Below are 237,063 nucleotides of genomic sequence, written 5' to 3' on the forward strand. Positions count from 1 at the left end.
GGGCACCAAGGGCTGTCAGCTTTATCTTGGGAACAAAAAGAGCAGGAGGGAAACCTCGTACCATCAGCAGGAAGCAGTTGTAGGGAACAGAGACAGTAATGTAAGGAGCTGTAGCAAGGCGATAAGAAGGGAGCAACAACGGAGCCAAAGAGGATAAAATGCACATTTTTCCCTCTGTGCCAGTGTCCCAGCTGGCCCCAGGAGCATGCGAGGTGTCCCTGGAGCAGGGCCTGGGGAGGGAGGTGTTCTGCACCAGGAGGTGCTGGCTCATTACGATCCCAGTCAGAAAGGTACTCAGCCCTGTAAACTATATTTTAAAATGGTGTTTGTTAGAGCTAACACCAACTTGCATCTACCACTTGTGCTCTTCAAAGAGGTTAAGCCTGCCTTCACTCAAGACTTAAAAAGCTTAATTTTCAGCCTAGGCCTATCAGAGACGTTTCGCTTCATTTTGGGTGATCCTCTTGGTTTTAGCACAACAGAGTAGTTCGGAGACTGAATTAGTGATTGGAGTTTGCAGACAAAAATTAGTGGTCAGAAACTTGTAGTAGGTGCTTCTATGGTTATTTTACATGTGATGCGGATCACTAGAAACGTGGGGAGAAGTATCTGAATATAAACTCCCTCCAGAAAAAGGAGCAAACTTCCCATCTCTTTCCCCTTGCTGCTACACGGGTCTCTGTGGTGGGTGAAGGATGGTTAGAACATCCCCAAGTCACTCCATTCATTCAACCTGGCAACAATTAATTACATCAAAATTAATGCGCAAACATAATGTTTTACACGTCAAAGACATGCCAGGAAAAAAACAGAGTCTTTCCATGCCATCTTTAATTCTTCTCATTGTTGATTTAATCCAAGATGATAAGAGACCATCCTAGTCTGCGCTTTCCCTTTGCAGGTCTCGAGGAGTGTCACAGCACAGCTCTGCAGACACTGACGGCTATTTCACTTATTTCCAGATAAAAGTGGGCAAACTCGTTTGCCTTAAAGCATGGCCCAAGGCCCCCAGCTCTGCCTGGGAGAGCCCTCCTCACAACCAGCTGCCAGCGCCTTCCGACCTCACGCTTTGCATGTGTATTCCTCACACCCTGCCCAGAGGGGTACAGCATCCAACCTCGAAGAGCTTTGGGAAGGGGAAACCTCCTCGAGATCAGTCCGAGCGTGGCTGAGCAGGGGCTGGAAGGCTTACTCTGTGGAAACACTGGCTGCTGAGTATTCCCAGCGGTTTGGGAGGAGCAGAGGTGAGAAAGTCAGACCAGGAGAGCGAACAGAGAAAATACAAAGAAAAGAAGAGAAGGGGGACAGGGTGAACGTTGCAGATCTTACACAACCGAGAAGAGGTAGCTGTACCTGGAAACTGTATCATTTTCACGCTTCCAGATGACTGGAGAGACGGGCACCTCTTATTCTCCATCCTCCCTTGCTGAAAAACATAAGCAGAGACATTTATTTTCAAGTTACCTCTTAGCGTGGAGAAGGCTTGAAAATGTCACACGTGTGATAAAATGTCTCTGCTGTATTTCCTGCTTTATGACTTGGCCACTTGGTGATTAAGAGGTGCTTTTTCTGTCAGTAAACAAGACTGTGCCATCAGTCTGCAGAGCAGGGACCTGTGGCTTGCTGCAAGCAGCCTGGAGCCTGCACGCTGCTGCAACTGCAGTTGTTACACGCGGTGCAGGGTTTGCACGCGCAGAAAACAACTCTCAGCGGTGCAAGCCATGCTCGTCACATAAAACAAGTTCAAACTGCAGGCAGCCCCTCCGAGGGAGCTCAAATCTGTGGTCACTGCGCTGTACAGTCGGCCCAGGGCCCAGGCACAATGGTGGTTTTATTCTTGTGGCCACACCTGGTTCAAAACAACCAAAGTGACTCCACAGAGCCCAGGGCAGATAGGAAGAACCTGCAGGTACCTCCTACCCAAGCCAACTTCAGCAGTGCCTGCGAAAACACAAGAGGCAGCTAGTGAAGTCAGTTGGAGCTCACAGAGAGTAAGGCTGTCGTTTGCCAGGGTCTCATGTCTCGTGCTGCTGCTGCTACCTGTGCCCAGAGAACGGCAGAGCAGGCATGAAGTACTGAGATGTGGTACTGCAGGGTTCCTGCTTACGGGACAACAATCTGTCCCAACAAGCCTGACCATCTCATCAAGCCCGACCCTCACACTTTGCTCCAGAGCTAGCAGTGGCTCGTGCTGAAGCAAGGTTAATCTTTACAGGATCGTTTCCTTATCCCCCCTCCTGGAATATTGTATATTTTGAAGCTGTCATTATAAAACCCAAGCAAAACACGGGGGATCTTGCTCTTCACAGTGCTGCTCTGGGCACAGTTCTGTAGAGTTGGTGTAAAGCTGTGAAAAACAAGGCAAGCTCGGAACATTCCCATTTCGCACTCACTTGGTGTGGCTGTAAACAACCGCGCAGCAATGGAAAATCCCAGAGCGGCATGGCCCTCGCCTGCAGGGCTTCACTGGCCTTCCAGGAATCAACAGAAAGGCAGTTATTTACAAATCTGGACATGAAGCTTTAGGGATGCAAAGTTCTCACTCACCCAGCGCTGGATCTGAGGGGTTTACCAGTGCATTCTTTCAGGACTCTAAATTAAAGAATAATAAGATCCGTTAAAGCCCCAAGCACCAGTGTGAAAATGCTGTCACTGAGATTTAGTTTATACCTGGAGCTCTCAGGTCCCCTCTCTAACAGACGGGAGCAAGGATAGTCTGTGCCACTCCAGGCTTTGCCACGATAGCTGGTCATGCGCTTGGACTGAAGATAAAACACAAAACTGTAACAAAATCACAGAATCACAGAATCACAGCATGGCAGGGGTTGGAAGGGACCTCTGTGGGTCACCCAGTCCAACCCCCTGCCCAAGCAGGGTCACCCAGAGCAGGCTGCACAGCACCGCGTCCAGGCGGGTCTGGAATATCTCCAGAGAAGGAGACTCCACAGCCTCCCTGGGCAGCCTGGGCCAGGGCTCCGTCACCCTCAGAGGGAAGAAGTTCTTCCTCGTGTTCAGATGGAACTTCCTCTGCTTCAGTTTGTGCCCGTTGCCCCTTGTCCTGTCGCTGGGCACCACTGAACAGAGTCTGGCCCCATCCTCCTGACCCCCACCCTGCAGATATTTATAGGCATTTATAAGGTCCCCTCTCAGCCTTCTCTTCTTCAGGCTGAACAAGCCCAGCTCCCTCAGCCTCTCCTCGTAGGAGAGATGCTCCAGGCCCCTCCTCATCCTCGTAGCCCTGCGCTGGACTCTCTCCAGTAGCTCCTCACCTTTCTTGAACTGGGGAGCCCAGAACTGGACACAGCACTGCAGATGGGGCCTCACTAGGGCAGTGTAGAGGGGAAGGAGAACCTCCCTCGAGCTGCTGGCCACACTCCTCCTAATGTACCCCAGGATCCCATTGGCCTTCTTGGCAGCCAGGGCGCACTGCTGGCTCGTGGTCAACTTGTTATCCACCAGAACACCCAGGTCCGTCTCCGCAGATCGTGTATTTCATCTGGTCCCAACCACAATTTTCAGATGTTTCTTCTATGCAGCATGCAGTCTCTAGGGCACGAGCTGGGGGTGGTCAGAGGCTGGCTCACCTTTCCCGCTCTGCCTCGATTCTCCTCTACGCGGAGGAAACCATCTAATTGTTCCATGACTATTTCTGCGTCCCTGTGATGGAGATGCTACCTGCCTCCCTCTGCAGAGCAGATCCCAGTGAGGGACACTGCAGGCCTAAATCAGTGTCGCTTGAAAGCAGTTTGCTCCTGACTCCCAGGGAGCAGGATCGGGCTCCCGGTGTTGGCCGTCACCGGCATTAAGAGTAGGATATAGCCTTGGGTAGACATTAATTGGCCCATGCAGTAAACTACCAAGTACCTTGGTGGTCTCAGGGTGGCTTCTGGTGAGGTACAGGTGCGGGTCCTGGGGGTCTCAGGCTGAGCTGCGTGCCGAGGGAGACGTTGTCCACCTCCTGAGCAGGTATATTGGTATAAATCTGGGGTGATTTAGTGATTACAGATGTGCTTTTGAGATTAATTGACATCAGGAACAAACTTGAGTATCTTATAGTGAAAGGGACAAGTTCTGGAGTGGCAGACACAGGCTGGAAAGCTTCGTAATTTAACGTGCAAATTTAGAGGTTGTTTTTTCTTTTTGTGGGGAAGTTTCACTGCTGCTTGCAAGCAGAAAATGAGTCAATTATCAACGAGATTTGTATTTATTTTTTAGTCCCTCAGAAGCTGCAATCTACATTAACCTTCAACCTTCGAGTGGAGAGACACAGTGGTTTGAAAGAAAAGGGGGGTGAGGAAAGGCAGATTTTTCCTTGGCAGCATCCAGGGCAAAAAAAAAAAAAATCTTTTATTCTGAAATTATCAACAGGTATTTTCCGTCGAAATTAGCGCGGGGGGGGGGGGGGGGGAGGGACGGACGGACGGGGAATAAACCCGCCGCCCGCCCTGAGGTGAGGGGGGAGGCGGGAAGGCAGCGCCTCTGGGGCCACCCCGAGGGAGGCGTCACCGCTCGCCCCTGCCAGGGGCTGCCGGCCGCGGCCCCCCCGCCGGGAGCTCATTTAAATGCCAAGTTGTGCCAAAACTTTCCGAAGTTAATTAAAACGCCCCCCCCCCCCGCCGCCCCCCTCTCTCGCCGTCGCCGGGCTCCCCCCGCCGCCCGCCCTCCCCTCTCCTCCCCGCCCGGCTCCTCTCACGGCGGCGTCCCTGAGGGGAGCTCCATTGTCTGTGAGGGGATGGCCGCGGCACCCCCCACCCCCCCCCCCGCCCCCGAGGTGCGCGGGGCGCCGGGCCGCCGCGGCGGGTGCCTGCCTCGCCTGCTCCCCCAAAGTTTTCGGATCCGCGTCTCTCCTCATGATGTATGGATGATATATTGCATTGTGGGTGTCAATATAACTGACGGCCATATTTGCCGGTGCTGCTACTGCTGTAAACAACCCAAAGTGTCTGGGAGACACGGAGACGCTTCACTGAATTTCAGGACGCTTCTCCTCCTCCCGCTGGCCATGTCTCTGGGAATGTCTTACAAGCCCAACTTGAACGCCCACATCCCCGGGACTCCCCTCAACCCGGGTAAGTCCGCGGCGGCAACTGGGTGGCAAGTTTGGGAGGCGTGCGGCGGGCCGCCGCCGTGCCGCACCGGCACCTGGGGGGGAAGCCCCGGACTCGAGTTTTTGCCCAGTCCGGTATGGCGGGGCAGCGGCTCCGCGCCGCCATTACCAACGCCCGCCCGCCGGCCGGCGCCGTTAGCCCGCACCGCGCCGCCCCTCCGCCGGGGAGCCGCGCCCGCCGGGCCGGCCCCGCGCCGCCGCCGCCTCTCCGGGGGCTCCGGCCCGCCGGGTTTCCTCCATGCTCGGCTCCCCGGGGCGGCTGATTGATCTGGATCAGGAATATTCCGCCGGCGCCTCAGCGAGGACCGCTGCTGGCGGGACGCCGCAAGTGCCGCTTGCGCCTCGCCTCGCCTCACACGCGCGGCCGCCGAGCAGCTCTCCTCAGGCGGAGGGGCCGCCCCGGGGCCGCTCTTCTCAGGCGGAGGGGCCGCCCGGGACCCCGGCCCCGCGCCCTCCGCCGCCGGGGCGGTGAGGGGGGGGGGGCCCGTCAGCGCCTCAGGGGGGACTCTCGGTGCTCAGAATCTCCCGGCTCCGCGCAGCAGCCCGGGCGGACGAGCCCCCTCTGCTCGCTGGAGATTTGGGGGGGGGGGGGGGGGCAGTTGCTCTTTCTTACAAAAACCCTTTTAAAAAATGATTCCTCTTGCTCGGATCTGTTCAGGAGTCTTCCCAACTTTCCTCTGTAGAAAGTTTCTCTGATGGAATTAACTTTTTTTTTTTAACGACATTCCCCCCCCCCCCCCCGTTTTTTTCCCCCCTCCCCGGTTCCCGAAGGTAAGTGCGGGCGGGCGTTCTCCCTGTGCCGGGCTCTGCCGGCGGAGCGGGTCCCCGTGGCGGCGAGCCCCCGGGAGCCGGTGCAGGCTGAACAAAGCCTCGGCAGCGATTGCTTGGCGCTGGGATACCCGGGGGGGACCCCGCCGAGCTCTGCGCCTTGGCCGGGGGTGAAACAGAACCAAAATGGAGAAGTTGGGTTTGACTTGAGTGAGGTTTCCGTCTCCCTTCCCCGCAGCCCCAGCCTGCAGGGCTGGCATCGGACCATCCGCAGCCGGGAATCGGGCTGATTTTTTTTTTTTTTTTTTGAGAAAGGGAAAGTTTTGCAGCTGGGTTTTAGGAGGGAGGGAAATCTGCTTCGGTGATTTTTACAGCGCCGTTTGCGGTCGTAATCCTGGCCAGACTGATGAACGAGAAGGGATCAAGAAGATGCACCTCTGTTCTAGCTAGCAGGAGAGCGGCAGGCTGGTTTTTAACTGGAAGGAATGGTCGGCAGCCGGTGGATGAACCGAGGTTCCCTGTGCCTCGGAGACTTCCATCCTGCTTGGGGCTGAGCTCGGTGGGGCTGGGCTGTGCGTGGGGAGCGCCGTGGGCCCCGGCGAGCTCAGGAAGCAGGGGATGTGCTACAGGATTGTTTTGACGAAAAGCAGAAGTGTCACCGAAGGGAAAAAAAAAAACAAAACAAAGCCCAGCAAGGGAAACCGTTCTCCTGTCGGCTCCCACGAGAACCTGTGCCTTGCGCTCCGGAACAGCCGTAAAATTGCGGGGAAAACAAAGGTGGTATTTTGCGGTGGTGGGTGAGGGGTGGGGATTAGGTCATGCTATGGGGGGGGGGGGGGGATCCGAGTCTGGCTGTTCCGAGCCAGGGCTGCGAAACCCCGGGTCAGACACGCCGCTCACAATGCGAGCTGAGTGGTGAAGTTTCTGTCTCTGGTCCTCTTGCTGCCGTCTCTGTGTTGCTTTACAACGCTCCGGCTGCGAGCGGATTCTTTCGTGCAGTTTTATCTTTCCCTTCCCCCCCCTCCTTTTTTTTTTTTTCCCCTCGTAATGGCAAGTTAGCAGCAGTTTGCTGTCATGCTAGAACTATTCCTGTCTAAGTTGTCCTCTCTTCTGAGTTCGGATCATCCTCAACACCCCCAGAATCTTTTCAATGAAAGAACGTCCTCCTCTGAATCCAAAATGGGCTCTCTCTTCCTTCCCTGTCTTCTGCCATTATCCTCACGCACCAGCTCTTCCTCTAGCTGGTGGTATTGCCAGCACCGTGGCCTAAGGCCAAGGGAGTTAGACAAAGCAGTCCTTGCAGTTGCACATACCGCATTCAGAGTGATATGACTGCAAATGGCCCCCTCCTTTCTGGAGCTTAATTCTGAGTGGAAGGAGATAGCTGCACTATTGTGCTTAAATTAAATGCCACCCAGCCAGGAGCAGGAATCCGAGGTTTGCTTCCAAACCTGGGGTGAAGGACCCCCCCCCCGCCCCGTCCTGCAGAGGAGAGGAAAACAGGAAATCTGTCCCTTTTGGCCTGAAATCAGCCCTGCAGAAGCCTCTCTGTATGAATGCTGAATATTTTGGTCTCGGCCGACGGAGGGCTCTGGCCAGCTGTGGATCTCGCAAGGATTTTCCTCTGGGAGGTAATGCTGCTTCCCTGCAGTGCAGGGCTTCTGGTGCAGGAGTGTTTGGAAAGGCAGTGTCGACTCGGCTGCTAGAGCTGCGTCCTTGCTGCAGAGCTAACTCCTATCAAGTTTAGGCTGAGTGGCCACTCTGCAAAATCATGTTTAAACTGCGCTTGGTAAGGGGATCAGTGGGACGAAGCAGTTGCGGTCGATGGGTGGCTGTGCTCCGTTCTTGCATGGGAGCACGCTGGGGACTCAAAAACCTGAAGTCCAGAGAGAGAGGAGCTGTTTGCAGGGGAGGAAATGTGGGGAGGAAGCCTCCGTGGGTTGTCGGCAGATCTGGGGATGACTGCGGGTGGGGAAAACGCAGCTGCTCCATGAGTGACTCAGGATGCTGGAAGCATCCGGGCGCTGGCTCCTCTGCCTCATACCAGGCTGAGGGAAGGAGAACGTGTTGTCATGGCAGAATGTGGGGCCTCTTCCTCGTCCCCATTGCCCAGGTCGGTGGTGACATCTGGCCCAGGGTGTCTGCAACCGGACTTGCAGCGTTTTGTCCAAATTATCCCGTCGCCTGCCCGTAGGGCCTGTGCTCTGGGAATTGGGCCTCCGTGTGTAGCACCCCGCGCTGTCACTTCCAAACTGTGCTTGGGTAGCCCTATTTAATCTCCTGCACAAGCACCTTCTCTGCCTGGGCAGTAAAAAAGTGCTCTGTGAGGGACCCGCGGTGCTGTGGCTCTACCTTCCCAGCCTCACCTGACCCTGCAGCGTCCCAGGGGAACCTCTCCTACCGTTTCTAACAGCCATGTTTTGATTTGTTTGTATTCTCTTGCTTATCAGACTGAATCCTTCAAAGTAGTTTCCTCCTTGTCTGTCTTGTGTTTCGTATCGTTTAGCTCTTTTTCTCTGTAAGCGGGCCAGCTGCTGAGCTGAAGTAGAGTGTCTCCATTGACTTCAGTGGAACCAGGGAGATTTACACCAGCTGTGAGCTGGTCTGCAGTTTGTCTTTCCGCTTGTTTCCACGTGTTTTCTGACTCTCTGGATATTCACCAGCATTCCTATTTTGTTCAGAGTTTGCACAGGTCAGAAAAAAGTAGTTTTGAGATACAGAAGCCAGCAGAAACAGCTTGTGATTTTCCTCTGGTTTTATTCTAATTCTTGCAGAAATGTCAGGTTTCAAGACAAAACCCTGTTCCTGTTTAATAAAGCTTAAAAACCTTTTTTTTTGTGTGTGTGGGATCTGGAAAAACAAATTCCAGTAGATTGTGGCAAGGGAAGGAGCTGCGTCTTGGCTGCATGTGAACGAGTGGTGACCAGTACAGCAGGTACTGCTGTAGCTGAGGACCAGCCCGACTGTCAGTGCACCTGCCACACCCCACAGCAACCAGAAGTTTCTTGGCGAAAAGGGCAAATTCTCACCGAGAGGTGAAACGAGAACAATTTTCCTAACTGAGGCTGTAGCTTGCAACTGGAGAGACCAATTTCTTGCAGTCCTGAGAAATGACATCAAGCACACTAGGCCATTCCTTGTATTATTAAGACTGCAGTGCACACTCGCATGAGCAAATGGCTTGCTTGTCGCCCTTTACGGAGACAGCTTATGTTTGATATTGTAGTCCATATTGAGAGGTTGTTTTGGAGTGGGAGTCCAGGAAAGAATACTGTTTGTAGGCAGAGCAGAGAGCAAAGTGTTCATGCTTAGCAGAGGGGATAATTTCTAGGAAATATACTCCTCCCTCCGATTCAAACTAAAATTTGCTGGTTCCCTGATCTCTTGAAGTGCATGTGAAGTTAAAAGTGATCTGAAAAGAAGCATACTAAACATGTTTCAGAATTAGCAATTTTCAAGTGGACTTGTTCGGACGTTTAGAAAACAGGCGTTTTTGGCTTTGTCTACCTGAGCGTTTAGCTTCAGAGCAATGGTATGGTTTTCACAGTCAGCGAATCTCCTCATTGTCCCCACCCATCACGTGCTGGTTGAGTTGTAGGGTGGTTTTGGTTCATGCTGACTTGATTCCTTTTGGATAACAGTAAACTAGCAGCTCTGCTCTGGTTGTGCAGCGCTGATGCTCCATCCCTTTTAATGGGAACACAAGGGTCCTAAGCAAAGACTGGACAGCTTTGAACCATGCCAACCATAGAGACACTTAGTCTGGGGGACCAGGTTAAAATCTAGTTTTAAGTCGTACCCGCTCACCCCAGCTGCATATGGTGTACACGTACCAAATGCTTTCATCTTTTGGTCCTTTCCTGTTGTGCCAGATAACTTGCTAGTGTAGAAGCAGCCTCTGTCTTAAGCTAGAAAAAAAGAATGGTGGGGAGTCCCAGGTCACTGTCTTTTGTTTTTCTGAGTTTAAAAAAAAAAAGGCAGGGGGGTAGGAGGAGGAGACATAATACATGACTGTTATCCACATAGAAAGATTAAATGGAATGAGAGCACTAGAGCAAAGGCCCAGAGTGTGACAGATCAAAAGAGCAAGGCCTCTGGCTGTTACGATAAAGAATGTCCTAGTTCTTGAGATCATATTTGTGTGTGTGCACACTGGATTTTTTTAAAAGGAAATAGTTTTAGTCAAAGAAAGGTCTGTTCTACCACAAGGGCTGTTTAAGGGGGAAATAGCGGGTGAAAATGCGACTTTCACAGCCAGTGCTATAAGGAATGTTTTGTGCAAATGAGAACGGGATCCATTATTTTAAATTAAAAAAAAATTATTGGAAGGTTGGGGGAAATGAGGGATGTCTGTTTTTGCTCTAGATTGGCAGTTCCTATAGAGTTCGGTGTGTGGCTTGGCTGTACAGTAGATCTACTTGTGTAGACATGCATATGGTGTCCCATGGATGGGAAGGAGTTCTTGTTGAACTTACATCAAAGTGCATAGAGGGCTAAGGAATCAAATATTCTTGTAGTCAGCCAAAACACTACGACCGTGGCTCAGGCTGTGTCCAGATACTCGCCAGAGAAATGGCCGTGCTGGTTGAAGATGTTGCCTGTCTCCTGTGCTGGAAGATACTTGCCTTGCAATGTACGTTGGCAGAGCAGCTTACGTGAACATTTCTCATGTGTTCTGTTGCAAAGTTGTCTGGTTTAGCGGAGAAGTTACATCCTCTCAGTTAAAATACTGCAGCCTGGTTGTCTCATACCGCATGCCGTCAGGAGTCAAACTGCTGTCATCTGAAGCTGATGCAGAATGTCCTCCCGTTGTGTGGCAGAGGCAGTGACCTCCAGCACCGGGCTCTGTGTAAAGAGGTGATGACCGCTAGCCACCTAAATGGCAACAGCCTTTATGTTGCAAACAACCTCACCTTGAAGAGGCTGTGAAATAGAGGTAGAAGCAGTGAGGTTCCACAGGCTATGCCACGTACCTTAGGTAAACTCCAGGCTACACGTGTCTCGTCTTATGTGCTGTCATGTTCACGTGTAGAGAGTTTGCAAAATGGCAGGATTTGACCTATGCAGTTTCATAGGACCATACAAAGCACAGGGTAGTGAAGAAACACATCCCCAATGGGGTTGGCTCTTAAGTCGGTTCTACGTGAGTAACTCAGCGAATTGAGTAACTATTCTTGATTTTACTTTGCTCTTTGTGAGAGTAAAACAGGGTGGCAGTTGAGCTGTGCAGGTGCCGTGGCATCTGCTGCGAGCAGATCAGGTGAGAGTACCCCAGCGTTCTGCTCCCATGGCTTCCTTGCAGGGTGCACGGTAAGCTGCCTTGCCAGTTATTTTTCCGGCAAGAAGCAGGGATAGAATTGAGAATTAAAACTTAGAGCAGCAAATTGGTATTGCTGCTCAGGCTTGGAGACATTGGCAAAGGAGCTGAAGGGTTCCCTACAAACCTGTCAAAAATTAATGGGAAGATTCCTGGTCAGTGGGAATTTAGGCAAACAGAGATTGATTCGAGATCCTTTGTCTCCCAGGGTGTTAATCTGGGCTGAGAGAGACTGCTGGAAGGAAGAGATTTTGACACAAAAATCTCATTTCTGTTTGCTGTATTGTTAGACACCCCCCCCCCCAATTAATAAAGATTAATATTGATTAACAAGAAAATCACTATTTCTGTGGGGAAAAATGCTTCTGGCTGAATACAGGAATAAAAGACTTAGTTGGCACAAGAATAAATGGGTATATAAAAGGGTTTGTGTACATTTAATTAGGAAAGTGGAGGGAGGAAAGTGTGTTTATTAATTTAGGTTTTAGGCAGCAGCGGGATGTGATACCGGTGTCGCTTAAATTCAGTACCAAGGACACTCCCTTCTCGATTCTGTCAGTTCTTAGCTGTCTTGTCTCCATTGTCATTTTAACATGAGAGAGCAAGCTTCAGTTTAGATCCCCCCTCCTTTTTTTCTCTCTAGTGAAAACCTAATCATCACACTGATTTTTGACTGGCTATTGGCTGTGAGACTTGCTGGCCTAATTTTTCTTGCTAACTGTAATAGCAATAGCTGGTGATTTTTTTTTTGTTTAGTCTGAGATATATAGGATGTTCAGACATGTAGACGTATTTTGGGTTAATTGAGTAATAGTCATCCAAGACCCAGGGCTTCTCCTGGAGATTAACATACAAAGTGATAGGTCAAAAAGCTCAAGGTCTGTTACCCTGTGAGATACTAATACCCCCACAATTAATTTCATTTTCATGATTGCATCATCTTAAAATGAGGTGAAATGAAGTATGTTTCTTTTCTTTTCCCCTTCCAGCTGAGTTTGACTGGCACAACTTCTGACATGGGTATAGGGAGGCTGGTACCATGGCCAAGTCAAATCCTTTTCTTTGTTCTCTGGGCCTGCTGCTGCTGCTGATAAAGTGGTCGGCGCATGGCATTATGTCTTATTACATTTTTGATGCAGACTGCAAAGAAACGGGTAAACTCACCATGGTTACCACGATCTGTCATTTGGCAGGGCACGCTGTACTCAGCGATGGCCTCTAGTGTCTGCAGCGCAGCTCTGCGTATGTCGTGGGTACAGGAGACAATGCAGCACCCCTGGCTGCCGGAGCTCCGCTGGTCTGACTGCTCATTCCAGCCGGAGCGATGCTCCAACTCTGGCGGCAGGTTCTTACTCATAGTTGCCTACTGAAAGTTCTGGTTTATTTTTGTCGTTCAGTGTTGACTGAGTCACTGCTGGACTCAAGCTCCTGTGCTGAGACCAAGCACCATCCAGTGCAGCGCTGTGTGTTGCTGGCTTTCACATCTGTGAAACCTTCTTGGTCAGCCCCTGGATTCACTGCTTTGTCCTGGCACATCGCATTTCTAATAGAGTTTTCTTTCTTACCTGGACATACCCTGCTGTGTTACTTAGTACAGACCAAGCACTTGTCATTGCTTAAATCAACATAATCCGAAACAATCACTAAATTACCTGCACTCTTAACCGATATGGTGGTGATAAATTGTTTTTGGCTTTGCATGGGCTGCAGCTAAGGTTTGCTCAGTGGGTAGAGCAGGATTCCTGAGCCTGGTCATTGGAGTCCTTGCCTTAATTCTGAACCAGCGTGGAGCTCCCAGGTCTTGTATGTGACGGCTTGTAATAACAGTTCAGGAACAAGTCTTTGCAGGACGGGTCTTCTGTTTTATTGTACATGAGGAAGAATGACTTTTCGCTGCTTAATTGAGGTAATTATACCTTCTTACCTTGCAGCACAAGGGGCTCATTAGTGTTTTTGAAGCCTTTTGAAGTCCTTGGAGGAAAGATGCAGTTTGCTGTTGTGTCATGTTTGATAACTGTTGAAATTCAGTCATAGGGACTTGAAATATTGACTGAGTTGTACGTACAGAAATCTTACGGTTGTACTTGTATTTTGAGCTGATAACGTGAAGAGCTAGTTGAGAGAATAGCTGACAACTGTGGTGGTCCTTCACAGTGCTGTACTCTGAGTGCGTTGTTTAGTTTTTTGTGATTTTACTATGCTTTAGCAAAATGTGAAACCTTAGCAATGGAAATGCAGATGGTAATGCCATAAAATTTAGCAGCTTAGTTAAAGACAAAGAGAAACCCTGCTTTTTTTAAGGTCACCTAGCGACCAGGCCAATTTGCCTTTTTTAAGGATTTCACATCCAGTTAAGTAGTTAAAATTAAGAAGGCGCTCTTTTCTTGTAATGAAGACAACACCACAATGATATCCTGTGATTAATTCTGAAGTGGAAAGAGACTTCCCTACTGAGGACAAGAGTCTGTTCCACTATGTTCAGCACTGCTTTTCACAGTGTGACTGCTGGCTCACTCTTTTTGTAGTGAGGGGAAAATGTGAATGAAAATCACCTGCAACTAAAACAAAGCTAGAGATTTACACGGTTCTGAGCCCCAGTGACTTTTAGCATCAGTTTAATTTAGATATAAATGAAGGCTGGTAAATGAGATCTGATCCTCTTATGAAAGACAGTTGGGAATTTTCAGCGAAGGAGTTTGTCAAGGGGAAGGTTTTGCAGACAGCAGGCAGCCTGTGTCTGTGCCCACAGGCAAAGACAGCAGCATCGGTGGATGCAGGGGCACTTCAGTTGCAAGAGTGAACAAGTTGAATGGTGTAATGCTCCCTTCGTCAGTAACCACCAGGTCCTCTAGCACTGTTGTGAAATGGGCAGGATGATTAAGCCCCCTAAGGAAAATCTCGAAGTTCCTTCTCACACCCAAGTTCTTACCGGTGGAGGTGAGGGGGAACAAGTGTTTTGGTTGCTCGTTTCTGGAGCAGTTTGTCAGTGATCACATTAAAGTCTGTTTCTGTAACTCTTGGCTGTCTCAGAACCCTGTAGATCTGCATATGATCTTTGGTAACTTTAGAAAAAGTAACCCTAACCCAAAGTGATGTTATTTTTCCTTTGTTTTACTTACATAGCACAATTTGACTGGCTAAAAATGTTTGATATCACACAAAGAGGAAAAATGGTAGCACTCTTCGCCCCTGATGTCGTACAATGAGTAGCAGATCTGATGATACACCTCAACGGACTGTACCCTAGGAATAGTTTTGCCATTGGCTGAAAATAGGACTGAGGGTAACTTGCATTGACCATGTGATGACACTTTGAGTTGCAAAATTACTTTCAGATAACTTGCACTGAAAAGGTAAAAATAGCACAGTACATTAGACTCATCTATGTGGAATGTATATATGCAAAAATAGGGCTGCTTAATATTTACAGTTTGTCAGAACAGCCTGTCATGTTACACTGTTTCACTTTTAGGCAAACAATTTGCACTGATAATGTTGCAGGCTGTGCTATTTTCAAGTGTACAAACACCAGAGAAGCGTTAATTTGACCATTCTCTTCCTAGCACATAGTGTGACCCCGAAATTGCAGTAGTAAGCTTAGACAAAGGTGAGAGGTCACAGCTTTAGAAAAAAGTGATTCAAATGTGTCCCAGTGTAACAGACTAATTAATCTGTAGATAGTAACAGATTTTTTTTTCCTCTCTTGTCTCTCTGCAGCTGGGAGTGTTCACTCTCCCTCCACAAGCATGGCAACATCTGGGCAATATAGACAGCTTATAAATGACTACGGACCCCCATCTCTAGGCTACACACAAGGGATGCAGGTACAGCTCTGCTTGTTGGTTTTCTTTAACCAGATCACCGACCCGACGTTTGCGTAGTAGCATGGATTGTGGTCTGTAATCTGAGGTGTTCCTCCCTCCCACCGAGATTTGAAATCAAACCCAAATGGCAGACTGATTCATCGCACATGTCTTGGGATCAAATTAGACTAAGCGGAGTGCTGAGTGAGACTGGTTACTAATTAACCGTTAGTCCCATCCCTTATGAGTCACAGTGAAACATGTCTTATGTTCTGATAGTAGGGGCTCTAACATGTTTTAAAATTATTTGTTAAAAAATGAGTATTTCTGTACTGTTTTACTTCAGCAAATTTATACTCTGAAATTTAGTCTCACGAAGTGTGTGTCACAGACAGTCCTATGGGCTGCTTCAGGAATCCAGTAGTAAACTTTCTGTGAAATGTGGTTGACTTAATAGGATTTCCCTTACTATAGGGGCAGTTTTGTTTTATCAGCTCCTCACTCTCCCTGCCTAGCTAACTTCTCCACAAAATACACACCTAAACACTGAAAAAGCAGAAACAGAGTTAAATAAGTGGTTCCCAGTTTGCTCTTCTTGCAGGACTATTTTAACTTCTGTTTCACCTTTCAGTCTTGCAGCTGCAGCCTCCCCGTTGACCTCGATTTTTGAAGGGCACGCAGCATTGTGTCCAACTGTAGCTGCAACTGCAAAAAGAAAATCATGCTTATGTCATAAACTTGAATTTTTTTTTTTTTTCAAAGTGGCTTCGAGGGTTATTTCTGGTCTTCTGTGAATTTCCAGTTGCTGTTTGTTGTAATTGTTTTTTTTTTCAGCAGTATTTAATTGAGATTAATCTGCTTTCAACTACAGGGTACCAGCAGCAGTCAAGTACCGCAAAGCAAATATGCAGAACTTCTAGCTATCATAGAAGAATTAGGAAAAGAGATTAGACCCACATACGCTGGGAGTAAAAGTGCGATGGAGAGGCTAAAAAGAGGTACTGTTTAAAATTATTTAAAAACAAACAAAAAATTGTGTCCCATACACTTTGTGCACTGACTACCTGTATACAGCTTCATGACAACTGTTTCCCTTGAAAGGAGACAGCTGTCTCGAGCTCATCATTAAACTCGGTTTATTGACAAGCAGCCAAAACCTTGGGATACTCGATTCGTGCTGTGTTTGTTAGATAAACCAGTGACCAGATGTGCTTCATGAGCACAACGGGAGTTTCAGTTAATAATTCAAACCTGATTTTAGAACCCTTAAGGTGTCTGATGGATGTGTTCTTTCAGGTTCCTGGTGACTTACTTGCCCCTTCAATTCCCTTTTCTCCCCAGTCTCCAAAATAAACAGCCAAGCGTTGTTTACTCCTTCTCCTATAGATCACCCATCTACTTGACCCAAGAGTCTTTACTAAAGCACATTTTGTCTAAAGAAATACTACATTGTGGTAATTCACACTTAGGCTGGTGGAGAGAAGCGCTACAAAAATACAGGTGGTTGGGGAAAGCTGTTCGGACCGAGATGTCAAGCACACACGTTCCTCCTCGCTGCTGCGTTACTGTTGTCAAGTGGATGTCATCTGGAGTCCACTAGTAAGGAATGCAGAAGCTTTTTAGGCCTGGCTGATGAGGTCTCTTCAGCTTTGCTTTGTCAGCTAAAAGGGGTAATAAATGGCCTTTCCTTGCAGTGTAAAAGAAACCCCCGCATGCCCCACTGCTGACATCAGCTTGGCATTGTCCTCTGCAGGGGACGTGTGAGGGATATTTCTGAAGGAGCAGTGGGACATTCCACTGCTCCAGCTCCTGAACTGACCCTGAAAGGCCATCAACAACAGTTGTGCTGGCCATTCTGTCCTTTGCCAGTACAGTGTAGTTACCTTTTCCTCCCTTTCCTTGGTCCTTGTGCCGAGTTTGGTTCACACATTCAACCCCGAACAGGAATGTTATTGTAACAGACTAACTTCACCACCTTGCAAATCCCTCTTACATTTACCCAAGACTACAAAGCTTTATTTAAGGCTCAGCCATTATGGGAGAGTAATATATCTGCCGTGACATGCAATAAAATGACTAGTAGCTGTTCTGGGAAAGGATGCAATAAAGTCTGCTGATGAGTGGTAAGTGGAATCTGGCCCAGCTAAAATCAATGTTGTTGGAGTCTCTCTTTTTATTGCATTGCCTGAGTCAGTATTAATAGATCATGAATGACAGTAGGCTAATGGGAACAACTTAAGAGACCAGGAGAGATACAGACGTTCTCTGAACCTGAATGGTTCAGTTCCGTGAGGAAAAGTTGTTCTGTTGCTTCTTGCAGTGAGTATTTAGTTTGTTGGCTAATGTAGAAGCAGTTTTTATTGGCTAACGTAGGTTTTTGATTCAGTGCTGACACTGTGACTAGCTAATGTTGCAAAAAATCCCCAATAAGTACTTTCTGCTGCCATCTTTTGGTCACTTACCTCTTTCCTTTTTGGGAGCCTAATGGCTGAAGGAGCATGTGCAAGTGTGAGAGCAAAAATGATTGAGAGTAGCACGTGACTGCAGCCTCCATGGCCATGTGGAGATTATTCCTGAATAAAGTCCCTGTCCCCAGCTCCACCTGCTCCTAAGTACAGAGGCTGCCGACCTCTAAAATTGGCCAAATTCCCGGTGTTCTGCATAATTCAGTGTAGTTCTGCTGCATGAACTGGGCGCCCTGCCACCAGATCCAGGTTTAATGCACCGCTTTGAGTAGGCATTTCTGCATCACACAGCTGCGGGATGCAGCTTTACTCGTCTGTGTCAGTTTAACCCTCTGCAAAGCCTTGCGCCCGTCAAGTCCCAGGTCAGTACTCCTTGGTTGTAAAGGCTGCTGCTGTGATCTGGGCTAGCAGCCTTCTAGAAACAGAACCCATCATCTCTAAATAGAGATTAAACCTCATCTATTGCCTTTTTGTCCTTTCTCCACCTTGTTAAGGAGCATGATTGAGCAGCTTCTATCTTGTCCTGTCAGTAAAATATAACCTTGTTTGTCGCAGAAAAATCTGTCCGTCTCTCATTTTAAAATCTATCTCAAGCTCTGTTCTTACAGCAGCTCTGTGAACATGAATCTAGATTTAGTTCCAGGATTAAGAATCAAGGTCCAGATTGCTGGATCTCAAGGCAGCAGGACTCATGGTGGAAAATTCCACATTATGTCTATCAGATGAGAGTAGATATGGCAGCATGTAAAGTGAGGATGATTTACACTGGGAGCCGAGCCAGTGTTAGGAGGTAACTTTCTGCACACACTACAAAAAAAATTCCTTCTTTTTCTTACAAGAGACACAACTTGTGTTTAAGCAGTATTATGAAGGCTTGGATTTGAATGCATCCTCTCAGAGGAGAACTATCCCTTCAAGCTATTAAGACTTTTAGAGCTTGCTAAAATGACTCCACAAATAACTTCGTAATTTTTTTCACTCCACTACAGCAAAACAAGTCACAGGTGTAGGTAAGATTTTTTTTTTTCTTTCTACTTAAGTCTCTGATTTTAGATAGGCCTTGTGCACTGCATATTAAGACATACCTGGCACTGCAGACCTACACACCTTATCATGCTCCGATTCCTGGTTTAGTACCTTTTCAATTTATAATGCCAGTTTGGGAAAGCAACCTTGTTTAGCAGCAGCTGATGTTTGGAAAGCAAGGGATCTCTCCCTTTTCTGAGGCATGCTGTGGTAGCCTTGGCAACTCGGGACAGAAATACGTAAACCTTTCTCTGAACTGTCGTTGCGAGTGTGACCTGAATGAGATGATTTAAAGTATGTCCCATTCTTTTGCAGGCATTATTCACGCTAGGGGATTAGTTCGGGAATGCCTGGCTGAGACGGAACGAAATGCAAGATCCTAGCCCGCTAATTCAGTTTCAAGATTTTCCATCTCTTAATGAAGAAAAAGTAACCCTTACTCCTTTTGACTCTTGAAACATGCTGACAAATTCCTTTATTTTAAATGTTTTACCTTTCTTGGTTTGCCCTTACAAAAATGTATAGTTAAGAATGAAAAAACAAGGATTTTTCAATTTACTGAGGGTTTGCATTTTGTAAAGACGTTAAAACTCCCTACAATGTTTCTAAAACATGAAAACTGAACTGCATGCAGAAGAATGCTCTTTCTCTCCCAGGCTATATTTCAGTTCTCTTCTTATCCAGCCACAGCCTCATTTTCTTTTTCCTTTGACTATATTCACTTAACCCCATACTGTCAATCTTTCAAAGTTTGACATAAGCTCTAAGGATTTTTTTTAATAAATGCAGAATAGCATGCTGTACCTAGTAGTCTGCTAAGTCACAATTTGTCATACAGCATAGACCCTGCTTAGAAATAACCTCCCCGTTCTCTTTATTTTTCCCTTTTTGTTCATTTTGCATAAGCATTTGCATGACTGTTAGTGCTTTGAAGTCCATTTAAAAGTGCATGAGTTATATGGAAAATAGGGAAACCTATTAAATAACAACAACGTCCTGGAAAGCTAATTTCTATATTAAGGCTGGAGATTTCAGTTTAAAGTTTGCCAAAAAAAAAAAAGAAAATTCTGGATAAATTACTAAAACTGTTATTTGCATCTTTGTATGTATTTATTACTTGACGTAATAAAGCTTATTTTCATTAACAGTTTGTATTAAAACTACGTACAGTCACTTTAATCAGATTCGTACTCCATTAACAAGAACTCTCAACAGATAAAGATTTAACCTTGAAGCAGGAGGCTCAAGTCCAGGAGCAGACAAGGGAACGGGCCTGCAGACTGCTGGAGAGTTTCCATCCGTGGCACAGTCCGGATGCAGTCGATCTCTGTGTGAAGACGGTACAGTTGGTAGTAAGCTCCATTGCTTTCAAAATACATACGATGGCTTTGGTCCTTGAAGCACTCTCCCTTCACTTTGAAGGTGAGAACTCGGTGGCAGCCAGTGAGGGTGCTGTCCAAAAATGAAAGAGAAGTTCTGATTAAGCAATTACAAGTTCTTAAGAGGATCAAAATAGGAATGTATACTTCACTAGTGGCTCCGAAGTAACAGTAACAAAGGAAAAGCAGCTGCGTGTATGCCTAAAACAGGAAATTATCAAGATGAGTGAAGATACCAAAATGCCCAAGCTTAACTGCGGCACAGCATAAACATAATAAATAACTAATTCACTATTGTACAAGCAAATCTAAGTCCTAAGGAAGATGGACATCTGGGATTATCTAATACTTATGGAGCTATGGATACTTGAAGAAAATACAGTACTAAAAGGCAAAGTTCATTACTTGACAGCTTGGATGAAGTGGAATTCTGTTGCCTTGGGAGGCAGCTTCAACACATGTTGTTCTTTACCTGTAATGACCCAGTTTTACCTTTGAACTGGAAGAACATGACTAACCAACCCTCACTTGCAGGAGTGCCTTCCCCCGCAGTACTCATCACCACTCCAGGAAAGACTTTTTAAAGCTTCTGTTTGAACTTCATTCAGAATTGACTAGGACAGAGTTAAGAGCTTAAACCTCATTCAGGATTGAGTTAGAACTAACAGAGCTGAAGGAGGCAACCAGTGACTAGCATCTCTCCTAGAAGCATGTCTGTTTACCCCATCAGAACCAGGATCTAAACATAGTCACTGTTTATGAAGGATTTGTGTCAGTAGAGGCACTGCCTGAGTAAGGATGGAGAGTTAAAACCTTTTAGGGGTGTTCTCCGTATGTACTGGAACTCCTACGAAGCAGCACAGGGTATCAGCTGGGCAGGAGGAGATCTGATTTTTTTTTCTTTGTCTCCATTAACAATGGTGGAAAGTTTATCATGCCTTTTTAATAAGGATTGGTTTATCATCTTCTGAACCTGGCAGGAAAACTGATTACTAAGCATGAGTAATGAGATGATGGCAGACAGAAGTAGGAATACATGCCTGCTTTTATCACTTCAGTTTTAGAGCAGTAGCAGGTGACTACGCAGTATTTCAGTTGTGCTTGTGAAGCCCTACATCATCTGTTAGTTTGAAAACTGTGTTTAGGTACAATGACAAACATTTCCCTTACCCTCCTAGGGCAAGTCAGTTTATTTCTTATCCAATTGCTGCATCTCTTTAAAATGCTTTTTCCTTTCTAGGTTTTCCTTTGCTTTTCTTTTTCTCTCCTGCTTCTTCTTCTCTGATACTTTCTTCTCTTTAAAAACATCGCTGTCTTCACCTTTGTAGAAGAGGTCAACTTTTTCCTGCAGGATTTCTCTGGCTATCTTTCGGTTCTGCTCCACTGATCTTGTTTGGTGACACTGAAGAAATACAATAGGAGATTTTTACTGGAACTTAACATGTTTATTATTCTCCTTTCCCTTTCAGTCCACATATTCCTGCCATTACAGTAAAGAAACTCCCCTCTCCCCCAAGCCAAGAGCATCCTCCTACCAAGAACTGCTGGAACTTTTGTATCCAGGTGGTAAGATTTTGGAGAGGCTGCCTAATAATTATTTGCTGCTGTAACTTGTCAGACTGGCTTAATCTTTAATTCTATCAGCGAACAAGATTGCTTCCATATTAACCTTGGAGAGCTTCTTCTGAGTTTAACTGTGTCTTCCCCTTGCAATAAGGAAGGAAAGATGAATTTCAAAGTATTAATTCACAAGAAGTAGGTAAGAGTAATGCTTAAAAAGAATCTGCAAAGTGAGTGTATGATCAACTTGTTAAGGACAACATTCTGACTCACAAGAGGGACAGGAATGTGGCAGCTGCAACTGAAAGGCAGCTACAATGAAGACACATTTTACTGAAAAAGGACAAAATAGTGCTGCATGTCAGAGCCAGGAAGATCAGCCATTACCCCACGATTATTTATCTACCGATACCCAAAGCAGCTTCTTGCTGAGATACAAACTGTTCCTCTGTGACATCTGCACTGTGATTATGCTTTACTATGAAAGGAGACTTTGAAGACATGATGCAGTTTGTGACCTAAAGAAACAAAATACAATTAATTACCTTCACTACAATCCCAGATGGAACATGCTTCAACACAACACAGTTGTTTGTCTTATTTGTGGCTTGACCTCCTGGGCCATCACCTCTTACAAACTGTTCTTTTAATTCTGCCTCAGTTAGTCCAAGGAGATTGCAAGAGTTCTTCTTTCCTGCTGCCTGAAGTAAGGGCGCTCTGCGCAGAGACAATTGCTGCTTCCTCAAAATCCATGGTCTCCATGATGGTGTTCGTACTTCTCTCAGTAAGAATGTAAAATGAAATAAACTTGGAACATTCATACAGAAATGAGGACACAGTTTCACTGGAATGAAACCTGAAATAGAAGTGGAGAATGGAGTTTACTGTGAGAATCCTCGCTTTAATTTGATCTAGTTTAGCTGCATGTCTTGAGTGGATTTTGAATATTCAAATTTATTTTCAAGGATATTTGAACTTGTTTCACAGGCATTTGCCGTGAAATATTTACCATTCCGAATGGAATTTTGGTTCTCATTGCAATTAGGTTTCTTAAAGTAGTCAAGATTATTTTGTTTTTGAAAGTAATCTGGAAAACAGTAAATAAATTAATACTCCTACCAACACTTAGGAAATACTAGAGATATCCAAAAGGAAAGGAAAGAAAGGATTTTTCTGTCTTGTTGTCTGACCTGTGCAGTCTGACCGGGAAGCTCTTCAGGACACTGCACTCGTGCCCAGGTTGTGTCTTGCTAGCAAGAGTACCTGCAGTTCGCATGTTGACGCATGCCTGAACTACATCAATGGAAGACAGGGGACTGCAGGAATTCTCCTCTGAGGTTCCCTTAAACTGTGCTCTACACTACTGAGAGAAACAGCAAATTTATGTAACGTAACTGGCCTAATAACGTCTTGGCTTGCCATGTTCGCTGGCTTACAGTCATTGAAGGCTGCAAAGAGGAGGTGGAGGGAAAACAAAACAATCAAAAAAAAGAACAAGACTGCATGTAGAACATTTCCATCCCAAGGATATGGAGATCAGGAGTCAGATCTGGCAGAACAGAGCTCCAGTAGTTTAAACAAGTCAGAATGCAAAGACGGATTTTAAACTGTAAGAACGATGCATGACTGCTCAGTCAACACACCCGACTAGTGGTCCAGAGCAGGACTCTGGTACATACACGCACAGTTATAGACTGATTTGTGATTCTGAGATTCCTTTGTAATGCTAGGTTAGTACAGGCATGAGAGCAACCCTTACCTAAATAGATTGCATGATCTAGACTTGTCTTTTGACCTTGTTCTGTTACAGAGGTTTCCAAATTTTGAGGCCAGGCTCTAGCACGCCTCCGGCTTGGCGAGCGGGCCAACACAGCAAATGTGGAAAACTCCATTTCAAATCAAAAGTATTGCTCTATGTTGACGCTGTTAACAAACCATCCTGCTCTACTCTCATAACTTTATATATATAGTCCATCATATGGCTTTCACAGAGGAAAAAGAACCGAGGAGTAAGCAGACCACTGCAATTTCAACTACTGCTTCACAGGCTGATTTTTCCCAGGTCAAGTTATTAACAAAGGCAGAACAATATGCATGGAAATATGCATTATCCTCACGGATAATGAGGAATCGGGTTCTGCTGCTGTCAAATGGCACTCTTCAACAAGGCATTAGGTAGGCAATTAATACCTGCTGTTATGCTTGAAATATTTGATTCAGAAAAAAAATACTTCAGCATGTGAAGAAGTGGCACTTAGCAATGAAAATCCATAAAAGCTGAACATAACTGTTGAAATAAAAATCATTTTAAGGAAGCTTTTATTGGCAAGTAGAGATGTCCACTTGGTGGCACTAGAAGGTAGTAACATCTTTTTTTCTAGAAGAACTAAAGCAGTGAACCAGTAGAACTACCTAGTTCTGAAGCGAGCCTTTACTGAACAGCAGATTTCATACGAATGTGAAGCAGCCTGTGTTGAAACCAAGGCTGGCAGCTATCCGCGCTGCCTCGTCTCAGCAGATCAGTCAAGGCAACAGATCCCCTTCCCTGTCAGCCTGCTTCTGCTGCTTGATGCTATAGCTGTAAGCCAAGACTAAACCCCGAAGGTACTGGAGGGTTTTCTCCAGATTTCACTTAGCACAGAAAGTCTCCAAGAAACACCTGCAAAAAAAGATCTTAATAATGCTGTAATTCCAAAAAAACCCCAAAAGCTTTGCTTTTAAGCACGGACTACAGGAGAGCTGTGTCAACAGGAACACGGATCTCCCAGTTCCTAACCGGTCTCGGGCGCGCAGCAGAGCCACGGGGCAGCCGCTTAAACCGCGCTTCACCGCGGTTGTTTCGCTGAAAATCCTGCGCAGACACCCGCGCTTCTTGTCCCAGCGCCCAGGACACCACGCAAGCTATCGGCGGAGGGTCCCGCACAGCTCCGCAGCCGCTGAGCGCCGGTAACGACGGGAGGGCAGCGGCCGCCCCAGAGCCCCGGCGCCGCGGTCCCCGCGTCGCGACCCCCGGCCCTCCTAGGCCCACCGCCTCCCCGCCGGACTGGAGCCGCGAACGGCGCCTCGCTGCAGGCTGGCTCCCGCCCGGGGGCCTGTGAGGAGCCGACAGCAGCCCCCCCTACGCCCGCCGCCACCTCTTACCTCAGGCGGCTCGGGGCCAGCGGCACCGCCCCCTCCCGCGCCCGCACTGCGCAGGCGCGCTCCGCCGCGCACGCGTACGCCGCCCTATGCGGTGCCGCTCACCTTCCCGACGCGACGGCAGGCATTGCGCATGCGCTTTCAGCGCAGGAGGGCGTGATCACCGACCTAATTGGCATTTGGGAAGCCAATCACTGCGCAATGGGCGGGCTTACGCACGCCTTCCACCCACTACCAATCAGGTTCTGGAAAACCGCGCGGCGCGTAGTCCCACTAGCCAATCCCCTCGCGGCGGCGTGCGTACTTTTCCACGTAGCGAATCAGAGCCGTAGGCGCGCCCTGGCGCGCGGTCAAGACGGCCAATCATCGAGCCGCGCTCCGTCTTGAGCGCCCCCTACCCCACCGCGTTCGAAACTCGGCCGCCAATCGCCGGGCAGGAGGCGGCGGGCCGCGCCTGTTTACCGTCTAACGGTCGCTGGAGGAGGCAGCTCTTGGGCCGCTGCGGACGTCTCCCCGTGGGCTCCCAGAAATGCGGGTAGGAACCGGGCGAGTCTCGGGGGCAGCGGGCGGGCCCGGAGCCGGCGGCGCCGCCGCGCTTGGCCGCGTCCCAGCGCCGCGAGGCAGCCTCCACCGCCCCGCCCCTTACCCCGCAAGTGGCGGGCCCTCCAGCCAATCCGAGGCGGTGGCGGTGTCAACATCCCGCAGAGCGAGGGGCAGCTTGCCCAATGGGAGTGCGGGGGCGGAGCTTGAGCAGAGGGCCAGTGTTGGGGGGCACAGTAGCGGGGGCGGGGGGGTCACTGTGAGGGGAGGGGGCCCGGTGGGGCAGAGCTGCGGGTAAGGGGTGGCTGGCGGGGGGCGGGGGCCCGGGCGGGGCACGCAGAGTTGGGGAGGAGGTCACTGATGGAGGGGAGGCGACCCTGAGGGGCAGGCGTGGCCTGAGGGGGTCACTTCTGAGGGGAGCGGGGGGGTCACTGGAGGGGGCTTGGCGTTAGGGGCGAGGGCCTTCCCTGAGGGGACCGGGCCTTTGCGGCCCCAGAGGCTCGATGTCCCTCCTCGGCGTCCCTCGGGAGGTGGGGGCCGAGGCACCCTGTCACCCCTCGGCCAGCTGCGAGGGACGGCGGGAGTCGGACCTCTTTGGGGAAGAGGGGCAGCACCGCGGTCTCCGGGGCTGGGCTGGCCCAGGTGCTGGCTTCTGAACCACCTCTGATACTTGGCAGTCAACGTATCTTGCAGTCTGTGTGGGTTATTTTTTTTAATCCTATTCTTTCACGTAGGGACTCTGCCGTATCGGGGCTGTTCTGTGCTATGGAAACAGCTTAGCTGTTCCTCAGCCCAGTTATAGCTCATTTCATATTTATATTTTTTTATTGTGAGCAGACTTCTCATGAGGTTATGAAACAAGCCTGTGTCACAGCTAAGTCCCACCCATCTGCTGTTCTGCTGAGATAGGCCACTCAAGATTTCACCCTGGGGAGATGGGGGGGACTGATGTAGCCCCCACCGTTGCCATCCAGCTGCTCCTGAGGCACTTGCAGCTTCTGCTTTATCTGCCAAGTTGGGTGCCTGGCAGCCTTCAACTTTTGCAGACTTCTGACCACTAGAGAAAGAAGACAGGCTTTTTTTTCCTTCTTTGATTTACCCCAAGAAGCTCTGCCAAAGGCATATTTGTATCTGTGAGAATTTCCTTCCAATTCTTGCATTTTCAGCCCTAGCCAAAGGAGATAGCTTGAGTGAGTACCTGGAAAACGTTTCTGCTAAAGGCAGAGAAGCTCCAGTAAAACAGGGAAAAATCAGACAGTTGTCCATCAGTTTCCTTCCAGTGGAAATAATTTTTTATACTTCTGAAACTCTCTGTTAGAGATACATCTCTGTGTACTTACAAATAATGAAAACTTAAATCTGGAAAGGCCAGTAGTGTGTCCTTGTAAATCCTGTAAAGAAGAATGGTCATACGTTGAAGGTGGTGATCTTTCAGGCAGCAGGGATTTATTCTTAGTATTATCACAGGATGATATTTCTTAATGTCTCTTTTTGTGCTCCGTGCGCAAAATGATCGTAAGGTTTCTCTTCAGTTTTAGAACATAGGATGAATTCAGCAGGGTGTAGAAGATGCTGAAATAAGCACTGCAGAGAACTGATTAATCAATCTATTTCAAGTGTTTTCCTCAGTGAAAGTGTGGAAGCTGGAAGAATATTTTAGTCTCTTTACAACCATTCTTGTAAACTCTGACTTTGAGTGCTGTAAGACCATCAAACCAGTATTTTGTATTTATTTATTTATGATGCTTTCAGTTAACCAGCTGCTGTTTTAAACTGGTGTGGGATTCCTGTTTGACTACATTTTACTGTTATGTGCTAAAAAATGTAGCACAAAACAGTTTAAAAGCCTTTTTTTTTAATTAATGTTGTATAGAAATAATAAAAAAAAGTGTTTGGGGCGGGAAGCAAACCAAATATCTCATGCACAGATAAAACCATATGGCAGAATTGGTCAGCTGCAGTCTTAACTCAGTAGGTCTTGTTTTTTTGGGTTTTTTTTTGAGCTGGGTGTTTCTTACAGTAAAGGCGCAGATTCCCCTTCAGCAGATTAAAATACATTGACAATGGGCCCTTTCTCTATTAATTGTGTTTCACAGAAATCTCAAAAACTGACTGTGGAACCTCAGATTGAAAAAACAATCAAACCAAACAAAACAACACTGTTCTACCTGAATGTTTTGGTTGCAGACACCCTTTATAGCCCAGTCTAGCTGTGTGATGCAGAGCTAGGAATCTCTCTTGGTTTGTAGAGTCCCAGCAAGTACAAGGCTGACCAAATAGCACCTGTTTGCAAGCACGGCACAGGACAAGGAAGAGAGGTCGTTTTTGGAATCCTAGCCCTTTCTGGGGCGGTTTGGCTGGAACGTCTGTATCTAATTAAATTCTGTTTCTTTAAGCAACAAAGTCAAATGGCCTTTTAGAATAAAAGGGTGATGCTTACTTCTTTATGTTTTCAGGGTAATGTCATACTTGAGCCTAAGATATGGAAAGCTGTGACGTGGTGAATACTGCACAAGAAACCCCTTCATGTTCTGCAGACTCTGATGTTGGAAGTACCCACAGCTCTGTCTGTAACTTGCATTGTAACAGGTAAAGTGTTTGAGGAATTCCTAACAAATATTTTTATTATTTTTGTTTTGCTTATTAGTATGCTTTTTCAGTAACACTGTGACTCAGGTGAAATAGTTTACAATACTCTGCAGTATATTTTAGGTGTTGGGTTTTTTTTTAATTTTCAGGTATAATCATTAATGAGAAAAGCCTGACTGAAAGAACTGTTAAGTCCTTCTGAAAAGCTTAGTAACTTCCATTGCCTTGTGTCTCTTTGAGTGTGCAGGGAAACCTGTCTTGGACAAGAAGAGATCATTCTTTGGAAAGATCACGCATTATGCCAAGTCATTTGTAGAGAACAGCAGCTTAGAAAACCCGAATTGTTCTTCTGTTCAATGCCCAATATATTCCCAGGGAATAAGAAGGGCAATTATGGACTAATGGCCTAAGCAACAGATTAGGAGAGGTTCTTCTTGACTGACCTGTTAAGATGAAAATTACAAGTCGCTTACTGCATGTGTAACTTCTCAAAAGGAGGCAGTAGTCTTGGACCTCATAAATCATTGTTACGCAGAAGCTTAGAGCTGTAAGTTTCTGACATCAGAATGTATGAAGCAGCAGATAGGTTTGATGAAAAGCTGTATTTATTGATGTGTGTATTAGTGAGCCGTAATATCTGTGCTGATTATGCTGTCTCTTCTTGGGAAGCTACTGCGTTTTAATAGTATGTAGGGCGAGAATGAAGCATGCTGTGGATTCTTTGATGTTTTCTTGAAAAACATCTTCATTCTTATGAAGGTATTGGGTTTTTTCAGCATGATGAGAGTCACAATGTAAATTAAGCGTATAATTCTTTCATGGCTGCATAGCGTATGTAGTATATTATTTTCACCGCTCTGTTGGACAACTGGCACAATAAATAATTGAAATGTGTTTTCCTCATGTTTCACTAGAAGTCCCGCGTCCAATCCCAATGGAGTTTCGGGTTACTCAGGGAAGGCCAGGTCCTCATTAATGCCTGGTTCTGTTGAGCTGTTTGCCTCCTTTGTGCAAGATATCCAGAACACTGGAAATGCTGACTCGGAAATTGTGAAGAACTGCGAGGTATTTGATGTTAAGGTTTATTAAAAAAAAAATAATTAATGTATCAGCTTTGCATTTTTGAAGACGGATCGTATATTGGTATAGTTTAGCAGTAAGAACTATGTATGTGTCTATTCTTCGTGATGGCACAAATCTTTTACAATGTATAAACTAATCACATGGATGGATTTTACTGAAGTTTTATCTTAGCTTTGTACAAGATCTTAGCTTTTTATCTTAGTGTTTTACAATACAGATGCAAACTTCTTTCCCAAAGTTACAGTACTTAAAGATTGCAAGTCTTTGAACTGAAAAATTTAAACCTTTAAAATTGTAGCACTTCAGACTGGTCTGAAGTGATCCTAGAAATTGGAAGTTTTTAAAATAAAAAATAGCTCTGTTTTAGTTGAATTATTTACTTTTTCCATTTGTAAAGATGTGTACATGATAAGTTTGTTTCCAGATTTAAAACAGCATAAAAGTCATAATGTAGGTTCAATGAGCTAATTCTCTCAAATTCTTTTTTTTAATGTTGTTTTTGTCCCTTTTTATTTTAAATCTTATAGTTTGTTTTTAGTTTCATGAGGAACATCGGGTTTCCACACCATGAGCTGCTTCTTGCAGAATTTTTCAGCTTTCTGGCTGTGGTCCATCAAACTGTCTTGACAGATGCTTAATTTGGTGCTCTTTAACAGCTCTGAGAAAAGAATATAGATGTCTGTGTCTAGGCACATGCATTCTATGTCCCATGTCCTATGCTTCAAGTATCAGGCTCCATAAACATTAGCATAAAATACTTTTTTAAATTCAGATTTTATCATATTTTAGGAACCCCATGTATTTGATTTTTTTTTTTTTTAAATTACCTTTTTGTTTTAGCTGAATGCTTGTGCATCATGGCCTGTAGCTAGATTGTTGAAGGGAAGAGTTTCTTATTGAAGCAAATGGTTCACTGAACATAGGGGTGTATAATTATAGATTTTAAAATTACCTATATTTTATTGAACTAGAATCAAGCTTTCCAGAATTTGATGGTACCTTCCGGCCAGCCGTTTCTGCTTTTAAGTAGTTTGATTTTTTTTTTTTTTTTTTTTAAATAGAGCAACTCTCTTCCCTTGTTTATTTGTTTGGGGTTTTTGTTTGGTTTTTTGTTTTTGAAACCAAACTTAAATTGAAGAGATGTATCATCTGGCTGTCTAGAAGGACCTGTTTTTTTTAAGTGACTGTGTCCCTAACGAATTGTTTCCATTGGTTGACATCATAGGGGTCTGTATGTGGACAACCATGTGCTGTTACTGAGCTTTTTATTATGTCAAAACCTACATATAAGACTACAAAACCACGTGTAGCGAGAGTAAAAGGTAAGAGATGCAACATGACTGTGCTTTAATTATTTTGCTTTGTGATTTAATAGACAAGGTGGCTACAGTTATTGAGGCTGGTAGAAAAACAATGTCAAGAACAAATAGTTGCCCAGCAAGAGCAGTTCCACCATCAAATCCAAGTAAGTAATGATCTGTTTATGGAGGTAGCTTAGGCTGAATGTTTCTTTAATCTACTACCCCCACCTCCAAAACCGTGCAGTGTGGTCTCTGGCACTCCTCTGGTTTTCTGTAAATTTATTCAGACAGGCAGTTAATGGAAGTGGATGACTGGAATGCTGATTTACAGGATGCATATTTAAGATAGCCTTGGCTACTTAACAAAGTAACTGGTAGGAACCATTTTAGAAGTAAAGATTCTTGGATTATTTGTTTTCAGTTGTTCTGTTTTTCACGCACATTTGGTTCAGAATGCCCACGCGATAATTGGATTTTGTAGGTACAAGCTGTGTTTTTTTATTAGCTGTTAGACTGTGTCATTTCTAATTTTGAGACATTGTAGCTTTCTCTTCATTAGAAAATGTTCTGCAAGTTGTCATTCCCTCATTTAGACAGTGTATAGCATAGGAAAACATTCACTGTGATAGCTGTACACTTATTTCACCCTTCAGTTGAGTACTCTCCTTTCTAAGAATGAAGAATGATCCACGTGAAGATTCACCTTTTTGCTGAAGCGTATTTACCCATTAAAACAAGAGATGTATATGTATATATGAGACAGTAATTCTATAATATGTAAAGCTGAATATCTTCATCATTTTGGTTGCTGTTTTTCCCTTCCCTTTCCTGATGCCCTCTACACTAGTAGTAATCAACAGTTCCTGAACTGAATTAACAAGAGGTACTGTTCTTTTATCCTATCTTCTGTTTCTCCTCTGCCTTTCCCCCCCCCCCCCCCCCCATCTCATCATTTTTGTCCCACCAGTGTTTCCTTACCCTTGTATTTCCTTCCTTTTACTGTAGTGGTTTGAGTCACTGTTTGCTAATTGTAGTTTTGACTAATCCATTGTGTTGGCTTTGCTGGTTTTTGTCTTTCTTAGTAGGAAAGGCTACCTCTGGAAGAGTTGAGTTTGTGGTGTTGGCAGGGACTTAATGACTGCATGAATTGCCACACGAAGTATAAAATCAACAGCTCTAACTTACTTTCATTTGTATGAGTGCATTAGATAAAATAGATGGAGCTATTCCAAACTTAAAGTGGTATGCCAGTGACCTAGTGAAAATATTGAAATACAGGCGACTCAACACATTCTAATAAGAGTAATAAAAAGACAAAAATGCTAATCTGCTTTTTGGGGAAGCAAAGCAAGATACTCCGTTAGCATTGGCATGACACTCAGATAAGGCCTGCCCTATGCTGTGTTTAAAGACCAGCTGTGCTTATAAATATAGAGCTTCATCCATGTGAAAATATGGATCAAAAGACCTTGAGTTCGTTATGGAATCAGTCGGTCCATGGCTTATGTGATTTATACACGAGAAGACACGTGTGCTAATGACAAGCTGTCACCACCTGTGGATCATCCTAAGATCAGACTATTGAAGAAGATTAATAAAAAAAAAGTTACCTACAATCCCAAAACTACAGAAATGTAATCTTATTTTTCCCAAGTCTTTTCTTCTCTAGAAATTACTTGTGACTATGCAAAGAGAAGTAAAAACACTATTTAATTGTAGTAGTACCCTTTCTCTTTTCCTGCACAATGTATTAATGACAAGGATTGAATGTCAGCAGAGAATCTGATTGGTTTGGCTTTTTCCCCCACAACTGTGTTTCTTCCCTTTTGTTCTCCCTTCCCTACCTTCCTCAACAAGAATTGAATCACAGAATTAAAATGCAAATGATTGCTGCAGTCATAATTGAAATCATTAGCACAACAAAAAAAAAAACTCTGTTATGGCAGAAAACATCATCCCTATTTGTTTGGAGTTTTTTTGTTTGTTTTTTGTTTGTTTGTTTCATGGTGGGTGTTTTTTTTTCCCCTGTAGAAAGACTGAGCTGAAATTCAATTGTTAATTCTGTTGCAAGTTAGTAAAACATATGAGGCTTTGTTCTGACTAGTTTTACATGTAGGTTCCTCTGAAATTAAGTCATTTTTTTTTATTTCTTACTTTCAGAGAACAAATAACTTTTGTTCAATTTGTGCTTTCCACTTGCTATTTGTATGTGAGTAACGTCCTGTTGTAGTTCTGTGAAAAAATATTAGAGTTCCATGTTCTTAAAATTATTGCAAGTTCTTTTTTTTTTTTTTTCTTCTTCCCCCTGAGGGAATTAGTTTGAAATGTATTCTTGAAAACAACTATATACTCCGGTCTGGTAAGAAGAGTTGTGTGCTCATGTCATGCAGAGTTCGGTAATCGCAGTACAACTCTGCAGCAGTGCTGATCGCTGGCCAAAGGACACAGCCATGGGCGCGTGAAGTCTTTTCGTACGCTTGACAAAAGCACTGATTGTTTCTCAGAGCTGTTTCGGTATGCCAGTGTACAACTGTAAAACTTTTTAAACAAATATTACTTATCTAATACACTGAAATAACTCATTGCAGACATTGTAGACTAAAGAGAAAGTAACCTGTTAAATCTAGTTATAGGTTTGCTCCACTCCATCAGACACCAAAATAATTAAAATAGTGATCTTTGTATTATAAGAACTACCTAATTACGTATTCTCTAAATCAGATGTTTTAAAGTCAAGTTTTATGCAAATAATCTTACAGAGGTACAATATTCCTATTAGCGTAACAGAGTAATGGTTTATACTTTCGTTAAAGCATCCTTGCAATCTTTAAAAATGTGTATCTGAGTTATAAATTCTTTTAGACCTAAATTTAGCAAAAGACTTTTGTCCACTTGCAATGACATACACAGATGGTTTATATTTCTTTAGCTGGCTGGTAGGTAACTGTAGTTCTGAAGGCATGTAGTGAATACAAGCATGCATGTGTGTTTTACATTAATAAATGGCTACTGAGACCTGCAATTCATTGCATGGAACTAAGGATTGTTACCATGGACATTTTACTGTTATGCACAGTATGCGTATATCTACTTTATGCATGAGATGTCGACACTGAAAAATTTGAGTTATTTCAAATAAGTACTCTGATTCACTAATTACACAAACTGAAGAGGCATCAAAATGTAACTGTGGTTTGTGGCACGATCTCATAGGAATTTTGCCTTTTGTTTTCCTGTAGCTGATTCAGGATGAGATAAGGCAGTTAGTGACATTGCAGACCGGCAGTTGGGGTGCCGGCAAGAGCAGAAGTTTGCCTGCCAAGCCTACAGACGCTTTTTCATCACTAGGAAGTCAAATGGGGATGCGTGCTGAAGTCTTTGAAGAAAATGAGTGTGTTGTCAATCAGCTTAGATCTAACGAAGCAGAAAGTCAGCCAAACGCATCTGATCTGCATCAGGAGTGTTCTGCAAACGATGCTTCAATGAATAGTGGGTATGGTACGCTTTCTGCCTCCGAACTGAACCCTAGCCCATCCAGCGACATTACCAAGTGCGCAGACTACATGGAGAAAACTTCACCAGGACAGGGCGATGCAGCAGTATTGCAGAGTGACACAGTTGTAGCCAGTGTTCAAAACAAAAGAGAACTTCCCCCCCCCAGAATCGGTGAAAATCATTTATCGGGAAGGAATGATACTTTAGTTTTTTCTGCTGAATTTGAACATAAAGTTGACAAAACTCAATGTGGAAAAAAACCCAGGTAAGTGGCACAGTTTTTCCAAATACATTGATTCATTGTAGACAGTCCCCATTCAGTAAACAGCTGTTGGTAGCTGGAAACATGCAAGAATTGAATGGAACCTCTTGATTATAAAAAATACTATGCTGCTTGATAGAGAAATTTATTTGTTTGGCCTGATGTTTCTGCGTGATGCTTATTTGCATCTTCAGTGTTTATCTGCTGTAGATACGCTGGGGAAAATATAAAAATCTACTTTTTTCTGCAGATATGAGCTAAGATGCAATTTGCATGTAGTGTTTATCTGTGCACCAGAATTTTAGGTGCTGATTACCAATTTTAGATGACCTATATTTTGCTGTTGTGCTCAACCAGTCTTTTTTTGCCAGCTTGTATCCATGCATTATAAATTGTATCAGACAACAGCCAAACATGTTTGGGTTTTTCTGCTGTTTTTTTTTTTTTGGTTGATCACTGTTTGTTTTGCTCTAGTCAACAGGTGGGTGGGTCTACCAAGATTTTATTTTTTTTAAAGATTGGCTAGCTAATCTGGCAATAATACTGACCAAGCACTTCTCTAGTTGCACAGAATTTAATGATTACTTTCCCTGTCAAACTGGACTGTAATGACAGTGGCTTCATGTGGCTGTGAGCAGTATCGGAGGTCTTGTGGGCAGCGTGTTGCCTGGGAACTCCTGATAGTCTGTAGAGCTAAAAACTTTATTGGGAAAACAAAGAATTGCAAAAATGAACTTGCATTTTGCTAGTATGTAATAAGACACAGAACCCACTTTCTTGAGAGAGTTTGGTTTGTGTTATCTCAGCATATAGGGTAGATCATAACCCCATTAATATGTATATTCTCTTCTTACCTTCTGTTGGGATTTATTCCAGTATTTGGTTCATGTTGCACAGTTCCATAGGGGGGTAGCCACAATTCATGGACTGCCAGGGAAACTTAGAGCTGGAGAAGCTCGATTCAAGAGCATTTTTCAGTTTGAAAAAATTTTTAAGGAAACTTTGAAATAATGTATGTATTATTTTTTTATTGTCCTTTTTATAAAAACGACAAAATTTTTTTTCTTTGAAACTGCTTTCTGTTTTGTATTATGAACTCAATTTGAAGGAAGAAAGGTTTCAAACCACAGTGGAATAGTTCAGTTAACCCAAACTGGTGTGGTGGTGTTTTAATTTTTAGTTGTAATCTTTTTTCATTCTTTCCAATGTGTGTCCCAAACTGGGACAATATGTAGTTTTTCGAACTGTCACTTTTTAACAAAACAGGAAAATTGTTCCACGTCTACCTCTGAGAAGAACTTCAGAATGTCTCTATTTGTTTCTCCTCTTCTGCCTTTTTTTTTCTGTTTCCTTCTATATCTTGTTTTGATCTTTCTTATCCTTGCAAATCCTCTGAAATTGGAAGGCATCCTTAGTGTGTCTTAGCTGACATCTTTACAACCAGATTGATAACATAATAAGAAGAAACACTGCATTAACGTTCCAGCTTAATCTTGTGGTCTTGATCAGTACCTGCTTGAACAGACCAAAAAATAGTTGCCTGGCTGAAAATATGGAGCTCTCTACTTTTTTTTTTTTTTTTTTTTAAGCAGAAAAGCCATCTTGATTATGGCTGCGGTTGATTAGCACCTTTCCTTTCAGTGATTTGTTTGTTCGTGTTTGTTTTGTTTTACTTTTTAAGAAGAGCCCTAAAACATTTTAGCATTCGTTACTTTGTATTGTTTCACAAAAATGCAGGAAGGCAGTGGAGGTTTGGTGCCTGTGTTACACCCTGAAGAAGAAATTGATTTCATGTCTGCACTGAAAAGGACGCAGGTCCTTACTGTATATGTGTATGTTTCTTATCATTTAGTAAATCTTTGACATCATGGGCACAGAAGTTGAAGCAAAACCAACCAAAAAGAATAAATGCCGAAGAGGTACGTGTGAACCCTATGCAAGAAAATGAGCAAGCAAAGAAATTACCACTTGAGAATGTAAGTCTCTCATTATTTTATGATGTTTTTCTAATTTTATTCGTGTCAATGGTATTTTTTCAGTGTTCAACATGTGCTTTCATACTTAGCTTTAAGCATGTGAGCAGTGGTGTTCGCATTCATATGTTTAAAGTTCACGTGGTCACGTAAAGTTCACGTTTACTTCTCGGATCATTCTGTACTTAATCTCATAGCTATTTTGCCTTATTTTATTCCTTGCCTAATTTTTGTCTCAGTTTACCTAAGTGGCATATGTTCTTTCCCTATAGAGATAATAGTCACATTCTCAATTAAAGCTTCGGGTCATGGTAATTTATTATGCCCTATGATTTTTGGAAGGATCTTTGATTTCAGCTGGTAATATCTCTCTTAGTACACAGAACTCTGCGTGTTAAAGCGTTAGCCTCTTTATTCAGGACAGATAGTATTCTTCCAGAGTGGGATTTTAAGTTGCAGGGATTTTTTGGTTTAGTTTATTTTGGGCTTTTTTGGTGTTCCTAGCAGTCTCGTACACTAAAATCCAAACATTTTGTTGTTTTCTTTTTCTTTTTTCTATTGTTTGTGTAAGAATAATACATTCTTTTATGCCTGTGTATGACTGATTTGGCTAAATTGAACTACTCCAAGCACAGTTACAACAGTGGTTACTGAAAGTAACCAGCCCCCACACCAGACATTTAGGAAATCTAATTGGCTCTTTAGAACCATTTGTAGTAATGCCCATTGCTGTGTCTGCTGAATCAGCTCAACAGACTCCTTTTGAGAAGAATTTGGTTCCTGTGTCGTGTGTGTGTGTGTGTGTTCCCCCCCCCGTATTCTTGAGTTAATTGTGTCACAAAACTGATTATATTGGGGAGGGAAGTTTAATCACATATAGTATTTCTGATCCAGAAGGACATTATGCAACATAATTATGTGAGTAGTTGTCATACAAGTAAATATGAAGTTTTAGAATTACTTTCAGTATATTAATTGTCGCAAACCTCTCTCCTCATGCTATTTTTAAGGGAATAATTCCTGAAACTCTGTGAATGGCTCTGCCTAGAAGAGGATAGAACTAGCAAATACAAATCACTTGATTCAAGGCAGGGTCTGTTTTCTTTGCTGTGGTCACTTTGAGGGTGATCCAGGAAGGGTGAGAGTAGCTGTTTGGGCTCGCTCTCTTTAGTCATCTTCTATTTTCAGTGGAAACAACATGTTCCTCTAAGGGGATATTTCAAACCAGGAATCAAATTTATCTACTGTGGATTGTTTCTTTTCTCTCTCTGCTACAGCAGGGTGCCAAAGGAAATTGGTGCCAGAGACTCACATTTTGAAAATACCTTTACCTTTCTGTTCCTTTGTAAGAATTCAGTTGATACTCCTTCATTTTCCTTTCTTCCTCCTTAGGCAAAGGAGAATACCTAAATAAAAACATTGAGAGGGACAAAATAGCCTTGAGGTGAGATGGTACTTCATGCAAGAACCTGAAAAGCTTTAGTTCTAAATTTTTTTTTTTCTTACTTTTGTTAACTCAATGGTTGCTATCCTGTTTTAGTCCTCAGCTGTACGAGCTGTATAAATTTGCCACGTAGCATGACTGTTAAGCTGCTGTAATGGAACAAAAAGCCCAGAGTACGGTAGAAAAGAGCGATATGAGATGACCATTCTAAAGCTGGCTGCCCTTACTCAGTTGCTCTTGTATGGCTGTGTTATAGCAATGACGCTTCTTCCTTTGATTAAGGAAGAGGAGAGTTGTAGCAAATCTGAAATTATGTGAATTGTTTTTTCCATGTGTTGGTCCCACCCTTTTCAAAGTTGTTTCTATAATTAGCTGGGGAGGTTGCTTAGAGAGTTTGGAGTGATGCGAAGAAGGGTATGGAGTGTCTTGTCTATTTGAGATGGCAGACAGCGTTTGTCTCCAGATTTGTGGTAGGTGGAGTCGCACGGCTGAGTATCAGAAATTCCAATCTTAGGATGAGGAAAGAGTAACACTTTATTGGTAACTCATCCCTCGATATACTTGCACCTTTTAAGGAGCAAGAAAGTTTAGAAGTCTGTCCAAAATGTGTATTTCTGTAATAGCTAATCTCAAAAATGCTCCACAAGCAGGCAGGCACATGACTTATAATTAAAAGATACCGATATTTTCTGTGGCTTAGCTTAGTTCCCCTTTTGGCTGTGATTGACCTGAATATAAATTGTGTGGGTTTAGATCATGATGTATAATTGAATTTAATCTCTTTGCTTAAAAAGACTACTGACATCTACATGCAATTTTTTTAAAGTGTACCCTTGACTTATTTTTTTCCTTGCCTTGCGATTTTCCATATAAATTTGTTTTTCCTTTGTGATTGTAGACAAACTGTACTGATGCTGCTTTGCCACCTTACACTTTTTACCTCAGTCAACCAAGTGAAAGTCCGAATTCTGTAGTGTCTGAAGCTTCAGGTATAGTTAATTTTTTGTACTTAAATTTATTCTCCTTTGAATTCTCATTTTTAAAAAAAATATTACTAGAATGCATCTCCAACAGCTTTTGGGGTTTGAGCACTGATAATCTGTGAAACTTTGATACAGCATAATTCTGCTTGCTCTTGCATTTCAAAGTGATGGTACCTTCTGTGTATCACTGCTGGCAGATGTAGGACATGCAGCAATTTTTTTTCTTCAAATTTCTCAGTGTTTCAAAGCTGAGCTTTGTACTTAAAACTGTTTCATAATGTAATTAATGTTAAAATCATGGTGAGGTATCACATGATCTTTCAAATACTAGCCTCATTGGTATAGTAATCACAGGAGTGCCTGGTAATAGAGGCAGAATTCCTGTAAGCCAAGAACTGTGTGAATAGGCGAGAGCAAAATAATGCTGTGTGTGATTTGGTGATTCTTTAATGGAAGGTGGAGAGGTGTTGGCTTTTTGTGTTCTGGTATGGTTTTGCTTTTGTTGTTGTGGGGTATGTGTGAGGGGTGGCTGGTGGTGGTTTGTGGTGGCTTTAGGTGTTGTGTGGGGTTTTTTTTGTGAAAGCCAAACAGCTAATGTACTTATTTTGATTGTAACAGGGTGGATTCATTTCAGTAACAAACAGGGGCACAGAGATGCAGCCCTGCAAACTGTGTATATTTATTGGTTCTTCACAACCCGTTGAGAGGGGGACACATACAAGAAATTGAAGGGGGTTGAGACTGTGCTTGTTTCTCTTGTGCCATCCTTCCTAGTCCTGGTAGTCTGACTTTTTGCATGCTACAGAGTGCTGCTCAGTGTCGAACTGAAGAGTTTATACTATTAAGTGGCTGTCTTGGATTATTTCTTCGGTAATAGAAGTTTTAAGTGCTATACTGGAATCAGTAGGAGTATAAAAGTTTATGGTAAATGAGGATTTGTTCCTTGACCACCAAAGAGTAAATCCGTATGTTTTCACTGACCTACAGCTTTCGTTACTGATGCTCCGTGATGTCGTACTGGTTATGTTGCTTGTGCTTGGCATTGAGGTTTTTGTAATGTTTGGTAACAAATGCTTTAGTGAGATTCTTAAGCAACAGATGCAAATAATTAATACAACATTCTTGTTAGCTGACAAAGTAACATCTTACTAATGGATTTTGGGATTCCTGTTCTAGAGTCGTGAGGTTGCAATTTGTAATTTTTTTTTTTTTTTCCCTTTAATTGTTTCTTCTATCAGGACTTTCATACTGGAAATTAGATGAAAAGGAGATGTATCACTCTTTACCAGAGAATTTTAGAAGTGAGTTCGCTGATGTTTTCTCCACAAAAGTATCACCAGATCAGGTAAACTTTGCACATTTTTAAAAATTTGTGTTATAGTTGCTTGTCATCTTTGCTTTTTTCTGTGGTGGAAAGAATCAGCACTCCGGAAGCTAACTTTCCTGTGAGAACTCTTATGTTAGCTCAATCTCTCATATTCTGTTCCTTTGTTATTCATTTACTCCTGCTAAAGTCACTTGGCATTTATTGACCTTTTGTTATTTAAAAGAAATTGTGTAGGAGCTGAAAGGAGACTAAGTAGTGTATTAAAGATGTTTGTGCCTCATTAAAGACCCTTTGTAAAATTTGGTGTATTGAATGAAGCTGCCTTCTATTCTGAACTGATTTATTAGCTAAACCCACCCCACAACTTGTTTATCTACATTGGGAATGGAGGATTGTGTTCAGATAAACTAATGTAGCAGTTTTCCCTGTTGAAGTTGTCTGCTGCTGATGAAATGAAGCTGTCGTCACTGAAGGATATTTATCATAAAAGACAAAGGGAGAACAAGCAGCTGCCAGACCAGAGTTTTATGCCTTCTTCCCAGTCAAGTCACCCACCAGAGGTAACGTTAATTTCTCTACTTCACGTCTCAGTTTGAAGATATGATCAGTTACAGGCTGGTTTCACGTTAATTGGCCCCTGCTGCCACCTCCAGTGTTACGCTGGAACAGCAATTTGTGCAGCCATGTGATGAACCAGACTGGGAAGGCATCCAGCTGAAAAGAACCTCTAAGAATACCCTGGGTAAGCAAGGACCTTTGCTGCACAACCTTGAGGATGGCGCAGGGGCGAATCTGCTTACGCTGAGGCTGCAGCTGATGAAAAGCACATAGAACTGCAGTCGCAGAAGCAGGGTTTTCTTACTACTTCCTACAAGACGAGTTAATTCCACCTGTGAAACAGAAGAGACACAGGTTGTGGGAATACTCTTTATCATATCTATTTCTTTATACAGCCTGAAGTTTTGTACAAAATCCAGTAATGATGACTACTGTGTGACTATCTTGTCTGTAATCCATGAAGTGATTTTTGTAACCGTACCAAGTTATTGTTTTAACCTACAAGCAGACATCAAAGTCCTTCTATTTACATGACTGAAATTGCAGAGGTTTTCTAGAGAGCTACAGATGAAAGATATGTCTCTTACTCTTAATGGAAATTTAAACTCAAGTTGTAAATGTTGGGAATATGTATCATCATCGAAGCTGTTACAGGTCCCTGCACCTTGCTTGTCACTAATGAGTGATTGTAGTAATATTTAATATAATTTCTGCAATACATTATGTGGATTACTAATGTCTTCATACAAACTCCATTTACAAGTTAAATCACAAATTTTTTTTTAACTTTATAACTTATTTCCTAGATCTTGACCTTGGACCCAACCCTGCATATGAAACCAGGTCAGCAGAACCCAGGACGCTGCTTTTTCAGCATTCCTGAAGATACTTCTCCTTTTTCTCCAGACTCTATGGCGGAGCCCGGGTTTTCAAGTCATTGTGACACAGACTCTTTTTCACAGACAAGTAATTCATCTCAGTTAGATGATTCTCCAAAATATCCTGCCAGCAGCAGAGCTGTGCGTTTGGACCTCTGGAGAAATCACCCATTCCAGAATGAAAGCAAAACCAGCTGTCCTTTTCCAATGGCATATACGGATGCTAATAATGATAATTTAGTCAACACTGAGGAGGAAGAAACACTGACTCTGACTCCATCTTCTATTACTCAGTGTGCTGACAACAGTTTGCCAGAATGTAGTCTTTCAGTGACATCTGTTGAAGATCCTGTGATAATGTCAAAGTAAGGTTGTTTTTTTTTTCTTTTAAAAAAGTCGTAGAGTCGGTACTTTCATGAAAGAAGTGAAACTTAACAGTACTAGTAAAATGAACAAAATATGTGAGTTGTGTTTGCTTAGAACATAGCTGGACACTACCTTTTATTTTTCCTCTTTTTTTTTTTTTTTTCTTTCTGTTTTCTCCCTGGAAGTACAGATGATGTATAGATAGAACAGTCATTTTCTACTTCATATAATTGTCTGTCTTTAGACCGTACGATTTGGTCTTTTTTAGACCATGCTATTTAATCTAAGGCATAATATTTGTGCTCGGTTTTCCTTGGATGTCAAAGCCTTAACTGGAAGGCAAAACAATTTTCTATGTTTTCTTTGAGCTGTTTTTATTACGTTAAAATAAAGATACATACTTCCTTCGTAGGCTGTATTAAGAAAGTTAATTTAGGCAGAGAATTTAAAAGTTCTGTGGGGGTTATATTTTCCTGTTTAGAGTCAGATGGTAGGAGAAGCACAGAATTACTGTACTTAGGAAAAATAAATATCCCCCATTCACTGTTGAAGCTCTCGTGATTTGCAAATGGACAAGCAGAAAACGGCATGTATATCTTGTGTGAGGGCTTATGGCAGGGGCATGGTTTCAAGATAGTTCAGTGCTTTGAGTTTTCCTATTTTAGTTTTACATGCATAGTTTCTAGTGCATAGCAAAGGAGAGAAGATAGTAAAGCTTTGTGTTGTATCTGTATCTATTATTAATATCTGTATGAATATGAAGACTTCTATGCAGCCTTTGGTGTCTGACACCTCTGACACCACTGTCTTCAATGACAAAGCTTTCTTTGCTTTAATTTGAATGTAATAAAGTTCTGTAAGAGAAATTTATATGCTGATTTCATTCTGTGTGAATGACTACAGCAGTGCATGGTCATGTGAATAGCTGGAACTTTTTTTTTTATTCTTAATTTTGAAAATAGGATTAGGCAAAACCTGAGGGAAAAACATGCTCGACACATAGCTGATCTACGAGCTTACTATGACTCTGAGATACATAGCTTAAAACAGCAGCTAGAGGCAAGCCATAAAACTGCTTCATCGGAGGACTTGAAGAAAATCAATCAAAGTCTTGCTGACAGGTACTGTTTGTCCTTGCTTGTACTCTTCCTCTGCTACATGGTATGTGTTCCACTTTGAAAACTGAGTATGCTTGTTTAAAATGTCTTGAAAAGTTTATGTCACTCAAATTCTGAAGATTTCATGCATCTATGGTACTAATATTTTCCTGTTAAATCTAAATTTTGCGTTATTTAATGCAGCTGTTTAAGATCAGTTTAAAATTACTGTTAGGCAGCAAGTGCGATGTTTGGACCAGAGGTCTTGTTTGACATGATTTTTTGCTGAAGCCAATATAAGTTTTGCTCAAGAAAAGCTGGCAGGCCTGTCAAAACTACAGATGATACAGGACCAGTCTTGAATTCATTAGTAGCTTTATAAAGCCAGTTTGCCAGTCAGTGCTCTTTGACCAGATACTACTACTGGAGTCTGTGTGCTTCACCTGTATATTCCAAGATACAGCTTGGATGTTTGCTGTATGTGGAAGTTCAATGTGATTTTTATATTATTATTGCCAGTCAAAATACATATTGTAAATTTAGACAGCTAAAGTACATGACGAAATTCATGCCCTTCACAATAGTTGAAGAAGTGTGTGGGTAGTTGGGACTCCTGTACTTACCTTCCAGCACTAATGTGTTCTATTAAAAGTGACTTCTGAGCAGTCATTTATTCAGTTAAAGTAGCTTGCGATGTGATTTCAGTCATTAATTATCACACAGCATCATCAATTAGTTGAAGTGGAACTCTGCTTGGGTGCACCTTGCTGCTTTTGGTTCTGCAGCTCTCGTGCTCTGAGCCGCCTGGAGTCCCTGCCCGTGTTCCCGGTTTGCTGCTTGCCCGCCGCGAGCACCACAGCCTTTCCACGCAGGGATGCTGGGTGCTCGCTGCAAGGGCTGAAGACTGTGGGAAGAGGGCACAAGCTGGGCACCAAAATTTGTGGGGATGCTGGAGGAAGGAAAGAAGGCTATAAAATTTAGATTTATTATTTGAAAATTTCAAGAGGTTTTGTAACCTGTGTCTTCTAAATAGGTGTGACCACTTAGACGCGGCTCTGAATGAAGCAAGTGCTCGCATAAAAGCCCTTGAAAATAAGAATAATACGCTAGAGAAGCAAGTGGTAAGTATATGTTCTTAATTCGAGTTGCTTTTTAAATAAAAGGGAGTGCACCTGTTCATTATTGTTGATCTGTGTTTCCATATTTCTATTTTCAACTTTTCTCCTTAATATGTGACATTGGCCAATATGTTACACTGATGACTTTCCTGTCTTGAGTGCCTTACAACTCTCTACTTGAATTGTCGTCGCTTTTGCTTATGAACATCCTTTCCAGGTCATCAGGGATCACAGTTTGAGTGAAATATTGTGAAGTGTTTATGATGTCTCTCGTTGGATTTTTTTAAAAAATAATTTTATTTCAGTTACCTTCTCTTTGATTTCTCATTAAAGCTGTAATAAAAGCAAATCTCATCTGCACCAGGGCACAAATATTTTCTTTCTAAGTGCATTTATGCAGTCTTTCTGGCTAGGTCAGACCAGTTTGCTTATGATCATATAGCTGCGTTTATTGGTCAAAGAACAGGACACTCTGTCATGAAAAGTTAGACACCTGGAGAGACTTATTCATTCCACCTCTTTTAGACGTTTTTCTGTGCTGGGAAGCAAGACAATCAGCTGGGATTAGAGGCCTAACCCCTAGATATTTTAAATCCTATAAAATAAATACATCTTTTGGGTTTTTAGTCTTCGTTTTCATTCTTTATACATCACAGAAAGGAGCAAAACTCTTGTTTAGTTCATGTACAGAAGTACTCTTGTTTTCTGTGCAGATAACTTTTAGATTATGGTTTGTACTAAAATAAGTCTGCTAGGTAAGCATTATAATGAATGTGGGTTTTTTCCTCCTACAGGCAGATTGGAGAGAACGCTTTTATGCAGTCAGCAATACTTCCAAAGTTTTGCAAGAGCGTATTGAAGAAATGCGCACAAATAATAAAGAGAAGGATAACACTATCAGTCGACTAAAATCGAGGCTTAAAGATCTGGAGGAAGCATTTGAAAAGGCTTACAAGTTATCTGATAATAAAAATACAAGGCTAAAGGAAGAAAATAAAATGTTTCAAAATGTAAGTGAGAAAATGGGCAATGGTGTTCACAGCTGCGCAGCTTGCTATGAACACAGCAAGGCCTGGGTTGTGGAAAACTACTCGGAGTTTATCGTTGGGAAGTCTTCATGGACAGCTAAGAGCACAGAATTATTCAGCTGGCTGCTTCGTAGGCTAGGGGTTGGGTAACACAGTGGACCTAACAGATTTTTAAAAACAGGTATTTAATGCAGCAACTGTGTACTTGATGTGATAACACTTGTCATAGTCCGCCTCAGGTATTTTATTACTTTGTACGCTATTAGTTAATTTTTATTTTTCGTTGTATTATAGGAAGTTATTTTGGAACATGTTGGGTTTTTTTTCCTCTCAAGCTTAGTGGGAATGGACTGAATTTTTTTCGTAAGTCGTCACAACTTGCTAAAGCTGTTAATTTTGTGTATGATTTCAGGCGGAATCAAAATAGTTACTTCTCTGATTCTTCAGTAATAGCTTCATGGAATGTTTAAATGGATTTGTTCTGGCAAAAGGGGTAATAGCTGGAAAAGTTACTTCATGCTTTAACTCCTTTTTTACAACTAAAATTTCAAAACACAAAGTCAGATTTAAAGTCAGTGAGGAATTTTTACTGGTTTGTTCAGGTCCTTCAGTTTCTTTGGAGGTGAATAATATGAAAATTAGAAATATGTTGTGTAAGTAGCTCTGTCTTCTCTTGTCCTGTCTATAACTTTTTGTTCCAATTAGAAGATGCTAGAACTTAACAAATAATATTGAAGTACACTGTATCCCCTGTAGTGCTTCTGCCTTTGTTAGACAAGCAATTTTAGATAATTTTTACAGCAATGAACAAACTGTTCATTGTACATGGAGCTGAACTTGGCAAGGGATGTGAAAAATAACAAGAAGGGCTTCTACAGGTATGTCAGCTGAAAAAAGATGGTCAAAGAAAGCGTACCCCCGCTCATGAGCGAGACCGGCAAACTGGCAACAGCAGATGAGGAGAAAGCTGAGGTATTCAACAACTTTTTTGCCTCAGTCTTCACTGGCAACCTCTCTCCTCACCCCTCCCAAGTCGATGAATGGCATGAAGGAGACCAGGAGGGTAAAATCCCTCCAGCTGTAAGTGAAGACCAGGTTCGGGACCTCCTGCAGAACCTAAATGTACAGAAGTCCATGGGACCTGATGAGATGCATCCCAGAGTCCCGAGGGAACTGGCTGATGTAGTTGCCAAGCCACTCTCCATGATATTTGAAAAGTCATGGCAGTCAGGGGAAGTTCCCAGTGACTGGAAAAAGGGAAACATTGTGCCCCTTTTCAAAAAGGGTAAAAAGGAAGACCCTGGGAACTACCGACCTGTCAGCCTCACCTCTGTGCCTGGGAAGATCATGGAACAGATCCTCCTAGAAGATATGCTAAGGCACATGGAGGCCAGGGAGGTGATTCGAGACAGCCAGCATGGCTTCACCAAGGGCAAGTCCTGCCTCACCAACCTAGTGGCTTTCTATGATGGTGTAACAACAAGGGTGGACAAGGGAAAACCTATGGATGTCATCTATCTGGATTTTTGTAAAGCCTTTGACACGATCCCCCACAACATCCTTCTCTCTAAATTGGGGACCCATGGATTTGATGGGTGGACTGTTCGGTGGATAAGGAATTGGTTGGATGGTCTCAGCCAAAGGGTAGTGGTCAACGGCTCAATGTCCAGATGGAGACCAGTGATGAGTGGAGTCCCTCAGGGGTCTGTACTGGGACCGGTGCTGTTCAATATATTTATCAATGACATGGACAGCGACATCGAGTGTACCCTCAGCAAGTTTGCAGATGACACCAAGCTGAGTGGTACGGTCGAGACACCAGAAGGACGGGATGCCATCCAGAGGGACCTGGACAAGCTGGAGAGGTGGGCCTGTGTGAACCTCATGAGGTTCAACACGGCCAAGTGCAAGGTCCTACACCTGGGTCGGGGTAATCCCCGCTATCAATACAGGCTGGGGGATGAAAGGATCGAGAGCAGCTCTGCTGAGAGGGACTTGGGGGTACTGATAGACGAAAGGCTGGACGTGAGCCGGCAATGTGCGCTGGCAGCCCAGAGGGCCAACCATGTCCTGGGCCGCATCAGGAGAAGCGTGGCCAGCAGGTCGAGAGAGGTGATTCTGCCCTTCTGCTCTGCTCTGGTGAGACCTCACCTGGAGTCCTGCGTTCAGCTCTGGAGCCCTCAGCACAAGAAGGACATGGAACTGTTGGAGCAGGTCCAAAGGAGGGCTACAAAAATGATCCGAGGGCTGGAGCACCTCTCCTGTGAGGACAGGCTGAGGGAGCTGGGCTTGTTCAGCCTGGAGAAGAGAAGGCTGTGGGGAGACCTGATTGCAGCCTTTCAGTACTTAAAGGGAACCTATAGGAAAGATGGGGACAATCTTTTTAGTAGAGACAGCAGTGACAGGACAAGGGGTAATGGTTTTAAACTAAAACAGGGTAGGTTTAGGCTGGATATAAGGAAGAAATTCTTTACAATGAGGGTGGTGAAACACTGGAACGGGTTGCCCAGAGAGGCAGTGGAGGCCCCATCCCTGGAAACATTCAAGACCAGGTCGGACAGGGCTCTGAGCAACCTGATCTAGTTAGCGGTGTCCCTGCTCGCTGCGGGGGGATTGGACTAGATGACCTCTAGGGGTCCCTTCCGACCCAAAACTTTCTATGATTCTATGATACATAGTCTGAGTGTGGGTTTGTGTGTTCTCTTTTTTTTTTTTTATTGTTTTACTTTAGCTTTTAGGAGAATACGAGTCCCTTGGAAAAGAACATGAAAGAGTAAAGGTAAGTATGTGCTAGTCAATTAAAAAAAAAAAACAAAAACAAACATGCAAAATATGTGATCATTTGCCATGGAATTAACTTTAGTATTTTGAAAAAGGATCACCCCAAAAGATCCGTATTTATTTTAACTGATGGCTTCTTACTACATCTTCAGAGCCCGGGAAAGGGAGGGAGTTTAGAATGTGTCATTTTCCAGTCATAGACAGTAAAAATACTGCAAAGTCAAAGCCAAAGAAACGTAATGACCTCCCTTTCAAACAGGAAGGCATATTGAATATATTGTTTTAAAGACTGATACAGAGTTACTCATATTTCTTTTAATACACTTCTGTAGCTTCTAGGCTTTTCACTTTTTTTGCTTGTGTACTTGTAGGATACATTAAATGCAACTGAAAACAAATTACTTGATGCAAACACGCAGATTTCTGATCTGAAAAGGTAAATGCAAAACTGTCTTACTACTATTTTAACAGTATGAAATACAGGCTATGGCCTAAACATTTACTCCTGGGTTTTGAAGGATGTACAACTTGCAATTTTAACTACATCTTACAAAGCTTTTCATGTTGCTTTATGTTACTTTGTACACATTGTAAAAAAATCTTATTATTTTAGGATATATGGGATTTTTTTTCTACTTCCTCGAACATGTCTTGCAGTGGGATGTCATTAATTGCTTCCTTTCTGATGGTTGTCACTCAGCTAGCCCAGCCAGGCCGCTGCTCAAGCTTTTACTTGCAGTTGTCTCCTCAGGAGCTCCCATCTTCAGTTAACCAGTGTCTATTCTGGTTTCAGGAGCGAGGATGCTGACAGGAGTTTGCTGTTCAAGATTATGGCTCCTAAGCATGAATAAAGGACAGAAAGGTCTTCCATGTATAGAGCAGGAATAGTATCTCCTGTGGATGTTCCTCATGCTACCTGGATCTACTTTTTGGTTGGGAGAACAGAAATCCATTGAGCTTTATACTTTCTGTGTAGGCCCTAGGCAAACCATGTGTGACCATCAAGGGGTTTAGAGTTACAAACATACCCTCTGGTCTGGGATTTCTCAGCCCCTCCTTGTCAATGGCGTTAAAGAGCGCACCTGCTCAGGAAATCTAGAGAGGTGGAGGAGAGGACATCCAAGAGGGCTCTGGGGCAGGCATTTTAGAACTGTTCACATTATCTCTCTCCGTTTGAGCTTCTCTTGTGGGTGTGTGCTGTCATAATTTTCTTCTAGGTTTTTATATGAGCAGCTGAAACCCAGACTGTTAGGAAGGTGTGGTGGTTTTTGGTTTGGTTTTTTTTATGCGTGGTTTTTGATGATGCTTTGAGAAATGTCGCTACAAGCTTCACCTCAAAATTAATTCCAAATGTCATTGCCACCAAGCATTAACTTGTGCATAGTCTTTAGCCAAACCCAGAAAAATAGCAAATGTGGTCCCTGGGAAATGTCTCAGTCCTTTTCTTTGCTGCTCAGATCACCCGATTTTTCAAGAAAAATAGTAAGAATGAATAGGAAGAATTGAAGAAGGGAATAGAAGGAAGCCAAAACCACTCTGTCTTCAATTTTTATTGGGAATGTTGAAAATATGGAGATAGTGTGAAGGAAGTTCAGTCAGTTATTGGTGCTTCTGTTTTCCTGCCTGATTCTTGATGCAGCTAGCTAGGGACCATTCCATACTGGGGAGATTGTAGTGGAAAAAGGACATTTTTATATCCTGCTCCAGACCGCTCTATTTCTTTCCCCCAAGTGGGGAATGCCTAAGATTGTGTTGCATCACTAAGGGCTGGTTCACTGAAAATGGGGGCTGCAGTACGTGGGAGAGAGGAAAATCGTGTGAAGAGCCTGAGCAGGAGATCGGTGGAGTTTCCTGAATGACGCACAGGAGAAGGAGCCACTCATTAAAGCCAGCGTCAGGGAGGCATTTCTATAAATACATCATTTCAAGGAGGAAAAATGTTCTTGTTTTGTTTTCCCCAGCCGCTCTGAGTTGAATGCTTTGAGCCACAGCAATATCTCCTGGTCCTGTCTTTCTAGCTAGATTACTTAACTTGTTATCTTTGCATTCAAATACATATTTATATATATATTTAGATAGATAAAAATGTTGTCGTTACTCTTGTTCTTCAGCTTCAGCCAGGATATCTGAACAAGTATGAGAAAACTCTAAGAAATGTGATATCTCTTTTATGTCTTTGAAATCATCTTATAATGCATCTTTGCTGCTTTCCCATTAGGACAATTTCAAAACTTGAAGCTCAGCTCAAGCAGGTAGAACATGAAAATACGTTGAAACTTCGCCATATTACTGAAGGTCATTTAAGAACCTCTTGTACCAAGTAAGCGAGTATTGCAACAATGTGGAAACAGGTCATGTGTTTTAGAATACTTTTTAATGTGTTTTGGCTAAAAATGAATAAAGATGTCAGTCTATAGGCTAAACTGGATTAAATACGTGACATAATCCAGAGACTTCACATGCCAAGAGATTATTAAAAACAAACAAATAAATTGGGTGATATATCTGTGACTTGGCAGACTCTAGTCTTCCCAAATGAGTGTTTGATAGGTCTCAGTTGCTCAGCTGAATAGGGATCCCCATGCTCAGCAAAAATCTTGGGAATAAAATCTAATAGTCCAACTGGACGTTAGAGGTTTTCTGTGTGTCATTGATTTGAAAGGCTGATAACAACATCGTATGTTTGTAAATATAGTTTGTGCAGGTACCCTAAGAGTAGAGTTGGAGTTCAATTAGAATGCATACTCTAGTGTGAACTGTGAATTTATGTTAAGGAAATTAAAGTCGGCCTGTGTTCTGGTTTGCTGCTTTTGTGTTTTGAAGGCCTGAGAAGCTTTGTATGTCCCTTGTTTTTATTTCTTAGTTACGGCTTCTTGGGTGTCTCTCCCAGTTCAGCACTGATGCTGTAAAGCACAAAATGATAATGTAAGATGTTTTGTGGATGTCCATTTGTATATATTGAACAGTAGTATTTTGAGACCGATCTGATTTTTTTCATGATTATGAAGATGCAAGTAATTTACATATTAATACATTACCGGGACAGATTTCTGTTTAGAGCTATTTTAATATTTATGAACAAGACCCCTCAACAATGAACAGAAAAAAGGAAGAGCTGAATATGGCAGACCATGTTTATCAGGGAGGAGGAGGATGTCAGAGCCAGTATGGATTTGGAAGTTAATCTGTGCTTGAGAAATCTCGAAGGCTCAAGGAAATCCTCATTCCAGTTGAATGCACAGCAGGATAGATTTACAGAATAGTAGTTACAGTTCATAGCTGGTATACACAAGAACCCTTTTTTCCTAATTATCATATACTTTCCTCTGTATAAAGATCACATTTTTCTTTTGATATTTCAAGATAACATACTCATTGATGCTTATTAGTTAATTTATCGGTTTGAGGTCATCAGCGGTGACTACTTCTTGTTTGGGTTTTTTTGGTTCTTTTTTTTTTTATTTTTCTTATAAGCAGTGTCAAAAGGAAAGCTGGGGTCAGATGCTCTGAACTATTAGAGTAATCCACACCAAAATGTTTTTGTTTAGGTAGCTGAGAACTACTTGGTACCCAAACCTCGGTCTGAGTAAGCAGCATTAAATTACAAGAAGGTCTTTGTGGAGTTCTGCATTCTGAGCATATTGTGTAATTTAGACTGAAACCTCAACATGTGATTAAAAAAAAAAAATTAACTTTACAAACATGTTTTAAAAACCAGTTGTTGTTACTGTTTCTGTTTAACTAGGATAAATAGCTGGATTTTCTTTTTTTTTTTCCTCATAAATTAAAAAAAGAGAAAATTCCAAAGCCTGTCATAACGTTGAAGATTTTTGTTCCCGCAGCAAGTTGTCAACTTCTGATGTCAGCAGGCGAAAGTGGTTGATACCAGGAGCGGAGTATTCCATCTTCACTGGCCAGCCTTTGGAAGTCCAGGAAAGCCCCAAAGATAACAGATTGGAGGAAACCTATATTCCTTCTAGGTGAGTTGGTTTCCTTCAGTATCCACTGTGATGTAAAGTTGAACACTTCTAAAAATAGTTTTATACAGTTGACCTGATCTATATTTCTAGATTTTGTACTTGTTAGAGTTCTAAAAAAATTTCTCAATGTTGTAGATGCTATACAATTCCTTAAAAACAAAGCGACCTTCTTCCTTCACTAACCTGGTATGAAGCAAGCAGCAGCTGCCCTGAAGCAGTACTTTCCTCGAAATATCAGAAAGCTTCAGCTGCATCTTGTGCCACTGTCTTTGTGCTCTCGTGTTTGTGTCCAGTTCTGCTCTGAGCTGGGACACGGTGTGCTCTGTTGTACTGGATGTGAGCTGTAGCAGTTGGCTGCAGCATTCCACCACTGTGAAGCTTCAGGTGTAATTTAGGGTGTAATTTAGTAGTTTGCCGCCTTACTCGGAAGTTTCTAAAGCCTCTGTCAGGACATATTTAGTTCTAAGAACATGTCAAGTCATGAAATTGCACTCGCGCTGTTCAGCTTTAGATTTTTGAATTGGCTGTAACAGTCCTCTAAGGTTCCTGGCTGAAATTAAAAAGCACCCTTAAAATTCTTGGTTTGATGACTGTAAATCTCAAACTAAATTTGTCCTGTTTTTTCTTTATTCAGCTAGTTTTTGGATATATGAAATAAAGTAAAAAAAACTTGATCCTTTTTTTCACTCCACCGCCTCACATTCTTTAAGGCGCCATTCTCCTCCTGAAAAAGACTCCTCACAAGAAGACTCTTCAATAAACACGATAGAAAAGAAAGAAAACGAGATGTCAGAAGCACCAATTATAAAAGCCTTTAAAGAACTGCAAGAAGGAAAAGCATTTAAAGATTGGGGTACACAGACAGAAAAAGAAGACACATCAGCTAGTAACTTTTATTTTTATATTCCTGAACTTGTCTTTGCTGGCTTTTATTTGTTTGCGTGTCTTTTGGTTTTGTTATTCTCAGCATTGAAGTCCATCAGACTTAAGTGATGGGATAAAAACAGTTTTAGCATGCAAACTTCTGGAGTTTGCCTAAGAAAATTAAAAATGATACAGCTAAGTGGCTTTGTTTAAAACAGAGGGAATGCAAAGGTTGCTGTTAGGTCTCAAGCTAGAGGGTAGTTAATGTCCTTTTTCTAAGAATATCTCAGTATTTATAAACAGTTGATGGAGTCCTAACAACGCTCTGGTGGCTGTACATCCATTTTAGTTTTGTTCTCATGGCGTTGTATCAGAATGTTATTAAGAAAGCTGGCATGTGCACTGTAGGTCTGCGTTGAGCTGTTCTAATGACATTGATTTAGAAAGTCATGTAATTAGAGAACATTTGAGTCTTTTTTAAATGCTTATATTCTTGGTTCAGATCGGTACTCCAACCCTCTTTCCCAAAAGGTGCTTTTTTTTCCTGCCTTCCACTGTCTCTTCATTAAATCAGTGTTACTTAGCATCATTTCTCCCACATGTGCTTCAAAGCATCCTTTCTCATGAGTTAAACTATCTGTCTTGTGCATATGATGAGCATGAAGCGAGACTTGAGCAAAATGGCACAAATATGTTGATGTGAGGCAGACTCAGAAGCTGAGTACCGGAGAATATTTGTGAGTTCTTGTATTGAAAAAGATTGATTAATATTTTTATCTTTTTCCTTTAAATTAGAAACATCAAATCGACGACAAACTGTTGGGTTCGTTGAAACTTCTTTAGTTGCTAACCGATCCCCAGAGAAAGGTAAAGACCAACACAGACCGAAACGGTACAGCTCTCCTTGTGGCCAGAGGTCATCGTCCCTTCCTCCTTCAAACAGGAAATCAAATACTCCAAGTAAGTGCTTTTCTGAAGTTGAGTTTGTGCTACTCAAAAAATAGAAGCAAATAATGAAAGGCTGCTCTAGAAGAAAGAAAAATAAAGCTAGGATTTCTGCATTATTCTAACGGATAGTCTGGGGGAAAAAAGCTTGTCTATGATCATAGAAAATGTGAGAGTTCTAACTTTTCCTTTTTCTATGTTGCGATGCACTTTTCATCTAATTTAAAGATGTAGACAGCTTTGAGAACCATTCTTTTAAGATGTAAGCATCCGATCGCGTGAGTGGGAGATACAGCTTTGGGAGAAGTTTTAGATAGCTAAAAGTACTTTGTCTTCTGCAGCAAGAAGAGAGATAATGTTGGCACCAGTGTCTGTGACATACAGCCCAAAACGATCTCCGAAAGAAAACCTCTCTCCTGGGTTTAGCCATTTGCTTAGCAAAAATGAAAACACGGTGACAAGGTATGAGTTCTATGAATACAATTGTGTTCTGATCGTTATTATAGCAGCAGCATGTTTATGTGGGCTTAATATTGTCTTGCTATTTCTTGTTCATTAAAAGCTCTAGAAAATAAGTCACGTGAAGATTTCAGAATATAAAGCCAAGTTTTACTTTTTAAAACCTTGCAAGAAATACCTAGAATGATTTCACCAAGATGAGGAAGATGGGCATTCACCAAGATCAGATGTTGGGTTTACTCTTGACACAGCACTGATCAGTGACAAAGAAGTTACAGAAGAAATGTTCTGTGGAGTAAGTCCAGATCCACATGCTGCTTATCAGGAAATATAAATAAAAGTTGAAAGTGGTACCTGCCTCCTTGTCATGGTACTTACAAGCACGTTAAAAATACATAAACTTAACTTTCTGCTAACTGGACTAGATACTATGGTTTCTATAGAGATCTTTGCTTGGCAAGGCTTGTAGAGTTTCAGAGAACATACTTAGCTGCGAGATCAAAGAGTAGGACATGTGCACGAGGAAGAAGAAATGTGTAGCACCACTTTGATGGTTCTTGAGGATGACAGCGTTGGAGCTCAGCGTGTTTGGGAGTGACAGCTTGGCCTGCTTCTGAAAGCAAGCTGCACGAATGAGGTGTTTTGGAGTGTGCGAGTAGGAGTATATCAGGGCATGGTACTACTACCGGTAATCAGAAGAGTTGTGGTACCTGTGAGATAGAAATTGTTTTATAAACAATTTGTTTATTTAACCAAAATGTGAAAATGTAGGAAATTGTGTATTGGTTGAGCCATAATTTCTAGCAAGTAATTGTTGTGTTGTTCTGTAGATTTGATATACTTCTAGATGACCTGGAAGCTGGTCCTTCATCTTCTTTACAGCACAATAATCCAAGAAAAAGGCTCCAGTTTCTCTCACTAGATGATGTAGAAGGTAATCTGTCAAAGCTGGGGAAAATTGTTCTTTATTTTATTGTAATTTCTTCTACATTGGTAACAGCTGCTTAAATAGAAAACTGACACTTTGTGAAGTCCAACTTTTAAAAATCCTCCACATCTTGTCTTATTCCTATAGACAGAGAAATACCATTCATACAGTATTTTATTTTTATGTATATGTGTGTGTGCACAAACACAAGGGGACAACAAAAATAATTAAATTGAGAAAGAAGGGCAATACGTTTTCCTATGCTTAACTCAGTTATACAATGTATAGCTCAGTAGGGTCTGTTTAAGATGTACGTAGTCATACTAATAAAATTCTATTGCTAAACATTGCAGATAGCAAAAAGCAACTGTAGTAAAGCCAGTTGTTTCATACTTTAAATGATTGATTGAACGAAATCTTTTCTCACTTTTCTAGTTCTTGTCACAATTTTCTGCTTTTGTTTTTGTTAATGCATGTATTTAGACGAGTGTTTTCATGACAGCTGGTCTACATGGTGGTATTTAGAAATGTTGTACTAGTAAAAGTAATTCTTAATTAGCACAGTACAGTGATCTGTTGGTAACCAAAAACTATGCTGTGTTAGGAAGATCCTTTGAAAGATGACCCATACAAATGTTTTGCATTCTTCGGAGAAGTTTGCTTAAGGCAAGCTAATGCAGCTTTGCTGGTCGCTGTCCTCAGTTTGTATACCTCCAGGGTCACACTGCTTTTCTTCTTGTTAGTTTCTTTTTCTGTCCACGTAAAAATTTCAGACAATTCAAAACCAAATAAAAAGACCCCAATTTTGTTGACAGGAAGGCAGCATTCAGGTGTTGGACACAGCTCTTGTGCTGAATCCATCAACACTGGAAAGAAGAAAGCGACAGTGTGGGACGAGGGGAGCATAGCACAAAAATATGAGCCAGTGCCATCACCTTCTGAGGGGGACTTCCAATATGCTGCAAGGATGAAGACTCTGACTGAAACAGAGAGGCTTTTTGATGAGCTGACTCAAGAAAAGCAACAGGCAAATATTATTTTTGTTTTAAAGTTGTGATGAAACATAGTTGTTGTGTGAGAGGTGAGGGATGTCGCCGTACACCTGTGCAAGGCATGGCTGAAATTCTCGCACAATTGCTAGCGTTCATCCCAGGAATGTGCCATTACCACTCCCTGCTTGCTTCCCGCGCTCCAGCCCTCTTCTGTCCCTAACTTCATTAACGGAGAGTCACTTTAAATCAGCCTTTCAAACAAGGAACGTTATTCTGGCAACTGAGAGTGCCCTCTTCAAAATGATCCCGGAGAGGGTCTGCTTACGAATGTTAACTTTGCTGTCAGTTGTGTATGGCACAGTATAATGGTAACGTAAGTTAGTGTTGAAGAACGAGACTGGAAATGTATCTGTGATCTCTACACCTCGCCTCTCGTTCTGTAAGATTAGTTAAGAAGGCTTATTTCGGCTCTTGAAACTTTAATTTACAGCTGAAGTATTTTCTGTTATTAGATTGAGGCTGCATTGAGTCGAATACCTTGTTCCGGTGGAAGAATGACCTTGCAAACAAGATTAAATCAGGTGAAAAAGCTGCTGCATGTGACTGTTCTCTTGAGTTGCTCTTCCACAATTTAAGAATATATAGTGTAGATGGCAGTTTCGCTATATAATAAGCGCCATTACTGTGGGAATTTTTCCATACCACTGAGAATTGTTCCTGAAGGTGGCTGAATTTTGACTCTGTGAAGGATGTTCTCTAGACTTTACTGCATTAGAAGATAATTGGGAAGTTACTGCAAGTTAATTATAAACATAATCTGAATTGCCATGTAAAAGGTGTAAGTCTGGATAATCCAATATGTATGCAGGTGATTCAGAAAAGCTTACTTAGCCCTGCAGACACCTGATTTCCTGCTACCCTGCCACAAACTGACAACTTTTCTATTTTGTGAGTGTGTGTGTATATATACACATATAAAGTATGTGTGTGTACACGTATATATACACACTACATGGTGTGTATTCTGCATGACTGTTTATTTCTTCTATTTTTTGTACATGGGCTCCATTTTTCCAAGTTACTGCAAGAACAGCCTGTTCTTGTGATAACACTGAGAGGTTGGTAAAAGCAATACATGAAGAAAATGCAGTGACTGTGAAATAGATCCCTGCCGCTGCAGGAAGGATGTTTGGCTGTAGGAGAAAGTGCAAAGTTTAGGGTTGGGGTTGGCTGGTTGGGTTTTGTCTACTTGAATGTATAAAGGAGAAAATAAGAAGGCAAAAAGAAGTAGTGTAGGTGGAATACAGGAGAGCGCCTTCCTGGGAAAGTTCTGCAGACTCTTCTAATAAAAACAAGCGTTGCAAAGTTGTGTTTTGGAGGTTTCTGCGAAGCCTACAAGGTCAGCATTTGCTAAATTGTAAACAATTACAATTTGTAATTGTATCAATTAATCAATTTGAAAGTAAAAGTGCATTCCACTAAATCAATGCTGCCACTCACTGCAGTGGCCCGCTGTTTCCTAAATGTGTTTCCCTAATTATCAGCGTGTCCTAATTCTTGTCAAATTTATCTCGGGGAGTTTCAGAAGTCACATGGAAAAAACAAAAGTGCCTGAAACAGTTTAAAAAAAAAAAAAAAAGCCAACAACCCACAAATACACACACATACATAAAAATATTTTGAGAAGTTTGTAGGTCTGGCTCCAGTTTATATAGGAATAATATAGAATAGATATTATATATATATTCATATATATAAATATATATTCCTAGAATATAGGAATAATAGTAGTTTCTTCATTGTAGAAGGATCATTGGATGTTGTTGTATGTTATTAAGTACTTTTTTTTTTTTTCCTTTCTTTAACTTTATTTTAGGAAGCTCTGGAAGATCGCTTGGACAGGATTAACAGGGATTTGGGGTCAATACGCATGATTCTGAAAAGATTTCACGTTTTACGTACCTCTGCAAATCATTGACAATTCTCTTGTGAATGCAAATATGCTTTTTTTTTTTTTTGCACTACTATGTAATTATGCACTCAGTAAATGCAAATTATTTTGTATTTTTATAAACCCTCAATAGTAGTTTTACAGCCATGTTACCCTTTACAAACAGCAATATTTTGTACTTTAAACAGCAACCTCTATTTTAAACATATTTTTGTTACACTTGAGAAATCAATGTTTATCCTGTAATGTAATATTTTTAGAAATATTATTTTTAAATAGCAATATTCAATTTATAATAAGAATAAGAAACTAAAAGGCAGCTTGTTTTCAGAAAATGATAGTGTTATCCTTTTGCACTTCATTTTCCTCACCATTTTATAAATATTTATGGTATGATGTAAATATTAGCCAAGAGGAAATTTTGAACTTTAATGCAAAAAGCAACATGAGTTACCTGTGAAGATAACTGCTGTTATATGGTAAATCCTTTTCATTAAAACCATATGACACGGATATTTTTCATTGTGACAAAACTGTGAGCAATACTTTCGTCATGGCTGGCTGGCTGCAAACTGGTCTGTTTTGCTACTTCTGTTGGCCGCTGGCTTCGTTAGGAAAACACTGCTCTAAATTACTTGGTGTGTCCCAACAGTGAGTGATGTTTTGATACCGCGCGTGCCGGGATTCACGAGACCGACAGCGGCCATCCCGTCTCCCAGTGAGCAGCTCGACTCCAGCTGACACCCCAGGACTCTGACCACTTAACTGAAGTTTCTGGATTGTGTGCCCTGCCAGCGTACGTTTCCAAACCAAATCCCAGCTGTATTGGTGAACATCATGCATTTTTCGTGGTGAAAAATACATATTTGCTAGTTGGCATATTGCTGAATTGCTGTCCAATGTTGATATTTTAGTTTGTATTTTAATATTAAATAAATGTTTAATTAGATTCTTTCCTCCTGCCCAAGAGCAATAATAGGTTCTGGGATATTACATCAGCGATAATGCAGGTTTTAATCACATTGTGTGTTGCAAATTCGGTCCTAGTTCAAGATGTTTAGCCACCAATGATGTGATTATACGGCCAGAATAGCTGTCATAAAGGAAGCTTCTGAAGGGCTGATTCTAAAATTAGAGTACTGTGTTTCAAGATAGTTGATGAAGGGCTGTCCTACCCCTGCACAGTCTTTTGCAAAAATGGTGGGGTTCGCAGCCCCTTCTGCCTGGTCGGGTTCTTTTAGTGCAAGAGCAGAGCTGGGGAGAGGTCGACGGGGTTGGTCACTGGTTACTCATTGTCCCCTTTACTCTAAGATGTAGCAATTTGGTCCGAATGCTTGGAGATAACCTGCTCAAATATACTTCCAGATCCGTGAACAGATGCACATTTTTGGTAGTATTCCATAGTCTTACTTCTGATTTTTACTTGGAAGGGGTTGAGGGAGGAGAAAAGAATCTTGACTTCCTTGTGCAGCTCTGCTGTTTAGCTGAAGAATTTTTTCGTACCATTTTAAGTTACTAACAGGTACAACTTAAAAGTGCCTTTCAGCAGTAACAAGCAGCAGGATTTTTCCAAGGAATCCATCGCTGGAAAATTTCACTTGGGTCCGGTAATGGTCTTGTTTTCTTTTATCAGCACGACAGCGCAACCAAACAGCCTTTTCCTGACAGGCGTTAGAAACGAGTAGGTAAATCAGCTCAGCCGTTTCCCTGCCTTCCCTCACAGCCCCCCTTTATCTCTGCTCCGTTCTTCCTGCTGCTGTTCATATTCATGCACTCTTTTATTACATCCAAAAACTGAATTGTGAGTCAGAATTTATTTTTTAATCAAAAGTCCTCCTCCTCTTTGGGCTATTTCTGTTCTATTATAACGCTGAATGGGGGCGAGGAGGGAAATGTAAGCGTTGCTCTTGGTAAACTTCCAGGACAACCTTTTCAAAGCAAGCCTGGCTTCGGGTGACCGGTTCAGAACGGTGCCTTTGGCCTGGTTCTGCAGCGGGGCAGAGGATCTGCAGTTCCAGATTAAATCAGCGGGAGGCCGGAATGCTCAGTGCTTCTCAAAATCGGACCCCGAAGCATCAGAAAGTGGGGCAGGCGAAGCTTGTGTTTACTGAGGAAAACGTGCCTGTGCTCGCTATGTGCTTTGCTGGACCCTGGGTTTTTGTAATCGCTTTTAAAATTCTTCCCCTTAACATGAGCAAATTGCCTTGTTCTGTTTTTGGCAACAACTAAGGACTTCCAGAGAAGCAGAAGCTTATGCTTCCTCCAAGGAGGACTTTAATGATCTTCCTCTCCTGTCCTTCCACCTGGCACCTCTGGGCTACGCAGGCATTTATCGCCCTTCCGGATCTACCAGGTTCTGCTCAGAGCCCCAGGCTTTGTCCTGTCTCGCGCTGCCCTTGCGCAGTTTTCGCTATGATAATAAACATGACAGCTCCTTCAGCTTGGGGACTTAACCGTAGCAAAATGAAATTTCTATTTGTCCACATCTCTAAGAAGAAAATAATAAATACAAAGTGACACTGTACCACTGATAGCTGTGCTATAATCTGCCTTCCACAGGGAATTTTGTCTCTGCCAGGAGCTGTAGCGCAGCCCGGAGCTTGCTGCAGCGGGACAGGTACCGTTCGCCAAACGAACTCGTCGCCTGGGTGGGCTCGCTCTGGGTGTGGGGGGCAGCACCCAGGAGCAGGGCTGGGACCCCAGGAAGAGCAGGAACAGGCGCAGGCCTCGGTGAGGTGCAGAGGGGTCCACGAGGACGAAGAGCGTGGGGCGTCAGCTGCGCAGCTCTCCCGGAGCTGGGCAGCTTGGGATCTCCCGGGGTTAACCCGGGGCTGGCTGCCAGCAGGGATTTGTCCTTGCAGGGTGGTGAAGAAGCGGTGATGTGTCCTTAAAATAAAACCCGCCGCAAACCGATAAATGTTTAAAAAGGCTCAGCGAGGCGGGTCGCTGGTTTATTTCTGAGGTTTCTGGATAAAATCATGGCTAAACCCTCACTGATTGTTTCCCCGGTCTTTGCACGAAGTTGCAGGAGTAATCGGCAGCCGGCGCCGGGCAGCGCCCGGGGGAGCAGGGGAGCGGCCCCGAACCCCAACCCCGTCCCTGCGAGCGGCGACCCCGGCCCCGGGAGCGGCACCCCGGCCCCGACCCGGCGACGCTCCCCGCCGCGGCCGGCAGGCGGCGCCCCCGGCCCGGCCAGCCCTGGGCAGCGCGGCCCGGCGCGGCGCGGCGCGGGGAAGGAAGTGGCGGCTCCCCGCGGCGGCGGGCACGGCTCGCCCGGGGATAAAGCCGGCCGTTCCCCCGCGCTGGCCGCCGCGGCAGGGCAGGGGCAGCGCCGGGGCTCTTCGCCTTCCCCGCTCCCCCTCCCTTCCACCCGCAGCGCGGAGCTGCGGCGGCGGCCCGCCTCGCCTCCCCCCGCCTCCGCCGTCCCCGCGCCGCGGCAGAACCGGCGGGCGCGGAGCTGCCTGCGCCCGGCCCACCCTCGCCGGGATTATGCCAGCGGAGCGCGGGCACGTCGGCAGGCAGCGACCCGCAGCCAGCAGCAGCAGCAGCACCGGGAGCCGCGGCCGCTGCGCCGGGAGCAGCCGGTGCGTGGGGGCGCGGGGGGCTCCGGTACCCCCGGGGGCGGGAGCGGCCGCGAAGGGGGGGGGGGGAAGGCCGGGCCCGCGGGGCGGCTTCAGCCTCCCCCGAGGGGCCGGGGCGGCTCGGCGGGCCCCTCCCCGGGGCCTCGGCGGGTACCTCCGGGGCTCCCGCGGCCTGAGCCGGGTCGGGCCGGTAAAAGTTTCCCGGGAGGTCCGGGCTGCCTCGGCCCGTAATGAACCCGAAACAACGAGGGGTGCGTAGCCCGGCTCCGAGGTCCCCCCGGTGCTGCCCTGAGGAGGGCTGGGCGTGCTGCACCCCCGTTACGCCTTTCGCTGGCTGCTGGCCGGTCGCAGGCGGCAAACGCCTCGCGGTCGGGGTTTGAGGGTCGGGGACCCCCGGCACGGGGGTAGTCGGTCGGTCGTGGCCGGACGCGCAGGGATGCCCTTGGCCTTGGCGTGCCCTGTGTGAGGCCAGAGCAGCCCTTGGCCGCGGCCCTCCGCGTCCTCCTTCCTCCGTACCGCATCGCTCGGCCTTGGGTTTGGCAGAGGCACCGGGCGGGGGGTTGCGGTGCGCTGGCCCGGGAGCCCCTCGGACCAGGCCCGGCCGTGAGGAGGGGGCGAGGCGGGGGTGGGCGAAGCGGGGCGAGACCCGCGGCGGCCTGGCGGAAACGCCTTGCCCGTGTTACAGCGAGGAGAGACCTCGGGGGCTTCCGGGGCTGGAGACCCCCCTGGGGTTGGTGAGCTGCGGGGCGGCTGGCGGGAGGTCGGCAGTGCCTCCCCTCGGGAGGAGATTCTTCCCTTTCGGAAGAGCAGAACGCCCGTTCCTTAGCTGGGCGATGGGCTGCAAGAGGGGATCCTCTGTGCCGGGCGTGGTGGTCCCATCTCCTGGCCGCCCCATCACCTGGTGAAGGGGGCCCTGCTGGGTGCTCCCAAACAACCCCGGGCTCAGTTCTGGAGCAGCAGCCGGCCACAGCATGAGCAGCTTTAGCTGTGGGAGGGTTAAATCCCAGCTGTGGGAGGGTTAAATCCCTTCCTTCACCTCTTCCCCAAGCCCTCCCGCTCTGCTGAAGAAGCAGAAGCAGAGAGGAGTGTACCGAGGGGCTTAACCCTGGCGCTGGAGCATCATCCGCAGAGCTGGGAATGGGGAAACCCTCAGAGCAGTGCCCTGTTTGTCAGCCACACGGTGCAGTCCTGTCACGGCATATGTCAAAATGCCACGACCGAGGCAAAGTTTATTTACATTGAGTGTTTAAGCAAGAAAAAAGAAGTTTCTTCCTCTTAGTACCTGCTCTGAAGTGAGAGCTTCCATCTTCCATGTGCTCTGTGCGACTGGAAGCAGCTAAGTGGGTAATAGGATGGCAAAAAATGTCTTCAGTCGTTGAAGACATAATCTGCGTGTGCTCAGCTCTGTACGTGACAGCGGTTCGACAGGACAGCGGTAATAGATTAGTCTTTGCAGACATCGGGACTTGAAGAGGAGGTGGTTCGATTGCATGTCGAAATATCTGTGGCCTGGAGGACTCCTTACCCTGCTCTTACATACTAATTCCCTCTCCGTGCCCACATCTTCTTGCTCGCGCTGTATTTTTATCGTGTAGTTTATTTTTGTCATGACTGCGTTGTGCTCCCGAGTAACGCAAGAAGACCGACTGCGTTAGAGTTCAGTGCCGGCTTCGGAGTGATTTTTTTTTTTCCCCACTGTTGAATAGGAGGCTGCTGTTCGTAGGGCGGCCTTTTTCCCGGCCTTTGGCCGACCTCACGCCCGCGATGGTCGATGGATCGCTGTGTGGCTGGTTATTCTGGCAGGTAACCAGCTCATCGCCTTGGCCCCGGGGCCGCTCGGTAGTCGAAACGCCTCCTTGGGACATACAAAGGAAAGAATGGCCAAGCACGAATGCGTGCTTGCGGACCTGTCCTGGCTTGCTGTTTTTAGCAGGAGTGCTGCTGCGTGGTCCTCGCGATGTGTTTGCGTTGTGGCAGCATCTCCGAGAGGGAAGGAAAAACGAGGGCTGGAAATGCAGCTTGTTGTGCTTCTCGCGTTTGATAGAGCAGCCTTCTGGTAGGCTGCTGGGTTTCATTAATCATATTTAAGTTTCCGTCGCTAACTTTTAATTAAAAGCATGGTTGATACCATTTTAATGAATGTACGGATGTTAGCCATCTTCATGCATAAAAATGCTTTTTAATTCCCTTACTATTCCCTTTATGGCCCTTAGATGCTTTTGTTCCCATTTAAACAGCATACAGTAGCAGCTGTTTATCTTCTTAATATAACTTTTTCTTGCATCTGTGTTCAGGAAACAGTAATGGTTTGAGTAAACAATTCCCTGGTATCCTTTAACAATATTTTTTTTGAAGTAACTTGGCAGAAAAGGTCATAAGTGATGTCTAAATGTTGAACTCCCGGGCTCTGGCTGACAGTAGCCTGTAGCCTGACATAACTCTGCTAAAATTGTTTGGTCCTCGTGCTGGCAGGAGGTGGTGAGGGACGCAAGAAGCCCTCAGTGTTTGACTTGTGATTCTGATGAGCGTAACAAGGATCTTTCCCCCCAGATGATAACTTCTTATTAAAACATCTTTCCTACTTGGGGTTTGCTTCTGATGGTGTATTTCAGTGCGTTCGTGGCTTGTTGTCCATCTAACAGCCCGAGCATTTATTGTGATTTACCATCTGGCGTGTGGGAGTTTTATCTGACTTCTCATTTTAGTTGACAGCAACCAGTTTGGAAAGACCTTGTCCTGATTTTTTTTTTTTATTTTTTTTTAAAGAAATTCTCAAAACTTACAACTGCCAGTGGTGCAAAGGGGTTCTGAATTTAAATAAATAGTTTGTTTTTTTTATTCACCATTTGTTACCGCTTCTGCAAGTTGGCCAAGTAGAGAAGCAGCGCATTCTTCAAGCAAGCTGATTTAAAGAAGGTTCCCTCAATTAGTCCAAACCAGCATCAGTGTCCCCCCCTGCATTCAAATAAAAATCTTGTCATTCAGTTGCTATCTTGGCAGCCTGACTGGAAGGCTTCAGAAAATGGCAGGCGAAAGCTGGCACTCACTCCGGAGCCTTGCTTGACTCACGCCGCTCGTGCGTATTCACAGGAGTGGTGTCCTGTCCTAGGACCAGCACGAGCCATTGGGAAACGTTTGCTTCACACGAGGTTGTTCTTCTGGCTTCCTCTTATTTGCGACACGTGCCTCATTTCGAGGAGAGAGGAGGAACAGACATCAGTGTCCTCCTTCTCTTTATTTTTATTTTCTTAGAAGGAAAAAGCACCATCTAAACCTCATCGTTTTCTTAATAGCCAATTTCTCTAAGTGGTGAAGATGCCTCCTAATTTAACGTTAAAGCTGGCTGACGTAGGGTATGATGCGATTAATATTTCTGTTTATCTCCCCTAATTAGTAAGATATGTCTGAATTTAATTTTGAGCCTGAAAGCATCTTGCAAACAAAAATGTTCCGTGGTACCCAGTGTGACTGGAAAGGGAGTAATTAACGTGGGGGGAGGGAATAAATAAAACACTCTATTTTTAACTTGGTTTCCTGGGTGTTGGAGGAAATCCAGCTGCCCCGACATTGCGCTGGGGCAGAGGAGTCTGTGTGAACTCGCCCATGAACTGGAAGGGAGCGTGGCTTCTCTAATCGCGGTGTCTGTGCCAAGAGTCCTACGAAACCTTGCGTGAACAAAGTGATGAATGATATTTAGATGTTCTTAATGTAAGAAGAACAAAACAGTGTAGCATTGGGCTCACTCAGGTCCTGTTGCTTCAGGGTGTTTTCATCAGCGCGGTGCCAAGTCAGTACGCAGAGCTCCGGAAGCCGTGCCTGTGCGTGTTCCCCAGGTCAGGGGTTTCACAGGTGTGACTGTTTCAATGGTGCTTTTTTAATTAAAAAAAAATTTAAAAATCCCTGGATGCTCACAGCAAAATGCTTCAGTAAATCCCATTGGGGAACCTGCATACCTTTTTCCCTACTGGTTTCTTTCTTTTTGAAGGGTGGCTGTGGGGATGTAGGGGACCTCCTGAGATATGGTGTTATCTGGAGATGGAGCTGCTTCCCACTCCTGCAGCCCTTCCCGGCTGTGCTCGACACGGGGTCAAGTGTCCGAGGGGAGAAGAAATAAGAGGTTTCTTAGGCAAGTGGAGATAAATAGTTATTGAGCGTATGTGGGTGCAGGGAGCTGCGTGATTTCTGTGAAAGAGGAGGAAGAAGTCTAATAAGCATAGGGCTAAAACCTGCCCTGGAGAGCTCGGGCACGTCTGAGGAGCTCCCAGTGAGGAGGTGCTGGCTTTGTAATGAAAGACCATCCAGGAGGAGAAATCCGGTGCCTCTTACAGAGCGGGAGAACGGCATCTCAGAATCCCAGCATGGCAGGGGTTGGCAGGGACCTCTGTGGGTCACCCAGCCCAACCCCCTGCCGAAGCAGGGTCACCCAGAGCAGGCTGCACAGCACCGCGTCCAGGCGGGGCTGGAATATCTCCAGAGAAGGAGACTCCACAGCCTCCCTGGGCAGCCTGTGCCAGGGCTCCGTCACCCTCAGAGGGAAGAAGTTCTTCCTCATGTTCAGCTGGAACTTCCTCTGCTTCAGTTTGTGCCCGTTGCCCCTTGTCCTGTCGCTGGTCACCACTGGAAAGAGTCTGGCCCCATCCTCCTGACACCCACCCTTCAGATATTTATAAGCATTTCTAAGGTCCCCTCTCAGAATAACAGAATCGTAGGGGTTGGAAGGGACCTCTGTGGGTCATCTAGTCCAACCCCCCTGCCGAAGCAGGGTCACCTACAGCAGGCTGCACAGGACCTTGTCCAGGCGGGTCTTGAATATCTCCAGAGAAGGAGACTCCACAACCTCCCTGGGCAGCCTGTTCCAGGGCTCCGTCACCCTCAGAGGGAAGAAGTTCTTCCTCATGTTCAGACGGAACTTCCTGTGCCTCAGTTTGTGCCCATTGCCCCTTGTCCTGTCACTGGGCACCACTGAAAAGAGCTTGGCCCCATCCTCCTGACACCCACCCTTCAGATATTTAGAGGCATTTCTAAGGTCCCCTCACAGCCTTCTCTTCTTCAGGCTGAACAAGCCCGGCTCCCTCAACCTCTCCTCGTAGGGGAGATGTTACAGTCCCCTCACCATCCTTGTAGCCCTGTGCTGGACTCTCTCCAGTAGCTCCTCATCTTTCTTGAACTGGGGAGCCCAGAACTGGACACAGTACTCCAGATGGGGCCTCACCAGGGCAGAGTAATCTGCATGTGGGCTACCGTGTGCGAGGGATGGTAACGAGGACGCGGTTATCTTGGGTTTGGTGGCTGACGCAGCCCGGGTCAGTGATCGGAAGCTGCCAGCCCTGGCAGGGCACTCGCCGGTTCGGGAGCGAAGGCGTCGGGGTCGTTGCTCCTGTGTCCTCTGGGCTGCGGCCGGGCAGGAGGCCACGTACCAGCACTCTGAGTCTGCGATGCCGCGGGGTGTCGGAGCGGAAAGCCGATGCCTCGGCTCATTCAGAAGTGTGCGGGGCAGGAGGCGGCTGCCTGGGTGGGAGCGTGGGGACCCTGAGCAGCGGCTGAGTCTTCTACAACCCTTTGCAGCAAAGGCTGATCTTTGGCTGCTCCTCACAAAGCTAGTGCTTGAGGACTCCAGACCAGAATTGTTTCTTGCTTCTGGCTTTCAAACAGCCTCCAGAAAATCTTGCTCGGACAGATTTGAAGAGCTACAACATCCAGAAACCTGCATCTTTGTGGACCTGAAGGGGTTTTTTTTTCAACAAAAAATCCCAACCCTGAGCATGGAGTCTCTTGGATAGCGAGGACTCTGCACAGCTTTCACAGCCCTGCCTTTGTTGTGTTTGGGCAGCTGAGGTTGGTGAGTGCTGTGACATTGTGAGCAGGGACATTAAAACTCTCCTCTGCAGGAAAGCAGGTGAGCTTGGGTCAGTTGGAGAGACTCGCTCGATGCGGTGAGGAAAAGCGATTTGCTGCTCATCCTTTTCTGTTCTTTGAACAACTCAGTCTCCTGTTGGAGACCAGATACCAGGGTTTCTGCTCGGGGTTTTCCACCAGTTTCTATAGACTTGTCATGGGTGGGGGAGCAGAGGTCCGGCCAGTCCGGTAATGAAGCGAGAGGTGGTTTGCTGCTAGCTGGGAAGGCGCATCTGGTCGTTGCAGCGTGAGTAGGAGGGCTTGGGAAGGATAATGGTGGAGGAACAGCGGGAAGTTTCGTAATTCATCATCGCAGCAGCGCTTCTTGTAATGGGCAGGGAAGCCAGCTCTGATTTGTTTGGGTTGCTGGCACTTAAATAACGATCGCTGAGCTTCGGGACACTAATTCGAGCGTGTTAGCCGACTTAACCCGCAGAGCAGTGACCTGAGAAGGCATTTCTCTTTAACGGCGCGATAACTAATTTGGAGGGCGGGGGTGTGTAATCACAACGGCACGTTGAGCGCTTCGGCGTATCTCGGCACTTTAGGGGCGAGGCCGCGTTATCTCCATCTCCAGAGAATGATACGTGTGCGTGACCTAACTCTGGATGTGTGTTTCGTGGGGCCCGAATTCCATTATGTGCTGCAAAAGGTTATGGAAGGATTTCAGGTGTTTACGGTGGAGCCGTGGCAAGCTGCGGTTCAGCTTTTGCTGTGTCCTGTGTGGGTTGCTCGCCAGGAGTCTGGTTCGGGGCTCGGGGGATCGCTCTGGGGCTTTTTTCGGATGATTTGGGTTGGAGTCAGAGTTATGACCCCACAGGGAACCCTGACGGGCTGCGGGAATTTCTTAGGAGGTAAAAAATAATGTGCTGCCATCAGCTACTAGACATTTGGAACGAACAACAAAACTATTTTATGTACATATTTATGTATGATTATGTTTTATATACATCAGAAGACAACTCCATGGGAGTAACTTCACTTGTGAATGTAATTTGTTTCAAGATCAATACCATAGCTTAAATAACCTCTTCCTAAAGGTAGAAACACTCCAGAATAATTTTCTCTATGTGGGTGGCTTACCTATTTTAACGCTACTTTTTTTTTGTTTTAAAGAAGGAAATAGACATTTTATATTTATCACATCAGATGAAATTGAAATCTAAATATTTACATCTTTTTCGCTGGATCTGAGGTTGAGCACCAGTTGTAGGCGTTGCCAAGCTGTTTAGTTGTCTCCTCCGCTGAGTAGGTTGGTTTCTTCGGGGTGGTGGAGAGCTGGAGCCTCGTGTTTCTGGCCGGTATCTCCCAGCCCGTCTCTGCAGCTGGAAGCGCTTCGCTCCGTGGGCTGGGTGACCTGGCCTGACGTTCAGAGGGTGTTCTAGCCTACACATGCCGAAAGCTAAACATGTGTTATCTCCAGCAGAATGTGGAGTTAACTGCAAGCTGTGAAACCGGAGGGGGAGTTCAGGATACGAGAATGTAAATAACGCAGAGAGATTTTGTGAACAAGAACAGAAGGGGGAGGAAGGCCTCTCGCTTGCTTTTTCTCTGCCATCGTCGTCTCCTCGGTAGCACCCTCCGTGGCTGACTTTTCAGTGCTCTTCACAAGCAGAGGTGGAGGATCGCTTCTGTTTTAAACAAGGGTAAACCAGTAGCAGATGTCTGAAATGTTGCAGGTCACAACTCGGTAGAAGAGACAGTAAAAATGCCGGAGTTTTCTGCCCCTGGTTTTGCTCTGTTTTCCAGCCCAACACTCAATTTTCCTGGGCTGTGCCAGCGAGGTGGCTCGTCGTGTGAGGGACCTTGTTCCCAGGTGGGCTGTCACATTCTGGGCAGGGCTGACCTGGTGGTTTTAGGCTCCTGGTCCACCAGGGTGAACTGATGGAGGGGGAGAAGAGCGATAGCTTGTTTTGTTTGCCCTCGCTCCCTCGTTTTTAAGCGTAGTTTATGCAGGCTCTCAGGACCCGTTATTTCTCTAACCTGTATCTGGACTGTAAAATACTGTTCCGAGTTTTAGCTTCAACAGATGGCAAACGTCTTCCAGCAAATATCCTCAAAGATGTGTTTGGTGTGGACACCATGTGTCCTTTGTCTGTTTTGGAACTATGAAATAATTTTTAATGTTGTCTTCTGCTTACATTTGATGCCTATAAATAGGCTTTTCAAAAAAGCACGTTCCTCCAACACACCGCCTGCATGAGAGGGAAGAGCGTATTTGGGCAAGCCTGCTTGAAGGATGAACCTTTTTAGTACAGCTTCTGTGCGGTGTTGCTTTGGCTTTAATCCATCATTTTGTTTAGAAGAGTGAGGGAGGGTTTGACTTGCCTTGCTGCGGGCGTGCGCTTCGGTATCTCCGCCTGACGCTCTGCGGAGAGAAAAAGTGGAACTGGAAATGCAGCATCCCCGTGTCAGGGTGCGCGAGGGAAAGACACGGGACAGTGAGGCTTTTCAGAGTTAGATTTCTAACAGCTATTTGTGCAAAGCTGCAAGGAGAACTGCTCCCTACATTTCACAGGTGCTTTTCCTTCTGTGCCTGGCCTTCAGCGGCCCTCGGCAGGTCAAGAGCCAGATCTCTGCCATCACGTCTGCAAAAACACCGGGGCTGTTCAGGCGGAGAGGATGGCGGGGAAAGAGCCTTCGTCTGTCCTCCTCCTGTCCTCCTTCATATGGTTGCCCCAGCAGAAGAAGGAGCTGGACGTAAAGGGGAGATTTCATGGTGTAATGGAGCATCTGTATGCCCAAAGCTAGAGACGTTAGAGCACTTTTCCCCCCCCCGCTCTGTCTTTGGTTGTCTGTATGTCATTTTGCTGGCAGAACTTCGGTTTTGTTCCTTGTTATCAAAGTAAATCTGAAAGAAAAGAGGTAGTGGTTTATCTTAAACGTTGTTACCAAATCATCAGCTAAACTGTGTTGAGTGAGTATTTTTATTCCTGGTTTAAAGGCCGAGTATAATTTGAATTTTAGACCTCCCATTCTTCCAAATTCAGGTTTATGGCACCAGCAGCTACGAGAGTCAGCTTTTGATTATGGACAGGTTTGGAGCCACTGAAAAACCCCTGGAAATCAGTTTGAGAACCACCTTTTAACATTCTTGTCAAGTAGTCTGCAGAGGTCTTTTGCAGCTGACTTGTTGATCTTGCAGATGTCAGTCTTTCCTGCATGTTTTATTTAGCTTGCTCATAAACTTCCCAGAAGAATGCGCGCAGGGAAGCTTTTCAAAGCTGCCTTAAAATTTATTTTGACATGGAAACCTGGGATCAGCGAGGCAAGAGTTAACTAAAACTGCTTGTGCCATGCTGGGGGGGTACAACACGTTGGTGCTCAGCGCTTTTCACTGCTGTTGGGGTTTTCTTTGAGGTTCAATCCCCGTTTCTGGCTTTCCGTAGCGCAGGTGGGTGTCTCTGGGCTGGCTGCGTGCCGGGGGTTGCAGCCCAGTAAGCATCCCCGGCACCGCGGGCGGCAGCGGGGTGAGCTGGGTGAGTCGCGGGGTGCACCGGCTCGGCCGGGGAAGGGGAGTGAGGCGAAGCCGTGCTGGTTTGAGCTTTGTCCTCGCAGCCTGCCTGGCAGCGGCCGGCCTCAGCCGCCTGGCTTGGGCAGCGTGAGCAGTTGCTAAAGGCAGTACGAAGACAGGCACGCACTGCAGAGCCCAGGGGCTTAGCGTGGCGGTTGTCATGAGGTATTCCATCTGGAGGCGGAAAAAACAGCCCTTACAGGGTTTCTCTCTCTCGAGGCTGGCAACGAGTGCGGGGCGAGTGACATATTTCCATTTGACTCATCTGTTGTCAAAATGGTGACGCCCTTGAGTCACATTAAAAATGAGACCTTGTAGCTGAATTGGCACATCGTTCTGGTAAGCACAGAGTAGGTGTTTGTGGTGGTTTTTTTTTTGGTTTTGTCCTTGTTAAGAAAATCATGCTTTTCCCCTCCCTGAGATGGGATGAAACCAATTAATGCTATCGCTGATGTTCTATGTTAAAAATAACAGGGGAACCTGGTTCAGGTGGAATGCTGGATGTTAGCTGTAAAGACATTCAAATAACCTGCTTTACAACTATTTAAAGCCCTAAAAATAAAATAAGAATAATAAAAAACTAGTGCCCAGTAGCCAGATGGTTGGAAAAGAACACCCCACGATCAATGAGGCAATATGTAAATATTTTCGATCATTACCATGCTACTGCTGTGTTGACATTGAAATTCAAAGTGCTCTTCCCTGGGACTCCTCATTGATCAGCAGATGAGCTCTGATAAAGCGGCGGCTAAAAGCACAGTACTGAGCATTATTATGGATTGTGGGTTTCCTTGACAAGGACGGGCTTCCATCAAGGTCTATGAATGGATTTCAAACCCTCTTTAAGCGTGTTACTGAGACACTGTTTCTTCCCTGGCTGTCAAGCACAGATTAAATGGTGTATTATTTCTTGAGCTGCTTTATTTAAGGTGAAATACTGCATAGCTGACTAATTTTTATGTGCTAATTGCTGCATTTATATGAGAAGGGGCAAGGTGGAAGCTGGTGTAGAATTCTCTGCTTGAAACATACCCAGCTAGAAATGACTGGAAAGCAATATAAATCAAATGGTTGAATTAAAATAAATTTTTGAAAAAAAAGGGCTTCCTAAAAGCAAGCTGTAGAGACCCTGTCTGGTTGATTCTCTTAGAAATCTTTGCAGGGGTGGGAGCATTCTCATGCATAAAACATGAAGCGCCTTTAGCACACACAGGTGCTGAACCCACCAAGAGGCTTTTTCTTTTCTGCTTTCCCCTCCTCCTCCACTTTTGTGCTCCTGGAAGGAAAAAAAAAAATCTCGTGGGTTATACTTTTCTCGGAGGGGAGTTTGAAACTTGGCTCTAAATAGATGCTTATCAAAGCTGCTTTTTTAAGATCTGAATCTGTAACTGCGCACCTCGAAGCCGTCCCACGCCGGCGTGGAGCTGATGCTGCGGTGTGCGGCTCCTGGGGTCCCTCGGGGAGGCGGGAGGTCGTCCTCTGCCCGGGACGGCGAGGAGTCCCGGGGGACGTGGGGAACCCGTTGCCACTGTCCATGGGGGGTGTGAAATGGGAACTCTTCCCACTTATAGACTGATGTGAGGTTCGTAAAAATCTCGTAAGGGTGTATAGAGAGTGTAGGGGTTGTTTAATGTATTTTTCCTGCAGCCTAATCAGAGCAATGGGCTGCAGCACTGCACGCCCCGGTCTCCCATTGCGTGTAAGGGGATAATGACTTTTAAGAAAGGAGGGAGAGGGCTTTGCAGGTGAAAAGTGCGTTATAGCTACAGCAAGGTCCAGAGCCCGGGCAGCTTTCTGGAAACGTTTTGCTGTTTGCTTTCTCTCCCTTCCCTTTGGGTCTGGCTGCTTACAGAGAGGCCAGGACTCCGTGCTCCTTGGGGAACGTAACCCCAGCGGCGCGCTGGAGGGTCCAGATGCTGCAAGCATCAGTTGGGGGAACGTGGTCTGGATGCCTTCCGAGCTGCTCGTGTTTTTCTAGTTAACTGCTGCATTTATCTTGCTTCTTGATTAATTTCCTGGCACGTCCTGGAGCTGTTCCTCTGATTACAGAGTTCTTCAGGATTTTGAATTTATTTCTCTCCGGTTTGTTGCTTTTTAGCTGCTCGCTTATATTCCGTTGTTTCTTTAGGGTGACTAACTGACACGAGAACAGAAACCACCTTCTCTGAGGATAAAGGACTCTCGTGACTATCCGTGGTCTGAAGCTGATGCTTCCAAACCACGGGCATGCAGTGTTTGACCACAGCTGACACTTGTTAGGGCTCAGTATTTATTGATGCAGATTGTGTAAAAGCAGTCAGCTGAGCTGAACCAGCTGTGGTGTTGGCTGGGAGCAGTTTTGCTAGTTCATTTTTCCCTGCGAGATAGCGCTGTCAGTGTCTCTGGCTTTGCAGAAACAGCGTGCCGACCTCGCCTTCTGTTGCCCTTGCCCTTGCTCGCCAGGACCTTGGTCTCGGGCGTGAGGCCAGGGTGCTCTGGTCTGTGGTCGTCACCGGGTGTGTTTGCTCAGGTAGCAGCGAGGTGGGAACTCTCCTTATGTATCAACTTACATTGCCTTTCCCACCAATATAAAGTGGTTTAGCGGTGACAGCGATGGTACCCCTGCGGAAGAAGGACTGAAAAGTGGAGCGCGACACAGCAGTTAAGCAGAGGAGCCTTCGGAAGCCAGCAGAAAGCATCTTGTAATTAGTCACCCTCCATGGAAAGGTAAATGCCAGTTCCGTTAGCGTAATGTAGCGTTTTCAACGCTTGTGCTAAACGTGAGCCGCTTGCCACCAGCTGGGTGGCACCTCATCCTCCTCGCAAAACGTCTTTGCGTGGGGATCTGCCTGCTAAAGCTGGGCTCTGCTTCCGTGCGTGTGCCTCGCGTGCTTCCCCAGCGCGCTGCTCCAGAGCCAGGCGTCGCCTTGGCCTGGGTTCGGTGCTGAGCCGCGCCGATCCCCGCAGCCTTCCTCGGAGAGATGCTTCCCCCAAAGCCTGTCGAGGGAGGAGGTTTGTGACGTTCATCTTTGCCAGTCGCCTGTAATAAAAATGTTCTGGTAGCCTTGTGGGAGCTCTGGTATTAACTTGCGTTTCTCGGTGGTTTTGTTAGGTTGCTTTTTCCTGGTGGTTGGCTTTGGACCTCGCGTGTCCCTTGTTTCCTAACACTGAGGTCTCCTGCGCTTCGGTAGTAGAATTTTAAAACAGAAGCAGTTTGAACTCTGTGTTTGATTACCACTTGCCACAAAACGTCTCTGAAATGCAGGCAGGGTTCATTATTATCAATCTGAATGAGGCATAAAAGTGACAATTTTTAAGTTTACATTCTGCATTGATAATCTGTTCTCACATGGAAAAATCGGTGAATTAAGAATAGCAATCAGCGAGGCCTCTGCGAACTGCAGTGACTTCAAAAAGTGATGACTTGGGAGTACAGTCAAGGTGAATTGTGTGTGATTATTCCAGAAAACAAGTTTTATAAATATGTCATAATGTCCGAGACTACATTAATTATCTGTGACTTTTAGTGTTTACTGTAAGGAAAATGCTGGTGTCTACTTTTTCCCAGAGGCAATACTTTCAGTTTCTGTTGCTCAGAAAGGTTTTTGCTTTTAATCACTTTTGATTTCAGTACTGTTAGCAAGTGTGTAGAGAGCTCTGTTGCTCTGTTTGGAATAATCGTTGCAGACTTGCTGGCACTGAAAATAAGAAGTTTTGTCATCCTTCCCCAATCTACAAAAAAAAAAGGGGGGGGGGGGGGGGAGGGAAACCCCATCCTGAAACAAAAAAAGAATAAAGCAGATAGGAAGGCTGATTTTCTTAACCTGAGGAGGTTTTGGGTCTGCTCGCCAGGTTTGTGTAGCTGCCCACTGAGGCTTTCGAGGCGCCGCTGTGGTTGGTTAGCTGAGCACCGAAACTCCTCCGGCAGCCGTGGGTCCGGGCCCCCGCGAGTTCTGAGAACTGGGCGCTGCTCTGTGAAACCCGTGAAACGGAGCGGGGCTCTGGGCCGACGCCGCTCTTTAAAAAATGACTTCCTGAAGTGTGGCTTCTGGTGGATGCTCCTTTTGAGAGGAGGCTGTCGAGCATTTCCAGCGTCTGTAGAAAATTGTCCGGCTAGTGAAAACAAATGTAGAATGGATTTTGACAAATCCCCATGTACTTGACGAGGAGGAATTATTTGTATAGCATTTAAAAAGTGGTGAGACTCAATCAGACTAGGTGTATATTGGGTGAAAAACCTCTGTAGATATAACTAATCCTTTTAAAAAAGAAAGGTAATGTGAGGATTCCTGTTTAGCCATTCTGCCATACTGATCTGCAAGTAAAAGGACTAATGAGACACTTCCTTTCCTGGAGAGCTGTTTAAAAGTTCAAATGCAAAACAAGATTTAAATGCTATCTTTAAATATATTTCCATCATACAGATTTGAATAGGTGATTTAGAGAGAAAATTCTTTGGGCTTTAAATCATCGCACTGTGTAGAACTGTAGGGGAAGAAACACTTTAAATTTCACTTTATGAAAAAAGATTTTACTTAAAGGATTCCTTAAGAACTTAGTGGGTTAGTTCTACCCCAGAGTACACACACAGGTTCTTGGTACAGGTTTACATCTGTCAAATATTTTTCTTCAGTTGATTTCAAGGCGTTAATTTAAAAGTAGTAATGGTTTTTGCTGTTAATTTTGGTGTAAGCCTCTGGAGTCCATTTTGTTTATGATTCTGGTCTTGACTGTATTAATATCGAGAAGAGGAGTGATAGTCAATAAAAGAAAACTGAGATTCAGCTTTGTAGCACACTGCAGTCAATTTGGGTGACACCAAGGAGCGGCACTGAGTGAGTACATAAGACAGCTGTATCTACGGACGTGTGTTTCGGATGCTGAGTGTAGCTCAGCCCGGGTAGCTGGTGGGGTTGGCTCTTCGTGCTTGGTCCTTTCAGCTCCCGAGTGTCTGGCGACGCTAAGCACATGCTGTCGTGCCGCGGCGTGGCAGGAGCGTTTGCTCTGTGCTGCGCACACGAGGACGCAGATGTGTGGTGGCTGCCTTGAGACCACAGTGGAAAGCTGTGCCTGAGCCAGACCTAGCACGTGGGGGTCCCTTGTCTTTCCATCTCGAATCAGACTCCTAAACCTTAGGTCTGCAGAATAGACCTGGAGTTCCCAGCCCAGAAAAATGCACCTCTAATAGCTGCATTGTGGAAGGTGTTGAGATGAATTAAGCAGCTTGATGCCCAACTCTTTCAACTTTGTGGGGTTTTTTTTTGTTTGTTTTTTTTTTTTTAAAGCCAGGCTGGGGAAGCAGAAGTGGCATTTGGGCTCTGTGCGACTGGCTCAGCTGTGAATCAGCAAATGACGTTAATAAGCATTTGTGGACTAAATATATTTTTAAGCTGTCTGGCTGCTTGTTCTTGGTTAGATCTCTGAGATTAATGGTCCTGAAACGTTGCTCACGTTTGCTCTTCCTCTGGGATGAATCTGACCTGTGCGAGCACTATTCTTTTTTTAAATTGCTGTGCAAGAAGGTACAAGAGTAAAGAGCGGTTACTTATTGCTTAATTGATGATAACACATAGATCTGTCAGTTAACTGAAGCAGGGTGTCACGGCTAAAGGTATCAATGTTTTTTTCCAAGCGTTTCAAGTGCTTTGGTGCAGGGAGAAGAGTATGTTGGTAGGTTGGTTGGTGTTTTTCTTTGTAAGGCTTTGGCTGTGGCTGCTGGTCCTAAGGCTTGGATCCGGGTCCCAATCGAGGAGATGCTTTTTTTGTGTGTGTGTGTGGATATGGACCCAGATTTTGCATGTTCTGGTGCAAAACACAGCTTCTGCTCCAGGGAAAGACAACTGTGCCCTTCCTGATCTAAAGAGGAAAGGAATATTTCTGTTGCTGGGGGGCTCAACATGTTAAATGTAGCTTTAATCTGCATGGGTGGTTTTCAGGAGCGTGTGGGAGCTGCTGAGACCCTGTCCTCCCCGCACCCATAGCCACGCCGTCTTCTGAGCCGTGCTGGCTGCCCGTGGGTCACTTGGCAGGGGGATCGGCTGCGAACGCTCCAGCCCTTCCTTCTCCATCCATCCATCCGCCCTGTTAGATTTCGTGCTGCCGAGAGACGTTGCTGTCTTCTGGCTGTTGCTTGGTGGACAAACCAAGGGTAAGCCAAGGAATTAAAGAAGACCCTAAAGGAGCTTGAACGTACTTGGGGAGATCTAAGAAGAGAGGGGAGTGACGGCTGGGAGGGAGGAGGGCACATGTGTGTGCCCGAAAGTGCGAACCAGATGCTCGAAAAGCAGCATGAAAACCAGTTTCCAGTGATTGGAGGTAATGATGAGACTCTGCCTGAAGGGATCTCTTGGAAAGGCAGCGGGCTGCTTGACATGATGAAGCAAACCACATAAGCTGCTCGGCAAGTAATGGTTACAAGTTCCTTCTGGCCCTCAGCTCTCCCGACAAAAATCAGCCTTGGGGGAAAGCAGGTAGCTGATGGCTGGAACGTGAGGTGTAAAGGGGCTGCCTGGGGTTGACGTTTCCCGAGCTGCGTGGGAAAGGAGCCGGATCGGTTCACCACCGCCCCGCTGTCCTCCGTGGCAGCCATGCAAGATGCCCACTGCTTGCTGCTCAGGGGGTTTATAAAGGCAGCTCCAGCTCTGTGTCCACCCTCGAATGCGGGATCGTGCCAGGTCTCCGGGGAGCCGTCTGGAAGCATGCTGCGATGTGGTGTTTTTTGTCTATGATCATGTCCCCTTCGTGGAAGCCATCCGACCCCCCAGTTGAAAGGGAAGTGCTTTAGGGGGATGTTGTGGTACTGTACGGAGAGAGCACGGGAGAGTGGTCAGTGCAATGCACCCGTGTGTTTTGGTTTTTTTTTCTTTCTTTTTTTTTTTTTTAAATTTCCATGAGTTAGAGATGACGATGACTCATGGCTTGGAACGCACTTTAAATCCCTGAGGTGCTCATTGCCGCCTACTATCACGTATTGAATTTCTGACATACCGGAGAGATGTCTGCAGAAACACTCTGATGTGCAATTATAAAATGTTGTAGCTTTATGTTGTTTGCATGGGAGCCATTAGCATGGTATAACTGTGAAAATAATGCAACTTTATTCTTGCTCTTGATTTCCCATGGGCATGGCAGTTAAGCAACTGTGTTTTATCTTTCTCTAGGATGTTGACACATGTGGACCAACAGTGACATCCTTTTGCAGCAATGCTGGCTTTACTCCCTCCTGCATTCAGCAGCATCTAGAGAGATTGTTTGCGGAAGGTAGGTTCTGGCATTTCAGCTGGATGGCTGTTCTTGTTCTTCTGTGTTAGAAAAAAACATTTAGATGTTACTAGGGAGAATGGTAATGACTCTGACGGATACTAGCTCGCTGCTGGTGAGAGAGGGGATTAACCTTAGCTTGGGTTCCACTTGAACAGATGCTCGGGGGAAACACGGTAAAATGGAGTCTGGAAGAATGGCTGCGTGAGTTGCCTTTGAGAAGGGCTTGGCAGTCACAGGACATGGTTGGCCTAAATTGCATAGACGTGTGTCTTGGTGATAAACCTCTTTTTAAAGAAAGCTCATGCTGCCCACCTTTTTCTGCTTAATCAGCATCTTTGTTTATTTAGAATCTTTCAAAGAAATAAAGTAAAAGGGAGAATGGCTGCACAGGATGTGCAATTAACATATTTTTTTGTATATATTTAAATCTTGTGTGGGATTTCCCCCCCCCCAAAATCTTAACCTCGTTGCATTTTATTTGTGTTGAAATAAACTGTGCAGCCTCTGGTACTGCCATAAAATTGCTGTTAATGTCTACCTGGTTTTGCCTTCTGAATTTTTCATTTGCTTTATGTTACCAAGAGGACTGACATGCAGAACTTCCCCAGTGAAGAGTGTAGATGGGGAAGCAAGTACCCTGTGTTTTTTAACCAGTAAATTTTTAAAGATTTTATACTTTTTATGAATATATGTACCTGCTGCTCCCTTATGCTGTAACCTTTGGGAGTGTTGCTTATGGGTTCATTGTGTATGTGTCCAGCTCTCACCAAACCTCTTTTGTGCGAGTTCTAGAAATGTGGATCATGGTGTTAAATCTGCCAACAAAATTAGTGGCTGGGCAAGAGTTTGTCAATAGATGGGCTGTCAGCCTTTAGACTGACAGTGTAGTTTTGTATCTTCTTGTTTTCCTCCAGTGCATTCCTCCCACTCAGGTGTGTTTTCCTCTGTCAGAAAGGGTGTTTTTAACTCTTAACTCCACCAAAGGTTTCTCTTTGCGGTGATACTGTGGTATAGCAACTTTGCACTTTTACTGCTGGATGCTAAAACTCAAAAATTGCTGGTTTTTGCTTTAAGAGCAGTGAATTGCTAGGAAGAACAGAGAAAGGATAAATGAGTTTCGAACTGAGACCGTTTACTTGCCAGACTGAAATGTGTTTTCATTTTCTCTGGATTTATACCTCAGGGTTGCAGTAGTTACACTGAAAGCACGGTGTCACCAGCTCCGTATTAACCTGCGATATCTTTACGAGAAGCCTTTGAAAACTAAGGGTGACTTGAATCCCTTAATTATCTCCTGGCTGGAAATTGGCTCCCTGTGAATTTGTCGCCATTCCCGATGTCGATTCCCTTCCTGAAGCCCCTCTCTTCAGGGTCAGCAGAGCCGAGGGCCGGCCCGGGGCGGATGCCTCCAGTGCTGTGGCTTGTCCCTTTGTGGGACACCCGATTTCCTCGGGAGAGCCCGGCAGCTGCTCTTCTGCCCACCGCAGCTCTCGGAAGGAGCGGCGGGTGGGTCTTTCTGGGAGCGAAAGCTGCTGTCAGCAGCTTTCACGGAGGAGTTTGTGCTCGTGTAGGCATTCATTGCAATGTGAATTTGTGCTCCTGCTGGGGAAGAACATTGGTGCCCCAGGAGCTTTGCTGCCCTTGCTTTAGATGGTGCACTCTCCCTTTGCTCCCCCATAGGCTGTGGTAGAGGAGAGCGTGTTTCTTGGAATTAGTGGTAACAGCAAAGCAGCGATGCAATCCTTTGCAGTGTTCAGGGTTTGCTTTGCCCTGAGGCTGTGGCTCTCCTCATTTCACTTGCCTGAAGGACTTCACATTCTCGGTAAGAGAGGTGCCCGAGTGGTCATTAATTTCCTGGGCAGGTGAGGGCAAACTGCCTGCAGAATTGTGGTCACAGCAAAATGAATCCAGGCAGCTTGCGTCACTAGAGAGCGGGTAACGTCCGTCGGTTGGCAGGTAAGAAATGTAGGGAGAAAAATGAGTTTTAAACCTGCTAAGGGAATGCTGCGTTCGTGAAAACAAAGAGCTGAGTAGCAACGTCCAGGAAAACGCTGTAGGCAGCGGGTAATTTTCTCCTTTGTTCTGCCAGCATCCCTGTGCAGCCCGTTGTTTTTTTCCAAACCCGGGGGCTTTGAATCCAAACTGCTGGACAGAATGAAAATGATGGGAGGAGGTTCCTCTGCAAGTCGTACCTGGGAGTGTTTTGCATAGAATTATTTCAAAATCTAGGAAAGTGTCCTCAATCCCTGGTGCAAAAGCAGAAAGGCAGAGCAGAATCTGAGAGACGTGTACATATGCAGGCTGTAAGTGCCTGTGATATTCGGAGTGTGGCTGTGGGACCTCAGCAAGACGCCGGCAGTGGAAGCAGCGTGGTAGGGGGAGATGGAGGATGCTGATGCAGAACGAGGAGGTACCTGGTGCTCTGTCCCTCGGCATCCTCGCTTCTAGCTGCCCAGGGCCACTGCACTGCCTTTTTGTGTTTCCACTGGTCCTGCAACTGCAGAAGCCTGGATGGGATGAGGAGGAGTGTTTCTGTCTAGGAAGAAGCAGGACCTGGCGTTGGGCAGGAGGCTAATAGATAGGAGAGGCGAATGTAGATGAGGTGAAAGCAGGTGGAATTACAGGCTGCCTTAGCCTGGGAAGATGCGAGGCAGGCTGGGGTCAGAGGTCTTGTGCACTGGGGAAGTGCCGTCCCCTCCGAACAATTTGTGCACGTCGCTGAAGGAATGTATGGTGTCTTGTCAAAAGGAAGCAGGGGTTTGCTTTGCAACTGGTTCCTTCTGAAGCGCTTCCAGCACTCCCTGCCTCGCCTGCAGCCCCTGTCTTTGTGCTTGTAGCATGCTGTACTGTGATTTTTAGGTGTGTTTCCACCCCGGCTGTGTAATGTGACAAGCTTTTCCCCTTCAGAGCCCTGTTCCCTTTTATATGCACACAAATTGGGACTGAATCTTACTTTTTCGGCGTCCTGTACTTGCCAGGGGACCTACTACGTGACCCGTGACAAGAGAGTTGTACCCCTTGTAAGGGGTGAGTTTGGAGACCAACGGAATGCAGAGAAATCTATCCTCGTGTTGGATCCTCCGTAGACTGTACTGCAAAACACTTTACAATGAGTTAGATCAAGGTGATAACACTTCAGAGAGCCGCGTGATGGCTGCTTTTGTACTGGCGGGGAGAGGAACCCTGTTTGGCAGCGTAAGGCAGCAGCACAGTTGTGGCATTCGCCTGCCTCGGTGTGTAAGGGTGGTGGGTTAGCGTGGCACTTGTCACGGTGCCGCGTGGGGAGAAGGGGGAGCTGAGCATGGGTAGGGGAGGGGGAACGGGGTCTCGTAAGGATCGGAGATAGTCACAGGTAAACTAAGTTAGTCCTGACATAAATGTGTGGAAAGGTATGGAAAAATCTCTTTTCGAAAAAAGAGAGTCTCCTGTATGGTCTGGCACTATGAAATTGCTAGTGGAAATACGGACAATTTTATTTTTTTGGTTGTTTTACTGCTTTCACAATAGAAACACAAGACATGAGGAACTGTTTGGACATATATATTTAACTGTGAGGAAAGAACTGCGACACTGGTGTGGTTGTAACCACAAACTAACTGACGGTTTCCTGCTGCAAGTAACTTTCTATAGATCTCAACCTCGTTCATTTGTGTTTGTTCTGTTTAAATATCCGAGGAAGATTCCACTGCTTCTAGGCTTCTTGTTTTTGAGAAAGTCTTTGTTGTAGTAACTTGGGAGACGGTGGCATGAAGAGAGAGCATTACAGCACTAATAAAAATTCAGGCAAAGTCCAGAAGGTTTCTGTATTTTACGATCTTTTATGATGTAAAAGTCAAGAAGCAACCTTATTAAACATGCGTCAGACTGGTTTTGCAGTTACGTTTGCATGTGCACAGCTCTGTGCAAATCTGGGGAGATGGGTCATAATCACGTGAACCTGCAGGGGTGGCTGAGACCTCTTCATCCGATACTTCCATGGCATCATTACTTGCTTCCAACTCCCCTACCTCCTCCCCATCCTCTTTCCCCTGTGATGTGTTAAATATCACGGCTGCAAAAACGAGAGCGCGTTTTTTCCCTGCTGTTCCCATTCCAGCTGGAAAACTTGGACAGATCCTTCCCTTGTGGTTTGTGATACTGTAAATAAAGGCTTGGGAGGTCACACGTTTTCCATCTCAAGTTATTTTGATTCCAGTGCTGGAACTGGGGGAGGGGAGGGGCAGGGAAATAAATAATAATAAAAAAAAGCAGAACTCCAAACTGTTCTGTCTTATTGTGGGAAAAAGAACTCGTTAATGCTAAGGGAAAACAATTGGAAAAAAGGCTTTTACAAAGTAGAGTTAGTCTTTGATTAAAGCTGAGACTTGGAGAATTGGGGTCAAAGATTTCAAAGTAATCTTCTACTAAGCTTTGAAAGAAGAGTTATTTACAAAGTAAAGGCCCTGAACACCAAGCTGCCGTGATCTGGTGTGGTTCCTGGAGGCTTCTGAAAAATGTGCTGTCTAGTTTTAAAGGTGTAGTGGCGTGACTCTGTAAGCATATTGGTGAGCAATTTTACCTATGTTCGTATGAATATGGTTACTCAGATGCCTAAATGTCAGTTAAGCGGGCTTTTAAATACGGAGCTGAGAAGTTCTGGTCGTAGCTCTCGCTGGCCGTGATGCATCTTGCGATTTGGCTCGTCTGAGCCGCTGCGTACAGCCCAGGGCAGGGCCTGATGGTCTGGGGCACGGCGGGTGCGAAGCCCGTATGCACGCTCGCTCCAGATAAACGATACAGTTCTGCCTTCCGAAAATCAGCACAGAATCGCGACGCGTTGCGGTGGCTGTTACTGGTGTCCTGCACCTGGCAGGCTTGGACTCCTCGGCTACGTCCCTGTCCATGTTGGTATCTGAGGCTTTGCATATTCACAGAAAACACTGCTTCGGTTTAAACTCGTACTTCATATTTTTGGTTTTGATATTTGTATAATCCTGTTTTGGATTTACTAAGAAATGAGCTCAGAACAAGGTCCGTTGGGCTTTACTACTGGGTGGTGATGTGCAGAGTGTGGTCAATTCTGGCTCACAGTGGAGAAACTAACAGTTACCGGCAACCGCGTCGCTTGCTTTTGTGGAGTTTTGAAGAGGCCTTTTCCTAGTAAAGATTTTTGGGATTTTTTTAATCAAAACAGGATACAAAATGTGAGTATAATTTGTCACTGCAGAACTCGCATTGTACCTTGACACTCCAGGAGTATTTCTTTTTCCATAAACTGTTATATTTATAGACGTACAGCAGGAACAAAAGAGAGAAAGAGAAACATTCCACATCTAGATGTTAATCTCTGCACAGCATAGTCTTTTGACTCAATAACTTTTCTTTTCTTCCTTGATCTTCTTTAGCATTTTTTTTTCTTTAATGGGCACAGGACATATGGACATAAAAAATAATGGCCCAATTTCACCCCTGCTGTAGCTCATTGACGTCATTAAAGCTACAGCAGGGATGACTTGGCCCAGATTCTTTAAAAAGAAGACCTGATGAACAGCCCCTCATGGAAAAGCTCTGTGGAGAAGGTTGTCCTGAGCAGAGCATAGAGCAAGTGCTGTGCAATGCACCGTGACATTGGGTAAAATTCCCGTTGCGCCCTTCCTGTGCCGTGGGGGTAGGACCCTCCCTGGAGGGGACAGCAAGGCCCGTGCTTGCAGGCCTGCTCTGACCATATCGCGACAGTGCGATGGAGAGGGGCAGCTGATGAAGGGAGAGAAGGCCACTTAAAGCCAAGGCAGATCCAGCTGGAGACCTGGCTTGCTTGGAAGCTGTCAGAGATGTTTTCTCAGCCTGAGGACCAGGCTTGCATGGGGTGAGCGAAAGGTGCAAACCGTGGTAGAAATGATCTGTGGAAAGCTCTCGCCTTGAGCAAATTTTTAGGAAGACGATTTGTATCTTTTCTGTCTTTTTGTACGTTTTCCTGACTGCTGCCCAGAGGTCGTGTTCTCTGCAGCGCTGAAGTGCTGTCGGACAGGGATTAACCATCTGAAGGCGGCAGCTCGCTCTTCCCTCACCACTCCCAGGTTCAGCACCTCAAGGTAGGTGTAAGGTGGAGCTGCTTTTGCAAGCTGTATTGCCCTCTTTATAACTTGGCATAGAAAAAGAAATTACAGGGAATGTAGCTGAAAGAAGGCAATACAAATCATGGCAAAAATAGTAAATTAGGCCTTGACTTTAATGCTCAGTCTGAATTAAGCTGAAATGTAGTTTCTGATCTGAACAAACTGAAAATGGAGACAAATGTCAGGGGTCGTCAAGAGCTGTTGACTACCTTCCGTTTACCAAAATAGTGGTAGTGATTCATGGATGGCAGTTCTGATAATCTTCATGCTAACTTAGTGTTTTGCGGACAGTTATTGAAGACTACAGTAAGAAACACTCTTTAAAGAGCAGTCAAAACCCCAAAGCTGTGTCTGTGGTGGGTGAGCGCTTGATCACTGTTTGTATGGCCAATATTCATTACCTTGGGCATCTTTAATTTAACTGAATTCTTGGTTCTTGGTGGTAATAACTGTATCTGGCCAAGACAGGCTCTCTTACAGTGAGTCCAAGAAATCAGATAGTTCTTCTTCCAGTGCCAGACTCTTCTGGTCCACTGAATATAACTGCAAGAACACATAGTTCCCAAGAAGGAAAATGCTTACTGTGTTTTCGGTGACAGCTGAAGCTAACTTGGGGGAGGGAAAGACAGAGCGAAGAGCACTCTTGCCTGCTTGTGAGGGCATGTTCATTTTAACGGAATTGTAAGTCGGAAAGCTTTTCTACAGTCGAAAGCCAGAGTAGTGTCAAAGTGACATTGACTGGTATATGTAGTGAAGGGAGAATTAGAGCTTTAAAATATGCGCAGTCTTCTGATTAGTCATCCAAAACTCTGCTGGTAAGACAGGGAAAGAAATCTGGCCTTAACCTGATAAATGTCCTTCTAACAGTTGAAAAAGTCAGAAAACCTGAGAATTTAATTCGTGATACGCAGAGAGACTACGCAGCGGCTGGCAGCAGGCTTCTAAGGAATGGTATTAATGCTGGTGGAAGTAGAGGGGGTAAAGGTAACTGAAAACTCTGCGGCCTTAAGGGCTTTTAGAAGTGAAAGGTATTTGATGTAATGCAGATAAGGGTGATGTTAGCTTCTTTTTATTGCATAGAATACGCCCTTATCTGATGAAACTATACTGCTTTGAGATTTTCTTTCCGTGTATTGTCTTCCTTCATCTATTTCAAGCTCCCCTATGTCATTGTGGGTGGACCTGTTTAGGGTCTAATGCTACTTCCGTTGAGGTCAAAAGCAAAACTGGATAGATTTGAGGAGAACCTGCCCTAGGACTTTACACGGACATCCCCTCCCCCCCATCTCCCTCCAACCAGACTGAGGAGCGGTGTGGGTTGAATATTTGTGCCCAATCCAACAAATGCTTGATGATTGGAGAGGTTGAAGAGATGATTCTACCTGAGTAAGAGAATGTATGAAAATCCTTAAATTGTCTGTCTTTTTGACTGACCCATAGCAGTTAGTTTTCCAGAGGCAGGTTACCTTGTGATGGGTGTCAGTGGAGTACAGGAATGATTAGTTTCTGGGGTATATGGTCTAGAGATCCTTGTCTTGAAAATCGGAAGTGTTTCTTTTGGCTGAAAACATGATTTTCAGGAAGGTGTAAAATTGGTAGTGGGCAGTTGTGTGTGCACTTACACAAAGGGCGTACATCCCTCTAAATCAAGGCCAGCTTCCTTGCTGAAGGCTGAACGGAGCAGCTGGGAAACAACACGCTGCAGCCAAGTTTTGGTTTCTGTCCTTTGAAACATCGGTGCGTGGATGCACCCGTTGCACGGATGTCCCCAAGGTGTGCGTAGGTTATCGGTGAGAGAACCTCGGCGGAGCCTTAGCACCAGAAGTGTTTTGCCAGGTTGGGCTGCATGGTTGTGACCACTTCTGATTGCATCTCAGCTTTACAGCTTCGAGTGGAAACTGGCCAAAAAGGACCAGTCTGTGCTGAGGCCAGACCTTCTGCAGTGGGAGTTTGCAGTCATCTCTGTGCACCAGCTTGCTGGCTGCGAGCAGAGAGAAAGATGCACCGGCAGACGTGTGACTGACTCTCTCGTGGATCCATGTTGTTTATGAAGAACGATGAGTTGAAACCAATATGCAGATCAGGAGTGCTCTGAGTATCTGAAGAAAAGCCTTTGGCTGTGCTGTATCTGCGTCATCCCAGCAGTTGTGTTTGTTTATAAAAAAAAAAAAAGCGGGGGAGGGGATGCAAATACCATATTTGTTCAGATTAGAAAGGAATTTGGGGATGGAGCCCTGGAGAAAAGGGGAACCATTCAGTGCTTAAGGAGAACTTTCACTTTATTTGATTGGAAACTTTAATCTATTCTGGCTGATTTAACTGTTAAGCTCTAGAGCAATGGGCTCACTTCAGCTCATCGCCTACGAAGTGCTTAGGTTCCGGTGGGTGCTCTTAAGTCCTATAGAGGCCTATAAGGTTCAGCTATATTCTTAAGAGCTCATGGAGAGTATCAATGAGCGAGCAAAGGGAAACTTTCTGACAGCACTATTCGTGTTTATCAAAGAACTCTCTAAGAAAATAACCTTGAAATTAATTTGAGCTATTCCCTTGATCAAAGACTCCAGTTTCTCTACTAATTCTTCTGTATGTAGCTAGAATGCAATCTACCAACAAAAGTTCTTTTTTTTTTTTTTCCTTTTTTATTATTTTGCGGTTTATTTTGATGGATTATGTTTCTAGGTAACTGTTGAAGGTTATTTCTGGGAAATGCTTCCAGAATGCTTATTAACGTGTGACCCAGGTAGAGTCACTTCAGAAAACTTGGCTGTTCTGTGCATCCTCGGTGAGGGGCAGTGGCTGTGCTGAAGTGTGCGAGTCCTCCCAGATCCCTGCCCACGCTGGGCCTGGAAATAACTCTGTCAATAGTAGAAATGTCACAGCAGGAATGACGCGCTGGATGTGCCCAGTTCCATTTATCTAAATGAGCTGTGATGTTGGATTAACATGCTGTTTCATAGCTAAGATAAGAGGCACATGAATTAGATTATTGTTGGAAAAAATAGAGGGGTGTCGGTATAAATACTTCTGTGAGAAGTTTAGCAGAGCATTAGCAAGTCTTTTTATATTTATGAACAGCAGTGGTCAAAGTAGTATCCTGCAAAAGAAGCTTTCCACACGATATGAACTCCCGTCTTTAAAAAAGCATGAATCAGATTAAGAAGTGTAGAGGGCTTTTTTTTTTTTTTTAATTTGCCTTTGAGTCTTCAGATGTCAGCGCAAGCTTTAATGAACAGCTGTGCAGGCGAGAAACTACAGTGTGAAATGGAAGCGGAGGATGTGGGCAGAGATGCTCCCGGCTGAGGGGCTCCCCAGCACCCCGGGGGGCTGCTGCCCCGCGGGTACTCGCCTCTCGAGAGGTAGGCAAGTGCTCTTGTCCCTTTTATGGCCACGTCAGCGGCAGCCAAGGGTGTCCCTGGGGTTCATGGAGCTGTTCAGGCGGTTGCGTGGACGGTGGAGGTGGGTGCCCACCAACCCTCCTGCCTGCGCGTGGGGCTCCTGGGTAACAAAATGCAGCGCCCGAGCCCGAGCAGAAACATTACAAGTCTTGTGGTGTCAACGGTGGGCAGCTGACGGTGACGGTACGGTCTGTTAGGCAGCTGTCTGATGCTGTTCTTTCGGATGGACTTTTTTAATGCTACTTCCTCTCCCTCCTGGTCATTTCCGCCGCAGGTGGAACAAACTTCTTGAGCCATTTCTCTTTTGTTTCCAGTCAGCCTTTTGGTCTGTGCTCCCCATTGCTTTGAGCACCCTGCTGTGTTTGCTGGGGCTCAGGGGAGAGGCTCTGAGGGAGGGACAGCAGTGACAAACAGGGTTTTTTCCACATATACTTAATATGCAAAATGTCATCTGTTGTAATGGATTTTGCTGGTTCGTGTCAGAGGCAGCGATGAGCAGTTCTCTCCCTCCCTGCGTTCCGAGGACACGGATGCTCCGTTTTGGCCTGGTACCAGTGATTTCGTTGTGAGGAGCCAGAAGCAGCAGGGCACGGAGGCTGCCCCTTTGCAGGGTCGCGGTGGGTAGAGCACGACCGCTCTGCAGAGCCGAGTTTCCCATAATCTGGAGGGAAGGGACTGTCCCCGCGCTTCGACTGTGCCGGAGGGACTTCTTGATGCTCACGTCTGGGTGGGTGGCTGCTTTCTGCAGGTCGTGGTCAGGGACACAGGCGTATTCCCTGGACAGGGAGGTTGGGGAGGTGGGACGGCACAAAGCTGTTGCGTGATCCTGAGCTACTGCTGGTGGAAAAACTGCCCTTGGTTTTAGATCGGCACTTGTTGTGTGTTGGCAAGGCTTGTGTTTAGTTTCGTGGTATGTTCGGTGCAGTACCTGCCGTCTCTCTAGACAGAGGTATTTAGTCTTACTGTTATCACCATGGCCGCTTACCGGTGATAAAGGACAAGCTGAAGAGGACCAGGATCCTGATACTTGGGAACTCGGCAATGCTTTCGTCTGGGTTTGTCTCTTCTGACAGAGAGGGTTGAGGCAGTATGTGGATCTGCTTCCCTCAAGAGGTGAAATGTGCATTTATTGCCTCCTCAGGCTTTGTGAAATCTTGGTGGAAGGATGTGGCAAAACCATTGAGAAAACTTCTGCTCTCCACTCCTTGGTAGTGGCTGAATAGCTGCCTCTTATGAATTGAAATAGGTCCCTGTGCCATTCCCTTTCTTTTAGATGGAAGCAAGCCTAAATAGTGAATAAATATTAGCTTAACAGTGCAGCTGCTGTAAATCCAGTGGCTGTATTGTTGCCGAACCTCGCGTTGCTGGTAGCTCTGGGAGATATTCTGCCCAGCAGAGACTTGTTGATGTGCTGGCGTTGCATCTTCTGTGCCACGGCCATCTGGCAGTGGCCTTCCTCTCGCAGAAAAGCGGGATTTGGGTAACTTACACTAGCAGCCTCGCGTAATTCTGCCTGCCGCGCTAATTCAAGGAAAAGCAGCAATATTCCAGCTCCTTTCCCAAACGCCATCACACGCGCCCTGACCGTGCCACGTACCAGCTTTCCTTGCCTGCGCAGTCTGCCTCTTGCCCTCTGCCGTGTCAAAGCCCGGCGTGGCGGCGGGGCCGGGGCGGCTGCAGGCTGTCTGCTGGTCTGAGCGAGCGCCGAGGCGTCGCCTGGGCTGGTCTCGGCTGACCCCCGAGCTAACGGACGCTGCTGCCTGACGTCAAAGCAGGCGAGGAGCTCTGACCACGGGCTAAGCTACATCAGGGTGCGCTTTCAGAGGTTAAGCTGATTGCAGATCTCTCCTGAATAAATCTTGCCCTATTAATAAATAAATGCTTGCAATGGTTGCTTTATTATAGTGCACGGAAGCTTTCGGAAGGAAAAATTTCCCAAATGAGCCATTTCTGCAGACTTGTAAAGATTGGTGTCATTAACTGAATTCTGCCTCTTCCGTTAGGATGGAGTGTGCGCTCTCCGCTTGCACGTACGGTTGATGCACTTGAAAGAGTGTGGGAAGAGATAAAATATTCCGAGCTGCTTGCACAGCTTCGGTGGCAGTCGGGTTACTGGGTTGTTTCAGGGAGAGTGGGCAGCCTTTCAGCGTGGCTGTCTTAGCCTTGGCTCCTGGAGAGTGGGAAGGCTTCCCCGCTGAAGCTCACGTCGTGGTTGTTAGCTGGCTGTGGAGACCTGGCTAGGTGTCTGCTGCTGACTCACTCTTCCTGGAAAATGTCTCTTAAAAGAAAAATAGATTGTCTGTATGTTACAAGTAGGTGAATTCTTCTTTCTGCGGGGAATGATACTTGTTGGAAATCGATCTCGCCTAATCCAAAGCGTTGCAAATTTAATAGTCGAGATCTACTTAATTTCCGCACTTGATTGGTGGGGAGACAACAGCTTGCTCTCCGAAATTGGGCTTTGTCATTGAAAATAATCTTACCAGTGTTACATAAATGCTGTATTGCAGCCCGCCCTCATTAGCCACTGATTAGAGGGTCCTTTGTGAAGTGTTGTCTGTTTCTGACATAATTTAATTAGTATGGAACCAGTAAAATTCCTATGGAAATGAAACAGGAGCAAATTTAATACCAGATAAATGTATGTTCTGGGCTACAAAAGTGAACACAAAACTAATTTCTTAATGGGACCACTAGAAGAACAAACAAATCTGCAGAGACATGGTTGTATGCCTCAGCTAGAAATGTATGTTTGTGGATATAATTAAACTTTAGTTAATAACATATTGTCCTCGGTCTTGGCAAAGAACTGTTTTTGGGCTGTGGCTACGTGTCCAAAGCATTTTTACCAGATTAACTTCTCCGCACGGCGTGGTCTAGAGCTTTCAAAGCACTGGCAGAGCTCGGGCGGCTGGCTTGCATTTCAGCTCGTTCCTCGCGTGGCTCGGAGAGCACTGTGACCCCTTTCCTGCGGACGGATGGTGGGGAGATGGGCGACTGTCCCTGGCACTGCCCTGCTGCGCGAGGCGCGGGGCGGCTGGGAGGAAGAGCCTTCAGCAGCAGCGTGTGCGGAGGGCTGAAGTGTGAAGGTGATGCTCCGCGATTCACTTTTTGCATTGCAAATCCTGTTTCCGAAGCAAGCTGCTTCCGCCGATGCATTAAATGATTTATTATGTCTCAGAGCTTTTCTTCACCCTGGAAAAAAACAAAAGTTGATCGGTGTTTTTCAAAGCTCTGTGCTGAACGTTATATGATTAAGTTGTAATTTTGAAGTGACGCATTTGAGCATATAATTTTCAAGGCCATCTTTTGGTTTCAGGGATCATAAATACTGGTTCCAGCCGTAATGAAGTGCTGTACTACTTACTATGTTCCTATCATTGTGTGTGTCTCTTGTTTAAATTATTAAATCACAGTGGCTATGGCCATAATAACGTGGTTGTTTTATGTCTTGGAACAGGGGAAAATAATTTTGTTTCGTTGGAATAATGTAATTGTAACATGCCTCTGGGTTTGAGTGGAAGGGGGAGGCGGTGCAGGTGGCTGGCAAGACAGTGCTGTTCTCGTGATGATTTTCTGCAGCAAATTCCACTGCCGCGGAGAGGCAGCATATTTGTTTTTAATGGAACAACTTGTGAGCAAACACTGGGATGTTTATGATGACAAGGAAAGCACGAGAAAGAGAGGCTATAAAATCCCACTCGTTAAGGGTAGCAACATGTGTAATTGGCTCAGTCGGGTGCATCTCGAGGGAGGAGGGGTAGACCTGAGATCTGGCTGTGCGACTGCCCGAGCTGTTACGGGCAAAACACTTCATTTCTTTGCACCACTGAAGGCCGTCCGCAGGGCAAGCAGCTGTCTGCCTGGGTGGTTTTACGAGGCAAAGTGCCGGGGAAGGACTCTGGGATCCTCTGATGCAAAATGCTTTACATATAAAGTATTTATTTCCCCTTTTGAAGGGAAAAGATGCGTGATGGTTTCTCGAATCAGGATGACTGCACCAATTCAGATATAATTTGATAATTGAAGTATAAAGGCCCGGTGAATGACCTTCTGTAAAATACAAGAGTGCCTGAGCCCTTCCTGCTTTAAATCTTGCTCCCCGTCTTTGTATTCCCTGCTCGTGCTGGTCGTGGAAGTGGTCTCCTGTGCCCTGTTGTTCTGGGGCTGATAATAGATAGCGAAGTGGTGCATGCCAAAATGAAAACTTCTGTATAAATAAAGCGATGTGCTTTTCTCTGCGTAGCGTCGTGTGGATATGGGCCAGAAACCCTTCTGTTTTCCCCTCTTTTGTGTTTGTAGCCGGGCCGTGAAATGTATCGCTGCCCTTTACATATCCCCTCAAAGCCCGGGTTCTTGAGGCATCCCCTCCTCTCCGTGGAGCCTTACGCCTCTGTGGCTGCAGCGCAGGCTGTGGTTTCTTTCCAGGTGAATCATGAGGATTTTACAAGCGGTAAAACTTCTCTGGAGAGCTTAAGGGTGTGACCAGCTTACAAGCATGGATGAAGTTTGGTTTTTTGGTTTTTTTTTTTCTTTTCTGATCCAGGGCTGAATATATCCTGAATATACGTTTGATGCTTTTGATTGCCAGCAGGAATACTTTTCCCCCTTTGGATGGATGCAGCTCAAGCCCAGGCTCATGCTGCAGCTGCCCATGAAGCTTTTCTGCGTCTTCCTTAAGGACTGGGTGTAGGAAGCAATAGAACTTTATTAGCATTAGTCCCTTTAGTCTATGTAAACTTTTAATGAGGAATAAGCGTATGCATTTGGAGGACGAAAGCTGCCCATCTCTCTGGCTGGGATTTGCTTAGGGAACATGTATCTTGCTCCCTGCCTTAGCAGCTCTTTGCCCAGCCCAAGGGCTGCTGCCCTGTTGCCCGTGGAGGCTGATTTAACCACTCCGCCTTAGTCCAAGCTGCTTCTCTCCAGATCATCTGGAGAGAATCATCTGGATTCTGCCAGATCTCCAGTTTGACCTCCTGGCGTTCCCTGTTTGAGGAGCGCGGTGCAGGAGCCCTGCGGAGGGCATGGTGGCTTGGGCAGTGCTTCTTCCCTTGGGCTCCTCGCTGTGGCTGGGGGGTCTTACGGCTGGGGGGGCTTTCTGGGGTGTTTGCACACTGGTGTGTGCTTGCCCCCTGCAAACGCAGTGCTGAGGCACGTGGCATGTGGTCCTGCTCTGTCACCGCCTGGACTTTTGGGATGTGGGAGCAGTCCTGGGGAGAGCTGGCACATCCTCACTTGCCTTGCGTGTGTGCTGGGCTGGCAAAGTCTGGAAATCGAGGGTGCTCCCAGAAGTTCTGAGCTCCGGGTCGGAGCCTGTTGGGCACGCTCCTTGTGCGGTGGCACCGATGGTTCTGCCTGGGGTTCTGCAGCCAGTCCCACCGCTCTGACTCATGGAAAGCAAGCTGGCTGCCCCGGAGAGATGTTCTCCTGGCCAGGAAATCTGGAGCTGGCAGTGACATGGAGCTGGCAGAGAACAAACCAAGCAGGTAGGAACTGTCAGGAGCTCTGGGAAATCAGAGTGGAATATGTTCTTTTATTTTTTTCTTTTTCTGGCGTATGCCAAGAGTTGGTGGTTCAGCAGGGAAATACCTGGCAAGGTATGATGGCAGCTTACCCAGCTGCCCTAACGGGATGCTTTTGTCAGGAGCCTTTGGACCTATTATTCGTGGTGTAAATAAAATCAAATAAATAATATACTGGTTACTATATATAAACCTAAATGAGTGTCATTACCTTGAGTCCCTGGATGCACCTTACATGGTCAGCATTTGTTCCTTTCTCCCTCTGCAGGCAATTTATGGAGAAAGAGGGGACCATCAGTGTGCACAGGCATCAGCCAGGCAGCATGAAGGCTCATAATAACTTTCTCCTAAAATAAAAGAGTTATTTTTATGGTCTGAATTTTTTATTTTACTTCCCCCTGGTGGGAGAGAATTGCTGGTGATGGTAGTTGGTAGACCAGCTCTTGTTGGGAAGCACTGAATAGAGGAAGGATTTATTGAAGGAAATGTGCAGCAAGTTCCTTCATAAGCACTTTTTTTCCTTATTTAAAGAGGCTGTTTATAAGTAAGAGACCATTAGCACCCAGGAGGTAATTTTGCTGTAGCAGTACCTTATTGAATGAAAGCGTGATACTCCATTTCTGGATGGTGGTCTCGGGAACAGCCTCTGGATCATACTGTACTGAAGCTTCCCCCCCCTTCTCTTTTCTTCTTCAGATGGAGGTTGATGCAGCTCCTTCCCATGTAGTTTAAAGAACAGTTTGATGAAATACACGTCAGCATTTGAATTACGCTTTTCATTTACTGTAGCCATTTCCAGTTCTCTCTGTTCACCTCCAGGGTTTCTAGAAGGTTTCTTGACAAATCTTCCCCTCCTTGTCCTCTGCAACCCAAAGACAAAAACCTTTGCATGCTGCCTGGCTGCTTTGCCCTCTCTCCGATACTGTTAGCTAAAATCAGGAGGGCAGAACTATACCTTAAAGTGTCCTGGTGGGGTTACTGCCCACAGCTTTGCCTGTGCTAAGGAGCAACTGGAACTTATCGGTGTAAAACCTTTCACACCAAGGGAGTCAACAGCACAGATTAACTGGTGAGGGATGCTCAGCACTCTGCATCCCATAGGTGAAGTGGGTTTTGTTACTTGTGGCTTGAATACTGACCTAATAACCCTCTATTAAAACAAACTGCCAATTTTTGCCCACGGTGGCAGTTCAGCAATAGGAGGGAGAAGCGTATGGTAAAGACTGAGGATCATTGCTCGAACGGAGTACCTGTTTGGTTTCAAATAATCTTTCATGTGCTCCAAGAAACGGGTAATGTGTTCCCAGTTATCCTCACCCTAAAATCTTTTGAGCTGTTGCTGCAGGACAGCTAATGCGAAAGCTCTTTTGGTGGAAATAATGGTGAGGGAGGTCATGTGTGTTTTGCACCTTCCCCCTTTTACCCTCCCTCCAGTTAAAGCATGTTTGGGCTAGAGTGCACTGAGCTACGCAGGTGCAGAGGATATTGTGGATTCTCCATATTGCTAGCCCTAATTTTAGCTCCACTCTGCACGGTTCGTGCCAATACTCACCCACGTGCATTTGCGCTTTCGGCAGCAGTCATTACACGGTGTGAGCTTCGCACGTGTGCCGCTCCTCCTGGAGCTCAGCCGGCAGCAGCGATTTGCGCTCCCCTCAAGAAAATAGTGGGGTTTGCGGGGTGAGGGACGGGTGGGAGGACGCCGGCATCTGCGAGCGTGTCCCTGCAGAGCACTGCTGTGCTGGGCTTGTTGCAGCCCGTCGGCAGCAATTGGATGGGAGGAAGCGGGGGAGAGAGCTCTGTAATTCCCTTCTGCTTTTCACTGAAGTGGAGAAATGGCTCTGCGTTGCATGGCGTGTTCTCTCGTGCACTTGCGCTGCGAAAGGACTCCCAGTCCAATTTGTCAGGGCAGAAGCTTGACGCGAGTCCAAACACACTTGACAATAGTCTCTCTGCTGTCAAAACCTCTCCTCCTTCTGTGATAAAAACAGACCTCCCGAGTAACGCTCCTCTCCTTCCTTCCCGTGGCTCTGAAGAAACACTCTGCATCCTGGAGTTGTTCTGGGGAGGAAGTTTTTTTTTTTCACTGTATTCAAAGCACTTATCCATTTTCAATGTAAAAATTTGGCAGAGCAATGCATTCAAAACAAGATAGCCACAGAGAAGTGATTTGGGTTTATGCTTTCTTTAATTGGACCACATAAAATTTTATTTACTGATAGTGTCCAAAGGGAGCTGTCGAAATAGTGCAGAAAGAGTGAATGCGTCCATTGTGGTAATGTGCTTTTGATAAATGCGTCAGGGCGTAGTTATGAACTCAGGAAGAAGCCTTAATTACTCTTACGAAGCCATTAGAGTCTAAAGCAGCAATCTGAGCTCTTGTTGCAATTGTGTTTTATATTTCTTTGCCAAAGACTTCAGCACACACACAAAAAAAGTGCTTGTTTTAGGAGATATTTTATGTGTTTTATTGCCTTTTTAAATTGGTGCAGAAGTGACAGCGGGTACTTGAATCTGATAGCAAAGAGCTCCATGGATTCATGTAAGTAAAAAATACCACCTTTACACCAAGCACGTCCTGCTGCCATTGGCAGGGAAGCCAATGCCACATGATCTGTGGCTGTTTTCTCCTGTTACCTGTACCCATATAGCATCAGAAATTGCTGAACTTGGTTCTCCCACATTAAAAAAAAAAAAAAAGAGATGGAAAGAGGAGGACAGGGTTGGTCTCCAGGAGTATTGTGTAAAGCATCCTCTGGAGCTAGGGAAGAAGAAAGGCTGGCCTTGGAAACTTTTTATTCATGAAAATGGCTTTGGGAGATTGGGCAGCGTGAGAACTGACACGTGGGGTCGAGAAAGCGGCCGTCCCTGGAAGCCTCTGCTGCTCACGTCAGCTGTTCCGCACCGCACCGCGCCGAGCCTGCGCCGTAGGGCTGGGGTCTCTCTTGACAGCAACCACAAAGCAAATTATTTGGAGCTGGCTATTCTTATACCAAAAAATGTGTGCAAAGGAGGAGTTTAGTTTTCAGATGTTCATTATCTTTTTTGAGAGAAAGACTGTTTAATGCTCAGTCACCTGTTTTTAGTGCTCTGTAGATGTTCTTTGACTCCCTGGTAGTACATTTTTTATAGCAGATGTTAATTTAATAGAGTGAACTCTGTTACCCTTCAGGATATAAGCATCTTAATTTAAAAAACAAACCTGACAAAAACGTAGTTATAAATCAAAGGTTAACAGGCATAGCAACGTGAAGGTATTGTTTGCTCGGTTGTTAAAGGGATACTGTGCTGCTGTCTTAAATGGAATATTTCTTTAGTGACAGGAAGGTCAAGTACAAGTTGTACTGTTATGAGAACGGAGGAATAACCCTTACTGATCAGTGTTTTTCTAAAGCCGTTTGCTTAAAATAATTGCAGGTGCAACACGGTAAGAGCTGATGTTTTTAGGGCAGCTGTGGGAAGCGGGGCCCCAGCAGCAATGCTGGCAGCTGCCTCTGGCCACTTCGTTTTCATACAGGGTTCACGCTGGCTCTCACTGGTCCTCTGACTCCTGGCTGTTCCTGCAGGGCAGCCCAGAAGCTTTTGGTTAAGAAAGCACCGGGTCAGAGCCCTTCCCAAGCGCGGGCATGCTCGTGGCGTGCAAACCTCCCCACGCAGTTGGGCTGGAGGATGGTGGCCTTCGTGTCCTGCATTGTGGGATGTCAGCGTCTCGGGCCGTGGTGTTTGTGCCGAGTCTGGGATTCAGCCTCTTCGGTCGATGCTCAGAAAGATAATTTTAGAGATCTCCAGAGTTTCTGCTCAATATGCTGGAGCGTTTTTGTCCTTCTGCAAAAGTGTGTTTATCTTTGCTGCGGGACAAGGCCTCGTATGGTTTACAGAGACTGTGCTCTTGGGCTGTTGTTGTGGTTTGACTTGGTTATCAGCAATTTAAAAAAAAAAAAGAGGCAACGAAAAACCCCTAAACCAAACAACCCTCCCCAAACACTTAACTATTCTGAGACTGTGTAGTTTTTTTCCTTTGTGTGCTTTCAGCGTACTGAGCTGGGGAAGGTGATGATGATAAATATTGCCACCTTGTTTCCAAAAGCTGTTGGGTAAGACCTCTCACTGCAGCATCTGAAGCATTACTGGAAATATTCTGAACTGTTATAACAACATCTCTGGTGTAATTTTTCTTCTCCAAAAGTCTTTCCCTTCCCCCTACGTCTGGGTAGAAGGCACTAATTAGCAGAGAGATTGAGGTGTCAGCGAATGTGCCAGGCTCTTGAATCATGCAGCGGATAGCGAGGGCTGAGATGTTCCTCTTCCCTTCAGATGGCAACGTTAATTCTCAGAGTGCACTGGTAGTGCTGCTGCAGTTTTCATTATGTTTGTGTATTTCCAAACTGAAAGTGCTTCCAGTTATGATGCTGGTCCTGACTGACTGTTTGTTACAGGTTTTGGTGTCTGGAAATTTGGGTTGAATTCTTGAAGTCTGACATATGGCATTAAAATGCTTGGAGCACTACGTCTCTGTAGACTGACAACACTCCAGATTAAACCTAAGCACTACTGCTCCCAAGGAGACAGGCTAAGTATTTTTTCCTCTCCAGAGTACTCTACTCTGAATAGCTCTACAATTAAAATTGATAGTATCTTTACTTGGTTAATCTAATACCTATTATTCCCTCTTTGTTTCAAATTTGGGTAGTTTGGGCCAGTTCATGCTTCAGAGATCTAATTTAAATGAAATTGTTCACAGCTATAAGCTTGTTGATGTATGAATCGGTTAATGTGAAGCTCTAAAGAACCGCTTGAAGAGTCCGGAGAAATTTAACAAGATGGCTTGCCCGCTTTCCACGCCTGCTCCTGCCCAGGCATAGTTCTGCTGGGTGGTCATCACAGAATCACAGAATGTTCAGGGTTGGAAGGGACTTCTGTGGGTCATCTAGTCCAACCCCCCTGCCGAAGCAGGGTCACCCAGAGCAGGCTGCACAGGACCTTGTCCAGGTGGGTATTGAATATCTCCAGAGAAGGAGACTCCACAGCCTCCCTGGGCAGCCTGGGCCAGGGCTCCGTCACCCTCAGAGGGAAGAAGTTCTTCCTCGTGTTCAGCTGGAACTTCCTCTGCTTCAGTTTGTGCCCGTTGCCCCTTGTCCTGTCGCTGGGCACCACTGGAAAGAGTCTGGCCCCGTCCTCCTGACCCCCACCCTGCAGATATTTAGAGGCATTTCTAAGGTCCCCTCTCAGGCTTCTCTTCTCCAGGCTGAACAAGCCCAGCTCCCTCAACCTCTCCTCATAGGAGAGATGCTCCAGGCCCCTCCTCATCCTCGTAGCTCTGCGCTGGACTCTCTCCAGTAGCTCCTCATCTTTCTTGAACTGGGGAGCCCAGAACTGGACACAGTACTGCAGATGGGGCCTCACTGAAATCATTCCAGCCTTCAACTTAGCCCGTCCCAAACCACGTGTAGATTTATTCATTCAAAGGAGTTGGAGCTGATGTCTAACTTGCAGTCTGGTGCTGTTCCACGGTTTTCTGGTTCGTTAGACTTTTCACCGGAAGGTACCTGGAGTCGCGGCAGTGGTGTTGCTGGATTTGCGTTTCCCCCGGCGGGTTGGAGAGGGGCTGCCCAGCTTGTCCCTGCCCCGATGGGGGGATTTGAGCCTGTTCAGCTCTGGCCCTCGCAGAGTTTCCCAGGGTGTGTTTCACCCCAGCTGCACACGCGTTAGCAGACACTGAAACCAACCATTTGTCTTCAGGCATTTGGGGCAAACGCCAACAGAAAATGGCGCAGAGGACGAAAAGTAAATTGGCCTTCTAAAATCCTTTCAGCTTTAAGTATTACAGATATAATTAGACACACAGGCAGGGATTATTATCCTATAAGTGCCTTTCTAGCCTGTTCTGCTTTTGTAACCTTTCTTTTTCCATCTGTCATTCTGTCTTGCTGCATTGTTTCTGCTTGCAGCCTGGCGTCTCCACCATCATGCCCCGGTGCTGCCTTAACGCTTTGCGCCGAGTCTGTTTGCTTTTCCTCGATATTTACGTCACGGCTGTCGTCTTTTGGCTCTGCATTGGTGTTCCCGCGAAGCCACCATCATTCAAACAAATAGGTGGCTCTTGTTGCCGCAAGAAAATGAAGCGCTGCCCTCTGCAACTGCTCGCTCCCTGGCTCCCCAGGCTGCACATCTTCCCCCTCTGCTACTTGGTAGATTAATTTTTCAAATTAAACAAAAAAAAAAGTAAAATTGCCTCAGCAGTGGAAAGTTGAAGCTTTGCACAAATTTTGGTCCCTGTAGGTGCCCATGTGGGAAGCAGAACGGGTCCATCGGAGCAGGGGTGCAGCTCCAGGCTGGGAAACCTGCTGCCAGGCAGGAGCTGCCTGCGGATCCCTGAGAAGGAGAGGTGCTGCTTTCCTGCAAGAACACACCCCAGTTTGCCCAGGGATTGCTGTCATTTGTCTTCACATCCTTCTACACGTGGCACAACTGTCCCCCAGTGGACCTTAAAGTTCAGGGAGGGGAATATTGCGGAGTCTTTTGCAGCTGCTGTTGTCCCTGCTCTGTCCGTAGCCCGTCGCAGGGAACACTTCAAGTCTCTGAGGCTTGGTCTGTCCTGAAAAGCTCTTTGGCAGAGCTGTCTCACTTAGAAGTACCATTTCCATCACCGCTGCCCAGTGTGACAGAGACTGTGATGGGGAGCGTGCAGTTCTCGGGCTGCAGGCTCCCCTCTGCTTGTGGCGCTGCATCTCCCAACCCTGACCAAAAAAAACCGAAACAAAAACCCCATGCAAACAAACAAACAAACCACCCGAAAAACAGCCCCTGCGTGGGAAGGGGATGGGCCGGGCGGCCGCTGGAAGCATATCCGAGCTCTGACAGCAAAGCCCTGCCCTGTCTGGACGCGGGGCTGTCCGCCAGCTGGGGAAGGTGCTGAGCTCCAGAGACCTTTCTTCTTTAGGGCTACGAGGATGAGGAGGGGCCTGGAGCATCTCTCCTATGAGGAAAGGCTGAGGGAGCTGGGCTTGTTCAGCCTGGAGAAGAGAAGCCTGAGAGGGGACCTTGGAAATGCCTACAAATATCTGCAGGGTGGGTGTCAGGAGGATGGGGCCAGACTCTTGTTAGTGGTGCCCAGCGACAGGACAAGGGGCAACGGGCACAAACTGAAGCAGAGGAAGCTCCAGCTGAACCCGAGGAAGAACTTCTTCCCTCTGAGGGTGACGGAGCCCTGGCCCAGGCTGCCCAGGGAGGCTGTGGAGTCTCCTTCTCTGGAGATATTCCAGACCTGCCTGGCTGTGGTGCTGTGCAGCCTGCTCTGGGTGACCCTGCTTCGGCAGGGGGTTGGGCTGGGTGACCCACAGAGGTCCCTGCCAACCCCTACCATGCTGTGATTCTGTGAGGATCCTAAGGCTTTTCCTCCTGAAGGTTGTTTCCTCTTGAAGGCAGGACTGTGTGGGGGGGTTGCACTCTGTAGTGTCATTTTATATGTGTGCTTACATATGCTGGTGTCAGTGTTTAGTGCCTGTTGGAGATGCTCAGCGGTGCCCAGGCTGGGGTCCAAGGCGCGTTGGCCTGGGCACTCGGAAAGGAGGAGCAGCTGCTTGGAAAACAAACACCCCCCACCCCCACCCCAAATACTCAGCCTCCTCATTTCTCAAACACAGCTGAGATGTTCGGCCCTGCCCAAAGAGAGATCGATGGTGTGTTTGGGCTCCCCGTTGCTTTACGTGTATGTGAGTGTGTTGGTTTTATTTAAGGAGTTGGTACATAATCAGTCTTAAAATGAACTGCCTGCCTGTTGACTTGTCACCCTGTGAATGAAAACACATTGCTTGTAATTTGTTTGATGATATTCTGTCCTGTTGTCAGGCTTCTAATTACATTTAGAACATAACCCAGATGTCTGTCTGTCTCCTCCTGTCTCTTTATTATTTTTATTATTATTATTATTATTTATCTTCTTTATTGTAAAGCGTGGAAGGAGATATTTTTCTGAAGTGTTGGAAGTCTGTTTGCTCCTCTGTCTTTTCAGGAGATTAGTACGTCGCTGCAGTGTTATCTCTTAAAAACTGCGCTCTTTTTAGAAGAAGGTGTCGGTTGGGCGTCCAAAATTGCTCGTCCGTTGTGACTTTGGATCGACCTTCTGCACGCGTTAGGGGTGTTGGAACAGGCCTGTATCTACATTGAAATGTTTCTCTAGAATCTGCTTTCTGAAAATGATTGCATTCAAAGCCTTATTTATTTTTAAAGAAGAGATAAATTGCTTGGGCTTTTAGAAGATTAAAATATTAATGTATTTAAATCGAACAGTGCAAGAGAGGTGAGGCAGGAGGGGTTGCCCTTTCAGAAGGTGCACAAATGAGTAATCCTTTATTGAACCCGCTGGATAAGGATGGGATATTCCTTGCCAACGTTGGCTTTTGATAATTAGCAAAGGAAAACTCGAGCTGCTCAGTGTGAGGTCTTACTGCTCAAAACCTATCCCGTAACTTGAGTTTTCCTAGAGCCACAAGCTTTTAAGCACCAGGAACGCTGTTTTCCATTAGCGTACTGGATCACCAGTGTACTCAAGCCCTGTTTTCCAAAAGCATGAAGTCACTTCAGCATTAAAAGATTGCTACTTTCTTAATGGGACTTTTGAACGCTTTACCTCTGATCCCACTTGGAGAAAGCCGTGTTGGCCACTGCACAAGCTCCGTTCCCCTTGGGGCGGTTCTTTTTTAGCTGATCTAAATTTGCAAGGCAGCAGGGGTGTGTGGAAACTGTTTTTAGGGATAAGAAACTTGACTCTTGGTCCCTGCTGGCTTGGGTTTTTCGGTATTGTCGATCGCCAGCTTTCCTGGCTCTGAGTTGTGGAAGATTACTGTGTGTTTCAGCACTGTTTCCTTTGGAGAAAAGGGTCTGATCTGGCTGGCACCAGCAGGGGACAGATTTCTCTGTTCTGGAAAGCTTTGTTCACACAGAGCTCGTGGTAGGGGAGGAGGTAAAAGTGTAGGAAAGGCACAGTGGGTCACCAGAGGAAAGAAAAATGGGAAAGTAAGAATAAAGGAAATAAAGCATGTGTTCAATACAAGTGATATATGTGACATTTGGGTATAGAGACTGCAAATTATTATGTGGTCCCTGCCATTAAAAACAAATACATCCCTGATTTTCCCCTCTGCGTCCCAGCCAACCGGGTCTTAACGAAGGGCGAACTACACAAACGAGTCCCCTGAACCCCTTCTGCCTCTGCTTGAAGCGTGATGCGTTCCGTGCCACCGCTGCCGTCCCAGGTCGGGGCGATGGTGCTTTCTGATCCGCTGCTGTTGCTGCTCGGGGTCTGGGCATCGGTCAGACCGGCCGCCTGCGGCGAAGGGCTGCTGGCTGAGCGTGGCCGTTTGCTGGGTCTGGAGTAAAGCTGCGCCAGGGACAGAAACGAAGCCCTGAGCTTTCGTGACGCGGGAGCCGCTTCGCTGGAGGGACAGGACTGAGTGGCAGAGCCAGGCTTGGCTTAAATGCTGATGGGGTTTGCGTAGCGAGTGTCCGTCGGGGAGTTGGTGGTTGGGAGAGGGGCTGGGGGGGAGGAGGTTGTTGCTTGAGGTTCCTCTCTGATCCCGTCCTGTTCTTGCTGGCAGTGAACAGCTGAAGGGGGGAAAAGGCATTTCTGGCTCAGGGCATCGGGGCCCGAGCCTGGCTGCCGTCTCAGTCAGGGGTCTGTTGGCCCCAGCTGCCTTTGAAGACCTTGGCCTTTATAGGAGCTGACAAACAAGAGTTAATTGATGACTCACCAGCACCATCATGTCAGAAACGCTAGGTTTATTTTGCTGTTCCTGCGTGTTCTTCAACCTGTAACTATTTTATGCGGTTTTTTAGTCTGAAGAGAGGTTATTGTGTCCATGTACAGCAAGGGATGAAAATTGGGAGTAGGCGCTTTTGGAAGAGAAGTGTCTGGGATGCAGAATCACGCTGCAGGTGGGTCGGTTGGCTTCATCCGTGAGAAGGGAGTGGGGGCTTGCCAAAGCCTGCTTGTGAGAAGCTGCTTTCAATCCAAGGGGCTGCTGGAACGAAAAAGGGTTTCTTTAAGGGTTTGCTGGTTGGTTTTGTCTTGTCTCTTCTGCTGAAGCGGCACAACACGGGACTGTGCTACCTGACTATGTTTGTAGCGTTGAGCTCAAGAAAGCCATCTGTCTGCATGCGTGTTCACAGCTTCAGGGCTTAAAGTGACAAGTTAGTGCTTGGACTGCAAGGGGGGGAGGGGGGGGAAATCCTTGAAACAACAATGGAGCAATAATGCAGGATGCGAGTTACGGGAGCGAGGGGGAAATCTTAACAGAAGAAGAAAAATGCTCCTTTATAATTGAGCTAACGAGGAAAGGAATTAAGAAGATCTAAAATAAATAGCTTGAGTTGTCATTGTAGTCATTAGTTACTGTGTTCACTACCTGTGGTTTCCAGTAGGTATGGCATTTTTCTGATGAGAAGTTCCTTTAATTTATTAAGGGATTATTGGCAGAAGCCTTGTGTTTGCCAGCCTTCAGCCAGGGCCAGGTATTGGGCAAGCGTGAACGCCTTCGCGTTTCTCTTCGAGCACGTAGCAGCGCAGAGCGAGATGGGCATTCCTCCTCGGAGCGAGCACATCGCACGCTGCACGGGTGCCTCCTCCTCTGGCTGTACTTTGTCCTGGGCAATCTCTCTTGTGACGATATGTCAAGCATCTTAAGTCTCTGGATTGTGTGTGCGTGGGGGGTTTGTTGTGCAGGTTTTTCTCTGGTTTGACTTTTCACGTCCTTTTAGCCGTACTTTCTTGTTGTTTCACAGTAAGCTTGGATATTAATTACGTGGTATTCAGCCTCTCCCTATTCTCTTCCTCTCCCACTGTGACAATAACAGCTGTTTGATTGCTTTTCGTGAGAATCTTACCTTTGTGACTGCAACCTTCCAAAAGTAAAAAAAAAAAAAAAAAAAAAATCGACCACCCCCCCCAAGCCATGAAAAACCCAATGAGGCTTTGAAGAAATGTCGATGTCGTATTTAAACATGTAATACACATGCTCCGGCTTGCTCTCTGTGCCTGCTGTCTAATTTCCCATTTCTCAAGAGCTCTGACTAACGTTGGGATCTTTCTCTGTTTGTGCTCTGCTATTTATGAATAGAGCAAGTCTTATCTGAAGACTTGTGAATGCTTACAAGTGCCAGGCGCGCTCAGCTGAACAGTGTGCATAAATACCAAAGAGCTGAAGGACAGAGTCCTCAAAACAACGGTTGAGAAGAGGTGACCTTGTTGAATATATGATGAAGCAAATGGCTTTCCTGCTTGTCAGCTCTTTGGTTGCTGGCCCTGGCGAGGGTAAGAGTGTTTCTGTTACCAGATTTGCCACGCAGAAGGAAGTTCAGCCAGGCACTTGGAGGTGATCTCCTCCTCCGAATCCTGCTGTTCTTGTGAGTCTGAAGAGGTGCTTTCAGTAGGGTAATCTTTTAAAATAATGCTGAGGGCACCTGCAATAGAATGATGATTTATTTTCCTTTATAATCAGGGTTGCTGGCTGAGTTATCCGTCTGCCGCCCTGCGTTCTGGTTTACAATGGGCTGCTTTTCAGGAGTAATCCTTGGTGCACTCACTTACAAAAGGCTCATAGGACTGGCTCCGTCTTTGATACGATTATCTCTAATACTCTGCCTCCTCTTACTGCAGCCCTCCTGTGTGTGTTTGCTAACACAGATGTTCACGTCGCACTTCATGCTCCCCTGTATCGCTGAGCTGGAAGGGAGAAAACAAGAGTGCTTGTTACCCTATGTAGTGCTCCTCTGAAAACGAAGTGCTGCCCCCCCGTCCTCATCGAGAGGAAAGAGGGCAAAGCTGCCTCTACACGGCTGCGTGACGGAGGCTTCAAGTGCTTCCCAGCACTTAAAAAGTTGGGAAAAGATCCTGGGAGGGCGTTGTTGTTTAATTACTGTTGCCATGTAGTGTGTTTAGGGCAGCATTTAAGTGTAACTGGCATAAGGGATTTGGTAAACTGATTACTTGTTCTGCTTGTAAGAATTCCTGGGTCTCCCTGGCCCTACCTGGGGAAAATAATCCACTTAAAATGTCTTGAAAGAAGGACTGGGGAGAGCCTGCTGAGGCCAGGACAATTCAGAATATGTGGTGGTAATGTTGATGCTCTCATTTTCTGCTGGGCGTCGGGAACTTCTGTTAGCACAAAAGATTTGGTACACTGGTTTCAATGCAGAACAAGCATAAAAGTACCCTTAGCTGCGTTTCCAGGAGGCAGCTAACACAGATACGTTATCTCTGCAACATTTCAGTGACGATAAGGCATCTGTAGCTCTTTCCGTGACACAGTAAGACCAGCAGCAGCCCTTTGCCTTTGCTGAGCTTACAGAGTCACAGAATGTTAGGGGTTGGAAGGGACCTCTGTGGGTCATCTAGTCCACAGACCTGTCTGACTCGCAGAGAATCTGTGCAGCTGCTTTTTGATTTTGCTGAGAAAGTCGTGTGTAATAAGCACTGTAAAACCTGGTCGTTTGTATATTAAGCACGAGCTCTTTCGTTTCAGTCTCACTGGGCTCTGGCTGCTCAGGTTCAGCCTTCCTTGGTCATCCCTGTGCTAGCTACCTGCTTCACGTCAAGGACATAGGCCAAAACATGTCACTTTTTTGGTTCTGCCTTTTCACATCCCTTACGTATTGTGTAGGTGAATTCTCCCTGGGAGAAGAGAAACGTGCTCCTGATGTGCACAAAGAGTACAGCACGGGGCCACGGTGCTGCCGAGGGAATGGAAGCCTGGTTGGGAGCAGCAGTGGCTGAGCTGGGACTAGGGCAAGCGAGGGCTGTTCTCACACGTGTGGTGATTACGCTGCAGTAAAGCTACCTATTTCTCCATGGTGTTTCTGGTACTGTCATGGAATGGTACAGCTTCATTATTAACACTGACCTTTTCCCTGCCCAGTGAGACATCCATCTGCAGCACCCAACGGAGAAGTTCAGCACAGTGTCCTGACGCCTCTTGTCAAAACCAATCCCTTTTCCCCTTGCTGTAAATGGTCTGTTGTGATGTTTTCCAAATGGCAACCCGAAGTATGTAAAGATGCATGTGTTTTCTGTGCACACAGCTGCTGCTCTTGACCCATCTGCCAGAAATTCTGCTCTTCAGACACAGCTTGCTTCCTCCCGATGTCTGTCTCCCTGCTCCATCAGAAACAAACACTTTAACATAGCTTTGCTTCATGCAAAAGAACAACGAACTCCCCTTTTAAGGGCATGTTTCAGAGTATGAATGAATCCAAGGATGGGCTGAATCTACTGTCAAATGGGTGTTTTACTTTGGACAACAGTATAAAGTATTTGTCGCTGTGGAAGATCTCTTCTTCCACTGCATAAAAATTCCTTAAGCAAGCGTGTCTGGGCAGTGCCAAACCCGGTTAGTGTAGGGTGAAGCTGCTTAGAGTCTCAGTCCTTCCTGCTCGAAAGAAAACTGAGTCCATGCTTCATCTTTAATTGAGTATTGCTCTGGTAAAGGAAAAAGAACAGCGATTCATTTTACTACTTAAAAGAAATAAGGGAGGGGGAATAAAGCAAAAAAGAAAACCCCAAAACAAACCTCACCCCAACAACAAAATACAAAAAACCCCAACCACAAAACACAAACTTCAGAGCAAGCTGCCTTTAAAACACCTGCCTCTCACCTCTGCTAAAAGGGGCGTGGAAGTGAATTACGAAGGGCCTGGATCACGCGGTCGGGAGTCTTTCCACATCATGGCCTTTTTGCTGCCAAGGGTGTGCTCACGAGATGTCCTCTAATTCGGTTAGAAGTGCTCTTCCAGGAACCGTATCATTACGGAGTTTGAAATTCTGGAAGCCGAGTGGATGCAGGAACACAGGATCGCTAGCGCTCTCCTTCCTCCTTTGTGCTAAAAATGTCTCTGGAATGAGCCGTGTCCCGGTCTGTCAGCCGGCTCCGCTCCCCTCCTGGTGCCCCAGCTCCTGGCGAGGCGTCGTCTTCAGGGCTTGCTTCACCTTCCCGGTGAAACGGTTGCGTCTTCTTCACCGGACCACCGGTAGGGACCTTGTTTCATCCTAGAGGTGAAATTTCTGACATACGCAGGTCCTGCGGAACAGACGAAGCTCCATTTGGTCCGTTTCTGTTGTCTGTGTCTGGATCTTAACGAAGAGTATCTGAGCGTGGTTGGGCTTTCTGCCTCCTGGGGCTGGACTTTGATGGGAGACAGGGACAGACAGCAGGAAAATTAGCTGCAGCCTTTGGGCTCTCGGTTAGCACCGCCGAACCGTGCTGTTGGTTTTTTCGGTTTTGGGTTATTTTTGTGTGAGCTGCGGTGTGGGCAGTCTGCTTAGCTGCCTCTGCCGTTGGGTAAGTGTGTGCCCTTCTAAAGAGGGAGCACGTTTGCGCCAGCTTGCTGAATCCCCCCCTGCAGCAGTTCCTCCCGGATCGGAGCGGCGTGGCGGGACGGATGGCGGCTGCAGGGGAGCAGCCCTCCTTCCCTTGAGAGAGAGCTTCCTCGGTTCGTGCTCTCCGCGGCGCGACGGCAGAGCTGGGGCTGCCGTGTCCGGAAGAGATCTGCGCCTTTTTGATGTAATCAGGTTTGTGCATTCAGACCAATTTTGATGGTTGGGAAGGTTCAAAAAAAAATAATCCTGGAGTTCTTAATAAACCAATTTGGTAACTGTTTGTGGCTTTTGTTGTTCCTCTTTGTTGTGAGGACAGAACTGGTTCATGCTGATGAGTGCTGCATGAAAATTATATTATTAGTAATTACTGGTAATTTCTTGTCTGGAAGCTTCAGGTTTGTGGGAGCACTTAAATCCATTTGCTCCTGTATTCCCTCTGGCTTTGCTGCGATGTCTCTGAGCACCGTGTCCCTCAAGACACTTCAGCAGTTCCCTGTTCTCCATGGCAACTTCTGGCAGCGGTTCCTGTATCGCAGAGAGGCAGTTCTCTCTCTTGCTGCCTTAACGTGGTTTTTCTGCCCGGTCAGTGGGCATCGCTGTACTGTACGGGCTTCCCCGAAGCGAAGGGAGCTGAGCTGGCCCCGGGTCTGTGAGGATTTCGGCGCAGGGCGATGCCTCGGGGATGAGGAGGAAGGCAGAGGACCAGCACGCTTCGCGTTTTCCCCTCTTCCAGAGATAAATTGTCATTTTCTTGTTATTTTAAACGTGGTGTGGTAATGCAGTGGTTTTTGTCAGCTGGCAAAGCTAAGGATTAGTCACAGAGGCTTGTTTTGTTTTCTTCTAGAGAAGCTGGCAGAAAGGTAAAAAGGAAAAAAGCGTACCGTTAAATAAAAAACCCAGGGGAAAAACCCAACCCTAACCCCCCAACTTTCCAAAGAGAATTACAGTATTGCTGTATTTGCTCTTCCTGGGGAAGCATCACCTGGCTACAGTGTCTTAAATCCCTCTTCTAAATTAGGGATATTTCGGATTTTTTGAGTCGTTTGTGGAAACATGCAATGGAGGTAATCTTACCTAGCGTAGCTAAGGAAATGGAAATAAATGGAAGCACTGCTTGCTTGTTCAGTTTAAAAGTTATTTTTCTTCCTCTGTACCAAATACTGAATTTTTTCTTCAAAGATGGTCATTAGAATAGAAACATTTTTATTGTCCTCTCAGAAACAGATTAATAGAGGTGGACTCCTTAAAACCTGTATCTTCTGTTCTGATTTAGTTTCCGGCATCCTAATTACTTCTGCTGCTGCTAACCGTGCCTCTGTATCTCCTTTCCTTTCATCTTCCCGAGCCTGACTGGAAGCAGCCTCAGACCAGACAAACCGACCGAAGGGAAGCTTTGCCGTAGGTGAGATAAGCAGCGTTGGCGGAGGAGGACGGCTGGTGCCTCGCGCAGGACGCGCAGCCCCGGTGCTCGCTCGCTGCCCGCCGCGGTGCTGGTCCCTCTTGGGAACGCAGCCTGGAGGTGGGCGGCCGCGGGGCCGGGTTTGCGGCCGGCTCTGGCAGAGGGTGCTGCTTTGGAATTTGCCTGGGAATAAATAGCAAGTACGCCCTGGGCTATGCTCGCTGAGGCAGTTCCTGCAGATGTTCCAAGCTTTTTTTGTGAAATGAGCAAGCTCAAAAAGCAGAGGGGCTTGTTTTTTGTTGTGTTTTTTTGAGCTCTAGTAAGTTTATCTGAATTTTCAAGCTGTTTGGTTTTGTTAATGTGGAGTCCTAATGACCAGATGTTCTTAATAAATGCCAGATTCCATACTGGTTGGAGATGCTGTAGAGGTGGGGGCTGTGGGGTGTAACCCGATGGCTCTGTACTCCGGGTGGTAAGGTGGCAGCAACTTTGATTACACGTGTCAGCATCTTTTAATGACTTTCTGTTCAGGAAGGTAAGTAAAGCTAAAGGGCAAACAGCTTGTTCCCGAAGCAGAGGGCTCACGGTCCAGGTTGAGTTTATATTTGTAGATTTGTTTTGAATGTTGTTTCTGTTGGCTAAAGCAATGCTTACGCTCTTCTCATGCTCTGTGAACTCAGCTGCTGTGCCTTGCAGTGCCTCGGTGCTGGGAGGGGGAGGAAGGCACGTTATTTTGTGTGATGGAAAGTGCCTATCTGTTTTGGGAGGCTCAAACTCTGAGATGTGTGAAACCTTGAAATGCCAAAATGTCGACAGAGTGAAGCTAAACTTTCTTCTTGTCCAGATGAGTAATGGGAGATTTGCTCTGAGTTGTAAAATAATCATTTCTCACAGGTTCCTCCATGTAAACACTGATGGGTTTTTTTATTAATTGATTCTCTCCTCGCCCCCTGTTTTTGCAAGAGATATTTAGCAGCGCATGGAAAATGTGGCTGGCCCTTAAAGGTCAGAGTCTAGTCTACCATTCTGCTTTTATTATCCTGCTTGTCAGAGAACACAACATATTTCCTCTATTTCCTGTCCAGATTTGCTTTTTTTGTGTATATCTAATTTTTTTCCACGTGTGAATTCTAAATTGGATTGCTAGAAGATACGGTGGCAGTAAAGCTGTTCTCAGAATGTAATTTACTGTATTTGATAGCTTCTGCTGATCTTTTTTTAGTTTCTTGCTAATGATGATATTGATTGGAACATGGCATTTTTATGCAGCTGAAAGGAAAGGTTATGCTATTACGCAGATTTTATTTTTTTTAAAGACTCTCTTACAATAATAAACATATACAGGCAGCAGTTACCAGAACTCATTATTAAGTAGCTGTAAGACCTCTAATGAGATAAACCGTTTAATGTATTGACTTGTTAGTGTCTTTTAGCTCTGCTTTTGATGAAGTGGTAGGTAGAGTATATATTTAGAAACTAGTTCCAGAAAAAACACATCCATCAGAGTGAAGTATTTTTCAAGACCCAAAAAGCAATCACGTTTTCTGTTCCTCAGCAGAAAAGTCATGTGCGAGCTATGAAAGATGCCGGTGGTAAAGCTTTGGCTTCCCGAAGGGAAAACCGGGGGCAATCAGCTCGTAGCATCACAACCAGAATAGGAGAGCGAGAGGCACACGGTGCATTCTTGCTCGCGTGTAGCTCCCCGGTTGACGACTGGCACGATGCGTAGACTTGTAGAAGCTGAGCAGAGGGAACAGCGCAGATTCGGCGGCGTGAGCTGCTCGGTGTAACTCGCACATGATCGGAGCGCACGCGTGCCTGGAGCGAGCAATGGTGGTTTGAAGGGGGCTGTTTGAGCGGAGCAGCTTCTCTCTAAGTACTACAGGCAGCTTCGTCTTGTGCCACGGTAAGCAACTTTGCTTTTTATTGCGTGAAGCTGGTGTTTGTCGTGGGAATTTCTGTACAGTCCCGGTGACAGTCACACTTAAATGTGTTGTTCTTTGAGCTAATGAGCCTGAACCAAACAGCTCTGACCTTTTGAAAAGTGTTCCTGTCCAGATTTGCTTCATTGGTACTCGATTTTGCTGAGCAGCGGGGTGAGCTGTGGACGTTATTCCTGTCTGGAAAGGATTTGGAGATGCATCAGGCACCTCACCGAATGATTTGCTCTGTAACGAACAACCTCCTTCCGTGCATGTTGGAGTTTCTGCTGGTAGAGCCGGCTTGCTGCTGCCAAGCACTGGAACAGAACTGGTTTTCCAGAACAAGAGCAGAGCATCCCGAATTGTTTAAAAGCTATTAATTAGTGTTCTTGACTGTTTGTTTGTTTGTTCTTATTCTCTTTCTTTGATGTCACACAAAACCACTTCTCCGAAACAGGCAGGTGTGTAACGGAACGTGTTTCAGCTCTTGTTTGCTGGAGTGGTTTATTAGCTTACAGCTGAAAATTTGTGCCGTTGGTAGTAATGTGGTGATGGTGCTGATTGTTTTTTCTCTGCAGGGAGGTTCATTTGACCAAAAGAATCAATTGCTTCCCTTGCGTGTTCCAGGATTTATTTGCTTAATTGATCCTGCTAATTAGGAAAATGTATGTTCTGGAAGGCTTTACTCAATCTAAAAATAAAGCTAAGAAAGTTCCGTTGTGTTTATTGACACTAACAACAAGAATGCCCTCGTAAGTAACGGGGAAGAAAGTTGCTTATAACGCCCAACGGGTTTGTCCTCTGAAATATCCATACTGGGACAGTGTGGTTGTCCCCATCAGGCAGCCTGAGGAGCGGAGAAGAGTTTTCTTGCTGTCGGTTTGGTGTTGGCTGTGTTACCTCTGAATGCCCCAGCTCCTGGAGGACTGGAGAGGAGGATCTTGCACGTGTAGATTTTTCCCACCAGAATTACTTAGTTCACCATGTGTGTTTTATCTTGTTGGCGTTTTGAGGCTTTTCTCTTTCCCGCCGTGGTTTCTATGGAAATGTCATGGGTTTGGGTGGTGTGTAGTAACCCTCATGACTGCAGCACAGTCACTCTCTGCGTTGCTTAGCTTGTGCTAATTTTGGGCCTGAATCGTGCTGCAGGAATGGGGCAGCGGGTGTTTGACACTAGCTAGGGGTGCCAGTTACAGAAATGGCAATCCAAGAGGTGCTTTCTCTGTCCCCTGGAGTTGAGAAGATCAAGCCAAAGAGCAGCAGAAGGCGACGTTGCCAGACCAGCTCGAGGATGAACCTCATGGTCACCAGTCTCTTCATGTATGATGCCCACTCGGAGCGGTCCCGGAGACGGGACTGTTGGTGTGGGGAGTGGAGGAGGAGAGGGGCTTCTGTGGCTGACCCCGAGAAGGACACTTCTATCGAGTGAAAGGTTTGCAGAAGCATTGGTACATGCTAAAACATGTAAGGGAACTGGGAGTGTTCCTAGTTGTGTGTGCAAAGCTACATGCATCTTAAAATAAAAACTGCTGACGTTTCGTTGAACTGTCCTTACTGTAAATTAGAGCACTCGGTTTTCCAGTATTTCTCAACGCTGAGAACACCAGCAGCAGAGAGATTTTAGCTCTGTGATACAGGATTATTGGTGTCTCAGGGGGAAAAATGAGGCACCTGGTATTCCAGCAAACTAGCAATTTACCGTTCACAAAAAGCCCCGTGGTGTTGTCTAGCTGAGGGTTCAGTGTTGAACAAGGCTTTTAATTTGCAAATACTGTCAATCACCTTTGCAGCTGAAGAGCTTGAGGTGGGTTGTGCTTGCTGTTGACATGACTTTGTGCGTGCTCATCTGCCATGCCGGCTTAGGGAGCATCTTCCAAAGAACTGGTCAGGACAGGTGGCAGATACTGGAAGTGTCTTTGGGTATAAGAACTGAACTCTAAAGGCGTAAGTGCCTTTAGTTAACTAATCCACTTCCCCTTTGAGCAGGACTTTAAGTGATAATTTAAGCATTGGTCATAGCGCACCTCAGACTATGAACAAGGGGCTGAGGTGGGATTTCAGAGACGGCTGCCGTTGGTGCAAGTACCGTGCTTTGCTGTTTGCTCTGTTCTTTTGGGTGGGACCTTTAAAACCTCTGTGTTCGTTAGCTTTCTTCCTGGATGCTCCCGTTGCCCTTGGTCTGGCAGTGTTTCTGAAGTAAGAGGTGCTGGGCTGCTCGGGGGGAAAGATGCTGGAGGAACACAGAAAATCATCCCCTTTGTCCTTGCCATCTCCCCTTGCACTGCACCCGACGTGCGTTGGCTTGGGTGAAGAGAGTGGAAGAGCCTTTCCCGGGAGGGTTTCTGTAGCCATTCACAAGAATGCTCCTTGAGAACATCAGCAGAGGTGTGCATAAAACCAGAGGTATTAGTGCCTGCTTTTACACAGAATGACAGAACGGTTGGGGTTGGCAGGGACCTCTGTGGGTCACCCAGCCCAACCCCCTGCCGAAGCAGGGTCACCCAGAGCAGGCTGCACAGCACCGCGTCCAGGCGGGGCTGGAATATCTCCAGAGAAGGAGACTCCACAGCCTCCCTGGGCAGCCTGGGCCAGGGCTCCGTCACCCTCAGAGGGAAGAAGTTCTTCCTCATGTTCAGCTGGAACTTCCTCTGCTTCAGTTTGTGCCCGTTGCCCCTTGTCCTGTCGCTGGGCACCACTGGAAAGAGTCTGGCCCCGTCCTCCTGATACCCACCCTGCAGATATTTGTAGGCATTGATAAGATCCCCAATGTCATCTTAGCAAATAATTTGCTCCAGTAAATGTGACAGGCTAACTCGGGGCTTTCGGAGAGGCTGAAGGAATTTGTCCTTGAATCCCAGAGGAGCTCAGTACTGGGAAGCGTTTGGGAGGCTGATACTGTTGTTTTGAAAACCTTGGAAGTGATTGCCAGGGAGAGGAACATAAGAAAACTACTTCCTTCTCCTTCAGATAAGGTCAATTTATAACTGTTTGACTAGTCTCGTTATCTCATCTTGCCTGGGGTGATAGATGGGCTAGATACCTGCGCTCGGTTGGTTTGGGTCCCTTTGTGCTAAAGGAGCACCTGACATTATTTTGAAAGTGTAAAAACTTCTGCAGGGACAAATACTGTAAGGAGTAAAATGTAGCATTCTCTGCTTCCCCCTGTGATGGGTTTTGAAAATTCGGTCGTTATTCTGTAACACGATGTAGTTATGATCCTGCCTGTCCGCGTGAAACCGGAAAATATTTGCAGCTCAAAATAAACTCCGCAAGGAGAATAGTTTCCGTGTTATCCCCTATTCAGAGGAAAGCTACTGGACTTCAGTCCTAAATAAAGACTCCAGCCAACTTTGGGGCTTGAAGCAGCAGCAGTGGTTGTCCGAAGCTGAACAAGGCTGCTTTTCCGCTCTGCCCTTTGCACTGACCGGGGCAGTGGAGCAGGTTTCGCATCGGCTGCTCAGGGTTGCCAGTGCTTCCAATCGCTTGGAGGGTGGTTTCAGTTGTGTAAAGTGTAAGATGGAAAACTTTCCAAAATGCATGTATTGAGCCATCGGTTTGCTGGCAAAGTAATTTGCAAAGCTTGCTGTTCTCTTTAGCACCCCTGGGAAAAAAAAAATGTCTTCAGCAGTGCTGGAGAAGGCGATGAGTTCCGTGGTTTTGATACCGTTAGACCTATTTATTTTGTAAGTAGGAGATGCTTCGAATGTATTTAGGAGTAAATCATCCTCGAAGCCAGCCCTCTGAACAGTGCTTGTTCTTCCTCCAGCCTGGGCTATCGGGATCTGGATTTGCAGAGGAGAACGGCCGATCCCCTCAGATTTTTCTTTTCTGATTGCAGGGGATTGACTGCGTCGCTCATTTCTGGTGCATTTATAAGTAGCAATTCCGGTTAGTTTGGAGCTTGGAAGTTTTCTCTCCCGTTAGCTAATTATGGCTGTTAGGCTCTATTGTCATTATCGTCACTCAGGGTATTTTTGAAAATTAAAGGTGAAAAGTGACTGCAGAAAAATAAAACTCATCAACGTGGGTCCCCGAGCCTATTGTGAGTCACCCTTGCTGATTTTAGTGACAAAAATCAGTTTGTTTTGTTTTGTTTTTTTACCAGCTGTTGACTCCTGCGAGCCCCGCAGCTCCTCGTCGCGGAGCCGGAGCTGGTTCGTGTTCTGGCTCCAGCCCTGGGGAGAGCCGCTGTCCCCAGCGCCCGGCCAGCGAGGCAGCTCCACCTTCACGCCTCTCCACCTCTAGTCTGGGGTGAGGTGGTTAAGCTTTTTAGTAGCTTTTGGATGGTTTTCATCTTTACCAATTTTATTAAAAATGCTGAAGCTGAGTCGCGCTGTCCTGAGGAAGGAGGGGTAGCTGGTTCTTGGCAAAAGCTTGTATTTTAGTGGGAGAACAGGGAGGAGGAGGAGGTGGTCCTGGATTTACAGAAATGTTCATGACATTTTTTTTTTTAAATAGATTTATATGTTTATTTTTCTTATTTATGATAAATATAACAAATAATATTATAAATAATACATCTATTTTTATTATTTTATTTATTTTTATTATTTTATATTTTTTAAAATTTATTTAGTGTGCACCTGAGTAAGTCAGACAACCTTTTAGAAGTCGTGTGTGTAATTGGAAAAAAAAAATGTTAGCAGTGTGTCACTAGAAGTATGGATTGTTAATGCTGCCATTGCTTATGCGTTGCTTTTCTTTCTTGTAATTACGAAGACTGGTATTTTTAGGGTAGATTTGCAGCTTGTCTATTTTCTGCCAAGTTGGCTAAAAATGTTGGTCTCACGTGACATGATAAATATTCTCTTGGAAACCGATGCTGTACGTGTCTTGAACTTCCCCTTCTGCTGATGTCTGGATTCGTTCCTTAAAATTGCAGCAGCAGGAGCTGGGGGAAAGGTGTCCCTTTTCGATAAAGCCTGGGCGTATGGCTGTTACGGGTCCGAGGAGCAGCTTGAGGAGTCTGTGCAGAGAAAGCCGATAGACTGGAATGTTTGTGTTTGCTTTAGCTTTTGGGTGGAATTAGCCTTAGTTGTAACCTCTTTCGGTTGCTGTTATCTTTTATGTGGAATCTCTAGAGCTCTGATCCTGTGGTGAAATCCGTGCGGAGAGAGTCCTTCCGTGCTGAGGTCCCGGGTCGCCGTCGCGAGGCTGGACACCGAGCACGGGGCTGCTGCCGTACGGCTCTCACCTGGTGCCTCTCCGCTGGGCAGGGCTCAGCCTTTCCGGCTGGAGTCGTAGCGCTTCTCTGGCTTCATTTACTTATTTTAGGGCTGCCCTGACAGGAGCTTTTCCCTGCCAGCGTGTCTTCTGGCCGCGTTGGTAAGACATCGAGGTGTCCGTTTCTTCCGAGGTGTTGGGGGCTGCGCGTTGCTGGTGCTCTTCCCGCTGGGTCCTGGCTGAGCTCCCGCCTGCAGCAGCTGTCTCGGGGTCAGCCGGCCCCGCTCCGAGCACTGTGGGACCTCAGCAGGGGTTGGACGTACCCACCAGAACAATGCGTCTGCTTGTGCGTGACACCTGTGAAGACCATGCTGAGTCTGAAGACTCAAGGTCGTAGTGAGAACCTTCTGGTAAAAGCCGAAATTGCTGTATGTCCTCTTTTCAACGACACCCTCCAGTTCCAGGTGGCCTGCGAGGTGCTGCTGGCTAGTCCTTGGGTGGAAAAGTGTTGGGAAAAGGCATCATTTGTGTGCTCTTCCAGATGAGGTGCAGCTCACGGGCGAGCCTTTGCCTTGTGTGTTTGGGCAGCATCGTGTAGGTAGACCCGGGGGTTTCCAGCGATGGCGTTGCTGGGAGCGCTACGTCAAAACACCATCCAGAACATGTGAAAGAGTGGTGTCCTGTTTGTGTTACTGGTTTCTGGACTTTGCTGCCATTCAGGATTTTAGCTTACTGATATAAGCAAAATAAAAGCATATCTGTGGAAAAGCAGAAATTGAAGTTTGAGGCCAATGAATCTGTATTGTCTGACAAAGGGGCAGCTAATCTGCTGGAAAAGGGGGAGGGTTGACTTTTAATGAGAGTTTATTAGATGTTCAATAGCTGTTAACTTGCTATATTAATAAAATGGACAATCCTCTCTAGCTTGTCTCCTTAAAGTATTCTATTAATTGAGAACCCCCTTTAATCCATTCTTTTAAAAATTAATTAACGTTTTGAAAAACACTTCTTTGACTGTAGCGACCTGATATGGATTAAATTGGGGCCATGTCGCGACTGCTTGCTTTCTGTACCTTAGCTGCAATGTGTGGGCTCTGTTGATAATACCAACTTCAGATATAAGAGCTTAAGACTTCTAAGAACAAGACTAATGGGCCGACTTTTTTTTTGTTGTAGCGTTTTGAATTGGCAGCAAGTAGAAAAGTAGAAATGAGAAAACTGGGTCTGGTGCCTGGAGTGAGAACTTGGATATAATTTGCAGCTCAGCTACTGGTTTATGGTTTGCTTGAGAGCCAGCATTTGCAGTGAAATTTGGACTAAGCTATCCAAACTTAGCTGTCCCTCAGACACTTGCATTACCTGGAAAACACAGGTGACTTTTGTCGCTCAGAATAATTGTCCTTTTCTTCATGCCACGCAGTGACCAAAGTCGGAATGTTGAAGCCCTCTGGCTCCTCTACCTGGAAGACACTGTTACTCTGTCTGGGTATGCCCAAACCTCCAGCTTCGGGTGATTTTCAGTTTCTACCTGCCTGTTCCAGAGGCTTTTAGATGCAGTCAGGCTTGTGGCGCGCGAGGAGGGTGAGCAGCATCTCCTCTCTTGGTCAGGCAGGTCTGGTGCTGCCCGTTAGGCATATGGACACGTGTGCTCTCGATGTTGCTGTCTAAGAAATTCCAGATCCAGAATCAGGTCACTGTTTACAAAGCAGATTTATGTCAGATATAAATACAGCTGTAATGCCCTTTCATGAAGGGCATACGTGGCTCTTGCGAAGGCTGTGTGGCGCTCCTGCCATCTGACAGCTGACACACGAAGCCGCAGCAGCGAGGGTGGAGAAATTCGCAAGGCGCAAAGCAGCGGGCCAGACTGGAGCGAGAATTGTAAAGCCAGGACAAGAAACGGCACCGCGTGGTCAAGGCCTCCAGAGCTGTCCCTGAAATCTGAACTGATGGAGCTTGGCGCTTTCTGCTTTGTGCTTGGCTTCCGCAGCTGCTGTCAGGCTGGAACAAGGTTTCCATCCTATGGCGCATCTAAGGAAAAGGAAATTTTTGTGCCATAAGCCTTTGTGGACTTCCTTTTGTAACAATTTCTTATAAAGGAGACTTCAAAAAAAGGACACTCCCGATGCAGTTTGGGTGTTTGGGGGGGAACAGAGGAGAAAGGTTTGTATGGATGGGCTTCAGACATCAGGAAACAATTAATCTGTTTGCTTTCTTTTGCCCCATGTGCACAGAATGTCCCCTTGCTGTAGGACACCCTGACTCGTGAAGTTTCATTTTTAGTTGGAGAAAACAGTTGAAATCCAATTTACTTTTGAGGAATAAAACCACAGGGAATTCCACACAAGTCCTCAAGGAACATGAGAAATCCACCCTTGGGAAAGCTCTCTGCTTGCCTTGTTGGGCTGAAACCACAAGAAGTGGTCTAGGGCTGTGGAATGCTTGATTAGGTCCAGAAATTCCCTGTAGGAAAGAGAATCGTTTTCTGGAGAGGAGTCCAAGTGAAGCCAGATCTTGGCTTTTTGAAACCAGTGGCAGTGGGGAGCGGCTATGGGAGCGGTTCAGCAGCAAAATGGGTTGTAGTAAAAGGCAAAAGGAATTGTTTCAGAGTTTTGTCGTGTGGATTTCAGATTTTTTGTCAGTGTTTCACCACCTTCACCATGCGAGTGGTGAAACACTGGCCCAGGTTGCCCAGAGAAGCTGTGGCTGCCCCCTCCCTGGCAGTGTTCAAGGCCAGGTTGGATGGGGCTCTGAGAACCCTGGGCTGGTGGAAGGGGTCCCTGCTCATGGCAGGGGGGTTGGAACCAGATGATCTGTAAGGTCCCTTCTAACCCAAACCATTCTGTGATTCTATGATTTGACAGCTGAAAAGTTAGTTTTGTGATTCCCAAGATACTAATGCCACTCTTGGGTTAGGAGCACAACTTAATTACATCTGATAATGTTATCCACAGCAAGGGTTATTTGCAGAGGGTTTGGAGGATACTGCTTTCAGTGAGGGTTTGAGCATCTTTTGATCTTGCCTAGCTTCTTTCCTTGCCATTTGTAGACACAGCCAGGAGATCTGCAGCCCTCGTAGAAGAGGGAGGGGGGAGCGTTGGTATGGGGCCGTGCTTACCCCGAGGTTGTGAGGCCACACGCTGTGGCAGGGGCCGGCTGCCTGGGCGGCTCTGCTTGTCTTCATTCCATTACTGCATCAGGCGCCTCTGCATCTACCCAGACTGAAACCAGAAATGTTCTTGAGGCTTCCAGGTGCTTACCCACGGCAAAAGGGCATGCCTGCGTCCTGGGGAAGATGGGGTGGGATGTGCGCAGAGAACCTCTGGGTTCTTGGAGAGATTTATTAGCTGTGATAATTTCGAGGAATTATTTTAATTTTCTGCAGAAATTACAAATAGCTCCAACGGCAGTTGGCAAGAAGAAAAAAATTTCTTTTGCATTTTCTTTTTGCAGAATTGGGTTTGTTATCAGAGAAACTTAATTTCCTTGAGCTCCCTCACTCCCTCCTCTATTTAAAAAAAAAAAAAATATTTTGTGTCAAAAGCTGGACCCAGAAACTCTTTAGTCTGCTCCATCATGAATTCTCTCTTGGATGTTGGGCCAGATCACTTTTCTCTCTGTACCTCAGTTTCCCTGCAAATGAGGGATAATGGTAGCTGCCCTAGCTCCCGGGGCAAGGGCCGAGCTCGGATGCATCTGTCGGGCGCTGGGAGATGGCTGCAGGGAGTTCGGCCGGGCACCGGCCAGGCACCGCTGCTCTCGGGGAGCTGGAGCAGCCACGCTGCTCCCCGCGGGGTTGCTCGGGGTGGGTGGCTCGCTCGGATGGTGGCGTTTCCTCTTTTCTTGCCGGTGCCTGCATTTGTCTCCTTAGGCACTGCCCGCTCTCCGTGGCTTGCAACAAATTCATAATTTATTACTATTTTTTCCGAAGCCTGCCCTGATGGGACTTGCGGGTTTCCGGCTGAGGGTGTCCAGGCTGGCTGGAGGTGCTCGTGTTCCTTTCACGGTGCCATTTTCTTTCCCTGTTACGTCACATTTTGCTTCACAACAAGTCTGCAAAATGATGGAAATGGGAATTAAACGGCATGTCAAGAGAACCAAACAAACGGAAGACTAAACAGCTGGCCCTGAGTTTGATCTAGAGGAGAGTTTATAAGTATTGCGTAGAAACACGCCGTTCTTTGCGTTCAAAAAGCTTGTTCACAATTTCAATATCCAAAGGTGCAGCTGGCTTCCCTCCTGGGAGTGACAGTGTCACTCTGCAGTGTCGGCAGCCTCCGCCAGCCCCGTTCTGTCTCGGCGCGGGGGAGTCTTATTGAGGTTGACTTTCCTGCGGGTGTCCTCTGCCTTGAGCGCTGGGAGGGTTTCTGCATGTTGTGGGAAATCAGAAGATGGGTGGCTGTGGCGGTGGAGAGGTATCGGGGCTGTTGAGCAGGTGGTTGGTGCGTTCAGACAAGGAATTGAAGAGGTGATTGAAAAAGAAAAAAAAAAAAAAGCGAGAAGGTGAAAGCAAATGTGTGTGTGTTTTTTTTGTTTGTTTGTTTGTTTTTAAATAGCACTTTAAATGTTTTGCAGGTATTTGTTGGGGATGCTTTTCAGATTTCATTTCTAGGGTTTGATTGCGTTGAAGGTATAGATATAATCTGACCTTTCTCTTCCAACACCATATGACAGGCCATCTGATGTTTGGTGTCTCTTGTCTCTCCAGCCTCTATCTAACTGCAAAATACACGTCCAATTTGCCTCCTGCATTGTGTTTATATGACAGACTGTCCAATTCCATTTCTTTGCTGTGAAAACGTGGTTATTTAGGAGAAAAAAAAAAGTCACCAATAAATAGCGTGGTTTTCCAAGTTTCCAGCTAAACTAATAAATCAAGAACTTATGGGAGTTTGGGGATTACAGTGGGGATTTTGATGTCTCGGGCAGATTCCATTTTAACTCCACTCTGTAATCATAAGGTTTTGATTTTCTTAAAGAGAGAATTGTCTCTGCGTGGTAGCTGCTTTTGCTCTGCTTATGCTCTTGGAAAGGGAGCCTCCATGTGCCTTTCTCCTTCCCACATCCTGGATTCAGTTTCCAGCTCCAGCTATATTTTGAGCGATCATAGTATGTCCCTTGGGGTTGTTTTCTGGGGGTATGTGGGAAGGTGTTGGGTTTTCCCAGGGGAGGTGGGAGTTGGGGATGTGGATTAACACTTGACAGTATCCCTGGGGTGTCTCGTTGCCTGAACCATCCATTGCATCCCGGGTTGGAAGAAGCACGTGGGGCACCCCTCCGCTGCAAAGAGGCTCTTTAACGTGGTGCAGAGAAGTTACAAAGGATCTTCAGACCGTTGTCTTGCTTCAGGGCTTCTCCTCTCACCCAGCACAGCGGTCGCAGCAGCTTCCAGGATGATGGCACTGATCCTGGGGTTTTCGCCCCTGAGGATGACTGGGCAGTAGCGTAGGAAAACGTTGGCAGCCAGCGGCGCTACAGCAATGAATCACCACGCTGTCAGAGGGAGAATTAGCACGAGGAACTGTCTTTGTCGTTATATGAACTCTGTGGGAAACCTACAGGGATGGATATCCCTCCTGGATGCATGAAGGAAAAGCAACTCTTCTAGCATTGGGGTTAGGCTGCTTGGGCCGGTCTTGGGTCTTAGAAGATGAACCAATATTGCACAGTTCTTAGGGAAAGCGGCGCTCCTTTAGAGCTTTAAAACCGCTTCAGCCTCAGTTGTTTTGCAAATGTGTATGTATTCTCTGCTGGGAAGGCAGAGGCAGATGTTAGCCTCCTCAGAGAGGGCTTTCTGCTGCATCCAGAAGGTTCCTGGTTTAAATCTCACGTGACTGAATGGTGTCTTCTCTTCCAGCAGCACACAGAAATGTTTCTGTCCTCGGTCAGAACCGCCGTGACTCTGTTCAGTCCCTACCACTAGCGATAGAATTGTAGAATGGTTTGGGTTGGAAGGGACCTTACAGATCATCTGGTTCCAACCCCCCTGCCATGAGCAGGGACATCTTCCACCAGCCCAGGGTGCTCAGAGCTCCATCCAACCTGGCCCTGAGCACTGCCAGGGAGGGGGCAGCCACAGCTTCTCTGGACAACCTGGGCCAGTGTTTCACCACCCTCATGGTGAAGAATTTCTTCCTAATATCTCATCTAAATCTGCCCTCTTTTAGTTTAGAGCCATTCCCCCTTGTCTTATCCCTTCACACCCTTGTGAAAAGCCCCTCTCCATCCTTCCTGTCAGCCCCTTCAGGCACTGGCAGCTGCTCTAAGGTCACCCCGCAGCCTTATCTTCTCCAGGCTGAACAGCCCCAGCTCCCTCAGCCTGTCCTCACAGGAGAGGTGCTCCAGCCCTCTGATGATCTTCATGGCCCTCCTCTGGACCCACTCCAACACATCCATGTCCTCCTCATGTAGTGGGCTCCAGAGCTGGACGCAGGACTCCAGGTGGGGTCTGACGAGAGTGGAGTAAAGGGGCAGAATCCCCTCCCTGCTGGCCACGCTTATCTGGATGCAGCCCAGGATATGGTTGGCTTTCTGGCGTGCAAGTGCACATCGCCAGCTCATGTTGAGCTTCTCATCCACCAGCACACCCAAGCCCTTCTCCTCAGGGCTGCTCTCGAGCCTCTCTCCGCCCAGCCTGTACTTGTGTTTGGGATTGCCCCGTCCCACATGCAGGACCCTGCACTTGGCCTTGTTGAACTTCATGAGGTTCACACAGGCCAACCTCTCCAGCCTGTCCAGGTCCCTCTGAATGGCATCCCTTCCCTCCAGCGTGTCAACCACACCACACAGCTTGGTGTCATCGGCAGACTTGCTGAGGGTGCACTCAGTCCCACTGTCCATGTCGCCGACAAAGATATTGTGCAGTGGTGTTTCTTCTTCCTAGAAGATGTTACCCCAGGTCTTGGAAAAACCTGCAAAGGTCCTGGGTGTTCTGGAGGTGCAGCAGTGACTGCAGGGCAGCGGCTGGATCGGGGGCAAAGTGAAGGACCTGGGCCCATCTGCCCCACGACGGCTCCCCATGGAGGAGCCTGGACTTGCCTGTCCCGTGGCCCTTGAGCTGGGGACTGTGGAAGTGACTTAAAACAAAAACTTTACCCTGCTTTAGACTGAAAAAGTTGAGGGATAAGCAGCAGAAATTACCCAGCGATTTGTTACCCAGGCCAAAGAAGAAACTCTACCAGTCTGGCACGTAGTTGAATTTGACCTCCTCTGCCTCAGCTTGCAGTCTGCTCAGCTGAAAACACCCTGGAAACCTATAAATTATGAAGGCGTTATTAGAGGCTGGGGGTTCCATGATGTGGTTGGCGTTAAGGGTGATTTGCAAAAGCAGTAAGATCTGGTGGTTTAAAAATGCTACATCATTCCGTATGTGAGGTGCGGAGTGGTAGAGGGGAATAAATAACCCCAGCCCAAAATATGCTGAATAATGAACTGAAAATGGTTATTGATTATCTGTGCACCTTCATTATCCTGCTGCAATCCGAGAGCAGCTAGCGATTCTTTTTGCTTTATTAAAAAAAACCCGCACACTTTCAAAGGCACTTATGAAATATTTAGTGTAATTATTTCCAAGATCAAAACTCCACAGAAATTATGCAGCCACAGAAACCTTGTTAATCTGTTGGCGTTATGCATGAAGGAAGCAACAGAGACATTAAACATTTACTGCTCTGGTGCAAAATGGCCTCTTGGTTTCAATCTCAATTGCAACACTATTCATCAGCCTTCGCTGCTGCGTTTGCCTTGCTGCCCGTGCAAGAATTTGAGATGTCATTACAAGTTGCTACTGATGGAGTCGGACTTATTTTCTCTATCCCTGTTTTGCCTTTAGGCAAGGCAAACCTCAGCCTAATGAAACTGCTGTGAAGTATTGCGGTGCTAGAACACGGACTTTGCAATCATACAGTGTTTCCCTCCGTGAAATAGTCCTTTTAAACCAGCTTCGTTCCCTTTTCCACATGATATTTGCATAAGTGAGGTAATAAAATGTTATTTCCATCTAGACTGTAACTACTGAAAAAGTGGAGTAGCTGTTGATGTCCCCTTTCAGTGTGACAGGGAGTCACTGAGGAAGCAATCCAGAGTCTGTCAAATGTTGACTTGAATCCCAAAGCAGCATTTTTGTGTCTCAAAAACAGGTTTAGTGGATCTGCAGGTATTTGGAGATAAAAATTCAAAATAGCCTTGAGAAATAGTCTGAAACGGACTGTGATTTGGAAAAGATGAGGGCAGAGGCCCATGAATAAACTGTAAAGTGGGGAATGAGTGGTGTGGTTGCCGCTCCGTAGGAGATGAGATAAGGCAGCAATGGGGTTTTGGACCGAGTGGCCATCAACTGCCTTATGCTGTTGGCAAATTCCGCGCTGGGGTGTAGGCCCAACATAAGAAAGACACGAAGTTATCTTCATCCTTCGGGACTGCTGTGGCTCGCGCCAGCCTTAGAGGTGAGGATCGGGAGGAGAAGAGGTGAAGAAAGATGAGAGAGAGGTATGGCGTGCGTCTTTGAACACGAAAAAGAGGAATTGCGGAAGAAAATAGTTAATGAACCATTTGTGGCCTCTCCTGAGGTTAGCACGAGAAGAAAAGGGCTTGAACTGTAGTGAAGATAACGGAGATTAGACAGCAAAAGCCTTTTATGTTTGTAAAAAATCTGGAGACTCCAAGCTTCCTTGTTTCTGCAGCTTGAAGTGTTTTTCTTCACTCTTAATTTTCTTCTTTAAAAAAAGATATAGTCCTGTTTCCTGAGCAGCTTTTAGATGTAAAGCCATTTGTCTTCAAAGCACGTCTGAGCATGGTAGGTCTGGGCTGGGGCAGTGCTCAGCTGGATGCCTGAGGACTCTCGGGGTGAGCTGGTCACCAGCAGCTTGCAGAGCTCTTGCACCTCAGCCTCGCTGCTCTCGAAACTCTTACCCTCAGTTTCGTACTTCCATCCTTAGCTGGTGAAGGGTCAGGAGAACAAGTCTTACGAGGAGCGGCTGAGGGAACTGGTGCTGTTCAGTCTGGAGAAGAGGAAGCTGAGGGGAGACCTTATCTCGCTCTCTATAACTACCTGAAAGGAGGCTGTAGTGAGGCGGGGTCTCTTCTCCCAAGTAGCTAGCGATAGGACGAGAGGCAATGGCCTCAAGTTGCATCATGGGAGGTTTAGATTGGATATTAGGAAAACTTTCTGTACTGAAAGAGTGGTCAGACATTGGACTAGGCTGCCCAGGGCAGTGGTGGAGTCCCCATCCCTGAAGGGGTTCAAAAAACATGTAGATGTGGCACTTGGTGACATGGTTTAGCAGGCACGGTGGTGTTGGGTTGACGGTTGGACTTGATGATCTTAGAGGTCTTTTCTAACCTTAATGATTCTATAACTGGTAAGATGAAAGAGTGGGAACTCTCCTGACTTCCTGCTCTTGTCCCTATAATAAAAAAGGAAAAAATGGAGGGTACCGGGTGGTTTTAATGTAATTTCCAGTGCAGCAGCTAACAGAGAGATTGAGAAGAGGGATGGTGGGGATCCTGTCCTGAGTTAGACGGGTGAGGTTGTCCTCATCCACCTCACTCTGGTTCACTCTCGGTCTTTGTCCTTAAATCGCTGTGCCTCGCTGCTGCCAGCTTTTTTGCTATGAGCGAGGTAAAAGGGTCGGTCCACTGGACGTCAAGAGCACGGTTCGGTTTGTTGCTGGTGTTTTGTTTCTTAATCCAAGTGAAGCCTTGACGAACTGGTGGGGACTGCACCGAGTGCAGCTCTGCTCACTCTCCTCCTGAATTTCCTCAGGAAGAGAGATTGTAGCACCCGTAGAAGTGATGTGTAAGTGCAGTAGTCTCCTAGGGAGGCTGCCTTGGAAATTAGATACACTTGGTTCGGTTTGGGGTTTTTTTGTTTTTTGTTGTGTTTTTTTAACTTGGCCAGCATCCTGTCTCCCTGCCACCACTGCCCACAGAGCACGCAGGCTCCTGCATGGCAGTGGCCTTCAGCTCCTGGCTGTGCCACAAACGAAAGGAAAATGCTGTCCGTTGCTGCCTGCCTGTAGCGTTGCAGAGATTTTTTTCTTTACAGTACTTTACTCAGCCGTCAGCAATTTTCAGTCTCTTTTCAGCCAGCTTGCTGCACTTACCACATTGTCAATGCAGCTTTTATTTTTGTTTCTCTGTGTGTGTATATATATCTGTGTGTCTATATATAAAATATATATTACACATCTATATGTATTTATATGCAGATGTGTAATGCCTGCCTGATTTCAGCATGTCGTGCTGAGAGACTTGGGTCGAGAGCAACCCGTTAAAAGCAGGGTCTGCCCAGTTCCGTTAGCTCAGTTGAGCAGAGGAGCGTGGCTCTGGCGAGGCCGCAGGACGCTGGGTTTTGTGGCTGCTCTGTTCGTGCAGACTACTTGGAAACTTTTAACCTTTGATTTCAGAGGCGTTCTTTTTAATATTCAGCTTTATCCCTAGCATCAGCAGGTGGATTAGAGGCTGGTTTGTCTTTCCCTCCAAACTCATCTGTAACTTCAGTGTGCATATTAGTTCTTTTAATGGCTTCTTTATTAGTTCATTATTGCATAACCTCCAGGCATGGCAGGACTTGAAATGTGAATTTTCCAACCGAAGTTCAGCTGACGGACTCCACCGGGTCCCCTGGAAGTCAGCGTGTGAGTAGGGAGGACTGGCTGACTTTGCGCCGCAGCGTCACTTGGGAAGCAGCAGGAAGGGAGGAAAGTTTTCCTTTCCCCAGATATTAAAGGAGTGATAGAAAGTGAACGTAAGAAGAAACAGTACAGTAGCCTGGAATTTTTAAGGGTTGTTTTTTTCCCCCCACCCTTTTCCCTCTCATTGCTTCAAGCGAGTATTTGGCTACGCAGTGAGCTATAACAAGATTTAATAGCTCCAGTGTAGCTCTATTGCATTTGGACTGATTCCATCCTTCTGTTGTAATAAACGTCTGCTTCACAGTGAGCTCTTAAATTCTATAAGTGACGTCAAATTGTATCTAATAATGGAAAAAAGATCAAGTACTATAAACGCAACTTGTTTGCTCGCTGTGTCTGTCTTCTCCAGCAGTGTTTTATCCCCAGCCCGTTTCAGGTGCTGTCTGCATCTGAGAGATCTTTTGAGCTAGCCCTGAGGTTTACACCCAAGGAAAATTCTTTTCCAGGCGTGCTTGCGTCTTCCTCTTCCCCCCATTCCGTTGTCTCCGGCTGGGTTGTAGGCTGTGGGCAGACCCGGCGGAGCAGGCGCGGGGAGCTCGGCCTGGGGCGCGCGCTGCAGCTGCGCGGGGCTGTAGTGCGGTTCCGCAGCGTGGGCAGATGTTCATTCGCTGCTGGTTCGCCATCAGATGCAAGCTCAGCTCGGTGGGGAAACTTGGACGTGTAAGCATCTGCAGCAAAACTTCTGTCTGAAAAAGATGTGACAGATTAGATGTACGATGAAGATGTCCGATTACAAAGAACATTGCTTACTGACACGGTAGCCGTCAAGCAGCGAGCGTGTGAGCTGTGAGCTTTTAAGGAGCTTTAACTTTTGATTGATTTTTTTTGTTCTCCCCCCCCCCCCCCCCCCCTCCAAGGCCTGGTGAGTTTTTAAATCTGCTTAGCTGTCAGTCAGCAGGTATGAGCCACACTATGAAAACTGCTGATTTTAAGAAGCTCGTTCTGTCTCTTCAGTTTATTGCACGTGTGTGAGAGACGGTTTTGTGCGTAGTGTTGAGTGTTATGGCACATCAGGGTAGCCGTGAAGCTACTGAATAGAGATGTTGGGGGTTTTCTGACCTTTCAGTGTGAAAGTTGCTTGAAACAGTCCCACTGCCTGTACAGGAGAGATCACTTTGGTGGGGTTGGGAGGAGAAGAGAGAGAAGGGAATGGTAAAATACAAGTAGTCAATATTCATCTACTTTGATGTATGCCAAATACAAGTAGTCAATATTCATCTACTTTGAAAACCCTCCTAAACTGTGTTTTCCCCTTGACCTTCACATAGTGGTAGTCATTCACGTGGTCGGAGGCGACGGTTGCGCTCCAGCCCATGTTGTGCTAAGCGTCGTGCGTTCACAGACATGAAGCTCCTCCCTGTCCCGCGGTGCTTCCCGGTGAGACGGCAGTGGGGTGCGGGCAGGAGGCTTAGGAGGCTGCACTGGTCCATGGGATGGATCTCAGGCTGCCTGTGCTGCAGCCCTTCCCAAGGGTCGGGTGCGCAAGGCTGGCGAGCAAGGGCTGAGGAGGGTTCAACAACCATGTTTTGCAGATGCTGATGGAGAGCTTCTCCTGGGAGGCAGGGATACCATGGACAAAAGGGGTCAGAGTAGCAGGTAAAGGGAGCGGTCTTTGCAGCAGTGATATTCTGGATGGATAAAGCTGAGCAGAACTGCTTTTGGGCCAGGAAGGAGAGTGCTGCATTAATCAAGGTGGGAGCGTTAAGGCTGCCTTTAAAAAATGCTGACTTTGGTTCTAGGACTCTGTCTCACATCTATGCTGCTGCTTCTAACGGCATAAATAAATCCAAGCGCAATATATATGCAGTGCTTCCAGCCACGGGAGGACATGGTATCCTCCGTCGGGGAGCTCTGCAGGAGAGGGAAGGTGGCCAGGCTGCTGAGCCTGGTGTTGCTTCCTGAAGTCCGACTTTGGTCCCACTTGGGATCAAAGCTAATATCTCTTTTGATATCCCTTTCTTCAAGGAGGCATCTGTTTGGGTGGATAAAGGAGATGTGGGGAACCTAAAGAAAGTCTTTAGGGAGGTAGTTGAGGTCTCCAGAAGATGTCTTTGCTCGTCCTTTTGCCATTACATGTTTGGCTTGGTTTTCTCAGTTCTTTCTGTTAATTATCTTTCATTTCTCAGTTATGTGAAAATACTGCGAGGAAAACCGCTCAATAGCTGAGTCAAGGGTATTGATCTTCAGTTCATGAGTGTGATCTTTCATAGGGGAGATTTTTCTCGACTTCAAAAGGCAGCACAGCCCTGAACAGGCGGTGGTTGATAAGAACCTGAGACTGCAGTTCTAGGGCTGGTACCTGCCTCTGCCACTGGCTGCTCTGCGACGGGTTTTTTCTTCCTAGGGCGAGTCTTTTAACTTTATAATAGTGTAAAATGAACCTCCTGCGTGAGGTTAGAAAAAGCTCATTATAATTGCTCTCTGCATCTGGGGCTTTTTCTCCCCTGTTGAAAATGGAAAATAGCAGCCGTGGCACGGGGCGGGTTGTTGCTGCCGTGGCATAGCTTGTTCCAGCCCTAAAAAGCCTGTGCTCAGCAGGCTGGCCACGGAGAAAGGGAGCTGGTCAAAAATTAGTAGTTGGGGTGACAGCTAGGAGAGCTGGAGCAGCACAGCTGGGAGCAGGGCAGTAACAGCCTGAACCCACCGGCACGTGTGGTTCTCCTGCACCGGACCCAATGGACGTGGCCAGGAGCCAGGATTTTTCCTGTGATATTCGGTTTCCGAACCCCGCAGGGCCAGCCTATCAAGCCTGGCCAGGGTTTGGCCTCCAGGACTCCAGTAGCACAGTTTAAATACCCTGCACGCACTAACTCTTATTCCTTAATTATAAGCTGTCAGTTGTCATCAGTCCTCTGCTACCTCGTTTGGTTAACAGGGAGGCTGGCCCTGGTGCTCCCAAAGTGACAACCACAAACACCAAGTTCATGGGCTAAACAGAGGGATTTTGCTGGGTCTCGTGATCTGTTTGGCTTCTGCAGATCCCAGTAGTCCCCCCTACTTTAAGGAAAGGGCACTTCCTTAAGAAGTATGTTATTGTTGTGAGAGAAACCATTAAAATCAGAAGTAAATGCAGCACACTGTGTGTTAGCCCTCAGACAGCCTGAAGCAAGAGCTCAGAGGTGGACCTGACTCATCGCAGCAGGATATTGACTCTGGAGGGTAATTATGATGCTTTGAGAACCTGATTTTAAAATAATTGAGGTATAAAATTATGCGCCTGGCTTTCACAGTTACTACAACTCTGTGGAGAAATTGAAGAACGGCCTGTACAAATGTGCCACTTGGCTCTCGCAGAAATAGCAGCGAGTCTGGAAACGTCCTGCGTCACCACTGCTGTCCTCTTGCTGAGAGAAGCCGGCTGCAAGCCGAGTTTTGCAAACCGCTTTGGGCTGCCACCGGTCCTGGCTGTGCGGCTTTGGCAAACCCAGAGAAAGTCCAGCTTGGTGCTGGGCAGCCGAAATCCAGCCGGCTGCCGAAACGCCGGCTGCTTGCTAATCCCGGCGCGTTGAGCATCTCCGTTCAGACACGTCTGGCTGTTTGGGGCGATGGGCTGCGTGCAGGTAGGTGCCAGGGCTATAGCTGGTGTTTTGACGCCCGTTTTCCAAAGCTGTGTCGGGGCTCCCTTGCTTCCAGAAGGGCTTTCTCTGCTCTCTGTAGCAGCCATCACGTCTGTGGTCAAGCTCCGGTGTTTTGTTTGGACAATGCAGCAAGTGGCCTTGGTGAGCTTTGATTCTCTATGAAGTCCCAAGACGTTGGAAGGAGGCTGCAGTCCTCAGTAAGCTGTCTGAAAGCGTGGTTTTGTCACCTCTGTCCTACCTGGCGTGGGGTTCCCCAAGATCTGAATCCGGTGAGAACCCATGTTTATCTTTCATGGTTTGCCACCTGCTCTTGGAAGGGTTAGAGCAGGTTATTTTCAGCTCAGAGGCATCCCAAGCTGCAAACTTACCATGATAAGTGGTTTATATTTTTTAAACCAGTCTAGCTTGAAAAAAAAAAGGCAAAGAAGTCAGATTTGTGCTGTCTTTCGGGAGCATCGCCTTTCCAACGAGCACATCGCCAGGACCTGCCGCTGCCTGGAGACCTGCAGGCTGAGCCCAAATTCTGGTTTTGAACGTCGGCCGCAGGGGAGTAGAACCCTGAAGGGGAACTTGACAGCGAAACCTCAGCTCTTGTAAAAGCCAGGCAGGAAGCTGGACCGGGAGCCGCTGCCGTGGCCGGAGACGCTGCGTGCGCTGGGCAGCCAGGCGGCTGCTGGTGGCCGCTGCTCTGCCTGCTTGGGGCCGAAGCGGTTGGGATTTTTAGTCTGTAATAAAATAATCCCTCTTGTGTCTCAGCCGTTTGAATTATTACCTGCCTGGCACTTCATTATAAACACATTTTTTCCATTTTGCTACTGGTTTCCTGCCATTTTATTGCTTTTAAGGTTCTGTTGTTTGTTTTATTCATCTCTTCGAATCGATAGAAATATCCTGGCTTTAGCAAGCAGCAAAGGCAGACGTGACTGATGTCCTTATGGTGGGAGCCGAATCACTTTCAGAGCATTTGGGGAATGGAGGGGGGGGAAGCTTTTAAATCTAAGTTTTAAAAGATCTTTAAAGCATAACAAACGGCTCAAGACATGTAGCCGAGTCTCCCACTGCTGTTAGCTCAAAGACCTGGGATCCTGGCGTCGTTCCAACACAGATCTGGGGCCAGTGCTTGAGACCCCTCCTCTGGTGGTTACTGTTCTTTGCCATGCCACTAATTAAAAACCACCTAACGAGATTATCTCCACCTGTTCAGGAGGATTAGTTTGATGGAGGAAACGCTGCGCATACACGTAGATGCACACAGGGGTGTGCAGAGGCACGACAGTGTTGGGAAGTGCAGTCTTCCCAGAATTATTCTCTACAGGGTTTGCCATGGCAAAGATTTTTTCTGGCCCCCCCCCTCCACACACACAGATTGCTCTGACAGCAATAAAACGAAACAGAGAATTGAATTTGAAAATAAATTGTTTAGATGATGCAGCACCAGACAGATAGCTATTCCAGAAGAGTCGGTCCGGGGTGGATTGGCTTTACTGCCAAATTATAAAAGCGGCAATCAACCAAAAGGAAGCAAACAGCACGGCGGCGCGGGGGCTGTGCGCCCGGGGCGGGCAAACCCTTCGGCTGGGCTGCGGTGCGCAGTGCCCCTGCGTAAATCCAGCTGTGGGTCAGGTCTGAGGCGAGACGGAGATGTTGCAGTGCCCTTGGAGTCCTACGCAGGGTAGAAGGCAGTAGACCTAGGTTAGAAATGCTGGGGTTTGTCCCCGGTTGCTCTGTGACCATGGGCATGTGTCTTCACCTCTCTCAACCCTGTGAACGGTTGGTGAAGCACTACGCAGACACGCGAGCAGCACTGACGCCTGTTGATAGCAGTGTGGTTTCCTGGTTCCCAGACCATGGTTTAATCCACTAGATAAGTTGGTTGGTTTTAGTCTGCTTTTTGTTTTCCTCCCCCCCTCCCCCAGGCATAGGGTTTGGGGCTGGTTTTGCTCCAGCAACTCTATCTGAAGACTTCCAATAAGCTGGCGTAGCAGAAAGGTGGATTTTGGTGATGAGAAGGAAGCAGGCGGGCGCTTCAGATCCTGCTGAGGCTGATTTGGCCTGATAGCAGGTAGTTTCGCTTCTTCTGTGCTCTCATCTGTACCAGTCATCTTTCTTCCCCCCCCCCCCTTTTATTATCTTTATCCACAACCCATAAGGAGCCTTAAGAATATTTGAAAAGTTACTGCCTCACTCCTTGGCGTAGTAAGTGCTGTATTCCCCATATTCTTAAGTAATAATGCTGTTGAATTGCCTCAAGGTGGGGTATGTTGGGATTTGTTTTATGTTGCAGTTTGATCTCTGGCTGTATTCTTACATAGCAGGAGCGTGAAAATGTCTCTGGAATCAACATCAGTGGCAGGAGGATTTTGCCTGTAGACTGCTTTGGAGGTGAAAGAGAAGTGGTCTTACCAAGACAGTAATTTAGAATAAAGCAGGGAAGAAAAGTGCTTTTCTGCTGTCTTTATTGTTAGAATCCAGATGACTTTCTTCATCATGGCATTACTGAGGGCTGGGGAAGTCTAATTATTGCCTTTTCTTGCTGCCGAATGAATGTGAGAGGATAAAACCTGATATCTTTGAGTGGATGCATCTCTGGTGTGTGGCTGGCATTGGAGAGACACTTTAGTGTCTGGCAGCAGAAGGTCTGCCTGTTCCGTTTGAGCTTTTGTCACATCTCTTCCATGGAGATGCTGTTGCATAGGAGAGTCTGACTGATGCGGTGGCAAAGGTCAGGAGGGTAATAGCTTCGATGGCATCCCCTGAAGCAAATCAGAATTCTGCTGAAAGATTCTGTTTGGTCTGATACCAAGGGTCTGGTAGCGCTCCAGGGATTCTTCTCTCTGCTATTAAGCTTATAGCTATTACAAAAATTGATGTTTGCATGTTTTGGTTTTTTTTCCTAGTAGGATGGTCTCTAATAAGAATGGAAAATAACTGCTGCTCTCTTTTTTTTTTTTTTTTTTTTTTTTCCTTTCTCCCTCACTCTGTTTCAGGAATCCTCCATGTATTTGCTTGCCATTATTTAAGGAGCCTTTTCTAAGAGCTTCTGGATTGTGTTTCTGAGCGGACGAAAGATTTTTGTATTCAAGATGCTTATAAAGGAATATCGTATTCCTCTGCCGATGAGTGTGGAAGAATATCGAATTGCGCAGCTGTACATGATACAGGTCAGTAACGTTTCAGCCCGCGCGGGTGGGTGCAGGCTGACACAGGGCTTCGCCAGGAAGAGCAGCGTATTCCCGCGGAATTAGGTGCTTTAAATTTGTGGTTTGCTGCGTGCTTATAAAGGAGAGGGGGTGAAAAGCGATATGAACTTCTGCCTCCTCTTGTCCTTAAATTAGAGAACCTCTGTGTGACCTGCCTAGGGAAACAACGGCTCATGGTTAGGCTGTTCCTCTGGAAAGAAGCACTGAGCCCGAGTGGAAGTGAGCAAGCTGTAGGGTTTAAGCAGCCATTGCTTCCCAGTTGGGCTGTGGTTACTGGTCGTGCCAGTTCCCGCTGCAAACCAAAGGCTCGTGCTCTTTTGTTGGGAAGAAACAGTCTAGTATAAACTCGAGAAGGTAAACTAAAGGCAGAACTTTAAATTTAGTGGGAGGGGAAAATCTAGATGTAATATTTCTTTGCTTATGTACCACTGTGAAATAGATACTAATCAGTTTAGGCATAAAACTTAGATTATTTCTGATAGTCTTCTAAATACTGATGGGAATTTTTGTTGAATTCCCTGTTCAACAGGGAATGTTGAACATTAAAATGTTCAACAGTTAATTAAAATGTTGGGGTTTTTGTAACTCAAATCCTCTGTGTCCGTATTCTCCCAGTGTTTGAAATCCAACCAGGACCGTTCTTAAAAGGAAATTAGTCTGAAGCGTTATTTCATTGTCCCACACTTTAAATAAAATCTAATTTTGCTTATCCAGCGAAACACATCTAATATTGAGTTTGCAGTAGAACTCCGCTTTCTGTGGCAGGATGAAGCGGTGCTAGAAAAATCTGCTTTGGCTTAAAACCTAAAATGAATTAAGGAAAAAAAACAAGCCCCCAAAACCAAAGGAAAAGCAGAAGTCCCCCGTTTCTCCCCTGACCATGCAGCTGCCTCCCTTTAAGGACTCCTGCACTTGGACTTGACTGTTAAAACAGTATAGGGTGTGTGTTTTCTACTAATAACAGTCAAATTCCTTTTTCTGACACAAATTTAAAGCATGTATCATCTTTGTGTGTTTAACCTAAATGAGAGCATAAATAATTAAACCTTTTTCTTGAGCGGCTTCATTTTTGTGTATGTTTTCCTGACACTGTGGCTGCTTTGGATGTTGTTGTAATTATTTTGTTACAACATTTTCTTCCCAATTTGGCTCGGCTGTTCTGACTAAAGAGCGGTTGATGGAAGCAGTGTATTAGCTCTGCGGAACGTGTCACCCAGCCGCAGACCGTACAGGAGAATGGTCGGATTAAGGAGAAGGAGCCCACCTGATTTAACGGAGGGTGAATCGTTAACTGGGGAGTGTCCGGGGGGGCCTCCTGTGAGGTGCAGAGAACTTGGTCAGGGGGTTAAATTTGCTGTTTGCTTTCAGAAGTTAAAATATTTTGATTTTATTAATGCAGAACACTGGATTTCACTTTGTTCACTTGATAGTGGGTTTGGCCATATCTGAAGGTTGAAGGACTGGAGAAGACGTTAGGGTTTCATGCAAGGGGAGCTTCACCGGCCAAGGAAACTACTCGAGAAACTACGCCTCCAAGTTGCCATCCCAGTCCTGCTTCAGACCTGCTCTGATTTTCTCGTGCGTTGACACGCAGCAGAGCAAGGTTTCCTCTCAGATCAGGTGCAGTAGCTGGTGTCAGGTCAGGTCTCTGATCTCCCCCCGCTTACCCGGAGCAGGGGGCCAAGCTGGACACACCGCGTGGAGCTCGACGTCCTGGCAAGCTAGGGAAGCGCGGGAGAAGTGACTTTACTGCGTTATGTGTACAAGAAGAGAAGTTAATGGTGCTTGCTCCTGAATACACTAGTCGCAGCTCAAATTTGAAAAAAAGAAATTGCAAAACCTGCTAAGGGTAGAACGTGGAGTTTTTGTTCTGTTTCTTAGTGTTTGGTAGCAATCTGCTTCCACTCTTCCTGAAATTGGTGGAAAGGTTCCTGTCGACGTTAATGGGAGCTTTTCCTAGACCGTGGTATCAAATGTCGTTTTGCTTCAGTTTGATTTAAAAGCGGAGTTTTTGTCTTTGAGACAGATGCTGGGGAGAGAGCAGGGGGGAGCATGATTTCCGTTCGTTTCGGAGAATGAGAAAGTGCTTCATGTCTGTTTTTATATTTTTCCTCTGAAACGTGTGAGGAGGCCACAGGAGAAGCAAGTTCTCTGTGTTGAACCCCCTTAGGGGAGCCAGCTGAGATGTCTGTATAAAACAGCAGTGTAGAGGCATTGCTTAGAAATCTTCGGCTGAAACGTAGAACAGAATGAAAGTAGTTCCTGGGGAGAGGAGCGATTCTTAAAAGCAAAAGGTTCATTTCAAAGACATTTGTTGTGTACAGTAGGGTGTCATTATTGCTGGAGACACGAGTCAGCCTGGTCCCGTAAGAAGCGGTTTTCCAACCGTGTAAAAAGAAAATGTCACAATTATTCCTCAAGGGTTTTAGAGAGCCTTAAGCATCTACTTGAAGTTGATCACTCGTTTAACTTCAAGCTTACGAGTGAAGATCCCCATTAAACTCCAGAGTAGTTGGTATAAAATTGCTGGTTTAAGGGCAATCAGATAATTTTCCTGGATTTCATCATCCTCTGAACAGAAGTTGTCCAGCAGGACCTTCTCACCTGAGGGCTGAAGCAGCAGGCCCGTGCGGTTGCTCTGGGAGCCCTTTCTGTGGAGGCAGGGGCTCGAAGCCACGTGGGCAGGGATGGTCAGGCGCAAGCTGTAGCACTGCGGTCACTTTTCAGAGAGGTTTTCATGGAGGTTGCTGCTTTGCAGGGGAAGGTCTTTTTGTCCCCTTTCGTGAGAGAGCAGTCCCTTTGTCATCTTAGAAGTCTTCACAAAAATTTCCAGCAGATTTGATGTAAGCAGCATCATGCCCGAGTAGCAAAGGATCCTTCCATTAAACTGGGACAGGCTGTACTCCTATTTACGGTGTTTACTGGATGGGAGAATTAAAATTGGGCAGTATATAATCCAGCGTCTCTGTTGGTTCTCTGCGTCGCTAGGCAGGCAAGACATGCAATAAATCATCGTGTGCGTGCCCGTGTTGCTCTGTAATTCCTCTTCTACTTAAAGTTCTCCAGGGTGGTGTGTAAAGCTGTGAAAACTGAGGTGAGTGGCCTGCTGCTTTGCTTTTTAATTTTTTTAAACATGAGGGTGAGGGGAGCAAAGCAGCAAGTCTCGGGAGCGTTGCGTTCTGCTAGCTTCTGAAATATCATCTACAGAGACAGTGGTTTCAGTACTTTATGTAGCACTTAAATTTATCCATAAATAAGTTAATTTTACATTACAGTAAAGGGCTTAATGTACCCTTGACTTGCTTGAAGCCGAGCAGATCTGAGCTGAATTGTTTTTCTCTATTAAATTTTAGACTACCAATATCCGTATTTTCATGGGAAACCTCTCACGCAGCGCTGTCAGCGTCTTCAGGTTGGGCGCCCTGGTTGCATTCGCCGCAGAGCAGTTAGGTCTTCGCTTTTCCATGTGCACAAGGGGTTTTTTGCATCGTTGCTGAGTTTTTGTCTCTTTTGCGATCCAAATTAAAACATACGAACTTTTACATCTGAGCTTGGAACCAGAGATCTTCTTTCCTACTGTGACCAGTTTTTATTCTGGTGCACAAAACAGGCAAAATATTTCAAAGCTGTTAGATTTTATATCTTTTTTCTAGACAATAGGTTCGTTGTGTTACTTCTTCCTAAAATCTGTATGCACAGTCAAAAGCCTGTCCTGCTTCCAAGGGTGAGACATCGCTGGATAAACTCGACCTTGAGAGTTGCCCGTAGGACTGGGAGAGCTGCGGTTTGATGTGGGGAAACTGCAGGCTCCGATCCTGACGTGAGCAGAAAGCAGCTAGAGATGAGTGCTGGAAGGAGCTTCATGAAGCACGAGCGGTTTGTGGAGGGGACGGCTGTGAGATCTGTAGGGGTTTCTTGCTTCCTGCAGGAATGCTGAGCCGAGGACTCTGTCCTGGGTGTCTGCTCTGGCTCTGCCCATCACATCAAAGGCCCGGGCGATGTTTCTGTCTCTGCGAGGACTTTGAAGCCTGTCGGGCACAAAGGATAGAACCGTTCTGTTTTATGCATTCGATGGATCTTATTAAAGGGTCTCATAATTCTTCCTCTTCTAAGCGTCCTGCATATTTGTGTCTCAACAGCTATCCTTTCCTGTAACACTTGCTTTTCTTGCACTTTTAGGGAACGGACCTTTCTGTATGCCCCCCCCCCCCCCCCCCCATCCTAGAAACAATGCACACTTTGATGTTAAGTCTCTATCTCATAAAAGCTTGTTTTCTAAGATATAAATGAGTTTGTCAGAAAGATCAGTATGTTATTAGCCAAAGGTCAGTCCATTTATCATCTTAATACCACTCATTACTGCGGTTCCATATGCCACGAGATTCCGAGAGACCGTTGCCCTTCTGACCTTTCCGTAAGATGAGAGAATTCCTCTTGTTATTAAATCTTATTTTTATATTGGTGTGCATAGCTTACTTTCTCTGCTGTAAATAAGTCCGGTCCTCTTTTTCATCATGCCGTTTTCTCTGAGTCCTTGTGACCTTCCTCCAAAGATAGTGTACTTTAAAAATATTCTTCTGGACCTAGTGATTGCCTTTTGAGGATGAGACTTATTTTAAGATGCTGCGTCATCCTTATAAGCTAGCAACGTTAATACTTTGTTATTCAGCACTTCAAGGGTCCACAGCTGGGGAAGGACTCTGGCCCCAGTTTGAGGCAATCTGGTGAAGATAACCCATCTGCTCAGCGCTGTCTGCTGAACTCGGGAAGGATCCTGGGGATCGAGGGCTCTCCTCATCTTTTAACATGAGCCTCTGTTCTTCAGTCCCTCAGGGCTTGGCGTTCATTGGCTTTCCCGAGAAATCATAGCGTGTTTCCGAGCATCCACCGTGTGCTGTACTCGCCTGTTGTGACTGCAGATGGAGGACGCTGAGTCGCTTCCCTCCTTTCTGAAGGATCGTGATTTGTCCGTCATCTCAGTCTCCAGACCCCCGCGCTGGCCTGTTTGCTCCTGCGTTTGCGTGTTGCTCTCGGGTAGTACCTGTGAGACCAGAAACCTGCCTGGTGGTGGTAGTTCTGGAGGCCATGTCCTGATCTCAGAAGCTGTGTCCCTTAACTGTTAGCTGCGCGTGGCGATCGCCAGCAGGCTCAGCAGATGGTGAAAGATTGATTGAGAGGGGGAAAACAAACCAACCCTTCATCCCTGGACACTGAAGAACAGGATGGCTGATTATTTTTGTTTCATTTGCAGATGCCTTGGCCATCTGGACAGATAGACATATAGGCTTTAATTTTAAAAGCAGGTGACACTGCTGACAGCTCCAGAGACCCCGGGAAGATTCACAAGTCTAAAAGCAAAAGCCTGGTTTGAAGCTTTTCCGTCAATTTCTACGCCGCAGCATTAGAAAACTGTGACTTCTGTGTTGTTTCTTCTTCCTCTGGTTTTCATACCCTTTTCTTTGTGATCGTGAGGGCTCGCATCCTTCTGATAAAAGAGAGTAAGATGCTCGTGGTTACGTAGCTTGGAGAGCAAGGGAGGTGCAGGTACATTCACTGCTGCCAGCCTTGCGGTCCAGTGTGCACGGGTGACAGTGACACCCGTACAGGATAGCGTTTTGGGAAAACACACAGAGTAGCAAACATCTCTTCTGCAGTTGCTTTTTTTTCTTGTTTTTAGTCATTATCCTGCAACAGTTTTTAAACTAGCCGTTATTCCCTGCCTGGTGAAAAAAGGATTGATTTTAGAGTGGTGAACTATGTTGCCTTGACAGTTTGCACGTGCTGTCATTCTCTAACAAAACGGAGTGAAGCTGAGATAAGGTTATAACACAAAAAATATTTTAAACTTCAGATCCTGTTTTAATACAGGATGCAGCACTGGCGATCCTACTGAGCTAGTGGCTGTGAAAAATCCTTTTTCCTTCTTTATTTTTTATTCTCATGAAAGAAAATTTCTGACGTGTGGGCAAAATGTTGACTGTTGACCCAGATTAGGTTCTCACTTTCTCAAATGCCTGCAGGCAAGCCATGAATTAAGTATTAGGAAAACTGGGGATTGCTTTAAGTCAGTCCTCCGGTATTTTAGCATGTAGCCTATTGGTAGTGAAAAAATTGCATTGGGTTCCTAAAATCTGAAGGATGTAGTCAGAGGATCAGAACTGGATCCAGGCCACTCTGAGTTGAAATTTTGTCTCTGGCTCGCAGTATAATAACGAGCAACTTGCTTTACCTCCCTTTAAACTAGGACAGTAATTCTCACAGTCAGCGTCTGTGGAATAGTTGATACAGTGAAAAATGCCACTTAAAGACAAGGAAGGAAATACTCAAGGTAAGGCGAAATACTGAGCTGGAAATGTAGTAGACATTTTGAAAGATGAGGCCTGTGGGGTAAAAAAAGTTGGAAGTATCTCGGTAATAAAGTGATTTCTGATTCATGTGCCTCTGGCACATCCAGCCCTGGCTCCGTAGGAGTGTGACTGGGCGCCTTTGTAAGGCGAAGTGATTAATGGGTGGCCGTGAGAACGGCTCTCTTAATGCTGGAAGTTATTTATAGTCCTGCACAATTGATTGTCCCCAAAATATCCTGGGTTTGTACAAACAGCTTTGTTAACATCTAGACCTGATTCGCAATGATGCAATGCGTACAGCACCTGGACAAATTGGTGCTGCACATATTTCCGCTCTGTCTTGCGAGAGTCTGCTCATGACAGCCTGTGCTGCCTTCAAATTTTACGGCTGGGTTTTACATTGCAAGAAAAGCAGCCAAGAGCGATGGTGCTGCAGACGCGGCGCAGGTAACCTGCGCTTGCTCAGGTGAGAATGGTCCCTTCTTCGGGGCCTGCTGGATGCTCAGCTTTGCTCTGCCCCTGGCTGAGTCTTGCAGGGTTTGGGGCTGGAACCCCAGAGGGAAGAGGTTCCTGCAGCTGCTCAGGGCTGTGACCCCCACCTCAGCTCTCAGGAGAGTGAAGGGGTGTCAGGAACAGACCCGGGACCTCTTGGACACTACCGTACCTCCTGAGAGAAAGCAGATCTACGTGTGTTGCTCTCTGCCAGGAAGACCCTTCATGGGTGACATCTTCCTCCTTGTGTGTTTAACATCTCCTTGGAGGCAGCATTACGCAGTGGTGGCAGCACGGGACAAAAGGTCAGCCATTTCTGTGTGATAGTCCCAATTCATGCTTGGCAAAGTTGAGGGAAGAGCCCCATAATGTCCCTGCTGCAGGGAGGGAGGCGATCAGATGGCAGCTCCCCGCAGAGGAGGACCCAAAGGGGAACCCTCTTGAAACTTCAGCTGTGCAGCACTAGGCTGGGACGACAGATGCTAACTACTTTATGGTTACTCTCAAAACCATCTACCTGATAAGCTAATATGTTTGGATATCCCCAGTGAAACCAGACTGTCTTGAGGAGGAAGGTCCTTGGCTGTGGTGATGGCCATGAGCCTAACAGACGCGCTGCAGCCCCACTCCTGCCGAGACCGAGTCGCTGTGGGCATGCCTGATCTGCCAGGAGGAAGCATCGCTTCCAAACCCCGGTGTTGGGCGGGGATCTGGAGTTGGTTTGTTGATCTGTGAAGTGATGGATCTGGAGGGGGCTGTGCTCATGGTCAGCGAAATCTTAGGTCTCTGTGAAGTGTCTCGTATTGATAGAGCTGTCCTCTTTGGCCATCTGGTACAGCAGCCCGGAAAGCAGCAGTCTTCTTGTGGCATTATGACTAGGTTTCTGCCAGGATGTGTGAGTCCTCTGGTTCCCCTCCACACACACACTTTACAACTCTCTCTCTTGCTTGTGGACTCCCTTGGTTTGTTTTCACCTGGGTGGTAGGAACATCTAAGGCCAGGTTTGATGTTCAGCTGGAGAAGCAGCTGTGTTTGGGGAAGGGGTATTGCCTAAACGGAACGAAGCACTGCGCGTTGCCCAGCCATTGATCAAACCTAGAACAAGGATGTTTACAACAACTGCTCTTCTGCCTGTATTAATAAAGCCATTGATGAGGAACAGGTTCCTCTCCCCTCTCCCCAGGGTCTCAGGTCATTCCTATGTGTGCAGTACAATGAGGCTCGGAGTCAAAGTGCGGTTGTAAAGCCTCATGTTCTGCTCGTTACCTTGTTGACTCAAACTAACCTTCCTTTGGTAAATAAGTATTGACACTGGCCCTTCGTGTGTTATTCTTTTTAACAGCACTAATTGGATTAAAATTATTGTCATGCGTGAAGGATGCATGTTAGAGCGCAAAGGGCACACGGAAACCTCTGCTGTGGGCACCATGGTTACTAGTGACATCACTCGCTTCGCTGTCAGCCGTAACGATTCGTGTGCAGCGCTGAAGCCTGAGTGAAGGTAGCCTAAACTAAACCCAGTGGATTGCTGATGCAGTCCCATTGCCATGGAAACAGATGTTGTAGCTTAAAGTTGCCTGCATTCTTAATGTGATGCACATGGTGTAAATAAAAACATGGTCCCATGGTGTCTGCAACTTCTGAAAGGGCAGGAATAGTGTTACTGGAGAGAGTGGGGAAATCCCATTGCGGTTGGACTTGGTTTCCCGTTAAGGTAGTGCCAACTTTACTGCACATGAGGAGACAGCGTAGGTGTTGCCTGTGAGTAACAAGAACAAAACTTCCACATCCCTTACTGTCCTCCAGCAGTGGTGTTGTTGGAGGACTGTCAGTCCCACTTGATGGGGATTGTTTCCTATTTGTGCCTTACAAAGTATAGGCTCAAAAGCGCTGTTAAAACCCATCCCTGGGGTCACAGGGTTCCTAGCTCCTTTAATATTGTCTTTCCAATATAACCATTAAGACTGTACTCAACTCCAGCAGAACAGGAGTAGAGAAGCTTCCCTGTTTGAGGACTGTTTTGCTGTATTTTGGTAAAGGTCCCTACTCAAACCCAAAGAAGAAGACTGCCGCATCATGGTTAGGATCCTGAAATGGGGCTGGAAAGATCTGGGTGCTAGATCTGCCAGCAGCTCTGCGTCTCCAGGTTCCTTTCTCCCTCTTCAAAACGGTGCTCTCTGGTTGATTCCATCCTCTTTAATGTGAGAGAACTCGGATATTCTGGCTGTGGCACAAAAGCCTGTGACAGCAAGAAGTTGTGCATGCTGTTCTACTTCAGCACTGCTGCATTAATAACAGTATGGGTGATTTTTAATTTAATTCATGTAACCTGTTTGCTCTTAGAACATGTTACACTGATAACATTATGTTGGTTTTGATCTGATCGAAGTTCTCCTCGGCTTCTGTAAGGGTGGAATAGTACCATCTCCTCTGTAGCTTTCTTTCACACTGAGAAAAACTTCTTGCTCGGGTATCACGCTGATTATGGTGATATGATCTTAACTGAGTGTTCCAGGTCTTTGACACACACATTTTGAAAAGAATAAAAAAGCAAACTGCAAAAACCAGCTTGGGAAGTACGACTCTGCTGTACTTTTGAGTATCCCAACATTTTGTTTTCATAGTCGAAGATCTGATTTTTGATTACCTGCAGTAAATAATGGCAATGAATGGTGCCTGCTCCATCAGATATCTGTAGCAGCAGGCAGAAGGTTGCCGGTGGTGAAAGCAGATTGCGCGTAATGAATTAGATGTCAGTTCAAATGCTCAGAAAGCGGTGGTTAACACAACGCAGAGCTGAGTCATACCGCAGCAAGAGGCAGCTGAAGAGAGAAGGGATACACCCATGTGCACGCGCGTCGCCACTGTCCAAGTTATCCGTGTACAAAAATCCCGTGCTGGGAAAATGCGTTAAGAATAAACCACGCATTAGTTTCAGGACCTTTTGGTATTTTCCAGTATCTCTATCATTGGCTTTCTGGTTTTAGGGGCTGTTTAATTCTGGCTTGCAGCAGCTATGGGCTGAAACTGTGCATCTGTTGTCACGCTGGTTTGTTTGTGGTGTTTGAATGCTGATATCGCCAAGCCCAGAGGCATGGCTGAGGCCAACAGGCTGCATGGCGTATAACCTCTCCCAGGATTTCTACAGAAGGCTGTCACCTGTGACACACCGGTCGTAGTCTGACTGGTACCTTCTTAGTACACGCAGCTTCTGCTCTTGCATGGTGCCTGTGGGTAGGAGGTGATGGTGGCTGGTAGGCAGCTGCCTGGAGCACATCGAGGGAGGCAGCTGGGGATGGGAAGAAGGCATTGCTTTGGAAAATCAACTAGAAGAGTGAAATCTCCATCAGTCTAAATAATGTCCAGCTGGAGATAGTTGGGAATATTTTTCCCTTAACGTAGGGAAGAGATTGAAAACAAGTAGTTTATTCTCTCCCAGCCTAAATTTTGTTACACAACCCTTTATATCTTAGGAACCTTCGTACTTCCTTTCTAAAACTGATCAGACTTATTTTTTCATTTTTTTTCTGTTTGGTGAAACCAGGCCTTAAAAGCGATCCAGTGATGGCAGGAGTCATCCATCCTAAGCAGCTTCAGGCATTTTGTTGTCTGGTGGATTGTGTGAGGCAATTTAGGCTTTCTCTAGTTCCCAAAGGACAGGACTATTTCTGGGGACTTAATTGGCATTTGTGGTAGCCTTAGCATCCAAAACAATAAAAAAAAAAAAGTAATTGGCCATAGAGGATGTTTTTCAGCCTTCCTTCCCACAACAGTATGAGCAAGTATGTTAGCAGGACCCTCTGGGGATCTTTGCTGTCATGTTCGTGTTCAGTGGTTACATAGATGCTTTGCTTGCTGTCGTCGTTAACTGAAACCGTCAACCAGCTGTAAACTTCTTGTATCCATATATGTGTCTAAATGGGATAAAAAAAATCCCAAGACTTCAGTGTTATTTTAATGGATTCTCCCAGAAGAATTTGTCTGGACTATGAAAATATGCTGTTGCCACATACGAGCTGGAAGGAAAAAAAACAAAAAAACCAAAAAATCTTCTGCTTATTGTTTCCAGACAATGATCTGCATCTTCATTATTCATGGACAATAGGTCTACCAAGCATAGTGCTGTCAGTCCTCATAATTTAAATAATCTCAAATCGAAACTCTCACGGGTCATTGAAGTAGGCCACTGGTACAGTGTAAATATGTTGCTGTAATGCACCGAGAAACTTCATCGTGAAGCTAAAGCATGTCAACCTTTTGTAATCTCTATCAACTTATTTAGATTGAGAGGTTGTACTGTAAACAATGATCAATGGTAAACAAGGTGAGATTAAAGCCGTGTTCTATTTTTAAAAGCTGGAACAATGCCTGGATCGCCTGTTATCGCCAGGCAACCTGTCCTGTCTTTACTGTTCTCTGCAGTACCGTTGCAGTGCTCGAAGTAGTAAGTTACAATAAAAATAAGAAAGAAACTTTAGGAGAAACTAGACCACTAAGCAGGGTGGCTCAGTGCATGCTTCTTCCTTCGGCCTTTCCAGATGATCAACTCATCAGGCTTTGCAGAGATTCCCTGTGTATGGACCTGAGCCCGTGTGCAGCCCGTGCTTCACTCCGAGCGTGAAACACAAGGAGAAGGATTCCGCTGCTTTAGGACAATATTCTTCTCAGTGTGCTTCTGAGCAACAGTGCGTTGGTTGGTGGGGGTGGTTTTTCTTCTAATTCACCAAAAGCAGAACACTCCAAGGCAAGTTTAATTTCCACAGCCTGACTTCTGTATTTCTCCAGCTGAGAAGATAAGGCATACCTGAGCTGGTTTATCCAGCATCATGCATTCTTCTGGATGATTCTTCTGGTTCTGTGGATGCTGTTCTTCCAGCTGTACTGAGACTCCCCAAGCTGTGGGGGTTTCAGCTGCCATCAACCGTCGTGGGAGCTGTACCCCACTAGAAAACCATACGAGCTGTGTTTAGTCCCCTGGTCCCACTCAGCCGTGCCAGGACAGGTTTGCTGGACTGAGGCTTTGCAAGATGTGCTCGGTGTTGTTAGCCGACAGTGAGGCACATGTCTGGCTGGGAGAGGGGATGGAAGATCTGAGAACTGATCACCCTGTCTTTGCTAGTGGCAGGCTTTGTTTACAGCCCTTTGTCTCCCGTTGTGAAGGACAGATGATAAACGGGGTTAGGCTAGCCCAATGTTTAGATGACATTCATGGGAATTATTCATCTGTGATTGTTATGGTGAGGTCATGTGCTGTGTCCCATGCTATTGCTGCTGTGCCAAGAGATTTATTTTAATAGAAGCCTTTAAGTAACTGGCATTCTTGCTAATCATGGTGCATCTGCTTCTCTGGGTTCCCTGTTATGAGTAATTTAATGCTATTACTTTAGCTAGAAGGGATCTGTGTCACCATCTGTCCTGGAAAGCTATTGATGGGACTGTGCAGAACATGGAGTGTCATCAGCAGAAGAGAGGGGCTTCTAAAGGGATGACTGGATTTCCTGTTGTCATACAATAGAAGACGGTTTGCTGTGATTATGGCATAGGTAACTTGCATGTAAAGGCTGTTAGCTACTGTTTGGTTTTCTCAGGGACCATTCCTCAGATAGTTTTGTAGAGCGAAGGTACAGTTGTCAGTTCGTAGCAAGTAGTAATAACACAGGTAATCTGCTGAATGAAGTCTCTGCTTCTCGTAGGGGCATGGGTCTGAGGCTGAAACTTTCAAGGCTGACTCTAAAACGCCTGCACATCTGCCGCTCCCAGCAGGCAGATACCCTTTGGAGAGGGCTTGCCAGACACTTTTCAAGCCAAATGCTTTCCTAATCAATAGTTATTTTTTAATTGTTGTTTACAGACCACTTCCTTGTAACGAGCCCTCCCCATGCTGTAGCTGAGTCACAATAAACATGAAGAGGCTATTTGGTTGAAAAGCAAATTGCTCTTCACTTCTGTGAATGGTGTACTGTCACAGGACCGCTTACACGCAGAGTATCTTCCAGGTCTCTCGAGTGCGTGTGGCTGATCTCTTGATTTTTATTGTCTGAGAAATGTAGCTTCTTTTTGTCTTTGACTGGTTAGTAATTGTGCTGTTTGCCATCTAACCTGACTTGTTCGGTCCTTCCTGACCTCACCGTGGCTTGTTGGCTGCTCGGCAAGCTAACTGGTAAGTGTGAGAGCATGCAGGGCTGGGAAGCAGCTTTATGGGGGTTTATTGTGTGGAGTTTTTCTTTGATCGTACTATCTTTCCCAGAGATAAGCTGTTTTGAGTACAAGAAGGACATCTCACTACAAGAAGGACATTGAGATGCTGGAGCATGTGCAGAGAAGGGCCGTGAGGCTGGTGAAGGGTCTAGAGAACAAGTCTTATGAGGAGCGGCTGAGGGAACTGGGGATGTTTAGTCTGGAGAAGAGGAGGCTGAGGGGAGACCTTATCATTCTCTACAACTACCTGAAAGGAGGCTGTAGTGAGGCGGGGGTTGGTCTCTTCTCCCAAGTAGCTAGCGACAGGACGAGAGGCAATGGCCTCAAGTTGCATCAGGGGAGGTTTAGACTGGACATTAGGAAAACTTTCTGTACTGAAAGAGTGGTCAGACATTGGACTAGGCTGCCCAGGGCAGTGGTGGAGTCCCCATCCCTGAAGGGGTTCAAAAAACGTGTAGATGTGGCACTTGATGACATGGTTTAGCAGGCATGGTGGTGTTGGGTTGACGGTTGGACTTCATGATCTTAGAGGTCTTTTCCAACCTTAATGATTCTGTGTTTCTGTGAGTATATATTGACCTGACTCAAAAGTCCTGGCTCAAAAGATAGTTTGGGATACAAACTTTGCAGCTCTGGTGTCTTTGTCACGCAAAGGTGCAGCTCTTACTTCACATTCAGCTAAGAAAATGTTCTTGCTGTCCCTTGCCCTATGTCATGTAGATAAGTAACAAGCTGGAGGAATGCGTAGGGCCAAAATTTGCTTAAGGCTTGCAACTGGGAGGAAGAGGCTGTGGGCTGGAGTTGATCATCTGGAAAGGCCGAAGGAGGAAGCATGCACTGCTCTCAGAACAGGGTTTGTGGTCTCCTGCAGGCGCATACAAATGAATAAAATAACCAGAAGCCAGAAGTGGGACATGAACTGACTTCTGCAAAAGGTCTCAGTTTAATATGAATTTTTCCCTTCTTCCTGGCCTCACTAAGTGTTGGGACCGTAACACCACGCCAGTTGTCGCATCTCCAGCCATCAGCCAGCTCTGCCTCAGAAGCTGTGTTAGCGTTCCCAGGTCGTGTGGAAGAGCTGCCTGTGGAAGTATTCACGTAAAGCAAAAACTGGCCGATCTTACAGGTTTGCCAGGGTTCCAGCTATGGGATGAGAAGCAGGCAAGTTGTCCTCATGCAGAGAGATGTTGTCAAAACTGGTTAAACAGGGGAAAGAAAAGCAGAGAATGTTAATGTTAGCCGTGTATGTCTGGGCTGCTGCTGCTGGTCTGGGCTTCAAACCCAGACCCTCAGAAGAGGGTCAAGAGGTGGAGAGCTATCGGAGGCAGACAAGGCATACGGTGTATCTCAGGCATAGCTCTGAGAGGAAGAATATGAAATCACACTCTGAGAAAGAAAACATACAACGTATTTTTAACCATTTTTATGTCAGCCATGGCTGCTAAAACAAAAAGGAATCTTCAGTGGTTTGGTTCTCCAATGCAATACAAGCCTTTGTAAATCTGGGAGCCTGGTTTTGCTGTGCAGGTCTGGCTTGGCACAGTCCTAGAGGTGCTGAGTCCACTCGATGCTGTGGATTTCTTTTGAAAATGAAAAACTCCTAAATACGGTCCCAAATGAGGACTTGCAGATTTACCTTGGAATTGCTAGTAACCACACAATCTAGAATGGAGTTTTAAATCTAGCTGATGTATGATTCTACATGTGCTGACCTGGCACAGAGAGAGCCCGTATTTCCTCCACTTATGATTTCCACGTCCTTATGCCATATAATAAAACTCTAGATCTCCATAATTTGTATCAACTGTTCAGAGCAGATGCTGTGCTATTATTCTGTCTGACACATTCGCTATGCCTGCTGGGTTACTGCCTTTTCCGAGACCTTTGCGTTAGCCAGATTTTTGGGTCATCAAGATTATTTAATGTTATTGTCATAAATATTTGTACGGGACTTGGTCAGTGCTTATACAAGAACTGAAAGACAGTAATTTGTTTTAAGAGGTTGTGTGTTTTAATGAACTGCCAGCTGAATGTTAGATATAAACTGTTAAAAAGTGCTTTTCTTTTGCAGGACTATTGCAGTTTGTGGAGTGTGGAAAAAAAAAGACTATTTAGAATGTCAGTTATTTAGACTTGTTTGCTTCAGCTGTTTAAATTTAAAATTGCTTGAGAGTTCTTTATAAAGAGGGCTATTTTATTCTAAATAGCTGTGTTGGCTTATCATCCTGTCCTCAAAAGACAAGAAACCAATCTCGTGCATCTTATTAATCATTTTCTGTTAAACCATGTTATCCTTTGAATTGTTAGTGTGCCAGAAACGAGAGGTTGTTACTGTGTTGTATTTCACAGTTGATGCTTGTATAAAATTCCCTTTCTTTTTTTTTCTTAATTTCCGAAATGCTGTCCTCTCAAATGCAAACAATAAACTCAAAATACTAACAATATGAATCTGTTGTTTGGAAATGATGAAGGTTATACATCATCCAGTCTGCTGAAATGTGTTACAAATGAATAAATATTTGGTTTGCCTCTAGCTCTTCTTATGAGCACTGAAATTAGTATTTTTTTATTGAAGGAATTTTTTGCCAGGTTTCTCAAAGAGGGACAATACTACAAATAAGCCAAAACATGGAGGCTGCCAGGGGGTGCTGTGTGCATTCTGGCAAACTCGGGTTGTTTCTTCTAAATATCTTAATTAGCAGAGCATCATCTCCAAGCTGTTCTCGGAGAGCTGCTGCCCTGCCAGACCACAAGCAACAAGCCCCCAAATCCTGTGGTTTTAGGTCAGAAAATAGTCTTCAGCGCTGTGATGTTGCGTCGATACACCACCACAAGAATCTTCCCAGATGGATAAACTCCCCTTGTCCGTGTCATCCGCCGACGCAACAGCTTTTTGTTCTGTCGGGTGATTCGCAGCTGGAGCCGAGGTTCGGGGCGCTCTGGGAAAGAGCTGCGCGTAACCCCTTGTAGCAGCAGGAATTGACGTGTCGTTAGGTCTCCACTCAAACTGCCTCTCCATGTCCAAATCCAGATTTTTACAGGAATCCGTAATAACTCGGGTCTCCGTTCCTGTGTTGGCCAAAGGAGTCTCTAAACCTTTCCGTTATGATCTCTAGGTTTGGTAATCTTACTACCAGGGTGTGGCTCCAGTTCTGCTCAGAACCATCCCCCATGTTCGTGTGTTTTGAGACCTTGGTATGTAGAACGCACTGGGAGGATTAATTACGTGATATATTTTCCCTTTCAGAAGAAGAGCCGAGAGGAGACATGTGGGGAAGGCAGTGGAGTGGAGATCCTGGAGAACAGGCCGTACATGGATGGGCCGGGAGGCAACGGGCAGTATACTCACAAAGTGTACCACATTGGTATGCACATACCCAGCTGGTTTCGGTCAATATTGCCCAAGGCAGCTCTGCGAGTTGAAGAAGAATCGTGGAATGCATATCCTTATACAAGGACAAGGTAAAATTTATCATGGTGTCCAGAGCTGTTTCCCTACTTTAGAGAAAGGGTTTGATGTGTCTCGGTGTGGCACTGGCATCTCTTCCACCTCCTGCAATATCCTTTAAAGAATCTGGGGTCAAGTCCTAGTATTCTTACATGGTGCTTAATCTCAGGAGTGTGAGTGTTGCGTGAGCTTGGCTGCTGATGTACTTGAGAATTTATGGCTGGTTGGTCTAAAATGTGACCTGTTTTGTCCATCAAAGCATGGCAAATCTTGAATGGTTTTTATCTAGTCTTGTATCCTGCACTGCATGTTCTACTTGACATTGCAGACGTCTGCTAGCTCAGTGAGGTTGTGAATGTATACAGTGATGGGACAGTTGTCATGATGGACACTGTCAAGTAAGACAATTCATTTGTTCTGGGGGGAAAAAATGTGGGGAGAGAAAAATCTTAATAAATAAATCTGATGCTTCTTTTCTGGGAAATGTCTTACTGTCATTTAGCTAGAAAATAACAAACCTACATCCGATGGTGTTCACCCTGAGCAGGTAAAAGTGCTGGAGGCTCTGGGGAGCCCGCTGGGACCTCCTCATTTCAGCTGATCTTGTCTGGGAGGAGCTCAGACACCTTGGAATAAACAGCCTTTATGCCAGTTACTCTGGTTTAGAGCGTTTTCCTTTTGCAGGTTTACAAGTCTGATACTGCTGTCATCTTCCATAATAAAAAGGCTTTAATGGATATTTTGATTTCTATCAAAAATCTCGTTCTGTTCGTAGTTCTGGCTTAGCTGGTCTCTACAGGTAACGTCGGTCTGGGGAGAGGTGGGGAGTCAGTGTCTGCATACAGGCAGTTGCTCATGACTAAAGAGAACGGAGCTGTCTGACTTTCAAGTGATGAAAGTCCACTTCCAGTCTGTTTTTACCTATTTTCTTGAAAGTCAATCAGTTGACCAGGAAACCTGGCGCTGCAAGAACCAGGCCGTATTTAGTTCTGCCATGGATTCCAGGCAAGAGCTCTGCTCTTCTGCTGGGGAAGGTGCATTTCCAGGGTGGCCTTGTGTTAGTATCTGTACCATAACATAACTCCTTAGCATAGCGGGCCCAAAAGTTATCTCCTTGCTGAAAACCACGCATTTGAAAACAGTCTGTCCTGATAATAGTATCTGGAGGAGACATTGTCAAATGAAGTTGCAGGTTTTTGTCAGCGTCTCTGCAAAGTGAGACGACTTGGTGGTCCCCTCGGGCTTTCTGCTTGCTGGTTGCAGAGAAGTTGTTTCTTGGTCAGCGTGGGTGCCCAGTCTCCAGTAACTGCTTGGGGTGCATTGGTGTCTTCTCACCTGTAGTCCGTGTGACACCTCATGGGGAGCACACCCCTTAGCTGTGAGCTTGGGGTTTTACTAAACCAGAGCTATTCCAGTGAAGCCACATGTCCAAGGAGAGCTCCTGTCTTAAGAAGTTATTAAAGAACAAATCTCTTTCATCTGTATAGATGGTATTTTAAGCACATCCGAAGTAATACATGAGCAAAGGCTGGCTTGGATTTGAGGCTGATGTTGTACATCTTAGGAAAGCGTTTTCTCCACTTGCCAAGCCGAGGGGGATTTACTCTAAGCTGCATTGTTCTTGTTTTCAGGTACACGTGTCCTTTTGTGGAGAAGTTCTCTATTGATATTGAGACATACTACAAAACTGATCCAGGAGAGCATGTCAACGTGTTCAACCTTTCTCCTGCAGAAAAAAGACAAACCATTCTAGGTGAATAGCCTTTTTCTTTTACCTTTTTTCTACTTTTTTTTTTTTCCATCTTGCTATGTCCTATCTGCCTGTCCATCCCCTGCTGAACGCACACCTGCACCCCGTCCGTGTCTGTCTGCCGGTAGGGTTACACCAAGTAGAGTGAGGACACATGAGTTCTCTTCTAGGCTCGATGTAACTCACATGGAAATCATTTGAATTGCCCCTGTCTGTAAATTGAAGCTGCTGCTTTCCTGACTTATTTGTGCAGCTCCCAAGGGGAGCAAGACATCTGATGATCTTGGGAGTAATAAGCAGAAATAACAATAGAAGGGGAAGAGATTGCTGTATAATTGTGTAGCTCCTTTGCGTATATGAAAATCATTCCTTTCTACTCTTCTGAAACATGAAGGTGTATTTTTGCATTTTTGCTTCCGCTCCTTTGAGAGTAAACACTTCAGCTTTGCAGCTGTCTTTAGAAGATTGAGTTAATGAGCCTGATATCTGTAAGGATTTAATGAGAAAAGGCAAAAGGGAGCATCTTCTAAAAAGGCAGAGAATGGCAAGCGTCATAGCAGTTCCTCTGCTTCGCTGTCCGTCGTGGTCCGTGCCCATGGCCCCGGCTGCGCGGCAGGGAGTGCTGGCAATTGCAGCCGCGCCAGACTGAAGCGTCCCTCACCCTGCAGCTGCTGGGACTGGGGAGGTGTGGAGCTCGGGCTGACTTCGGGCAGCCCCACGCACGCTGGCCGGCGTGGCAGCTCTGGGCAGGGACACGTAGTGGCTGCTCTGCCTGGCTCTTTCTGCGCTCTTGCCGTGCGGGAAGTGGCAGTAGCCCACAGCAACATGACTTTAGTGTTACGTGATTTAAACTTCGTTGTGAACTTCAGGTTGACCGTCCTCATTCCTAAGCCTATCTGCTCGGGCTTTCAGCACTGAACAAACAGGCTTGAGTCACGCTGCCTCGCTGAGAAGTGTTGGAAGAGCTGTCGCTTCTTGGGAAGCGCAATCCTGCACTGCAATCCAAACTTCAGATGCTTCTGCTGACGTGTGGGGTGGGGGATGCAGATCTTTAAAATATGCTCATTCGCTCGCCTGCTATTGCAGTTTCCACTTCTGCATTGTTGAAGTGTTAATTAGGACTTCATCTTTTCTGTAATACATCTGCGTAACCTTAGCATGTGAGTAGTTACCATAACCTCACTTGATGGACTCCAGAGATAAGACTTTCAGTGGGTAGTGTCTTTTGGTAAGAAAGGGCAGGTGTGTTTAACTGTCTCAGACGAGACAAAGCTGTAGCACTTACTAAAACAGAAATAACTCCTGAAGAATGGTATTTTTTTTTTCTTTTATTCAGAAAAAGGAAATGTCTAACTGTTTCTCTTCTCTTTCTGTAGATCCTATTGATATTGTTAAAGATCCTATCCCTCCACATGAATACAAAGCTGAGGAGGATCCAAAGCTGTATAAATCAGCGAAGACTAAAAGAGGCCCCCTCTCAGAAGACTGGATTCAAGAGTACAAGAACAACCCTGGGAAATACCCCATCATGTGTGCATATAAGCTGTGTAAAGTCGAGTTCAGATACTGGGGGATGCAGTCGAAAATTGAGCGGTTTATCCATGATGTTGGTGAGCATTTGTAGTTTTGCAAAGTTCACTGTCAACTCCTTAATGTCGTTTCTGAATTGAAACATGAAGGTGCGGTGTGTGCCATGTGTCATATCCCAAGACATGTCTCTGAAGAGGTTCTCGGGTCTGAGGAGTCTTTTTGCAGAGTTGTGAGTCAGTTCAGAAAAGATTGTGTTATTCTATCACTTATTTCTAATTCTAATCACTTAATTCTGTCACATAAATATGCTATGTATGAATCCAAACCAGGTGTAGCCACTGAAAGGGTTTCAAGTTCTGTGTAGGCAAGATCGGGCAGTCTCTCTTTTTATAAGTAAGGATTTGTCTGTTAAACTTTGCCAGATCATTTTCAAAACCCGCTGTTTTTTTTTATTGTGAACAAAATTCTCAAGGGCCGCTCAAAGAAATAAGCTTTACTTCTTGAGTCCTACGTGGTGCCAGCAAACCGCTCGCCGGAGCGTCCCTGGGTTCTGCCTGCCCTGTGGCAGGGCTGGTGGCTCTCTGGTGGCCATCCATCTCTGTCCCCAGGCTGCGGTGCTCGGAGCTCCTCGCCTCGCTGTGCAGTAACCCCCTCGGCGTCATTGGCAGCTCTCGGTCGTGAGGAAACGTGCTGCTGTGATTGATGCCTTCTTCGGTCGGTGCTTTTAAGGAAGTATTGTTTGTGTCCCAGAAGTAACTAAGCGGAGGCGGTCCGGGTGGTAGCAGTGCTGGCAGTAATTTGTTCTTTGCAGAAAATCGATCGCACAACTTATACAGTTTCTGAGCCTTGCCACAGCAGACAGGATCTATGGCCAGGTGGAAAACTTGAAGAAAGTTTTAATGAAGCATTCCCATCCCCAAAAAAGTGCAGAGCTATGGCTGTCCTCTGGCAAAGAAAATGCCAAAGAAAGGCTGTGTAAAGGATGCTACCTGCTTTCTATACACAGTAAATCTTCCTACATGACCTCTACAGCTGTCTTTTCTACATGCAAAGCTTCCTTGAAGTGCCTGGTGCTAGCATAAGTAATTATTGTACAGCTCTTCAGTCATCCCGTGCTTCTGAGAGCCAATATGGAAAACACTGATAGAGCAGCAGAGAACAGTGTGCACGGTGCTCTGAATAGTCACAGATTGCTTTCTTAAAGCTCCTTTGGTTTTACTTTACCCCAGATGGAAGTTTTTACCTGTTACAGACCCTATTACAAGTGGCTCTTTGCAATGAAGTCCCTCGGCGTTCTGGTGCCATGGGTTAATTTAGTGTATACTGCAAAACAAGAGGGCAGAATAACAACTCCGTTGTATCTGTGAAATGAAAAAGAAGCCTGTGACTCTTCCAGTTGTTCAGAGGTGTTTGGCATAGATTAAACTGTGGTCCCTTAGAAACGTTTCTTTTGTATTTCGCGAACGATTGCCTGCCATTTTCCTCTTGATTGAGGCTTTGCGGAGAGCCGCGCCAGCTCATTGTCTGCCTCTCAAAAGCCTTTCCACTCTGTTATAATGATGGCAAATACTGTTTTTCAAAGTGGTTAAGATGCATAAAATCAGAAAAGTCTTTAAGGCAAGACAAAGCTGAGTGAGTGAAAAGTGAAAGCAAAAGCTTTGGGTACCTACAGAAGATGCGGAACCTTCTCCTGCCATGGGATAGCCGTGGGGCAGCCGTTGGTGAGTGGTAAAAGTGCCAGAGCACGTGTACCAAAGACAGCAGGGGAGAAGGATGGTGAAGTTGGAAAGATGTGGGCTGCAACCTGATTGACCAGGCTTATACACTGATCCCCGTTCTGGGGTTTCAGTTGGCGAACCAAAGCGGATGGAGACCTTTGTGTGCCGTGCAACCAGACCACGCTGCGCAGGTGCCCAAGATGTTCTTGTGGCCCAGCCCCTCCGTGGCATTCTGCTTCTGGTTCCTCTTTTCCTAGCTCCTGCAAATTTGTTTCTAGGGGGATTAGCGCACTCTGTGCAGGGTTGTCAAGCCAGAAGGAAAACCAAGGCAGAAACCAAGAGCGGGATCCAAGCTCTGCCCGAGGAGGGGAGCAGTCCTTAGTGGTGCAAACTAAAATTAGAGAATGGCTTGAAAGGAGAACGCGTCTGAGCTGAGTGACGGATGGACTGCGATGTGTAGAAAGGCTACTCAGCACGGAGAGAGTAACTCTGGGGGGTGGTGTTGAAATGTTCTCAGTCTTCCTGGGTGCAACAGCCATTTCTTCTGATGACTAATTGGACAGTTACTCAGTGCTTTGACAGCCTGAGACGCAGACTAAAATTGTGGGCTATTAGTCTACTTGGCTGTAATATTTGTGTGCTTTTTTGCTCCTTTCCCATAGAATTCAAGTTTAATTGGACTGGCACTGCATAATGTTCTGCTCCCACTTGCTTCCTAATGGTGCACGTGGGCTATGATTCTTTTGCTGTTAAAAAAGTGTGTTGCCTGTGTATGGGTTATTGATTATATACTACGGCAAATTGTGTTCCCGTCCCAGTGACTGGAGCTTTGCCTAAGCTAGTGTGTCTGAGGCTTAATATGCCCAAAGTGTTTCACGGTGCTAAAGTGGGACCGGCTTTAGAAAGCTCTTTTGCAGGACTTAGACTTCACTGGGAAGTTCATCCAGAAGGACACTGCCCATTGGGGCCTGCAGGTAGAGCCTTTGCGAGAGTGCGCAGGTTGAAGATAGCATGACACGGATGTGGCCGCAGGTTTTGCTTCGTGAATGGTCTGAGCAAGGGAAGAAGGGGAGGTAGAATCACAGAATCATTAAGGTTGGAAAAGTCTAACCATCAACCCAACACCACCATGCTAAACCATGTCCTGAAGTGCCATATTTACATGTTTTTTGAACACCTCCAGGGATGGTGCCTCCACCACTACCCTGGGCAGCCTGTTTCCATGCCTTCCTATGCTTCAGTTTGTGCCCATTGGACCTTGTCCTGTTGCTGGGCACCACTGAAGAGAGTTTGGCCCCATCGTCCTGACACCCACCCTTATAAGCATTTATTAGGTCCCCTCGCAGCCTTCTCTTCTCCAGGCTGAACAAGGCTAGCTCCCTCAGCCTTTCCTCGTAGGAGAGATGCTCCAGTCCCCTCATCATCCAGGTATCCTTTATCTGCTGCCAGGACATTGTGCAAGTGCATCACAAAATGCTTTGGGATGTTGGTCCTACATAGCCGATGGGTATCTGAACGGTTGCTTTGTATGGATAGTTGAGGAGGTTTGGGCAGGATTTGGTAGTGGGTTTTTTGTTTGGGGTTTTTTTATTGCATTGAGTTTTTATTTCAGTTACTATTTTTACTTCAATTTGAAAAACAAATCCAGGACTATAAAAAAAGACTTTTTAAATTCAGCTAAACAGTCCTCTCTGTCCTGGCTCATCTCATGGTCATTTAGAGCTCCTTTTGTGAGATGAAGTTCAACACCACAATCTGCAGGCAAATCATTTACAAGAGTCGGCACCTCACGGATTCAGCCCGTCTCTGCAGCAGAGCTGTTGAGGTGGTGAGTTGAAAGGCAGGTGATTTAAATGTTTGCACCCTGCTAGACTCTTCACAGATGATCCTTCTGCACAACGCAGTGGGAAATTCTGTAATTAAATCAACGAACAACGACGGGTACTTCTGAGCGCAGTCTGCATGTGTGCGTTTGTGCGTGTGTGGTTCCCTTTTTTTTTTAAACTGAAGTTGTGCGCTCTAGAGAAATAATAGTCTTGTTAATTACTAATACTACCGAAATCAGCTGGTACCCACATCCTTATAAAATACCTGTTCCCATTTTATTTCTGGTTGACTTCAGTGTGTGACTTGCCTGCCAAGATTGTGGGGTTATCCTCCGATTCTGGGAAAGAAGGCTCAGATGAGCGTGGTGCACGCTGGCTGGGGGTGGAAAACCCCCTCTAAAATCCTCCCTGATTACCCTGTGCTGCTCAGTTCTCTCTTCACACCAGAAAGACCTCTTTGGGAGACGGTCTCCCACCCTGCGGTGCTTCTATACTGCTGGGTTTATCTGCTGGCTGGGACCAGGCGATAGGTAAGGAGGGAGCTCGCACCCCACAGCGGATGGTGGCAGGGGTCGGAGGAGCTGGAGTGAGGTGACCGGTGGGATGCTGTACCCAACCTGTCCTCCCCGGCCAGCTCCTGCCAGCCGGCAGCGTGCCGCAGGCCGGGAAGGCAAGCGGCCACACGGGCTGCAGCCGGCTGTGAGGCATGGCCGGAAAGCACAGTGCCGGGGATGGACTGCGGGACAGGGACTTCTCGGGCTGAGCGGGAGGCGTTTGCACCTCCCCTCCTGCCAGAGAGAAAAATGAAAGCGAACTGGCCCACAGCACTGTCCCGTGGGGAGCTCTGATCTGTTGAAAAGAGATTTTTTCCCAATTACGCTCTGTTTCCTGGGTCTGATCTGTCCCCTCCTTTTCACTTTTCAAATAAAAAGCTGCTTTTTCTCTAACGTTTTGATAAAAAATGCTTCAAGACTTGATTTTTTTTTCCACTGCGCAGGGAGGGAAGCGGTGTCCGGACAGGTGCGGTTGGTCATTTGTGGCTGGATCTGGAATCCGTCCGGCTGTGGGAGGGCTCTCCGGGCTTCCTCCGCGTCTCCGCTGCCTCCTGGAAGGCTTCGGCGCTGCAGGCTGGAGATTAATTCAGGGATATTCTCACTGCTGTGCACCGAGGGACTGACTGCTCAAGTTTTCCATCCCGAGCAGCGAAGATTTTTTTTCTGCAAGCTATGACTTTTATTTTTCAATTTCTTTTGTACCTGGGCAGCCTTGTTCTCTTCCAGGTTTTCTCCCTCTGTTGAAAGAGGAGAAATGCAGCATCGCTGATGTGTCCCAGGTGAAGGCCAGAGGCTAGGAAAATAGTCTCAGTCTTTTTGACTTCATAACTAATCAGGAGTGATAGAGGCACAACAGCCGTGAAGCCCTGCAATGCCATCCTAGCTGGAGAAGAGCAAGGCTTTAAGGAAGGGTGATTTGAGATGTCTGATCAAAGTGATGTGAGCAGTGGAGACGGGGAGGTCTGTGGGTTGGGAGGAAGCAATACGGGTGATTTTTGTGATCTAAGAGATGAAGTGAAAGAAAGGAGAAGGGAACTTCAGGAGGCTTTTTTTACCCCCAAGTGGTTTTCATGTTCGCTGTGATGTTAGTCCATTAAAGCAAAGATACGCGGTCGGTGGCATCTGTGCCTTTACCCAGAGCTTCTGAGGAGCTGGTGCTTTGATGCATCAAGGTTGGATCCAGGAGTGCAAGCAGAGGCTGCAGAGCCCTGGAATGGAGGAAGCCTTGGGGTGAGAGCAAGGGGACCGTTTGCTTCTGTGTCTGATCGCAGTCTGTTTTCAAGGTGTTCCAAGCAAGGTAGAATTGGACATTGGGGATGTGGAAGTCCGAAGGATAGTTGTGGCGTTGGGGACTGAATTACAGCAAGGGAGGAGTTTTCTTGGCTTTCAGTCTGGATGAGATGGGAGTTTAATCTTCGTTTTTAAGCTCAGCTGATTGTCAGTCATAATGGGAGGTGAAGAGGCTAAAACGTTCTCCTGTAGTTCTGCGAAAAGTAATCTGGTGGGGGAAATAACTCTGAATCTCGACTCAGGTTGGACAGAATTAAGCTGCCGAGGCCCCTCGTTCTGCCCCCAGAAGGTCACAGTCTGCTGGCTCAAACTTGCCTATCCTACATGGAGCTCCCTTCTGAAAGTCAGGCAGAGAAATGCATAAAATATTGATAGATTTAATCTTAGTGTGCAAATGAAGTTCAGGTTGAGCTGGCCCATTGCGTTAGCTGCTGATCTCAGGGGTTATTTCCTCCTGATAGGTTGCCTTGTGATGGCTGGTGGCGTTAAGAACTAACCAAAGGGCAGAGCAGAAAATAAAGTGCCCAGCCCTTGAAGGAAATAACTGTATAAAAATTGGCTTTTTGTATGATTTAATAATTAAAAAAAGAAGATCATTGCAGAAAACAAAAGGGATATTTAGGCTGAAGATCACAGAAGCCGTGGCAGTAGTGAGATCCAAGACTTTCTGTACAACGGTGAAGCAGATGTTGTTGGAAGCACCTTAGAAACCTCGCATGCAGTGGGACCATCCAGCTTTGGCCATGCTCCTGGAAATGGAGCGTGGCTTACGAGGGCCGTCTTTCCTCTTGATGGTGCTTGGAGAGCTCCGTCTGCAGCTCCCAAAACCAAAATGACTTTAGTGTAGCCTGTTGATTGCTCTCTATCTTGTAATAGCAGTGTTGGTGGTGTGGCCTGCGGTCTTCAGCCAGGGTCTTCGTCAGAGGGAGAGGTTGGCTACCCTGCCTGCCAGCTTTTCAGCGCAGTGTGTGTCCACTCCAGGTTTAGCAGAGGAGGATTGCAGATCCGGAATCCCACTGACAGCAAGTCCCACTGCTGCTTTTGGCACGTCCTCCAACCCATCTCTGCCTCAGTTTCCCAGTAATTAAAGGGGGGGACATCAAAGGGGGACAGTATTAATTGATTCCCTCACCCCCCCACCCCCCCCAAAGGGCTCCTGAGGATTTGTTTGTCAGCACTTACAGAAGCTTTTAAAAGCACCGTCGCTGCTGTGTGCTCCCAGTTTGGAGCTGTGACCCGTCGTGAGCTTTTAAGCAATAACATTGGTTGCAAATCCTGAGTGACTGTACTGTTTTAAAGGTCTTGGTGGTACGATGAGGTTAGCCAACAAGCTGAAGTCTTGGAGGAAACTTTCTGTTGCCTGGTCAGGAGCATTGTGTGTTGGTACTGAGACAGTTCTATCTTTCAGATATGTGATATGTTGAAATACCTTAAATTGGCTTTATCCATTTTTCTCATGGACTAGAAGACAGATGGTGTCTGCAAAATAAAGCATCTTTATTCCCTCCCTTGCTTTGCTTCCCATCCCATTATCTCAGAAGCTGTTTTGGTGCAGAAACCAGGTTTCCAAGGAGAGGAGGGGTTTTAGTCTTAGCACTGCTGATGTGGGATGTGCTGCTGTCATGTAACGATTGTGGTGGGCTAGGTACTGTTCAACAAGGAACCACTTGAAACTTTCCTGGATAAAAAAAATCAGTGGGTTTTGTTGTTGCTGTTGGCTTTTTTGTTTTATTTTTTTTTTCTTCTGGGAACATACTTCACTTTGAAGGCCAGTTCCAAATGTTGCAGCTTCCCAGAACTTCATGGGAGTTGCAGTTGTGGTCTGTGCCAGGCTCCTCCTTGGTGGAGCAGGCAGTCACAGAACAAGGTCCTGGATCCAGGATTGGGAAGTTCCCAAGCTAAAAGCAGTCACAGAAGACTGGTTAATTTTTCAGTGCATGGTTGGTTAACAAGTATTGAGGAGGTAAAGTACGTGAAGTGACCAATTTGCCATCCTGACGCTTGCTGTGTGGTCCTTTAGTGCACCTTATAGCATTGTGTCGTTGATGCCACTGTAATGTCCTTGCCACACTCTCTTGAGGTTTTGGGGAAGGGAATGCATCGATTCCTGCAGTTTTGTAGCACTGGTGACTGGGGCGTTCTGGCTTTGCAGGCTTGCGGAAGGTCATGGTCCGTGCCCATCGGCAGGCTTGGTGCTGGCAGGACGAGTGGTATGGGCTCACCATTGAGGATATCCGGCAGCTGGAGAAGGAGGCACAGTTGATGCTGGCTCAGAAGATGGCCCAGTTCTGCAGTGAAAATGATACTGAGCAGCACGGTGTCAAAGACACTCCTGGTGAGAAGGATATTGAAGCCAACACAGTTTCCCCTGTTGACACAGAGGATGCGGCTGGTAACAGCGAAACACCCTCTGGGAGATCGCTCACCAAGCAGTGGTCCACCTCTTCCAAGTCCTCACGGTCTTCAAAGAGAGGAGGTAAGATGCTGCTGCTAACTTGCTCTTCTGAACTGCCTGGAGATTGGGCTGCTGGGAGGCAGGACCCTGTCTCCTTGTGGCTGGCACCTTTTGAACATTGCGTCTGTCTCCTCTGAGTCCTTTTAACTTGGAGGCCTTCTCTGCTGCTGTTGGAGGCTCGGTTTTCTCAGGTGACCTGTTAGTGTTTTTGGAATGTTTCTGGTCATCCCATAACTGTGACTCAGTGGCACGTGGCAGAGTTCTTGCCAATCTGAAAAGCAGAGAATCAATGAAAGAACAGCCAAAGAGCAGGAAGCAGCTGGCAAGCAGCATTGGTCTCAGAAGAAGACAAACATAGCTGTGCAGAGACAGCTGGTCCTTGTTACCCAAGAGCTGCTGGTGGCCTTTATAAGACCTGGTGCTTCATTGGTGTTCCCTTTCTGGATGTCTGCTTGCCCGCTGTGCTGCAGACCCGGCCCGGCTGTGGGTGGCTGCTAACGGCCTCGTGTTTCCCAGGAGGCAGCTGCAGCAGGCACCCCGTGCTCCTTGGCCATGGTTATACGCCACGACACGCCCACCGTTTCAGAAGCGGGTGTTTGGCTCCATGGGTGCTGCAGCGTAGCTCACACAGCGAAGTGTCCCCGTCAGCTACTGGGGAAATTAAGGCAGATAACCCCAAAAAAAGGGGGTGGGGGCTGCTGCCTTCCGCTGGTGATGATGTGCGGTAGCTGTTCAGAAACCCAACCTCACAGCCTGGGATTAGGTGGGACCATGGATCACATTTGTATTCACTTTTAAATACCATTCAGCAAGCTTTCAGGATTTTGCTTTTAAAACCGCTATGGATACCCTGTAAGGACTCAGCTTTGAGTCCTGCATTTTGTCATTCACCTCTCCCTAGACTGTCACCTTTTTTTGCTGTATTAAACTCTTCCCTTCCTTGGACCGTTCTGTACAAAGGGGTGAATCCTCAGCGAGTTGCAGAAAGAAGGCTTGAACCTTCAGCTGTTCCCTCTCCTTTTAGTCCAGTGCAGCTGACAGCAGGGTAACAGCTCTCACAGCAAGAAAGCAAAAAAATCTTGATTTTTCTGAAAGCTCCAAGGGGCAGCATTTCTTCCAGTGACGGTAGAAGGGGACATCTGGGTGAGTGAAGCTTCTCCATCTCTCATATGCACTAAATATTGTGAGCTGAGTCTCCATTTTTATTTACCACTCCATCACGGATTTCATCACCGGGGGAGAGGGAGATGAGCAGGAGTTTTACCTTGTGATGACTCACTGGAGTGAGCCCCAGGGAAGAAGCTACCAGATGCTTCATAAATCATTGTAGAAAGGCAGAAATACTGGCTACTTCGCTTTGCACCAGGATTTGATGTTGATGTGCCCGTATCTCGTTATGCTCCTTGTTATGAGCCCCCTCTTCCAGTGCGGAGATGTTCATGGAAGCTGTAGTTTTCAGACCTCTTAGGATTTCACTTGAAGGTCTGTCACTGGTAGCGAAGCATGAATTTCTTTTAAACTGCAGAATCTCTCTCTTACAAGAAAAAGTAATGAAAGACATGAATTGTGATGTGCTGGGAAGTACGTCATGCGGATATTTTAATCCTTCTTCATGCTGGCAGCATATTAACATATGGAAGCAAGGAGGGCTGTCTCGATTTACGCTACCTCCAGCTGAAAAAAGCAACGCCTTTTCTCCCAAAGACCTCGGTCCTTGCTGTACTGTCTGAGCGAGACCTCTGGTGACAGCAGGACCCTTGTCGCCGTCCCATATGTTATTATATGCTCTATTTTTAGCAACTATTATGCGAGTGCCTTGACGTCACTTCAGCGTGAATTAGCTGCGCTCTGCCAACCTCCTCGCTTGCCGCTCCCTGAGGGGTGGGCGATGGGGTGGTTGGGGGCTGCTGAGCCAATGCTGAGCTGCAATTAGATGACTCTGCACAGGGTCCCCGTCCTCCTCCCGTGTGACAACCGGGTAGCAAAATGAGAAGAATTTGACTTACAGATTCGACGCTGTTACAACAATAGCATGAAAGGGCTCGTGCAGCTGTCACAGTAACCAGAACCTTTCGGTGTCTTTGGATATGCTAAACGCGAATTTCTCAGTCTCCTCAGGTTTTTGCTGGGTTAGGTGGCTGCTGCAAGCGCTTGGTGTGCGCTGTGTGATGTGCAAGAGCCCTCTGAAAGAGGGGAGAAGCCCCCTCTCTCGTCGTTCCCTGGACCGTGCTCCCCTCAGCGGACGGCCGTTCTGTAACCAGTTCAGCCGAGGAGAGTTCAGGCTGGATCACTGCTAAATTCGATCTGAGGGGGGGGAAAAAAAGAAAAGAAAAAGAGCTGTGAGATGTTTATATTTAGCGCAGAGAGCTCTGGAGGGAAAAATGAAAGGGAGCAGGCAGGTGTGGGCACAGGAGGGCAAACAGGGACCAAAAGCAGCGTTGGGTTTTCTCCTGGCTCCGTCAGGACAGCCGCCCCGGCAGCTCCCTCTGAAGTAGTTGGAGAGCATGTTCCTTAAGTCATTCAAGTTTAAAGTTTAAATAGATCTCTAATCCAATTTGTGTGGAAGCAATTTCCTTCCAGAAAACAGATGATTTCTATCCAGGCTGCTCTGCTTAGCTACCCACCCGAAAGTTAGCGAAGCAGAGGCATGGTTTATGTGCCGATGAGAGGCACGAAGAAGGCTGCCAATCAGCCCGCTTCCTTCCTAATTGCAAACTTTAAAACCCGGCTGATTTTGCACGTCCTACTAACAATTATAAATAGCTGCCATTCAAAATAGCACAAGAGTGATACAAGCAGCTTGCTTTAATGTAGCATCTTGCTGGCAGGTTCTAACAGTAAACACGCAGGATCTGGAAAGCGGTACACTGACATCACGCCAGCATCATCGGGGTTTTGTGTTCTTTGATATTGCAGCAGTGAATTTTCATAGAGAACACACGACTCTTCCTCCAGCAAGGATCATGTTGGGAACTCTCCGTCTTGTCGATGTAGCGCATCGCATAAGGCTGTTCTGTTTTTTCCAGCAAGTCCCTCACGCCATAGTATCTCCGAGTGGAGGATGCAGAGCATTGCCAGAGATTCGGATGACAGCTCAGATGATGAATTCTTTGATGCACATGGTATGTGGAGCCTAAATCACCGTCGTTTGTTCCCTGAAGTGGTGGGGTAAGAGAGCGGAAGGCACGAGTGTGGGGGGTGAGCGGGGAAGGAAGCGAGACCTTTTTGCTTTGTTTGAAGTCTTTTCCTTTCTAGCCAAGGTATGTGCAGCATCAGTGCAGCTTCTTCAAGCACCCCCGGCATCAGCCAGCAGACGCTTACATTTAACGCAGCAACATTTCAGATTCGCTGTGATCTGTCTGAAGGGATCTTGAACTGTCTTAACCTTTGGAGCTGTATTTTATTCGGTGCAAATGAGTGTGGGTAAAATTCAGCAATACTAACTGGACTGTGGGTGTGTCCTAAGGATTCTGATTCGGTGTGACTGATTATTTTTCTAATTTATTTTTTAATCAGTAGGAGGTATGATTAATTGTCCTGTCTGAGCCTGAAGAGACCCAAGTTTGCCTTTATTAACTCCTTATTCTCCTGTTCTGAGAAATACAATGGTGAACGCAACAGGGTGCTTCAGGTGCTAGAACTAATCAGTGTTGATTCCAGGATTCTCCAAGTCATTTTGACTGTCCGTATTAGGAGAAAGCTGTGGGTTTTGTTTTTTCCTCTGTGCATGTGTGTCTGAAGAAGCTTTGATCCACTGCACTCATTTAATGTACTGTACTTAATGCGTATTTAAGGCTGAAAGGCTCCGTCTGTACTGACGACAGATGGACTCTTCTCTCGGCTCGCAGTGCTGATCTACGTTAGATGCGCAACGCGTGCTGATGAAGTTGGTGACCTTTCTGTGAAATGCGGTGGTTAGAAGTTGATGCCCTAGTTTTGTAAAGCAGGGTTTTGCTGGTAGTCAGCTAGATTTCACGGACGTTCAGCTAAAGTTCGGTCTCAAAAAACGAATAGTGTCATGTTCCAGAAGAGTTGTTGTGTCAAGTGTTCAGGCATACCTCTCAAACCCTGGGGTAGAGAGTGGCGAGCTATCGTAGTGACTTGCATAACAGCAGTTGAAATGGCCAGGCTGCGTACAAGGCAGGGGAGGAATGTGTCTCTTGCCTGGAAGGAGAAGGGCCAGCTTAGTTTAAGTGTCCCTATTTATAAACTTGTGTAGCATCTACAAAAAACTGTGTAAGGGATTTATCGTAGCAATATACATGCAAGAAAAGAGGAGTGAGTCATCGAAACAGCATCATTGCTAGCCACCCTCTTTTATGCCTTTTTAATTACTCGGTAATAAAACTGAGATAGAGATGGCTCTGCCTGGGATCCAGGCCCCTGGGGAATCCCTGACATGCTCCCAACAGGCCTGGGAAGGAGGATTAACAAAAATGAGCCTTGTGCCACAGTTGCTATCGGCACCTCTGCTGCGATACTTCTAGGAGCTCGCCAACAGAAAAAGCAGCTCCTCTTCTGCTGGCACACAGCGTGTCTCCAGTTATGCACAGATTGTCCTCTGCAATCCGCGCAGTCGGGTTGGAAAAGTCTGCCTGGGCTGACAGGATTTTGGCTGACGAGTGGAAGCCTTGATGTGTGTGCGGTTGAGCACAGCCCTCTCTTCGGGAGGGACCTCTTGCTGCCCCTTGGCCCGCAGAGGACGCGTCCCGGCTCCGGGTCGGCGAGCGGAGATGAAGCACCGCGTGCGGCTCATCCTGCCGGGGAGGCTTGCGGGGTCGGTACCATGGGAACTGGCGCAGATCGGGATGTGAGTCAACACCGGGCAGAGTTCCTCAGAAGAGCTTCCCAGATACACACACACATTTCCTCGCGGTGCAGTGGGCGTAACCTGAGCCCAAGAAGATTTCTTCTCGCTGGCTTCCCACTCATCTTCATTCACTGGCATGCTCTGGTAAAGATAGTGACAAATACAGTAATATCTAATATCTGTCCTGTAATAAATGCTAATAATGGGAGTAATATCCCATTCAATGATCACTTGAGCAGCAATAAGGGCTGTAATTAAACCTCTCAAGGAAATAAGTTTAATATTTAGATTAAGTTGCTGGAGGAGCTTGGAGTACAATCTTCTGCTTAATTCTCTACCAGCATGTGTGGTACATGCCTGTGCTTTCCGCTTGCTCCGAACAGGTAGCTCCGCACTCCCTTGTGCAGGGAAATGAGGATTTACTCCGATTTTTTTCCTCTTGCTGAAAAGGAAATGGCATGCTGATGCAAGGTTTCCAGGTCACTCTCTTTTCGTGGTCAAAGTGTAAATGGAAGCTCCTAAAAATAATTGGTCTTTGCTTGGCTCTGCACTTAGTCCCCTCCATATATTTTTTTTTTAAGCTGTTGCTCAGATTTGCTGAAAAGATGAATGTATTTCATCATCCTTTTGTTCCCCATCCTAGGACTCTTCAGATTAATTATTTTCTTAGTAGCTGTACAGCAACAAGAAAGGGGGAATCCTAGTCTGGGACTCTGAAGATTACAGCTTTTAGATCTTCAAGACATCAGTAATTACTGCTGTTATTATTATGTTTATAACTCTTCATTGAATTTACAAGCCCAAAATTTTCAGGAAAGAAATACTAAGCGCAGAACAATAAATAAATTAGAAAGCACTTAACCTCTGTAACAGTAAAAGATACATCCTCAATGTAAAAAAGAGAAGAGGAAGGGGGGGTGGGGAGAAGGAACCAGCAAGCCATACCAAATGCATCTTTGCAAGACTTCCATTGCCGTTGTTTGGTTTCCCATGGGAGCTCTGTGTCCTTCCCAAGAACCCCCCAGGATTAAACATGAAGGGTGGATGCTGTCCTGCCTGGCTCACGCCGGGTCCGTGCTCTCGCCCCGTAAAGCGGCCATCAGGCTGCCGCTGTCTCGAAGGACCTCTGGTTTGACGTAAACCATGTTTTTGGGAGCCCTTGCTCAGCTCCAGCCTGGCCACCCTGTGTTCAGGCTTGGGCTGAGAGCAAGCTCAGCCTCTTGTGGGAGAAGTCCAGACGTGTTGGGTAACCCAGCCCAGGCCAGCAGGGATGGGGGTGGGCGTGGGGTGTCCGGTGGGGGCCATGGGCTGAGTTCTTCCAGTGTTATGGCTGCTGATAGCCTGCCTAGTGATGACTCCGCGGGGCTCAGCTGCTTCTTTCCCTATGGACGTACCAGCAAAGGCCCGTGGATGGGCAAGGCTGGACTGTGCGGCGGTGAATTAGGGCTCTGCAGCCCAGCACCCTGCACAAAGCACAAGCCTGCCTTCCAGTGTCGCCCGCCTGACAGCCCACCTCTCCCCCCTAACCTGGCAGAGCTCCTCTGATGTCTGCTGTAGAGCAAGGCTATTAATCTTTTGTACGTTTGGATGCTACTGTGGGGCGTTTTATAGCGTCTCTCCATTATATGTCTCTTCATTTTAATTACACTTCTAGAAACACAATATTTTTGGGACACTTATTCTTTATCAACTGTAGTTGAACTGAGCCAGAGGATTCAGGAGATTGTGAGGTAGGAGGGAAATGGCAGACACATGCACTCAGTGTGATCAAACAAGTCTCATCTCCGAAGGAAATCAGGCTAAAGATAGCCTAGGGAGTTCACATTTCCTTTATTACTCATGCCTTTTTAGGTGTTCGGTCCTATTAACAATAGTGATTCTTGTCAGCGCTTCCCCCAAAGACATCCTGCAGCTTGCAGACGGGTCTGGGAGGATCCCAGCGGCAAACGTTGCTTTGTCCTCTCCCGTGCTGGAGCTTTCTGGCTGCTTTAGCGTCATCAGAAAGTATGGCAAGAAAAGCATCAAACTTGGTACCTGAAATGGTAGCATTAAAAATCCGTGTTACTTTTTCCACAGTTTAAGAGGTTGGTTTGTTAAAAACATGCAGCTAAAATGTTTTGTTTATTTTTTAAAAGGTGGTTTGATTTGTAGCTATCAAAAGCTGGTGAAGTATCATGTTCTGTTAAGCCATCCAAATGTTTATAAGATTACACAGAGTTATGAAGCCTTACTTTTATTCTGTGGTCTTGTCTGTACGTATATTTGTGTGTGTATGACTCTCAAAAAAATCTGTTTTTTAAAGAGGACTTGTCTGACAATGAGGAAATGTTCCCGAAAGAAATAACCAAATGGAGTTCCAATGATCTGATGGATAAAATTGAAACCCCCGAATGCGATGATGTCCAGGGTAAATTTTTTTAAGTAAAAACTGCATGTGATATTTTACAGTATTTCCAGGCAATTGTTACAGCCACATTCTGAAAAAGGTAAAACTTGTTATCTTCATCTCACAAAAGGAGAAGCTGAGACAGAGCATAAAAATGACTGCCCAGTGCTGCCAAGAAAGAATTGCCCAGTGGGAGCTGGGATAGCTCTTGATTCATTTCTTTTACACCATGGTTAGGCTCCTTTGTGTGACAGCCAGGGTTTTCTCGTATAACGATGAAATATTCCAGCTCCGTCTTGAATGAGTTTCTCCTGACTCTTCTTTCCTCTTGCTCCATCCTTTGTTCTTGTCTGTATCTGCCTTGCTTTTATTTTCTGCTCCTCGTTATGGAATTCTGAAAGGAAGCTGGCTCCTCAGCCAGCTCGACGCGTGTAGCAGCACGGTGGAAGATGAAACTTAGGCTTCGTGCTACAAAGTCGGTCTGTGTAGGCACAGACGTACGAACGTGTCGGATCCCTGCTCCCTCAGCATAGTTCAAGCAATTCCTTTTATTTTCCCATGAGCCGATCATTTCCGATGGTTGCGCAGGGATTTCCCGCTGTTGCCATCCTTAAAAAAGCGATGGATCGCTGTAATGAGAGAAGAGCTGGCTGATGTCCTCAGCGCTTACCGAGGTTGCGAGGAATTGCCGGAAAATGAGTGACCCAGCATTGCCCAGGCTTCTCGGGTGGAAGGAGGCAGGAGGGAGGGAGAGGGCAATTTCGTGAAATAATTAAGGAGATGTGAGGCAGAAGAGGCTGAGGGGCATTGGAACGAACAGTGTCTTTGTGGAAGAGTGTCTTTGCTGAATAGCATCTTGCAGCGCTGATGTTTTGAACCTCTGTGCTTCCAGGTGATTTGTATCACGAGACGTCAGCGGAGTACCACGTCGGCTCCAGCGTGGAGAGGCTCAGCATCGTTGAAGTGAGTGCTTCGGTTTCTTGTAACGAGAGCTTTTGCTGCTGGAACGTGTCCGTGTGGGGTGAATGGGGTGAACGGCTTGCTTTGCTGTGAGGGGCGTATTGGCTCTGTGTGTCACAGAATCCCAGCATGGTGGGAGTTGGAAGGGACCTCTGTGGGTCACCCAGCCCAACCCCCTGCCGAAGCAGGGTCACCCAGAGCAGGCTGCACAGCACCACGTCCAGGCAGGTCTGGAATATCTCCAGAGAAGGAGACTCCACAGCCTCCCTGGGCAGCCTGGGCCAGGGCTCCGTCACCCTCAGAGGGAAGAAGTTCTTCCTCATGTTCAGCTGGAGCTTCCTCTGCTTCAGTTTGTGCCCGTTGCCTCTTGTTCTCTCATTGGGCACCACTGAAAAGATTCATGGAGAGTGTGCTTCATGAGTAGGTTTAAGGGATTATTTCACTCATCTTACGAATATCGTATAGAAAATGCTCTGTAGGTTGCAGGCAGTGTCAAGTATCCAGCTGGAAAAGTGCTGATCCTGTGGGGATAACCGCTGCCGGAGGCGCTGCCGGGTAGAGCTGTCCCGGTAATGCCGGCTGAGCTGGCGTGGACGTGGGAGCGGGAGAGACGCGTTGCCGCAGCACCGAGGTGCAGGCTGCGATAGTCCAAGCTAACTCTTTGGAGCTGCTCAGGGTCTTGTTTGGAAACCAGTTACAGCATCGCCTGTATCAGCGCCCTGGACAAAATAAAAAATAAATAATACCCACTCACCCCCGCTTTCTGAACTTGAATATACAGGCTTTTGCAATTGAGTGTCCTAATGAGGCAGCGTGTCTTGGAGTGGCTGTACTCATCCTGCCCTTAAAGCATCTGCCGGTCTGTGCTGCAGAGACGCTGTAGCTGCTTCCAGAGTGCCTGTGGAACTGCCAGAGTTGTCTCGTGGTCTATTAACAACAGCGAGCGTGACTTTGGTGTTACTCTGTGTGCCAGGCTGGAAGTTCCTGGTGGTCTGGCTTTTTCGTAATCGACTGAGAGCTTGAGGGCTGTGGGGAGAGTGGGTGGCTGGGAACAGGAACAGCTCTAGCCACCTCAAGATAAGCAAGTCGCAACCCTATGATTTCTCTTACAGCTCAAAATGGTGTGGAGAACTCATCTTCTGCAGAGGGCTGTGAAAACTCAATTCCCTCCTATTTCTGCCTTCAGATTAGAAAAAGAACGGGCTTCAAAGTGAGACTGAAAAGGCAGTCATTTGTAGTTATTCATAAACAGTCTGCTGAAATAGTATGAAGTTCCTAGCCACTATTTCAGTGATTTTCAGGTTAAGAGCCTCCATCTCCAAAAGCTAGTTCAAGAATGAGGTGTCTTAAGTGATTCCAGATCTTACAAGAAAGTTCTAAATAGCCACCTCCACCCCTAAACTAATCCGCAGTTTCTTGCATGTTCCCCCCTTCCTTGAAGAGCAGAGGTTAATGAAGTGAAAGGGAAAGGCACCTCCAAATGCCTGCTGATAAACCTCCAGGTGACCTGAGCTTGGTGACTCATGTGGTTCTCCGAACGAGCACTTAAAACATTTGTCTGAAAGCTGAAGTGGTGCTGAGAGTGCTCCTCCCATGCCTCCAGCCAGGCAAAAGTTCACCTTGCAGGCGCTGTAAACTGGAATCAGAGCAGGTTTAAAGAGCAGGCATTAATACAGTCTATTGGTACTAAATAATTAAAGGCCATTCTTATGCAGAAGGTCTGGAACATCTTTATTACTGCCTTTGATGTGAATTTTAATACTTCTGGTGGGCTGTGTATTAAGACGTGCTTTAACATTATCTGGTAAAAATGCAAGCTAGTTGTTAGGTTGCTAGGGAGGGTAGGTTTAGACTGGATATAAGGAAGAGGTTTTTTACCATGAGGGTGGTGAAACCCTGGAATAGGTTGCCCAGAGAGGTAGTGGAGGCCCCATCCCTGGAAACATTCAAAGCCAGGCTGGACGGTACTCTGAGCAACCTGGTCTGGTTGAAGATCTCGCTGCAGGGGCGTTGGGCTAGATGACCTCGAAAGGTCCCTTCCAACCCAAAGCATTCTGTGGTTCTGTGACTCTAACGCGTGCCTGGGCGTGCTTCCCTCCCACCGGCAGGTTTGTCAGGGGCTCAGTCACTGCTCAAAGGACAGCAGGTGACTAAAGATGCTAAAATGAGAAGAATTTGCCAAGCAGAAAATACTGCTGCCCTCCACCCCTTCCACACCCCCTCCCAATGGCAGTTTCTCTGCCTCAGCAGGGAGCTGCGCAGGACTTTCCCAAATGTTTTCCCTGCTAGCACAAGGGATGAGGCACAGGATGAAAGATCAGCGCCTGCTTTCACGTATCTCAGGGTGTTGTGGTGGGGGATTGGAGTCCGTGTGGGAGCCGTAAACACTGCAAGCCCTCATAGCGAATAGATGCTAAAAACAGTTACTGCTCGGTTGTGTTATAATATGCAGCTGGTACAAATGGATGTTCTTGTACCTGCTCCTGGGGCATCAGGGTTGGGCTTCCAGCTGTCCTGGCAGGGCACTTAACGATAACCCACTAGGGAGTTCAGATACAGTTCCCTCCTTCCCTCGAACCGCAGCCTGTCTTTTTAGGCAAGGAACTGAGTCAACAGAATAAGCAAGCGACCTGGACAGCCAAGATAAAAGCCTTTGCCGGGTTCATGCAGCAGTCTCCCAGCCAGACGTTGGCCAGTCCTTGGGTCGTGGGGCCTCGAAGATTTTTCTTTTCACTTCCTCTTTTGCAACAGCATAAGCAAATCTGAAGTCTTATTTATAACTTCTGTCGTAGGCAAACAGATGCAGTGACTGACCTCTTCCTTCAGCTTGTTTCCCAGTGACTTGCTGCTTGCTGACCTGTTAGATCTTGTTTGTTAACTTGGCTGAATGTGTTTTAGCGTCAGCCGCTGCAGCTGAGCTCAGCACCCCAGCAGAAGGCAACACCCATCTTTTTTTTCTGTATTTTTCCACCCCAACGCACACAAGTAATGCCTTTACTGCTGCCATGTTGTAGCTGGTTACAATTTCAGGGAATTTTTTTTCTACTTAACAGCGTTCCTTCTGCTTAGGACAGTCCGTTACGCGGAGGCTGTGTGTGTTTGTGCATGCGCGTGTGTGGGAGAAGAGACCTGGAAGGAGTGGTCAGGCTCTCGGCTCTTGTGTCCAGGTGTATCTGATGCCCATTTCCATGAGTTAAGCCCATTCCTTCTTGAAGACAGTTTAATTTCTTACCCACAAACCTGCAAGTGTTATTCTAAAACCTTCTGTCTCCTGTGGTTAGAAACCTGGTTTTCAGTCTACACTTAGTTTCTTGTGCTTGTCCATTGGCTGAAGAACCGCTCTTCCCTCCTCAGCTGTCATAACTCATAGAATTATAGAATGGTTTGAGTTGGAAGGGACCTTAAAGATCATCTGATTCCAACCCCCCTGCCATGAGCAGGGACATTGCCTTTATCATCATTAGCTGCTCCGAGCTAACACCTCCCTTCTTAGAAGTTCATCTCCACTGTGTCTGAGAGCAGGCATTTGGTTCTCAGGTAGCTTTGCGAAGCAAATCAAGCTGAACTCTTGCAGTCTCTGTTCAGAAGGTCTCCACGTTTCTTGTCCTTCTCACACTGCGATTATCCCTGCGTGTGGATGGCCCAGACTGAACTCAGCCTGCTAGATGGGGGCTTGCCAAGGCCTGGTGGCCTCGCTAATACTGCTGCAGCTGGAAATACCTTGCTTCACAGGCTGTTGTTTGCCTCATCCCTGACTGGACTTGGTGTGGATGGTGCTTTTGTGGTACGCACCATGTGTGAGCTTGGAGAAGAAAAGGTGATAAAATTTGCATAAAATGCACTTGGACCAAATAAAATCTCTTTGCAAAAGAAGCCTCTCTACCGTGCTCTCTTTCGCTCCTGCCTAGGATGAATCAGTGCAGCCGTTAATGCAGCCAAGTAAAATCCACGTCCTCCTCCTGGTACTCCATGGAGGGAACATCCTGGACTCAGGGAGCGGTGACCAGAGCTCGAAGCAAGGGGATGTCAACACCATCACGACAGTATTTGACACAGTGATGAGGGTGCATTACCCAGCTGCTCTGGGACACATTGCCATCAGGCTAGTCCCTTGCCCAGCCATCTGCTCCGAAGCGTTTTCGCTGGTGTCCAGGTAAGTTGGTGCTATTTCACCACAGAGGGAAATGTGTAAAATTTCACTCTTGTTTTTTGTTTCTTTTCTTGCATCCCCGAAATGTTCTGCATGTAGTATTGAAAGCTCTGACCACGCTTCGAGAATGCACTTACTAATATACTAGTGAAGCATTCAATCTCAATTTCATACTTCGCTGCAGTGAATACAGTAATCATGCAGCAAGAGTTCTAAGATTGATTTATTCTAATTAATCCAATAAATACTAAGGCTTTAATTCCTTGTCTGAGGGTTGTTCTATCAATGTAAGTATGTTGTGCTTGAAGATTTACGTTTGATGGGAGGTTAAGATTTATTAAGCTCTCACCCATTCACAGTGGAATAAACGGCCTTTCTATCTAGAGGCTTTTTTTTTAATGAACCGCAATACTGACTGGAGCCTCTGCAAATGGTTTTCCCCGCTCTGCATGTTAGGCTGAATATTTCCAATGTCTCTTGCCCTGTCCAGCCTGAGCCCGTACAGTTATGACGAAGGCTGCCTGTCCAACAGCCAGGATCACATTCCCCTTGCTGCACTCCCTCTGCTAGCGACGTCCTCCCCGCAGTACCAAGAAGCCGTAGCCACCGTCATCGTCAGAGCCAACCAGGCCTACAACGAGTTCATCAGATCCCAGGAGGGAATGTCATTCAGCGGCCAGGTGAGCCAGCCGCTGTTTATAGCCACAATGAAAGGGAGAGCAAGGGAAGCAATTTCCTTCTGAAGCTCTCTTTTCCATTAATCTCTCAGGAGGGATGGAAACATGACAGTGCTGAGCTGCAATAAGAAAGTATTGTGCTGCCATTTCTTTCTTTCTGAGAGAGAGAGATTATTGCTTATGCTCTGTCTTGAACCTTTGGGATTCAAAGCAAAGTCTGAGCTTGTGTTCAGATATGAAGCTACAAAGCTGTGGAGTTAATCAGTTTTCAGCGTGACACACCTTTCCAAATCAGGAATCCTGCCTTTGTTACTAAACAGGATCTCTACTCCCATTGCAAACCAAGGCTGTTTAAGCATTCCCATCTTCAGCAGCTCGCGCTGGAGTTGTCGCAGAAGCGGGATGCTTTTTTGAGGCTGTGCAGCCGCTGCGCCCCGTAACAGACCGTGGCTGAGCCTCACGCCTCTGTGAGCAAAGCGGGTCTCCAGCCCCGCGAGGTCTGAGCTGTTGGACTGGCTGTCGCATTGCACTGCTGTGGTGGGATTTACCCACCATGAGCTTCTGCCCAGCCAGCGCTGTGGCCAGGGCCCCAGACAGCCCTCTCCTAGCCGGGGGTCTCAGTGCGTTACTGTGCCTTCGTTTTTCACAAGGGCATGGAGTGATAGGACAAGGGGTAATGGCTTCAAGTTGAAAGAGGGGAGGTTTAGATTAGATAAAAGGAAGAAATTCTTTACGATGAAGGTGGTGAGGCCCTGGCCCAGGTTGCCCAGAGAAGCTGTGGCTGCCTCCTCCCCGGCAGTGCTCAAGGCCAGGTTGGATGGGACTTGGAGCACCCTGGGCTGGTGGAAGATATCCCTGCCCATGGCAGTGAAGTTGGAACGAGGTGATCTCTAAGGTCCTTTCCAACCCACACCGTTCGATGAGTCTATGATTCTATCTGTCAATATGTTTGGAGGCAGGACAGCCTTATCTCCTCAGGGAACACACAGGGAGCAGAAGCATGGGGAAGCTTGCCTGAAGTAGCATGAACAGCTGGCAAGGAGGGAATCAAGCTTGGTTTTCTGAGGCTGGAGTTAGCCGCGGTCAGTGCTCTGTGGTGCTTTCACTTTGCTCCAGTCGGCTGGTGGGGACAGCTAGAACACATTAGCTATGTTAGCTAACGAGGGTCTGCAGGATATGAGTGGATGTTCACGGACTGAATAGTTTTACTGATGAAAGCACCGGGCATCCTGTTACTGCAGCTTTCCTAGGTCTAATCCAGCACTCTGTTTAACTGTTGTTTCTGAACTGAAGTCAAGGGGCTTTTTTTTTCCCCTTGTCCCCTGCTTCTGTTGCCTTTTTCAGGTCTGCTTGGTAGGGGACTGTGTTGGAGGAATCCTGGGATTTGATGCCTTATGCTACAGCAATCAGACTGTGTCCGAGAGCCAGAACAGCAGTCGGCGAGGAAGCGTTGTGAGTGTCCAGGTAATGCTGGCTCCCAGTGTCTCCTGGGAATAGGTCTACTGGCCACAGAGCCTCCATGGCCCCTGTTTTTAGTAAGGATCTTCTCATGAAACAACAAAGAGTCTCTTCCTTATCAATGTGAACGTGTCTTAAGGTGCATGTGTGTCTCAGTTCGCTTGCATTTTCTCTGAACAGGGATGCTTCACACCAGAGGGTGAAGCATCACCGACACCCTTAGGAAGTTATTTGGTCTGAGGTACTGTATTGCCTTCAGCTGGATCTTGGGGTAGATGGGGAAAGGAGAGTAGAAGGAGAAGGACAGAATGTGGGTGTACTCCTGACTCAGCTGTCAGAGAGCTAAACACATATATTTCAAATCCCAGGATACCGACCTCCTGTCTCCTGGAATAACGGTGAACAACAGCTATTGTTCCAGTGGCTCTAATCTGGAAGCCAGCAGACACCTCAGCAGGAGCAACATTGATATTCCCCGTAGCAACGGAGAAGATCCAAAGAAGCAGCTGCCACGAAAAAGGAGTGATTCATCAACCTATGAACTGGACACGATAAAGCAGCATCAAGCCTTTCTTTCAAGGTAAGATTCTGAAGGAACAGAACCAGCAATATTCTGGAGCTGAGACTGGTGCATCTGTGAAGCCTGAATGTTGCCTTGTCATCCTGTGATAAGCAAGGTGGAGAAAAGTGTCTCATTTAGATTAGAGGGGTACAGATCTCAGTGTGTTGTATATACAAAAAAAAATTAACAGCGCTCCTGCTCAGTGGCAATGAGAGAATCCAGCTGCTCTGCTGCATCTGTATTACGATGACAAGAAGCCCTTCATCCTGCTGCTTGATGGCCAAGGCAGTCAGGTCACTGCTTTTTGCTGTGCTGCAGCTGCAGGATGGAGGTCGTAAAGCAAAAGTCGAAAGAGCGCGAGGGAAGAAGGTGAAGCAGAACTGTATGGAGCAGGGACAGGGGTTTGTGTTCTGTCCCCTGTGTGGACCCAAGGATGGGGGTTTGTGTTCTGTCCCCTGTGTGGACCCAGGGACAGGGGTTTGTGTTCTGTCCCTTGTGTGGACCCAGGGACAGGGGTTTGTGCTCTGTCCCCTGTGTGGACCCAGGGACAGGGGTTTGTGCTCTGTCCCCTGTGTGGACCCAGGGACAGGGGTTTGTGTTCTGTCCCCTGTGTGGATCCAGGGACAGGAGTTTGTGTTCTGTCTCCTGGCAGGGCTGCTCTGTTGTACCGAGGTCGTGTTTCAAATTTGTTACTCGCTATCGCAGCCCCCAGTTATCACATTCCTAAGGTTCTTCAAATGGACTTTCAGAAACGTATCCGTTAACATAACTGATGAAATTTTCATAACAGTCTTTCCGTTGCTGCTGATCGTTCAGGGATTACTTCTGTAAGCCTGGAGGCTTTTTCTGACTGAATCATCTTCTTCAGCCTGTGGAACTGGACAGCACAGACCTTTCCCTCCTGCAGGCATGGAGGAACTGCAACACCTTCTTAATCCCTCTTCCCCTGGGTCCCAGGTACCGGGGAGCAATGTTTTCCCCCTACAAAACACAATTGTCTGTATGGCGACTGTGCCCCAGGCTGTTCCTTTTGCCCTGTGCCGAGCTGAAGGCTTGTCCTGCACTTCTGCCCCTCCATCACTACTTGCAGTCATGCTCCAGCACGGGGACTCGTGTTGTCCTGCCATGTCAGGGGCCCTTTTGTGACAGATTCATAGGAGAGAGAAAGTGTCAAAGTGAATGTCGTTGGTGTGCAGAGATACTAAATTCAGAAAGACAGCTGCATTTACAAAAACTACAAGAAGCTTCTCAGCTATTTCCAACAGGTTAATAAAAGGCAATCAGTCTCTTGTTTGTACCTTATCAAAACAGCCTCCTGTATTACAGGAGAAAATACGAGCCGTGCAAAAACGTACTCTTTTTCCTCCTTGTTCTTGACCTCAGGGACATGGACTGAGCTAAGGAAAGTGGGCTGGCATCTTGCTGCAGTTTTACATCTGGTTTAGAACAAGCACTGGGCCGGATGTGGATAAGGGATGGCACAGTCTGTCATTTCAGATAGCTTTGTCCTGGTCCCTGCTGCTCCATCTCAGAAGGATTGTGCCCGCTCCCAATGTGGAGCGCCTGGGGGGAGCCTGGGAAGGGCTGTCAGTGTTCAGTGTGCCAATGGATTGGTGCATCTTTGCTTCTTGCGAGTTTTTTTATCTTTTTAAATCTACCTTTAGACCTTGGGTCAAAAATGAGTCCCTTCCTAGAGCTCAGGAGCAAGATTTGCTCCGGGAGAGGGGTGGGTTGAAGCTGTTGTATGAGGTTTCTCGGCTTCTCTCCCTTCCGCTCCGTGACGCCCGGGAGGCTGGGCTGCAGTGATCCACCTCTTCCCTTCCTGCGTGATGGCACGGGGTCACACGCGGATCCGTCCCTGGAACCTGGTGCTTGCAGCCGTCACTACTGAGCAGCGCAGCCAGAGCCCCTCAGCCTCTCCGTCACCAAGCAGTGATTTTCCCATACGAAAACCAAGCCCTGACGTGACGCGGCTTCGTGCGGGAGGTTGGCAGAACAGAGCCACGTTCTCCTGATGGGCTCAGCAGATGGGCAGCCTGGCATTCGGGGCCCTTTCTGTCCGTGCCGATTGCAGGTTTCGACTTGTGCCAAAGGCACTCATTTTGACTGGTGTGTCAGACCTACCCGCTTCCCTGGGATAGTGCCCAGCAAGCCAGAGCAGCATCTGGAGATTGCAATCGCACGTTTATTTTTAAATTCAGTCCTTCTGCACAACTACATTATTTCTGGCTGTGCTGTACTTGTATTATTGTAAATGAGTTGATTTGCTTCTGAAATCCATAAGCTCTTGTTTAATTAATGCACACGGTACATCTGCTGCTTTTTCAAGGGAGAACAGGGCACTGTAGGTGGCTTGGAGCATGACGGATTCCGAGTTCCCCTTGGCTCTCATTTCTTCTGATTGCTAAAAAGACTATCACATTCCCAGTAAAACGAGAGAAGCTGTCCAAATTGCTGAGCAGTACGAGCGCGCTCGTCCTCTCCCGTTCACCGTGAGGAGATGCCGTGGGAAGGCGGGTGGAGCACACCACAACCCCCTCGCACCCGTCCCGCCGGAGCACCTCCGCCGTCAGCACAGCCTTTCCTCTTCTGCCTTCATTCGAATTGCGCCGCTGTCACCTTGTCTTCGGCAAATCTGAACGTGTTCCACATAGCTTTGTATTCCTTACGCGCAGCAAACGTCACGTGTTGCAGTCTTGTCAGGTGAAATAATTGTGGCTGAAGGTGCCTTGTTTTTAAACGCGTTTCAGCGTCGCGCGGCTTGGCAGCGCGATCTCGGGGAAGCTCGTTCACATCACAGAAATGGAAACATGCTCCTTTTAGCTGTCACTGCTGTAACCTCCTGTTCCTCTCGCTTTTGACATCACTGTTGTGACTTTCCGTGGTGTGTATGTCTGGCATAAGTAAGCTTGTTATTCCCCCGCGGTTGGTAACCGGGAGCATAGTACCGTGCGCGTGCACGCGTGCACCTTTAGAGAATACACGACAGTGCGGCGTGAGAAGAAGGTTTTTTAGCATCCTTGGGGAGCGGCATTCAGCAGAGGTTCTGTAATGCATTATTTGCCAAAGCAGGAAAGCAAAGTCCGAGTGAAAAACTGGTTTTCTTCTCAAATACGTGCGTATTTGCAGCTGCCCATTTATTGAATGGCTGTCCCCGAGGAGGAGCGGGCGCTGCGGATGGTGGGGAGGGAGCTGCCCTGTTTCCCTGAGCACGGCAGAGCTGGGACAGCTGCCCAGCCAGGTGGCCAAGCCCGCTGCCTTCAGCCATGGCCGCGATGGGCGAGTCCTGTTGTGCACAGAGTCACGGCAAGTGCTGGTGACCACCTGGGATTTCGACTTGGGGCCGCAGAGCTGGCGAGAGATTTGCATCATCCCTGACTCCAGGCCAGTAAACCTTTTATCCAGCCCAACTGTCGTGGTATCCATTTATCCTACATAATTTCTAGAACCTGTTCAGATGTTTTCTAAAGTGTTTGCAAACACCCTGTTACGTCACTGCTGGTACTCTGTCTTCAGCTCTCCACTTCAAACTGTAACGGCAATAACCCGGCAAGGCTGCCGCCTGAATCTGTAGGACCTGGAGAGCAAAAGAAATCGCACCTTATTGCTTTTGGGTGGTGGCAGATGAATCTCAGGAGCCCTTTTGAGAACCAGGTTATTAGTGTAACCCACCTGTCATTTCGCTGTCTCATCCCAGATCTGGACTGCAAAGAAACGCCGCTTCCTAATGTGGGGGTGGGTTCCCAGGATCTTCATCTAGGAGCTCCTGCTTCTTCCCCAGTGTCTGAGGGATACGTGAATTATATCTCGGTGTTAAACCGAGGGCTGTGGCTGTGTTGCCCAGCCTGCGCTGTGCACAGGTTGAGTTTCACAAACAGATTTGACACCTGAAAGAGAGGGGGAAAGCTGAACATATTTTATATTGTTCTTCTTTTTAAGTATGGTTACCTGGAGTTGTTGGGCTGGGGTTGAGAAGCAGTTGGGTAATAATTTTACAGTTGTGACCTTATGCGCAGAATAGAAGTGGGAGAGTCCTGGGCGCACGATAAATACAATTATCGTATGACTCATATGGCCACTGAGTTAATTACACCCAATTCCCATTCCCACTGAATGCCATACACGTGCATGGAAGCTGTGGTGCAAACTCGGTGCACAAGGCTGTTAGAAACCCTCTTGCAGATTTTGATCTTTCTTTTTCTCTCCTCTCTCCCGTTTTCTTTTTTCTCTTTCCTTTTCAATCCTATAACATTTGTCCAACTACTTCCACGAGGAAGAAATGGGTAAGCACAGCTTTCCGTAACATTTGAGATTAAGGTGATGGAAGGAACGCGAGTGTTGACAGCCAGAAAGCGTAGCGGTGATGTGTGTCGCGGAGTGATGCACTGTGAACCTGCTTTTTTCCCCTGCTACTTGAGTAATTTTGGCTTGCTGGTGATTTTATCTTGCAAATGACTGTTCTGCTAGCAGCAACCCAGATTTTAACTCCTCAAAAAGAAAAACCATTTTGAGGAGATAGGAGTGTGTAAATGAACCCACTTGCAGCGTGGATTTGTGCAGTCTAAATTATGCGATGAGGTGGGGTAATTTTTGGGGGGATGTTTTACTGGCCAGTAAAACTACAGTCCTGAGACATCGGTGGGTTGATTGGCACAGTTCCTTCGCTGAAGAGATAGGAATTGTAGTCACTGTCAGTCACGTATCTGGCCTTCAATGACAAAAAAACAGCGTGAATAAATTGTGACTTGTATTTCCTCTTCTTGTCCCAGTTTACATTCTAGTGTGCTGAGAAATGACCCAGGATCCAGGCGATCTAGTAGCTCCACTATGTTGGACGGAGGAAATATTGGAAAGTTTGAGTTTGAGATCACTGACTTCTTCCTCTTTGGCTCTCCCTTGGGTCTGGTTCTTGCACTGCGAAAAACTGTCATTCCAGCTCTTGATAGTAAGTCCTGACGTAGACTGCTGAGCTCGCTCGGTGGGTGCTGGCAACAGCTCCTGCTGCAGATACGGTGATTTGATGAGACAAACGGATAAACCCCAAACATTTATCTGTGATATTTATTGCACCGTAAGGAAGCAGATCACTGTGTGCTCTAGCTAGTACTGATTATGCAATTTATTTTGCAGTGTACTTCCAAACATTAAAAATACCGGGCAATTCTTGGGTCTATAAATATTGTAATAAATTGTTTCAGTTGTCTAAACTGGAAGATGAGGGAGGTGGTGAATCCTTAGCATGTTTTTTTAACCCAACAGTTGTCCTTTTTACAATAGTCTAACAAATAACCTTTTGATACTTGAGGGGTTATTTTCTTCATCTTTTTAGTCTTTCAGCTCAGACCAGCTTGTCAGCAGGTCTATAACCTGTTCCACCCTGCAGACCCATCTGCTTCACGCCTCGAACCACTTCTGGAGAGGAAGTTCTACCTTTTGCCCCCCTTTAATATTCCTCGTTACCAAAGGTTCCCGCTGGGTGATGGCAATTCTGCTGTTCTGGGTAAGTCTCTTTGGATCCGTATTAGCTGTCTGAAGGGTTATATCCACACTTTACTTGAAATTATCAAAGCAATGGGAAGGACAAGAAAGAGAATTGGCCCTATAATGTTAGTCTTATTCCTGATTTACCAGAAAAGTTGTTTTCTTCCAACAAAACCAGTGCCTTGTTACCCATGTGCCCTTGATTAGTCACACAAGGGCCGACAGCTGCGGAGAGTCGTGATGTGGTGACCTCTCTGTGCAGGTCCTTGTTTTGCACCCAGACTGGTGCTTGTGATCGGGACTGAGTGAAACACGATTAACCTGGCAGAGTGTAGGACTTGAGTGTTTGTGGAGGGCCAGTGAAGACTCGAAGGAGCAGAGTCAACAGTGAGATGATGAGATGATTTACTTGATTGCACCCTGTGCTTTTTGATGGGACAGGCTACCGCAGATGGGCGGGCTGGTGACAGCGCCTTGCCCTTGCCACCTTGCCAGTGAGGCACTTTGTCTTCCTAGGATGCCTATGGTTCCTCTGCCATGAGTGGCCTCTTCACTTGCTCTACCCCAACTGCAGCAGTAACAAAGTCTCCAATGGCTGCGTGCATGCCCTTGTGTTTTACTGGGTTGCATCTGAAACAGCTGTGTCCTAACCATGTCCTGCCTCGGCTCCCATTACATCAGTGATCTTGCAGTTAATCTAATAAAATAAATTCTATTTCCTACCATCTTCACCTCACTTCTGTGCCTAGACTCTCACGGTCTGTTGCTATTTCAGCGCAGGCTCTCATTGCAAGGAGCTCTCAGGGAAGCTCACCACTGTGCGGAACTAAATTTGACCTTTCTGCTTCACCAAAGGCTTTGGTTCCCTGCAGGGTCAGGGCTTTGGGGCAGGAAGAACAGTTGCTCTGTATTTTTTCACTTGCTGGAGGTGGTTAGTCAGTGGCTACTTAAAGTCAACATTGCAATGAGTCGCTACTCCAAAACTAGACTTACAGCACACAAGAAATCATGCTGGCAAACCAGAGTAGAATATCAAAGCTCCAGCTAGAAAGATTGGGATTCGGTGGTTGTTTTTTTCCCAAAGCGCTGGTAGCTTTCCATTTGTTTAATATTTGAATCATGCAGGACTAAATGCAGAGGAATATGTATCTAGAGCTGAATAATTCTGGTGATACTCTGCATCATTTTTAAATTGAAAATCCAAAGCAGTGGTCTCCTGTGTAGCAGTGTCTTTAAAGATTGTATTGGAATTCATGAATCTGGAGGTCTGCTTTTTTAAATGGACATAAACTAAAAACCATGTTTGATAAAGTGAATAAAATACTTTCTGCAGGTCCCACTCACTTGTCAAATTTAGCGAAGATCTTGCTGCAACACTTTCTAAAAATGGATCCACCCACAATTACATTTGTACCCAGTCCGGTTACAACAGCTCAGAGCATCTATAGCGACTTGAAAAGCAATTTGCTTTTTGGGTGTATTCTAGGTATCAGCTGCAAGTTCATAAAAAAACGAAAAAAAAATCCTAAACAGAAAAACCTAAATTATAATTAGATACATACACCTTCTTCCTCTCAGATACATTTCAAATCCCCTGTTCTCACTGAAGCCAGACGTAAAAGCCCCGTTGATGCTGAGCAGCCTTCATTCTGGTTATCAGTCTGTGCCACAGCAGGGATCTTCTTAGTTTGCGGTGCCTCCCTAGACCTTTGTTGAGTCGGCTGTGTTTGGAGAGACGCTTGCTCTGCAGTGGAGAGGGGTTAAACAGCAATTAGCTCAACTATGAGAAGGATAGAGTGATTTGGAAACCCTCTCAGGTTTGAGCCTTGTTGTTTTAAGAGATGCTGCTCTGCCTTGATGAATAAAACTGACAAAAAACAGCTTTAAATTCGCTGCTGATGTAAGACACAGCCTCTTCGTTTGCTTATCAGAAAGTAACAGGCTATTCCTTTCCATTAGAGTCACAATTCCAGTGTTGTGATTTACACGTTACCCGGAAAGACTGTTCTAACCATGGTTTGCAAAGCCGCTGCTGAAGTGAGTGCTCACTGTAGGGCGCTCCAGAAGTTAATTGCTGCTATAATTAAGCTATATGATTTGGTGATCACGTAAAATTCAGGTGCTCGATTATAATTAGTTACGTACAAAACCTTCTGTAACACTGCTTGTGCATATTTCCTCCTGCAAATAGCTAGCTTTTTTTCAAGTCCATGATTCAGAAAGCCTCTTGGACTTTTTATGTTTTCCCATCTGTACGAAACGTTGGGTCCCTGTTTCATTACAACCAACTTGTAGAGTAAAATCAAATTCACGTCCCTGCTTACTCCAGTGCTTTGCACTGTGTAGGTTGTGAGGCTGATTCGAGTAAATCTCCCCTTATAGCGTACTTTTTTTTCCCCTCGTAGTAAAAAGATTTCTCTGGATCTGCTGGGTATTTGTGGATCTAGCTCATTGGAGAAGCTGGTTAAGAGGACTCCCTTTTCCTTGTTGTTAAAATGCCATCGTTGTGCTCTCCTCTCCTGCCAGTTAATCTCTCTGGTGTGGGTCTATTTGGAAAGTCACCCATGTTTGGTTTCTTTTACTCTGTTTGAAGGTTGTCTTTTCATGGAAGACTCATAGTTGAAGTGCTCAGTTGTAACTGCTTGTACGTTAACACTTTGTGGCCGCATGTCTGTTGTTCTTTGTCCTTCTGTTTTGTTGTTTTTTTTTTCCCATCTGCTTCTAGTTGAGACAATCCAGAACAATCCCATCCTCCTCATGGAAAGTAGCCCTCTGGGTGCTCTCCAGCACCAGGACAGCTTCATGGAAACAAGTATCCCCGTTCCCGTACTGAATTGGCAAGATGTTTCCAATAAAAGTGCTGGTTTTGCTGAGTGTGTGTAATCTACTATTGTCTATGGTGTTGGGTACTTGGGGTGCTTTTTGGAGATCATACCGTTGCCTCCTGGAGCTGAAATCTTCAATGCTGTGTCTCAGGCTATGCCACACGAAATAACCACTGGCGATCACGCTTGGGGCTGGTAGACCCACCGTGACAAGAACGAGCTGGGATTGCAAACGCTGTCCCATTCTGGTGTTGATGCTAGAAGGGGAGACTGCTGTCATGTACTTCATTTTTCCCATCTGTGGTGGCTGTGCTGCTGGGAGAAGGCTTTGGCCCCGAAGGGCAGAGTCTCTGGGTGGCCCAGCTCATGCGGCATGCGCCGGATCCCTGGGGAAGGGGTGGGTTGGTTGCAGCATGGGTCTCCCCAGCAGTCAGCCCTGCTGCACCATGGCCAGAAGTCTAATTAACATCTGTGTCACACCAGATTTTGTCCATTTGGTTATCTCATCAGTTGGACATTCCTTGTGGCTCTGCTGGATACAGTGACTGAGGCTTTCAGACCCCAAGGTGGCTATACGTGTTGGCTTTTTAAGAGTAATTTCTCGACTCCTGCCTTAAAAGCAAAGTTTGATGCATTTATTTTGCCTTATTTTCCATCATAAATGCTGCATGGCCTCGTTTATTCTGGTTGTGGCTGGTGCTACATCTGCAATTCTAACGAGACTTGACTTTGTTGTAGCTTTCTCTTCCTTGTGTGTCTTACTTGCCCGTTCTCACCCCTTTTTCAGTGTTTTGCATCAAGAGCTTGGTTCTGCTGCCTTGTGTTTTTTTAACAAGCTGACCCTTGCTGTTTATGAGCAGCCCAGTTTGTGATGTGGTCATACAGGATGGCAACGTTGCTGATGATTCCAGATAGTCTCTCCCTTTGTCTTTTGATGATGTTAGATGATCTTTAGGTATGCAGTTGCCATGTTGCCTGTGCTGTGATGTTCTGTAACAAAGCAAAGGGAAAGGATCTGGCACTATTAATTAATCACTTTGGAGGTCACTGATGAAATGCCATTTAACTGTCATCTGATATTTTCTGCTGTCAGGACAGAGCCTTCAGGAGCTGCTCTGCTCTTTACCTTGTGTGTGTCAAGACCACAGTGTGACCAAGCTGTGCTTGGCTTGACTGTAGCAAGTGCTGAATCCCAGCTCAGCCACTGGCTGGCAGGAAATTTCCAGAGTTGTAAAAACTTACGGACAACAGAGATACGTGTTGCTCTTGATCTCAGGGTAGCGACCACAGAGTGCCCAGCGCTGACCAGTGACTCCAGTGCAAGCAGGATCTGGCCTGTGCTGAGCAGCTGGCTGGCTTTTTCATTTTTTTCTTTTTTTTTAATTTTTATTGAACTTTGCATATTTTTGATTGCTTTCAGTATTTCCCACTTCGGTGCCACAGCTCAGCCTGCAAATAGCACGTACGGAAATCTGCCATTCGGATACCCCAAGGACTCAATGCCGTGCCAGCAGTACATTAGGAGGATGGCCCAGCGCTGTTCACTTAGTGAGAAACAATTAGTAAGAACACTGATAAACGAGTCCATAAGTGAAAAGGCACAGCACTAAAATGAGTATTAAAGAACCGTAGCTAGGCAAAAAAAAAAAAAAAAAAAAAAAAAAAAAAAGTAGTGATTTTTTGCATCTTATGTCACCTCTTCTGGACGTGCAGTTAAATCTCCGTCCTGGCCCGGTGTGTGCATCCTGCAGTGCGAGCAGCGGCGGGTCCTTTGCTGGGAGAGAGGGTGCTCAGGGCACCACTCGAGCCCCACCTCCTCTTCCCGAAGCTTCCTCGTTCTGGTAAAGTCTGCCTTCAGACACAGCACGGAGCACGCTTCAGCCCGTGCGGCAAACCGGGGGCCCCTCTGCCCTTACCTAGCGACACAAACACACGGCTAATCCTGATGAAAGTCCTGCTCCTGCTGCTCCTGGGCCACCCGGCTTCACCCAGGGCGGGAAGTGCTTCCCTGACAAACCTCCCTGCGGTCCTCGGGCTGTGGCTGGAGATGCCACCTCTGCGGTGCAGAAGACTGGGACGCTCAGGAGCAGGAGCGGTTGCAGGCACTGGGGTCAGCGCGTGCTGGCGCGGTGGCATCGGCAGCATCCCACCCTGGTCACCTCGCTCCCCGAGAAAGCCCCCTTGGTTGCAAAATTGCAAGAGCGGTGCTGCACGAGGGATTTGGCACAAAGAATACACGGGGTTTAGAAAATAGGTTTTTAGGGTGGATTTTTTTTTTCTGTGAGTCAAGTCCCAGGGTTTCATCTGGAGGTTGCCGCAACTTTGCAGTCGAGGAAGTTTGGCTGAAGGCGCAATAATGCATAAGGCAGCAGGTTTTTTGGCCGTGCTTCCTGCCCTGCCTGTTCCTGGCCCTCGTTTTTCTCAGAAACTGTCCTTTTTCAGGGTGTATAGCTTAGGAGAAGGGAGTAACGTGAGAGGAACCCAAGCCGGCTGGAGCACGGGGGGGAGCGAGCAGACTCCCACCCCCGAGGCGGGCGATGCTAAACTGAACAGTTCCATCACGCCGCAGCAGCTGAGGCTGAAAATTGCTCCTCTGGTGACAATTAGCTGGGGTGGCGTTGGAAGGGCTGTTGAGGTTGGGTTTTTTGCTTCAATCTCACTGTATTAAAAAATCCCCAGTCAGGCCCAGGAAAGCCCCAAATACCAATGTTTCTTCCTTTATTCTCTTTCTGCTTTCTGGGTTCACAAAAAAAGGAGCTGAAATTCCGGCAGAGCTAAGTGAAGCCGTGCTAATGGAGCCGGAGCCGTGAGCAACCCGGGCAGCACCACGTTTGGCCCGGCCTCCTCTCCTGTGTAGCATTGCTGTAACACGCTTCAGTGTGTAACACGCTTCAGTGCGTCTTCCAGCTGCTTCCTCATTCAAACCACAGATGTTTTATGTTTAAGGGAGGGGAAGAAGTTCAGGCTTCGCTGGTAGGTGTTCTTCAAAAGCTGAACCTGGCGTTTTTCCTAGTGCAGACAAAGCCAGACCTCTTCTTGCATCTGACCACGGTCAGGGAAGCTGATGGTCACCATCTGTGTTCCAGCTGTGTTGGGGCACCTGTTCAGTGTGGCACGAGGGCATAATCGCAGAAGGATCTCACAGTCTGTATGAATGAGGGAAAGGAGAGCAAGGGGTAACGAGGAAACTGATGAGAGGGTTGTCCCGGGTCATGCAGCAGTGGGAACGAGACCCTTTACCCTTGAGACCATTGTGGGGTTGAATGCGGCTCCTGGCTTGGCTCATGTTCACAGAATCACAGCATGGTAGGGGTTGGAAGGGACCTCTGTGAGTCAGCTAGTCCAACCCTCCCATCGAAGCAGGGTCACCTACAGCAGGCCGTAGAGGACCTTGTCCAGGCAGGTCTTGAATATCTCCAGAGAAGGAGACTCCACAGCCTCCCTGGGCAGCCTGTTCCAGGGCTCCGTCACCCTCAGAGGGAAGAAGTTCTTCCTCATGGTCAGCTGGAACTTCCTGTGCCTCAGTTTGTGCCCGTTGCCCCTTGTCCTGTCACTGGGCACCACTGGAAAGAGTCTGGCCCCATCCTCCTGACACCCACCCTTCAGATATTTGTAAGCATTTCTAAGGTCCCCTCTCAGCCTTCTCTTCTTCAGGCTGAACAAGCCCAGCTCCCTCAGCCTTTCCTCGTAGGAGAGATGCTCCAGTGCCCTCCTCATCCTCGTAGCCCTCTGCTGGACTCTGTCCAGTAGCTCCTCATCTTTCTTGAACTGGCGAGCCCAGAACTAGGCACAGTACTCCAGATGGGGCCTCACTAGGGCAGAGTAGAGGCAGAGGAGAACCTCCCTTGACCTGCTGGCCACACTCTTCTTAATGCACCCCAGGAGTGTTCTCCGAGTACAGCCTCTGCTTGCATTGTCTCCTCGTGCTGGTGCTTTCTGCAGTAAGAAAGCTGAGCTGGCTCGGTGGGTTGCAGGTACTGGTAGCAGCCTTGGCAGCCAGCGGCTTAAGGCAAGGTGAAAAGAAGAGGAAAGTGCTGAGAAAGTGATGCTGGTAATGGCCTTTCAGGCACGACGTGGGCAGCGTGTGCAGCTCATCGTCGGGTCAGGCTCCCGGTAGGGCTCGCATCTTGCCGTCCACAAAGCTTTTACACAGAGCAGCTGGTGGCCTGATTTCCCCTGCAGAGAACAGAACTCTTTTACCAACACTTAGCGACGCGTTTTCTGCTTCCTACGTTCGCTTTCCCTCCGCTGCAGCAGGGTTTGTGTGGGCACAGACACCGCTACTGCGAGCTGAGAGATCAGAGGAAGCAAATCAGTGGCCCCAAGCGAAAAAGATCGACGTGAAAATAAACCAGCTGCCAAAACAATGCCCTGTGTCAGCCGCGTGCCGGGGTGAAATCCAGGGATATCTGAACTGGCTGAAGTAGGCAGAGGATGTTGCTGTGTGGGAGCAAGGTGCTTGCGTTCCCCGTGGCACCTACCGCCTGGCTGGGCACAAACCCGTGCCCGGTCTGCTGCCCGGGAGTGAAGTTCAGCCGCTGCTCCTCAGGCGCAGCAGAGATGGGCACTGTTAAGAGGACAGTAAGTGGCTTTGCTTTTGCATGGCAGCGTCATACCGGTGCTGCCTGCTGTGAAGTGCTGGGTGTTGGCATTACAAACCCCCTGCAGTGCGGGGTCTTGAGATGTCCCACAGCGCTGAATTCAGCCTCATAGCATCCACAGAGGAGAGAAAACTGAAATGCAGAGATTTTATCGTGACTTTCAGCATCTCTCGGTTTGCCAGTCCTGAATACGTGAGGTCCGTTTCCCTCCGATACCTGTGTAGGGTCGATATGAGCATGACTTGAAATCCTCCTCTGCTGTGTTTGTGTACTGAGGGGTTAGGCCACGCTTGGTAAACCTCAGGTTGGGATCTAAAAACCCAGACTTGCACGTTGTACAAAAGAAGCTCTGTTTTCACAGAGACTGAGCGCTCCCCGGTCCGCCAGCACCGACTGGAGATGTAAGTGCTCCGCACCAGACTCCTTTCTTTCGATAGCCCTTACTTGAGTTGAACGAGTGTTGGCTGTGTCCATTAGCAATAAAACACAAGCTCAAATTTAGTCCCTGCCAGGCACGAAAATGTTTTCTTGATTTTTTTTTTTTTTGGTGCATTAATGCTTCTATCTTGGAGATGTTCATTGAAGTCTAAATGTTTCAAGAAAACAAATACCCCCTTTCTAAGGTTGTTTTTTGTTGTTCTCCTTACCTTGGTTATTTTGTCGCGATGTGATTATATGAAGCTGCATATATTCACATCTGTATGTATGACACATGCTTCTGTTACTGCTGCTTGGATAAGTCTGCCTGGGTTTTCCTTTGGGGTTTTGGATTTGTGTTTTGAGCTACTTACTTTGCTTCTCTCAATCAAAAACCCGCTCCTCCAGCCACATGTCTCTGCCTGCTGTGGTGTTTGCTTTCTTTTCAAACCAGAGCTCCGATGAAATGGGTTTTTTTTCACTCCAATCAGTTCTGAAAGGTTTTTGCACCTGCCAGCCTTGTTTGCCTCCTTCCTCCCCTCGAGTTCAGCTTGCCCAGCCTCTGTCTGTTGGTCTAATATTTTGATTTCCCTGTTTCAACTTTGTAGCAGATGTTGTTCAGTCTCATGGTGCCGTCTTCATGGAAAACGCGTCCCTGTCCACCCCCATTTCAGCCCCTCAGTTCAGGGGCTTCCGGAGAGCCAGTGAGATCAGCATTGCCAGCCAGGTCTCAGGAATGGCAGACAGTTACACTGCTTCCAACATAGCCAACAGTAAGTGTTTCACCCCCTCCGAGACTACCGCTCGCTGCCGCACCGCTCGCTCAGCACCATGCACCGGGCCAGAGCCACGCAGCTTCCGTCTGTCCGTCTGTCCGGGGTTGTGCTTTCCATTTATACCAAAAAAACGTGAATTATTCCGCCTTCACCCGCTTTCGTCATCGTCAGTGCTGTGTGTAATCGTATGCCCTGGAGGGACAGAGGATATATTTAATTGTATTACAGGGGCCACCACTGTGTTATGCATGTTGGACTGCGCTGGTGACAAACTTTTTAAAAAATAATAATGATTGATAACTCATTTGGCTGCTTTGCGTGGTGAGGGTTAATCCAAAGGGATGTTTCTGCGCTGCTGTTGATAAGTTGTGCAGAACTGGTCGGGATCAGCGCTGCCGGACTGATATGCATTATCATATTATTATCACAAGGCTGTGGCTTGATGCAGATCGCTTCAATGTGGTCCGCAAAAATGGGGATGAGTAAGTCCCTCTGTAGTGCTGAAAGGGAAGAGCAGGTTTGGCTTATTTATTGCTTTGCGTTAGAAATTCAGCTCTTCTGCAGCCCGCAGGGCAGCTCAGAGAGTCAGCCACTTACAACCCATATCCCAGAGCCGAGTGAGGAATGAAAGGGATTTTTTTTGTTATTCTTCCCAAGACCCGTATATCTTCCCAGCCAACACAGTGGAGAACAACAGCCTCTGCTTATGGTTCAGCCCCTGCGTTGTTTCAGCAGAGGGGTGACATTAACAGTCCCTGTCCTCAGGGACCTCTGATAACCCAGGCAGAAAAAGGCTGGAAACCAAACAAATTAAATCCCCCCCAAAAAACCCCCTTCAGCCCAAATTATTGTCCCAGAAGGTGGTAAAAAGTTAGAGATGCTCCATTCCTGGCATGTTAGGCTACAGAGCTGCGAACAACTCACTTCATAATTAATTGCTGAAGTTAATAACGCTCCCTGGGGCGAGTGTTAGTTGCTGAACGTCTGTGGGCACTGAGCAGGAGCTGCTGTAACTTCTTGTCCTGTTTGAGACGACATTTGGCAGCAGGAAGGAACTACCTGCGCTCCCACAGACGAGGTTTTCTTCCCCAAAGCACACCCGAGAGCAGACGCCGTGCTCCCCCCGTGCGTTCTTATGTTTGTCCTGGTAAGACATCTTGCCAAATGCTCGCTAAATATTAAATCTGCTTGGGAAGAAGGCTCCTGGGGGAGAAGGTGTTTGTTTTGTGCTGGTTTCACGCCCACGGAGAGCTGCCGAGCTCCGGGGGACGGTGGCTGTTCGTTATGAAGCGTTTACGCCGGGGCGATGCCTAAAGCCCCGCGTCACGCGACGGAGGGATCCTGCCTCTGCGAGCCGACGGCCCACGCAACGCTTGCCTCTCCTCACTTTCCCCGGTTATTTAGCTTCTGGTTTGGGCGATTTATTTCTCCATGCGCTTCGCAGCCATCGATACCTGTTTCTGAGGTCGGAGAGGAAGAGGGCGGCCCCGGCGCGGGCTGCGCACCCCGAGCCCCCGGGCTGTCACAGCCCCTTCCTTCGCCTCCCGAGCGCCGGCGTGTCCTGCGCACTGGTAATGCGAAGCCGCGGCGTTGAGGGTCGGATGCGATCTGTGCTTATCCCGCAGGGAGAGCCGGAGGAGGTCCGGAGGGGCACCCCAAAACCACGGTTCCCTCCCAAGAGCCCTCCTTGGGATGCAGCTTTCCTTGAGCCGTGAATGTCTGGAGGATGAAACCGGTGTTGGCTGTGGCATGTGTGTCCCATAATAATGTGTGATTCCTGCCTTTTTCTTCATTTTATTTTTCCTTTTAGAAACCAAAGACCACCTTAATCATTGCAGAGGGTTTAGCCTTCTGTCCCAGCTTGCCCTCCCTCACAAATCCCCTACCCAAACCTCGTCCGAGAGGCGTAGGCAACGTAAACGTGCAATCCCCTCGAAGGGAGGAAAGCTCAAAAAACCGTGGAGTCAGGCTGCAGGCTGTGCTCTTCGGATACCCGACCTGGACATCAAGACAGGTATTCTGGAGAGATCCACTCCGGTCGACCTGCTCTCTCATTCGATAGTCACAGAACTTCACAGCAAATCTATGCGCTTTCACTGAGGCACCTGCAATTTCTGATTGCATTTTAACAAGCATTTCTGTCCCTTTGCTCCCAAGATCGATCGTAACACAGCTAACAGCTTGGCAAGAGCAGGAGTTCTTCTGGGCAGAGCTGTGGGGACAACGCTTCTGCCTCCACCACTGTCTTTAGAGCACGGAAGAGCAAACCCTGTCTGCTTCCTACACAGAATCTGAAATTACCCAAGCTAGGGACTTGCATGAGAAATGAGAGGTTGGGACATGAGCAGGAGCTGCCAGACTGGAAGACAGGGAGTCAGAAATGGCTGCGAGGAGGTGCCCGTGTGCTCTGGAAAAGCCATGTTGATCCATCAACGCCCTCCTCCTTCTTCCCGTGGCTGTTCAGAAAAGCCGGGGCCATCAGGATGAGCGTGGCCTGGGCGCGGAGCCCAGCCAGGGCTGGGCCATGGGGGTGGGCTGATGCCATAACCCCCTGCACGGTGCTGTGGTGGGAGCTTTGTGCACGTCTCTGGAAGGAGCTGGTGGGTCCATTTCTTCAGTGTCTGTGCTCATCACAACTAGATTTCCCTTAAGAAGAGAGGTTCGTTGGATCATACCTGATACCTGGCAGCTTTCCTGGAAGTCCGTAAAAAGAGGACATTGTCACAGAGAAAAAACAAGCTTGAGGAAGCCCTTGTCAAAGCCCCAGCTTGCAACCTGCATGCAAACACGGCTCCTCCTGTTGCTCTCTTGATCTGATCCATCTTCTCTTTCCATTGCTGCTTTTCTGGGCCGGAGCGCGTGGGGGTTGAGAACTCCTCACCACTGGGAAAGCAGCCCAGGCCTTTGGGTCGGAGGCTTTGGGCTGAGACGCGCTCACGTGTGCGTGGGCAGAGATCAGGGCAGCGTTGAAGTGTGGTGGAGTCCGGTGGGTGAACGGTGGCTGTCGGTCACTTGTGTGCAAGTTGTTGACTCCCTGGGGGAGAAACTCTTCATTGTCTGTGCCTTTCCTACCCAAGTCCCGGTGTATTTTTCAGTCCCACGTGCAAAGGAGTCGTGGTGGCCCTGGACACTTCTCTTGGTGGCCACTGCAGAAGCTGTGCTCCTGGGGAGGCCAGGCTGGATGTCTCAGTTGCCTGCAATGTGGTAGCCCAGGAGGGCAACCAGGACTTGCTGGGAACCGCCAATCCCAGCAGCACGTGCTATAGCACTCTGCCTTCTGGTGCCTTTTAGCATCTCAGGTGGGCTCCCAGTATTCAGATCCTCTTTAGAGCGGCCAGTATCTGGGTGCTAAAGTGACTTCTATTCCTTGGTGAGGGCTAAAGGAGTTGGATGCGGGGCCAGAGATGGCCTGGGCATGTACTGCGGTGAGCAGAGCACACCCCCCCTTCCTCCCACAGCTCCAGGGAGATGCGTTTCTGTCTTATATTTTGGCACGTGGATTCCCAGGCTCGTTGCACGTGAGCCTTGGACCCCTTCCCCAGGGTCTGGCCTGATGACCAATTACTACCTGTCCTCTAGTGCCTTCCTATTTGCTTAAATAAAGGAGGGCTCAAGTGGCGGTTCCCCCTGCACGTTCCTCCCTTGGTTTGAGCAAACACTGAGCCCTGGGTCGGTTGTTCCCTCTCAGCAGTGCGACCAGCCAGGGAGCAACCTCGAGGAGCAACCTCGAGGAGCCAGAGCCTCGAAATAACACCTGTGATGGAGACCGCGCGTGAACCCGCTTTGTCTGAACCAGTCTTTTGCTTCCAGTTGCTGCCAAGTGGTGGGGAACCAAAAGGATCGACTACGCTCTCTACTGTCCCGACGCGCTGACGGCTTTCCCGACGGTCGCCTTGCCGCACCTCTTCCACGCGAGCTACTGGGAGTCCACAGACGTCGTCTCCTTCCTGCTGAGACAGGTACAGTCATCTTCCCTCCCCCGATCTCCCTTGGGTGGTCTTTCTGCTGAAAAATATTTTGGGCTCTTTGTTTTTCCACTGCACCTTCCGTAACTTTTGTTGGCACATAGGGGTGAAAAAATACCATTTGCCGCTGCAGATTCATCTTCTTCCCTTTCTTGCTGTTCCTCACCTGTGTTGGTAGCAGAGCTGCAAACTTCATGGGTGTGTGCTGTCACACCTGGTTAGTCTGATTCTGAGTTTTATGATCGGAGAAGGTTTCAGATGGGCTCCCCAAGGAGCCGTGGAGTGAGCCCAGGGCCATTTCCTATCAGATCCCAGGGGCAGAAGTCAGTGGCACTTGTTTCTTGAAGTGAGCTGTTCTCTGTGTGTACGAGTTTGGATCTCGGGTCTGAAACGTCAAGGAAACTTCTCAATGTACAAATAAAAGTGGCACCAGATACAACAAAACCAAAGGAGAAGTTTTCTGTGAGTTTGATGTGAGTTGATAGACAGAGTTTGATTCTCCATTTTGGCCTGCTAAGTTATTGTGGTCTCCTCTAGGAAATTAGATGATCATCACCACGTTAGGACTTGGTCCTCGTTCCTCCAGTACCGAGCGGTTTGCCTGGGGCTGGGTAGATGGGGATTGCTGCTGTCTGGAGTCTGACGTTGCAGACTCTATCAGCCTACGTTTGGCCTGAGATTTAAATTTACTGTTTAAAATGTTTTCTCCTAAAAGAAATATTTTTCCTTCCGTTCCTTGGGGACGGGGAGGAGTCACTTGCCTTACACAGTGTGAACCCCGCAAGGAACGGTACTTAGAGCGTGGAACTGGAAAAAAACAAAGCTAAAAGCAGCTCCGTGGATTGTGTTGCCCACTTCGGTGCTTGGGTTTGCTTTGTGTTAGCTTGGCTCTGTGTTGAGCCGTCCCCACTCTTTTCCAGCCTCCTCGACTGCAGCTCTCAATTATTTATGATTCTGTTGGCAAACTTTCTTTCAGTGCTATCTTCCAAACAGTGTGGGAACCACAAACAACAGAGATGTCAGTGCTGGTGGCAGCTGAGCGGTAGCGATAATCCAGGGAGACCCTTTCTTCCCGGGCTGTAGCGAGCCCAGCGAGACACCTCTGTGCTTGCACACACCGTGCGGGATCAGCTGCTGCGAAACCCCGACCTGGCATCGAGCTCAGCCTAACGGGGCTGGGGAGAGAGAGAGAGAGACCCCTAATTGTGCTGGAGTGGGAACAGTCACGACCGTCTCGTACACAAAATGCTCTACTCAAGAAATAGCCAATTAGTCGGGATTCAGCCCAAAGCTGGGTCTGCAGCACAGCATTGCGCTTCGTGTCTCGCGGCTGGAGGCAGATCTCCATCCGTCAAAGCCTGCCGGTGGCTGCCTGGGCAGCCTGGCAGCCCCCTGCCCCAGTCCCTGTCTCTGCTCACTTGGCTTCTGTCTTGAGACCAGGATTTTTCTCGTTCCCTGGCTTCCTGCTGTCCTTCCAGAGCACCACGCCACTTCTGCCCCTAATAAGGGCTTGTTTCTAATCGCCTTTGAAAGTCGTCTCTGGACAAAATGTAAAAGTAAGCTGTCGAATAGTTTCAGCATCCAAAGATGAAATCTTGTTAAAACAAGCCCAAACAGGACTTGAAATAGATTCCTGTTTTAAATAATTTTCAGTAAAAGTTGTTATTTTGTTTACCTTGGATTTCCACGAACTCCCTGCCCAGCAAGCTCATCCTCCCTGGGGTCCTTTTCCCATTTCCCTGGAAGAAAACCAGCTTCAGCTCTGCGAAGCGAGCTGGCCTGTGTCAGACCGCTACAGCCTGGGTCAGCTGGGGAGCTGCTGACCACATAAAGTGTGCTCAAGACCTTGTAAAAGAGCATATATTTAAGAGGCTCCTTAATTTTTTGGAGGGACAGGGTCACTAAGGACTGCTGCCAATTTTTAAATTCTCCGTTCAGGGCCACCTCCCGGTCTTACAGCAGTCTGTGAGATGTCCCCTCACCTTTGGGGTGGTGTTCTTCCCTTTCTCTTCTGGAGCTTAAAAGCAGTCTAGGTAGGATCTAATCCTGCTTCCTCATCCCTGCGTGCACCCTGGTGACAGGCAGGAATTGCCTCCAAAAGCTGCCTGGTGGGCATCGCCTCGCCACTCTGATCCTCGCTTGGTGCGGTGACGTCCCACCAACACAACGTCCTTGAGCTCTGTCAACCTCGGAGACGAGGTCAGGATGGACAGACACCCTGGGCTCTGCCTTGCACATCGAGCCGGGCCCCTGCATGCCTCCGCTGGGGTCACGTCAGAGGTTTTGTCTCCTCTGAAAATGAGAGGAGCGGGAGTCATGGGACGGGAGCAGCCCTAAATATGTTCAAATAGAAGTGAGAAGCGAGCTGAAGGAGCAGCATCTGTCAGCGTGAGGCTGGGCAGAGCAGCCGGCGCTGGATCTGTGACGGGAGCAGCAGGTGATGTGTGTTTGGAGGAGACCGGTCCCTTGCAGACCGCGGGAAGGTACTAATGAACGCCTGGAGGAAAGGCAGATATCTAAGTGCAGAGCTCGTCCTGCTGTGTTTCAGTCAGTTTTGTACCTCCTGACGATCTCAGTAACCTGTGTCCCAGCCAGGATGAAGTCAGAGCTGGCTGCAGGCTTTGCTAGCTCAGAAGAGACCGCTTGTCCTTGCAATTAAGGGAGCAGCCTGTAAAACCTGCAAGCTGACACGCCGAACACCCGGCAGGCAAACTCGGGCTGTGTCTGCCCAGGCATTGCCCTCACTCGGCGCTGGCTCGGGTGATGCAGAACAGCGTGGGCGGGAGGACAGGGGGGTCACTGCGCGAGCGGCTGACGTCTTGATGGCATCTGTCGCTCCCGCAGGTGATGAGGCACGAGAACTCGAGCGTTTTGGAGCTGGATGGGAAGGAGGTGTCTGTCTTCACCCCCTCCAAGCCCCGCGAGAAGTGGCTCCGCAAGAGGACGCACGTGAAGCTGAGGGTGAGGGTGCTTTTGGGGCTGCCTCCACGGCGGGAGGTGTGGAGGGGTTCGGTCTGGGCTGCGATAACGGCGCTGAAGGAGGCCAGCGTGGGCATGGCTGCGTCTGCCCACGGCAGAGACAGAGGATCACGTTGCACTGCTGGTGTGTTTCAGTGGTTTTGTCCTAGCCACGTGGTTGTGAAGGAGCGGCCCAAAAGATCTGTACCAGCAGGGTCTTGGCCTTGAGCCTATGGGAAATACAGAAAGCGTTGGCTGTGGGTCAGGGAAAGGGACCGAACGTCTTTCAAAGTCCAGTAACACCAGTTCTCTGCTCGGTAAATGCCCTTCACTACCAGGAAACGTCTCCGATTCCTGAAAGAGGGCAATTCCCTGCTGGAGCTGGAACAGTGTCAGCAAATCTCTCTGGCAGCTGTTTGGGTTGCCTCTTAAATCCAAAGTGGAAGACTCAGCAGCATCAGAACTGCCTGCACAAACTGCCACTGAAACCGGCTCTTCAGCCGCGTACCCCCGAATCCCCCCTCCGTGCGGGGCACAGAGTCTCACCTCGGCCGCAGGTCGAATTCTTTGCTGAAGCTGAGAGCTGTGGGCAGAGTGGAGGGGGGGCAATGGCACAGAGAAACCCACGCTCCAATTTGTCTGCTTCTATCTGGCATTTCTCTGTGAGCCTGTCCAGCACGACCAACTTTTTCTACCCCCTGCCCTTTTTTTTTTTCTCTCCTTTCCCTCTTGCCTCGTGCAGAACGTCACAGCCAACCACAGGATAAACGACACCATCGCTAATGAAGATGGGCCCCAGACCTTAACGGGAAGGTTTATGTACGGCCCGTTAGATATGGTCACGCTGACGGGAGAAAAGGTACTGTCTGCTGTGGGGGTTGCACGGCGTGGGGTGAGAAGTGGGGGGGCTGGGGACAGAGACGGTGCTGGCGGGTGCTCCCCTGGGCTCTGACGGGGTTTGCTGCCGTTGCGTCTTGGCCAGGTTCCCCTGCTCAGACTTGTGTTCCTCCTAGCAGGAACAGCTTTCATCACAGGGGTCTTCGCCGCCGAGGCTGGGTTTCATTCCGGCGTCCCGAGGTTTGGGTACTTCTCAGCTCAGATCTGTGAAGTGCAGAGGGTGGAGGCAAGACCCAGCCCTGCTGCTGCCCGAGAGGGCTTGGGCGGAAGGTCACCGTGCTCGGCCTGTTCTGCTTGTCTGTCTTTAACGCTGCTGTTGACCCAGCCCTGCTGTCTTCCCAGGTGGACATTCACATCATGACCCAGCCGCCGTCAGGAGAGTGGGTTTACTTTGACACAGAGATCAGCAACAGCAGCGGCAGGATTTCGTACGTCATCCCTGAGAACCGGCGCCTGGGCATTGGCGTGTACCCTGTCAAGATGGTGGTCAGGTGAGGTACCTCGCAGGAGGAACAGAAGAGGAATGTGATGACTGTAGAATATGATGGTCCCTCCTTGTGGAGCAGCTCTGCTTGTTGGGTGGGTTCAGAGTCAGCGACAGGGACAAAGCCACTTGTACTCCACAGTTGTAAGAGTACAAATCAACGTTTTACTCTGACTCCTGCGTCATCAACACCTCTCCTACGAGGAAAGGCTGAGGGAGCTGGGCTTGTTCAGCCTGAAGAAGAAAAGGCTGCGAGGGGACCTTAGAAATGCCTCTAAATATCTGCAGGGTGGGTGTCAGGAGGACGGGGCCAGACTCTTTCCAGTGGTGCCCAGCGACAGGACAAGGGGCAACAGGCACAAACTGAAGCAGAGGAAGCTCCAGCTGAAGATGAGGAAGAACTTCTTCCCTCTGAGAGTGACGGAGCCCTGGCCCAGGCTGCCCAGGGAGGCTGTGGAGTCTCCTTCTCTGAAGATATTCCAGACCCGCTTGGACGCGGTGCTGTGCAGCCTGCTCTGGGTGACCCTGCTTCGGCAGGGGGGTTGGACTGGATGATCCCCAGCGGTCCCTTCCAACCCCTACCATGCCATGACTCTGTAACAGCATGGTAGCTGAGCCCCCATTGCAGAAGCAGGCCTGCTGCACCACAGACGTGTGGCCTCGCAGTTGTCTGCAAAATTGCACCGCTGAGTGCATTTTCAATACCGTAAACTTGTTCTTGAGGGACAGAACTTTGCAGATGTGATAGTTCAGAGCCCAGAGGCTCCAGCTCAGCCCCAGTTGCTGGTGTTGAGCTCTGGAAAGGGGAGGAGAGGAGCATCTTCTCAGTGGTGAACCCAGCAACGGTTTTCTGGAAGTATTTCTTTGAGTCACTGGTGCCAGAGCTTGACTGCTATTACCAGCCCCACTTTAACACAGAGGCCTTCACGCAGTGCCTGTCACTGCTGTAACTGTGGTGGCATCGCTCTTGGAGGCTTTGGGTCGCGTATGGGTGCTGCTTTGGACTTGTGATGCGCCGCAGGACTTGGTGATACCTTCTGAAAGAACCTCTGTATCTCGATGCCTATAAATACTTGCGTCCCTTGCAGGGGCGACCACACGTACGCAGACAGCTACATCACAGTCCTGCCAAAGGGGACGGAGTTCGTGGTGTTCAGCATCGACGGCTCCTTTGCAGCCAGCGTGTCCATCATGGGCAGCGACCCCAAAGTCCGTGCCGGAGCGGTCGACGTTGTAAGGTCAGCGGCCGGGGTGGTCGGTTCGTTTTACGCCGGCGTTGCTCTAGATCTGCGACCCATTGACTTGTGGCTTTCCTTCCAGGCACTGGCAAGACCTCGGCTACCTCATTATCTACGTCACGGGCCGCCCCGACATGCAGAAGCAGAGGGTGGTGGCGTGGTTAGCACAGCACAACTTCCCCCACGGGATCGTCTCCTTCTGCGATGGGCTCGTTCACGACCCGCTGCGGCACAAGGCCAACTTCCTGAAATCCCTCATCATGGACGTAAGCCTGGGGCTGTAGAAACACGGTCGTAGCATGGGTTTAGATTGCTCCTCGTCCGATTGCCCCTGTCAGCACCGGTCTCTTGGCAGCGACGTGACCCGCGGTGGAAGATTAATCTGTTCATTTTATTTTCATCCTTCTATTGCTCTGCAAAATGTCTGTCCTTTAAATCGTGTCATCTCTGCTCTGCACTGCTCCGTTTCATCGCTGGTCTTTCCAACACCAAATGCAGTGCCTCCCTTGCCCTCTCGTGCTCTTTTTTCACCCGTTTGGTGGCTTTCTGGCTGCCTGTGGTGTAACCTGCGGGTCTGAGCGGGCACGGAGCTGCTGCAGAAGTGGCCCTGCACCACCCAGCCTTGACGGGAGACTCTGCAGGGCTTCTTCCCAAGCGTTTGACCCCGGGGAGGTCTCAACGTTGCTCAGCCCAGAGCCTCAGAAAACCTCCAGACAGAGCAAGGTGTTCTCTGGCAAGCGAAGTCCAGCCGGTGTCCCGAGCACTCGCACCCTGCCTCGAATAGCAGGGAAAGCTCCTCGTTAACGCTCTTGGACTCTCAGCCTGAGTCGCGGCAGCGGGAGCGGCTGGCCCTTACGTGCTGCCTGCTCTCCCTTGTCCTCCAGAAGAACAAGTCTGTGACCATGGCCATAGATTTCCTTTCCATCTCCCTGGCCTGCCCACTGATGTCTGCACCTCCCGGGCCAGCCCTGGTGTCAGCCCACCGAGGGAGGGCTTGGCCGGGAGCCGCTCTCTGCTCGGGGGGGAGGCAGAGGAACCCCTGAAAAGCAGCGTATTTTGCTGCCTGTCCCTTCTCCCTCTGCCCAGCAGAGTTAAAACAGCAGAATTGTGTGGCTGGCGGGGGGGAACGCTCCCCACCAGTGATCACTGCATGGACGGGGGGGTTGCGATCTGCTCCTCTCCCCCAGCGACAGGCAGGCAGCGAAGCGTGCGGCGTCCCTGCCGCCCCGCAGACCTCCGGGAAAGGCTGAGCTGCAGCGAGCGGAGCCCTGCTTTCATCTCGCTGTTGCTCCTGGCCTGTAAGCATCCCCGGCTCCGTTAATTAGCGCTTTGCACAGCGGTGAGTTATCCAGCTGGGGACTTGCATAAGTTACTGCCCTGAGATTCCCACAAATGCTATTTTTAAAAAAACAAAAACAACGCTGCCTGTTGAGCAGCACGGGGCGCCCGTATGTCCTGACCATGCGTCGCTTTGTCTCCCCGCAGCTCCACATGAGGATCCACGCTGCGTATGGATCCACCAAGGACATCTCCGTGTACAGCTCCATCAGCCTCCCACCCACGCACATCTACATCGTTGGCCGACCCACCAAGAAGCTGCAGAGCCAGTGTCAGGTAGGAGCCAGCTTGCCCGAGCCCTGCCAAGGGTCTCCCACGGGAGGGTGATGGGAATTTGGCCGTCTTAAGACTGGTGACTGAGCTAGTGGGACAGGAACCATCCCACACACCAGGACCCATCGCATCTGTCAGTGGTTCCGTGCCTCGCGTGTCACCCCGGAGAACCGGGCACAGCAGACGTGTCTGGCTGTCAGTGGCTCTCGGGGAAAAGCATCCCATCCCTCTGAAGGCCTGCCCTCGGTGTCCCCAGGGGTCAGTACTGGGCCCAGTCTTGTTCAACTTCTTCATCAGTCACCTGGATGAAGAGTTAGAGTGTACCCTCAGCAAGTTTGCTGATGACACCAAACTGGGAGGAGTGGTAGATACACCAGAAGGCTGTGCTGCCATTCAGCGAGACCTGGACAGGCTGGAGAGTTGGGCACAGAGGAACCTGGTGAAATTCAACAAGGGCAAGTGCAGGGTCCTGCACCTGGGGAGGAGCAACCCCATGCACCAGTACAGGCCTGGGGTGGACCTGCTGGAGAGCAGCTCTGTGGAGAGGGACCTGGGTGTCCTGGTGGACGACAGGGTGACCATGAGCCAGCAGAGTGCCCTGGCTGCCAAGAAAGCTAATGGGATCCTGGGGTGCATTAGGAGGAGTGTGGGCAGCAGGTCGAGGGAGGTTCTCCTTCCCCTCTGCTCTGCCCTGGTGAGGCCCCATCTGCAGTGCTGTGTCCAGTTCTGGGCTCCCCAGCTCAAGAAAGACGAAGAGCTACTGGAGAGAGTCCAGCGGAGGGCTACGAGGATGAGGAGGGAACTGGAGCATCTCTCCTACGAGGAGAGGCTGAGGGAGCTGGGCTTGTTCAGCCTGAAGAAGAGAAGGCTGCGAGGGGACCTTATAAATGCCTACAAATATCTGCAGGGTGGGTGTCAGGAGGATGGGGCCAGACTCTTTCCAGTGGTGCCCAGCGACAGGACAAGGGGCAACGGGCACAAACTGAAGCAGAGGAAGCTCCAGCTGAAGATGAGGAAGAACTTCTTCCCTCTGAGGGTGACGGAGCCCTGGCCCAGGCTGCCCAGGGAGGCTGTGGAGTCTCCTTCTCTGGAGATATTCCAGACCTGGCTGGACACAGTCCTGTGCAGCCTGCTCTGGGTGACCCTGCTTCGGCAGGGGGCTGGGCTGGGTGACCCACAGAGGGCCCTTCCAACCCCTACCATGCTGGGATTCTGTGTGATTCATCCCCTTTGTCTCGCAGTTCATCACGGAGGGGTATGCAGCCCACCTGGCCCAGCTGGAGTACAACCACCGCTCGCGCCCCGCCAAGAACACCACGCGCATGGCGCTGCGGAAAGGCAGCTTCGGGCTGCCCAGCCAGACCGAGTTCCTGCGCAAGAGGAATCACCTGCTGCGGACCATCTCCTCCCAGCCCTCGGCCGCCGGCCACCGCCCCGAGCGCACCCAGAGCCAGTCCGACGGCGACAAGGAGAGGGACAGGGAACGCAGCCAAAGAAGCATGAGCATCGCCACGGGGTGCTGGGGCCGGAGCACGGCGTCCCGGCTGGACTCTGGCCTCTTGGGGCAGAAATAGCCAGAGCTGCAGCCACCGGAGGAGAAAACAAAAGGGAAGAGGGACGAGGCCGACGTCACGGGCTGGAAGGGTAAATATGGTGCTACTCCAATAACATCGTGGTGTTCTGGGAAGAGACGGGATGTTTCCCACGCAGAACGTGCAGGCCTTGCAGCAGGAGCGTCAGGTTTGTGCAGCGTGAGCCCAAGGAACGGTTGGAAATCGGTGGGGGGAAAAGTCTCCAGGTCAAGATCGCGCGCGCTCTCCTGCCTCCTTCTCTTATCCAGGTTTAGTGACTGTAAATATGTGCCTCCTCGCCTTGTTAGCCATCGCTCCGGTACGCGTGACCGAGTGCTGTCCTCCGAGCCACAGGAACAGGGGATGAGGCTGGGGGACCTTGTTCGGGGTCGTCCCAGGAGTCAGGCTGTGGCGCTCTGCCGGTGCCGGCCCGGGCTGGGGTGGGGGGTCGGTACGCACGCTGCTTCCCCGGCACAGACAGCCCCGGGCGAGGGACTGATCACCGGCTGTGCCAGGCGGAGCGGCCGAGAGCTTTACCTGTACGGAGAGCTTGAAGTTGAGCCACTTGCTCGAGGAGTACGCGCGGTGGCGAAACACAAAGCTGTCTCGATGCTGTCGGTAGAGGCAGAACGTCGGCAGATTCACGCCCAAGGAAGTGGGGTCATTCTTGTTACTACTGTTATTTTTTTAAGAGACCTTTTAGAAGCCGATTGAATTTAATGCGTTGACCTATTAAAAGAGGAATACAAGCTATTTTGTTTGAGCAAACCTCAGACACTTAATTTGCTGTTAAAGTCTCCAAATATTCTCACTATGTATTATTTCCAGAAGTAACCGCCATATCTTTGGAAGCGGCTGAAGGCACTCAGCGGCTCGGTTGCATTGCAGTTCTTCTCATCCAAATGCAGGGTCTGACTGTCTCAGCACCCACCTCCGAGACGTTTTTCTTCTTCCCAGGTTCTCTCCAGGTTCAGTAGCAGCTTTCATGGGAACCAGACTCGCTTCTTTTACCTGTAGTTACTGAACTGTAAAACCTCATTGTTTTTTGCACTGATGATTTTTAGAATGGAAACCTGTTACCATCTCATGTAGCTACACCTAACTGTTTGTAGTGCATGACAATGAACTATTGCTAAGCCAGGGTGTGTGTGTATATATATACATATATGCATATACATATGCACACACACGTATATATATGTATATATTTAAAAAAGAAAAAAAAAATCTGTGCAGAAGTTTTCCCAGCAGTAAGGAGACTGTAAGGAAGCGTGCCAACAACGTCAGGCAAGCTTAAGAAAAGGCCATATCTTGATTTTCCCGGTGTGTTTCTCGGCGGACGTGCCTGAGCTGGCGGTTCGCGCGGTGCCGGAGCGAGCCGGCGTGGGTGCGTGGCAGAGGGGAGCTGCCGGTGCGCGGGGCGAAGAGCTGGCTGCTGGCTGGCAGCCCCGGTGACACCAAGATGTGTGCGGTGCAGGGACGGGAGCGCGGAGGAGAGCAGTGCCTAGAGCGAGGGCTTGCCAAAAAGCCCCTTAGTCCTGTCCCTGCCGGGTCGGCGTGGGTCCCTCCTGGCACGCACCGCCCGGGCGCCCATCTACAGACTCCGGTTGGCCTCTTCACGTGAAGATTTTATAGCCCTACCGAGCTCCCCGAGCGTGTGTAACCCTGCTTCCCCCCGCCACACTTCCCTCTCTTTATACCACTTTCTACTTCTGAGGATCTTATTTATAACAAAGAATTTTTTAGACTTGCCTGCTTCATTTTCTTACCTGTTTCAATATGAAGTGCAGGACGGCCGCACTGAGACACACAGCACTGTGAACGCTGCTCTGCTCGCTGGCTCTGGGCCACGGTAGGCAAATCCACCTCTCCTCAGCCGTCCAAGGCAGATCCCGTGTGCGAGGGCCGAAGCGGAGGCAGAGGAGGGACAGTGCTGAGCTGCCGACGGCGTCCGAGCCGGCGGAGCGCTCCAACCCAGCTGCCCGCCCGCCGCCCCGTGCATCTCCCGCATCTTGCAGCCCGACTGCAACGTGTCGAACCGCTTCTCTTTTGGTAATTGCTCAATTAGAGAAGGAGTCCGATGGCTTTTGTTACCGAAAACTGACTTCTCTTTCTGCCGACTCAGCTGAGCTCTCTCTGAATGTACACCCGGAGCTTACCGGGTTTAAAAACAATGTGAATTGTCCCAGCGTTTTGCTAGTCAAGTGTTATCTCGAACAGATGCCATCCGAGTAGGAAGCCAAGCCACAATCCGTCCCGTGAAGTCACCAAGCCACATCACAAAATAATTCCTGCAAATTCGGGTATGGCCTTTGCAAAATCCGCCTTTCCTCCAAGCCCACAGCCGAGGCACGATTTGTACATTGTCCCGTGCTGACGAGATGTTCACATTTTCTTATGTGTAGATAGTGTAAAACAGAGGCGAATGTAAATGTTCAACATAAAAAGTGGATATATAAAATTGAAAGTTATTTATTTATGTAGAAGAAAAAAAAAATGTCTGGAGGGACTGGAACCTTCAGGGTTTATTAATATTTAAAAATGTAGCTTTTTGTTTCAGGCATTATGTACAAAGCAATTAATTTATGGACCAAGTTTAATGTAACTGTCAATGAATGCAGAAGTGCAATATTATACTCACCTCTCCATCACTTCATGTTCTGAACAGCTACTAACCATCCAGGCTGACACTCACAGCACCGCCGCCCTCATCCTGTGTTGAGCCTCTCGAAACTCGCCCGGGTCCTTTCCCTGGCCCCCCCCCATCTGTTGCCATTGTACGGATCCAACACGGAGAAGCAACTGTAGAGCAGGACCTTTATCGCTGCAATAAAACCAGATGAGGTGGGTGTAGGTACCGGGAAATAACACCAATAAGTTTTTTTTCTCCACCGATTCAGTCCGTCGTCGTCTGCATCCGTCTCTCCTCAGCCGCCCCCATCTGGCACTCATCTCTCTGAAGCGGAGAGCAACGCGCTACTCACTCGAAGAACTATAGCAATAGTTTCACTCCGTGTTTATAACCTGTTTGTTCCGAGCTGTTTTTGGAGAGCGATGCATGTGACCCAATGCCTTTCCACGCGTCTGGAAGAGGATCCGTTCGGATGCCGTGAGGGAAAGGTGAACGTACGTTCCATCCTTACTAAAGGGGCACTGTCAGGTTACAGACTTAATCTGTCTTTGTTACAAGTGACTCGTTTGCTTCAAACACCGAAAGAAGACGCAGTTTCTTGTACCCCTCCCCATCGCCGTTGTCTGGGCAGCCGTCGGTGCGACCGGCGACGGTCGCGCTGCTCCTGCTGCAGCCCACGTCCTCTTCTCGCACACGAGCACAATACAGCCCGCGCTGCACAGGCTGCCTCGGTCTTTCTTTTTTTTTTTTTTTTTCCTTTTTTTTAATTTTTTAATTGTTTCCATGGGAATCAAACTCTGCCGTGGAGCTCAGTTTTTTGATAAAAAGCAGCTTTTTGTATTCCTGCGCTATTGGGCCAGACTTTCTACCTGACGCTGTCCCTTTAAAGTCTTTTAAAAAATAAAAAGAGGAGCCCATGCATTCCCTCCGAGTTGTTTTCCTGGGTTTGCCGGATCACTCAGTCAGATGAGGCGAAATCCTAATACCAAAAAAAACGTTTACAGTGTCCGATAGGCGAGCCGAGCGCAGTAACTAGCCAAAGGGTTACTACCGAAGCCCCGCTCCGCCCAGCAGCCGCCGTGCTTGCTGTAGCAGCCCCTTCTTCAGGTATCGCCACCGTTTGCTGCATTTCCTGTTAGTTCTAGAAGCCTTACGGTCCCCTCCCCGTCCTCGGCACCCTCTGCCTCTTGATACCCTCGACTGTCAATTTTATATTCCAACGATGTTAGTTGTGTTTTATTTATAAAAAATTGCTTTCGGGGTGACAGACGTGTGTGTGGGGACCCGCCGGAGGGCATGCCCGAGGGCGCCGGCAGCCGCGCCGGGGACGCCCCGCGTGTACAGCACCGTGCCGACGACTCGCCTGTGCGTGACAAACCTTCTGTACGACTTCCTTCTCCTCCTTGCTGTTAGTGCATCGTTCCAATGCCTGGGTGTGCTTTGTGTACAGTATCATTGTGAGTTACACAGATTAAAGAAACGGGAAGGCTCTTCTCTGTCTGGTTTGGGTTTTATTTTGGGGAGGCTCTACGAACAGACAAGTCGCAAAACCCAAGATGTGAGCAGGCGCCAGTTTAATGGGGTTACAGCGATGAACAGAACGTGGAAACCCTCGGCGCAGGTCAGTCCTGCAGGACCCATTTGTCCTTTAACCCATATGTCCTTGTATATTTTTTTTTTACAGTTTATAGATTTACGGACTTTGCAGTGGGGGAAAGGCCAGCTGTTTGCTTCACAGCAGCCATGGGCACGGTCCCGAGAAGCACAGAGCCCTAACGCTGCCCGGGACACAAGTCGCATGCAGGAACAGACAGCAGAGCAAAGCCACCCCCCTCCTGCAAAGCATGCCAGCGCGGTCTGCCAGGTCAGTGTCCCCCGGGCCACCCAACGAGGTGACGCAGCGGAAGGGCTGGGAGAAGCCCCGGGCACAGCGGAGGGTGGCACTTGAAGGCGCGGAGCAGAGCTGCAGCTGGAGCAGAGCCACGCAGCGGCACAGCCGCTCCTCTCCGAGCAGGGTGGGCGAGTGCGAAGGGCCTGCAGCACCGGGTAAGCACCGGGCACGCAGATCCAGCAAGGAGGGGGCCGAGAGCAGCCCCTGAAGGGACAAAGTGGCAGCCAGCTGTGTATTTCGCAGCCCCGGCACATGCCCTGTTCTGGCCACAGAGCTGGCTCCTGCCCACCGAAGCCCGTTGCACCTTGGCAGCAGCTCTAGGTGCTCCGCGCCAGCAAACCTGTCCCCTGGGTGCTGCTGAGCTCCTCCGGCAGCAAAAGGGGCACCGGGGCAAGCAGGTCCAAGCGCGTTACAGCCACAACAGCCCCAGTCAGGAAAGGGAGGGGAGAAGCTGGGAGACGAACCATTAAAGTCGCTCTCCTTCCCAGTCAATAACTTACAAAGCAACTGGAAACTGCCCCGGGGGAAGCATCCTGGCGCGGTGCTGTCTGCACGGTCCAGAGACAAAGGCTCAGGCCTGGGCTGGCGCGGGCAGCAGGACAGGCTCCCGGCCCGGCCGGTGGCCGCACACTCACGGCAGCATCCCCGTCCTCGCCTGGAAGGCCAGCCCGTCCCCCCGCGTGGCTTGCTGCAAGGGGAGAGAGAGAGAGGCACGGGTGCTCGCAGCACCACCGGCCCAGGGATGAAGGACCCCCAGCATCCAGCCAGAGGGGACCCTACAGAGCTGCCAGGGCTCCGTTTGCCCTGGTAGCATCGGTGGGGGGGTCCCTAGGGAGGCAAAACAACACCCCTGGGTGCAGCAGCCCCCCCGGCTGCGCCCGGCCGCCCACCAGCAGCTCACGCTGGCGGCAAGTCCCCACTACCTTGTTAATCTCCTTGTGTCTCTCCTTGCTGACGATCTCTTCCAGTACCTCGCCGTCTCCCTTGATCAGCCTGGAAGACAAGCACAGGGCCACGAGCCATGAGGGCCAGGTCCTTCCAGCCACGCTGGTTCCCAGCCACAGAAGGGGCTGCTGTTGTGCCCCAGCTCAGGGACGCAGCCACCAGCTCCCTCACGGTGCCCAGGGCTGGGTGCCGGGCTGAGGCACCTCTAGGCAAGGCCAGTGACGACCCACCCTGACACTGCATTAGGAGACTTTGCGGGGGGGGGCATATCGAGCTTAAAAAGCTTAAAAGGGCTTTTCCCTTGCTCTTGTGGGGTTAATGTCACTGCACCACAGGAAGGACAGGTGGGGGTCCCCTGAGAAATCAGCATCCCCCTGCATGGGCCAGCTGTCCCTGCAGCTCCTGCCACCCCACCATCTGCAGAGGCTTTGCTGTCAACAGCAGTGGCCCCCTCCCCATCCCTGCACAACCCCTTCCTTTCCTCCCACAGGGTTCAGGTCTGGTCTCGGCTGCCCCAGGGAACTGCAGGGCCATTCAGAAACAGGAGCCAGTCTGGGCCTGAAAGGCAGCCAGACCGGGCAGCGTCTTGCCGAGCAAATTCCTAGCAGCGTCGGAGGCGGCTCACACCTCCGAACACGAACAGAAATTTAATTGTCTTCATTACGTGCCTTACAGGGAACCGACCTTTGTTCCACACCTCCCTGAGCCCCGCAGGCTGCCTTCTATTTTAAGACTGGACGTGTCATACCCAATTCTCTTCGGCATGATGTTTTCTGCTTGCTGAGAGGATGCAGTTTATTAAAAAACTGGGTCATTTCTATTTGGCAGCTAAATGAGCTTCGGTCTGATTGCTGTCGGTAACCCCGAGGGGCACACACGCACCCCCCTCCTCGCTTGCACCCGGGTGCTAGTGCCTGTGTGCTTTGGCACTGAAAGGCCACTGCACGACGCAGCGGGGTGAGGAGGTGTCAGTCACCCCTCTGGTCCCTGCTCTGCCCTGGGTGCAGAGTCCCGTTTACCGGGGACAAGCTGAACTCGTCACAGCACAAGGAACAAACCTCCTGCCTCCAGCAGCAGGGTGCTCTGGTGTCTGCACCCCACAGCTCCTGGCTAGGACGCAGCCCGGTGCCCCTCGCGTGGAGCCCCAGCACAACTCCATACTTTGGTGTCAAACGTGTCGCTTTCTGGGTAAGTTACACCGGGTCTGACGGGAGGGGGCTGCGAGGGATCGGCTCGAGCCTTTGCTGCTGAAGGGGTCCTTTGTCCACACGTGGTACTGCAGTGCCGGGGACAGGCAGCCTCTGGGGCTCTGACCCACGCACCGCGCATGCGGACGGACCACCCTCCTCCCTTCTCCCCAGGGATCATACCTGGTCCTCCCCGTTTCCGGATCCACGACTCTCCTTATGACGCTCTGCCTCGCGTCCCATTCCTCCTTCGTCATTGGCTTCATCGCCTGGATTCGGGATTTTTGCTCATCTGTCAAAACTGGAACGCGTCAGTTAGTCAGAGCCGCGCTCGCGGGGCCGGCTCCGGGCCGAGGGGCACCGCGCCGCGCTGCGGCGAACAGACACGCATGCCGCAGAGGCTTCCCAGCCGACTCGGGGTTCAGCGATGAACCACGCCAAGGAAGGGCCGCTTCACGTCCCAAAGCCAGTACCAGCTTTGCCGCTGTGTTACTGCTGGCTGCGTCCTTCCAGCTGGCATCTTCGCTCCCCACTCACATCTGTGAACTACATCTGAACTCGTCACAAATTAATCTCTGAATGTGGCTCCTTACGTTTACTTGGCCTGGCTCGAAGCTGGCCACAGTACGTCAGAGGGAGGAGAGCCTGCGGCTCACAGAATCACAGAATGTTTGGGGTTGGCAGGGCCCTCTGTGGGTCACCCAGCCCAACCCCCTGCCCAAGCAGGGTCACCCAGAGCAGGCTGCACAGCACCGCGTCCAGCCGGGTCTGGAATATCTCCAGAGAAGGAGACTCCGCAGCCTCCCTGGGCAGCCTGGGCCAGGGCTCTGTCAACCTCAGAGGGAAGAAGTTCTTCCTCCTGTTCAGCTGGAACTTCCTCTGCTTCAGTTTGTGCCCGTTGCCCCTTGTCCTGTCGCTGGGCACCACTGGAAAGAGTCTGGCCCCGTCCTCCTGACACCCACCCTGCAGATATTTATAAGCATTTCTAAGGTCCCCTCTCAGCCTTCTCTTCTCCAGGCTGAACAAGCCCAGCTCCCCCAGCCCTTCCTCACAGGAGAGATGCTCCAGTCCCTTCATCATCTTTGTAGCTCCCCCCTGTATGCAGCCCTGATTCCCTCAGGCACCTCTCAGGGGTCCCAGGAAGGGCAACGTGCAAGCATCCTTCCCCAGCGTGCTGCTCGCTCATGTGCCCTGGCTTCAGCAGGAGGGAAAGGCCATCGTTACCTGGTCCAGAGTCCACCAGCGACTCCTTCTGCCACTGCTCCAGCGAGGGGCCGGGCACCGCATCTCCCTTGGCTTTCTCCTCCTTAGCCTTTTCCTTTGATTTCTTTTTTGATTTCTTCTTTATTCTCTTCTTCTTCTTCTTCTTCTTTTTTTTGTCTTTCTGTTTTGCCTGCTTTTTTTTGCCATGATGACTCTTCTTTGTTTTGGAGTCATTGTCACTGGAGTCATCAGAGGAGCTGGAGGAAGACGAAGAGGAGCTGGTGGATGAAGATGCTGTCTCAGAGGAAGAGGTACTTGCCTTCCTCTTCTTTTTCTCCTTTCCTTCCTTCTTCTTTTCTGCAATACGTAAGAAGAGGTTGAGTGGAGCAGCTCTGGCCCCATGGCAGCGGGGACGCTGGTTATCCCCCTCCCAGCCCGGTTCCTTTCCTGCCTGAACAGCAAAGCCCCCAAACGCCGGGGCACAGGCCCCTCTGCGCCGACACCTTTGCCCCGGCCCTGCGTGCGGTGCCACGCTGCCAGAGCAGCTCGCGGAGGGGCTGGGCGGCTCCGCGCTTGTCAGGACGAGACCAAAATGCGCACACAGCGCATGGCAAGGTGACAGACACCTTTAACTAAAAGCAGGGACCCTCTTCTCCCACCTGGGCACCCTCTGTGCACCAGCCCCAGGAAAACAAGGGGAAAGCGCGGGGTCGTGGGCTTTTCCCCTACCTCCCGTAGCTGCTGCCGAGTTCGACTTGTGTCTGTGCGACCCCGAGGTCCGCTTCCGCGGAGGAGAGCTGCTGCCCTGCTGCGAGTCCTTGCTGCTTTTCCTCCTTTTCTTCTCCTTCTTCTCCTGTCCGCTCCGAGAGTGGCTTTTGCTCCTGCTTCGCGATCGCTTCCGAGACTGGCTGTGGGCCATCGCGCGTCAGTCCCTGGAGGGAACGGGCTGCACCAGTGCCACGGGGCACAGCACCCTCGCTCAGCGGCGACACCATCGGCAGCCCAAAAAACCTCAAATCCAACCCAGAGCCGCCCGGCCCCGCAAGACCTGCTCCTGTTGAAGTCCCTCTCCGCTCCCAGCGCGCAGGGTAGGTGGGGGTTACCCATCACCCACCCATGGTCAAACTGAGCTTCACCAACCCACGAAACGCAGCCCTCAGCGGAGAGCAGGGAACCACGCAGAGACGGCGCTGCCGTCCCTGGGCAGCCCTCGCCCGCCTCGAGACAACCGTCCCAAAGCAGGTTTCCCACCAGGAAAAACCTCCACCAGGCTTTCCCCACGCTTCCCATTTGTCCCTGGACGTGACGGCTCAGGGAGAGTGAGGCTGAGCCCCATGGCCGACCTCCCATGGAGGGGGGCCATCAGGGGGGACACCGCAGCCGGTCACCGGCACGGCGTGATGGCTGCTGCGGTGACAGCCAGACGAACGAAATGTCCTCCCCGAGCCGGACGCGGAGTCCATCACCCCGCTACTTAAAACGCCGAGAGCAGGCACAAGGCGAGGGGAGGAATGAATTCTCAATATTCCAATTTGCTTTTAGAAAACAGATGATGCGCGGAGGCGGCCTCCCCGTCCGTCAGCCTGCCCGCAGCCGCAGCCCAGGCGGCGCGAGATACGCTCTCGGTAATTTAAACAACCGAGCTGGCACCGGCGGCAGAGCAGGGCCCGGGCAACGCTCTCTCACGGCTCCTTCCCATCGCTGCGTTTCGTTCCCTGCGTGTTTACCACCTCCATGGTCCCGAGCGGCGACTCGCTCCCTCGAGAATCACCCCTGGGCTCCAGTTCCGAGTGGAAATTCAATGGGGGGGGGGGGGGGGGAACCCAACCCCCCAACTGCCAGGGCCAGGCAGGGAAGGTGCGGAGGCTCAGCGTCTTCCCCCGACACGCTGGCAGCGGGGGACGGGGTGGCTCGCCCGAACCAGGAGCCCCGAGGGGGCTACCTCTTCCCTCGCACCCCAACGCAGGGAGCCTGCGGCTTGCTGGCCCTTTAAGAGCTCAGCACCAGGTGCACTGGCCCTTTAAGAGCTCAGTGCTAGGTACACTGGCCCATTAAGAGCTCAGCAAGAGATGATCTGGCCCTTCAAGAGCTTAGCACAAGGTGTGCTGACCCTTTAAGAACCTGCACAAGGTGCACTGACCCTTTAAGAGCTCGGTTCTAGGTACACTGGCCCTTTAAGAGCTCAGCAAGAGGTGTGCTGGCCCTTTAAGAACCTGCGCAAGGTGCACTGGCCCCTTTAAGAGGTCGGTGCTAGGTACACTGGCCCTTTAACACCTCAGCAAGCGGTGTTCTGGCCCTTTAAGAGCTTAGCACAAGGCGTGCTGGCCCTTTAAGAATCTGAGCAAGGTGCACCGGTCCCTTTAAGAACGCGGCTCTTTAACCGCGCCCCCCGCCTAAGGGTGCCACGGCAGCGCGCATGCGCGTGGCCTTCCCTCCCCCCCACCCCCCCTCCCGGTGCCCTCAGCCGGCTCGGCCGCTCGGCTCCGGCCCCCCCCCGCCGCAGGTAATGGGAGAGGGGAGGGGGGGAACTCACCGGCCGCGCCCGGGCCGGGCCTGGCCCCGCACCGCCCCGCCGGCACCGAGGGTGGCACCCGCCGCCGGGTCCGCGCTCGCCTCCCCCCCCCCCCCCCCCCCGCTTCCGGGCGCCGTGCGCGGGGCCGGGCGGCAACACGGCCGCGTTCTTTGGTTCCGGGGTGCGTCGGGGCTGCCCGGCCGCCATCGGCCTCTCGCTCCGTTTTTTGGGCCGGATTCAGGCCCAGATGGGAAGCGCGGGGGTTTTCTGCTGAGGGCAAGGATTTGGCGGCTGGTTTTCTTGATACCACCCATTCGGCTCCGTGCACAGACACAGCTGACAGTTTCCTCCCCGAGATGCAATTTTAATCGGTTTTGCTAATGAGAAGGTAATCAGCGCTGTGTGCTAATGGCATCCCCGGCCAAAAGCACAGCGGGTCTGCTGGGAAGGCGCAGACCAGCACTCTCGGTGCGAGCCGCTCGCATCCAGTCTCTCCCCATCACCCAGCTGCAAAGTCCCCACGCTGCCATTAGTGAATCCAGTACTGCGTCCAGTTCTGGGCTCCCCAGTTCAAGAAAGATGAGGAGCTACTGGAGAGAGTCCAGCGCAGGGCTACGAGGATGATGAGGGGACTGGAGCATCTCTCCTATGAGGAAGGGCTGAGGGAGCTGGGCTTGTTCAGCCTGGACAAGAGAAGGCTGAGAGGGGACCTTAGAAATGCCTCTAAATATCTGCAGGGTGGGTGTCAGGAGGACGGGGCCAGACTCTTTCCAGTGGTGCCCAGCGACAGGACAAGGGGCAATGGGCACAAACTGAAGCAGAGGAAGCTCCAGCTGACCATGAGGAAGAACTTCTTCCCTCTGAGGGTGACGGAGCCCTGGCCCAGGCTGCCCAGGGAGGCTGTGGAGTCTCCTTCTCTGGAGATATTCCAGCCCCGCCTGGACGCAGTGCTGTGCAGCCTGCTCTGGGTGACCCTGCTTCGGCAGGGGAGTTGGACTAGATGATCCACAGAGGTCCATGCCAACCCCTACCATGCTGTGATTCTGTGATTCTGAATAAATGAAAAAGCCCCTTGATAAACGCCGTGGCGTGTCTGTATATCAAATAGATACAATTAACTTTCCACAGAGGCCAATGCAGCCACCAAAGCAAAAGATATTTGGCATTGTGTTTTGTAGGTGGGGGACTCTCTGACTTCAGCTGCAGTGAGGTAGGGAAAGCTCTTGACCTTCCCAGCACATCAGCTGTCAGGAGATCGTGCTGCCCTGATTAATTAGCCCCAGCCTGCCTGCCACTCCCAGCCTGAGATGGTTGTTTTCACCTGTTCACGAAACTAAAGGGAGGGTGCTCAATGCATGCTCTTGCTTCCCTCTGGGAAGTTCTGCTGTGTTGCAGGTGGCTCCCAGAGCTTCGTCTCTTAAAGTCCATTTCTGTGTGCTTAATGAGGTTTACAGAATCTTTGAAAGGGAAATCTCAGTGTGGGAGAGCTGGTGGAGGCCTTCGGAGATCCCCTCGGCCACCCCATGGGATCAGCTCTCCCTATATTGCTCCTGATGGGATTTTTATGAGCCTGCGGTAGGTAAACCTGCAGTGACAGCAATTCTATGCCGTTCCCAGCAGCCTGCAGTGAATCACCCGTATCTCACTTCCGAGCAGTTCCCTCCCTGTCACCCAGCAACAAAAAGCTCTTCCCTGGAAGACGAGAGGAATCCCTGCGAACAGCAGAGAAGTGGTAAGCGTAGAGCTTTATTGTACCGTTCTTTTCCGCTTACAGCAGGACCTGCGACGCTGCTGGTGGCACGGAGGTCTTCACAAAGGCCAAGCAGCTTTGGGTGTTTTCCCTGTACCCCTGACAATATTTACAGAGCCTCTGCAGTGAATCAAAGTGTTAAGGCTGTCTGCATCTCCCTGGCAGTCCTCCAGCCCAAGCGTGGAGCTGAGTACCTGCTCTTTCAGCTGTCGAAGCAGCTGGCTCCCCTAACCTCCCAGCAGGACAGATCTGATTCACTTTCCAAGGCAACAGCTACTTCTTAGGTGGCTCGTGCATCCACCAAAGAGCCTGTTAGTGCTGTCTGAGAGGTCAGAAAGGAGTGTTAGGCAACTTGGTCTGGAGAAATCGGGCCCTACCATCTGCTACCACAAGGAACAGAGATTCACAGTCTCAGGCTCGTCATCTTCAGGGGTTTCTGTGAACCCATCTCCAAACCCCTCTGCTTCCACCAGCTCGGGTTTCTTGTTGCACATGGGGCAGAGCTGGTTGCGGATGGCAGATGATCGCATCCAGATAATGAGGTTCCAGCGTTCCCCAGAGGCAATGGGCAGCGCCCCATGGATCTGCCCTCCTCGGTGCAACAGCCCCCGGGCTCCTACGTGCTCGATCTCTATGTACTTTGGCACCGGGGCAGGATCCTGGAACGAAGGGAGGCAGACACAGCATTACACCAGGAGGTCCCTAGCAGAACAATGCTCAAAGAGGTGAAACCTTCACTTGTCACCTCTTCACCCGCAGAGCAACACGGGGAGGACTCGCTGCACCTCTGAAATGCAGCCGCTTCAGCGGTGCCTTGGCAGCAGTTTAGTGCAACTGTTTTCAAGGAAGACATTCTCAGTGCCGGGTCCAGAGGGAATTTAAAGACAGAGTTTCAATCAAAAAAAAAACCCAAAAAAACTGTTTCACCAGTGTAAGGGTGCTTTTACTCCTTTCTTGCTAGGAAATGGGGGCTACAGATTTATATTTAAGTCTTATCTGAAATAAATTACTTCTCTCTCTCTCTCAGCACCTCCCTGCTCATTATTGCAGCTGGGGAAAGATGGGCTGGTTTGTTTTTCTCCAGCTCCTGCTATGACACCTGCTGCTGCCCTCTCTTTGAACTGTCTGCAATTAGCTTGACCACTGGTAATGTGCTTGTAGCAGAAAAGGCTCCTGTATAACCAAGACATTTAAAAAAAAGGGGGGAAGGGACAGAGCAGGCTTGACTGTCAGAAGTGAGTAATTGTTTTTCAGAACACAGGTAATGCCTTGAAACTGGGGGGCGGGAGGGTAGCGGGGAAGAGAATCGGGGTCCGGGTTAGGAGTATGCTCCGTACCTGCCTGAAGTCCCCAAAGTACAAGTTGCCTTCTGTGAAGTTTTTTCCCAGTGAAACGTTCAAGGTGACTTCTGCATTGTCATAGTGAGAGCTCAAATCCAGATCTTCGTGCAGCGCGTACTTGACAACAAATGCTTTATGGCTGTCCAGACAAGCACCCCCCAAGTCGGGGTAAAGCAGTGCCGTTATGGGCCGCAGGTATTTTTCACGCAGGGGGGTGAGGAATGTTTCATCCATCCCCAGCTCATTTAGTAAAACCTGTCTCAAAGAGAGGAGATGGGAACAGCTGACCAACTACATCTGCTGCTTCATCAGAGCTGCTGCAGAGCTCCCTTGTTGTCTTCCAACCCTGCTGCTTGCTCGGATAAAGAACTGAAGAGCAAATGCTCCAGCTACAGGCAAAGGAAGGAGGCTCAAGGTGGAAAGTGATGGGGAAAAGACAGAGCAAGATCAAAAGTTCAGTGTTCTTTTGAAAACTAGCTCCTGATTTAAATATGTATTGCTTAAGTACAAGGTGCTCTCTGCTCCGAGACCCTAACTCCCACCCCCCTTCCTTGCACCCCCCCATCCTTTTGTCTGTGCAACACACATTCCCTCAGCCCTTTCACTTCAAGGGGGCTGTACTCAACCTGCGCTGTGCTCAAATTACGGACGCTTTTGGAAGGGAAGGAAGTGCGAAGCGAGGAGGTAAAGAGAGTCTGCTTGTCAACACAAGAGAGTCCTACCCCGTAGTTGTTCATAGTGTTGGGTCTGCCTTTAGGCATGTCCGACTGCTCAAAGTTCTCCAGCTCGTCGACTAACGCTTGGCAGAACTCCTCTGTGAACACTGGGAGTCGATAGATCCTCTTATCTGTCAAGAGAAGGGGGACACTGTTTGCTGGGGAAAATAACAGGTGAGAGTGGTCGCCTGGCTGTCGTGCTGTCTGGCTACGCTGTGCCGGTGTCAGTGAGAACGCAGGACCCACGTGCTTCGCTTCGTGCTCAGGCTGCTCAAAGGGCTGGAACCATTCCCTGGGATCGGCTCTGGGATGTTTCTCACGTTGGCCCCTCGTTTCCAGCCTTCCCCATCCAGTCGGGAGATCTGGCACCGACTTAAGTGCCTGCTGAATGTGCCAGGGGAAGGTTCTGAGAGGGTCGGGAGGGAGGGCGGTGAAGGAACAGCTCAGCACAGGCAGTCGGAATACAGCCTCTTGGAAGGAGGAGACCCAAGGTCGTTCAGGGGATGGGGCCAGGGGAGACCAGGGGGAGACCAGGCCTTCTGATCCGCCTTTCTGGGTCGAGCCCCAGAGCTCTGTGTTAGGGGAGCTCAGTATTGAGGATACAGGGGCCGAGATACAGACAGCACGGAAAGGCTGCGCATCTGGAAATCGTGCCTTGGACAAATCCCAGAGCCCTGCACATACACAACGTTTGTGTCTTTCTTTTTGCCTTGACTAAAGGAGGCAACGGTACAGCTTCCCCTCTACATTTTGTCAGCATTTCTGGTAGGGAGAGAGCCCAAAAACCCAGACCTCTTTTTAATTAAAAAGACCGAAATCCAGACTGAAACTATTTCAGCTCGGACTCGCCAACAGGGAATGTCTGAAATAGTAAAGCATGTGGGGAGGGAAAAACAAGCTCCCCAGGCTAACAGTGTTCCTTCAGCAGGCTCCCCGTGGGGTTGTGGTACAACCAAAACCCCAGCCCTGCCGCAGCCGGAGCCTCTGATGAGACATCAGCAGACGGCCTGGAAAAGCAGAAAACAGGATCTCATCCAGAGCGTAACTGCTGCACAATACTGCCTCTCCAGAGACGCTCGTCAAGCAGCAAATAACATCCTGTTAGTCTCAGCTGTGTATCAAATCGGAGCTATTAAAGACAGGGCTTGAAAACAGCTGTCATCGCTGAAGCCGCAGTGTCACACGGGGAGATCTTTGCGGCTGATGCACTGTTTTGGTTACCTGAGAAGGACTCGATGTAGCCCAGGAGGCCATGGAGATGAGCGTCCGGCGATGTGCAGTATCTCACGATTTCTAGAAAATCTGGGGCCAGGAATGAATCCTGGCGTCAAGGGAAGGAGCATAAAAATACACAGAAACACAATTAGCCTGCGCAGGCTTTTACAGCCCAAGAGGGAAATGGACTTCCAGGCAGGCACAGGAAAACATGCAGAGTCTAGGGAGCAAGGCTGACAGTCACACTTGGGTTACTTCTGTGGCAGGAAATGCAGAATGTTCCTGGTGATTTTCGTGGTGGTTTGGGTTAAGTTGCTGCTTGCTTCATGGGTTTCTAAGTATAACTGGCCAGATTTATCCTTAGCATGACAGGAAAGAGCCTGGCTCGCATTATGGGCTCCTAACAGGTAAGTGCAAAGCCTTTCCTAGCAGATTTAGCATCTTGTGGCCTCAGCACAACAGAGTGATTACGCTCTGTTGTCAGCACCTCCCCACACAGATCACGACAGGGAGCAGCAGGGCAGACGACAGCAGATCTTGTTACCGAAGGGCCAGGGAGCAGTAAACCTGTGTGAACTCGTCTGCGTGTCACTGCTGATCTGCGGTAACTGCCCGGCTGGGAAGCCTCGGGTCTGGCAAACACAAGGAAATTCAAAGCGGAGCAGCCCCCGACAAAGAGGGCTGCCCCGCGTTTGCGGTGGGGGTGTACAGGCCAGCAGCCTGCTGCCCCCCTTCAGAGGAGTCACCAGTAACTTGGCTGCGCGTGACGCCTGCGAAGGGTGATTTCTGGGGCTGCTCGTTAGACCTCGCCGACCCGGTTTGCTGCAGTGATGCTTTGGGTCTAAATTACTAATGGCATCCCTAGTCCAGTACCCAGTGCTGGGGCAGCTTCAGTACAGAATGACCCTTCTCTGGCTGTAAGCCAGGCGGAGTCTTGCCTGGAGAACATCCTACACTGTGAACGTTTTTAATTCCATTTTGACATGCTACGCTTTGGTTTTAATTCAGTCCAGCCCTAGCACTGCGGGCAATCCCGAGAAGAGGGCTTCCTACCGCAAAAATAAACTGTCAGGCAGTTCCTTGGGTGGGAAATAGATGGCAAACATGCTGCCTACCTGCAGAATGTACACTTCTGGGTGTTTTCGTTTGTAGCACTTTGAGATGATGGCTTTGCGTTCTGCTGACTGATGAATTAACTGTTTTCTTCTCTGCACTTCTGCCTCAATCTACAAGCAAACATTAGAACATATTGTTAGCAAATCAAAAGGGATAACTGAAACAATTCCAGGAATTTGCTCATTGTTTTAAACCAGTTATTTTTGTTCCGGGCACCTCTGGCAGACCGAGTGTGTGCCTTTGCTTTTCTGTAGTCAAGATGGGGCCAACAAAGATTTGAAAAGCCAAATGCCTAAGAGGGAGTCGAGACACGTTCTCAGTACAGATGGCTCAAAAAATAACTGAAGTCTTTCCATGGATGTGTCAAGCGGAGCTGCGAGGTTTCAGCCCTTTCAGGCATTCTGACGCCTCATGAATCGCCGGCCTACGCTTTAAGAGTCTGGCTTATGTTCTGACAATATAAGCGTTGTCTAAAATAAAGACATTTGCTGGGAGGGAGACAGGACTTGTCATGAAGGGATTACTGCTAAGTGTTGTGGGGACAGGCTAATCTGTCATTTCAGAGGAAACAGCTGCACTAGCAGTTGATTTGGGCAGCTCTTCCTATTTAATAACCCCCCAGGAGATTCGTTTGTAACATTCCTCAGCAAAAAAGGAAGGAGGGTGTGCGGTACCCCCTGCTCCCGACCCCTGGTAACGCGGTGAGCGTAACTGACGCCGTTTTGTAAGGCAAGCAGCCATTCTCTGTGACCGAGCGGGTCACGTACGCATCCCCTGAAGGTCCTGGGAACCAAGCAGACGAACCAAACACATTTCTTCTTCCCCTCCCTGCCAGCCTGAAGACTCCTGGGTGCCAGGCTGACGGCCTTGAGGGTCCCAGGCACCCGGCCAGCCCAGCGCTGTTGATGACCCCGTCGCAGCACAGGGAAGCGTAGCAGCACCCAGAGCACCGGCCATAAAATCAAGTGAGTCCTAAGTGGGGAACTTCGACCTGAACCGCTGTGGGACAGCGAGGGCTGCGACACGCCGGTGGCCAGGGACGCCTCCACCGTCACTTGCTTTCCCCAAGGACTGAGTGAGTATCTCGTATTATTTTATATGACTGTTGAGATTAGGGTGGTTATATTGGTACAGCAAACCACGCGGTAAGATCTGACCCGATCTGCAGAGGGTCCACGTGATTATAAGTTAGAAGTTAAATTAGGACCCAGGAGGTTAGAAATTATAAGTTAAGGTAGGATCTAGGGGGTTGGAAATTATAAGTTAAGGTAGGATCTAGGGGGTTGGAAATTATAAGTTAAGGTAGGATCTAGGGGGTTAGAAATTATAAATTAAGGTAGGATCTAGGGGGTTGGAAATTATAAGGCAGGATCTAGGGCGTTGGAAATTATAAGGCAGGATCTAGGGCGTTGGAAATTATAAGTTAAGGTAGGACCTAGGGGGTCAGAAATTATAAATTAAGGTAGGACCTAGGGGGTTGGAAATTATAGATTATGTTACGATCTAGGGGGTTGGAAATTATAGATGATGTTAGGACCTAGGGAGTTGGGAATTATAAGTTAAGGTAGGATCTAGGGGTTGGGAATTATAAGTTAAGGTAGGATCTAGGGGTTGGGAATTGTAAGTTAAGTCAGGATCTGGGGGGTTGGAAATTATAAATTAAGAAGGATCTAGCGGTTGGAAATTATAGATTAAGGTAGGATCTGGCAATCCTAAACTCAGTTGCATTACAGATTCTGTACTGTGCTGCTTATCGTGCCGCACGCATCCTGCGCGTGCAGACCCCGCGCCGCCCCGGTCCCCAGCCCTGTCCAGCACCACCACCACCCCCCTGCTCCGAACACGGACCTTCCATCGTCGCCGTGACCGGGCGAGGGGTCCCCAGAGGAGCCCGGCCGGACCCCGGCGGTGCCGGGGGGAGTCGGGCGGTGGCCGTGCCCGGCAGGACCCCCCCGGGACCCCACCTCAGGGCGCTCTGCACCGGTAACACCCCCCCACCCCGAGGCCCTCGGTGCCCCCGGGGGAGCGGAGCGGAGCCCCCGGCCCGGCCTCACCTCCCGCACCGCGGCTCCGAACTCCTCCTCGCTCCGGCAGCCCCGCTCCCGCAGCGCCTGCAACGAACCCCACCCGGCCCGTCACGCACCGCTCGCTCGCCGGGCCGGCCGGGTAGGGGGGCGGGGTGAGGGGTGCCCGCCGTTACCCGCCCGTGGTCGCGGCGGAGCTGCCGCTCGTCCCGGTACCGCACGTGCAGCCCGTAGCGTCCCACGAAGACGTTGTCCGAGAAGAAGCAGGCGCAGGCCAGGAACGGGCGGCCCGCGGACATGTTTCCCGCCGGCGGACGACAAGGAGAGGGGCCTGGGCGCGGGTCCGGCCGCCAAAGGGCTCCGCCGAGCCGCGGGGGGTGGGGGGGGCGCCGCTTCCGGTCGAGCCGGCGGCGAGCCAGGGCGCGTCGGCAAATTCCGAACGGGGACAGGAGCGAAGGGAGAGGCGGAACCCGGCGGCAGCGGGAGGGCGCTGAGGAGCGGCGCCGGTGCGGCGAGCGCCGCCGAGGGGGACTTGCAGACGGGCCGCCGGCCCCGCCATGGACTCGGCGCTGCAGGTGGCCGAGGAGGAGGTGGTGGCGGCCGAGCCGGGCGGCCCCAGCAGCAAGTTCGAGGACATCTACCGGCTGCTGGCCGAGGGCTGCTTCCCGCCCAGCTTCTGCTCCATCAAGAGGAAGAACCTCAAGCGCTACGCCCAGAAGTTCGTCGTCGACGGTGGGGACCCGGGTGGAGCCGCCGGACGGCCCCCAGGCCGCGGCCTCCCCCTCTGGAGAGCGGGCGGGGGGGGCGGCCTGGGGGGGCTGCGGGGCCTGCGAGCGGCTGGCGGGAAGGCAGGGGCCTGCCGGGCCTGGGGACGGGCGGGGGGGCACCGGCACTCGCTGCCTCCCGGTGTTCGGGGGGGGGGGGGGGCAATCTGGGGCGGCACCGGTGCCCAGTGGCGTGGTCCTCGGTGGGGACCAAGGCGGCTGTGTCGTAGCGGAGGATTTTAGAATCGTAGAATCATTGAATCATTAAGGTTGGAGAAGACTTCTGAGGTCACCAAGTCGAGTTTTGCTCAGCTTTGGGAGCAGAAAAGAGGTTCCTGGGCTTATCTGGGGATGTATGAATCCTAGAATTGACCATTAAGGTTGGAGAAGACCTCTGAGGTCATCAAGTCCAGTTTTGCTCAGCTCTGGGAGCAAAAAAGAGGTTCCTGGGCTTATCTGGGGATGTATGAATCCTAGAATTGACCATTAAGGTTGGAGAAGACCTCTGAGGTCATCAAGTCCAGTTTTGCTCAGCTCTGGGAGCAAAAAAGAGTTCCTGGGCTTATCTGGGGATGTATGAATCCTAGAATCAACCATTAAGGTTGGAGAAGACCTCTGAGGTCACCAAGTCCAGTTTTGCTCAGCTCTGGGGGCAGAAAAGAGGTTCCCGGGCTTATGTGGGCATTTTAGAATCCTAGAATCAACCATTAAGGTTGGAGAAGACCTCTGAGGTCACCAAGTCCAGATTTCCTCATCTCTGGGGGCAGAAAAGAGGTTCCTGGGCTTATCTGGGGATTTTAGAGTCCTAGAATCGACCATTAAGGTTGGAGAAGACCTCTGAGGTCACCAAGTCCAGTTTTGCTCAGCTCTGGGGGTAGAAAAGAGGACCCTGGGCTCATCGGGGGCGTGATTCCCATTTAACTGCTTCTCCAGAGCCGTTGCAGAAGCTCCCATGGCAACAGCCCCGCTTCGTGGCATCTTCCCCGCTGTAGAAAATGGCCCTTTCGCTGGGACTGAGCAGCTGGAGTGGCCGCGAGAGCGCGTTGTTTTAGATAAACCTCTTGCATCTGCAGGCGGCTGCCTCTACTACGTGGGACCCAAGAAGGAGGAGAAGCGGGAGGTGATTGTGGATCCCGAACGGAGGCGTCAGGTCTTCCTGGAAAGCCACTTCACCGAAATCGGGAACCATCTGGGCCAGAAAAAGACCGTGCACCGGATTCAGAGCCGGTACTACTGGCTGGGGATTGTGAAGGATGTCGTGGACTGGGTAAGTTGAGAGCGCTGGCCGCGTCGGTGATGCCGGTATTTCCCAGGACGTTCAGGCAGCGGTCCCGGGTCAGCAGCTAGAAGAGCCCCGGTGCAGGGACGATGTCGTTTCTAGTGCCTGTTGCTTTGAAGCCGTGCACTAAGTAACTCTGCAGGTGAAACTGTTGGAACGTCCCGAGGCAGCTGGATAGATTGGATGTCTTTCCCCCGAGCACCAGGAATCCTGCACAGGTAGGCCTCCTCATGCAGGGCAGTTTTGGCCAGCGTGGGAATGTGGGATTGTTTCAGGCGAACGTTGGCGAGTCTGGCTTTGAGCAGGCTGGATTCCTACCAGAGCTGCCCGGTTCCCTAAGCTGTTGTAACAGGAGGAGCTCGGCGTTTCCGCCGGCTCTCGGCTGCTTGGCCTCACCTGTTGTGTTGCTGAAAGTTCCCTGCAGCAGGGCTCTGCAGCGGTGTGGTGTGAAGAAACGTGGTTGCGTTGCGTGGTCCGAGCAGCCTATGCTCCTCCAGCATCCTGGGGCTGATGGTTTTTCTAGCCGGCAGCAGAAGTTTAAAATACAATGTATTTGCCTAAAAGCAGGGTGAGAAATGTCTTAGCTATAGGCCACATTGAGAAAATGGGTTATTGTGTCGGAGAAAGCTGTCGGGTATGTTTTGTGACAGGTGAGCTGTGTCAGCCTGTTGTGTTTTGTCTTCTTTTTCCTGCACCTTGCTTTTTTTATCGGGTGGAAGGAAGCTGCTCAGACATGCTGTCCGCCTCATCCCTTCATAATCTCTCCGGTCTGAATCTGACAGAACCTGTCAGCAGGTTTTAAAGCCCTTTTGATACGTCTTTTTCCCTCTGCAGATCAAAATGTGTGAAACATGCCAGAACGCAGAGCACAACAAGAACGTGTCACGGAAAGCACGGCCTGTCAAAGTGGAATCACCCTGGGAAGTGCTGGGATTAGACATTCACGGTGAGTGTTTGTGCCCGACAGACGGGCTTGTCACGGCCTCAGACTTCCTGCCACGTGAGCCAAAGCTGCCTGCGTCGGTGTGAGGAGGTGCCAGGGAGGCACAGCCTGAGCCGTGTGGCTGGCTCCACTCTCTCTCCACGCATGGTGGGGGTTGGGGCGCGCGTTGCTTCCCGGAATTGAGACTCTGATGGGCGTATTTTTGCTGACTAAGGTCACAGGCACGTACTGGCCAAATGACATTGCAGAGGAGAGTCGTGGGCGGTCTCACAGTGCTTGTTTTGCCGGGCTGGGATTTTAACTTCCCTCATTTGGGTGATACTACAGTATCACATTGATTTTTCTTGACACTTGTTTATGCAGGACCTTTTCCTGAGACGAGCCAGAGCAATACACACGTCCTTCTTGTGACCGACTACTTCACTAAGTGGGTTGAAGCTGCTCCTCTGCAGAAGAAAGATCCCTTATCGGTGGCTAAAGCCCTGGCTACAATTTTTTACAGGTGGGCTCCTCTGTTGTTGGTTACATTGCACCTCTGCAGCGAGATGGGGTGTGCTGGGATGTGCATTGCAAAAATACTCTATGTCCACGAGATGGTTCCCCACAAGAGCAAGGACTCTGTCTCTCACAGGAGAGGCCACGCAGCGCCTCTCAGTTGCTCTTCACAAAGTGCTTGGGAAGAGTCTGTTACCCTCTTGTTATCAGGGGAGGGGAGGCAGAGGTGGTTGTCCAAGTAGCCAGCCCCCAGACCAAGAGAGCTGGTGCCCCAGTTCTCTGCAGAAGTTTTAAAACCATTCCCCCATCCCTCCTAGAAAGTGTTTATTTTGCACTCACGCGGTGCGTGTCACCACTTGACATTGTGCCTGTGGAAAATGCATGTGGCCAGTAGAGATTTGCATTCAGAGCAAGAAACTTTGCTGGCTTTTCTTGGTGCCTTAGCATTCGAAAGCAAACAGGCTTGGCTGTTTTGGAGCAGATGGAGCCAGCAGAGCGCTCTCTGCTCTTGGGGAGGCGAGGTCACGCCAGCCTCTTTAGCACCAGCTCCACTGGAAGGCCTCTGTTGCTTTTGCACCCCATTTCCCATGAGGACTGAACTCCTCTGGCTCTGCCCTGCGTTGGAACAGGCTGCCCAGGGAAGTGGTGGAATCACCAGCCCTGGAGTTGTTAAAAAATCATGTAGATATGGCCCTTCGGGACATGGTTCAGCAGGCACGGTGGTGTTGGGTTGGCGATTGGACTTGATGATCTTAGAGGTCTTTTCCGACTTTAATGATTTGATGATGGAGTAAAACCAGTTCTGCATCCTCTTCTGTTTTCAGGTTTGGAGCATCCAAGAACATTTACGCCAGTCAGACGTGGGACTTCTGTGAGGAGGTAGGTCGGGTGCTGGATGGCTCAGGGAGAATCAACACGATGTTGAGCAGGTTTGGGTGGGCGGCAGGTGCCGCAGGCGGAGCTGCAGTGTGCCGTCTCGGCGGTGGAAGGAGCTGATGCTGCCTTCTCCCTGCTCCAGCGCTGTTGCCAGCAGTACATGAGTTCCAGTGCTTTCACCCTGTTAGGGATTTAAGATTGTGGTTCTGTGGTGCAAGTCCTCCAGTCCCACTGTGGCCTTTCTGCTGCAAAGGAAAGGTCCTGTGAGGTGACGTCCATGAGATTCCTGCCCTACCCTGGGATTAACCCATCTTCCCGGTGCTGTGGAAAGTCTCAAGCGCAAGAACAGTCATTGCAAAACGTTTTGCCAGGCTCTGATTTTTCTGTGGAGCCTTTTCTGCTGAGCAGCATCTCCTGGCACGGGGACGGTGCCGTCCCCTGCTGCGGAAGCTGCTGGCTGCGGTGGTGCCAACCTGCCTTGTCCTCCCATGGACGTGACCCCCATGCCTTCGCAGGTCAGCCGGCATTTGTGCGAGCGCTGGAGCATCTCACAGATCCTCACCCCCGCAGAGCCCGCAGACTGCGCAGGCCTGGACGACCGCAGCGCCGAGGTGCTCAGATCCTCCATCTGCAGCGTGGTGAACGAGAAGCCCAGCGAGTGGGATGCCCACCTCGATCCTGTGCTCTTCGACTTCCGCACCTCGGTCAACTCCGTCACGAAGTACACCCCCTTCTTCCTCATGTTCAACAGATACGTGTGCCTGTCCTCCGAGGTAACTTCTCGACAAAACAGGGTCTCGTAGGAGGTTTGCCGCGGGCACGGTTACAGAGTGACACCCGAATTTCTGTGCCTTGCAGGTGGATTTTGTCAAGGACTCTAAAGAGCAGGGGGCTAGCTGTGGTAAGGCAGACAGCCTCCCGCCGTTCACAGCCGCCGTTCGGGAGCAGCAGAACGCGGTGAAGGAAATTGTAAGTCTTGCAGTGCCTTGAAATCGTTCTGCAGCTAAGCCCCAGCACGGTCCCTTGCGCCAGGCTGTGCAAGAGCTGCACGGAAGGGATTTGCCCGTACGAGGATCGCGTCACGGCCCCGTCTGTCCAGAAATGCCATCTCACAGGAGTCCTTTCCCTGCGGGCTCGCTCCCGTCACCGAGATGGGCTCGAGCGTGGCAGGGAACCCACGTGTCCAGCTGGGAAGGAGCGAGGTGGAAGCCGGTTAAGCGCTGCCTGAAGGCTCCACAGGCCTGGCCTGGGAGGAGAGGCGGCTGGTGGCACCTCGATGCGTGCCAAGGGCAGCAGGAGCAGAGCTGGGCTCTCTCAGCTGGTGCTGTTTGGTGCCACGGGGAAGCTGGTGGTGTTGCTCAGAGCTGGGCGATGAGGTACGAGGGACTGGTTTACACCGTCACGGCTAATGAGAGCTGTGTTCCAGCCTGCCCAGCACGCCGCCTTGTAATCTGCATCTCGAATCAGCCAAGGGAGTCTCTCCTTCGTCAGGGACAGAAAGCCTTTAGGGCCATGCTGTGTAATTAAGAATGTTAAAAGCAACCCTGCCCCAAAATGGGAGGAGAGAAACTGGGGAGGCTGGGGCTGCCATGGATGCCAGCAGCCCAGTGGGCAGAGAGCTGGGTTTGGGAAGCAAGGGCAGCATTCGGTTCCTGGCTATTTCTAATGTGCCAGGTGACCCTGGGCAACTCATTTTGTCTCTTCCGTTTCTTGCTTTCCTGACTTGAAAAATGACCTCAGCGTCCCCTGTAAAGTGCTCGGCGATCTACGTGCCAAAAAATAATAGACGAGGCTCAAGTGCTTTGTTTGCTCAGTCATTTCTTAGACTCAAACAGGGTTATGTGATCCTCTCCAATCCCACCTGGGCTGCGATTCTTCTTGCCGGGGAATAGCAGCAGGAAAATGGGGCAGGAGGCCTGGGATCTGAACACGTGGGGTCTGTTCCCAGCTGATCCCTTCGGCAGCTCGAGCTCGCTAGCTCGGATTCCCCTTTTCGCAAACGGAGATGCGCCTCGTGGCGCGGGGCAGCAAGAGGTCCATCCCGGTAACGCCGAAGCATCCTGCCCCGTGCGTAAGGGCGGTTCTGGTGTCCAGGCCGCTGTCACTCGCCTGCAGACAGGTCAGGGTTGGGGCTGTCGTTAGCAGGAGGTGATAAAAGCTTCCTTTGGCTCTGTGCTGCTCCAGCCTAGAGCCCCTTCTGCCCTCTGCTGATGGACAACTAACGGCTCCTCTGAGCACGGCCCTGAAATCGCTACCTCGTGATGTAAGGTCTCACACTGGTTTGGGGTTGGTGAGAAGGAGGCTGGAGAAGACCTTGCTTAGTCCTTCCCTTGCCCCGGGGTGCAGCTGGCTGTGCCGGCGCTTGCTGGCACAGCCTTGGCTCGCCAGGCTGAGCTCTGCGCGCTGCGGCGCCGGCTCTCGCCAAGCTCACGTGAGCCGGAGGCGAGTTGGTTTTGAAGTGGTGCCTCATCGTGGTTTCACCCCAGCCGGCAGCTAAGCGCCAGACAGCCGCCCGCTCGCCTCTCCGGCGGGGTGGGGGAGAGAATCAGAAGGCTAAAAGTGAGAAAACTTGAGAGTTGAGATAAAGACGGCTGAATAGGTGAGGCAGAAGCCGTGCGAGCGAAGCAAAACAAGGAATTCATTCACCGCTTCCCGTCGGCGGGCTGTGTTCGGCCGTCGCCAGGAGAGCAGGGCGCCGTCACGCGCAACGGTTCCTTGGGCAGGCAAACGCCATCGCTGCCACTGTCCCCTCTTCCTTCTTCCCCAGCTTTATACGCTGGGCACAACGTCCTGTGGTCCGGAGCGTCGCTGGAGTCAGCTGTCCCGGCTGCGTCCCCTCGCGGCTGCTTGTGCCCCCCAGCCCCCTCGCTGGTGGGGTGGGTGAGGAGCAGGAAGGGCCTTGGCTCTCTGCGAGCGCTGCTCAGCAACACCTAAAATATCCCTGTGTGATCGACGCTGCTTTCGGCACAAATCCAAACCTCAGCCCCGTACCAGCTACTACAAAGAATATTGACTCCACCCTGGCCAAACCCAGCACGTGCTCCACCCCTTGTTCCAAACCACGTACGTCATGCTCGAGTCCCACACTGTCCAATACATCCTCACCACCCCCCTTCCCGTCCTGTGGTACGATACACAGGTGCTGCTCCCCTGGGCTGTGGGCCACCCCTCTAAAATGTCCAGAAATGGCCACAAAATGCACACTGAGCTTGTTTTGTCCGCGACTTTGGGCTCCATCTGCTCTGGTGGTCACCTAGGGCAGGAGAGGTGCTGTGTGCGTGGAGTTGCTGGGCACTGGAGCCAGCTTGGGTCAGGTTGCTGCTGCGCTTGCTTCTGGTAAGGCTTGTTCTCCAGTGGTTCATGAGCTGCTCCAACTGTGGTCATGCTCATGGGCTGCCGTCCTTCATGAACTGCTCTGCCATGGGGTCCTTCCCTGGGCTGCAGGTGGATATCTGTTCCACCATGGATCTCCATGGGCTGCAGGTGGATATCTGTTCCACCGTGGACCTCCATGGGCTGCAGCTGCCTATCTGCTCCACTGTGGACCTCCATGGGCTGCAGCTGCATATCTGCTCCACTGTGGACCTCCGTGGGCTGCAGCTGCGTATCTGCTCCACTGTGGGCTTCCATGGGCTGCAGGTGGATCTCTGCTCCACCGTGGACCTCCATGGGCTGCAGGTGGATCTCTGCTCCACCGTGGGCCTCCATGGGCTGCAGGTGGATCTCTGCTCCACTGTGGGCCTCCATGGGCTGCGGGTAGATATCTGCTCCACCATGGACCTCCATGGGCTGCAGGGGCACAGCCTGCCTCACCATGGTCTTCATCACGGGCTGCCTGGAGCACCTCATCCCCCTCCTCCTTCACTGACCGTGGTGTCTTCAGCGTTGTTTCTTTTTTGCTGGCTGGTGGAGACGTAGCTGTGTGTCCAACCCAAGCAATCTGCTTTACAGGTGATCGCCAACATGGCCACAGCCTACAAGCGGGAGCGGAAGAGCGTGAAAAGGAAAAGTCGGGGCCTGCCCTCTCTCGCCTTCAAGGTGGAAGATGGCGTGTTCGGGAGCAGCGCGGCCACCTCCCTGAAGAAGCTGAAGAAGGCCCAGTTCGTGTCCTTTCAGATCGAGACGGTCCTGCCGCCTGAGCAGAGTATGGCCGGCGTGAAGAAAACCAGTTAGCCTCTGGGGCTCTTCTGGGGGTCCCGCGGGGCTGGGGACAGGAGCACGGACTGTCCCCGAGGTTTGTGGCCCGTCTGCGTGGGAGCCCAGGGTGCGGATGTGCCTGGTGTGTCCCGGGGAGGAGGGACGGGGAAGGTTCGGATGAGGGTGTCCGTTCAGTCCCTTCCCGGCCCAGCTTTGCCCTCGGGCCGTTCCTCCGGCCGAGGGAAGCGGCACCGTCCTCACTCCCGCTTCGGCAGCCAGAGCATCGGTCTTGCCGAAGAAGCTCCGCCACGACTGCGGCGTGGGAGCTGCCCCTTGGGAGCGGCTGTGTCAGAGCCCCAGGGAGTGAGCTGGGTGCAGATGAGAAGAGAGCCAGACACTAGACCTGGCTTAGCCACCTTGCAGGATGTTTCCTACGGCTGAAACCTGTGCTCCCCGTCGTCCACCTGAACCGGCAAGAGTCACGCCAGGTCTGGCTGCATTCCCGGTGGACGTGGGAAGGGCTTGGAGTGAGCTTTTTTTTGAGTTTTAAGCACTAATTAGCAGAAATAAAGTTGACAGTAGAACGTGATATTTTTATTTTTTGGTTATCCAGGCAGAGAAAAATGAATTTTTCCTTTGTAACGTCGCCATTCTGTTCTCTCCATGAGCGGAGTGAACTCCAGGAATGGTTATGCGAGGGTTATGGGGGTGTTTTTAAACCCAGCGCTCCAAAAACACAGGGAAATTTGGGGATGAGGACACCGAGCAGCCCCTCCATCACCTGGATGCAGATGCCGCCCGGGGGGGGAAGAGGCTAAGCGCTGCTGGCGTGGCAACTTGGGAGGGGAAAAAGGATTTATAAGGGGGCCTACAGGAAGGATGGAGAGGGGCTTTTCACAAGGGTGTGTAGTGACAGGACAAGGGGGAACGGCTGTGAACTAATAGAGGGCAGAGTTAGATTGGATATTAGGAAGAAATTCTTCCCCATGAGGGTGGTGAGGCCCTGGCCCGGGCTGCCCAGAGAAGCTGTGGCTGCCCCCTCCCTGGCAGTGTTCAAGGCCAGGTTGGATGGGGCTCTGAGCACCCTGGGCTGGTGGAAGATGTCCCTGCTCGTGGCGGGCGGGTTGGAACCAGATGGTCTTTAAGGTCCTTCCAACCCAAACCATTCTATGATTTCTCGAAACCGGGGTTCCCGTTTGCGTCGCCGAGCCCTGATTTAGGGGTTACTTTAAAACACAACGATGCTGAGCCCTTTCTCCTGGCGGTTTTTAAAGCCGGCGGGTGTGTCGGATGTCCGCTCCCTGCCGCAGAAATTCAATAAAAGTGATAAAGTGATAGAAAATTTAAAAAGAAAAAGGAGATTAATTATTTTTGCGGGGAAAAAAACCGACTTTCCAAGGTGGGGAAAAGCCTGGGGCTGCACTTGCTGCGTCGGGGTGGGGTTTAGCCGGGGGGGGGGGGGGGGGGGGGGGGGGGGCGGGTCCCCCCCTGCGCGGTGAAACCGCGGCGCCGCAGCGAGGGGGCGTGGCCGAGGGGCGTGGCTATCCCCCTGAAGCCACGCCCCCTCCCGACCTTGTTCCCGGGACGCGTCGCCGCCGGGGCCGAGCCGAGCCGAGCCGGGCCGATCCTCTCCGCTGTTACCGCCGCCGGTAAGAGCCCGCCCGGGCGGGTCGGGACCGCGCCGGCCCTTGGGATGGGAAAGGGGGAGATCGTGGGGGTGTCCCCTGCGTTGTTATGGCGGGCAGGGCCCTTCCCGGGGGTGTCCCCCCCCTCCCCGGGAGGAGCATCTCCAGGGTGGGGACCTTGGGTGTCTCTCCTGGGGACAGCTTTGAGGGTGGCGAGGGGCTGCGGGGGCTTCTTTCCTCCTCCTTCTTTCCTCCTCCTTCTTTCCTCCTCCTTCTTTCCTCCTCCTTCTTTTTCTCCTCCTTCTCCTCCTCCTCCTCTTCCTCCTCCACCGGGTGTTGCAGCGGATGGCAGCAGCGAGCACCCTGGGAAGCGTGTCCACCTCCTCCCTGACACCGCTGCTCTTCTTCACCTCCATCCCCACCCACCCCATAAACCCCCCCCTCCCACCCTGGTTCTTCCCCAAAATCGCTGCCCCGTTTTCCTCCACTTTTTCAGCTTTTCATCCCGCCCACCCCACCACTGAAGGTGCCACTTGGGCCGGTGCCGAAGGTTTGCCCTTTTTTCCCCGGGGCTTTGCTCTCGGGCGGTTGCGGTCACGCAGGCCGGAGCATGGCTGACGCGCGGCATCCTTCGTGCCTTCCGCGCCGTCACGAGCCGCTTGGCCGGCACAGAGCTGAGGATCGGGCACCTCGCTCCTGCCGGCACGGCGTGGGAGCGGGTGGGCAGCTCGCTCCGTTTGAAGGAAGACCAGATTTTTGCCTTTTTCCGTGTCGATTCAGATCCAGCCCCGCCATCGCTGCCGCCGGTCAGACCCACGGGCACGAGCGAGGGCAGCATCCCGCCCCGGAGCCCCCCACTCCCACGGGGCACGGCTGTGGGTTTCCAACCCCCTTTTAATTTCCTCTTGGGATTTTTGCTGTGCCGCTGAATTGTGCGCTGACCGCACGGCAGGTTTAGCGAGTTACCCCAAATGAATATTCAAGAAGGCTGAGGACAGCAAGGCGTGACAGGCTGCTGTACCTATAATTTATTCTTTTTCTGACGAGGGGGATCTATTACAAAGCCGAGCTGCTCTCCCTTCTGCTTTCATGCAGTTTTGATCGAGTGCTCAGCTTCAGCTTTGTCCTGGGAAAGGCGAGGAGGGACTCTCAGATCACGAGTGTCCGAGTTTAACGCCCGCACGGCCCCGTAGCCCAGCGCACGTGGGGTGCACGGAGCTCCCAGCGTCGCCCAGCGACCCGGGACCCCCCGGCCCTGCAGCCACCACGGCAAGCGGGGACAAAGCTTCCCACTGAGACGTGCAGATTTCTGCTGTGGGGTTCGGGATGGGTGCAGGCTTCAGGGAGGGACGTTTGTCTTCATTTGTGCTTCTTGTTTTATGAAATGTCTTGGGGCACGTGCAGCAGGGGAGGGGAGGAAGGAGCAGAAGGCGGTGTCTTGGCTCAGGACGGGCTGGTGGGGAGCTGGCACGGCTGTCCCCCCATCCTGCTTCCCTTTCCTCGCCACCTCCCCGTGGTGAATAACAGCCCCATCCTCCTCTTCTCGCCCCGCAGCAGAGGCCGACATGACCACGTCCACCCCGTGCTAGGGCTTCCCCCCACCGCCTCGGTGGCCCCCCCCAGCCCGGCGGCGAGGATGCGCGCCTGGAAGGCGGTGGCCAGCACGCTGGCGCTCAGCGGGGCCGATGTGGTGGTCACCACGCTGCTCTACACCCACGGCCGGGGCGGGCGGGATGTCCTGCAGGACCTGCGGCACTTCAACATCTTCAATTCGCTGCTGGACATCTGGGGGGGCTGCCTCTACCGCAGCTGCGTGCTGCTGGGGGCCGCCATCGGGGTGGCCACCAACACGGCCTACGGCCCCCGGCGCCTCAGGGCATCGCGGACCTTCATCGCCGTCATCTGCCTCCTCATGGGCATCTACATGATGGTGAAGCTGCTGCTCTACTCGGAGGTGCGGAGGACCATCAGGGACCCCTGGTTCTGGGGGCTCTTTGCCTGGACCTACGTGGCGCTGGCGGCCACCTTTGGGCTGTGGCAGTTGCTGGCTTGTGTCACCTCCTCCCGCGAGGCACTGGGGCCCGGCTCCGAGTCCCGTGCCGAGGCAGAGGAGAGCTGCGACGGCGGCGCGCCGCGGGACAAGCGGGAGGAGGCGGCGGGTCCCACCATCCATAAGCTGCTGTCCTACACCAAGCCGGATGCCTTCTTCCTGGGCATCGCCTCCTTCTTCCTCCTCGTGGCCGCTCTGGGTGAGCGAAGGGACCGGGGCAGCCGCGGTGTGCTCCCAAACTCTCTGGGAGAGGGGCTTGGCAGCACCCCAGGATTGCTTTTTTGAGGGTGCTGGGTGGCACGTCCTGCACAGGCTGGGGAAGAAATGCAACGGGGTGAAAAAATGTGAAATGGGATAAAACACACTGGGAAACGAAACATCCCCACGTGCCACTAAGGGCTGCACCTCCTGGGATGTCTCGTGGGATGGCTGAGGACCTCCGAGGTGGGGATGGGGCTGTCCGTGGGCTGTTGCGGTTGGAAATATGGGTCCTCTGCCGATCCTGCGCGGTGGGGCTGAAACACTGTGTTCTGTGCTTGTCCCTCAGGAGAGACCTTCCTGCCCTACTACACGGGGCTGGCCATCGACGGCATCGTGGTGCAGAAGAGCATGGACCGCTTCTCCACGGCGGTGCTGGTCATGTCGCTGCTCGCCATAGGAAGGTAATCGCAGGGGCTGGTTTTGGCCCTGACGAGGATGAGTTGGGCTTTTCTCGCAGGTGGTGGTGGGCGTGGGCTGTCTCACCTGCAGCCGCTCCACCGGGTCCCTGCCAGACCCCAGGGATGCGCTTTGATTTCCCCGCGCTGTCACGGTGCGGAGAGGCCGTGGCAGCAGTCACGAGGCCGTCGCGTCGCCCACCACGTCTGTCTGCTGGCGGTGGGAGAGCAGGAGCAGACGCCGGGAACGGGCTCCCCAGGGAACGCCATCCCGGCAGCGCTGCCTCCCTCCCGAAGCTTGTCGCTCCCAGGGGGAGGACCAGCCGCCTCCGTGCTGGTAGCACCCAGAAGAGGCGTGGGCTGGTTTAGCCATCGCTTCCCGGGGTGGAAAGCGGTCCCAGCACAGCATTGCCCAAGCCCTCGGCCCGGGCGTCGGGGTCTTTGTGTTGCTGAGGAGCGGGTTTCGTGTCCATTGGTCTATAACGTTTCTTATCTGCAATTAGCTCATTTGCCGCAGGTATCCGGGGCGGCGTTTTTACGCTCATATTTGCAAGACTGAACATTCGCCTTCGCAACTGCCTCTTCAGGTCGCTGGTGTCTCAGGAGATGAGTTTCTTTGATGAGAATCGCACAGGTTGGTTCCGCTCTTCCCTTGGACTCGCTCGAACCCCTCTGTCCCATCCCGGGGTTGTTTTCCCCTTGCCTTGCCCTGCCAGCACGCAGCAGGTTGGGGGCACCCAGAGACGGCACCCAAACGCTCGTGGTCAGAAAGAGCGGCAGAAAGCTCTTCTCCTTTGGGTGCTTCCCACTGTGGGGTCAGGGTGGGATTGCCCAGCACCCTGGGGATGTCCCATTGCCACCAATCAGCCTGACATCCAGCACCCCAAAACACCCCCTTTCCTCCTCCTGTCAGTGCCTGCTGGTCAGCCGCTCTCCAGCTCTGCTCCAGGCGTGGGGAACCTCAGACATCTGAAGCTGGCTGGGTGTGCTTGTGTCTTTCCCTGCTCACCATTCAGTCCTGTCCCGGTCCGTGCCGCTCTGGTGTGGGCCCAGCCCGCTGTAAATTTTCCTACATCTAATTTCTTCTCGGCGATATTTTTAGTTTTGAGGCTGTTGCCGTATTTAGCAATCGCTGCACGGTGCCCTGGTAGCTGAGGACACCGGAGCTGTTACTGCAAGGGGGATACGGGTAGCCCCGGACTTACACAAAAGCACGGGAGTTCGGCTGGACTCGAGCACCCGCCAAGTATTTAGAAATTCAGGGTGATGTTTGCTGGCTGTAACATTCAGTTCCACCAAAGGACACCGCAGGAGCTTTGCCCCTTGGCAGCCAGACCCACACCCCCCGGGTCACTTGGGTCGGCTCCAGGCTGTGGGTCGCACAGCTAAACCCCAAGATCCCTCTCCGAAGCTGCCTCGTGCTCCGCAGGGCGTGCTGTGCCCGGCCCCGGCTGTCCTGCCAGGACACAGCGAAGGGTGCCGTCAGTCCCTGGCGAGCTCCTGGCATCATTTAGAGATGAACTCGGGGCTGGGTTGACAGCTCTGGAGGTGCATCCAGCAGCCCAGCAAACACTCCACGCCCACCGCCCGTCTGCGTGCCCACGGGGTGCCCTCTAGGGTAGGGTGCTGCGACGGTCTTGCAGCTGTGCTTGGTGGCCCGGGGGTGTAGCTTGTGCCTTCAGATGCATTTCATCTCCCTTGTGCATGCAGCAGTTCGAGCTCCTCTGGTTCGCTTCACATCCGCAGCGGTGGAGAGTCACCCCCCCCACTTCCATGTCGCCCTCCAGACCCTCAGCGAGGGGCTGGGTTGAATGGGGAGCTCCATCTGGCCCCTGGCACGGGGCATGGGACACGGCTAGGCAGTGACCTGCCATGGTGATGTGTCCCTGCTCTCCCCTTCCCCAACCCCTCGTTGCTGCAGGGGATGTCATCTCCCGCTTGACATCGGACACGACCATCGTGAGCGACCTGGTCTCCCAGAACATCAACATCTTCCTGCGCAATGTGGTGAAGGCCACGGGGGTGATCTTCTTCATGTTCAGCCTTTCTTGGAAGCTCTCACTCGTCACCTTCATGGGCTTCCCCATCATCATGCTGGTGTCTGATGTCTATGGGAAGTACTACAAGGTAGGCAGGAGCGGCTGGCGTGGCCGTGGTGTGCTGCACTACTGGGCTGTTCCCCTCTTGAAGGCATCGTGGAGATTGTGGGTTGCCTTGGAGCTGGTGGGACTGATGCTTGGGTGCTTTGCTGCCGGCAGTGGGGGCAGGAAGGCAGCCTTAAACCTGTATGGGCAGACGAGTGCAGCCTCGGCTGTTACCTTGCTTCATGCTCAGGAGTCGAAGCATCTCAGGTCTGACAGGAGAGGTAGCTTGGTCACGGGATGTCCCATATGTGCCTGCCTGAACTCCTGCAACCTGTCCTCTCCTCTCCCTTTGGGGTGACTTGGGTGGGGATTAAAGCCAGTGCCGAGCTCCCGAGCTCCGCCTGGGGCTAGCGTGGGCCAAAGGCAGGCCCCCGTGGCTGACGCTGCATCCCGTGGGCTATGCGAGCCCTGCACCGCTGCTCCCTGCGTTGCTGATGGGTGCTTTGCGCTGTGCCGGGGACACGGCGCGCACGGGCGCTGCCAAAGCGGGGTCCTGGGGTGCTGCCTCCCCATCCTGTGGGTTGGGCACTTGTGGGAGGAACAGAGCTGCCCTTGGTCTCCTGACCTGCCCCTGACTCGGAAACTCCTGGAAGGGCTTCTGGGCCGGGGTGACCCTGTCCCATCAGAGGGCACTGGGAGCAGCGGCTCTGCCGCAGGCTTCCCAAGTGGTCCTGGGTATGGCACTTTGCCTCCCGCAGCCCAAGTCCCTCCTTGGGACTATGAGCACAACGAATCCCTCCTGCTCCTGGTGCAGCGTCCCAGGCCATCCGGAGGTGTGGGATCTATCCCAGTGCTCAGCCTTGTTGCCCACGGCCTTGGAAAATGTCACCGTGCCCTCTCTTCCCGAGGCCAGCAGAGCTGGGGCGTGCAGGGTCATGTGCCACGGGCAGCCTGGCGCCCGCTGAGCCCCCTTTGCCCCCCTCTGCTCCCCGCAGAAGCTCTCCAAGGATGTGCAGAACGCCCTGGCCAAGGCCAACAACACCGCCGAGGAGACCATCTCCGCCATGAAGACCGTCCGCAGTTTTGCCAACGAGGAGACGGAGGCGAACGTG

At 48.6% G+C, this 237,063-nt stretch overlaps 7 protein-coding genes across 26 annotated transcripts in view; 4 read left to right on the plus strand and 3 right to left on the minus strand.

Moving 5' to 3' along the window:
* Positions 1-4,675: 4,675 nt before the first annotated feature.
* Positions 4,676-19,633, plus strand: CDK2AP1 (cyclin dependent kinase 2 associated protein 1). Of its 2 annotated transcripts, none has more exons than XM_009932494.2 (4): positions 4,676-5,069; positions 14,910-15,016; positions 15,867-15,993; positions 18,802-19,633. In XM_009932494.2, the coding sequence occupies exons 1-4, from the start codon at positions 4,733-4,735 to the stop codon at positions 18,867-18,869; spliced, it is 639 nt and encodes a 212-aa protein (XP_009930796.2). In that variant the 5' UTR covers positions 4,676-4,732; the 3' UTR covers positions 18,870-19,633. The 2 variants fall into 2 exon arrangements, with proteins under 2 accessions (XP_009930796.2, XP_075290420.1); XM_075434305.1 differs by lacking the exon at positions 4,676-5,069 and adding an exon at positions 7,399-7,506.
* On the minus strand, positions 15,011-25,093 carry MTRFR (mitochondrial translation release factor in rescue). 4 transcript variants are annotated; one of them, XR_012765402.1, is made up of 5 exons: positions 24,567-24,663; positions 21,971-22,281; positions 21,036-21,267; positions 19,715-19,938; positions 15,011-15,700 (listed from the first exon to the last, which is right to left on the minus strand). XR_012765402.1 is itself a non-coding variant. In XM_075434308.1 (4 exons), exons 2-3 carry the CDS (start codon positions 22,244-22,246, stop codon positions 21,055-21,057), a joined length of 489 nt encoding a protein of 162 aa, XP_075290423.1. In that variant the 5' UTR covers positions 22,247-22,281; positions 25,026-25,093; the 3' UTR covers positions 19,575-19,938; positions 21,036-21,054. The 4 variants fall into 4 exon arrangements, 3 of the variants coding, with proteins under 3 accessions (XP_075290423.1, XP_075290421.1, XP_075290422.1); XM_075434308.1 differs by lacking the exons at positions 15,011-15,700; positions 24,567-24,663 and adding an exon at positions 25,026-25,093 and having other exon boundaries at positions 19,575-19,938; XM_075434306.1 differs by lacking the exon at positions 15,011-15,700 and having other exon boundaries at positions 19,575-19,938.
* MPHOSPH9 (M-phase phosphoprotein 9) lies at positions 25,016-58,396 on the plus strand. 4 transcript variants are annotated; one of them, XM_075434302.1, is made up of 24 exons: positions 25,016-25,098; positions 27,560-27,692; positions 28,607-28,757; positions 30,151-30,240; positions 33,316-33,836; positions 35,686-35,809; positions 38,149-38,239; positions 39,472-39,578; positions 39,995-40,120; positions 40,925-41,361; positions 42,325-42,483; positions 43,493-43,580; positions 44,372-44,587; positions 47,337-47,384; positions 47,758-47,822; positions 49,605-49,706; positions 51,229-51,366; positions 52,077-52,252; positions 53,026-53,190; positions 53,517-53,637; positions 54,465-54,568; positions 55,378-55,589; positions 56,067-56,135; positions 57,431-58,396. In XM_075434302.1, exons 2-24 carry the CDS (start codon positions 27,586-27,588, stop codon positions 57,530-57,532), a joined length of 3,519 nt encoding a protein of 1,172 aa, XP_075290417.1. In that variant the 5' UTR covers positions 25,016-25,098; positions 27,560-27,585; the 3' UTR covers positions 57,533-58,396. The 4 variants fall into 4 exon arrangements, 3 of the variants coding, with proteins under 3 accessions (XP_075290417.1, XP_075290418.1, XP_075290419.1); XR_012765401.1 differs by lacking the exons at positions 55,378-55,589; positions 56,067-56,135; positions 57,431-58,396 and adding an exon at positions 53,738-53,929 and having other exon boundaries at positions 54,465-54,545; XM_075434303.1 differs by lacking the exons at positions 56,067-56,135; positions 57,431-58,396 and having other exon boundaries at positions 55,382-55,563.
* Positions 58,397-60,935: 2,539 nt separating this feature from the next.
* PITPNM2 (phosphatidylinositol transfer protein membrane associated 2) lies at positions 60,936-206,650 on the plus strand. Of its 12 annotated transcripts, XM_075434417.1 has the most exons (27): positions 60,936-61,089; positions 77,635-77,734; positions 132,864-133,037; positions 149,361-149,575; positions 151,193-151,314; positions 152,688-152,921; positions 160,382-160,705; positions 163,711-163,806; positions 167,797-167,901; positions 168,773-168,843; positions 172,749-172,993; positions 173,481-173,670; positions 175,012-175,131; positions 175,494-175,705; positions 180,457-180,632; positions 181,017-181,187; positions 183,894-184,043; positions 189,620-189,784; positions 191,598-191,801; positions 193,598-193,746; positions 196,597-196,713; positions 197,453-197,569; positions 197,950-198,098; positions 199,180-199,329; positions 199,412-199,595; positions 200,815-200,943; positions 202,182-206,650. In XM_075434417.1, the coding sequence occupies exons 3-27, from the start codon at positions 132,960-132,962 to the stop codon at positions 202,512-202,514; spliced, it is 4,206 nt and encodes a 1,401-aa protein (XP_075290532.1). In that variant the 5' UTR covers positions 60,936-61,089; positions 77,635-77,734; positions 132,864-132,959; the 3' UTR covers positions 202,515-206,650. The 12 variants fall into 12 exon arrangements, with proteins under 12 accessions (XP_075290532.1, XP_075290539.1, XP_075290538.1 ...); XM_075434424.1 differs by lacking the exon at positions 191,598-191,801; XM_075434423.1 differs by lacking the exon at positions 183,894-184,043.
* On the minus strand, positions 206,622-212,983 carry ARL6IP4 (ARF like GTPase 6 interacting protein 4). 2 transcript variants are annotated; one of them, XM_075434432.1, is made up of 6 exons: positions 212,903-212,983; positions 211,099-211,301; positions 210,391-210,726; positions 209,350-209,458; positions 207,958-208,027; positions 206,622-207,722 (listed from the first exon to the last, which is right to left on the minus strand). In XM_075434432.1, the coding sequence occupies exons 2-6, from the start codon at positions 211,286-211,288 to the stop codon at positions 207,666-207,668; spliced, it is 762 nt and encodes a 253-aa protein (XP_075290547.1). In that variant the 5' UTR covers positions 211,289-211,301; positions 212,903-212,983; the 3' UTR covers positions 206,622-207,665. The 2 variants fall into 2 exon arrangements, with proteins under 2 accessions (XP_075290547.1, XP_075290546.1); XM_075434431.1 differs by having other exon boundaries at positions 209,350-209,467.
* A 1,628-nt stretch (positions 212,984-214,611) lies between these two features.
* On the minus strand, positions 214,612-221,420 carry OGFOD2 (2-oxoglutarate and iron dependent oxygenase domain containing 2). The gene is made up of 7 exons (XM_075434429.1): positions 221,219-221,420; positions 221,073-221,129; positions 219,018-219,128; positions 217,909-218,008; positions 216,694-216,818; positions 215,969-216,226; positions 214,612-215,290 (listed from the first exon to the last, which is right to left on the minus strand). The coding sequence occupies exons 1-7, from the start codon at positions 221,339-221,341 to the stop codon at positions 215,015-215,017; spliced, it is 1,050 nt and encodes a 349-aa protein (XP_075290544.1). The 5' UTR covers positions 221,342-221,420; the 3' UTR covers positions 214,612-215,014.
* Positions 221,421-231,092: 9,672 nt separating this feature from the next.
* Positions 231,093-237,063, plus strand: part of ABCB9 (ATP binding cassette subfamily B member 9) — a 16,285-nt gene continuing 10,314 nt past the window's right edge. Inside the window, exons 1-6 of the mRNA XM_075434844.1 lie at positions 231,093-231,185; positions 232,716-233,410; positions 233,759-233,873; positions 234,371-234,501; positions 235,789-235,994; positions 236,947-237,063. The exon at positions 236,947-237,063 is cut by the window's right edge and continues 81 nt beyond it. Coding sequence (XP_075290959.1) covers positions 232,798-233,410; positions 233,759-233,873; positions 234,371-234,501; positions 235,789-235,994; positions 236,947-237,063 — 1,182 coding nt within the window. The 5' untranslated portion in view covers positions 231,093-231,185; positions 232,716-232,797. The remainder of the gene's footprint in view (positions 231,186-232,715; positions 233,411-233,758; positions 233,874-234,370; positions 234,502-235,788; positions 235,995-236,946) is intronic.

Source organism: Opisthocomus hoazin, chromosome 13 (assembly GCF_030867145.1).
Source record: "Opisthocomus hoazin isolate bOpiHoa1 chromosome 13, bOpiHoa1.hap1, whole genome shotgun sequence".
Lineage (NCBI taxonomy): Eukaryota > Metazoa > Chordata > Aves > Opisthocomiformes > Opisthocomidae > Opisthocomus > Opisthocomus hoazin.

Bases quoted from the DNA above. Each gene is read 5' to 3' on its own strand.
- CDK2AP1 (XM_009932494.2), top strand. From the start codon at position 4,733: ATGGCCGCGGCACCCCCCACCCCCCCCCCCGCCCCCGAGGTGCGCGGG. The intron at 5,070-14,909 runs GTAAGTCCGCGG...GTCTCTCTGCAG, and splicing joins CGGGACTCCCCTCAACCCGG to CTGGGAGTGTTCACTCTCCC. The intron at 15,017-15,866 runs GTACAGCTCTGC...TTTCAACTACAG, and splicing joins GCTACACACAAGGGATGCAG to GGTACCAGCAGCAGTCAAGT.
- MTRFR (XM_075434308.1), bottom strand. From the start codon at position 22,246: ATGAATGTTCCAAGTTTATTTCATTTTACATTCTTACTGAGAGAAGTA. The intron at 21,268-21,970 runs GTAATTAATTGT...GTATTTCTTCAG, and splicing joins CATCTGGGATTGTAGTGAAG to TGTCACCAAACAAGATCAGT.
- MPHOSPH9 (XM_075434302.1), top strand. From the start codon at position 27,586: ATGGAAAGCTGTGACGTGGTGAATACTGCACAAGAAACCCCTTCATGT. The intron at 42,484-43,492 runs GTACTGTTTGTC...TCTTCTAAATAG, and splicing joins AATCAAAGTCTTGCTGACAG to GTGTGACCACTTAGACGCGG. The intron at 52,253-53,025 runs GTAACTTTTATT...CCTTTAAATTAG, and splicing joins AAAAGAAGACACATCAGCTA to AAACATCAAATCGACGACAA.
- PITPNM2 (XM_075434417.1), top strand. From the start codon at position 132,960: ATGCTTATAAAGGAATATCGTATTCCTCTGCCGATGAGTGTGGAAGAA. The intron at 173,671-175,011 runs GTGAGCCAGCCG...TGCCTTTTTCAG, and splicing joins GAATGTCATTCAGCGGCCAG to GTCTGCTTGGTAGGGGACTG. The intron at 189,785-191,597 runs GTAAGTGTTTCA...TTTTCCTTTTAG, and splicing joins TGCTTCCAACATAGCCAACA to AAACCAAAGACCACCTTAAT.
- ARL6IP4 (XM_075434431.1), bottom strand. From the start codon at position 211,288: ATGGCCCACAGCCAGTCTCGGAAGCGATCGCGAAGCAGGAGCAAAAGC. The intron at 208,028-209,349 runs GTATGATCCCTG...CTTGTCTTCCAG, and splicing joins CCGGAAACGGGGAGGACCAG to GCTGATCAAGGGAGACGGCG. The intron at 207,723-207,957 runs GTAGTGGGGACT...CTCCCCTTGCAG, and splicing joins GACACAAGGAGATTAACAAG to CAAGCCACGCGGGGGGACGG.
- OGFOD2 (XM_075434429.1), bottom strand. From the start codon at position 221,341: ATGTCCGCGGGCCGCCCGTTCCTGGCCTGCGCCTGCTTCTTCTCGGAC. The intron at 216,819-217,908 runs GTAACCAAAACA...TTCTCTTGACAG, and splicing joins CTACATCGAGTCCTTCTCAG to ATAAGAGGATCTATCGACTC. The intron at 216,227-216,693 runs GTAGGACTCTCT...TCTTTGAGACAG, and splicing joins ACACTATGAACAACTACGGG to GTTTTACTAAATGAGCTGGG.